At 42.1% G+C, this 288,358-nt stretch overlaps 3 protein-coding genes and 1 long non-coding RNA gene across 14 annotated transcripts in view; 1 reads left to right on the top strand and 3 right to left on the bottom strand.

The window, feature by feature from the left end:
* MXD4 (MAX dimerization protein 4) overlaps window positions 1–19,584 on the bottom strand; it is a 40,404-nt gene extending 20,820 nt beyond the window's left edge. The window contains exons 1-3 of one of the 3 annotated variants that reach the window (XM_083833934.1): window positions 19,439–19,584; window positions 18,996–19,095; window positions 10,407–10,436 (exon numbers count right to left, since the gene is read on the bottom strand). In XM_083833934.1, coding sequence (XP_083690060.1) covers window positions 10,407–10,436; window positions 18,996–19,095; window positions 19,439–19,502 — 194 coding nt within the window. In that variant the 5' untranslated portion in view covers window positions 19,503–19,584. The remainder of the gene's footprint in view (window positions 1–10,406; window positions 10,437–18,995; window positions 19,096–19,438) is intronic. The other 2 variants (XM_083833935.1, XM_083833936.1) reach the window with 2 other exon arrangements.
* A 7,339-nt stretch (window positions 19,585–26,923) lies between these two features.
* LOC310899145 lies at window positions 26,924–51,702 on the bottom strand. 2 transcript variants are annotated; one of them, XR_014584032.1, is made up of 4 exons: window positions 48,835–51,702; window positions 46,214–46,351; window positions 28,109–34,356; window positions 26,924–27,920 (listed from the first exon to the last, which is right to left on the bottom strand). It is a non-coding gene; the product is annotated as an uncharacterized lncRNA (long non-coding RNA). The 2 variants fall into 2 exon arrangements; XR_014584031.1 differs by having other exon boundaries at window positions 26,924–34,356.
* A 29,324-nt stretch (window positions 51,703–81,026) lies between these two features.
* ZFYVE28 (zinc finger FYVE-type containing 28) lies at window positions 81,027–228,894 on the bottom strand. 5 transcript variants are annotated; one of them, XM_083835213.1, is made up of 14 exons: window positions 228,323–228,894; window positions 156,035–156,175; window positions 139,260–139,397; window positions 136,189–136,391; window positions 134,380–134,469; window positions 131,616–131,705; window positions 128,297–128,398; window positions 119,474–120,835; window positions 110,222–110,326; window positions 96,558–96,709; window positions 95,865–95,981; window positions 94,736–94,840; window positions 84,089–84,192; window positions 81,027–83,347 (listed from the first exon to the last, which is right to left on the bottom strand). In XM_083835213.1, the coding sequence occupies exons 1-14, from the start codon at window positions 228,359–228,361 to the stop codon at window positions 83,216–83,218; spliced, it is 2,880 nt and encodes a 959-aa protein (XP_083691339.1). In that variant the 5' UTR covers window positions 228,362–228,894; the 3' UTR covers window positions 81,027–83,215. The 5 variants fall into 5 exon arrangements, with proteins under 5 accessions (XP_083691339.1, XP_083691338.1, XP_083691342.1 ...); XM_083835212.1 differs by having other exon boundaries at window positions 96,558–96,712; window positions 228,323–228,890; XM_083835216.1 differs by lacking the exon at window positions 228,323–228,894 and adding an exon at window positions 169,756–169,886 and having other exon boundaries at window positions 96,558–96,712.
* A 153-nt stretch (window positions 228,895–229,047) lies between these two features.
* Window positions 229,048–285,839, top strand: CFAP99 (cilia and flagella associated protein 99). Of its 4 annotated transcripts, none has more exons than XM_083835217.1 (16): window positions 229,048–229,180; window positions 232,010–232,137; window positions 242,372–242,516; window positions 245,400–245,494; window positions 251,985–252,097; window positions 254,222–254,396; window positions 259,141–259,221; window positions 261,401–261,466; window positions 262,429–262,488; window positions 264,813–264,901; window positions 266,936–267,140; window positions 268,858–268,999; window positions 270,186–270,337; window positions 275,265–275,470; window positions 283,016–283,178; window positions 285,438–285,839. In XM_083835217.1, exons 2-16 carry the CDS (start codon window positions 232,018–232,020, stop codon window positions 285,603–285,605), a joined length of 1,980 nt encoding a protein of 659 aa, XP_083691343.1. In that variant the 5' UTR covers window positions 229,048–229,180; window positions 232,010–232,017; the 3' UTR covers window positions 285,606–285,839. The 4 variants fall into 4 exon arrangements, with proteins under 4 accessions (XP_083691343.1, XP_083691344.1, XP_083691346.1 ...); XM_083835218.1 differs by lacking the exon at window positions 229,048–229,180 and adding an exon at window positions 229,201–229,495; XM_083835220.1 differs by lacking the exons at window positions 229,048–229,180; window positions 232,010–232,137; window positions 242,372–242,516 and adding an exon at window positions 243,717–243,736.
* Window positions 285,840–288,358: the final 2,519 nt, after the last annotated feature.

Raw genomic sequence — 288,358 nt, 5'->3', positions numbered from 1 at the left:
TTCCTTTGCTACCTTCCCCAGAGCTCTTGTCAGGAATTTCTTGAGGACTGCAGAGCACAGGTTGAAGAGAACTGAGCTTACTGAAATAAGGAAAAACTCTGTTATCACCAGGGGTTTGCACAAGCGGAGGGGAACGGGATAACTGCCATTTTCCACAAATCAACAGCTCGCCAAAAGGTGGTTTAAGAGGACAGATACCCCCACCAGCAGCTCTGGGAGCACTTACATCCCTCACCCACCAGGACGAAGGCGCAAGGTGCAGCGTGGCACCGCACAAGCTACGCGGTCACCAGCCGACAACACCCCAGCGCAAGTCACTGCTTACAAATCAGCCCATGGCTTCAAACCGGCTTTAATTATCAGACTGTTTCCCCACATCAAAATGCTAAGCAAGAACATCGTGTCTCAGGACAGTTGCCAACAGGAAGGATCTTCAAAAAAAAAAGCGGGGGTGGGGGGACGACAGTGCTTAGAGAAGCCTAGAAAAGTTGAGCTTTAGCACAGCGCTAAGCAAGAGGAGCACAGTACAAGGCCTAGAAGGCTCCGTCTGCCTCATTTTAAACCTCCCTAAAGACCTAGTTATTTTATACATATGTCAAATGTGTTCAGGAATTTATATTTTTTTTTTTACACCACTGTATGATGCCAAATTAAAGGAGAGGCAAGTCAGGCTGAATTATTTTAGCTAAATCAAAAACATGCATTGCCTTCGCACGCTGAGCGCGAGGTCTTTGGATGGCAGACAGCTGCGACTGGATGGCCTCTGCCTGCCTGAAGTCAAACGGAGAGTGTGATGCCACAACATCAGGAACACTGGGTACCTGTGGTTGCCATTTTACTGCCTGTTATACCCATATATCCATATGAAAAGGAAAAACCCAGTGACCGGTGTGACCCTAAGGGCCATCTCTAGCCTGACAAACGCCACAGGAGCCCCGCCTGGCATCAAAGGCATGAGACACCACAAGAAACTACAACAATTCAGAGGGCGCTTTTAAAACCTATTTAGAGTTAAGGCAACCGTATCTCCATTTAGGCACCCAGACAATCACTTTCTCCTTCTCAGAGGTAGGAAGCGTTAAGTCTGACTCGGAAATTAAGTGAATTAAGCGTCAGAAATGGGTGTTCAGTGTGTTTCTTACTTCTGTTTTTGCTTGTGCTGATACTTCCTCAGCACCTGCCTCTACCAAAGCTTCACAGCCATCTTAGAGTAGCAAATGGCGGATGCTTGCGCATGAAGGAGCAAAGTTAATTTGCTTTTAGGGGAAGGAGCCGGTGGGTACTGCTGTCTTTACTGCTGTAGATCTCCGAGATGTCCTCCAGCAAGGAACCTGGGGTGCCTTCTTGTCCCTGCCGGAGACAGCAGGGTGCCTGTTCCGACCAGCCCAAGACAGGCTCAGGCCCCAAGTGGAAACACCAAAGGAAAAGAAGAAAAGAAGTCACCCTGAAGTAAATAATAACAAACATCCCCAAACATCTCGCTGTACGCCTCAAACTCTGTCACTGACACCTTGTAATTAGAGGTGGATAGAAAAGACAGAACGTAGATGCATATATAAACAAATTTAGGGGAAGAATTAAATACACCGGCTGTAATTAAACATGGTCTGTTCCAAGACTACAACAAACTAGAAGCTCAGCAACACTTACATGGTGTTTTTCCCCAAAACAGGGGCCCAGAATGGTGTCATGGGACAGTGGAGGGTTGCAGCTATCTGACAGCCCTGCCTCAGAGTTTAGCTTTAGCTTGCCACAGCACAGATAGTGCCTTGTTTATAATATAATTTCCGTTCTATTTCCTTTTCCATTGAGCAGCACAGAGCTGATTGTCTCTGTGCCAGACAGGGGACAGTTGAGCAGAATATGAAAGCAATCCATTTTGAGACGGTAAGGTATGGCACAGCTTTCCACAACTCTTCCCCTTTCCTCCTCCTTCCTTCCCCACAAAATTCAGCCTGGATTTCTTCAACGCAGCGTTCTGAAATTATCTGGCAATAAAAGGAAAAACCTGAAGTTTGGACCCACTTGCCATGGGAGTATGTAAATCCAGGCAATGGGAACCGAGACACCTGACAGTCTATTTCGAATACCTGTGAGCGCCCAAACCCAATAACTGCTTCTAGCCAAACATACACAACCAGCTCCCAAATTTCCCTATGAGAAATTATTTGCTCCACCCACGCTGTGTTTATTTCAGCAGGCAACGCGACAGCACTCACCTATCGGGATTAAGTCAGCTTTCTTAGGGGAATGACAGGGTTTGCTACCTTCATGTTTTGTAAACGCTAGCTAACCTGGTACATATGACAGTGCCTGTGCCACCGATATTTGCAAACGCTGACAGTCCTCCCGACTTTAATAGCAACTGCTGAGTTCTGACAGCGACTACATGCCAGGCAGGCCCTTATTTAGCAGCTTGTATCTTCATTTAGTTACCTAAATGGAAACAGCCACGAAACAAAGGCGGATAGATTTGTTAGGCATTAATCCCAGGATGCCTATTGGGAGGACAGGACTCACAAATACTTCTCCAGGCTTTTAGAGACATTTTAGTACATTCAGAGGCAGCCTCTGTCTCCTGAATCTTTTGCATTCTTACCATTAAGTTAAAACCTAATCCAGGTTTTCTTAATGTAGGGCACGTAGCCCATGACAAGAGTTATTAAAGTTAGGAACATTGCAACAGATGACCTCATGTACGTCCAAACCCACACCTCTCCTGTATCAGCTGTGTCAATCTCCTCACACTACGTAATTAGTTATGCTAATTTGTGTAGAAAAAGAAATTGTGTAACATAAACGAGGAATAAAAAGACACGTACTAGCCACTCGCAACCTTTGGCAAGCCCTGCCACTCCGCTCTACCCTCACGGGACGCGCACACAGCTCGGCATACACGGCTCCTATCTCGGAACACAGCACTCCACGAAATCCCAAAACAACCTCTCCTTCCAAAAATAGGAAGGGCCTTAAGAGACGAAAAAAGGAAAATCTTACCCGCTCTTGTGAACTGCACTTTTTAGGACAAGGAAAAGTCTGGATCACGTGCGTGGGGCTTTTGGTGGTTTTGGTTGTTTGTTTTTCAAAAACAGGTCCAAATTCAACTGCTGTGAAGGAAGAGCATTATGCTTTTTTATGCTTAACGATCCACCAGCTAAATGTTCACGCTTAGAGCTTCCACAACCATAACTGCACGCTCTGTAGCCATCCAAAAGTGCTATGGGGTCTGGCCAGGCTCGGATGCAGGCACACACAGCTCCTGCTGAACCCCCTGAGCTGAGCGCAGAATTGGGCCAACAGCCTGCCTTACGCCACCCCACCACGTGCAATGAGGAAAAAATAGAGCGGGAATTAATAGACCTGTGAAGGAATTCCAGGCAGTAAATCCAAGCCACGGACTGTTACGCTGGCAGAGAGCGAGAAGGGAAGGCGGCACAAGGTGTAAGAGGAAAGCACGTACTGTTCCATTCAGAAAGCACCCTCTGAATTTGGGACCAGGCCACGTTATATCCAGTGCTCGAACAGCGTAATCATCCCATGGGAAGGATTTAAAATAGAGCTACAGATGCTGATACATCATGGAGGAGATGGAACAAGAAACAGAATACCATCACCTCCCGCAGTCTAGGTTGCTCCCTCAGTATCTGTCCTGACCAGAGACGCTGGGTCACCAGAAATTTTGTGCTCAGAACGTGCCTGGGAGAAAATAACCCTCTCTCCTGGAAGTCTGGTGAGTCCTGAGCACAGAGCTCATCTCGCCTTAAACAGCCGAGCCACGCTGCTGGCTTGCAGGTGCATTGTGACCTCTGCACACCGTGGTAGGCACCGCTTCTGTGCTCCCAGCGTTCGCCTGTGGGCTCCCACAGACACAGCTGGTTGGGATTCAGTCGAGGATTCCCATCGTGTTACGCAGGACTAGCTCCAGAGGCCAGCTTCTTAAAGCCCATTAGCTGCCTAAATACCTTAAGCAAATAAATAAATAAATCAAGTTGCAGTTTCCTTGCTCAGCTGTAGCTAAGCAAGCTTAAAAGGAAAAACCTTTTTTTCCGTATCTAATTCAGCAAATCTCCTCCAGGTAACAGAGCAGTCACCAGCAGCTTCTCTCCCCCTCTTTGCAGGGTGCAAGCACCTAGCTGTTGTCTGTGCAGTCCTGAAGCACCTGGAAGCCTGGCCCATCGCTCTCCGATTTGTACGAGAGCCGCCTCTATACCATGGTGGATAAGAACTGGTCCTGTCAATTAGCAGATGCTGAGAACGTAAACCACCCCTCACACAGCCCATGAGAGGCAGACACACAAGGGGCTCATGTTTGGAGAGAGAGGGATGAACAAACGCAAGTGGAAAAAACGCGCGCACTTGGTTTCTCACCCATCTGCCTTCTGCTCGCTGCTCGTCTGGCCAGGAAGCACGTGGCATTTTGGAGCCCGAGCCCATACACTGGCCCTGTAGCGCAGAGCCTACTTCAGCAGGAAAAAGGACAGGACAATTTGGTCAAGAGAGTACTTTAGTCCGTTTTTCATTGCTGAATAAAAGCTTTGCCCAAAGCACGAGGACGTGTGTATGTCTCACACCTGGAATACAACTTCCTTAGCAGCCTGATTTCCAGGCTTCATCAGCTCAGTGCACTCCTCCCTTCCAGAAGAGCAGTCTACGTGGGAAAGCTCTTTTGTCGGGAGTGCGTAACCAATGTCACGTTGCTGCGGGCCCCAAAAAGACAATACTTCAGTGCACAGGCATTTACAATAGCTATTGCAGCACGTCGCGCAGGGCGAGTCACAGGTCCTGACATCTGCTGAATACCGAGGGACGGGGGAGAAGGTGAGGGAAGAGCAGCACCTCAGTGCGAAGCTCTAAACCTTCTGATTCCTTTAATTCCATGGATTCATCAGACCCAAACATGGGACAACTCAACAAAACCACAGGATTCAGTTTTTCAGTTCTGTGGGTCCGGTTCTTTGAAGACTTCGCTAAACAAGCTCCAGCAAAAAAAACACCTGCTTACAGCAGCTTAAGACACAAACCCCACCACATGCTTTGCTCCTCAGTTGGAAGCCTGAGGTTAAAGTTCGGGCAAAAAGGGTTTGAGCCGGCTGTGGCAACACCATTCATTCACCTGACTGCTGCAGGTGGGATCCTCCAAGGAGGCAGAAGCAGCCTGGAGGGGAGCAGGTACCTGAACCATGGCTCCTGCCTGCTCCCAAAGGCAATTCAGCCTCTTAAGACACTACCTGCAAAGGTAGCTTTATTGCAATTCATCTGAAAACCTCTTTACACCAACCAGATGGCACAGAAAGTCTTTTGCTTGGTGGGAAGTTAACAGCATGGAGGTTAAGTTCTGCTACTAAGACCAGGTGGTTGCCCAAACTAACGTGGCAGCCACGTATCGGGATGGTTTGTGTATAATCTGCACGTAGCGATGGCAGCAGAGGTTACAGACCCATTACAACAATGATTTCTGTACCAGGTCAGCAAGACCCATCCAGTTCAGCAATCTCTGGGCAGCAGCAGCCAAAACTGGATGTTAAGGAGAAGCATTAAACTGACAAAGGAGTGAAGTGTGCTGTTCCGTACTGCAAATTAATCCCGTCGCTCACAGAAGCGATCCCACCCTCCCTGAGCTGGCATCAGGGCGTGCCTGCGACAGGCAGCCGGATCAGGACAGGGAACCGGCTGAAAAAGCAAACTTCTCCCTTCCCTGCCACGTCAGGAGGCAGCAGGCCCACCAGCAGCCGGGCTGGATTAAGCTCACGATGGCAGCCCAGCAGCAGGACACGTAGCGGGTGATCCTTCTGGGGAAGCAGCCTCGCGTCCCCAGCCTCCAGCGGGCACTCAGGGGATTTCCTGAGCCAGCAGCCGCACCGTAACCCTACAACAGGATGGATCGATGCAGTTGTATCTTTACGCTGCACAACGGTACCAGCTGCAATGGCAATCTGCAATTTGGAAAAGGCAGCTTGTAATAAAAATAAACACTAAGTATTGTTTCGCTATGCTGTTATTTCTGTGACCTTTCAGTTCTGTATCAAAACCTCCAAGTTTATCAGCAACCGGCGATTGCACCCTTTTTATTAACCCTGCCATTTAGTAACATGAAGAACCACAGACAGAATTTCGAGTCCACTCTCTATGCACTCTCCAAACTCAAAATAATCCTAATGAGGGAAATTAATGTAACGTAATCGTGAATGTGATCGTGCTCCCGGCAAGCTCATCCGCGCTTCTTTCATGAGAACCGATGATCTATTAGAATTTAACTTCAGAGGCACCTACTCTTATTTATCAGCTAATGCTGCACATCATAATTCTTCCATCAAAATACAGATATTTAAGCAAACCCTCTATTTATATACAGGTACCTGCTTCATACACATGACGGTGCAATATAACAACATTTGCCTGGCAAGATTTTGGGTCTAAGGACTGCCCGAAGCACTACACAGAACTCAGGAGCACGTTACCTTCTGCACGCATGGGAACACACTTTCACTCTCCCCCGATCAGCACCATAAAACGGTATATATTGGGCTGTATATAGAAAACTCTATATATTGGGCTATATTACCCATTTCAGAAAGGATTGTTTTCTTCTACTAGAAGGTGCTTGCCACGAAGATGCTGCAGTGCTGGGCACCGCTGTGTCCATTTGCCCAGCGACATGAACCAGCACCCTCTTCGTTACATTCCCAGTATCTCCCAGGGATTTACTGTCTTCAGGAATGCACACAGGATGATTTCTACCACTGCTGATCCACCCCTTTCCCCCCTTCTTGATTAAAAACTAAATAAAACTCAGAGTTTATAATAAAATCGGCTTGGCAGAGGCAGGAGATAACTGTCCATCCAGATCAAGCCTCTCCGCATTCACCCAGCCAAACAAGTTGCCAGCTTGGGGACAGCAACACGTGGCCTGCCCATTTCGAGGAACACTACAGCAGACGCTTTTTATTAATTTCCTCACTAACTCTGAAAAGCTGTGCTTTAAAACCATCCGGTTTCGTGAGCTGTTTTCAAAGGCTTTGCCATCAGAAGGACAAGATCTTGACCACGCAGAGCTCCTCACAGCCAGGCAAAAGGAGTGGAATCGCTCTGCCGGAGATGCCCGAAGTGTCAGCCCCAGTGCTCCTGTTCAGGGCTCCCCCTGCTTCGGACAAGCAAGGACGCAGGGAAGCGCCACTTCCTCCTGCAGTCCTGCACGAGCTGCAGGGACAAGTCCAACACGAAGAGCAGAGGGCGAATGACTCACTGCCTTCATGCCGCGGTGATCTCAGTGCAATCTTGAGAGGGCCATACCTTGCTTTTTCACTGCTTAGTTTCAATTAATGCAAAGAAACGGGATTACGCCGTGTCTTTTTAAGATGCTCCGGCCCCCCAGGGGTTCTTGTTTTTACACTGGGAAAGCTGAATTCCTCGGTATAGCTGTCAGGTTAGATTGACTGAGAAATATCCGTGCAGAAAGTCATGATTACCGATGCACTTGCTATTTACATTGCTCACTGAAAGCTTACTGATACAGTGCTCTGGCTAGAAACAATAAAAATACATGTGTATTATCTGTTGTATCATCAGAAACTGGTTAAATCTGAGTGCTGTTCTGATTGACATCCCTTCAATTATTTAAAAATCTTCTAGAACATCACCTTTCTTTAGGACAGATTTCTTTCCTCCCTACTTTTTACTCGGGGTGGGTTTCTGTTTCACAGCTCTGAGATGCAAACCTTAATCACAACAAACCACAACAGGACTGCCATCACATGGACAAGTCCTTAGAGAGTGTCACTCTAACAGACCACATCCAAGTTCTGTATCCTGTTGAGAGTAAAATCAGAGGGAAAGGAATTTTACATGCAAACTGCTAACAAACACTTGACTGTAGTTTTAGTCTGAAGTCTACCACTTAACGAGAGTTTTTGCTGGAATTTTGTCTGTTTCCATTTGTCTTCCTCTGAGCATCCCCGCAAGAGCGTACAGACGACTAGCCCAGCAGTAGAAGATGCAAATCGAAGTAGTGGTGCCAAACAGCACCACCTGCACTCACAGAGAAAGCAACTGCTGACGTCAAAGTCAGAGACAAAACCTCCCATGAGCAACACAAACGCAGAACGTGGAGCGGCACCGTGTACCCACAGATGCCTACGAGGCTCTCCGGTTAGCGCCAGCTCTGGCTACCCTCATCCAGGAAACAAGGGCCCCGTGAAATAAAAACCATTTCCCTGCCCTCCGGCTCGCAGCCCACGTGAGGGCCGGGGCCAGGAGGAGGACGTGAGCAGCCATCTCCTCGCCTCCTCCCCGTCGAGCTCCTGGGAGATAACCAGGCACACCTCGGCCAGAAGCGTCGCGGCTGCGCTGACTCAAAGGCGCTGGGGCTGGGAAGGATCCACCTCCAAAATCAACAGGCAGTGCTGCACAGCTGGCAGGGCAGGGCTGCGTCGGGGGACGGGGCCGCCGCTGCAAGGACCAGCTGCTGCAGGGACCGGCGACGGCTGTGAATCATTAAACTTTACAAGATGCTTGATGGGGTTTAAGGCAGTTTTGGTAAAGCGGAGCGAAGAACAGTATGATCGGCATTATCAGCTCGTAAAGCCACGGGGCTGGAGGAGGGGGCTGGTAGAGGAAAAAATTTACAGGAGTCCTTCAGACCAATACATTGGGTAACCAGAACCGTGCACACTTCATCTGCTTTGGTGAACGTCTTTTTTTTTGTTTGGTACATCCAAGGCACCTGCACTATTTTGCAAGTTCACACCAATCACCAGGAATAATAAAATCTGGCTTCAAGGGACAGTGTGACTTCAGGAGGTACTGCAAGCAGCAGCAGTTACAAGTTCTAGGTGTACAGTCCCGAGACACACCTTGCTGTTTACCTATTTTGACCTTGAGATGACAGAAAAGAATCTAGCACGGCAAATACTACACAGCACGCTACTACGCAGGTACAACACAGAACTGAAAGCGAGAACAGAAATTGGACAATGAATAGATCCCACTTCTGCCCCTGACGTGCTGCGCTGCTTAAACGTGCCAAGGCAGAGCAGAGGAAAGGAGAGGCAGCTCCATGTTCAGGCTATAAAAATGACTGGGAGCAAAAAGAAGGAATACGCAGGTTGGACGATGAGAGGAATGACAGAGCAGAGGGAAAGGAAGAAACAGAATATCTGGAAAGAGGGTGGAAAAAAATAAAGACAGCGATAAAGAAACACAGCTGGGGCAAAAGATTTAAAGAAATTAAAAGAAACTGTTAGGGAATGGCAGAATTTTGCACGGAGTTGTTTTCTGGAGGGATCTGTCAGCTGATTTCCCTGCCGTAGCCACGGCACTGCCTTCTGCAGCCCAGGCCTGCATCTGCGAGCAGTTCCTCTCATCTCCAGCTGACCACGTGGCTATTAGGCAGGGCTACAGTTTACTCATATTACAATTAAACTACAGGAAAGCATGTTGGCATGCAAGGGAAGTGCTGGCCGAGCTGCTACGTAACTGTGGCCACAAAACAGACTTTAAAAAAAAAAAGCCCTGGTGAGTTCAGTCTTGTTGTGCCACCAAAAACAACCAACAACCACTGTCTGCACACTCAGAAGCAGGCGGATAGCTTGAAGTCATCCCTGTTCACACACAGCCCTGCCTTCTTTGGATCCGTGAAACCCCAAAAGCCACGAGCTAGTGAAAAAGGACAAAAACTACCCAAAAGACAGCTTGCCCTGCTGCCTCGATGGAGTGCCAGCACAAGGGTGGGCGCCTTCAGCACGCTGCATCCTCAGGGCAGTGCACCCCGGGAGGCTTCCTACAGCTAAACCCCACCTGCAAACAAACCCTGGCAAGACACAGCAGACATTTAAGCAGTCTCTAAAAGTGTGCAAACACGGATCCTCTAAAATTCACATCTCAGGGACTAAAACATCCGCACAGCGCCGAGCACCCCGCGCCAGGGCTGCGGCTTTCCAGCCCACATGCAGCTCCCTCCCTGCACCAGCAAGGAAGCAGACCAAGGGGAAAAGTGTCTGTAGGTATCAACACGCAATACAAATCGCAAGGCTAAAACTAACTGTTTTCAAAGTATGCCTAAAGTACAATAAACAATCCCTTGTGGCACGCTGTTCCCTGAAAATCATCTGCCTCCATCACAACACACCTCTAGGAAACAGGTGCTGCAATCGGATTCCTTGTTAGGAGCAGTACAGTTAACCACTTACAGCATTAATCAGTCAAAAACTAATTATCGGGGGCATTTAAAAAATAACATAGTTAACAAAAAAAAACAAAGCAACGTTATACCTATTAGATTTAAGTTGACAAAAAAACAGCACTTAAATGATTTGGTGCAGAATGAATAATTGTCAAATACTCTTAATTAAGCACAGTCACTCTCATGTCAGCCATAACATCTTCTAATTTGCTTTATTCTCAAGACTTACCTATGTTTTTCTAGTTCGTTGTGTGATGACCTATTAAAAAAAAGAAAAGAGATATTAGAGAACAGGATAAATACCAAGATTTCAGAATATTAAAAAGCCAACGCCTGCGTATGTTGCAGGAGAGCTAAAATCTATACTTATAGGTATTATGAAACAGCTTTGCTGTGAAATTGGCTCACTTTTACATCCCTTAGATACTTCAAGGTACCAACTTCATTTCCATGAGTAAACCGTGGGTTTGTGGGGAATTATAATGAATTTGCATATATAAAGTTTTCAATAGATTCAGAGACTGAGTTGGACGTGAAAAAATGATCAGGTTAGTAATAAAAACAGCCCACAAGATCTTTATCTGCAAAGAAAAATTATGAGGGGGCAGAAAGCGTTAGAAGATCTAAATGGCAACGGGTAAGAGGAAAAAGCCCCCAGAAAGCTGGCTTCCAAGCCCAAGGAGAAGCAGAGGGAAAAAGCAGCAGCGAACCACCACCATTGCTGTTGACGTTTATGACAAGACAGAGGAATCCTCTGAATTCTTCCGAGCCTACAAACAGAAGAAAAATCACAGTCCCTGAACTGACCACATCAGTACACAATTCTCCTCCAGGCTACTAGGATTCAAGATTTGTTCTTCCTCCCAGCTGATGCCCCTGGTTCTTTTGCCATTCGAAGGCAGCCCTAACTTCTTGGAGGACTTTTGATTCCCCCGATCGATTCAGCTGGAAATACCAATTTCATTTATTTACACAGCGCGGACTGAAAACACTCCCAAAAATCAAGTCATTGTCACCACTTCAAAACCAGCAACTCCCCAGCCCGTTACTTCTGTCCAGTTAACTCCGCTTCCAGTACATAAGGATCAAAAGACACATCAGGGCAGCAGCAACCACGGCAAGGCAGCTCTCCTACGTCGTGCCACAACCCTGTGCCTGCCCTGGGCGTTACGTGCTGCCCGAGGTGGCTGTGCCGAGGCCCGGGGTGCAGGCACTGGGTCCGTTCTCACCCGCAGGGCGAGCGGGGACACCTCGGGGTGTGAGATCCCCCCCGTGGAAACGCACGAGCTGCTCAGCCGCAGGATGCTCTGCCTCCCCCTGCACGCACGCGGGTGCCGCAGCAAACCTCGATGCACTACGAACGAGAGGAACAAGGAAAGGAGAGCTCACGCAAAGGAGCAACTATTGACCAAACCCACCGGCGATTCAGTGCACGCCGGCACAACGCCTCATCTCACCGTGCATTAAGCGGACGGCCCCTCTGCAGGTGAAACAGAACTCAAACACGCCCAAGGTTCAGCACTGATGCTAATCTGCTTTTGCTGGAAAGCATCCCGGCGTTGTTGCTAAGACATCAACTAGGTCAACCATTACCTGGTATCGTTTTCTGGGTAGCCTAGGAATTATTTTTTTAACCTGCTGCATCAGGTGAGCCACAGCCAGGTAATACATCTGTTCCTCCAATGCCAGGCAAGCGGTCCTGAGCAACTCAGCCAGACCGAAAGCGGTTTAAAGATGCTCTGTGCTACGTCGACAGGTGAGGGTGAACTGAGTTTATTGCAGCTTACTGTCTTTGCCATGCGACCACATAAGGGGGTGCTGTTTTTATTTTCCACTCCTCCATCCACCGAAATAGATCAAACTTTTGCTCCACAACAAGTAAACAGCGCTACGCCAAACCAGCAAAAACAACAAACACAGAAAACACAGGATCAGTCTGGAACCGCTGTCCCCAAACACAATGTCACACAGATGATGTTCACAGGGGACTCCGAGAGAGAGATAAAACATAGGTAGGCCTAAAATGATCTTCACGGAGGGACCTCCCTCACTTTTTGAGGATTATACACGAGCTCGCCGTAGCCAAGCCTGATCCCCCTGGTTCACACCTGACTTTGGTGACACCAGCAGGAGAAGCACGGACCAAAACTGAAGCCAGATGCACCCCGGCCAGCTGTGGGGCCACAGCTGCACTCCCTCCTTGTGCCAGGCACAAACGAGGGGCTACGAAGCGGTGTGCAAGCGCAGGCACCAGCTGCACGCTGCATGTAGCACCGGGAGGCTGAGCACCAGCTGATTAACACGCCGGCTGATTAACAAACCGCCTGATTAACGTGCTGGCTCTTGGGCCCAGCCCGGGAACCAAAACCGAGCGCGCTGACATTTACCTGACAGCTGCTCCAGCTACAGAGCAGGCTAAATGCCCTACAACCTGACAGGTCGGCTCTGACAATCCATTAGAAAGCACAACAGCGTGTTTGGTTGCTTTGGGAGGGGGCCTGGGGAAAAGATGAACATCTAAATACTATTTACTTTCTCCTTCTTCTGCATATCACAAGAATATCCATCTCCTTTTAGTGCTATCTGAAGTGAGGGAAAAGAAAGTGAGAACTGGTCTGCACGCGCTACCTCAATTTCCAAGTGGAGCCTTATTATTTCAGCAATAGGGAGTGGGCCAAGACTAAGGCGACATATAAACAGACATCCACACAGAAGAAACAGGTCTGTGACTGCAGTTTTCGGAGGAATGGTCTGCAGAGCTCTTCAAAAGTGGCTGCAAGAGCAGGAAGACTTTTGGTGTTCAGGTTAAGTCCTTTACATCGGGTTCTCCACGCAAGATCCTGGGGAGCTGGGGTAGCACCAGTACATGAGAGGTGTCAGTGAAAGGGTTCAGCTAAAAAAGGGAACAAAATTTAAAAAAAATTATCAACAAAAAGGATTCAGCAAGAAATTGGGAGTGCCACTGCTCTGCACCGCGCTGCTGACTTGCAGCGATGGCACTGCTGACCCGAGGCACCCCAGCACCCGTTCGAGCAGTTAACCACCTACGAAGCAGCAGTTGTGTTCTCTTGGCGAATGAACTGTCAAACGAAGGCTTGGAAGAAGGCGGGGGGAAACTAAGTGAATTCCTGTTTTGCTTTTGCAAGATGCCGCAACGTTTCCAGGAGCACTTCCCCAGCCTGGGATCAGAGCCCCGTTCCCCTCTGCAGCCTTCCTCCCAAACCTGCGCCTGGACGGAGCTCAGCCCTTTGTGCAGGTGCCGTCACAAGGATGAGACGAACACAGAGAAGAGCCCTCCAAAAGCCAAGCGACCTCCTACCGCTGAGCTGCTGAGAGACCCTGCTCCTCCTCAGAGAAACCCAGGCCGGCTCCAGCCAGGGAGCCAGCTCCAGGCTGCGGGTCACCGACACGCTCGCAACTCCCAACGCCTTCTGCAGCACGACGGTGAGCAGAGCCGGCTAGACATCGGCGTGCTGAAAACACAGGCGAACATCCTGCACGCACCAGGGCTTTCAGGTAGAGGCAGGGCTGGGCAGGCGCTGCACAGGCCACGTGCAGAGGGCAACACAAAGTCACGCAACCCGGCGGCGTTGGAGGACACAACCCCACCTCAGGTCGCGCAGCGCTCGCAGGGCTGCCAGAGCAACGGGCGGTGTAAGAACTGAACGGCCTCCATTTCACACCTTGTCCAGGCCAAGGGAGCGAGGACAGAGCAAGAAGTCGTACGGGATGCTGCACGTTAAGCTTCTGTATCCGATTCCAACTCCTGATGTGCTGCGGTGTGAGCGCACAGCTCGTAAACCTCGCCTTCTTGCCGCTGCCCTGGATGTCACCTCCACGTGGCTTTTCCCTGTAAGGATCCTGACCCACTTCCAGGGAATTCCTTGTCCTCACCCATCATCTGCCACGGGGCACACACGGAAATACCAGGCCCTGCAGCACGTGGGGCCAGGACGAGCGTAAGACCAAAGCGCGGGCACGCAGGCGTCCCGCCTCTGCGAGCTGCTCCCGGGGTGTTTTTCCACTTGGTTTCATCTGGGCACACCACTCACAGCCTGCCGGTACGGAATGAATCCGCCAGAAATGGCTTCTGCATTCTCCTCATAGCACACGCGGCACGCTCCCTCGTGCACAGCTCTGGCTCCTGATGCAAGCTGGCGCTGCCACATGCTCGCAGCAGCGAGCTCAGAGGCACTTCCCAAACATCGACGATTTTTCTCCCCCCCCCCCCCCCTCGATTACTTGAAGGCTGCAACTCCTCGGCGTTCCAGGCTCCTTGGTGGTGACAGAGCAGTCGGTGAGATTTAGCGTATCAGGACTAAAATGCATCGTTTTAAAAAAAAACAAACACGGTGCTATCGATTGCTGCCCCTCTGCTGGGGGTTTGAGGGAAGCAGACCCAGGGGGATCCATCCAATTCAGAAAGCCAGGCAAAAAAAAGCAGAGGAGTCATCTCCACAGCCTGCTTCACGGTGTTTTAGTCTGACCCTTCCATAAAATAGTAATAAAAAAAAAGATAATGAAAAGAAAAATCAGGCTCTGGTCCCTCAGCTGCTTGCCGTGGGCATGGAACAACATCTGCACAGAGCAAGGGGCTTGCTCTGCGGGGCACGGGCTGCCTCTCACCGCGAGCCAACACTAACAGAGGAATTCGGACACGAAGCTCTGTTTTCATTTGAAACACCAAACGCAGCTTTCATCCTTTTCTGCCCATAACCCTGCACCAGAGCACGGCACCAAGTACGAGTCTATTTACGTAACACTCCAACAAAAACACCGATTTTGATAGATACAGGAGATATATTTATAAACGGGCGCTTATTTTGCTTTCATTCCCCCCCACCTTCCCTAAAGCAGCTCCTAAATTAACACGCCAAGCGCCGCACCGCTGACGTCCAATTCCTTTCTCTGCAAGTCAATTTATCCGTGACCTCAGTAGACTGGCATCTAACGCCACGATTTCAGTTTTCGTTTTACCTTATTTCTGACCCTTTCACGGCAGGGACGTTCGGGGGCTGACACCGCTCCTCCTCGCACCCACGCGCAGCCCAGGCCATCGGGGCTCGGTGGCGTAAACCTTCCTGGCCCGGGGCTGCGAAGGGTACGAGCAGCAGGGCATCAAGCCCTCTGGATCCTCTCTGTGTGCTCTGGCACTGCCACGAAGGGCGCTGCCCACGGGGCGAGCATTTCAAATCCTCTCTTCTTCCCCCTATTTCTTGTTTTCTGTGAGCACCGAAACATTTGGGCTTGAGGATGTCACTACAGACGGGGAGCACGGAAGCCCGGCTACCTGCGGGCTGAGGCGGTTTCCTACCCAAGTGCCCTGCCTCGCTGGCACACGTCACCGAATTTCGGATCTGTGTCACGCTCCTCCTCGGCACGCCGCACGCGTTACCTGCCCGCGGCACTGCACCAAACAGCAACCGGCTGAAGGCTTGCTGTTACCACTTCCAAGGCACAACCCCCCTAAATCCAGCTGTTTGTTTTACGCCTTTTCTTTGTATCCAGCCAGACGTTAACAAGAATTATTAGACTGCATTGCACTGCTTTAGGAACTCCAGCTACTGCTCCGCGAAGAGGAGACATTTATTATCCTGCGGTCAAGTACATGATAAGTATTTGTGTAACAAGATGTGACCTCGGTTTACCTCTCCTCCCCCCAAAAGTCAATTACAGGCTTCTGCTTTTCTCAAATCTCCTGTTCTCCTTGCAAAACAAGCAGGCGGTTTCATTTGCCAGAGGATTTTGGTCAAAACTATTGGAGGAGAACGAGTCTGAACCTCAGCAGAGGACACTGCAAAACGACAAACTGGAGAGAGAAAACAAAGCAGTTTGGTTTGTGTGACATGGGGAAGGGCATGTTGTAGGAAAGCTGGTAAGAAAAAAACACAAAATCAAGTAATTTAATGTAGAAGTGAAAAAGATGGCTAAATATAATGTCTGATAGCCACGAACCACGCTGGGAACGCTCTGCTTAGCGATAAACACTTCCAAATTTGATCCGAAGCTATCAGTGGGCAAAGCAAAGCTGTTAAATTCCTGCAGTGGACAGAAGGCTTATAGATTTTGGTTGATTAAACGCGGTTATGCTGCTATTTTTCCCCACCGTGACCCCAAACCTGCCAAATCTCCTCCTCATTCGACCACAATCGAGGAGCTGACCCCAATGCGATTGCCCTGCCCCAAGGGCTGCCCCCCTCCCTCCGACGCCTTTTCCCTCCTTCCCTTCTCCCATTTTGCAAGGATGAGGAGGAAGATGTTTTTCACGCTTTAACAGACACACACATACATGTGTTTAGCTCATGAGGCATGAAAAACATATCATTTAAATATATATCATATACATAGCCTGATCAGATGATGTAAACACGGGGAGCCGAGGATGCTGCAAGCAGCAGGATGTAAAAGCCGATGACGAAAACAACAACGAAACCCCTGCAGTTTTGAAACGCGCAGCTATCTGCTCCTTCCCTTCCCCTCCAACCTTAAGCACATACTTTTATGTAAGAAAAAAGAAGAATGCAGCAATTAGGCACGAGCTTCAGACGTGCAGGCAATCGTGCCTGCCTCCATCTGATGCTCCGAACCCAGCGCATCTGGAAAATGGTCGGAGTGGCACAGCATGGACAAACACTTTGCCTGGTGCTTCGCATCACCTACGGCCACTCCACGTCCTCTGAACTTTGGCCACTCGTCTGCCTCTGGTAATCTTTGAGTTGCTGAGGAAGACGTAGCTGTATTACCAAAAATTCAGGCTCTAGTCCATGGCTCAGACCCTACAGCTCCAAATAACAACAAACAGCGATGCTGGTGTACTTCACACGTTTTAGACCGGGTGTTCACACGTAAGAATAATTTTTCCCCCCTCAAATTTAAGCTCACAGCCAAACCTGCGGTCGCTAGGAGCGGGTACAGCGCCGGTAAGTACAATGCAGAGGTGCCCACACAGCTCAGCCCCTGAAGGAGCAGGATGCTGCATTAAAACGCTGCGGCTCCACTCCACACGCTGCCAGGCGAGCCCAGCAGCCGAGCTGAACGAGACCGACCCCTGCCGCGGTGGTGGCCGCCTTTGGAGCCGCTTCTCGAGGAGCATCGGCTCGTCCCAAAGCACAAACAAGTCGCTGCTGATCGCTGCGGCCGGAAGAACTGAAAGTGCAAGTAAATGCGTGCGCTGCATGCCGCTGGATGGCATTTCTGAAGGTTACCGCTGCTACATGGCGAGAGACAGGGCAAAAGTCAGAGCAGGTAAATGCAAACCTCCAGTCAGAAAGAAATGCAGGATGCTAACTGCAAGCAGGCATGCACGTCTCAGCTTCGATAACGCCAGCAAGTCCGCAAGCAGCAACCTTTTAATTCTGCTGTATTTGATAGATTACAAATCCTCTCCTAAAAACTCCTGAAAGCAGCTTACAGTTCAGACAAATAACTATTTTGCAGTGGGTGACAAGAGACCTAGGAAAGGAAATGATGGAATAATAGCTCTGTAAGTAACACAGATTTCCTGAATACCAGAGACAGAAGAAATCTGCAACTGTGAATTTCTTTTAAAGGCAGCAAGCATCCTTCATGGCAAAATAATTAAAAGCCTTCAGGAGCAGTGTCTCAGCGAAGTCCTGCTTTCTTTCTAAGAAGACTTTCTTTTCAAAATGAACTGATGACTTCTCTATAACCCAAGAGGGGACAAAGAATTCAACTAAAACCCTGAGCTGTCGGACTGCAGCAATGCAAACCCCAGAAGGGTTCGCCTGACTTGCAGCAGGGGAACAATTCGCTTCCCCCATGGCCACAGCAAGACACGGTGCTCAGCCACGGCAGGCAGAGCAGAAAGGCTCGTGAGCTTGTGGTTTTATCGAGGAGGGAGCCCCTCAGCTTGTGATTTCAGCTTGCATCTTCGGCACCCCACAACCCTTCGGGGCCCTGCGGGATCCCCAGTGGGGGAACGAGACCGGCGGCCAATTTGGAAAACAAGTCACGTGCGAGCCGAGTTCATGTTAGGCTATCCTAGAGGAACCAGCGTCCGCCGTGCCGCGGGGCCACGCAGGCCCAGCCGGGCACCGTCTTGAGACCGAAGCAGCCCTGGAAGAGCGAAGCAGAGCAGGCAGAGCACAGGGCTGGAGGAGTTCCCAGGCGGGGGCCGGCGCTGTCCCTGTAAGACAGCCTCCTGCACGTACACAGCCACTGCCGGAGCAGCAAACAAAGCTGCAGAGAGCCTGCGCACAGCAGCCCTCCCCTAATGCCATCGCAGCACAGGTAGTGGCTGCGGGGAGGAAAACAACGGGCAAAACAAAAAAATTAAATAAACCGTGCGGTAACCACGATAAACCACGGCCGGGTCGTGCGGTTCGACGGCGGGGCACGGGACTGGCCGGCCGGCTGGCTGAGCTGCCCAGCGGCGCTGCAGGAGCCCTGGAGGGGTCAAGTTCACTCCGACACCTCCTGCTCTGGCACCTGGAGGAGAAGTCTGGAGGAGAAGTCGGAGCACGGCGTTGGGTTTTGGGCCCCGCCACCCCAACCGGGGCCGCATCTGGGGATGGGCAAGGCAGCCTGGCAGGGCTTTGGAAATAAACAGCGTGGGGAGGGGGGTGTTAGGGAAGAAAAAAAAGGGGGGCGTAAGGCAGGAGTGCCACGCAGGGAGAGGCCTGGGCGGCGGCGCTGAGGGCCGCAGGAGAAGCCGGCGGCAGCGGGAGCGCGGCGAGGAGCTGGTGTACGCGTGGCAGTGTTTATACGGCGGATCAAAACAGAGCCAAGCCCAGCCAAGGGAAAAACATGGCGACTGCCGGGACAGGGGGGGAGAGCCAGGCCAGGGGCTCGGCGTTACCTGCTGCTGGGGGCTCTCCTGGCCAGGGGGGCCGCCTTTGTTTTCTTGCGGGAGTAGTCACTGGCGAAGGGCAGCACGGAGGCATAGCCGTGTTCTGCTTCTGGGGACAAAGTCAGCGTTAGTGGCAGCGTACATAGATTTTTATTTTTTCTTCCTCCATGCATCTTTTTAATTCCCTTTGCCAGAACCTTAAAAGAACAGTTTTTTTTATTTTTTTGGATTTGTTTGGGTGTTATTCTGGCGCCTCGCGAAGAAGCGAGGCGAAAGATAAAGGCACCGAGGTGAAACAAACGAAACCCGAGTGCCCAAAGCAGGGGGATTACCCTAAGAAAAATAAAAAATAAAAATAAACCCCCAGGCGGAGCATGCATCCAAAGGGGGGGGAAGGGGATGGGGGGGGGGTGAAAGCTGCGGTCCGATCGCTTCTCAACGCCCCCCAGTACCTCGGTCCCTCCGCTCCAAGTACTCGGCCGCCTCCAGGAGAATGAGCAGCGAGTTCAGCTCCATGGCTGGGTGCGCCGAGCCGAGCCCCTCACAGCCGCCGCCCCCCCCCCCGCCCGCTCCGCGCCGAGCCCCACACGCGGGGGACTCCCCGGTTATAAGGCACCCCGCGCAACCTACATTTGACACACCGCCGACGGGCAGCCCCCTCCGCCAATCCGCGCGCGCGCTGCGCACAAAGGGCGGGACCTGCCCCCTCCGCCGGGCCAATCGGAAGGCAGAGCTCTCCACTCCCCCCCACCCCCCTTTTTCCTCTGGCTGGGGCAGGGAATGTTGACAGATCGCCGCGCGCGCCGCGATTGGCTGGCCGCTATAGTAACAATTTAGAAGCCGAAGCTTAGCAACAGCACGTGGTGGCCCGGCCCCCGCGCCCGCTGAGTGGCTGGCTCCGTGCATGTTAAGCAGCCAGCGGGCGCCGATTGGTCCGCGGGGCGGCATGCAAATAAGGGAGGGTGAGGGGACCAATGGGGCGTGGCGTGCGGCGGGGGGGCGGGGAGGAAGGGCGTGGGCAGCCAATGGGCGGTGCGGGGGGAGGCGGGGCGTTGCTGTGAGGAAGAGGCAAGGCAGGGAGGGGGCGGAGCCGGCGGCAGCGCCTCACGCGGGGCGAGAGCGCCTGACGGGGGAAAACAAACCGGCGGGCAGAACGAGGAGAAATGGGAAATAAAGTGAAATAAAATGAAATGAAACGAAATAAAACGAAATAAAATGATGTGAAATGAAGTAAAATGAAGTAAAATGAAGTGAAATTAAATAAAATGACGTAAAATTAGGTGAAATTAAGCGGAAAAGCTGAGGCGGGGGAGCCCGGCTGCTGCTGACGGGAGGCGCCGCCGCCGCCATCGCCCCGCCGGGCCCGGCCGCCCCCCGAGGTTCCACGGGTGCGAGGCGATCGCTGCCCGCCGGGCGGAAGGGGCCGGGCCGCCGCCGCCGCTCCCCGCCCAGCCCCGCTGAGGAGCCGCCAGGCCCGCTCCGGGGCCGCGCTGCGCGTGCGCGGGGCCGTGTGGTGCTGGGGGCTGCCGTGGAGGGGTGTCACAGAATCGGCAATTTTGGGAAAAAACGCCGAGATCATGTGGTCCAACCATCCCTACCACCGCTTTCACCACTAAACCGTGTCCCTAAGCACCACGTCCAGCCTTTCCTTGAACACCCCCGGGGACGGTGACTCCACCACCTCCCTGGGCAACCTGTCCCAATGCCCAGCCACTCTTTCTGAGGAGAAATTTCTCCTAATTTTCAACCTAATTCTGTCTGATGTTCCAGACAGATCGCAGTCCTGCTGCTCATTATGAGAGGGTATAATACCAAATAATGTCAGTGTATGAATAGAATTAAGGAAAAGCCTCAAGAGTGGTGAGTACAGAAATAACCGAATAGGAATGAAAAAGGTGGTACAAATTGGATGGCAGAGATCTGTGCAAAAAAAGAGCCCGGCACGTATATCCATGACCCCTTACGGCACGCAGGCAAGAGGAAAACAGCAGCACTGCAAAAATACGCAGAGTTAAAAGAATTACTAAACCGTACACAATAGAAAACCTAACCTGCAGAAAAAAAAAAAAAAAAAAACAGTGAAAAGCTCCCAGAAATGCAGTCAGAACTACTGCCAGCTTTCCAACCCCTGCCAGCATGTTCAGCTGCCTTTTGTCATCTGCGAACGCAGAAGCCATCTACCAGAATAGTCTGGCTCCTAGCGTAGGCTACGCTGAACAGGAAGGAGCTCAGCACCTTTCCTGTCCACGCCAGCCTATTTGCGCTCTTAACTTCGCATTCTTATCTCAGATAGCTGCTGCGCAGCTGTTGCCTGAAAATGTTGGTTTTAACATGAGCAAGAAGTTTTAAAATAGATAAATTTTAAGCTGTGCCGTTGAATGCGCATTGGTACGTCTTCGGGCCAAAAGCGCTGGAAGCCTGTAATAGGTCCTCCTGCCGAAGAGCACTTAGGCACACAAGTGGTCCCATGGATTTTAATTGAACTGTTTGAATGAGAGCTGTTCAGCATATAGCAGGGGTGCAGAATATTTTCTTCTGTGTTTATTCCTTGGCAAAAGACATCAATTCCTACGTGTTCGGCTACAGTTTCCTTTTAAGAGGAGACTAGTGATTCAGATTTAAAATAAGGGTTATGCTTTACCTTTATTTTTTTTTCTTTACTAGTCTGTATCTTGTTGCCTCAGATATGCAAATGTAAGTAGCTGGTAAATGTTGCTGATCACATTTTACTGCCATTTGGTCCAGGCCTCCGGGATGAGACAAAATACAAGGCTGTAAGGAAAGCATTGTGGTGTAGTTTCAAAGAATTTTACACCTGCTTGGAAAAAGCGAGACTCCATGACAAAAGGGAATTTGGTGTATAGATTGCAGCATTAAAAAAAAAAATTGCTCCAAGATTTTCTACTTACTGCCTGAACTGCTGAAATTGTGCTGCATGTCGATGAGACAGAAAGGTCTTCACTGCACCCATCAAAATTCATGGTAGTTTTGCTGTTGATTCATCTGGAAGTAGATTTAGAAACTATTTCACGTTGCTTTCTGCTGTGAAATAACATGAAACCGTATGTGTACAGGTCTGTGTCGTCCACGCAAGAAAGAAAGTTCCCTTTGCCTGACCACATGCATAGGGCATGTAGTAAAGAAAATGCAAAGATGCACAGATATCCTCTCTCTCTGCTCGCTGCAGCTGCTGGGACACACTCCCCTGCCTCCCTAAGGGTCAGAAACCCAGCACATCCAACCTCTCCTGGGTTGAAAACCATCAGACTCAACAGAATTGCACTTTCTGCTTTTAAATGTGAAGTATTTGGTTTTGAAAAACAGTTGTTTTAAGGTGATCCCGAACAATTTGACATTGATATGTCCATTTTCCAGGTCCCTTCCCTGCACAGCCTGAGCGCTTCAGGAAGAGAGAGGCCACTGAAGCCAGCTGGACTATGTGCACGAGCAAGTGTCACGCAACGTTAAGGGCTACAAAATAACCTCCAGCCAGTCACGAAAACAGCAGATTTCTGTTCGTGGTGTCTCTCAGTCTGAGTTATAAACTACTTGAACAGTGAGGGTGTGTGTAACCACACACAGACATACACAGACACACACACAGCCCCTGCAGATGGAACCCGGAGTAAATCCACGTGCACTTAGGTAAGGCAGCGTATGGATTGGCTCATAGCAAACAAATGCTGTACGCTGCGTGCAGACTGTACAAATGCACACTTCTGCCTGTAGTTGCGTCAGAGGAGCTTTCAGTACAGCGTGCAACAATGTGTTAGAGAACATAAAGCAAGTGTCCCCAGATTATTTCCTAGAGTGAGTTCAACTGAGCTCTGCTCAGGAGCCACCATTCAAACTTCCAAAACAGCTAGAGTGAATCTGTCTGGGTCTGGTTTTATTTGTGCCCATGAACCAGGACTACAGGACTGGCTTCAGTGAGGTCAGCATGGAGGCACAAGTGTAAGGTGGATATGAAAGATCAACTGAATTCCTTTAAGAACCAAAGTACAAGCTCTAAAATATACATAAGGTTTTGCAGATTTGCATCTCTAAATAGCTTTTTTTTTTTTTTTTTCCCATTTCTACAAGAAAGCAGCAGGAACAGCTGAGTGCTAAAGTAACAGCTGGACTGCAGTGATAAAGGGTAGCTGTCGCTTCATGGTGAAGTTTTAAAAACTTCATATTTAGAAACAGAAGGGAGAGCCATCAGTAGCCACACCCCACAACCTGCACTGTTTGTGGTTTGTGCACAGCCTGCACTTCGTGATTGGAGTGAGAGTATTTACATTTCTAGATGATACAAGGCCTTTCTTTTCCAAAATCTGTCGGTTGCCCTATGCTGTGACACGACACGTGAGCAGAGCTCTGGAGCTGAGAATCCATACTTTGAGAAAATTCCTTCGATCACCATTCACTGTGTACTCCCATGAAGAAATAATTTGTCCCTGCACGCTTTTCAGATTTGGCTCATTGCAGCTACTGCATATTTCTTTCTTTCATCTTGTTCAGTACCCTACTGTACCTTATCCCTACGTCCAAAACCCTGGCCTCCTTGGCCGTGCCTTGCAGTCCATCCCCCTGCTTCCTTGGGTGTTGCAGGGCTCAGTTAAGTAGCAAAGAACTCCAGTTGTCTTCCCACACAGGAGGGGACCTGCACTCGGAGCTGGCACTGACAAGTCTCACCTTCCTGTCTCAGCATCTCGCGTCCCATTTAATTTCTCTCCCACCTGCGATTCAGATCATGAACTCTGTTTTCTAGATGCAGAAACCAAAGCACCTGTAAGGTGAATAGCAACAAGTTCCAGAAGTGGTACTTCTGGCAGTGCCTGAGCCCAGTTTGAGATGCTTTGTCTAAAGCAGGGCCGAAGGTCACTCTCCAGCCCTGATCCCAAACAGCAGGTAGTCATTGCGGCCTCTTGGCCCTGCCTGTCTTCTGGGCTGCTGCTGGTGCATGTGCGGCTTTTAGTCACAGGCTTTATTTATGTGTGGTTTGCTTTCAGTTCAGGGGGTTGGTGTTTTTGTTTTTGTTTTAAAGTTCAAAATGCTTGAAGATGTACTGCAGCGAATCGGAGAGAGTCTAAAACTTTTCAGAGCCTAAAACCTTTCAGAGCCTAAAACTGAGGTTATGTGACATGATGCTATGTGGGATGCTGAGGGTAATGAGCTTCTGCTACAGATTTGAAGGGCTGTAGTGTGGAGGGACTCAAGTCTGTGCAGTCTCATCTGTTGTGCCTGCCCAGATTGGTGCCTGGCCTGCGATACCCCTCGAGCTGCACCCAGGTACGGGCTTGGAGAGAGCCTGGTCTGAGGACCGTGACGAGAAGCGGGCAGTATGGATAACGTGGGGCCCTACGGACCTGGGTCGCCCCCAGGTATTCAGGCAGGTGGGCTCTGTACGTGATGCCCACCAGCCCAGCCTCCTGCCTGCTATTGTTCAGTTGCTTCCTGCACTGTTCGAGGCACCGGCTTTTCAGAAGTGGTTAGATTTGTCACCTTTCTGTTTGGGATTTAGCTAGGGTTGATGGAATGCTATGGAACAGACATGCCTGAAAGTCCAATCTGAAAAAAGTAGTACTTCAAACTGAATACCGGTCCCTTTTAACATTCATTCCTTGTCAATTGCAGCATTATGAAAGACAACATTTGTGTCTCGGCGTCCTTGAGAGTTTGGCTGAAGGGACCCTGAATGCTCCCTCTGCCAGCACTCCTCGAGCAGCGAGCTGCTTGGAGCAGCGAGACGCGCGGTACCCTGCCTCCAGCCCCCAGGGCCACTTCTGTGTTGAGGCACGAAATTATTCCTAACTGATTGAAGCGAGGCATAGATTGAAAAGCTTGAGAGGCACTGATTTACGCCATCATCTGGCTCCACATCAACTCTATTTTACCTGAGCTGTGCCTGATAATTTGGGATAGCATCTTCCTAAAAAATCTTCCCTGATGCTGCCGCTCTCAAAGCGCTTTACGGAAGGCAGCGGTATCGCTGCTTTCATTTTAAAAGACAAAAAAGAAACGGAGACATAGGCAAACCAACTCAGTGCCACTGAGCCAGGGGAGGAGCTGGGGGTAGGACCGGGTATCCCAGTTCCCAGTGCAGCGTGTTGGGCTTTATGTTACACTTGGAGGGAAGGATTTATTATATGATTTTGGTTCTGAATCCCAGACATGTCCTGGCTTTATTACATTCCCTGGTGTAGGAAGGGGACCTTGAGCACATTTGTATCACATTAAGCTTCCACAAAATATATAGCCTAATGCAGTGCAAAGAGGCTTTGAAGAAACCGTGACTCAGACCCACTTTGCATTAGAGTGTTTGGGGGGGAGGTGGGCATGGGCAGCTGCCTAAAGTCGCTGCTGGAAGGAGCTGATGGATTAAACATTTCTTCTTTAACAGAAAATTTGCAGTCGGGCCTTCCCGTTAGGTTACTTTGGTACAAGCACCTCGTATAGCAGTAAAAGCATATTCTAGCTCAGTGCCATGGTCTTCTAAGCTGTCTCGGTGCCTACTACCACTGTTGCAGTCCAGGACAGAGAAACAGAGCAGGGTCATGTACACACTAGCAAATGGAGATAAAACCAGTCTGGCTTTGGCAAATGGTCCATTTTACGAGGAGAGGGAGGCAACTGCGGGCTTTATAAATAAAATCAGTTACTGGTAGCGCAGCCTCAATGGCATCTGTCCTGTGAACATAAAAAAAAAAACATTTTCTTACCTAAGGTACATGCTTCCTGGGATCTGTGAAGTGAATCATGTCTACTGAATTTCCAGGAAGAATCTCTAACAAACTTGTATCACTGTTCAGTCTGGAAGTACGGAAGAATGAGCTCATTTGTCCTGTGGAGACCGACAGAGCTGTTAGCTATCATTATTTTCTAAGATATCTATTACAAATGAGGAACCAAGAGAGGGAAAAGACGGAAAGCTAGATTTACAGATTTGAGCATGGAAATCTCTTACCTGGATGCCTGGGCATCCAAGATCAACCACATCATAAGCTGGGGAAATCAGATTTTTAAATGAAAAGGAAATTAGAGGCGGACTCCTAATGTCTTTTCATACAGCCATTCTTCAGGAGCCAAGCTGTGTGCATACATATATGGGAGAACAGCCTTTTGCTCATCGAAGGACAGATATCTATAACATATTTAAAGGCCTACAGCAAGTATTTAAGGAAATGTTTAAGTTTTATTCCCAGCAGGGAAAAACCAACACCTACTACAGCTGAAGGAAATCTAGAATCGACTTACTGGTATTAGCCACGAGAGGATCCAGGTGAGTCTGGAAGAGCGTGGGTATATCACCTACTGTGCCACAGTGACAACGCTGCGCGTTTCTGCAGCGTGTCCAGCACTTCAGACTGCTTAGTGAAGCTTTGCCAGTTCAGGCCCTTAATAGATATTAGTAATTAGGTAAGTAAAATGCTGTTCAGCTGAATAAGAGAGGAATCACAATCGATCCCAAACCTTGTACTGCTAGTACAGTTGGGCCGGTATTACCGCGGTAGAGATAAGAGAGCTAGTGCATCAATACATGCGTTCAAGAGAAGATCAAAACAGCCCAGGTGGTAAATAACCTGGACAATTGCCTGCAGCACCTAAAATTAGCAGCATAAAAACTTGGCAGGTGAACAGTCAGCAGACGCTGTCTTATCTCTCTATTTGCTTTGGAAGTTTGAGTCCGACCCAAAACATGTTGAAATCAATTTGTATCCTCTCCTCTATTTCGATGGGCTGTGCACCAGGCTCTAATCCGTTGTGGGCCTAATTAAATGATTTTCTTCATTGGAAGCTAATTACCCCTACGGAGGAATGAAACTGAATGCTAAATGAGCACTCTATAGGAACTGTATCTGTAATGTATGGTTTAGAATAAAAAATTACAGGCTGGATTTTGCACTGTCTTACGTAGTCTCTTACTCCACATAAAGCAAGTACAATTTCCACTCTCTTTTATTGGGATAAGTACGGAAACTGAGTGAAGAGTCAGATAAAATGACTATAACAAGCTCCCTTTCTCATGTGAAAAAAAACAACTAATGCAAGCAGGAAACCATCAGCTTTCAGCATCCGAGAGAGGAAGAAGCTCTGCACAGAGATTGCAGCAAGGAGGTTGGGTACCAGCAAAGCGCTGTGACCGTGGGGCAGCAAGGCACCGGGCTGGGTCACCTGGGGAGCCTTTGGGATCTTCAGCACGTGAGGGAATTTTGGCAGAGTTTGCTGGGACAGGCACGTTCGCAGCAGCCCTGGGCAGGAGATGGAGCTCCCGGTCTCCAGAGACCTCCTGGGCCACTCTTGCCTGTGGCAGGATGGAGTTTTGCACCAGTCCGGGGTAAAAATGCAAGGGATAGGACAAGGGAAAATTCAGTCCTGTCACCTTGTGTTGACAGCGTGTCTGCTCTTCTCGAGCAAATGGCAACACAGGTAAAGTGGAAATGGGAAATCTGCAGCAATTAATTAGATATTGGGAAATCAATCACACTAATGGGTTTGTAAGTGTTGGCAGACTCTTAACCATCGCTGTCTGGATGGAAGTGATTTAGTGAACGCTTTTTTCAGGGATTGTGGGTGGGAGGCCGTGTAGCTCTGGCCAACCATGATGGTATGTGGTGCTGGCCTGTACTACTTCGCAGCTCAACTTCCAAGCTGAGAGCTGGTTTCGGCGCTTTGCTCGAGACACTGAATTCCAGCAAAGCGAAGACCTTTGCTCCACAGCCTCAAAACACTTCCATGACAGGGGTGAAAGGGAGAAGGCACAGCCTCTAAAAGACACCAACATGCTGATAACAACATTGCATGCAAAAAAATAAAATAAAATAAAATAAAATAAAATTTCTTCAGACGCTGTATCTGCTTGGAGACCAGAATGTAACACGCTGCACGACAGAGTGGTTAGAACCCAGCCGTGTGGTACCTACACAGCACTGCAATTGCTAAAGGTGATGTCTGAAAAAGGCAAAAAAATACAAAGAGAAATCATCATCCTCAGGCAGATGTTTGCCATGCAAGTGTCATGTGGGGCACTACATCTGTTGTGTCCATGCACTGATTTTAAATTGGAAGAAAATTTCAATAACAAGGTACAAGTGAGGTTGAAGAAGGGAGGGGGAGGGATAATGGAGGACTTAGCTTACTTGATTTATTTGTTTTCCTTCCAGCTTTCTGCAGGTCTGTTTTCTTGCCCGTGTTTGGCTCTGTGTCTCCGATCCCGTCTGTCCTGGTTTTGTTCTCCTTCCTTTGTTGCCGGTGGCTTCCCGCTGCTCCCATCCCTCTCTTCTCACATGGCACAGATCCTCTGCCTCAGCCAGGCCCAAGGTGTTGGGCTCCCTGCGGCCGTGCTGCAGAGGCTCAGGGCTGAGGACGCAGCCTCCTGCTTCGCTGGCAGTGCCAGCATTGTGTAAGTGAGCGCACGTTTTACATGCAGACACAGTTCCAGGGCATTGCTTCATGGATTCTCCTTTTTCTGACCAGTCAGGACACCGGCAGCTCTTCATCCCTTCTTCTTTGTTGGTCTCTTGGTATCTACAGGTCCCTAAGGAGACCAAGGCAGGTCGTCTATTCTAGGTGATATACGCATAGTGAGAGAGCTGGTTTTGGTCTGCAGATCATACAGTCAGCACAGAAAGCAGACAAAGGTATGAGAAAGATCTTATAATTCAACCTCCCCTGTGCAGAGGCAAGTGGAAACAGAGAAATCCCCAGGTCTGCAGCTGAACTTGGGTACTTCAAGTCTAGTTCAAGGCTTTAGCCGCAAAATTCCCTTCTTTTCTTCACTGGGACCGCTGTAACGTGGGATGGATTTTCACTTTTGCCTCCTGTTCGGATGTGGAAGCTGGGCCTGTATCGGGTGACTGCCAGCACAGCACCAGCACAGGGCATTTCATCACCCGCTCCCTTACCTGGGGAAGTTCAAGTCGTGCCGAGTAACTCTGTCACCTCTCTAGTTTTGAATGAAACGATGAGGATCGCTTTAAAATGTTCTGTGTATTGGCAGTTATCCCAGAGGGTGAAAAAATTAGTGGAAGTATATACCTGGATATAAAAAGATAGCTGTAAGAGGTGCCCTGATGAGACTTAAAGCTTTAACGTACTATGAACATCTATCTGGCATTTGAAGGCACCCCTGATCTACAGCTAGGAGGGATTGTAATTAAACTCCTAGCTCCTGTGAGCTCAGAAAGTCCCTGAAGGCAGTTAAACTCTGATTGCTGAGCAATAGCACTGCTCGCTTCTGAAATACTGTCATAGACTAAGGATGAATGAATGCAGGCTCCTGAGACCCGTACAAAAGGCAGCTTTTGTCAAGACCGAGGTGGCTGGGATCTTGCAGAAGGAGGCTGGGACCAGGAGGTGGTCACGGCCCTGTGCGAAGCAGCCCAGCTCTCGCACCCAAGGGGAAGGAGCCGGAGCTGGGACACTTGGGTCCTGCTGCGTGGGCCAGCGGCGGGGGAATGGGTTGTGCCCGGCGGGGACAAAACCCCCAGGAGATGGCAGGTTCGTGGTCCACACCATGTCTTACTGCACAGAGGACCGTGCTGTTGTACGTCTGTCCTGACATCAGGTAGAAAAACCCTATCAGATGACTCACTCCTCTGTTTACAAGCTTGCCTCTGCTTCCCAAATAACGCCGCATGCTTTACACGAGACGGGGAGTATGATGGCTTCATGAGGAGGAGGTAGGAAGCAATACATTGCTAATAATGACCTCTGCTCTCACTGTTTGTTTGTGCCTTTGACATCTAATCAAATACATTAAACTACCCAAAATGTGCACATCTGGGCTCTCTGCGGAGTTTGTTTGTTTTATTTTTTTTAGCTCTTTGCTTACCTGTGGAGCCTCCTATTTATCGTGTGATGGTTTTTACCACTTAGGCACTACGCTTAATCAGATTTGTAAATTAATTCTCTCCTGGGGTTTCTCTTTGTGTGCTCAGAAAGCATAAAAAGTGTTCATGACACGCTTCAGAACACACACTGGTTACATTAGTCATCCTCTCAGCATAATAGCTTTATGGAGAACACTTCATGTTAAAAAATAAAAATAAAAATCCTTTAACCCAGTTTCTTTCCCCCACTTTTGATCCCTGCAGTTATGTTACGTGTTAGTAAACAGCCACACAAAGGCTGTAATTGTGATTTTTTTCACTGCAGGAAATACCTACTGTTTGTGTCTGCAAATATCTATTATTTTTTTTATGATTTATTCAGCTGAAAGCATTTTCATCCAGGAACCTGACCTTCTCCTGGCAGCTGGAAAGCAGGTTTTAAAACCCAGCACTGCTGAAATGTAGCGTGCCTTGTGCTGAGGGCGGCAGGGATGGATGCAGAGGGGCAGCATGGATGTGGGGCACCAAACTCTCCAGCAGCGCTGCCCACGTCTTCATGGACAGAGCATCGCTCACACCCGCTGTGTCCCTTCCTTCAAACAGCTGTTCAAAATGCCTCCGAATCAACACAACAAACTGCAGCGTAGGAAAGGTGATGTTGGTGAGGAAGAGGAGGGCCCCAGCAAGCTCTGCGGTGCCCATTGGCAAGAGAGAAGGACTGCCATGGACAGTGCACCATAAAACGTCTCCTTGTGGGGGGGACTTTCCAGAAATCACCGAAAAATGTGGCTGTGGTCTTCTCTTCAAGCCAGTGGGACCCAGGGAAAATCTCTCCTCATCATAAGGAGGACTCCCCTTGCACTCCAGACGGCCTTATCCACACCCTTGCTCACCAAGCTCTCAGGTCCTTTGTGTTTGACAGGAGACCTGTAGATTAATCACAGCTTTCAACTTCCTAATTATGGCAGGGACAAAGGTAGAAACCCCTCTAGAGGGTCAGAAATGCTGAAGTGGTTGGAAAAAAAAAAAAAAAAAAGGGCAAAGAGAAGACGTGAAACTGAATGGGGATTTTGTGCTGCGGGCATCGCCAAGACGCGTGGTGCTCTCAGAGCTGGTGGCCCAACACTTACTCCTGGGTGTATTTGCTAGAAGAGGACAGCAGCACGTGGTGGACAGAGCCGTATCTCTGAGGAAGGATGCAGTAGCAGAAAACTCTTTTGTCTGACAGAGCAACCCGTGATCCTGAAAAGAGAAAACGTTGCCTTGACTCGCTGCCGAGAGCAATTTGCTCAGCACAGTGGGGAGGAACCTGGCTCTGACACTCCTCTCCAACGGGACCTCGGGGCTTTCTAGACATGTTTTTCCCAAACCACTTCTCTCTCGGCCTCTCTCTTTCCCTGGATTTGTGCCTGCCTCAGAGCTGTGGGATAACCAGGGGCCCCAGCACGTCACCAAGTCTGCACCAGTAAGGGCACACGCGGTGGCAATAAATGCACCTGATGGAGCCCCAGCAAGGAGCTGGAGGGCAGCCGTGACCTCCTGTGTTTTCACGGTCTTCGGACACCGGCGGAGGCTGAGCTCACCCTGCTGCTCTTCCCCTGCTCCCTGGTCTCACGTTTGCTCTCCCATTTTTTCCTTCTTGCCAGTTGGTTCAGTGATTTAACCCCTTCCAAACGTTCCTGCCCTTGGAAACAGTTTAGGGGAAATGAGAAGGTCAGCCACTGAAATGCACCTCCAGGGCTGGGCTGGTGGGAGCGGAGGCGCCCGCTCACCGCTGCTACCAGCAGTTCTGTGGTTCGTGGTACCAGCACCTCCAGGCCGTTCTTCTTTCCGCTTCCCACATCACCGCAGCATGTAAGTGCGTAACGCGAGCTCCTCTCCCGCTGTCTCCCTGCTAAGCCTTCTGTGCCTCCCCTTTCCCCCGGGGGACAGCCCAGTGACATGCAGGAAGCAGGATTCACCCCGCTCTGCCGCGTTCTGGGAACGAGTGCCACCGTTTTCGGCCAGGTGCCAAGAAACCCACGTCATTCACAGGCACAACTCGCATTTGCTTCCTTAGCAGTTCCTCTGCTCACCAGCTCATCATCAGGGTCAGCAGGAGAAGGGAGGTCCGTCAGGCACTGCTGGCCAGGCTTGCAGACAGCCAGGAATTTTAGGATGCAACCAGGAACCGTGGAGGACCGACGCTGGTGGCAGAGCAGGGGCAGGACTTGCTCTGCAGCCTGTGGAGCTTTCGCATCCAGCTGCTCAGCTCCTGTAGGCTCCCAGAGAGAGAAACCTCTGCTCAGACCCGTCTTCACTTTGGCCAGAATAAAGCCAGCCCCAGCTCCCCAGGCTGCCTCTGTTCCCACGCCTGGAGCAGGGTGTGAAGGTGGTGCCTCTGTGGCTTTCCAGTCCCTGCTTTATCAGGGAGGATGTTTGTTTCCTGTAAAGGAAAGTACAGGCGTGTGTCACGCTAGAGGAAAATAAAACAGATCTACAGAGGACCAAACTGGTGTCTTTTATGGCTCTACATAGAGCTTACACGAGAGATATCTCAGCTCATAAAAGCAAACTCTAATTTAGTCCATCACTAGTGAACAAGCTCAGGGGGCTAAAGCAGGGGCTGGGAGATGCAACTTCTCAGTTTTGTTCACGATGTGTTATGTCATACGGGCTTTTGTTTCCCTGTACAGAAAGCACAGCTCTGATACTGGCCCTGCGGAGCTCTGGGGATGGAAAGAATATGGTGTTAGTGCTGCGGGTGCTGCACACTGGTGGTGATCACTGAACTGCGTGGTGCTCCTCTGGCACGTGTCACTCCGAAGAAATTTCGTTCCTCCGAAATGCCATATGCACTGGAGTCACACAGGTTGTCCTGTGGGAGTCAGAAATTGATGGTAGCAGGAGCTGGATCAGGAAGAAGGACTTTTGAGGTGGTGAGGGACCTTACCATCCCCTCCGAAGGGTGGCCCTGGGGAATGGTTTGGAGAACCACGCACCAAAGCATCTTGACTCCACTGGGCTCCTTCCAGATCCTCCTGCTCCCACTTGCAATTCCTTTATCTGTACCTATTGCAGAATCGCACAGAGTGCACGTTCCAGCCTGAGACCGTCCTGTTTCCTTTTGTTTTCTCCTTACGGTATTACACATAGCAAACATTTTTGGCCACGTGCACTTTTTTAATTCACGCATTTCTCATTACAAAAAGATTTCTAGGTCTGGTTCCTTCTTTCCTTTATGGGGAATATCCACTCAGCAGTTACCTTTGCCAAAGATGATGTAGTGCAAGCAGGTGTTGCAGCCTTACTTTCAGCCGTATGGAAAATACATTTCATTTCTGACAGCAGTCCTGCTGTTCCAGGGGAAGGCTACCCCATGCAGAGGCAGGCTGGTTAGATCAAACTGTACTAATTGCAGAGCCGTTTGGAAATCTGTTCCACTTGCAAACAGAATGAATCTAACACTTTGTAACATTGAATTAACAAAGGTCACATTTCATAAATATTGCAAAGCCATTTTCATAGATACTGCAGCAGGCTGGTTAATGATTAGAGCAGTAAACTCCTGACGTAAAGCCATGATGAATAAGGGACATATTTTTACAGCTTCCATTATTGCCTTAGGAATCTTAACCAAAGCTAGCAGAAATGATGAGGGTCCAACATCTCTTTAATATCTAGCCCATCGATTTCTGGTATTTCCAATGGCTTCTAGATTAATCACAGCAACTAGAAAATTTAAGAGATTTTAGAGTGTCAGTCAGATTCTTGATGGGAAAATAGCGTCTTGGTTTCAATCCAGTTTTATTGGATTCTGCAATTAAAAAAAAAAAAAAAAACAAGGCCTCAATAACTGGTGGGAATTGGCAGCACGCAGGCTATGCCGAGATGCAATTCCCCCTCCTGCTGCAGCTGCTGGGGCTGCCAGGTCAGAGCAGAAAATGTGAGTAAAGCTCCGGTTGTGCTCCGAGCACGGACCCCAGAGCCTGGCTCCAGCACCGTTTCTTGGAGGGAGAGGTGCTCAGGCTACCTGAGCTGAAATCCTGCTGCACTCCATGGGATTAGCTCTGTAGCAAGGCAGACTTTTACTTATTACATACAAGAGAAGGCGATGGGACGAACCATGGGTGAGCTCAGATTACTCAGAGGCGTAAAACCAGGAATCTCGAGCCCATGTCTAAACAGCGAGTGTAGAACTGGAGCATGTAATTTTCCAGCGTTTAATTAGGCATGATTTATATCCAAAAGCTGCACATAAACAGGCAATCCATATTTCTCAGTAGGGTTTTATCTACTGTGAGCCATTCGCGTCTCAATGTGATGGGCGAGGAAATCCTGGTGCGAAGCTGTGGGACAACTGTCGTGCAGCAGTGCTGGGGGCCTGGGGAGCAGCACCGTTCCTGCGGGCGTTTCATGTTCCCTTCAGCCAGAAGAAATCCCCAGGGGCTGGAAAGTGGCTAGTGTCGCTCTGAAGTATATGAACGAGGAAAAAAATGAAATGCAAAGCCTGTTTGGGAACCCGCAGCCGTATCCAGACACTGAGGCGGAACCGACGGAGTCAACGTTTGAGAAAGCTGTTGAAGAGATAAAATGTGAATAGTTTGTGCAGTGACACTTGCCATTTGGACATTTCAGTTAGGTTTTGATTTTTAGATGCTTGTGCCTCGAGGCCATTCAGAAACTAAGCCTAATTTGTAATTCCTTGAAAATCTGGTGCAATTCGAGGGGGAAAAATTAAAATAACACACACAAAACCAAACCCGACCAACCTCTGTGCAAGTAGCAGCTCAGCTACATATAAAACAACCCCAGCTACAGAACCCAGCCCAAGCCAACATCAGCGCCAGGGTCACACGAAACCTAGAAGGCTTTTCCCACAGCTGGACGCTGGGGAAGCCCGGCAGGAAGAGGTCTGCAGGGTCGCTGCTCCCCAGAGGGCTCACCCTGCCTGCAGTCAGCACTTTCTCCAGCCCTGCCTCCATCCCAGCTGGAACGGGCTGCAAAATAACTGGAAGTTTCTTGTCACAGCACACGCATGGCACAACCAGTTCTTCCTCTGACAAATGAGCGAAAGAAAAAAAATATATATAAATATATCACACTGTCACTTAAAAATAGCTCCAGTGGAAATAGAGCGGGGAGGGCTCTGGGGCCGATTAGGGAGCGTTATCAGCATACCTGGTGCTGGATAAAACCTGATCCTGCTGCAGGTGTTCTTGCTCAAAAGGACGGATTGTGGTGCTGCGACAAATGCCTAAGAAACTGTAGAAGTTTTCTGATAGCGCAGGAGAGTGAGACAAGGGTTTTCTGCCCCTTGCCTGCAATGCAGCTTTAGATAAGCTACGTGTGGTCTGATCCTACAAAGTGATGTTCTTGGAGTTTGTCGAGACAGGAGGCAGCAGAAGAGGGTGCAGACACTATTCCTCTCCCATACCAGCTGCCTGTTTGTGCTAAATGCGAGCTGACTTGTTCTGCTGCCAAAGCGGGGTGAGCGACCTCATGCAAGAGTGATCCCATCGTGGAAACCTGAGGTGGAAGCATTCATAAAGGCGAGATCCCCTTGTAAAGTTCAGCCTAGGTACAGGGACTTCCATACGTGATGTCTGTGCCTTGTATCCGCACTCTGAAGTGGTACATTTTCATCACAGGCTTTACCATGTGATTTTGGGAAGTCGGTCCATTGAGCTTTCTTTGCAGGGTCATCGCTGTCTTTAAAAACAGCATGGATCTGCCACAGTTTTCCAACAGCAGAGCTCCAACTGCTTGACTCAAGTTTAGGGTCACTGCAATTTTTCACATTCTTTCTGGTCTTCAGCCTCCCAGTTCTGCTTATACAATGAATTCAGGTGTTAAAATGGATTTATTTTATTAAGCAGTATGTAGAGCGTCATTTAATTTGCAACTTTTGTTTCGATCCACTTGCGTCGTTCCAATTATTTCACCCCAAAAGGGGAAAGAATATTCACTACCTGAAGAAAACGAGCAATGAACCAAGAACACCGATTCATTTAAGAGACTCTTGGATGTATTTCAAGACAAAAGAAGGAATGGATAGAAAGAAAGCAAGATCAACACCTGAACTCTTCTGTGATGGTATCACCTGTTAGTTTACTGTAGTCCTCTCAAGACCTACCTGGACCCACCACCCATCTAAAGCTTCATAGCTGGAGACGCTGCTGAAATCCAGAGGCTTGAAGCACTGTCAGTACTAAAGGAAAACAAGTACAAGTTTTTTTTGCATTAAAAGTAAAGCAACAGCAAATGTAGCTTTGCTAGGTCAAGTGTCATTCTCATGACCCTAAGATTAAAGATCTTTCCTGTTTTTATGTAGTATATCCTGACTGCTTTTTACATGTGGCTGCATTAGCAAAGCACATCCCGATGAAAATACACACCAGAAAAGTACCTGAAGAGACAAATCAAGTAATGTGGTGAAATGCTCCAAAGCAGGGCAAGTCCCAAGCTACCCTTGCAGCCACAACCCTGTGTGTCCTGTGCACAGCGTGTGCCGTGTGTGTGCTTGGGAGGGCAGAGTCTCCTTTGCAGAGCCCGCATCTGCACGGGGCCACCTTGCACCTCTCCTTTCCCTCCCCTTCATCCCCCCCAGGATCTGACCTGTGCAGATTTCCCACTGCTCCTGATTTCCTAGGCTTTCTTCACAACGTTCCTCAGGCAATTCCCAGATATCCTGGGGGAGCTGCACTTCAGAGATCTCCCTGCCTCAGCAATATTCACTGCCTGGTTGGATCCACACGAGTCATTGCTGAGGGCAGTGACAGACCCAGCACAGCCCTGGATTTCCTGCTGTCCTACTCCTCAGGCCAATTTAACACCAAGGGGTTATTTAGGACTTTCTTTCCTCATGCAATAGGTTCTTCAGACCGAGGGGACAGACAGCAGGTGACACCTAAGGCCTTTCACTCCCAGCTCTGTCGCTGCGGCTCCAGGCACTGCCTGGACAGGAAACCAGCTGCCCAGCTCACCTGCTAAACCGTGAACAGCAAAGGCTGGAGACCAAAGCTATCAGGAAGAAAAAGAAGTAACAATGCAGGAGAGGTAACACTGAGATGGTAAGAAGGCAGCAATGCTTGAGAAAAAAAAAAAAAGGAAATGCATCCCACCAGAGAGTTGTGCTGGGGCAGGACCACAAGGGTTCCTTTCCTGCTGCCTGGCTGCTTTCTTTAGCATCTTTTTCAGAGTCAACTTCTTGGCTTTTCTGCATGAGGAAGTGGAGGACTCTGCCCTGACGTGCACCTTCTGCAATTCCAGGGTCTTCAGCGATCCCTTAAAAAAGCCTGCCAAACTTTGAGCAGCTTTCTGTTCAAGCTCAGCCCTTCCCCAAGGAACCTGTGGAGCGAGGCCAGCGGCACATCCTCCTGGAAGCAGGCAACGTCCGTGCTGCTGAATACTCCCAATTCCTCCTGGAATTTCTAGTCAGGGCTCACAGAAGCACTGGAGACCTGACACGGAGGTTCCTCGGTGTGACGTTTGGCCTGGGGGTCTCTTCAGACCAGCAATGGGTGAGGTGAAAACCTCAGTCCGTGCCTCACCTCCAGGCCCAGGCCGCATCCCGGCCAGCCTCAGCAGCCTGTGTGTGAGGAGCTGGGGCTCTGCCTGCTTTAGAGGCTTGGTTTTTTGTTTGGTGTTTTCTTAAAACATCGGTAGGTGTTGATTTCTTTTTACCCTCCATTTCGCGTGAAGTCAGCATGCCCGTTCTTTGCAGTGTTGGTAGGCAAGTGGGTTAGCAGTGAAAAGCAGCATGACTTGGACTTTTCCCTACTTTGTAGCTTCTAGGCACTGTGCTATGATAGCTAAACAACCCTGCCCACATCCTGTGGCTCTAATAAGTATTTCTCATGTATCAGGTTCAGATATTAAGGGCAGATTTTGAAGAGCTCAGCACCAGCATGTCCTACTGAGAACAAAAGGCCTTGCTGAAAAATGAAGCCGAAAGCCATTTGCCCGTGAAGAAGAGGTTCAGTGCTAGCTGGGATCAGAGCCGCTGCGCCAGTCCTGCTCTTCCTCCATTTGGGGTCAGAGATGGAGATCAGCCTTATTTTGGAAGGAACGGGTCCTGTTCTTAGCTGGACCTGAGAACAACCAGGACAACAACTTCAGGAATTTATTTTCTTCTCCTTGCCTCCCTCCCCTTTGGTTTGTTCCCAGGCTTTTTGGTGCTGTTCTCACTTCCCCCTCAGACTGACGTGCTGCTGCTGTGCAGAGAGGAGCTCATCCACAGCGAGGTCAGGCCAAAAGAAAGAAACCAGCATCTGAGAAACGTATTTTAAGAATTATTGAAGTAGATTCCAGTATCACTTATTTTTTGGAAAAAGAAGTCATTCGCTTATGGCAAAAACAAAAGAAAACCCTAAAGTGCTGAATTTCCCCTTTCTATCACCACAGTCATTAAGAAGAAGGTGACATTCACCACTGGCTTCTGGGGACACTGACACCCAGGCAGTTTCTCCTCTTGCCCCAGAGTTTGCCCTGGGATGCTGCTGGTCTTTGCTCATTACCGCTGCTGTTATCACTCCCCAGGGTTATGGGAAGACAGAACAACTTGAGAGTTTTCAAGTCTAGGTTTCAGGAAGAAATAAGAGACACATGCATCTCTGCAGCCTGGTGGGGGAAAGAATGAAAATTAAATTGCTCTGGTGACATGCAGTTGCTGGCTATTAATTCCTTTGAGGATTTTGTATGGCTTCCAAAGCAAATACAAGATTAGCTGTTGGAGTGGTGGAGTAGTGTGGGATACACATCTTGGGGTTCTTGCAACACAGATGTTATTTATTTAGGCAATGCTGAGCAAATCTACTTGCAGATGTAATTTTGTGATCGCAGGCTAACTGTAAAGTCCAGCTGCCCACGTATCCCCCGTGATAACGTGAGGAAGCCGTGACCCCGGTGAGGTGCTGAGCAGTGGGACAAGCCCCTGCTCCCAGCCAGGGATGGATGTGCCAGCCCTGCCCAAGGAGGTGCTGGCTGGTCTCTCCGAGCAGGGTGATCCTGGGATGCCAGTCACTCAGCCATTTTTTTATCACTGTGCAGAGGTGAGTGGAGCGAAAAGCAACCCAGGTGCAAGTGGAAAGCAGCTCGCTCTCAGTTGCCTGACATGTTTGTGGTGATGCCCCCAGCTGGAGGGGCTGCCCATCCCAGCTGCATCAGCTGCTGGTGGTGATGGTGCTCGGAGGAAATGCCGCCCGTCTGAGAATGCCGCTATTTTGTAAAAGCATTTTCAGGACCTTCCAGTGCCAGATATCCAGACGTGCTAATGCAAAATGCATTAGCCCAAGCAGCAGGAGCTCCGGGGCTGCTGGCGCCATTGAGTTCCACTCGTTTCATCTTTATTATAAATACTGCATTGTCATCTCCTTTTTTTCTCTCATCCTCTCTTCAGAAAAGAATTATAAGGCTCTAGTTGACTGGTCCCTTTGACTTAGTACAGTTGTTAAACCACAGGCAGTAAATACCTTGTTCAATTGTTTAAGGCGGGTGTATTTATTTCATTGGAGCAACTGAATGAAATCTGTAAGAGCTAAAACTCCCCCTTTCTCAGCAGCTCCACTTCTCCACCTCTGAGCTGAATGCAAAAAGTCCTCCTAAACCTGCCCCATGAAATCAGCCCACCATCAGGCTCGCTCCTGCTCAGAGCTCAGCTTTTGGGGGTTCAAGACGTATTCCAGCATACCAGACTCCCTTGTAAGTAGCGGCTGAGCGGTGCACAATTGCCCACCCCATCGCGCTGGCCTGGCTGCGGGGGAAATTTGCATCTCAAGCCCTGTATGAGAAGCACATGGAGTCCACCAGTGGGCATTGCCAAATTCTGATCTGTCTCAGCCACATCACTGTTCTTCCGAGGTTAAAAAAATCACATTTCTGGCCATCAGAGAACATGGAATAAAAACATGTCCTCCCAGGAGATTGCTTAGGAGAGTTTAAAGGGGGCGCTGAGCTTCCTGATGGACATGTGGACAGCTGTCTGCTGTTGTATGTGGCTGTGCCGAATCGCTGAGCGCTGTATGTAACCTTCATGCTACCCTGTAATCCTTGTAACTGGTTTGATTTTCATGTATTGCTGCAGCAGGGAACTTCAGATTTTTTTTTTATATTTTTGTTAAAGATAATGCTTTAGTCCACCTGTACGTGCATAGTCATCATCTGTACAGGACTGAGAATGGAGTCATAGAGTGGCTCGGGCTGGAAGGGACTTAAAGATCATCTAGTTCCAGCCTCCTGCTGTGGGACTTCATGGGTTTGACCTAGTGCAGTTTGAGATGAAAATACATAGAAAAGGAGGAACGAGGAAGGACTCAAAGGAGAAATGATTTGAAGATTCAGGCAAGGAAGAGAGGCTTTCGTTGGTTCTAAGGCCTAGTATTGTTTACTTTCTTTGAATTTAATAGCATCATTTCATTGATCTGAGTGGCAGCAGGACTACAGTCTTTTTCAAAGGAAAAAAAAAAAGGCATTTGACCCAACAAACCTGTTCCAGCTTCACATCTCCTTCCCTGCTTTCATATCAATTCCCAGTACCTGGCTCAGCACAGCCGCCACATGCTATCTCCATGCTCCCCGCTCCCCTTCAGCAGCCCTGTCTGGCAACATGCTTTACACAACATGGCACAACTCCTTCCCCAAAGGGCCAGAAACGCATGGACCCAGAGATCAGGGAAGGCCACTGATTCCTCTCAGCAAGGGCACTTGGCTGGGCTCGCAGTGTCCGTGTCTGTTTTCATCCAAGAGTGAGCTGATAAGGCCATTTCCTTCCAAGTGGAAAAGCATAAATTATATTTATATGCAGATAATTGCTGGATTTAGCACAACAGGATGAATTTCTGTCCCGTTTCTCCAGCAGTCTCTGACCACATGAAACATATTCACAGTTGTCAGGGTGAGAGATGTTTTGCCAGAAGCCGGAGACGTGCAGCTGGCTGGGGAAGGCAGAGGTGGAAGGACACGACCAGGCCCATTTACTCTGCTTGTTCTGGGAGGTGGCAATATGGACCACAGCACCAAGATGTTCATTACAGCTGCTTATGCCTTTGCTCATCATTTTTTTTCTGGGCAGACTACATATGTTTCAATCAAAAATTACAATTAAAAAAATCTTTACAGTGTAGCTAATGCCCTCTGAGCCACCTTCAGGACCTCGTGGGATTGCACGGTACAGGGAAGCAGGACAGCGCTCAGCTAAGGAGCCCAGGAACTTGAACTGCATGTGTTACAGAGAAAGGATTTACTGAAAAAGCCCGTAGAATATTCTCAAACTCTTCATACCCAGGAGGGAGGGGATACTGAACTTCCTTCCTACAGCACTTCATGTTCATCTGGGAAACCTTCCCCATTCTTCTCTGCAGGGGTTTCCAGGAGATGAGACCCCAGCTCACAGCATACTGTTAATTATTAGTCTTCTCTGTATCATTTACAGTTGCAAAGCACCTTGAGATCCCTCCCTCTAGGAATTCTTCATGTTTATTATATTGTATTGGGGTTTTATCTTGCACTCACTTCAGTGACAGCCATGGGAGTATGCTCTTCAGGCTTAAAGATTAAGCTTTTATTTAAATATGTACTGTCCTAATGTTATACATCTTGCTTTGTTCAAAAGTGATGCTTCTTGATTTAGAAATATATTGTTCACTGGGTCCTTTTTTACTCCATCTAACTCTGGCGCTGTGGATGCCACCAGCATCTCCATCTGAGTCAACGGGCTTTCAAATATCTGGATTTAGGCAACCATCTAGTTCTGAACCTGCTGGGCCAATGCTGCAGCCCCCTGACTGATGTCCCCCTTGGGGGCAGCGAAGCTCCTACCCATCTGCCCTGAGCTCAGTATCCCTTCCATAACTCCACCCTAAATTTCCATTCTTCAGGTTTGCCCCTCCTGGCATCTTGTGTGTGTTAGTCTAATGTACATGAAAGATTTGCAGAGGAAAAAGTCATCTTTGCTTTACACTGTATGCTTTAGAAGCCCAGCAAATAATAAAAGCACCTCTGAAAAACAATAAACACCCGAATGCCTTTCTATTTCTGGGAGTACTTACTGCTTCTTGAACCCTTTGAGGTTTGACTGGTGTCTTTCAAGAAATGGCATATAGCTTTGGCTCACTCATCCCTCTTTCTCTCCTCAGTCTTCTGCTTCTAGATTAAGTCTTTTATTTATTTATTTATTTATTTATTTATTATTTTTTATTTCCCTAGGCTGTCTGTCCCTTCTGCAGTGGGATCTGGTCTCTTTATGTCTCTCAAGATTGGAGATTTTGTTCTTTTTCTTCAAGTAGCACCTTTGAAGAGATCCCTGAAAAGCCAAGGGCTCCCATGACAATGCTGATGGTCCTTGACTTGGAGGTAAGATCATTCTTCTGCCATAAAACAGACACTTTAATTCGCACTGAGAGTTAAAGTTTATAGAAACTTTAGAATTTAGAATCCAAATGGAATTTATACAGATACAGGCAAGTCCCCCAGGCCATGCATGTGTATATCTGTGCATAAACACACACATATGTGTGTATGTATGTCTACATTTATACACACACAGACTCAAATAATAATAAAAAAGAAAAGCTATATTCTGGCAAAAAAAGCTAAGAGTCAATACAGTAGTAGCACAGAAAGTCAATAGTCAACATGTTCAATGCCATAGAAAAAATCCGGTTACTATCATGGAAGATACCATTTTCCTAGACCTGCCCCCAAGGAACCGTGTTGCCCTAAACATCTGTACAATTCTCACATTACTCAAAAACTTAGATGGTGAAAAAGAGCAACATTTTGTTTAGCTTCAGGTTTCAGGGAACCTTTCTGCTTTGGAGTTTCTCGGCTTGAGAAAGCACTAAGCTGTGCACAGTGGATTCCTGTATCTAGTGCAGCCATGCAAATTACAGTGTAATTTTCCCTTGCCCAGCTTGAAATACAGCTTCCATCTCTCTCCTACTTAACCGTATCCTGGTGTGAGACAATACAATATTGAGAAACACTTCGAACTACAATAGCAGCCAAACAATTCTTTTGTTTTATCAAGTGGAATGAATCCCCGAGGACTTGAGAGAACTTCACAAAAGGCTATATAAGCAAAAAGAGAGGTTACTTATGGTAAGCAAGGTTCTTAGTGGTGAATAGTCAACACGCACGTCCACACAGTGAGCGTATGAACACCCAGTATGACGGTGTTTTTGGTGAGGGACACTTCCCTCCTGCCTGTACCTTGGCACCACAGAATAATCTCCATCACCATTTATGAGATTTCAGGCACTCAGACCAAGCACAGGAGCAGAAACAGGTCCAGCCGCAGCCTGTGACCCCTTCCTTTTTGAGGACAGAAGGTTTGGTTCTTCTGCGTTGGCATCTGCAGTTAATACGCTTCTTTCCAAATGTCTCCTGCCTCAGACACCAGTCTACAAGATGACAGTGCTCATCTTCCATCAGAGGTAGATCAGTCAGGCTGTCAATTAAAAGCGTTCACTGAAGGTGAGCTGCGGATAAATTAATCTAATAAGAAAGCTCCATAGGTCAACAGCTTCCTGCCAGGGACAAGGGAACGTCGCAGCGCACTGCTTGTTGGTGCTGCACATGACGGTAATACCGTCTGTCACCACCTGGAAGCAATGTCCCTGGATATGTTAATGACACTGTTGCCTGCAGCCTTCATGGTGCTGTGGTTCATCATGTTTGCTCCGAGGGTTTGTTTCGGTAAGGACCAAAGCTCTTGTGCTACTGCTCTGTCCACGTGAGCACACGCTGCCGGCACCCTGGATGGCTGTCCCTACGCTTGGGAAACATCTCCTCACACACCAGGAGAGCAATTGTCACGTACCCAAGCGGAGGGAAGGATGGGTCTGTCTGCAGACAGAATTATGTGGAGCCAAGACTGTAAGTGGAAAAGGCGCAGTTGACACGGGGCATTACCAAGATACAAACCACTGGAGACCCTCAAGGCAGTCAACAGGATTTGGCAGTGGATGTTGGCCAAGGCTTAAGGGATGAAGGGGTCCTGTGCTCAGCAGTTTGCTCCAGGTCCAAAAGGTCCGTGGAGTCTGTGGTCACTCCAAGCACCGCACAGACCAAAGACCTCCCAACTATTCCCAGAGAAGTCCTGCCTTCTATAGCAGAGGTGGCCCAAGATGACTGAAGATCATTTTATTTGCCAGCTACCTGAACGAGGAGAGAGAAAGATTTCCTGTCTTCTCTGATAAGCTGCAAAGGTAGAAAAACCTCTGGTCGGAAGGTTTAGGCACACCTGCATGCCGGGTGGCTTTTCAAAGTAGAGCAGAGAGTTCACAATCCAATCTGCTCACCGTGACCAAGATGAGAAGACCCACATCAAACATACCTGAATTTGAGGAAAAACTCAGCCCATGCCCACTGAGTTCTCAGGACGTAACTTGAAATTAGAAGCAACACAAAAAGACACGACTGTGCGCAAGATGTGGAAGAAGGAAATCTTCATGTGACGTACCTCAGAATTTGAGGAAAAGAACGGAAAAATCCTAGTGCTCAGCAGTACGCTCTGATGGTCATTTCCCTCAGATGATTTGTTGCCTAAAATAATGTTTAAGACATTACATTATTGGCTGATGTTCCTCAGCCAATCAGTTCACATCTGTTTTTTTACAACTTCTTTATATTTGTCCTCCCAGAATCTTCTAAGCGGAAGTAGATGTTTTCAGCGATGCAAAAGGAATTCTGGATTAGTTTGGGTTGTTTTTTTTTCGGAGATGAAGAGGAGTTTGAGGGCAAAAACAGTTTACTTTTACTCATCAACCCCTGTATTTTGTAATGTAGATACCAGACATAAGTACAGAAAAATAATGTAAATGTCATGAACAGAAAGGTAGCTTCGATCCATCAAACATCTCAAATATTTTACCGTCCAAGTAATGAAAAAAATCCTTTACTGGGAGACAATTGGTTTGTCACAATTCAGACAAATATTTGTTATGCAAAAGCAATTCTTACTTTACAAAGGCAGCGCGGTACCTTTGGGAATGCTCCCACATGCCTTATTCGCATCTCTGCAGAAAAACAAAATGACACAACTCAACTGTTTGCGTTGCAGCAGCGGGTCAACTGCTCCGAAGGCATGATCTCGGGGTAGAGGAGCTGCTTCTGCCAGACATCGTAGACGTTTTACGTCATGCACATTCTGGTTCTCAGTTTCCCGTTACTGTTTTCTTTCAGTTTAGGGATAATCTGAGATGTATGTTTCTTGCCATTTAAAACCGAGAGAAAAACCACAACAGTATTTTCCGTGTAAGCCAAAATCTTTCACATGTGCCAACTGTCAGAGCAGACAAAAGAGCTTTGATCATAGTCAGACACCATAACTAGCTACTTGTTTTAATTACAGAAAGTTTTAGCTATTATTACACGACAGGCTGGCACATTCAGCACATGACATAATTTTATGACAGCTTTTAATTTCTCTCAGCGCAGCTCCAGCCCTCGGCTATTCCACTCACAGCAGAAGCATGGGCTTGAACGAACCCGGGGAGATGCCGAGACCTACAGCAACCCGCTCGCGCACCGACCCCGCTCCCAGCCTCGATGGGATTCCGTCCCCCTCACCCGGCTGGTGCAGAGCCGCGAACTGCCCACAGGTCATGTGCTTGCTTTTGTTCTTTAACATTTCCCAGACGAAACAATTCTAAATCCATGGTTTGGGGGACATACTTCAGTTATTTGTAAATTTCTTCTACTTGGTGTTTTCCTTCTATTCTTAGTACACTTGCTGTTTTGAGGGACTGATGAGCTCAACCCCAAACTATTGTTTTTTTCCTGCCTGGATTGCTGTCAGACCACCAGAAAAAAAATAGCTGCGGCACAGGTCAGCCCAAACATTTTCACAAGTATTCCGGAGCTGTTACATGTTTTCACCTCTATTAGCAGTACTTTCATTTTGGCAAACATTTCTGTGAACAAACTCACAAAAGCACTGACGAAGAGCAAATCAAAGGGATTATGACAGTTGTCAAAAAGGCTCTGTGATTTCTGTTTGAACAAATGCTTATGAGTACTCATTTTCTCATAGCTGGGAGCTCTAATCCTCATCTATTCAGCACATTACAGAAAAATACGAAAACACATCCCCTATCACTGCATCTAATTTCAAATGAAGTCAAATAAGTGTAGTAAAGAGAATAAACACAAATAATTAGTGACACTGATAACATAGAAACTGGGCTGAAAGAATGTCTTTCCCGTGGAAAACACTGGGAAGCAGTGTCAGAGTTGTTGATTAATTTAACAGCTATTAAAACATCTTATTAACTCAAGTGCTAATTGAGTGCTTGGCAGGAATAACAGAGCAGTGCCAACCATACACACACATAAAACTTGCTAAAATTTGAAGAAATCATGTGGCTTAATATTTTGTTACTTTTATAACTTGCTTTTATAGCATGTTTGGCTGGCTTAGGTGGCCTTACCTACCTGTTTTGTGTCAGTTTTGAAGATGCCATGCCTTGACGGCACACAGTCTTGGGTGTTCTTTAAAAAGGTAAGTCCATTTACAGTCCTTACGGATGAGATCTTCCAAATCTGGCTGGAACAGGTGCCTCACAGCAATGCCTGCGTTTGCACAAAGATAGAAAGGTGTAAACTGCTGAGCTTTGGGACGTCTCAGTGCCATAACTGCTGATGTGGTGAGCATGGAGGGTACAAGCGGTCCACGGACCCATGACCATGCTGAGCGTCACCTTCCCAGGACCAGTGTTTGGTTTTCAGATCACCAGATAATTTTTATTTTATGTACCTGGGCAGTTTGCAGGGAGAAGTTAGACTAGCTTTCCTCCATCCTCTACATTTGAACCCCAAGGGTGATAGTTTGTGGTTGACACACATTGTTTCCTTTCTTTCCTTGCACCCATAGCCTACAGAGACATCCCACCACGGCTCCTAGGTGTGAAGAGGACAGCCACATGTTGCTGTACTTTGCTTTTGTAGATGCACAGAGGTCACCTCCACCCCTTCCCCACCATCACTCCCAGTAGGAGGGAAGCAACTCGTTTTTCCTGTTCAAGCAAAGCCAAGACATCACATAGTCTGAATTTTGCCCAGGGCCTAAAGGGAAGTGTATCCCACTGCTGAAAGTGTTGCAAAACCCTTCAGCTCCAGACCTCTCCCCTTGGCGACTACAAATGGAGATGGTGGTAGGGAGCTCACTCCTACAGGGCCAAACTTCCAGTCATATAGGATGCACTTGAGCATAGGCAGGAGATATTTTGAGCTCAGATACTTCAAGTCCTAGTGATAGCCAACAAAATGGAAGAAAACGTATGAAGTTTGCCATGCATAAGGCCACCTTAAGTCTGTCATCTAGCCCTCAGCACAGCCCCATCAATTTCTCTTTAGATACACAGACGGCAAAGGATGAAGCCAGGAATTACAGCCAGGCTATAGCTGCCCTCTCTGACCCAAGCTCCTGACCTGCAGACTGCTTCAACACACGCCCCCATACACTGGGGTCTTTGCTGCTGTTGCAGTATCTGCAGTTCAGCAGTAGCAGCATTAGTAGTTTTACACAGATCTGCCTTGAGCCCAAAGAAGCCTCTGAAAGATTATTTAGCTGCAGCTTAAAAACTGCTAAACTGCCCCGGATGGTCTGTTTGCAGCTCCACTGGAGCGCGGGCCAGCAAGCATGGGCAGGCAAGGCAGGGCTGGAAGCTGCACCTGGGTCCGTGTTTAGGCACGGGTACCCAGCAGAGGACATAAAGTGCTTTGAGGGGTCAAATCCGCTGCGTCAGAAGATGGAGGGGTGGTTGTGCCGCATACATCGCCTTCCCCACTTAGAAATGGCCGGCCACCTAGTGCTGGTGCTTATTAATAACCTTGCTTAAGGAAATTGGCTGGAGTCTCACTTTTCATTGTGCGGAATGAATGGGACTAAATATAATCCAGGGCTCGTTTGGGTGAATAACAATGCAAGAGAAACTTCCTGTTCTACCCCAGTTTAAAAGTAGGAGTTTCTCTGGGCTTGGTGAAATTCTTCAAATCTCAAGAAACATTAAGGTCACTCTCTAAATTCCTCTTTTCTTCCAAATAAAGATATTATTTTAATGCTCTGTGTGAAGGGTAACGTAGCTGAAAGCACAAGATGTTTTAATCAATGAGCACTCAGAAACAAAGGTGCTTCTTGGCTGAAGACCCAAATCCAATAATTATTTTTCAGCTCAACTAGAATAAAGACATTATTTAAACATTTATCTGTCATCTCCCACTGCCTGCGGCTTGCTGCTGGATATCTATTTCTCAGGCGCACCGTGGCAGCTCCTTATGCAAAGGGGAAAAAAATATAACCACTTCCTCGCACCTGGGATTATGCCTCATTATGGTGGGGCGCTGTGTCAGGAGGTGGTTTCAGGTGCTGTTGGGCGCGTGAGCGTGCACCCATCTTTGCAAACACGCCTGCTTGTGTTGCAGATTTGCAAAACCAAGGCTCGCAGTGTCTGATTTGGCACTTGGTGCCAAACAAAGCACAGGCCCAGGGGCTGCAAAAGAGGGGGGCGCGGGAGAACCGGGAGCTCAGCAGCGGCACCGCTGCCAAGACTGAGATTTAGAGATGTAAAAACACTTTAGCCCTGCCCATCTCCTCTCCCTCATCTTGCTGTTTGTTACCAACCCATTAGCCTTTCTGATGAGTTCTCCAAGATCTTCGATCCCCCTGTGCTGCCTGTGTGAGCAATGTCCTTGCAAAGATCTTTGCTCTGGGAGAAAAGCAAGAAATTCATCTGCGAGTCTTCTTTCTCTGCAAGTGCAAAGTCTGGTCTTTTTGCCTTCTAAGGGTGCCACACGTAGTGGACCTGAATCCAGTGCTGCCAATAAACGCAGACCCTTCACCAGCTCAGAAGGGCAGAGCCAGCTTGGTCCTGCTGGGCTCTGAGCCGGCCACATGCATCGAGGACCAAGGCTCTGGGGAAGGGTTGCATGCAAGGAGGAGAGCGAGATTGGTGGGATATATGTAAAGGAACATGCTGGAGATGAAGAGGAGAAAAGGCAGGAGGACCTTGGGGTAGAAGCAAGAGAAGGTGGAAGGGAAGAGACACGCAGGGTACCTGATGGCTATCTGCGGGTGATCACAGGGCTGAAATTCTCCACAGGAGACCCTCCACATCGTGTTGCCTCAGGGAGTTCCTGGCACCGGCACAGCCATGAACATGGAAAAGTTGGCTGAAGAAGGAGTGGGTACACTCTGCCCACGAGTCACCGAGACGGGCAGCTGTGCAGGACAGACCGATCGCATCCAGACAGGCCCTGCAGAAACCACCGAGCTGTGAGGAGCGGCTGGAGGACACAGCAGGAGATTTCATGCTCTCGCCCTGTGCTTTGATGCTCTCGGCTAACGAGTTAATCAGCTGTTTGTTGTTGGGCCTGATGGGAAAATATCAACAAACACAACTAGACGATGAACTGGAGAGAGCAAAACACTTTCTGGCATGTGCTCCTTTGACTGCAACATCAAAGATCACATTAAGATTTTTGTAGAAGTTTAATTCCAAAATAGTCAGGGGTGTCAAACCCCATTTGCAAGCAGACCTGGGGAGAAGGACTCTGCTGAAAGGGCAGGGGTGTTTAATATTTCACGAAGGGCATGCACAGACCAATGCACAGTTCTCAAAACATCCTCATTAAAATGTTTTAATTAACGTTTGTTTAAGTACTAGCAGACATAGAGCTTCATGCGTCCCGGATATGTCAGGTCCCACGGGAGCATCCTTTCCCTTTCCCAGGGGAAGGACACATCTTGAACCCCTCACAACCTCCTTTTGACATCAAGAGTTTCCTCATCTCAAGGGCCAGGAGACTTTTTTTTTTTATCCGTCCAGAAACCAGCCATGCAAAGCAAACAAAGCCAAGAGTGTGAAGGGAGCAGCAGACACGATCTTGCTTCCTCTCCAGGGCAGTAGTTTCAGTTCCCCAATCCATTAATGTCATCAACCCAGCATCCAGGTCTGCCCAGCATCTAGACCAGGCACACTCCTGCTCCTGTGCCAGGATTGGAAGTGTTCCTCCATCCTCGGCCACCTTGTCTTGTTCTTGGAGGAGGGACTAGAAGAGGGCTTCAGACAAAGCCAGACAACAAAATTCAGGGGAGCATCCACATTTTCACAAGGCAATTTTTTAAACGGAGAAGAGATGCTGCTTTGGTCACTCAGAAGAGACAGTGGGTCTGATATTTTCTGAAGATATGGGCTGAAAAAGTGATGTAAGGAAAAGCAGGTGGAAAAACATTCTGTATTTTAATTTTATGGAAAGTCTCCTGGGCCGGGAAGGGTTTCGGGGATCTCTAGGGGAAAATCTTGCTGCCATGACTTAGTTGCCACCATCACAGGAAAGTCAAGGACTAAACGTGCTGCAAAGACCCTGTGAATTTGCTCATGAAGAAGCACCCTTAGCCACCGGCTGCTTTATCTCCGTGGAGATAAGAGGAAGGATTTGCTGCTGCCCTTCACAAACAGCCCATCCCGCAGCAAAGCCACAGAGGAGCAGGACAGCAGCTTGTCTTGCACAGCCTTCTCCAGTGATTATTAACGGGGCTGAATGCACGCTCCCAGCAGCATGGACGGGCAAATGAGCTACCACAAGTTGGGGCTGCAGAAGCATGCACACGGAGCGAGCAGCCAAATGACAGAGGAGCCTGCACCTCAATCTGCAACGCATACGGAGAAAATCCATTTTAATTATGCAAACCACATGCACATTTTTTTTTTTTACCTATAAGGAAAGAAAAATAGGACTGTGCCTTATCTTTTTGTGAAATCGTCATTCGGTTTGAAATCCGTGGATAATTAACAACATTATCATGCAAATGTAACTGAATTGAGCTATGTAAATTAAAGCAACTTCACCTACCTACCCAGAGAAATGGCAACAGTGCGCTGCCGTCAGGAAGCGCTGAGCACTATTTTTAGTGCTGTTCTGTGAGAGGGCCTGTGGGAGGGCATCTTCCAGAGGAATGCAGACCATATCTTTCAGGAGGAATTAATCCTTAGGAAACCATTACCCGCTCTCACGAATGACCGAAGGATATTTTTCTCACTGGGCTGGAGTTTATACACAGACAGCCGCGTGCATTGAAAGAAAATCATGACTCATTGAATTTAAGGAACTATTTACTGAAGCCAAATTTTCGAGTGCTCCTCCCTCTCCCTTGGCTCGCTGTCCCCCAGGCACACCGGCCCTTTATCAATGGTCACAACAGAGTCACAAATTTCTTTTTATTTCCTCTGAATTGGAGAAGTCAGGCTTTTTCAGGATTGCGCTTCGGCAAAGCTCTCGTGCGTCCTTGGAGCTGTGTGGAAAGATGCCCACACGCTCGGCACAGCTCATTTCGACTCCCTGCGATTTCACAGCGTAACATCTCCCACCGGCAACACCTTCGCTCGCCAAAGGAGACCACGCAAAGGCCCCTTGAGAAATAACCAACCAAAACACACCCTGAACTGATCTTCTGAGGGTTTAAATTTATTTAGTGTTTGCCCAGACGACCTCCAGCCTGTCACCCATACAGCGGGGCCTAGGCCGGGGCCTAGGCCGAGCCCCCGCGGCTCCCTCTAGTGGGGCTCGGCGGAGCTGGTGGGGGCACCACAGCCCCAGTTTGGGGCACCGCAACATGTCCCATCTCCCCTGGTGGCAAACACTGCTTGAATGAATGTTAGAGAGTCACGAACTGCTGCTATTTTTTTTCTCCAAATACCTATAAACGTATAAGCTGACGCCTATCCAGGCTGAAATGTTTTGCTAGTACGTCTGAAGTGTCAAAACCCACGTAAACTCGCATTTTACCTGTGTATAAAGTGCTCCTAGCAGCATCACCTGTGAAAAAAAGCCATAATTACCTCATAAACAAACACTTTTAGGTAAAGTTTGTGGGTTTTACATGTGTGTGTGTCTGTCTATTTTTATTTATTATTATAATTATTTTAAACACATCTCCCTCATTCTCACATATAGGGACTCAAAAATGTTTGACCCCACATACAGGACTTAAAACTCTGTAGGTGAAGGAGGAAAGATTTAAAACTCTGTAGGTGAAGGATGTGCTGTCTCTTAAAGCAGCAGAGGTGTTCAGGAGTTCCCATCTCCCTGAACGTCATCAGGACTTCACTTTCCAAAGTGACTCGAGAAAACAGGTTGTCAAAGGCTTTCAAAATTTTAAGGTTGAGAAAAATGAATAAATGAACAAAAGGTGCAACTAACATTGGCCTAAAATTTTAAATCATTTAATGACTTTTAATGGAAAGCATTTCCATTTATCAACCAGTGCTTCAGGTGGCGTGCAGCGGGGTCGGTTTGCCTGCTTATCCCCAGAATGAACCCATCCTTCTAATTTTGCCTCCCGCTTGTTGAATCTTGCCTGCTATTGCAAACTCTTTAGGGAAAGACTTACATTTTCCTACGTGTCTGCAAAATGCCTGCCACAGTGCCCAAGCCTTGTAGATGTTACTATAATAATAATAATAATTATGAGCACAATTCCCATTGTGAGCGGCGTGCAGTGCGGCGGCCAAGAGCCCTGCCACGAGCAGCTTTATAGTCTGCCATCTAATTACAGGCAAAGAGGAGGTGCAAGAGGATCAGCTATAGCGGGGAAGAGGGAAAGGCTCTTGGGAGAAAACATGAGCATTTTACAAGGTAGACTTGCTCTCCTCACTTGTGCTTAACGAATATGCTGTGACTTAATACCTTAAAGGTATTGCCTCAGACACCCCTTTTTCTTCTGCCGGGGAATTTTGGGTGGACTTTGAGTTCCTTCTATATTTCCGTAGGATGTCTGCAGGCTGGAGGAGGCCTTAGAATGCACCGCAGCATCGGAAGAAATCCCAGTGCAGCCAATGCACAGGAAACACCGAGCCTGGGGCGAGGCCGCACAGCTGGGGATGGGCTGTGCAGGTGCTAAGGGCACGCGCAGAAAATTGGATGTGTCCTGAAACCCTCCGATTTATGGCCCCGCTGCAAACCATCTGCCTAGCACATGGCCCGTCAACACACACAGCTGAGAAATCCCATGTGGAAACATAGCAGTCTTAGACATGGGGCGAAAGGGACCATCCTGGTCATAAATACAGCACTGGGGTTTTGCAGGGAACTAAATATTTTCTGCAGAACTGAGCCAGGAGGAAGATATTTTTTTGTTTTATGACCAAACCTGAAATTTTGGAATTTGTTTTCTACTGTGAAATGGGTAATAAATTTGTCATGCATTGCAATTCCAAAATTGCTTAACTTCAGGTAGATCAAAGTGTTTGATTTCCATGAAACCTGACTTCAGCCTTGAAAATTATACACCATAGGTATTACATTTTTGTATGGGACTGTAAGAAATTGAACCAAAACATTTTGGAAAGGAAATTAAAATTGTTCTTTCCCTCTATTTTCTATTTTCTTGTTTTTCTTTCAATTTTTCAGAGAAATTAAATTTTGTAAATCTCAAAGCAAATCTCCAAGAGAATTAGTTTCTCAGCATGCTGGCTTCTTCTTACACTGGTGAAGGACACCAGTGACCACACTGCTGCCAGGAACAAGCCATCAGGTGGGGGTCAACATTCACATCGGGAGCTGGGGATGAAAGCCCAGCCTGCAGCAGCAGCTGCCGAAGGGATGTTAAAAGGTAGCCTAAGAACAAACCGCTGATCAGGGCGGGGAGGGACAGCTGCTTTATCGCTGCCTTGATCAATGACGAGCACGGTGCTGGCTGGGAGGACTTCTCTTTCATTAGGAGCTATGCTCTGACTCATGGGTTGCTGCATCTGTGCAAATATATTCTGTTGACTTAATGCTGGTGTGGGTGCTGGGCTGCATCTTCCCCCACTTGTTATCATGCAGGACAGCAGGACACCTCATTTTATAGGAAAGGCACATAAAAACCAACAGCTGTAAGAAGCTCATGGGTTCTCTCATGGGCTCTGGCATAGAGCTCCCCCCAACCCTGTGGGATCAGACTGCGGGCAGGCAGAGGAAAATGCAAGGAAAACTTCCCCTGCAAGGAAAAAGAAACAGCTTCACATCTTCTGAGCATCACGACTGGCCGGCCTAAAAAAAAATAAAAATATTTAAGGAGGATTTCACCGAGCACAAGGATAGGTTTTCAATGCAGACAGCGCAGAGTGCACCTGGATCTGCACCCACCCAACCACACCTCTGGGTGCCTCGTGGTGTTCAGCAAAAGCAACCGGGCTCCTGCAGCTCTTTTTACTGAAATCAAACCAAAGAAGGGATCTCCGGCTGTGCAGCACCCGGGGGAAGGCGTCACTGTGGTGGCCGCGGTGGGGACGTGGCCATGCAAGGCACCGTCACCACCGCGCCGGCAGCCCTCGCCGTGGGAAAGTCTTTGATGTTACCAGAGCTCTGGGGCCGCACTTCCACCCCGGTACCTGATCCTGTAAACATCAGTGACGGCGCGGCTGCCGCGCACGCAGAAACCACATCCTGTCACCCGCTCGGCAATCAGTGGGGCCATCTCGGTGGCCAGGACGTGGAGGAGTTGCGGCACTTGTCTGCATGCTGCAAGGCAAGAGCGGTTCCCGTCAGGGTGAGGGGCCACCTTTTTGCACCCTATGAACCCTTGGGCTTGTGAAAGTCCACCCCTGTGCAGCCAGGGCTTATTTTTCGAGTGGCCGAGGCAGGCTACACGCATCAGTTGATGGTTTCTGCCAGCAGTTTTCCTCTCCACAGGAACATGGATCTGACTTTATAATTCATGCATGCCTGGGAAGTTCAATCCAGTCCCACTGGAGTAGCGAGCTCAGTGGGAGTTTATTTATTTAAAGCAGTGCATGCAGTAGCATGGAAAAAATCAAATCTATCAGAAACCATAAGTCTTAATCCTGAAACAGCCTCGCTTTTCGTAAAATACGGTCTAGAGAAACTGCTTTTAAAATGTGGCTTCCACAGAGCCTTGGCTTAGCATTGCAATCCCCACAGAACAATATTATAGCATAATAATTAAAACATTTACAAAATGAAGATAATCTATGGCTGATCCAAGTTTCTATGGAAATCTGGAGGCTATGGAGTATGCAGCTGTTCCCATCTAATGCAAAGGTTGGCTGCAGCTCTGCTTCTGAGCACATTCGTAACTTAGGGGATAATTTATCTGCTCTGTTTACACAGTTCTCAGCTTGCACAGCCCTCGAGCACAACTTTTCTACGTTTCCCAAGCAAAAGGCTGCCTTACCCTCCCCTCTCAACCTGAGCAAGTGGTGTTCTCTGTGCTAACGAAACTCCTCTGTTGCGAGGTGTGGGTGCTTGCGCCGGTGCCACAGACGCTGCCTGAGATGCATCAGAGCACCCTGGGCTGCGGTGCCCACAAAGACGGTCCCACAAAAATGCTGCATTTCCCCTCGGCGAGGTGTTAGGCTCCCATTTCCTCCCCACACAGGCTGCATCCCGTGCTGCCGCCCTTCCCAGGGCAGCAGAGGAAGGGGCACAGCTGGCTGGCACGGCCACCAGATGTGCTGCCAGATGTTCGGCCGTGGGTATGGGACCTTCTGCTCCTGGGCCGAAGGTTCCTGCTAACAGGCTTTGCTGAGCTCGTGGTGAATACGTACCAGAGGAAGCTGAAAACAGGGAAATTTTCCCAAATTTTGAGACCGGTGGCTTCAGGGCATTTAAATATTTTTGTTTAAAGCCATGTGCATCCCTGTCCGCTGTACACAAATTACGGTGTTAAGACTTTGCAGACACACAGGCGAGGGGAGGATGCTGTATGACAAAGCAGGAGGGGAGAGACACTTCAGGAAGTATCTTAAATGTCACAGCGAAGGACTTCTGAGCTGATCCCACTTCACAGCACTTCATAAACCAGACCAGCATGAGGCTGGACAACCCAAGCTGCTTGCAGTGGAGCCCAGAGTCAACATTTGCCAGCTGCTCACATTCACGACAGGACAGGGTCTTACATTCACAAGCTTATCATCTCCAGTGAGCCTGTGGCTGATGTAAGCAGTTTTCATTTTGCAATGCAAAATTGCTAATGAAGAAAGCATTAGTGACCGCTACGCAAAGGAAGTTGGCCAGTGGAGCACAGCTCCAGCAGCCACACGATGGCCCAGGGGCTGCAAACCTTCAAACCTTATAGAAGCAACAGCAAGGAAACCTGCTCTTCGCAAAGGGAGAGTAAAGCTATGTCACTCAGGAGTGCACAGAAGAAAATATTTGAGCTGAAACAGTGCTGGTGTTTCCCATCCTGAACAAGTACTTAGTAACATTCACCAAAAAAATCGCTTAGCATTAGTTCAAACTCAAAGAGACAGCCTCGAAGTGTCAGGATTTGGCAGTAAGAAGGGGAAAAAAAAAAAAAAAAAAAAAGAAACACCCCAAGCCCCAGTATTTTAATTCCTGGTCACATCAAACCACTGCAGCACAGCTGAGTTGCAGTTGGGATAGAGGCAGTGATGGCTCAGAAGTGCCATTGATTTTGGAGAGCAGCTGAACCCAGAGGCCCTCGGACACTTCTCAGTGAAAATAATTTGCAAATGAGGATACGCATCTCAAGGCGTTGGAAAGCCGGTCAGAACACAAGGGAGCTCAGAAGCTGAGATCAGGATCACTTCATATGGCAAGCCTTCTCTTAAGAAGCAATTGCTCTGTTCTGTGCAGCCCATCTCATCTCCAGCCTGCTCATGGAAACACTTGGAGGAAAAAGTGTTTCCTGCCATCCCGAGAACATTACTTTGGCTCGCATGTAGTATTGCAGGGGGTTGTGCCAATGAAGAGAAACTCTGCTAATAATTTTGTCTGCAGGGCTTGCATGTCCCGTATCACACTATTACTGCAAGGGAACGTCTGTGGCATGTAATTACTGGGCATGTGTTTATTTTACTCCGTTCTTCAATGTTTACAAAAGACATCCAGAGCAGAGAAGGGGGGGGGGGGTTCTATTGTTTTCCTTTTTGTAGACTTCTGAGTACATAACATTCCCATACAGCTAGCTGGTAGTGCAGAGGGATGCGAGCCAAGCTGCCGCTGACCCGAACCCTCCCGCTTGCAGGAGGTGCGGGACGCAGACGCAGGCATCAGGATGCTCAGACACAGGGAAATGCCCCATTCACTGCCCGGCATCGCCCGGCTTGCTGAGGAAGATGTCAGGAGGAGGGACAGGCACTCGAAGTGACACAGGAGCGATTTCCTAGAAGCAGACCCAGCCGTGCCCGGGCTTGGCCGTGCCGAAGGCTCGTTTCAGGCGTGCGGTTCCCTCTGTGCCTGTGCCAGTGTTTGCAGCAATAAATCGCTGCCTCGGCCGTTCGCATTCCTTATTCCCCACGGGAGCCCTGTTGCTAAGTCACACGGTTATGTCACTGGGGAGCGCCTATGGCTTTTCCTAGCTGTTCTTTTATTTTTATTCATTTTTCCCCTTCTGGGTATCTTAGATTCCTTAAGCCAAATTCCTAAATTTCCAGCTAGGTGTCATCTCACTTTTGGTCATCATCTCACCTGCAGCTTGGACAGGCCATGAGGATCCTACATCAGTCCCTGACCATCATAGTAATGTAAGGAAATAAAATATGAATTAAACCAGCTTAGATTAACCAGCAAGCATCCTTCACCACCTTCAGAAATCTATTAGAGAGCAATTTGCACAGTGCTTGCTTTTTGGCTTGCAGAACACTCTCTCTCTCCCCCGTATGGCCAATTTGGTTGTTGATGGGATTACAATTTTTTAAACCAAGAGCCTAAAAAGCTCCACACACAGTCAAATCTATCTCTACACAGATGAAGGCTTCCTTTTTTTTTCCCTTTCTTTTTTTTTAATTACTAAAATTCCGGTAGAGGACATTCTTTGTAACTACTTACTGCTACGAGCATGAAAACAGATTTGAAGTTAACCAGCGAGTAGAACAAATGTGAAGATCCTCGGCCTCTCAGGTCTGCTAAACCAGAAAACTATTTTCAAGGCAATCCAAGAGTCACAGCCCCCCGGGCAGGGCCAGCAGCCTCCCTCGTTACAGCCCGGGGTCTGTGCACTTAACGAGCAGCTGCGTGTGACCGCTGGGCTCGGAAGAGCCGGAGCCCCAGCGAACGGAGCAGCTGCGATGCGGACACGTTCTGGGAGCAAACGGGGCTCTGATTTGCCTTCCCAAAAAGAGGGGGGAGTGCAGCGTGTGGGATTGCACTGCGAACACATCCACTGTAGAGACAGGCGCAAGGGAAATCCGCTTGCAAAGAGGGAACTGGATCCAGACCTGAAACTGCAACAGCACGGGCACCATCCCAATTTCTGGAGCACGTGCACGTCTCCGGCAGCATCACCAGTCCTCACCGCGCTCTGCTCGGGCCAAGATTTCTACCAAAAGGGAAGATCATTTCTCTGTCATATGCGGAAAACAGACTGCAGAAAGCTTCCTCGCAGCCCAGAATGCGTTCCCTGTTAGAGACAGCGAGAAATGTCCAATTCGCTTACAGCTAAAAATGAGTTTAAAGAGAACTTTAAGATTTTATTTTTGGTTTGTCCATTGGATATTCAGTAACAGAAAAACACAGCTTAAGCATCTGAAAATCTGAAGTAAGAGACTTTGCTCTCGCATGTCCTGTGGCTGCCGGCCGGCTCCCCGGGAGACAGAGCTCATGCCCACGGCGCGAGCCAGGCTCCCATTATATGGGGGGACGGGGCGGTGAACCACTGCCAACAGGGATTTACCCTCTCGACAGGGCAGGGTCAGGTCAAATAGCCAAGCCCAGGGCAGCGTGAGTGTTGCTGAGAAGTGTTTTGGGTCAGGAGACACCTGGTTACCTACCTGCTGGTCCCCAGTAACAGAAGCTGCTCCTCCAAGGGTTCTCCAGGAAGGGAGGGAGCAGATATCATAGAATCACAGAATCATAAAATCACAGAATATCCCGAGTTGGAAGGGACGCACAAGGATCATCAAGTCCAACTCCTGTTGGAAATATCCGATGGAAAGGTGCTGGTCGAGGCAAAAGGAGTCTTACACAGCGCTGGCTCACAAAATCATAGAAAAGGTGGTTGGAAGTGGCCTCTGGGGACCTCCAGTCCAGCTCGTGGCCTCAAAGCAGGGCCGGCACCAGCAGCAGATCAGGGCAGCTCTGGCGTTGCTGCAGGAATGGGACATGGCAAGGACTGTCCTCAAGAGGCTTAGAGCTGCTGATGAAATATGTAGCTCTATGTAATATGTAAATCACCTTTTCTGCATGGGATGGTACTGGTGAGCTCTGAGCCCAGCCCAGTGGCAGCAGTTCCCATCTACCTCCCTTCTCACCCTCTTCACAAATTTCAGTGTGCAAAAGCAAAGCACCAGGGATTGCCCCCACAGTCTGCATCCATCTTCTCTCCTTTTTTAATAAAAAAAAAAAAAATCACATGCTGATTATGCAGTGATTTTGCCATTTTTCTTTGAAACAAAGCTGTCACAGAGAAAGCAGAGCTCATCAGTCGTGCCAACAGCTAAGACATAAAGGATGAAGATTGAAGAATGGCAAAATAATAAAAAGCAAAGGCACCAAAAACATCCTTAAAACAAAAGGGAGAAGTAGACAGAGAGAAAACAGAGTTGGGCAAGAGGAAAGAGATAAGTGCCTTTTGCTATACACCCCTCAAGTACCTTTTGCTTTTTGGAGAAAAAAAAAAAAAAAAAGAGATCTGGATCTCAGCACTTACACGAGGGCATCAGAAGATCATTACATTTGCAGACACTCTGTCTCCCCCAGTACATTAACATCCCATCCCCACACCCCATACAATATTTCCCTGGAGATGTCACCTTCTTTCATCGCATCTGATATCTAATGAAGACATAAGAGAATTTAATAACAGCCTGCACAGGGGAGATTTCTGTTCAGACAACCAAGGGAGCTGCTGATGTGTTGTTGCTGGAGATGCTGAAGAAGGATAAGAATGACCAAGAAACCATGGGGTGTCTAGTTTTGGAGGTCGTGCTGGTGGATCCACTGATATCACCCCAGCCAGCCCGGGCTTTGTACTAACAGAGGCACAAAATCTTCCCCAGCCATCCCAGGTTTGTCTGATTGAGCTCAGGTCCCACCACTTGGCTCTACGCGTTTACACGACTCCTTGGAGGGGGACACCCGCCCCGAGGCAACACCTGGATAAGCAAAGTGATCCGAGCGAACTTGCACCCATTTCAAGCACACTTGCTGGATATAACGAGACGTGCCTGGATTGCCCAGAAAAATCTTGCCCTGCTTGGGAAATCGGCCCCTGGAGGTACCTGGTTGGGCCCCATGGGAACACACACTTACACAAGAAGTGGAGTGTTTTATTGCCCATCCCTGGTCGTTTCCACACCCCGAATTTTCAAGACTGACCATTAGTTTTGGGTGCTCAGACTGAAACATTTGGGGGAGCTGATTCTTTTTTTCTTTATTTATTTATTTTTTTATCAGGAGGTGAGCAAGTGTTTTCAGAGCAGCGGTCTCGTATAAAATAGTCTCAGATGAGAAACCCCTGAAATTAAGGTTACAAAAATAACACGTCACTTTTAAAAACTGTGGCAAGTTAAAATAAAGCCGGCTGACCTGATGGCTATGCCTTGAGGTTCTTGTATGCGTTGTTCGTATGGTGTCTGCCAGGTCCCTCTTCAGCCAGTTCTAGCTCTGCTTTTACAAACCCATGTTCACGTACTCATTTTGCAGAGACATACTGGAACATTTTTATGAGGGCTTTTATTGCTGGTGAGGGAAGGCAGGCTTCGCTGCAAATTGTTTATGACTCTTCTCAGGTGTGTGTTTAAACAGAGAATGAAATAAGCCAAGCATAGACAAATGCTTGCTTGCAAACACGATTTAGATACTGCAAAGAAAATATGGATGAGACATGGAAAGCGCCTGTTTTCTGAGAGCTGAGTGGGGTAGCTCAGAGCAAAGCACCCTGTGTCCTGTCCACAACACAGTCCAGCTCCCAGTTTTGGCACTGGTGTGCCAAGGAGTCACGTCTCCTGTGTTACACAGTCACCGTGTGCCAAGTCTAAACAACAGCAACCTCCTGCTCTCTGCAGTCCCTGCCTTAACTTTCAGGGGCTGATTCCCTTGGGACAAGATCTTTTATGTTGTTTGAGTAGTTTTAAATGCAAGCAGCAGGAAGGGGTTAAAATCCTGCTTTCGGGATCTCAGGGCTACTGCCTAGAGAAGTTGGCATTGCAGGAGAAGTGGCATCCTTGGGCGTAAAGAGAAGAAATACACCAGTCAAGGTGTTATGCTGGATCTTAAGGGAATTAGTCGAAGCTGCTTGACCTGGGGTGAATCTCTGAGCCCTGATGCCGGCACACATACAGAGCCCTGTAGCTCACAGCGGTGCTGTGGGTACCTGAACACCACCAGATGCTCCAGCAGCACCCCTGTGACGAGCAGCATGAAAGCTTTGAAGCCAGCTTTTAGCAATGCAGCACAGAACCTCACGCACGCAGGACGTGGTGGACCCTGGCTCTCCTGGAAGTGTACAACACCGACACAAAGTGCTCTGGCACGGGTTTTGCCTCCACGTGGTCCTTACTGCTTTTCCCGCCATCTTACAAAGAGTTTGAAAATGGCACTGTTACTTTTTAAACTCTTTCATATTGAAGATTTTGGTATGAATCTGCTTGGTTGGGACCCGTTCCAGATGTTGCTGGCAGCTGCATCAAGGTTATCTGTAAGTGAAGGCCTCCGGAGCCTTTCACTCCCCCTTCTCTCTAAATCTGTGAATTTGGTTTTTACTCCACTAGAAATTTCTCAGCTTTTGCTTTTCAACTATCTAAAGTAAATTACCAGATTTCTTATGTGCTTCAAGAGATTCCTCCCAAAATGAAGCAGGGATGGGATTCACTCCTGAGCTGTTTTTGCCCAGCAACATAGTTGTATTTCCCTTGTTCCTTGACTCTCTGGGCTCCCTCTTTCTGGGCTCCCTGTGCTCAGCATCTTCCTTCTGCCTCTGGAGACCCGTCCTTGCACCTCAGGACCTGGGTCACCCACTTTTTTGTCACCCATTTCTGTGTCACCTACCTCTGCCACTCAGGAGGGTCCCCATCACCTTGCTGCCAGAGCACTGAGCCACAGGGAAGCAGAGGTTTGCAAAGCCCAGAAACAGTCCTAGGGAGAAGAGAACAGTGAGTGTTGGCCACCTGGCAAAGCCTGTGTACGTGTTGTCGCGGCGGAAAATGCCTCGGAGGTCACATTAACACATAGGTTCATTGCTACGGACTGGCTCGCGTCCACCCCACCAAGCACTCTCTGAAGGGCACTGACCATGGTCACACTTGGCCTGGGTCCTTCCTGAGCTCCCTGCAGAGCCCCACAGAACGTGAGTCAATAATGATCACATCCTGGACTTTCTTCTTTTTTTGTGTTAGTTTGAAATTCTCCAGATAATGAAAGGCACTGCCAGAACTGCACGTCTACAGAAGGACGTGACGGTGTGTTGTGTTCTGCATCGTGGCGTGAAGGTCAATGGGCACGAGGTCTCCTGAGATGTTTGGAGGACTGTCCAAGGTAGAGCCCGGTCCAGCTCATGACAGGTTTTTCCGTCTGGGCAACCCTGGAAAAAGCAGCCTGTCAGTCGTGCCGAGGTTTCTTCTTGGGAGAAACTAGTTGGTTTGCTCCAGAGCAGAGACAGGAGGGAGCTCATATGCATGCCGTGGAGACAGCCGGTGAGCAGAGCCCTGGGGGGAACACAGGCAGCCAAATTGGCTGTGCAGACAGAAGGTGCTTTCATATCCCCGTCTTGGACGAGCGATGCCATTTCTCTTCACCCAAAACCTGCAGGATTGGCACTGTTGGTCCCTGCTGCCTCCTGGCATTGTCACAAGCATCCGCGTCGAGGTGTCTCTGGCACGTGGCCATCAGCCGCCTGGAGCTCCTCCAGCTCTGGAGCATCCCCCAGGTGAGGATGATCTCTGTGCCTTGGATCTACAATATTTTAGCTGCTTTTAAAAGCTAATACAAAGGTACTCTTCTTTATACATCGCAGTTGCCCTAGCCTTTGCTTTTGGGCCTGAATAGGGTTTTAGGCTTAATTTTAACCTTAGCATGAATGATACATAAAGCAGCCTCTTAAAAACAAGCTGAATAGCACTTAACTGGCTGATTTCAATAGCTTCCCATCCTATTTACAGCCCGTGTTTTCAATATTGCAGTTCTGGCTGAAAAGCAGCATGAGACAGCATTATTCTCTATAATACACACTCTATTTACAGTAATACATGAAAACGTTTACTTTAAATTACAAATGTAATTATAAAGGTATAATTACAGATAAGACTGTGCCTCTTTGAGCCACCTCAAATTACAGCTTCATGTTATAACAATAAAACAGGATCAAATTAATGACCTTGATTAATTTCATTACGGAGAGGAACGAGCACCACTCGGCGCAGGATGAGCTTACTCTGCCTGACCTCGTTTTATCCGCACTTTTCCCCTGCCATAGAGGCGAGCCCGATAGCGCATCAGGTGAGCCTTTCCTCCCCCTGATGTTGCTAAGCGATCGGCTGCAGGGTTATAAATGTTGAGTGCTTAATACACGGTACATGGGGAGCACAGATTAACTTTTTTTTTTTTCCTCTTTCCAGGTATTAAGGGACCTGGGATGGCTCAGCTGAATGGCATGGAAATAGAGTTTGGAACCAGAAATGAACCCAGATTTAAAGCAGCCGGCAGTGCTTGTGTACAGACTGAACTGATTTATCGTGCATGTTATGTGCTGAGTTGCAAAACCTTGCTATATTAGTGATTTAACTGGAGGAACAATTTGATTTGTCATTACCAATAGGGATGGAACTAAATTAGTCTCCCACATACTCTACGCTGATGAGGTCATGCTTAGATTTCCCTTTGTAGATTTACACTCGCAATACTTTTAATCACTGGTAAGAAACATAACATGAGTAAAACTATTATGAAGTGCTGGAGTACTTTCGGACGGGTTCAGAAACCCGAGAAAATCATGGAAGTCAAAATCAAAGATAAGCTTTAATATTCAGCCCTGTGTTGTACATCTGATTAAATATTAATTCACAGCAGTATGTTAGGTACTTACAGTCAAGTTCTCTTGACCCATTTGAAATGCACGGTCACGTAAATGAACCTGGTATTTGAAAAAGGACAGCCCCGCAGACTCTACTTAAATCTTTTCTACAGTTCTTGCTTAATTAGTGGCCTGACCCTGCCCTTATAAGTTGTTGACTTGATCAGCGGCGTGGAGTTATGAAAACACTGCTGCAAGATAGATAAGCAAGCTTTGAAAAATACAGAGGCTCTCCGCAAAATATTTTGTTTGCCTTTTTTTTTTAAATCAAAGGACAAAAGGATGGCAACGAAATTCTAGTTTATTCAAAGAATTTGCTTTTTACTGCCAGTAGCAGAGCTGCAGTACATATGGGAACATGGGAAACTGGTCTGCTTTCTAGCTAAAAAGAGGAAAAAAGAAAAAGCCACTGGGTGGAGCAGCTCCCTGAACTACTTAGTGGGAGATGATGTGGGAAAAGAAGCAGGTAGCTCACAGTACAAACTCAATGATGAGTTACCAAAACCATAGCAACACTCTTTGGTGTTTTCCTGTTGTTAGGGAACTTGGTGAGAAGACAGTGCAGGCTGGAAGAGTTCTACTTCATCTTCTGCCCTTCCCCTTCTCAGGGGGTACATGATGTCCTTGACCATGGCCAACACATCCACAAACATCAGTGAATACTCTCAGCTCGTTTCGACCATCAAATAAAGTCAGCACTGGGGTGAAGCCACCTAATCCCCATCCACAGCCATTCCTTCATTCCAAAGTCTGGTACTGACATTTTTTGAATATTTTTTTTCCTTGTGAGAAACTGTTAATAGCATTTCATTTGGTATCACTGCTTTGATCTCCCCACTTAAATACCACATTAATTCAGAGCTCCCCTGGGTGGATGAGTTCACAGTATTAGTTAACCTCTTCTGCTGGAAGTCTCAAATATGATTTAGAAATAATTCTGTGCATTGTGAAGGAAACAGAAAAAAAATCATCGTTAATTACAAGTATAAATAAGAGGGATTTCTATCATTAGATGAACCAGAATTCAGATGCCAGCTCTTTGAATTTCTTTTGCACTGCATTAAAGCAAATTTTCAAATTCTGCATGGTCTGCCTAACAAATCCCCTTTCTGGTAAGAAACTAAAGGCATTTTCCAGAATGCCTGTGAGCAATAAGCTAGCCGGATCCAGGAAATATTTAGATTTTGATCCTTCTTTTGGGAATAGAAACTGAGCTGCAAAATTTGGGAACACCCAAATTTCATTACTCCTGTCAACTTGTGAGTGGTTTATTACTATTTTAAACTCCTTTAAGCAGTCCTTCAAGGTGTTTTTGATCATATTCACAAAAGGACCAAGGTCAAGCTTTGTGAAGACCCTCTCAGCTGCCACGTGCAGATTTCTGACTTCTCACAAAGACCATGCTTGTAGGTGCTCGACCATCTACACCTTGACAGTGCTGAGGAGCCTCCCTTCCCAACAACTGCTAGGCGTTCCTCAAACACAAAAGGAGGAACATGGTGACTTCACCACCTGGTGCCAGAAAGTGGCTTTTTGCTGGTGGTAGTGGTCATTTCTGCGTAATATTAAAGACTACACTTTTATATTTTTTATCTAATCACATTTTATGTTGTAATTCCAAGCTCCTGTCTGTAACCAGCCAGCTGCATGCCACAGTCACCAAGGCCCAGACTTGGTTCCATGCTCTTCCTTCTGCCTCCGTGACTCGCCAGCCTGGTCCTGCGCAGGACTGAAGGTGCTGTGGAGGCCATGGGGTCACTCCTGCGATCCTCTGACCCTGTCCATGGGCTCGCAGGGCCCGCAGCCCACATCTTTGGTTTGGGGCTGAGTTCTGCAAGTGTTGGCCTGTTGTGTAAGCAGAGAGCACCACGACAAGACACAGGGCGCCATTTTACTGCCATGCTGCTCCGGTGGGCTGAATCCCAGGTTAATTCCAGGGCTGATTGTCATCTCAAAGGAACAACAAACACCTCTTTCGAGTGGACAGGGCTGCCACCTGGAGGCACCCCAGTTTTCCTGCAAGGTCAATGGAGGGAGGGAAGCACCTATGTAAGACCGACTGCAGGCTCAAGAGATATCTGATGTATATTGTGTAGGACATTTACAGAGACACGATGTGTACGGCTGGTCACCTCCCTCTGCTGGGGTCAGGAGATGGCAATTTTGGCACCTAAGTTAAGTACAGGCTGTGTGCTAGAGGCCTCTCTGAGGCTCCGGATTTCACTGGGGAGCAGGGTTGTTATTTCTTGCAAAGCTGAGCCGAAGTCTTCAGGGGGTTTCTTTCCAAGGCCCAGGTTCAAGTAGGACCCTACCACCTACCTTCCCATTGACCTAACGCTCTGTTAGATGAATAAGGACTTTCAGCACTTCCATCTTCCCCTGTGAGCACAGGCACCTCACAAACTTTCTTAAAAGCACACCTTAAAACAAGTTTTCTCTGGCCAGTACCAGCGATTTCTCCTTCAGCGCCTGCTGAAAATGGAGTCTCAGAGAAGCCTCAGCATTGCCCAACAGCACTGGGCTACCACAAGGGCCGGCACTGAACACAGCTGGGTTGCGACAGGGCTTGTGGCACTACAGTGGGACGTCAGAGCCCACGCTGACCCGCTTCCGACAGCGTGACCAAGAGGAAGCAGCCTCAAAAGCATTACATGGCTGCAGATTTCTCGAGAAGTTAGTGGCTAGCTGGAAACAAGAGGTGCAACCAAGTACCCAGCAGTTCCCACAGCAGCGTACCTTCAGCCCAGACACCCGCTCCTGCCCTGGCTGTGGGTTGCTGGGTTTTGCCTTGCAAAGAGCAGATTTTTTTGGGGATATGGTCTGGGCAGCAAATTAACCAAGCAAGGAAGTGGTGGGGAGTCATGGCGGTGGTTGCTGCTCCTGCCACCTGACCCAGTGTGGTGGCTGGCCTGCTTTCTCCGGCACTGTGACCACAGTTTTGTCCTGGTCATCTTGCCGTGTGTAGGGAGGATGGATCCGGATACTGTCCTTCCTCTTGGGCTGTGCCTTGCTTCACAGGTGGCACTTGGGGCACTGTTTGTGAGGAGATGTCCTGGGCACATAGAGGTGAAGTAGTCCATCAGCTGGTGAGCAAACAAGTGGCCACCTTTCCATTTGCCCAAAGAACAGATCTGTACTGTCACCCCCAGAATACTGGATGGACAAAAGGTTTCCCCCAAACCTCATAGTTAGCATGACTCAACACAGACTTATTTCCAGAGAAGAGGCTGTTTTAACTCATTTCCTCCTAGCCTGGCAGCAGGAAGTCTTTCTGTAGGAAGCTTGGGTTAGATCACCACAATGTCAGCAAAAGTAGCAAAAAAGAAAGAGAGAGAGAGAGAGAAAGAAAGAAAGAAAGAAAGAAAGAAAGAAAGAAAGAAGGAAAGAAGGAAAGAAGGAAAGAAAGAAAGAAAAATATTATTTTCCAAATCTGCCTTAATTTCATTATTTAATAAAAATTATTATGAAGGATGTGAATTTTCAGGTGGCAGCAGCCTAGTAAATTTGTTAAATCGGCTACAGGACTCAATTCTGACTATTCAAACAAATCTTACCTTTTGCCTCACCTGCCCATTGCCTTGCTCCTAGCTTTGTGTTGGCTCCAGTTTCAGTGGTATCTGTTCACAACCATTTACAAAAGGGGAAATTGTCCATCTCCCCTTAGGTGTGTTTCCTCAATTTGTCAAGACTTGGGCTTCTGGTTCTCTGTGCTTTTGTGACCAAAGGCTTCATGCAGACAAACGGAGCTGAACTCAAACCAACCAGCTCACTGGGGTAATTTTGGAGTCCAAACCCAAGTCTTCATTTGAATATTCATGGCTGCATCTCTTCCTGCAGAAACAAAGACCTTGCTGGGCAAAACTGCTCCTTGTGTCCCCACTTTGCACGTTGGCTATGGAGTCACAGCAGGGCTCAGCCTGGCCCCCCCCATGTTAAGTGAGAGAACTTGAGCTGAAGCAGAGGGCACTAAATCGCAAGCTCAAAGCAGATATGCCGACGCATTGCCCCTCGTACCGGCAGCTCTCTGTCTACATGCTGCTGCACAGCAAACCACTGCCGGCAGGATTTTGCCACCTTATGTTCACAAACTGCTAATGTGCAAAAAAACACAAATTTCTCTGGTTTGTTTGAAAACATTCAATGCTTTTTTTTTTTTTTTTCATATAAATTTTGTGTGATTTGTGGCTCACTGCTAACAACTCAGCTCCAGTGCCTTATCAGGGCTGGCCCCACTCCCTCCATTGGCGAGTAGTGTCTTTGCAGCCAGGGTTTTGGTGCTCATGCTAGAGGATAGCCGATTTTAAATCCCTTTTCCATCTGTCCTGAAGATGGGAGATTAGGACTTCTTCCTCTGACAGCTGCTGGTAAAACTTGGTCATAGATTTGGAGGCACCAAAACATAAGTGGGATGTAATACAGCCAGCATGCAGTGATTTCAAGAGCAAATATTGAAAAAAGCCTTGTTCTGAAATCTATTTACTGAGTGCTTCTTTTAAAAGGAGTGAAGATTTCCCTTCCCATAAAGCAGGGGAGTTTTCACTCAGCACAGACTGGCAGCAGTCCTCTGAGTGGAAGTCAGAACATAAACAGGAAAATAATTTGTGTTTTTCCACAGAAAATGTTCTAAAGATAAGAAAGTTCCCTCTTACTCTCTTATTGCATCAATGCTGTAAAGATGGGCACCCCTGTATGTTCAAGGGAGGGGCATTTTTGCTATTTAACGTGGGGATATGGAGGTTTGGTCATTTCTCAGAAATTGCAAGGGAAGGGAAGGGAAGGGAAGGGAAGGGAAGGGAAGGGAAGGGAAGGGAAGGGAAGGGAAGGGAAGGGAAGGGAAGGGAAGGGAAGGGAAGGGAAGGGAAGGGAAGGGAAGGGAAGGGAAGGGAAGGGAAGGGAAGGGAAGGGAAGGGAAGGGAAGGGAAGGGAAGGGAAGGGAAGGGAAGGGAAGGGAAGGGAAGGGAAGGGAAGGGAAGGGAAGGGAAGGGAAGGGAAGGGAAGGGAAGGGAAGGGAAGGGAAGGGAAGGGAAGGGAAGGGAAGGGAAGGGAAGGGAAGGGAAGGGAAGGGAAGGGAAGGGAAGGGAAGGGAAGGGAAGGGAAGGGAAGGGAAGGGAAGGGAAGGGAAGGGAAGGGAAGGGAAGGGAAGGGAAGGGAAGGGAAGGGAAGGGAAGGGAAGGGAAGGGAAGGGAAGGGAAGGGAAGGGAAGGGAAGGGAAGGAAAGGAAAGGAAAGGAAAGGAAAGGAAAGGAAAGGAAAGGAAAGGAAAGGAAAGGAAAGGAAAGGAAAGGAAAGGAAAGGAAAGGAAAGGAAAGGAAAGGAAAGGAAAGGAGAAAAGAAAAGAGAAAAGAAAAGAGAAAAGAGAAAAGAGAAAAGAGAAAAGAGAAGAGAAGAGAAGAGAAGAGAAGAGAAGAGAAGAGAAGAGAAGAGAAGAGAAGAGAAGAGAAGAGAAGAGAAGAGAAGAGAAGAGAAGAGAAGAGAAAAGAAGAGAAAAAGAAAAGAAGAGAAAAGAAGAGAAAAGAAGAGAAAACAAGAGAAGAGAAAAGAAAAGAAAAGAAAAGAAAAGAAAAGAAAAGAAAAGAAAAGAAAAGAAAAGAAAAGAAAAGAAAAGAAAAGAAAAGAAAAGAAAAGAAAAGAAAAGAAAAGAAAAGAAAAGAAAAGAAAAGAAAAGAAAAGAAAAGAAAAGAAAAGAAAAGAAAAGAAAAGAAAAGAAAAGAAAAGAAAAGAAAAGAAAAGAAAAGAAAAGAAAAGAAAAGAAAAGAAAAGAAAAGAAAAGAAAAGAAAAGAAAAGAAAAGAAAAGAAAAGAAAAGAAAAGAAAAGAAAAGAAAAGAAAAGAAAAGAAAAGAAAAATGTCATTTTATTCCTGTCTCAGTTTGAGGGATGGAAAAGGCAATAGCACATTCCCCACAAGAGCTGTCAAAATGTTACAGAGCAATTCTCAGCGTCCATATGGTTTTCATCAAGAGACAGTTTCTACATCCTCTCGGTGCACCATGAAAACCCAACCACTCTGCAAATGCACTGCCCAGACAAACCATAGCCGGTAGCACTGCAACGATAGCCTTGGGGAGTAAAACGGCACATTGGGGCTTCCCTTGGCACAGTGCAGATTCCCTCAACAATTCACCTACGGATGGTGAAACCCAGCACTGGGTTGCAGCAAGAGTAATTTGTGCTTTACTTTGTTTGCAGGCTTTTCCTCTCTGAAGACTCTTTGGGCCAGGAAACTGCCTAACCCCTGCCCCCCCCCCCACCCCCCCCAAGCTGCTTTCCCCCGTGGATGCTCTTCTACAGCTGCCCAAAGCCCAGCAGCTTCCACCTTGACTAAAACCTCCTCTTTCTGCCCCAGCTCTTTAGAGAGGAGCGAAGAGCCTCACTTTTTTGGAAAGAAGTGGGACTGGGACACTTTTGGGGTGTTACCTGACGGGTTTCCATCACTTGCAGCCCAGCTGTACCCACAGGTGTCAGAGAAAGAAGCGCCAGGCTACCCACCCGCGCCACATCGGCTGCCCTTGCTGTGATGTCCCTCATGACATTTCCTTACACAGCGTGGGCTCACTACTCCAGGCTTCAGTGGCAGGCAAGAGGAGGGGCTGTCCTCCCAGAAGTGAACTGGAGATCTGCCTGCAGAAGGGCAGCTGCACAAACCTTAATTTTTTTTTCTTTTCCAGTGACAAATCAAGGTTTATTTTGTGTTGTTTTTTTTTTTTTTTCCAACACTGTCCCTATTTTAAAAAGAAGCCCCAGTGTAATTTCCATGCTAATCAGATGAAAGCTTGCAAAATACATTTCCTTCAAGATCTGGGGGCATGTACGAAGTTAAGTCCGGGTGACCTGTGCCTTTGTCGGTGACACACACCATTTACATCCACGCAAATGGAAACCTTGCCCATGCTGCAGGCGCATTCTTTGCTTTTCCCATGCTGCTCGCAGGGAGCTGGAAATGTTTGATGAGTGAAGTCTCAGCGATGCATTTCAGCAATAATTCATACGCTATACATAATTTAGGCACCCGCCGCAGTCCCCCCGTAACACAAGCTGTACGGCGTGTACACACAAGGCCAGGCGCTAGCTTTAAGGAGGCTCCAGGCACAATCTGCAGCAAGAATAAGTTTGATCCGTCTCCAATTTGCACCTGCCAGGTCATGAAGGGAGCTAATTGGATTAAAATATTGTAATTATCATTTCATTTACGTGCGGTAAAACCTTAGGGAAACATTTTAAATAGCAGAAAATTTCAGGATGTAGTCTCTGAAGTCTGCTTCTTAAAAACGTAATGCTCTCGCTTTGTCGTTGCCTGAGACTTTTTTTTTTTTCCCTAGGAAAAGGCGAGCTTGGTGAGGGATGTGTGTGTAACTGGTGTAGCACACACAACGCTGGTGGTTGGGTTTATCAGGGCTGCTTGGGCGTCTCTTATATCAGCAGTGACTGTACCCAGCTCTTAAAGAACTGGAACCAGGAGTGCAGAGGACAGCAAGGTGCAGGTCACTGGGGCCGAGAAGCACCACGTCTTCCAGGAGGACATCCACCAGGTCCACAGCAGCCCAGCGTGGCCTCTGGAACAGAGGGCAACAGGGGTGACATGGGACGTCTGTGCTGGTGGCTGTCACTAAAGGGCAGGGAAACGACACACACATGGCGCTGGGCACTCACGGGGATGATTTCAGAAACTGGTGTAGCAGAACGCAGGACAGGCCAAAAATAACCCAAAGTCTCCTCACACCTAGCGGGTGCTCTGTAGGGGAGGTAACTCACTTTGTGCAGAGCTGAGGACGTATTTGTCGGTCTTACAAGCCAAGCCTTGGCCTTCCCAAGTCCTATATTGGTTGAAGACCTCAGCCTGGATCAGGTGTGGAGCCTGGATCAGGTGTGGAGCAACTCCTATTAGCTGAGTGCTCAACAACAAGGCCCATGCCAGAAATTGTCTAATTAACTTCTGTATTCCTTCTGTGACACAGAGTTAAGAATAAAGTCTCATCCACGATGAAAGATAACATACAACATCGCCGTGCTCTAGTTTTCACAAAAGCCTTCAGGTCTGCTCAGGTCTCCCGTGGAGCTGGCACGGAGCTGCTGACCCAGAACGACTTCAAGCCTCAGTGCATGGCCAGGCCTAAGCGCGGGGACACGTTGTGTGCTCACCGAGAGCAGGAAGGTGGCAACAGGAGAGCAAATATCATCCTCACAGGAAACAAAACTCCATTTAGGGGACGGCATTAACCCCTCAGACGAGGACGCAAGGCTTTGAAAAGCCTGGTTTGCAATTCAGGCCCTGCTCCTGTCACTGGTGAAGCACAGGAGCACATGAGGGCAGCTCTGGCAGCTGCCGGGCAGCTCTGGCAGCTGCCTCAGCACTTTGCATGAGTTTTGGCAGCCTGGAGCCTGCCGTTGACACACTTACCTGATCCCAAGGTTACGGTTTCTTTTTTTGGAGCAGCCAACTCAATGCACAATACATGGATCTGATGTTCAAAGGGCGGGCACCCCACCCAGTCTGGAAGCCGGAGACTTTAAGACATGTCCCATTAGACAGGCAGAAATCAATGCCTGCTCGGCCATTAGTCATCTGGGAAACCTCTGCCTCGTGAGTCAGCCCAGGAGCCTGGCATACCTGGCAAGCTGCAAGGGAAGCTCAGTTTGTTTGCTTCCACCCCCCCAAGTGTCTGACTCGAGTGGCACAGGCAGCAGGCAGCCTCCTTGGGAAACGGCTTGGCAGGAAACACGACGCGAAATCAATTTCTGGTCTCTCCGAGTCACATCTAAGTTGTCTAAAGAATATTTGGCTGTCAATTTCCATCTCCCCGGAAACAGAGCAAACGAAGAAGCAAGTCTCACAGAAGCAAGCTACTCGATGATCTTCTGTTAAGTGCACAAAACCGAGGAAAAGGGAAAAAAATAGAATCTAAAAAGTAGGATTTGCCATCTACACAGTTTTGGCTAGTTCCCTGAGCTTCAAGTCAGCCACATATGCTACGTGTAGAGGTGTTTCAGGGTTGTGTCTGTTTAGCATTGACTTTGCTTGCCTTAGCCAAACAGCGTGCAAGAAACTCAGCCTTCCCAGGCTTAAGTCGCTAACACACCTGTGCATGCAGTCAGAGCATCCTCCGTGGGGCTGGAGCATCCACACGAGAGCAATCATTTTATATCCCTGCCAATTCTACGTCCTGCTTGGGCTACAGACACACATTGGAGATTTCAAGCCTCCACACTGGAATGGTGTTGATACAAAATTGACTTTGCTACAAAAGACGAAGCAGGTCAATGGAAGTAAAGCTTTCAGCACTCACTTGCTGAAGTCATGCTAAACATGGTTTGTAACCATCGCGTTTCTGTGAAACAAGGGATTTAACCTTTGCCTTTTAGAGAGGAGAGCAGCCCATCAGCACAACTTCTGCTTCAGTTTCCCTGAGACACAACAGCAAGCTTCCATCTCTATAGTGTGGTTGTCCAGCAGAGCTGCTTAGGTGAGCACCGAAGCTAAAACCAGCACACGAAGCCCTGAAAAGGCTGGGAAGCCCAACACCTCTCCCAGCTCAGCTCAGCATCGCCGTGTTGGGCCACCCTGCAGCACAGCTGGCTGGGAACCACCATACAACTGTCTCCCCCTGATGGTGGACGGCTGCAAAGCCAAAACCTGGCTGTTACTGCTGAGGTAATGACAAACACGGAGTGGTGAGGTTGGCAGGCAGCTCTACAGGGCACCTGGTCCAACGTCCCTGCTCAGATAGGGCCACCCAGAGCAGGGTGCCCAGGAGCTCGCCCAGGTAACTTCTGAAGCTCTGCAAGGGGTTCTTCTCTGGTGGTGTTCGTGGTCTCCTGGGCATCGCGTTCAGAAGGACCCAATTTTAAGCTCTTAGCTGAGTTTTAAGCCACTGTTTCCACCACTGGGCTGTGGGGGTCTCTGTGGCCCTACCGGGATCAGGAACCATTTATTCGGCAGACGTGCAGGTGGTGGTCACAGCTCTGTGCATGTTGCTTTGCTTCATCAATGACACAGACTTAGTGCTGTGCTGGCTGCCGAGGGACACTTGAAAAACTCTCAAAGCACCATTAAGTGCTCGGTGCCATCCAGCAGTGCCATCCATAGCATTTACCTGGCACTAAGTCCTGCCCACCTCCTGCCCTTGGAGGGTACCGGGGACATCCCCAGCAGGCGGCATCCCCGGGGAGGGACACCGGTGAGATGTGCCTTGCTCGGTGATGGGAATGAGGAAGGAGCGGAAATGTGACTGGGATTTAAAAAGCTAATCCTTAACACAGGGAGGAAAACATGACCACTGGAGCAAGGCTCATCTCAGCCTCCGCCTGGGTATGCCCCAACTCTGAGCTGCGTCGGGTGCTTGGTATTTCACAGGGACAGACCATCAAGAAGGAAAAGTCTGAAGTCTGATTAAAGGGCTGTAGCTGACCAACCCTGGGCCCCTGTGCTTCGGAAAGGGCACAGACCTGGTGAGACAGCCGCTGGCTGCCGCCCCACGGAGGACTCTCAGTGGTGCGCGCTGTCTGCCGAGCGCTGCGGAACGGCTCGCTCGAGGTTAAATCGGATTAAACTGTTACAGCTCCACTTTCCCACGTGTGGTTTACATTTAAACGCTATAAATTTCATGGTGAGTTATTAAAGCCTTCTTGGCAAGGAGAACTCGGCTCCGAAGGAAGGAAAAAAAACAAACAAATGTTCTCCGAGTTCGCAAACCCATGGGGAGGCCTCGAGTCAAGGGGCCGGGGAGGTTTCCAAGGGGAGGGCAGGGAAGAGCCGAGGTGTTTCACAGCGTGAGCCCCACGGAGCTGCCAGCCGCTCGCCGGGTTTCGTGGTCATTGCTATGGTCCCACGCGTCCCGCCCGGTGCTCCCGGAGCAGCAGCCGTGCCCTGTGCCCTGCGGCGCATCCGACGGGACGTCCTTGGCCGGACGCACGGAAATTTGGGGGGATGCTCGTGAGCAGCAGTTAACAAACAAGCAGCACGGGAGGCCTCGGGAAGCCGCAATTCCGAGGAGGCCCGGCCTTTCGGTCTCAACATCCTTCGCGGCCGCCACACGGTGTCACACCAGCCCCGCCGCTGCCGCGCTCCGCCGCCAGCTGCTATTTTTAGGGACAAACCAGCCATTTCCAGCCCCAGAACGGGGTGAGGCGGTGGGGGTCCGGGGCACCGGGGTGGTGGCAGCAGGGAATGGGGAGAGGGGACGAGCGTGGGCTGTGTTTTGGCCTGGAGAGGTTAGAAACGGCAATGTTTGCCGCTGTTATCCCACCGGGCGAATTGCATCCTCCCCAGAGGGCCTCGCGCCGCAGCTCGGAGGCACTGCTGGGTTACGGGGCACTGGAGATTTTATTGACTTCTCACACGAGCAGCGATGCAGGAGCAGCACGGGGGTACCGAGGGCTCGGGGGCACTGGTGCAGGCACCAAACCCCGCAGCCACATTCAGGCCGGGCTAGCAAGGGGACAGCGGGGCCCCCAGTCCGCTGTGCAGCGGGGAAGCTCTGGGAGTGCCAGCAGCAGCAGGCGAAGCAGCTCCCACCTGAAAGCACTGCCTCCTCCCCCGAGCTACCGAGCCGCCCGAGGGGGAGAAATCATGATTCGGCTAAAGGACTTGGAAAGGATAGCTGTGCTGCCTTCTACGTATGAAACACTTGCTTGGTTGGAAGATGACTTTGGGATGCGGTACCAGGGCTTGAAGGTACCAAAAGGCATGGGAGAACCTACAAAAAGCAGACCCAAACCCTGGAAGCTGCTGGGTGTGAGGTGAGGGCCGCAGGTCACAGCCCAGCATCGGGTCCATCGCTGACGGGGGTTAGGGGCTGAGGTGGGACAGGGGGAGTGTTAATGCCAAGACCTCCAGGCTGCAGCTCCCACACTGCAGCCATTACCTACGTCCTCCAACCCTGCATCCCCCTGCTGCCCAGCCCAGTCACTGGGAATGGATTTTAGGTTCCCCCAGTGTTTCAGGCATGCCGATACCACACCAGAGAGCCTCTGCTCAGGCCCCCATGTGCTGTGCGTCGCCGTGATCGCAGCGAGTAGCTGCTGAGACAGAGCTGCTCCTATGGACCTGGATGGAAGTGATGGAGATGGGAGCAGAACTGATCCTTCAGCGGCTGACCTTCACCATGCACCTGTGCCTGAAGCATGCAGCAGGCCCGGAAAGCTTCCACAAGCCAAATGAAGGGCAGAGACTGCCTGGAGGATGGCAGCAGCCTGCCAAAGGGAATGGTGCCTACCACACAGCTATGGCTTTTAGAGGGTGGCAAGCAGAAGCTGGGACTTTTGAGCTGGAGACCAAAGCCTCCAGAAGCCTTCATTTGTGTAGCAGAGAGCACTTCTTTTACAGTGGCTTAGACATTTCCCACAAGCTCTCCTCCCCACCAGGCATTTCTTTAGGTAAGGGTCCAGGTGACAGGCGCAGAGCGAAAGGTGCCCTCCCATGCAAGAGGAACAGGAAGGTCTGGCTGAGGGTTAAGGGTGAGCTTCAGTGGGCAGCTTAAACATCAGAGTCTGGAGACTGCACCAGCTCAAAGATCCCCAGTCCACTAAGAAGACTGAGATCCGAGGACAGTAAAGAAACCCGTACTTACTTCCATGATGGGGTACGACTGATATATGAAAGGGATTACATCGTTTGTTGAGACAGCAGGACAGGACAACCTGATCTTGTGTTCCCAGGCCTTTTAACAAACTCCTTCTTTACTGCCTCTTCTGCAGGATGGCGATCACGTACCTGCAGCAGCGGCACAAGCAGGGCTTGTCCACCTGAGCCCACCACGGCACCTCCTGTCTCCATCCTCAGATGCACAGCCGCACCGCCACGCTTTCTGGAAGCCCTCTAATAGTGAATTTAAAAAAAAAATCCAGTGATCAGAGGCAGAGAGTTCGCCAGCTAATTACCCACATAGCTCACGTGGATTTGTCCAAGTCCCTTCACCTTCTGGCCATCGGCTGCCAGCAGCCGCCTGTTGGCCTGAGGGAAGGGCCCTTGCCAGCAGCTTCGGGCACCCGGGGTGGGTGTTTATGGGGCAGCCGAGGTGTTCCGTGGGCAGCAGCAGTGAGGGGAGGGTTCGGCAAGAAGCGATTTCCCCCAGCAGCAGCAACGTGACAAGGTCCGGGCCTTCAGAGGGCACTGGAAAGCCTCCAGAAACGGCACCACGCTGCCAGTCTCGGGTGGCTTGGTGGGCTGCTTGTGCCGAGAAGTGTTCCCATAACTGCTTGATTTGGGGTTAATGATTTCTCCCCTTAAAACCAAACCAACATTACTTAATGACTGGCATTTCCTTGCACTCCGCAATTATACCGCATTAGGAGAATTATTTGTTGCAGGGATAGGAATTTAAGATTTTTAAAGAGTGATTTTTTGTTGTTGTTGATGACGTATTTCTTATAGCAGCAAGCAAGCAGAGAAAAATCAAAAATACAGTCCACAAGCAAAAGGACAGCAGTCTCTGTCTGCCCTCCTCCACCTGCCAAGGACTGGTGTTCCTCTTAATATTGGGTGGGAATATTTGGGAAAGGCTGCTCACAACAGTCTGCCTTTAAGGCGGAAAACCAGCAATAAGTCATTTCAAACACTGGTTAGGGGAAAGAAAGTACTTTCCCCAGTACTCAGTGTTGAGTCTAATTCCAGTATTATTCCTTTAAAGAGGAAAAAAAAAAAAAAAAAGTAGCTGTCACAATCCGATGAGTAACGATGACAGAGAAAGGCTCCTTGCAGCAGCACAGCTGTGTAACATTTTCCTACATTGTTCCCCCAGCAGGACCAGCGTCCTGAAACAAACTCCCCAGAACACAGCGATCGGGGGCTGTGAAGCCGGTGAATGAGCTGATGTTCACGTGTGGCAGCTCCACATTCTGCTCCAACACCCCCGCACCAAATTAACTGAATTTTGTTATTCGAACAGAGCTTCTTTTACCCCTTTTTAAATGTATTTATGAACTTGCAGACAGGATTGCTGTTCTGCTCTTGTCTTCAGCTGCTAACTTCCAGCTTTCCACAGATACGCCAAAGACAGGGAAATGAATTAAAACAAGCCAACGAACCACTGGTCCCAGAATGCTCTACTGCTGCCTGATAAACAGAAGAGTTGCTGATGAATTGCAAATGGATTTGGAAAAAAAAAAAAAAAGAAAAGTTTATTGTCTCACAATTTGGTCACAGAGGCTCCCTCCACAAACGCAGGTGATGACTGCATGGTACAAGTCCTCCACTACTGAAGCCAGGGCGCTCTCCCTGCCCTTACTGCCGACTTCCCACAGCAGGATCGTGCTCTGGATCAGGCCGATACGGAGCCACCGTCCCAGCCCACCGGGTATAAAGGACAACTCCCCGAGCTGTCCAGAGATGCTAAGACATTTGGGTCATTGTCGTGGTTTTGGCTGTTACACACGACGGGCAGCAGCCAACCAACTCCTCGGTTTGCTTGGCTGGTGCGTGGCTTCTGCTGTCCCTGGTAGGCTGCCTTCACCTCAGGCACCTCACATCTCGCACTTGGACCTTCCCGATTCTCTCCCCCATCCCACCTGGGGACAGGGAGCCAGCGGCTGGTGGTGCTCAGCTGCCTGCTGGGGCTAACCCCCGTCTTGCAGGACACCATCACCTCAGCACCTTGCAGGACACCACCACGTGGCAGGGCTCGGCCCTCACTCTCTTCAGGGCTATTTCTTCAAGGCCTCTTCCCCCAGGCTGACGATCTCGGCACTACCACAGCCTAATTCCAGCTAAAACCTGAAAGCTGGGCACTGCTGAAATGTATCCTAGGAAGCAGTCACCTCAAGCATCCACCCGCCCTACTGCAGGGAGAGGGCTGGAGGCCGCCGCCGGCTGCATCACCTCAGGCTCCAAGGACTTTTCTCTGCTGGGGACGAGCTCGGTCAGAGCCCTAGGAGCAAGGCCTTGGTTGCTGCTTGCAGAGCTATGCTGGGCAGAGGGCAACGAAACAACTTCATTCCACCGAGTGAACCGGGAGGGAAGATCCGGGCCTGTGCTTTAGGCTTCAGAGCTGTCAGGGTCAGCGAACACAAGGACTGAAAGGAGTCCATGGCCCGTGCTATGCATGAGCATGGCCCCAGCACTCCTAGCACATGCACTTACAGCTTGTTTTCAGGGACCAATTAGTTCATTAAAATATTACCTTCACGCTTCTGGATTTGCTGTAACAAGTCTATTTTCCATCCTCTCACCTTAATACATTACCATTTTTTGGTTTAAGACCAAGGAAGAGACAGCCAAATGCCTTCGTGACATCTACCATTTACCAATAGCTGCTAAAACCCAAGATTTAAGGCCTCTCTTTCCTCCCCTGCCAAGTAAAGGAGCACTGCAGGGCTCGGAGTGCTGCAGGACAACGCTGGTGCAAAACCCAGGCAGGGCTCCTGCAGCCCGATGCCGTTCCCGGTGCAAGGACACCGACCGAGGGCTTGAGGTGAGCCTGTGCCTGGGAACTCGAGGGGGGAGATCAGCAAGCGATGGAGCTGGAAGCTCCTCGAATCGTGTAATATGGCCTCTGATATTTCGCTGGCTGCGAGACCACATCAGGAGGGGTCTGGTTTCCACAGAGTAAAATCTGAGAAGTTGGGGGAGGGGGAGGGGGAAGGAGAGAAAGGGAAAATAGCTGAAGGACCCTAAAAAATACTCTAAGGGATGTCCACAGAGGAGATCTCTTCCGGACAAGCCTAATAAACACAGCATAACTCAGTAAATTGTTACTGCCTAAAAGGGAGCTCCTAGCAAGCAGCTGGCCCTGCAGCAGCAATGCTCCCGGCTCCAAATGAAGATGTTCGGGTGCTCAGGATCGCTCTGACGAAGCAGAAAGCAGAAGGCTCTGTGCCTGCGCGCGGGCAGGGAGTGCTGCAGTCTTGGCTCTCGCGGAAGAGATGCTATCGGGGTTGCCGAGGAAACCAGAGGATGCAGACCCAGCAGCTTTGACTTTGCATAAACTGACAGGGAGTTCAGCTGGGGACGAGGCGCTGAGAAGGCTGGTGTTTTCCTCCGGCTCCCAGGAGCGATTTTGATGTGGTCGTGTTTCCATTTTCCTGCAGTCAGATCTCCTGCTTCCACCTCTTCCAAATCCAACCCTCTGTGTCCCCCCCCTCTGTGTCCCGGCACACGCACCCCCAGCTTTCCCCCTGCTTCCTCCCAGTTTAGACAACATAGAAATCGTTTTCCTTGCCCATCCCTTCCACCCAGCTTCCTCCTCACTCGGCCGCCCTGTAATCTCAAATATTTTTGAGTCTCCCGCACATGCATGATCTCAGACAGCAGAGAGATTTTGCTGAAGCTCCCTTCGTCGCCGAGGGAGCACCAACATCCCACCTCCCCCCACAAGCCTTGGCAGCAGGAAGCGCTGTGCCACTCATACAGAGGCAGAACGGATCATTTCACCATTTCTTGTAAACCTGCTCTGAGAACAGCCTGGAGGCAGAGGGAAGCTGGCAGGCAGCACCAGGTGAATTACTGCCACCACCAGCAACGTCGCTCTTACCTTGTTAGCCCCTGTCCCTCACTGAAAGGAAGGGGAAGCTGCAGCGCATTGCTGTGGTTTTTCCTCCCACTGCTGACAAACACTGAAGCGATGTGAATTTCATTGAAAAGGCCCTTTGGGATAAAGCTCTGCTGTTCATTTATTTATAAACAACCTCAGGCAGCATTATTTGCCCATAAATACTACGTACATTAATTCAACTGCAATTCAACTCGGGTGCAGACTTCCCATAAAATTTTCCTGTCGTTGCAGCACTGAAGCTAAAATCCTAACGTCACAGAGCTGTAAAAGGGTTTTTCCTTCAGTGAAATGGCATCCCAAAGACAAGCATTAAATCCTCCAGGAAAAACAAGAAGGTAAAAAACCTCGACCCCTACACCAGCTACATCTCATGTAGGGGGCAGAACGGATCGGCGCTGGGCATTTACGCTTCCCAAGAACAACTGGTGCGGTGGAGCCAAGGAGCAGTATTTTCATTGCGGATTTGCATCACCCGCAGAACAGCTCGCTCAGATTTGACACGGGCAGATCAAATGTGCCTAACGTGTGAAGTGGCCGCTGACTCCAGATATTTCAGGCAGGGAGATTCTCAGCCTGCAGCAAGGGAGAGCAGCGAGCACGCTACGTGGCAGGCTGGCGCTGGTTTGCCACCCCCTCTCCATAAGGGCCACTTCCACTTCCAAACTCTAACTCATTTCTTTCAGGTTATCTGGGAAGTGGGCAAAGTGAGAAAGAATTAGGGGCAGTTTATTTGACAGGCTGGCAGCTGTCACTACATGTAAACAGACCCAGAAATGAAAGAGCAATCCGGCACATGGAAGTAGAAAGTCCTGACATTTTAATTATCTGAAGAGATTACAAGATGAAAGTCTTCCTTGAGGCAAATGTATATTAGTATTGATATAGTCATTGTGCTTTTCAGTAAGAGAAATAGGAGTCTGTATTTACATAAGAAACTATAGTGTCTGAGATCTTTAAATATCATATTTATGGAAATGATTCTGAATTACAGCATTTACAAAATAAAAACAAGCTTGAATAAATATTCAGTCCATTAAATAAGACTTTTTTTTCACAGAAGCAACTTTTTGTGCATATTTATTTCACAACTGAAGTTTGTTGTATTTTTTTATCCTATAAAAGAAGCATTAAATTTGTTTTTATTTATTTCTTTTTTCTAAAAATAAAACTGCAATAATCATTGCAATGTGAAGCCTGAGATTTAAGCCTGAATAAGTATCATTGCTTGCACCACGTTATACTCACCTCCCACCAAACACCCACCCCATGCCTTGCCAAACTCCGGTGAATGCCGACACTCCAACTCAAGGATTCCATGGAAGGAATTTCAGGGAAATAATAACAAAAATATAAATAAGGTGAGGACAACACATTATAGCTGACATTGTCCACGAACAGCATCATAAGGCTTGTGCATTACACATAAACTAGGTGAAGCTGTTTCATGTGATCCCAAATGACAGTAGTGCCAGACTGCTATACCCTCATATGGCTCGTAACACTTACTAGAAAACCACTGAACAAAGGGAATGTCCACCAAAAAAAAAAATAAAATTAAATCACACTGGCCAGTTTCGCTTTATCATTTCGAATGACGACCTTTCTTGAGCACGATACCGCAAACAACTTCCTCATCTCTCTTTTTGTATTTATCAGTTTGAAACACACTGTGTAACTCTGCACGTCAGGAAAGAGGATACAGCAAAGAGCTCTTGATCTCATTTCCTCTGCAACCACAGCACACAGTGTCTTGCTTTTAATGTGGCTAGCTCAAAGCATGTCCAGACGTCTTTGAAACCTCAGTGCTCAGGGAGCTCTTACTGCAAAGAGTTTGTGCAAGATCATAGCAAGAATCCACGTGAATCTTATTTCTTTCCTCTCCAAGTGGAAATAAAAATTAATCCCTGGTGTTTCAAATAAATACAAACATCTTCTGAGTTGTTAGCATGAGTGAAGTAACAGTATGCAATATTTTACACGGTTACTCTGCCAAATGTGGACACCAAGAACCCTTCTCTGGTTGACCATTCTGTAACGCTCTGACCTTTCCAATATATCATTATGTATTTGCCTTTTAGAAATCATTTTAAAAACTCAGCATGGGATAAATCATTTGTCACAATACTGAATTCTGCTGCTAAACCCTTCCAAAAACATGTACTTTAATATTAATTCATTCATTTGTAATCATTTCCTCTGAAGTTTGTTAAGTTTTAAATGTTGATATAGAAACCAAAACTCTGTCTTATACTTTTATTAACAGGATTTAGCATAAATGATGCAGATTATAAATAATTCCAAAATCTCAAAATATGGAACTAGAAGTTATAAACCTCAATTTTTAAAAGACAACTTGGAGTTATTGCTCTGCTCAGTAAATGAAAGGCAACAGAAATATACTGCTTCAGGACCTTCAGTGCTTCCTACGTGATTCAAAGAAAGTTTTGCCTTTATAAATATCAAAGATGGATTTGAAATATTTTTGCTTCAATTAATCCTAGCATAGGTAGCAAAAACCTAGCAATGGGCAAGTTAAAGAGCAACGGGAGGGAGAGAGCTGACATCCACAGCCATGCTGGAATTGTAGTAAGCACAGAAGTGTCCAGGCTTTGGGACTGATTTGCTGAGATGAACTAGGTAACCGCCTACTCTGTTCTTAGCGTGTCAGATAAGCAGCAATGCTTGTTCAATTCTCTGAGCCCTATTTCTTTCCACACAGTGCATTTGTTCTGCATATGGCATCGTAACATTAATGTTTTAAATTTATGGAAGACTGTACTGCAGCCTTAGAGCTACAGACGCTTCATACTTCCCTTTAGCAGCTTAGGAAAATGCAATAAAAACTGTCTGTACAAAATTTATAATAATGGATGTCAAAGCTTACACACCCTCGCAGGGTCCCTCTTTCAAGTTAAGTCTTGGCTTAGGTCAAATATGTCAGTCCATGTAAGACTCCAGCAGACACACCAGTAGTTTAACACGTCAGATACCAGCTTTGTCACTATAGAAAGGAGTGACATGGAACATGTAACAGTGAGTGCAAACACGGACAGGCTTCATCTGACCATAACGAGGTAATGGAGCAGAGTGGGAGGAACAGCGGGAACAGAAGATCTGAAAAAGAAGAGGGAGATTTCACATTAGTTCCTTGAAGAACTGCTGAGACAAAACTGATTTCAGGAAGGGGGAGAGAAGATTGTATGTGCTGTGCTCCTGTGTACTGGGAATACCCGGAACGACAGACTAGGGGAGTATTTGTGAATATCCCCAGAGTTCCTACTCCTGCCTGTCCACTATAAAGTTACCTAAAACAACTTCTCTACCCTCTTGTGCAACAGCAAGCAAGAAAGCAAGTGAAACGAGACTGTGGATTTCTGGCTTTCCAAGACTCGTGACTGCTTTATGCTCCCTCACTCCCTCTCCCTTCCCCCCAGACTTGCAGCAGCCCCGTACGCCAGAGTCATCCTGCCAAGACTTAGGAAGAAAACAAAGGGACTGCACTGTCCCCGCAGCTGAGCTCTGCAGCACCCTCCCTGTGCAGGCTGCTGTGGTTCATGAAAGCTTGGAGAGCAGCAATCCGGAGTGACTCCAGATTTGGGGTGCTGGTTCCAGGGCCTCAATGGGGAGTTCTGCTTTTAAGAGGACGAATGCTTGTTGCTGTATAAAAGTCAAAGTTTCCTGTTCCCCTCAGTTTCTAAACAAGCTGACCAGTCAACAGAAGACATACGAAAGTACTTGTCGCTTGAAAATCTTGGGCAAGAGCACATGTTTTGCTGTGCAGCTGAGTTCCTGTGGTACGTGTGAATTTGCTGCTCTCTGGCTGAGAGTTTCTCACAGTTTTGACTGAGTCATTACCTTGCCACAGCTCCTGCAGTGGTGCTTCCTGCGAATGACCGTGAAAGGAGCCTTGCAGGCCGTGCAGTAGCTGCAGGCTTCATCTGGAACCCAGTCAGGAGGATCTGTCAGAAACACAACAACAAAAGGGGAGATAAATCAGAAGGGAATAAAACCAAGCATGTGATTACCAGGTCCTCCAGGGAGCAGGGAGGATAAAATATAACAGCTGCTTTCATCTCGGTGTCTCGAGGTGCTCTGTGAACAGGCAGGTGGGTAAGCTGAGGAACGACCAGGGGGGGCTCGCCTCCGTTCCCCACAAGGCGGCCACCTCTGGGGCAGAGCACAGCTGGCGCCCTAACACCGCACGGCAGCTTTGGGCTTGAAATGAAACGCAGCCCGGGCAAGTGAAAGTGGCAGGGAGGAGTGGATAAGCGACATAAAGTACGAAGGCAGGAGACTGTTAAGCAGAACACAGGCGGTTTTGACAATGCAACCAGCCATCAGAGCAAGCTGCGAGCCATTCCCAGCCTCTGCAGCACACCCTACAGGAAAGCTGGCTGCTTTTTGTACAGAAAGGCGAACAACTCCACAGATAATCAGCTCAGAGCCTGGTTGCTCTCTGCTACGCTATCAGTACTCTTCCTGGAAGTCTGCCTTACCAGCAACGAAAGCAAATACACAAAATCACGTGTACAAGACTTAGCAGAAAAAGAACTCGACCACCGTCCCTAACAGCAGGTTTCGGTTGTTTATTTCTCCTGCGAGCTCCGTAACCCCTCACAAAAGCCAAGCAGCGAAATGAGTTGTTTTTTGCAAAGCAGAACGTATTAGGCTCACTTCTGTCGAGCTGCTCCTGCTAGTGACAGGCTGACGTGACCTCCAAGAGTCTAAAATTATGACTGTACAAATGACGTAGCTGATTGCTTAATTAAGTTAATAAAAGTCTAATCAAGAGCAAGCCAAGTTCCATTCAGAAGGAATCCATGGACACAGTGGAAACATGAACTGCTGGACGTATTCACCCACGTTCCCCATATGCAGCCTCTCTCCAAGTGTTATTTACAGCATGCAACCCATGCGACCGCTGATTTATAAACCTGACAAGCAAGATCCCTGCCTCAAGGAGCACGTTATCCAACAACAAAATATACGGCGCGCTTAATACAGAGGTCAAGTGGACAACAGCTACAGACAGAGAGGAGATAATTAAATGAAAAATCCAGCTCATTCCATTATATTCGTCAGTCAAATGTAGCCGTGACCTGTTTTCCTCTCTTTGTCATATTGCAACACTTGTCAAATTAAAAAAAAAAAAAAAAAGATATACAGTTCAAGGCAGAAAATGTTCAAACAGTAGACAGAAAAAAAACCTGAACAGAACTTGAAATTCAGACTCAGCTTTTATATGATCTAACTTATTTTGCAAATTAAGCTAGTTAAGGAAGTAATCTTTCATTTAACAAATTAACTGGTCTGGTAAAGGCTATAATTGTAGGGAGAGCAACCAAACCCAAAGTCTATGTTCAGAGAAATGACCTCTGTGGTAGTAAAACAAAATTAAAAAAAAAGAGGACTGCACATAGCAGCCTTCACCTCGCCCCTGGGAACAGCAGAGCAGTTCACCAGGAAGTGCTCTGTGGGGACGAAAGGGCACAAAATCCGATTTAAAAGCCAGACTTTCCTACGGCAGCAGGCAGAGGCAGCACTGCCAGCTTAAGTCAGAGCATTAATGTCAGTGACACCAGAGGATTTTCCTCTCCACTCTTCTCCTTCTCGCTGCTACCTCCCCAGCTACTACACGTAACGTGCCCAGTGGAACTTGCTCCTAAAAGCGATCTGTGATGCTGACACTGAAAACTTGGTATCATTTCCCCAGAATTACCTAGTCTGAAGTCATGGCAGGCCTGCTGACCTTGGGCCATCTCCACGTTCTCCATCCAGGAGGTCCTTTGGGTTATCCCATATACAATATAACTAGCCAACAAAGATATGTCTATTCCTAACTTGCCATTAGACTACACAGCCTTGGTTATATTTTTGGGGATTTAACCATCCCCTTGAATCTCGCTAATTTTAAAGACAGCAATATTTAGAAGTTATTCAAGCTTTGTGCCACCAAGTCTTCCTCCCACGTGAACAGCACACCGGTGAAGTAGTTTGGTAAGTTGCCTACTTTGCTACCTATGCAGCTGGTTACTAATTTTAGTATTCACCAAGAAGCCAGGAAACAGAGGCCCTTTTTGGATAGCCTGCAACAGGGCAGTAAGAATCGAGGCTTCTGGAGCAGCTCGTACCATAACCGCTCCTCTCCTCAGACCGTGACCAACGCAACTCCACCGCAAAGGCTCCAGAGCCCGTCAGCAAAAAGCAGGCTTCTTATCGGCAGGTGTTTACCGTTTGGGTTTGGTTTGTTTGCTTTTCTGTTATTGCCCTTGATATGCATCGCTGGGAAGTTATTTTTAATTGACCTGATAGGGATTTAATTATCTCCAATGCTAAATAAAAAGGAAAAAATCACCAAAAGCACTTGCAGGAAGGACGAGGCTGTGAACAGCTCAGCCCCTCGGAGCCCGTGCAACCCCAGTGCGACAGGACCAGCACCTCTAGGTCCCCGTCTCCAGCCTCATCTCACTCAACCTTGGGAGCTGCCTTCCTGCCTGACTTACATTAGCGACTGAGTCATCATCGGGCTTTTTATAGAACAGGTTTTTGAAATACTCTCTGAAGAGCAGCCTCGTGAGGGTAGAAAGCTTCCACAGGAGGAGCACAGCGAGTTATAGAGAGGAAACCCACAGCATCATCCCGAAGGCTCGCTGGAAGCAGGGCAGCAGCACTGCGCCCACAGGCTTTTTGTTATGGTCCTTCTCCAGGCTACACAGCCCCACCAGCCCCGCACGCAGCGGCGGATGGAAAGATCCAGTCGCTAAAGCAGCATCTGCCTGGGCTTCGGGGATTTGCACAAGGCATGGAGGGAAAGGCTCGTTCGTGGGCTAATTGGCCCGCTGCTTCATCAGGCTGCGAGAGCTAAGAGAAGTCTGTTGGGAAACAGATGAAGACCACAGCACAAACATCAAAGAGGAGGAGGAAGGGAGGGAAGGGATTAGCGAGAGAGAGTACAGAAATAAATTTGAGAAGAAGACATAAAAAGCGTGTACAGGAAAAACGCAGAGAAAAGCAGCGAAACAAGTATTTTAATGGATAGGAAGCACAAGTTCAGAGAAAGCAAAAAAATAAAATCAAAGGCTCAAGATAAAGTGAAATAGTGTGGAGACTGAAAAAGACATTTAAAAAAGAGAAACAGTTTTCCCGGCTCCTAGCTATTCAAAAATCTTGCGTTATGATAGCCAGTAAATCATGACATTTTATGTTCTTTTGTTTCACTTTTATATTGTAGCTTTTACAATTCACCTTTACATGTCCCTGCAACCTCATTAGTTAAACAAAGCTCATTCTGCACTATGAAAGTTACAAATCCAATATAAATCCAAGACACTGGAGCTTTAAGAACAGCATAATCACGATAAAAATCAGGTGCTGGAAGCAAGTCAAAAAGCACATGTGAACTTATTTTGCTTAAATGTGTGCAACACAACTGCTGCAGTCTGTCTAATCTGACATAAACAAGGAGAACATCTCCGTGCCACAAAGCACTCGGAGAAGAGAGCCTGCACCTGGACCCATCAACAGTGGTGATTCAAACAGCACCAGGACCCGCTGCCAGGCTATTCCTCAGCTAGAGCTCAGTCCTGCTGGGATGGACGTTTGGCAACAGCAACGCTGAAGACTGAAAGACCAGAATTAAAAACCAAACCCTGCCTCCTATGAGTAAACGGTCCAAATCCAAGTTTTGACAACGCAGAGCCACACAGTTCTGAAACAACTGTGAAACCTCACAGACAGCATGAGTTCATTTGGTGGTGCTGAGACACAGGAGACTGGGCGAGATGGGAAGAAAAGTTCTCCAAATTGTTAGAGCTTGCAAGTTCCCTTATCTAGCAAATCTATACTCTGAAAGAAAACAAATCCAAAAGCATGCACTCCCAACTCCCTGCTGAGGAGCAACTGCTAACCCCTAAGCTCGTGGCAGTGCCTGCTTTAGGGCCAGACAACAAAGGGTGGACCCCTTCTGCATCTTCTGTTTTTTATCAAATAACCGTAATGCAGAACTCAAACTGGAAGTTCCTCCTGGATCGATGTGTATTAGATTTTGGAGCACTCCACGCACAATCCTGATTATACTTTTACCAAACCAGCCCCAGCGAGGGCTGTTCCTGTGGCACCCTGTGGAAGTTCCAGGGCTGCAGCCATCGACACGCGTTATCCTCACAGCTGCAAAAAAGGTCAGATCGCCTTGCTGTAGCTCCTCTGATGAACGCAGGAGTTGTGCCACACGGTAAATTCTAGCAGTTTTAAGTATGGAAAGTAGAGAGCTAAGGTGATGTGACTTTACCCCTCGCTTCAACCTCCACGGTAAGACAAACCCTTTTTTCCCATATGACATTTAATTTTCCGCATGTCATTCCAGGCAGTCTCCAACTTTTATGTAAGATTCCTTGGAGGCAACTGCACCAAAGTAATTTTTTCCCTTGCTCAGTAGATTTAGCCTTGATTACAGCTGGCTTGAAATTTTTCAATTAAAATAATTTTCTGCTTCAACAATGTTATTTGATGAAAATTGGGGCAGGGGGGGAGGTGAGGGCAAAAACAGAGGTACAGACTTATTAGCTTCAAGGACAGCTTTGTCAAATGGCTTTCTTAAGATGGAATCTCTGCACAGACCTAGGAAGCTCTGAACAAAGCATGGAGCTTCGCAGACTTTGGCCCCAGCCTCTGCTGTGCCTGACTCAACACCATCTCGAACTATGACATCCTGAATCTGTTCTGTACAGGTGCGTGACCAGCAACTCACTCTTCGGGCCAAATAATTATTTACATAAAATGAAGCAACTCTGATTTTTCTCTGGGATATGCTTTTTTGTTTTGTTTTTTAAAATTTGTATAAGATGAACCTAAAATCTTTATCTTCCATATAACCATTACTAGCAGTTCTTCGTAACAGCTACCAGCGATTAGAGAACAGTTATCTTCTGGGTTTCTCTCTGAGTGTTCTCCCTGTCCTGCTTCCCTTTTTTTAAATCTAGTTTTCTCTTCAGAATATGGAATAGAACATATTCTGAAGCCTAAATTTTGAGATTTAAAAATTATGTAGTATATTAACACACATTTAGATTCTAAATATTTTTCTAGTGACATTCTTGACTTAGGTTCTGAAAACTAGAATCAAGTTGATACTGTAGCACTACATGATGTCAGAACACTCAAAAATGTGTACTTTTAGGACAAAGAAAATTCAAACCTAAGCAAAATCTCAATTATGTCACAGTGGAGGCAAATAAGCCTGCGCTTTACAGTACCAATTGGTTGCTTTCTCCTCCTGCAATGAAATCTCAAGTTCTGCACTGTGCTGACAGAGTGGGATAGTCTTTGAAAAGGTAAGAAACTGTGAGCAAGTTTTTAAAACACAAGTCACACCAAGTTACAGCAATACTACCTAAATCTGAACATTTGGAAATCCCATAATCTCCAAAAATTAAGTACACTCAGTTGATTACAAAACAGTGCCTCATTTTTGAAAACTTTCTGTTAAATTATTCCGTTGCACTTGCACAAGCAGAGCTGCTGAATAAGAAAAAAAAAAAGTAAGAAGTTATACAGACAGAATATGTTTGGCCACTGAACTGTGCAGGAATTTAACTTCCTTCACTTAGAAAGCATTGCTGGTCATCATTATAAATAATAGAGTAGCCAGAGGTGTGTAAAGGACAAAAGGAAAGCTGAAGCTTTCAGCCAGGGTTGACAGCTAATTCTAGATTCAGTGATTAGACTCTGCACGCACAGCAGCAGGGGCGGTATTTCTTGACCTTGTGCCTTCATATGGCAACAAGAACGTGAACTCGAGCCTCAGGACCATAAATTACTGAGTTGTGCTAGTGCTGCTGGCTGGAGAGCAGCAAGGGGCAGTGACTAGACAAAAGTGGGTGGGCCGGGACTTTATGAGATGGAAAGGGATCAAGGAGAAATGGCTTGCTGTTGTGCAGCAAACAGATGCTAACACCATTTGGCACAAACAGTTATTTGTACTGGCAGCCACAGCAAACGCATTATGGCCAGAGTTATGGCTAGGTGGCAGCGAGCAAGGAGGTTCTGTATAAATGGGAGAGAGAGGGAGGGAAAACAGATGTATGGCTGCAGAGAGAGGTGGGATGCTACAGCAAATATTTTCGTGGAGCACAAACAGCTTCCTAATGCTTACTGTCTTTCCCTGAGAAAATCTTTCAATTTTTAAACATCTCACACTTATTCCTAGACCAGAAATGTAACTCACTTCTTTAGCTGGCCCGTAGCTTCGTGATATCGACACGTTAAAAATATTCACCTTTCCCCAATCCCAAATGTGGTAAGCAGGGAATTATGCTTGATCACATTTACAGATGGATGAAGAAATGAATACATACAAATCCTTAACAAAACAAACAAAGAAAAGAAGTTACTGTATACATAGGGGAAACAGCATGCACATACAAAGCAAGTTTTGTGTTAGGACTGGAAACAGGATCCCAGATGCACAAACTGCAAAAAGACATCAAATTTCTACATTCTCAATGTTTTGTTTTGTTTTATAAAAAAGCTATACTAGATACCGAAGCCTCTAGGAGCGAGACAGCCCTGCCCCAGCCAGGATGCATTTTAACTAGGTTAACTGAAAAGCAGTCTACTCGTATTTTCCAGTGTGAAGGTTTGCTTTAATTCGCATGTGACCCGTTCTGCCCACTCCCAGTCCCATGCAAATTCCTTGGTCAGCTTATTATCTGACTGGCTTGGGAAGCCAGAGCTTGGGAACTTCCCAGTAGCCTTCTCCCTGTGCTGGCTGGTCGGTCCCCACTGACACCGGGAGAAGAGCAGCACCCAACCTGCTTTTTTCTGAGCAGCTGTCACACGTATGTCTGTTACATACAGAACTTCATACCCACTGGCCACCTTCTGCATCATTTGATCAGGGCGTATCGGGGAAATTATATTACATTTAAAACTCAATTATGAAATTTTGTATACATTCATTTTATATTCTAGGAAACTATAAATGCATTTGCTTTGCATTCGCTCTCTGAAAAAAAAAGACTGCTTTTTACATCTATAAATTATAAATACATATGCTTCCTAAAAAAAAAATCCTAGAGCATTAGGAAATCAAAGATGAATATATACACCACAGGCTCATCTGGACTTTGAAAATGAAAATGCTTCTGTTTTGGAATGTCAATTAATCTGTAGTATATTGTATTTCAACCTTCAGAAGGTCACAGGATTCAACTCTTATACCCTTGCCAATGTCAGTTGGCTCATAATAAGCATTCGTATTTGTTTTATGACCCAGACCAGCTGGTGAGTTTGATATAGAGTAAGAATGAGAAATTTGACAAAAACAAGTGATTCATCTTCATAATCTGAGTAGAGGCTGGAACCTTCACGAAAATCTTACCACTATTCATTTATTTGTTTGGGTTGCTAGGCTTGCCTTTTTTTTTTTTTAACATTGGTTGGATGCAATCTTTGTACTTTTTGTAAGGGAGTTTTATTTGATAATTGGAAAAAGCTTTCCTGGCAGGTAGCTTGCTGGACTTTCTCAATTTGATCCATGCTTGTGTTCTGCCATGATGGCAGAAGGGAGGAGCTGCCGATGCGCTCTCATTCGCTTTAAATTGTTTTCACTTTCTGTTGAAATCATTAGGAGTGACCTGAAGTGTGGAAATGATGTAGAAAAATGGATATAATTAATTTTGGTGCAATGATGTCAACAGATTGGTGCAACAATCAACAGACTTTGTATTGAACCCATTTACAATGACAACTGCAGTGAGTTCCTGTTGGTGGCCTGTGGCCCAGCTTTAGGCTGAAGGATGAACCCATCAGACTTGCTGCAACTAATGGGGAACACCATTCATGCAGCAAAGGTTATCCTAACCAGCAAATATCTTCATCTGCATCCAAACATCACCCAGCACGATGCCAGAAGCTGTTGCTTTCACAGCAACCTGCAAAAACAAGATAGGTGGGGAGGTGTTATAAGGTGTGGGGGGGAAGGCATGTGGCTGCTGAGGTTAAAATGATGTTGTGAGTTTATGCATCATTCTGGATGCTTTAGAGACAGCAAAGGATGTATCCCATTAGCTATCACTGCATACCTCAGTGATAGGTAGTAGGAAAACATCTGTAGAGCACTACCAGCAATGACACTTTGTGACCTGTGCCTGAAGCGACGTGAGTCTGGAATGTATTGAAGAGGGGACAGGATGGGTGTTCCTACAGTTTCCACAAATTTAATGATTTGATCCACTTCAGATGCCCCTTTATGTAGGCCCTTCTTGGTTTGTTCTGGTTTGGAAGGCAGAGCTCATCTCCACACTCCCCAGCCCCCTCTGTGTTCTTGTGATGCCCCCTATAACAAGAGGCCTGAACTGTAAAGAGTCCAAGGAAGGGCCACCAAGGTGCTGAAGGGTGTGGAGCACCTCTGCTGTGAGGAGAAGCTGAGAGAGCTGGGGCTGTTCAGCCTGCAGAAGTAGAGGCATGGGGGGAGAGAAGTGATCTATGTGTATAAATACCTGCAAGGAGGGTGCGAAGAGGACTCACTCAGTCCCTTTCCAGTGGTCCCAGTGCCAGGCCTTCAGGTACTGAAGGGCTTTGGAGCTCCCAGTACGTAACACCACAGATTTCTCCTTACCCCACTGCAACACAGCCAGCTGTAACATCACTTCAGCACCCAGACTGTTGCCCTCTATTTCAATAAACAGCATCCCAAGCCAGAAGCTGTGCGTCTCCAAACACAAAACCTTCCCCTCACCGATAGATGCCATGAAAAGCTGAAGAACCTTAAAAGCTGAATAACATGCCACAGAAATGAACTGACTTTGCTTTGACAAAATGTACGTTCTCTGTGAGAAGGTTATTCAGCATCCTGCAGCTCAGCAGAACTTGCTTTCAAGTTCTGGAAGTCACATTTACTGACACCATCAGGCATCGATTCAAAACAAAAGAATATGAACTGAAATGGTAGGGAGTGAATCATCTCTTGCATTTGTTTCCACTACAGCCTGTATACGGTAGATATTTTGCTTAAAGATTTGTTCTTCACTGTGCCTTCTGTCACATTCTGAATTATGGCACAATAGAAAAATCAATTAAAATTATTCTGAATAGTTCTTTATCTGCCCCCAAATCATCTTCCTCCAGAAGAGATAATTTTTCTACAGTACATTACACGTAAATTAGGCCTGCTGTTCTAAATGAATAGATTAAATTCAAAATCTTTTAGCCTGCAGCTTTAGAAGAAGGGTTAGCAACCAATCCTTGAGTTTTCTATAAGCACAAAACAACTTATTTCTCTAAAATCTTATCTTTAAGAGGGTTGTGTGTTTTTTTTTCCCCCTGTGATCTCTGATCTTTATTACAAGAGACATGAACTAACATTTCTTGTGTGTTGCTCATCCCCTTCTGCATACAAGCTGAGATGTACGTTGCTCATCACTCACTTAACATCCTGGATTCAAAATGAGACTGGCAGAACTCTGGTGTACATAGACAAATAGACAACAACAGAAGAAAGTTTTAGAGCACAGCAAAATTACTGCCCACCTGAAATTCAGGGAAGATAAGGTACAATTTCTCAGTCTAGTATTTCTCACCTGACCAGGGACCCTGACCAGAGACAACGCCTCTCCAATAACTGAGCTCCTGGTGTGAAGAAATCACCATCCAGCCCTCAAGATCAAAGCCGACAGCTTTCCTGTTTGCTGCATCTCATACAGCTATTTCTCTACTCTTATTCTTTGACTGCAAGTGCAAAGATTTCTTTTAATCCATTTTTTATACATTGTTTAATATACTAGGGCTACAGTCCATAACCGACTCCTAAGCATTCCTGTAGCTCAGATTTAAAACCAAAGCAAAAAATTTATGAGCTCTCAGGATGACTGAATCTTGACCCACACTTTGAGACTTACACGTGCACTTCTCTTCACTCTTTCCGTACATTCAGTGAGATTTAAGTACCCTCAGTACACTCACTAGAAATATCTTTTCCATACTTTGAGGTAATATGGTGAAGCATACGAAAATAATAACCGTAGTATTTTGATCATTTCCCTCAGAGACAGATGTGTAGAAAATATGAAAGCTACTTCTACTGGGGAAAAAAGTAGCACCTCCACATATAGCTAAGGATATAAAAGATCTCTAGATTTGGTTTTAGATGACCTTACTTACGGCATCACATCATACGCAGCCATCTGAGACTTGTCACATATAATGTCATGTGCTATATTAAAGCCTTTTCTATACAGAACCTTTCTCCACTAATACAAATGCATTCATACTGGGTATGACAATTTGCAGATCACAGAGTTTCATGAGGATGTTAGAAGAAGTTCTGAAAGAAATATATGCTCAGTTTATCACCTTTGTTTCTAAGACATATGACAATATTTTATATTCATTTTCCAGAGCCAAACTTTAAAAGAGTAGGTTTTTATTCCATTTTAATGTGTTTTTGTTTTTTGTTTTTAAAAACAACAGTATTGTCTCATTTTATTCTCAGAAAAAAGAAAGTACCTTCAAAGTCCCCATCTCTGGCTTTTGCTGCAAGTTCTGAGGATGATATACTTTCTTGACATAAAGCACAGTCTTCCAATGCTGCGTTCCTTAAACCCTGATTAACTGTAAAACAAACCAAAAAGTACTTGAATTCATATTTTTCCAATTTGTACTCAAAATATTCACGTTAGGACTTCCAGGATTATATTACAGGAGCATCTATATGTACCTTCTTATACTTCTTCTTTTTTATTCAACCTGACACAGCAATTTAAAAATCTCCTGGGTTCTTCTTTGAAATGACAACAGAAATGAAAGATGCTGTAATAACAGGATATACAGTTCTTGTACTTCCACCAGTTTAGCTGCATCCTATATTTTATTTCAGTTTTTAACCTGGATCTTTTACAAAGAAATAGATGATGAAAACAACCAGAGATTCCCTAGGTGTATTGCACACATCAAATCACATAAAGAGAAGCATCACCCCAAGTGTCCCTGACTTTCAATCACTTACTTAGTTTATGCTTACGTTTCTCAACATGTTTTCTTTTTTTAGGTTATAGCTCATCCAGTGGAAATTATTCCAACTAAGTATTGTTGTGTACAAAACATTTTGTAGTGATAATTCTTTACAGCTTCAATTTCTTCATTATTCTTCTTTGAATGTTGAATCTCATAGCCTACTCTTTTTACATAGCTATTTAAATTCCAGGAGGAAAAAAAAAAAAGACATCTGTCTTGCTAAACTAAAATGTGACCATTGTAATACAGTACCAGGAAAAATTAAAATTAAAAATAAATACACAAATAAAAAACCTGAAGTCTAAACACTTCATATAGGCTATGCACACTGTTCTGTTGCACCCAGGAATATGGGCAAGAGCAGATGCACTCTGAAGGCTTTACGTCTTGCAACGTTTGCCTTGAGACATACTCCTATATACGTGTAATTTCAGTGACTTCATCCTGTTTACAGTCCATTTCCATGACTTTTTTTTTTTTAAACATAGCTCAAATCACTGTACAGTGTGTCCTGTCAAAAGCTAGCAAAGTTTTAAGAAAATTCTTGTCAAATAGTTCATAGATCCACATGGGGTTACCAGCAGAAATTCAGTATAGAAAAAAAATATTTTAATCTCTTCACCTTTCTTTTGCTTTTCCTTGTCTTCTGTTTCGGGTTTGGTTGCCATAACTTCAAACAAGGTCTTTAAGATACTTCTTAGATCACTAGCATAATTTGTCTGCAGCTGGTCAGCAACACCTATGAGTTTGAGACAACAGATAAATCATTACTAGAGTATTATACCTCCCTTATTTAAATTTGTATGTTGCTCCCAGTAATGGCTTGGTGTACATTTTTGAAGGTTCACTAGCTCATGTCAGTAATAAAAACAGATACATTAATTAAAATAATTTTCCATGATGACCAAGCCATGTCCTGGCCTTTATGTTGACTTCAATTTGATAAACTCCCTTGTCCTTTTGGTAGAAAACACTGGGAGATTCCTTTTGCATCAAAATACAACAGCTACATCAAATGTCTTCCCTAGAAGGCACAGGGCATCACCAAGAAAAAGGAAGCACTATGAAAGCAAACCCTTTGCGTGCCCAAACTCTTCATCATTTGAGGTCTCAGATGTCTGTGTCTCTGACTGTTAACACTGGTCACCATTAGGTAACAGGTCTATCTAGACCAATCTGCAACTTACGCTCCAAGATACAGTCTTCTCGCTATTTCATCACTAGTCCGTTCTACCATATATTTATACACATTTAAAAAAAAAAAAAAAGACCATTTTTCACATTCAAAACAAAGGAACAAAGGAAACTCACATACCTGAGATACAGACAAAAAGGCGGTGAATAAGATCATTACTGCCATGAAATCTGGATCTGATCTTTTCTCGGGTGGCAATTTTAGCAGCCTGCAAAGCAAGCTGAATTTCTTCCTGATCAATGTCATCGGATGAACAAGAACTCGTCATTAAACTGCTGTTGGAGAAAAAAACATAATGAAGAAAAGTAATGTAAGTCTGCATTCATTTGTTCAGGATGTTCAGAAAATCCTAAAGGATTTATTATTCAGGCAATACTCTACAGCAAACCAAAACTAATTGCTGTAAATTCTTGTTGAAGGTAATCAACATGCAATCAATCACCATCATGTTTGATTTTCACTCTGTGGCATAGTTACAAAAAACTTTTAAGCAGAAAATCATTTGTCTGTATTTTATTGTATTTCCCTTAGCTATTTCAAAATGCTGTGCCATTTTTCACATTAACTCCCACTCAAAGGTGTGTCCTAAGACCATAACTCCACAAGAAATGCAAGAGCGGAATATCAGCCTAAAATACGAAGGTCAGTTCTGAAGTCACCTTAGAAATTTATTAATGTGGAAGTAAATTTGAAAAAAGAATTTCTGAATTATGCTGCCTTAAAAGAGTGAGAATAGAATCCAAATATAACCTTACATAAAAAATGTAAAGGATGATAAAACATAATTTAGGCAGTAAAGAGGAAGATTAGTCCCCTTATATACCTAACTGTAAAAATTACTGAAATGTCAAACTATTGCAAAAGAGTGGCTCATCAACTCCAAAGAGATTAAAATGTGTCTCTAAATGTCTACTAGAGCCTTAACCCTTTTTTTTTCTTAAAAAGGGATGCATGGTTGCTAGCCATTTCAACCACTACCACCTTTATGGAAAGGAAGCTGGAACAACCTGCAGGAAGCTCTGGCAGGACTCCAGCTTCTTTAAATATCCAGAATTATCTAAATCACTTGTAAAGTAAAATGCATTTAAATAAGGAAATACTTAAAGGAAAATGCTACATTGCATTTTGCCAATGAAAAAACCCTAAATGGCAGTATAGGACAGGATGCAACTATGTAAGGATTCACTGTGTTGATTGGAAGCTACTATGTAAAAAAAAATATATGTATAATCTATGTATATTATTGACTGCATAAATAGCAAACACAAGGAAGGATGTAATTTTTAATGCATTTTGAGTTCAACCTGTTTTTATTAGATGCTGAAGTATTCACCAAGCTGCAGATCCAACCCTTATGACAGCATGCACACTTATTGCAGGATAAGACACATAGGTAACATTTACAGAAATTATATGAAAATAATCGTAAACAAAAATTTACAGGATATTGTTTTGAAATTCTATCTGTGAGCTGTACAGGTAATCCTTAAAACATAGAAAAGGATTTATTATGCCATACAGTTTTAAAAGCCCTAGTAAAAACAGAACTGAAAATACATAAATACTAGAGATTAGTTATTGACTGAAATATCAATGGAAAATGTGTGGTGCAAGTACCTTAGCTGGCTTCTCATTTTTTCAAATACAGAGTAAAGAGTATACTTACAAGAAACCCACTTCTGTTCATGTCTCTATTGCTATTAACAAAAGCAAAGTTCTGTTAAAAGATGTTAGTTTTATGCTTACAGTTCCCTCAGCAGCATGAGCGACTTTGTCCAAATAAAAGGGTTTCTATCTGCCTCTTAACATGGCCAAATAAGGTCTACCTTTTCTCTCATTTTAAGAAGAATCAATCTTACGAATACATATTTGCAATATAAATTGCTCTCCAAGGCAAGCACAGAGCTCATGACAGAAAGAAATGCAGTCCATGTATAATATAAAATCTCAACAGAATGATGTCCTGGCAAGTCCCAAACGAAGCAAAAACCTAAGTGCAGGGCACAGACGGGGTGATAAGGATGGCTCCCTTCCCTCAAGTCACAGCTGAAGAAATATTTCCAAGGTGTTAAGTGGACAGAGAACTGCAAAGAGTGCCTTCTAAGAAAAAAATAAAAATTTAGTCCTTTCCCATTTTGCAGACAGGAAGAAAGGCTCATTCCACAACTCTGACCAAGTTCTGACCAATTGCAATAATAATGTTTGCCTTTCTAAGTCACCTCCTACTATATATACAAGGATTGTGGTTTCATCGACTTCTGTTCCAGACTATTCAGTGGAAGATTTTGTGGTGTGTCATTAAGCCTGGTCATGTCCCACCACAAGACTTGGTGGTTTTGTCCTAAAAAGCCCTACAGTACAGAGCAGATAGGAATTGCTGCAGCACTGTGGGATGAAGGTCAGCACATACACATACTCGCATTTACAACATACTTTCATATGTACAGAGAGCCAGACACGAAGTACAATATCCATACAAAAGAGATCCAGAAAAATGGGTATTTTCACTGCCTGTGCCACTGCAAAGAGAAAAGTGAGCATTCCAGAATAATTTAAAACTGGACCTAAGCATCACTGCAGAGCTGGAAAGAAACAATTACTCTTTTACCAACAGGACCCAGTCAGATCTGGACATAAATTACTCTTAGAGAGGGCTTAATAACCATCTGTTCTTTATTTGAAAATACGTCTTACTCTTAAAGGATGTAGTCAGCAAATATCGTAGAGGTAGTCAGAAACACTGGAAGAACAGAAACATAACAATTAATTCAGATAAACAGCTTTTCTTGTAACTGGGTATCCTAAACCGCAGTGATTGTATCTATGCAAATGTTAAAGATCCTCTTGATTTTTAAATTGATAATTTAGAAAACAAACCCGAATTTTGATCTACAGAATTTGACTTACCTTTTGTCCAAATTATTCTTTAAGAGAAGTTATTTTTATAGTTCTAAGAGGAATACCATTCCTACTGGGCTTATCTAACATGCATAATTTGGATAAAGACTCTCAGCTGATACCAGGTGTGTAGGAAGCATCTCATTAACGTCACACCATACTCAGATTTGGAATGTTACACTGCCGATACCTCCAGAATTGAGTTTCACTGCAGAATATGAAGAACCATACTTAAGCTCTGAGTAGCTAGAGACATAATGTCTTTTTTCACCTTCTTGGTTGAAGGGAACCCCGTGTTAACCAAGGAATTAGGCTATGAAGAGATAAAGTAGGCATGGAATTCCCCCTTGTGAAATCTTTATCATACAAACAATGCTTATCATGTACTTATTTTTCATAGTGAGAACATTGCAAAGTTAACACATCTGAAGGTGAATATGAAGAAAGAAGATGTTATGTCAAAGGACTGATTCCAAACAGTAGACTTGCTTATATGTTTAAAGGAACAGGCAGAACAAATTAGCTTTTTACCTGACTCGACTAGCATTTCCGTAACAATTTTAAAATGACTCTCCATTTATCATGTAGGAAGAGCAGCGAGACTCTTTCAGCACATTGCAATCGTATCTCAGAACAGCTGCCTGATCTCAAAGCTTGACTGTGAAATTTAGTCTAATACGTACACGCAAACAAAACCCAACAATGGTGCACAATGTCATCTTTCACCTGTGGAACCAATCTGCTTTACAGCTCTCAATTCCAAAATTTACCTATGAGCCAGGTTAAGCAGTAGAGTCCACTCAAAGGAAAATGGGGCTGTGGAACAAACAGAAAAGGTTATGACTGACCAAAAGGTTATATAACTAAAGGTTATACCAGAAGGGGCTGATTGCTTTAGGTAACCATCTGTGATACCGCAGGCCTTGTGCTGAATTTGCTGGGCATTGACACTCATCCAAAAACACTAAAAGCAGCAGAGTCTAAAACTGAGCAACCAAAACCAACAAGACTCAAAGCTAGTCCAAATTTATTATTTTATATTTGTGCTCAAAAAATAGTCAGTGGCAATATAAATCTGTAACTATTCATAGATGTTTCCTTTCAAATTTAGTAGTATTTGGTTCACTAAACCTAAAATCTGCTCTGTATTGAATGCAGAATGTACACGAGTCTCTCAAAAAATTCCCCATTACTCACAAACATAAACCTTCAGAGTATCTTAAGTACCCATTACATATACAGTAGAGGCAGATAAAAAGAATTTGAAAGCTCACTGCATAAGACATTATGAATATAAAGAAATCAACTGTATTATCCTGTTCTCAAAATAATAAACCTTTAAAATAACTTTGTTGAAGAAGCCTCAGATCAAAAGCACCAGGTGGTCACTCCTTGCAAAGGAGAAAATATTCAATGTATTTTTCTACTCCAAACAGCGCAATTATGTCAGCCATTTTAAAAGGAAAGTAAAATCATCCTCTGTTTCTGATCTCACGCAAGGCTTTTAGTTACAACTAATTTTCAGGTGCAGATTTCAAAAGACTGTCAGCGATGCCTTCAAATCAAGAGGGATCAAATTCCAGCAAGACAAACTCATCGCAACTGAAAGTGTAAAACACTAATTCTAAGAGCAACACTACAAATGTTTACTTGAAAAGCGTTAAACACGCATTTCAGTGACTCTCCTTACTGCATTCGTTACACAAATACCCATGCCATCAGCTACTCCTAGTCACTTGCCCTGGAAACCTCCATCAAACTACACAAGCAGAGGCAGAAGTAGCATGCAATATACTTGCAGAGAAACTTGAAGAGAATACTTTCCTCTTATACTGTAAATTCAAAGCTTGTGAATCCACTTTATAGTGAATTCAAAATACCTGCATTAAATAGTCCTGTTGTGATGCAGAGGTTTAGGCACTTTGCAAAATCAGAGTAATGCATTTTGAGGCAAAATCCCTCAGGTAGGATTCCTCCTACAGTCAGGAACACTTTGCAGAAGGTTTTCATATATACCCCACACACAAACAATTTCACACGTCCCTATTTACATAAAAGGACATCACAACTATAATCATGCTGAAAGCTTCTACAAAGGGACAATGGTCAATTCCAGAGTATCGATTACAGTTCATTAAACAAATTGATGAGAGACTGCCCCCAAAGAATAAAACAGCGCGGTTCCTTTGACTCAAATGACACCAATCCACTTGCACTACTTGGCCTAAACAAATCTGTCATCTCCACTGCTCAAAATGCCACACTTTATCAATATTTTCTGAATGCAGAGCTATACTGTGTGCTTGAATTTCCCTATATGTATGTTTTAAATACACCGTTCTTAAACACTTGTATGCTATTTCCTCAAAAATATGACATTTTGATTCATACATAATTTAGCACAACGCCCTTCTTGTGCTCTGTGAGCAATATCAGCAACACACACTTCTTACCCAATCTACGATATTTAAGCTTTTTTCTCTCACGTGAATTTTTTGATACTTTAAGTAAAAAACTTTTTTTTTTTTTTTTTCAGGCAAGTCTGTAATTGTCTGAAGAGGGTTTCCAAAACTACTTTGGTAACCGGTGCATTTATCCCACTGATACTTGCGTGGGCTGTAACTGGAAACCCCACCACCGAGCTGTCAGTCAGGTCTCTCCTAAGTTATTACAAGTGCCTCAAGGCTGCAGTCAGCTCCGGGCTCCATTCTGCAGAAAGAACTGCTCCAAAGGCCATCTAAAGGATCAGACAATGGTTGCAGAAAGGCAAAGGTTGTATACATGAGGAATGACAAGAGGGAAATGATAGGGGTTTGAATGAGAGAAGCATGACTCCATGTAAGTAAGAAAAAAATTACTAGTTCCTATCCTGCCTTTTGCAGTGCTTCTGGCATTTCTTTTCTGGTTATCTCACAAAAAGATACAATAAACAGCAGGTTAAAACCTTTTTGTTTCTAATAAGTACTAGTTTTAATATGGTTTGGAGGAAAACTACAATGAGATTAATGGCTTCTTACAATTATTTTAAGTGAAGGGGGTGGGCTACACATCCAATTTTAGAGTCATTTAAACCAAATCCAGAACTTGTCTTATTATTTGGGTAATAGCATACGGTTATTTAGCAAAGGACTATATTTTAATAAATGATCCCAGAAGCTACATTTAAAGCAGACTAAAAAAGCTTTAATTCAAAACTTTATTTCTTGACTTCCTAACCTTACTCTTTTATTAAGTCAAGAGGCTTTTTGTGTGCAATCTCTTATGTATTTTCTCTCTATTTTAAGAAAAAAAGGCTGAAGAGGATAAAAGAAAGCCCTTAAAATGTTCCAAAGGCTTCAAAACTTTATTGTCTCGAGAAACAAATAATAGAACTGCATGCAAACCCCTCTAGCAGCAACAACTTAGCCAGACACCACCAGAAGAAGCGGACTGCACTACAGCCTTACCGCATGTACCATCCATGCCCAGCCCCATATATCTAGGACACGTGCTAGAAGCCCCATCTGCTGTCAGCCTTTTGAACTCCACTGTAGGGGAATTATCTTTTCATCACTGTAAGATGTGTAGAAGCCCCTTCCAAGCGTTGTTTTCTTCAGCTGAAGTGGGCAGACTAAAATAAATAAATTGCCAAGTGGGACGAACCATGGGTCTTAAGTGTTATCTTCAGCCACGAAAAATCCCTCAGCATTCCCTCCTCAGCATGCTGAGTTTGAAGTCAACAAGGACAACCTCTGCTCCATACGCTGGCAGCTTCTGCAGCTGCCCACTCCATTGGAGAAATATCCTGAATCCTTCCTCAGTTCCTGAAACTGCAGGGCATTCCTGTTGTACCTACCATGCTGGACACCTGAAAAAACACAACTGCTGAAGCACCATGTTGCTAAGTAGATCCACCATAAGAAACTCTAGCTAGACAACTGCCTTATTCAAACTCAATACCATCCTAGCCTGGGTTTTCAGAAGAATGCAATGATACTGTATTCCAAGTGGGGACTAAAAGGAACAACATTGCCAGCCCAGAAGGTATTGTCTTTGACAATGCTCTCTCCCAAAGAACATTGTTCTTTATGGATAAAATTGTTCATTATGGATAAAATGTATATAAAAGTGAATATGAACAAATAGAGCATTAGTAATCAACAGGGCTGCCTTCTTACTATCAAATTTAGTATCAGGTACTTGCAAGGTACCATTTTTTACTGGTTTTCTTAAAAACTTAAACCAAGAAGGGATAAGACCTGCAAGACAAGACATTGTAAAATTCAACAAAAACTAGAACTGAAAAAGTAAGAAGTTAGAATTGCTTAGGTTCTACTAGGATTTTCCCAATTCCACCATGATGTTTTTCCTAACACTTCCCTATAATCAAACATGCATTTAAAGCTCTAAAGCGTTCACTCACATTGCAAAAGAACAAACAGTATGAGATTAGAGCACAGAAATACTTAAACTTTAAAAATAATCCTGAAATGGAAAAACTGAAAGTGAAAAGCAGAAATGGTTAAGCACTTATGTAGAAATGATATGTAATACCAGCTCCGGTATCTAACATGATAATAGAAATGCATCAGTCCCAGAACTTGACACAGGATATATTGAACCTGGATACCTGATGCTGGATACACATACTTCCAAGGGCAAAGAAAGGCATTTCATACAGCTCTTCTGCAGTGTCCCCTGTGATATGCAAGCAACTATACTGTATGGCTTAATAAAAAGTGAATTAATTTAGCATCCAGCTCCAGTAGATGCTCTCTTGAGTTGCAACTGCTGTGTGTGGCAGACACAGAGATGAAGAAGAGGCACCGTGAAACATCTTCCAGCACGAGGAACTCTGAGGGATAGGGAAGCTTATTAGCACCGGGTTTTCATATCACCTCCATCGGTTCCCTCAAAAAATAATATAAAGCTACCAGCTGAAGCATTAAAGCATCCTAGGGTCTAGGAGAATCCCACAGGAATTCTGTATCCAGACGTGGGAGTCAAAGCTGAGGAAAGCTAATTCAAGTTTGAGCCTTAAAGTCTTAATTAGAAAAGAAAGCTCTCTCTTAATTTTTCAACTTCAATACTGCTGTATGAGGAAATCCCGTTTTTTCTTGCAATATAAATTGTGGTTTTACAACATACCTTGATTTTAGGCATTGCCAAAGAACCTGCAAACCTGCAGTTACTATAGTGATTTTAGTTAATTACACATAATCTCAAAACTCCCAAACATGTTATTTAAGTTCGGGGGTTTTAAAAAGAAAAAAGATCTGTCAAATAAAACGTAATTTCTGAGAGCCAATAATTCTTGTTCTGTTAGCAGCACAGGGAACACCAAGTGATATTCAACAACAGATTTTACACATCATTAAAATGAACATAAGTTAAATGTGGCCAAATTACTAAAAATGAAAATTACAAGCAAGCTATGTAGAAACACAAATACTAACCCATTAGGATTGCTTTGTGTCAGTCTCCAGCCAAATATGCCACCTGGATTACAGCCACACAATGGCAAATTCTGGGGTGTCTAGCAATTCTGCTAGAAGAGACTCTTTGCCTCTGCCACTGAAGCAAGTTAGCTTAAAATATTGCCCTATTTCACTTCATTTACACAGAAAGTAACAGATTTTATATTTAATTGACTTTGACCATATTGGGCATTTTAACATCTCTAAAACATTAGCTTTCCATTTTAATAGGAAAGACCAAAAAAACAAAACAACTCAACTGCATTTTCACCCTCCCGCTGTAAAAAGCACTTGTTAACAAGTAGTTGACACAAGATGCCTGGGTTATTCCTCGAGAAAATAAAATCTGCGTCAGCTACTTGTTACTCACTACAAAGATACGCATATAATCTACCTAGAAATACCTTGAGGAATTTCCTATAAAAGGGAACATTTCAAGCTTCAAAAGCTTCAAAAATGCTGCACTATTTGGAGATTTAATTTTTGTCTTGCAGAGCGAAGAACAAGATGGCACGGAACACATCAAGAAGGATCCTGGCGGTGAGAAACCGGAGACATCTGCTGCAGTCACATATGTCTCGCTGACTAAAATCCTAAGCAAAAGCTGACAGACCTCATCAGTAATGACTGTTTTGTTTTGCTGCTACTGCTCAGCTGGTTGGTGGGGCAAGGGATTTAGCTGCAAAGCAAGAAGAGTCCACACGGCAGCCTGTTTATGATTGTATTAATATGCATATTAATTGCCCTCACACTGCTTGAGTGGCAGAGCTGTACAAAACAGCACAGACTCGCAATGCCTAAAACATACAGAGACAATTTGGGGTTTAAAACCATTAGGAAGGAATGGCACCTGTTTCAGGAGTCATCCGAATTTTCTCAAGGTATAAAAACCCCTATAGAAATCCTCCAGCTCTTCCCAATGAGCTCTTCATTTCCGTGACTCCAGTACCGTACGTGTACAGTGATTATCACCAGCCTTTTTCTAGTTACAAGCCGTTTCTCCATGAAGAGGAGTTTTATGGAAAAAGCGGGAAGGAAAAATCTACAGCAATGTGCTGGTCAAACCAAAAAATTACAGCACCGAACATTAATGCTGAATCAATCTGTTATTTTGCATAGATTGAACAAATGTGATGATGAAACTGCAAGAGGGGTGATTTGGAGAGAGAGATGGTCGGTTGACTGTGACACATCAACTGAAATAGATCGCTAGCACATCTCTTGTGCCCCACACTACCAGCTACTGGATCCCCAGGAGCAGTTGTGATGTCTGTTAAAACTTGTGGGCAAGCAATCCGCACTGTAGCTTTATAGGACAGAGCAATGGATAACTCTGAACCATGAGATGAAGGAACTGAATTCTCCTAGTTTAATTAAAAGTCCTGCCGAACAACTAAGTTACCTTGCCTTCTCACATCCGCTCCGAGGTCTGACTTCTGCTGACGAAAAGCCCAGTGAAGCACCTGGGTTTGTAAGGCACCATCCATCCACAGGAGCTGACAGGCAAGGCAGCTTCAAACAGGCTCTGGCAAAACCCCCTCTAGTTTTGAAGCAGTAATCAAAACTTCATCCTTCTCGTTTATATACTGCGATAACCTTCCCCACTTTGTTTCACACGTGTGTGTGTTTGTTCTAACAGGGCCATACTCAGCATATGCCATACAGTAAGAGATATCCTTCAAGGACATGCAGAGAGCTTGGGCTCAGCCCACACACGCGGATAGCGATATTCTAACCAAGAGCCCAGTAAACATCCCGCTCTAATTTCTGGCTGCTTTGGCGTCAGTCACATTGCACTTCAGATTCAAATTCCAACAAGGCTCGAAATCAACTAATTGTCCCTACCTTGTTTTGCTTCCGTCTCACTTTTTTTTTCCCTCACCATTCCCAAAACAACGTTTTTGTGGCCATTTTCTACCTCCAGTCTTTCAAAGAACTTGAGTTCATTCTTGGCTTTAAGCTTATCAAGTCATCTCATTCAGTTAGCATATGAATAGCCTTCTCTTCGGTTTCCACTCAAATTAATGGCTCCCTCAGGATCTTGCCCGTTAATTTTAATGCACGTTGAAAGCTTACAAACAAATTTCTGCAAACAGTTTATTTTTAAAAGCCACTGACTTTACTGCTTCTGACAACGAAATGGACAAGCTTCCAGCATTGTACTTTATTAGCTGCCTATTTACAATTCAGTAAGCTATAGTTACATTAAAAATTGCTCTAAAAATTACATTTATGAAACAGATACCAGTGAAAAAAGGAAAAGCTGGATGCATTGTTTCCTGGAGCTAATATAAACAATAGACCAATTGCCACTTCCCTGCTGTAGCTACAAACATCTCATTTTCAATTAAGTCAGCAGTATTAGTCCACATTCACATTGATGTAATACAGAAATTATGCAAACACATGCAGGTCTGCATAAAACCCACAGTTTCTCTGAAACCTTTGGAAAGACGAGGAATATATTTACTCTTCACTGAGAAAGTTGACTACTGATATGGGCACCTCAAGTCCGGATACTGCTTAATGAACATTTTGCAAAAAATCTGCTTCTGTACTGGATGAAAGTTTAACTTCTTCACCATCAGATCTCTGAGGCTAGAAGAAGGAACCTTCTACAAAGATCTGCCATCAATGAAATTGAACTTTCATTAGCAAAACCATTTCAGGGAACCTCTGTACCCCTTTCATCCCATATATGTATGTGTATATATAAATATACACACACTATATATAGATTTTGTACTTCAATTTGTGCTCTAGAAACCTTCAAGCAAATATTTTTTCAAATTACTGCATCAGCACAATCATAATCAAAGCATACAATCACAGTTCCGATATAAGCCTGAAAATCTCTGGCCCAGATGCATTTCAAGAAAATACACACTTAACTGAGGATTCTGCTTTTTCTCCATTGACTAAACATGGAACCTTCAGCAACAAAACTTTTAAATAAGGTGTATCAGTTTGGTGCCTCAAGTTAAATGGGATGAATGTCGCTCAGAAAAATTATACACCACTGGTTGAGGATGGGGAAGTCTGTCACATGGGAAAGTAAATCACATGCTGATTTGTATGAGCCTTCTTTACAGGATCCTGATTGGATCCCAAGGTCTTCACCAGCTTTTTCTTCCCAGTTGAAAATAAAAAGGCACGCAATGACCCCTGGGTCTAACTGTGCTCTGTGATGCAAGGAGTAAGAATTTTCTCCCTTAGTTCTTCATTTGGAAAACAGTAAATGTATAGATACATGTAATTCCATATATATTATACTTCATTGTTTCAAATCCATTACAGCTACGCTGTTTAATATTCTAGTAGTTCATTCAACACTATATGCTAAGCTGTTTTTGTTACTGGAGCTGAACTGTTTGAAGGTGGTCAGCTATTTCCAAAAGACACCGCAATCTGACAACAAGGCTTTCAGTCTCAACATTGCTTACCTACTTTAACCTATAGTGATTATAATAGCACAGAGGAATTGTTTATGATATGTGGGAAGTGGAAAGGCCAAATAAATACATTTTATGAATTCTGTGTTTAGCTAATTAATTTTCAGACAAAATTGAAAGTGTTACATTTCAGTTTCTAATTGTTAAGATTACAAGTGAAAACAGCAAGGAATTAAAGACATAGTAAAATGGCACATTTCAGAGGAAAAAGAAAAAAATATTTTAGGTATTGTTTTGGATATGCACATGACATCGGGAAGAACTTAGTTACTTCAGAAAATAACATTTTGTAGAGATGGTCTTTGCAAAGAACATTCTTGTTGCAGTAGACAAATGATGTAACTTAATATAATACAAGTAGATGTGCCGAATATTTCTTTTCTATGCACGCAGATCTAGGAACATGCTTCTCTGAAGTAGACAGACTTCTGAGCTTTTTTTCTGTTTTCAAACTAAGCTGTGTAAGTATTTCAAAAGGGGAAATTTATACCAGTATAGTCAAGCAGGCAGTTACTATTTTATTGGACCATCAACTACAATAGCTACATGGATAAGATACAGAAAAATAGGTAACTTGAATTCCTGGATGACACCCAAGGATGATACAATGCTGTAATTCAGTGGACAAAAGCCTAAATACACATGCACAAAATTGCCTTATAAACCGAGCCTCAGAAAAATAAAATTGAAAAAAAGGGAATAGACAGATTTAACTACCTAGGCATCAAGATATTTAAATACAGTGACAAGCAAAATACTGATATATGAAGGCAGTACATTAAGGTCTTGAAAAAAGGTGGCACATCTAATGAAAACTTGTTTATTCTGCTTCAGTTATGTCTAAAGAATAACAGAGGTTACTTCTGCTGTCCATTCAGACAGCTCTGTGTGGGACAGTCTCTTCCACGTTACAGTATTTAGCAGAGGGCAACTGAATGCTGGTAAATTGAATTTTGTTTGAAGCATAGTTAAAAGTGTATTTCAAAATTTAAAACATGAAAACCAGTTCTAGTTGCATCTTCCTTTCCTTATTTGCCTTTTTAAAATATGGAAATCATAAAAAAAATGAGATTGATTGTGGGCACATCCTAAAAAATACTTTTTATGTAATATTTCCTTTATCACTATAGGAAAAGGCCTTTTACCCTCTTTCTTTCCCCCAACCTAGACAAAATTTGGTATTCCTGGAGTTAAAATTAAAAGTGCTGGATAGAGATATATGGATGAAAAAGGCAGGGAAAGAAGCAATGGAAAATCTACCTTGACTGATACTATGGTATCTTTCTACCTGTACCAGAGTAATAACATTATTGCATAGAACATATGCAACACGTGACATACATGTATGTTGGGCAAGCCTTGAAAAAAGCTAAAGAACTCAGGTTTCTGTTTTAGTAAGATTTTTTTTCCCCATACCTTTATTCCTCTGTTACTCACACTAGGTGCTCTGCACAAAACAAACCGACTAAGTTAAAACCTTCACATGCAGGCTCAGATGATGAGAATATAAACCAGTATTCTTAACAACTTTGGCAAAAAAAAAAAAACCTTTGGAAATTAAATTATTGTTAAGTGGCATGCTGCCCTCATTTTAACTACACAAAATGAATTGGAAAAAAAACATGCTTTCTAGAAAGGCAAAACCTAGCTAAGACAAATATTCAGTAATTTTCAAGCTGAATTCTGAAATCACTCTTAAGAAATGCTATATGGATAAATAAAAGGGAGATCACTGGCATACCATATAATTAAGCACTACATGCATTGAAACTTTTCTGTAAACAGTTGCCTCTCAATCGCAGCACTGAAGACAACTGCTGGGAAAAAAAAAAAAGCAAGAAAAAAAGTAGCACCTGTTGTTCGCAAGGAAGAATATTCAGAAGTGTTGCTGTCACTTGATTGTTAATTCAATGAAAATTTTTAACCAACCATAACCCAATACAATTAGTCAAATCTGACTGTGAAGCGATGTTATTACCTCAGAGCGTATATGCTGGAGAGACTACATGTAGTGACAGAAACACTCTCATAGTCACTGCTGGAGATGGAGCTGAGGGGGGAATCACGTAAGCCATCCTGAGAACTGAAAAAACATGGAAACAAAATGAACTGCTGAAGAGAACAAAGGTAAAAAAACAAAGCATGGGTTGTCACTGATTATACGGAAATCGGAGTAAACTGACAATCGTATTTGAAACAATAATGATAAGAAAGGAAGTGATATACATCTATTTTGTTTGCTTCCCAAAGGGTCAGGCGATTTAGCAAAGTTGGTGGGCACACTTCTTATACAAATCCTCAGTTTAACTTATGGCATGCAGTTAAATCACTCAGGAAAGAACCAAGGACCTTCCATTTTCTTAGGGCACAGACAGAAGAGTGTTTGTTTTAATGTTATAACGAAGACATACCATCATTAGAAGTTGATAAAGTCACAGTGGGTTTCAAGCAAGACATCAATAAGCTTCAAGAACTTCTGAAATACCACAACTAATTTGATCTAAGTTTCCACAGAATGAGAATGGGAAGGAAAAAGTCTATGAGAAAAAGCAGAAAGCTGGCTCTTCGGTAAGGAGATGAGGATAATATAACCACCCCTAATTCGCTGAGTCCCTACAACTGCTATACATGTACCCTCAAGCTTTAAACCAACTGGATGAGCACAAGGTAGCGGTCCCATGGCAAACCATGGACATTTCATTAGAGGAAATCCACTAGTTACTAAATAAAAGATCATGAAAAATTTAAGTTAACAATACACAACTTGTCCCTGTCATCCCTGGACTAAGGAAAAGCTTTGAAACAGTACATAACTTCGGACCTTATGTCATATTATCAACATAAGCTAGGATTAGAAGGTTAAAAGTTTCGTAAGCATGACAGAACTCTTGTGGAAAGACCAATTTTTGTTTCAGTAACAATTTACTGCTCAGCCACTGGAAACTGCACAAGCTGAAGAAAATTAAATTATACTAGATAAAATCTGTAATCAAATGTATCAAAGCTGTATTAGCTCTAGGCAGTGCAGAAGAATCACTCAAGCCTGCTGAACTGAAATGTTCAGTCAATAGAAATCTCTGGCCAATGCAGAGAGAAACTTAAGAAATATCTTTAGTTAAAAGAAATATAACTGTATAGATCAGGATTCTTTTACCTTACGCATCCACAACAACCAACAGATTTCTTAGGCTTAACTGAATTGTGGGAGTATGTGGGGTACATGTTCAGACCAGCTATGTTCTAAATTCTTTTCTTCTACCAAATTTACTATTCTAGCTGCTGTTGCAGCTAAAAGTCTGGAAGAACGCTTAAGGGGAATTCTTCAAAGCAGTGTATGGAAGGCATGCACTCTAATCCCACTAAGAAATAATAGGATTTGTTTGCATACCTCCCACTAATCGCTTGGAATATGTATACCTTCATGTTCTTCATTTCTGATTGTCAATTTGAAAATAAATCCCTAGCGTACTATGCTTTAGTAGAAAGGAAAGCCATCGCAACTGGAAAATAATTTATCAGACTTGAACAAAAATCTATTTAACTTTCATTCATTTTATATACTTTCCTTCGCTAATTCTGCTCACTACGAAGAGAGAGGTGCGTTTAAACAAAGGATTACTCTTTTATACCTCATAACCTTTACCCATCCAATCATACAACACTGCCACACTACTAGAATGTATTTTTGCTATCTGTTTTATGGCAGCTAAATGATGTTAAAAAAAAAAAACACATTAATATGCGATTTCACAGCATGATTGAGCAAGATAAGCTGTCTTGCAAAGACGAAATGTATTGTTCAGAATAAAGTAATCTTTGAACAGCAAGATCCAGTAAACAAGAACAACTAGCATACTCAGCTTCTTCTTTTATTCTCTCTCACCTCCCCATCATTTCCATTTTTTTTCCAGTCTAACAATCCTGCCAGCTGATTTGGGTAGTAACACTTCCAAGAGATGTAAGGTTTGCTGTCCTTTAGTGCTTTCTGGCAAACTCTGCCTGATATATTTAAAATCCAGACAAAATATCTGTTACCAACAGTACACAACAAAATTGTGAGACTAAAAACCTAAATTCAGTTTCATTTCATAGGTTCTGAGTTGCGGCTTGTTTTTTGTTTGTTGTTTTTTCTGGGAATTTGAATTTTTCACAGCTCTATTCAAACCCGAAAGGGCTAACACTCTTCCTACGTATAAAGAATTCAATGCATTTTTATGAGCTAAAACAAATAAAACAAACCATCACCACCCTAAGTATCATCTCTCTGTTAAGAGCTGATAATATTTAGCAACATTGTCCCAAGCACAAAATCACCTTCATTCCTGAGCTAACATTTTGGATTGGATGTCCAAGCCAGAAGGCAAAATGAAGAAGACAGCTGGAACACAAAGGGCTGGAACTAGACAGTAAGTAAATGTGATGAGTAACCTCAGAGCTGAATGGCATAACAACACTTTAAAGGTAATATTGAGATTTTTGATAAAATGTTTTCATCTTCATGGATATTCTCAGACCAGCATACAAGCCTCTACGCCTCTCACACCCCTTCTCCACACCTTTTTCCTCTCATTTAAATCCCCTCACCTCTACCTAGTCACTAGAAATAACAGCCAGCATTTTTTTCTTTCCAGCTCCACTATCTTATCTACTTTTAAGCCTTATCTTAAAGCTGATTGCCATTGTAAACTGCTTCATAGAGCCTTCGTTTTCTATTCCTTCATCTTTTACTCAGTGTACAAGCCTGGCCATGCCGAGCCACCCAGTGGTTTCAGCACTAAAAACCCAGCTGGTCAGAAATCATTTGGCAATGTAAACTGTTTGCAGATACTTTACACAAACCCTGCTTAATAGAGGTTGGTTTGTTGTACAAAAGGATGCATCATTTGGACAATTAAAATCTGTAAATATTTTTCTCACTTGTTTGTACCAATACAGATTGAATTTTTCTACCAGAAATATTTATTATTTATAGTATGTATTTCTGGTTTATATTCAGACTAGAATGCTACAGAGCAAGAAATTCTGTGTTTATTCAGTACCGCGAAATGAAATCCAATAATGAGAAGTCTGTTCTACACCTTCTCAGTGTTACAGTTAAGTATTAAAAAAAAAAAGAAAAGACGTACAAAAAGATTCCTGACATACTCACTCACTACGTCTTCTCTCAGTATGCGATACCTCTTTATACAGTTTTCTTCTCATTAGTGTCTGCCTGATGCTGGTGGATCCTGAGGTGAATTGACCTGCTTTTCCCAGCTCACGGTGGCTGTCACCAGCCAATACTAGCCAGGCACATGTGTTCGGTAGCACAATGACAAGAAGGGAACGTATGTGCACACAGACACGTCCTGCAGCAGGCAGCAGCTCCAAGAGGGCAGCCAAGCCTTTCTTCCACACCAGCCCACGTGCAACATGAACTTCATGGCATCTTGTACTCACTTGAAATTCATGCCATGTTGGAAAGGGCCTCCATGCTCACAGGATTCGCTGGACTCTGTTTAAATTGTGTAAGTGGTAAAAGTTTCATTTGTTTCATTTGTGAGGTCTTAAAATGCCTGCTGTGCTAATTTTAAAATGACATTCCAGCATGGAATCAAACCACCATCTAGGCTCACCAAAATGAAACACTTCAGCACTTCTGATAAAAATAAAGACTTGAGGCAACAGAACAAGGTGACATGGGGTGACGTGACCGCCTCTTTTCATGGAATACTGGCCGACTGAACAAGAGAACCACTTATTTAAAGATAAGTTAAATAAATCAGTAAATAAATATTTAAAGCCACTTTTATCCTGCTTTGTGTGCTCTTTGCTGCTGGAATGTGTCTCCAGACTCTTAAAAGTTCAGTTAAACCTCTCATTGTTTTACGGAACGGTTTCTTCATGCATTTTATTACTTGAGTTCCAATTACATTCCACATTACATCAGTTAATTAGCACAGATCTTCTCTTCTTAGTTTTTCTTATGCTACACGAGAGCTAACTGTGAAGCCTGATGTGTCAGTGATACCAAGTCCACTCAAATAAGTCCCTTTTTAAATCTTGTTATACCTACTATACATATAAATTCATTTTGGGAATATGCATGTTGAGAATTAATACAGTTCCCTGTTGCTGCATTTGATGTATGTCCTAGGAAGATGGAACCTGCTCTAAAACAGACACCTTTTATTTGCAAGTTAAGGCTTCAAAACACCAACCACATTATCAGATACCTCACGGAATCGGTGTTCAATAGACAAGGTCAAAACCACTGTCATTTTTAATTTGAGACTGGTATTTGTACTAAATCTGAGTTTGTTCAATTGCATATATAAAAGGTTACATAGTAAAGAAACAGAACACCAGAAGGGGAAGAGAGGAATTTCAATCAGAAGCCAGATGAAAGATTGCTTAAGCAAAGTTTTGCAACTGAAAAGCTCCTATTTTTTCCCAATCAACTACTCTTTCCTTCTTGCTGATGAGAAATTTTCTTACTCCTGAATAGCTAGTTAAAAGACTAATCAATACGAGATGGCTAAGCAGATGTAGTTTTGGTTTTGTGAACACGCACAGCTGTACGTTCATTTTTATGGAAAAGGCATTTTTGTCATGTGAAGACGGGCACAATCTTCTTAAGTCTTCCTGTGATGGGAATATTATTGGGAAAACATAGGAATATTGTAGGGAAAACATGAATTTAATACATTTAATCAACTTAATATGTATTGCAATATCAATTAATCTAGTTTTGATAGAGGAGCACTTATAGAATCAAATGTTATAAACTAAAAGACAAGCTAGAAAGGATTTTATTATTATTACTAAGTGAATGCTAGCCAACCCCAAAATCCAAATACTTGTTTTCCATGCATTTATAATGGTGGAACGACTACAGTATCTTAATGTTGTTCTAATGAAAATGTGAGTATGTCACATATTCCTAAGGAGAGATAAAACACAGGCAGAAAAATCAAAATTAGAAACCAACTGTGTAAAAACAGGTGTTCGTCTTTTTTTTTTTTTTTCAGAGTCATTCTAACATGCATGCTGAGGAAATAAAGTTTTAAATATATTATGGTGTAACAGCCTTTAGAGTACAGAGGTGCAAAACTCAGAAATGGGACACCTTGAATACCAAGCAGGAGAAGATTAAATTATTCATCTTATTGTAGAATTGCAATACAGAGCAGTAAACAGGAAAACATGCTCTTCTGAGGATGCCTCATTCCTCCTCCTTACACTGCAAAAGCATATGGCAAGATATTCTATTTTTTAAGCCTCCACAAATAAATGTGAATGGTGCCAGTATCTAACAGCCAACAGACACACTTAGAGCTTGCAGAAAACATGAAGATAGGAAGTTCTCATCATCACCAACCTCAGCTCCAAGTCTCAGGTGCACAGTAAAAGGCTTCATTAAGAGTATATTCACCAAATAAATTAAGATAAGGAAAATGGGGGAAAAAAAGCATAGTTTAAGTTAGATATAATAGACCTGCAGGGGAAAGAAGAGAAGCTGCATTTCAAAATCTTCTTTTTACATCGGAACTGTTACAGGTCAGCACGTAGATAAATGAACATGCAACAGAACTGAGTATTTAAGCCTAAAACACGAAAACACTAGGATGGCATGACAATAGGAAACAAGCTGCTAAACTTCCTAAAATATGTACAAGAATTTGAAATTTTATAAGACAAATCAATTCTGGAAAAAAACAGAAAGCCAAGTACTTCCAAAACACTAAAATAAACACAATAGTCAATCTTTGTATATTCTTCCCTTGGAAAAACAAGGGAGAATGCTATGGTAGAACGAGCATTTCAAAAAAAATGTAAAGCTTGCTTCCAGTTGAAAAAAAAAAAAGGAAAAGAATGAAAGAACAGATACAGATCTAAAGCTTGTCTTTCATGTTAAAGTACGCCCTTTTACCCCAAAACACTAAGTGCCACTTTGTCGTGTGGTTTTCTTCTTACATTACTTCCTCTTTGTAACAGTTTGTTTTGCTGCCACAGCCTTTCCTTCTAACATTGTCCCCGCATCAGATCAGATGCTGACCACATTTTTGCCAGCGATTTTCTCATATTTGTGTATCATTAATCCCGCTGTCCAAGACTCTCAGTGCCCTTTGTGCTTTTTTTGAGATACTTGCAAGTAAATAACAGAAAAAGAGGAAATAACGTCAACTGTGACATAACACCAGACTAGTAAAGATGTTGACACACGGATCTTACGCAGAAGAGAATTTAATCTTTACTTTAAACTCCACTGAACATTGAGGCTCGATCGAGAAACCTGAAATAAAGGTAGTTGAGACTTAAAGGATTAATTACGGTAAACCCGACAGGATCATTGAAACGATACTAATAATGTCATATTGCAGAGTATAAGGACGGATTTACTAGAAGAAGCAGTTGATGTCATAACACACATTTGACAGCTGCTTGATTCAGACAAGGGAAAGAAAATTTTCTTTTCCAAGTTTCTGAGTTCCAGTAACTAGAAAGTAAATACATTTATCAATTTGATGAATGAGTACACCCTGCAGCTATTCCATGTATATTAGATTGCTTATTGTTCTAGCTAATGGGTCCATCATTCCGAGAATAATCTATGTCTCAAACGTTTCCCCTATGGTTAAGTTGGCATTCGCAAGCATGTAATAGGGAGCAGTCACAGAAGCCTAATATGATCTTCCAATTTAAGAATACCATTGAAAAGCAGCGATTAGTCACCACCCAGGCAGCGTGAGTAAGAAAAGGTCCACAAAGTTGTGTTTTGTAACTGAATCCGCTCTTTTACCGATAATGTGATGAGTGATTCAGAGGCAAGAACCAGGCCTATATATAGACATACTGTATATGAAAACTAAAGAGCAACACACACAAAATTGTTTAATCTGAAGTCCTCAGTAGATCCCCAGGATCTCCATCTCCTGCAGCATATACTGAAGGAGTATATATAGTATGAGAACATTTCCAAATAAAGGAGGAACAATCTCTCAAAATACCTCACCAAAGGTTTTTAGAAGTATTACGGATAACGCATCATGGGGAAGCCTAATTCTCCAAAACGGGTGAAAATTCTCAACCATAAGCAGGGAGGAGCTGTTAAATGACCAGTTCCCAGAACAGCAGGAGGTCATTTAGGACCCATGGGTTTTTGTTTTCAGGTATGGTCTGCAGAAATGGGGAGAACAATGAGGTCTGAAAAGCTGCCTGCTGTGCCGAATTATTCAGGATAGTGAGAACAAGGGCAGATGAACTGCACAGGATCCTAAAGACTGGATAACAGGTAATAAAATGGCAGGCAGGATTCCATGGATAAACACATGGAGAACAATTTTAGCTTCACACAGAACAACTCTGAGCTCACAAGCAGAATTTTGGGTCTTCGGCAGACGTCAAAAAACAATCAGTTCACCACTCTGCAACAGGCCAAGAAGTCCAAAGCGAAATATTAGGAATCACTGGAAAAACATCAGAAAACAACTATGGCACTGTGAAAATCCGTGGTATGCCCATACCTTGTCTAAGTGCAGTTCTCATCCCCTTGAGATCTCTCTCAACCCTTAAAAGGAAGGTTTAGAGGAAGACAGTAGGAATGATTAACGTTATAGGACAAGGTCAGTACAAAGAATGATCAGCTAGGCCATGACTTTTCCAGCCTCAAAGAAAGACCAGGATGGGAAGGCGTGACTGAGGTCTGCAAAGTCACAAATGGCACGGACCAGACGAAGACTTGGACAAGAGGTTATTGTTACACACACAAACCGTGGAAGGCTAAAAAAAAAAGCTGATATATAATTTTATTATATTTTGCAGAATTGCTCTCACAAATACCCTACCCAAGGAAAAAATTACTAGACAAATTGAGTTTTGCAATAAATGTATAATTTATCTGGCCATTGTAATTAAATTTACAATAATTACTTTTAAGCAATATTCCATCTGAAGTGTTGTAAAAGCATGAAATGTCAAAGGGATTTGTGAATTACTTCTTCAACTGAAGATGATTCTGTATTTCTGTTATGAGGCCTTGAATATGATGATACTTGCCAGCCTAAGATCGCAAATATTCAAAATAACGAGGAAGATAAAGGTATTTTCTCAAAAGTTGAGTTTTAAGCATGACAAGTTATATTGTACCTCTAAGAGGAATTAACTGTGGCCCAAATAACTCTCGATTCTATTTCCACCGGTAGTGAAATATTTCATAATTCAATTACGATTATTTCTGCACCCTCTACGTGCGGTAATGCTTCACGGTTCCAGCTACCCCCACTGCGCTACCCTGAACTCCATACACACATAACAAGAGAGACCCTGCGCCACACACAACCTCTGCACCACTGACACCGTAAGGCACAAAGGAAGAAAATCATCACAGAAATAGAGAAGACAACAGTAACTTAATTCACTTCTTCCCTCTGCTTTGTGGTATTAATCCTTCACGGAAACCAAGGATACTACTCACCATTAAAAAAAAAAAAGTTATCATCTAAATAGTGAAACAAAATAAATATAAAAATACAAAGCAGTTAAAAAAAAGTCTGGTGTTCTACAGTAGGACGCCAGTGTCTAATCAAAGTTGATTTGAAGTGTAGCGTTTTCTTTAACAGATGTTATATAGTTCCTGATTTTAACAAAATAATTTTGTTAAGTATTAATAAAGTTAAATGATTTTAACATTAATCTGTGACCTCTATTCTTCTATCAGCTTTGGTTGAAACGGTCTAATAAAGTTTAAAAGCTGCTTCTGCACTTTATTAGGTTCCTTCAACATACCTATTCACAAATCCATTCATGCCCACAGGCAACACGATCAGATAAGCCCTATTTTCTTAAATGAAGCTAAGATATGAGTTGGAATGTGTTTAATCACAATTTAATCCCATGTACTGATGCAGAAGTTAACTTTTTAGTATCTGCCAGACACTTTTTTTCTGCAAAACAGCAGAACACAACAAGTATGGCCACTCAGGTGATGTTTACTGGCAATGCACCCTTTGTTACATTAAACTGGTAAGATTGGGGTACTTAATTTCAATGATACGGTTTTCAGAAAAAGAAAAAAAAGCTGGTGAAGACCAACAAAAACTACTTGCATTAAAACTGTATATTCAAAAACTAAAATCCTTCAACATCATCTTCTTTAAAATCAACACTAATTGTACACAGACCACTAAAGAACTAGGAAAGAATTTATTTGTATGCAAATCTTACTATCAAAAAGTCAAGCTGCTCTTACCTTGAACTAGATCTTGATTTTATGTCTTCCTTGGCTGCCCTTTCACTACTAGCATCTTCATTGCTCTCCACTTTTTTCTCACATAGCTGTTTTCTCTTCTCCCACCTCTTCTGCTGATCTGAGATGCTTTCTGCTTCTCCTTGCAAGTCATCTTCTGCTCCTACCTGTGAACCTGAGGAATGTGCCAGGCACTTAGAGGAGATCGGCAGATTTTGCTCTTCTCTGCCAAAGTCTCTTTCTGCTAACAAAGCAGAAGTTTCAGGTTTTAATGTTTCCTGTGCAGGGACTGAATTGTCCAAGTTATCTACGTGGTCCATTTCCTTAGACTTCACTAACGTGTATGAAGCATTTACAACACCTCCTGCAGAATGTTTAGTCTTTAAACCTTCCACATTCTCCTCCCTGCTGTCTTCACAGCTGCCACAACACACACAGGAATTAATTAGACAGTTTGTGGCAGCTATACTGAGTTTATGGGATTCATCCTCCTCCTCATTTGCTAACGGATTAGCAGATCCAGGAACACAATTAATAGCTGCTTCGGGTGTTACTGGGGATTCTGAGCTAGAGGGAGATTTAGGATTGAATATTACAGTAGCAGATATTTTCATTCCTCCTGTCCTGTGAGCTATCATTTCTGCCATTTCTGCATCATCAGCATATGCATCCCAACCATTGAGGTATAACTGTGAATCCGGACCTTCCAAACAGCTGCACGAATTCTGAACTGAGATGCCAGACATCTGTTTGCTGTCTTCAATATTGTTATTATTGCTTACATCACTTTCTGCATCTTTTAAAAGCAAGGTTTCCTCTGTCTGATGACCGTTCTCATACAGTAGAGCATCTCTGTATTGCAGGTTCTGTTTTGAACTGTGGCAAGGGTTATTCACCCAAGCAAAGGTATCACTTACTGAATCCAGCCCAGCAAGAGCCTCTCCTGCTCCATCTAGGTCATCCATAAAAAACACTCTGTCCTCTTCATCAGTTAAATTGTCAAGATGGTGTCTCGTTGGTGAAGCTTCTGTGCTAGAACTATTTCTTAGGCTAGATCTGTGAGCTGGGGACTGACAGATGCTCGGAGGGGAAAGCAGAGAAGACATTTCATCTCCGACTCTGTGTACCATCCTATTCAGCTGTTCCAGCTCCTGTTCATCATACTGCATCGAACAAGCCAGCTCAGCTTCTGTGTTCTCAGCTTTTGCCGAGAGCTCCTTTGCTGGCAATGTTGCAGTTATGCCTGGTGTAATGACAGAGGGTACTTCAGGATCTGTTCTGACAGGAAAATCCACGTCTTGAGAGATGCAGAGGTTACGCTCCAGTGTGTGCAGTTCATCCTCAGTTAACGTCTGAAGTAGATCCCTAAAAGTAAAGAAAAACATGTGACATTGCATTCACAATCACAAGAGGCACTGACGTTACACATTTTAAGAAAGCTTTTACTGTCAGTACAGAAATCCAGAGAGTGAATGTGGGAACACAGAGTACTTTCAGCTGCATATCTCAGGGTGCATTTTGCATTCACATTCAGAACACTTGGGACTGCTGGTGCCTGAATTTAAGAACACTCATGCAAATACAGGCTACCAAATTATTTATATATTTGCAGTAAAGCCCCAAAATAAATCAAAACACACGCATAAAGTAAAATGGATCTTCCCCATTTACTCTGAGGGAAAGTGTTACTCACAGTGAACATACTTTGTCATTTTTTTAATTCACAAATTTGATTTCGAGTTGAAAATACATTTGCCATCCGTGGTACAAGATCCTGAAAATTATTCTACAAAAGAGTACACTAGAAGTTTCACACCCTTACATTGTCAGATAAGAAGAACTCATTAGAAGTATTAATATCACTTATGCAATGCTGATGTCTTGGAAGCCTATTCAGCGAAACTGGAACTTGGCTCTCCCCCGCCTCCAACACAACTTGGGGATTAGGGAGCTAGGCTTTTGCATGATGTTAAGAATCAGGCAGGCCTAAAAGCAAACATTGAGGCATTTACTGAACAGTTTCCCAGAGACATAAAGCATCTCCAATATTATCAAGTGTCCTCAGTATTGCAGTTTTGGACTATAAGCACCCATTTAAAAAGTGTTATTTGAGACTTATGTTTAAATGCTTTATAACTTTACAACATGATACATAGACACAGCACTGAATTTTAGGTCTGAATTTGATTTATACCATGCTTCTGAAGTAGGAGCTGCATATAAAAATATCCTCTGTCAAGAACTGTTGTCGACAGCAGTTGTTTCAAAGACCACCAAGTATATTTTAGCATAAATAAATGGATGGAAAAAGGGAGACCTTTCGGTTAAACAGGCTAGGAGTCCATTATTTTTCATGGGTTTAGAAGTCATTGGCTAGCAGGTGACATGCAGCTGGCAAAATATTAAGATGGTGATAATAACAATAATAATACACACCTATTAAAAGAGTTCCCTTAAAGGAGTAACTTCAGTCTAAACAAGAGAACCACATCCACCCTACAAAAAAGCTCCGTTCAATACATCTCATGTTTTGATTTCTATCAACCAACAAACATTACGTCAAAGGCCAAATACTTTTCCTATCACTAAATATTAAATTACCTAAAAAAAATCACTGGTATCTGACTTGTGTATCAATTAACATACAATCGAAAAAATACACACACATATATATATATATGTATGTATCAGTTTAGATAACCATTTCAAAGGCAGAATGAGTGTAGAATATATGTTTTCTTTTGTTGTGGTGGTGGTGATGTACACTCCATTTCATTAACATCTTTATACACTATATAAATTATGCTTTTATTCTTGGGCTGAAAATAAGAGGCATCATATGAACCTGAAAAAATACTAGACTTATTCAAGTACCACCTTACAAGAACAATCACACCACCATATCCTCCCCCTTTCACCTACTTCCATATTCTCAACTAGAGAAGTCAGTATTTATTTCAGTTGTTCCATATGCACCTCCAAGTCCAAAATGTGACCATTTTTCCAGTCATATATTAGTAATAAAGGGAAATGGACAATCTCTGTAGACCCAGTTAGCTCACAAAGCTATAGACCAATATTGCTATCTGGCAGACTAAAACACTTAAGACGACCTACACATTTCTTTTGTCTAAACAGTATGTCATGATATAACCTTTCTTTTTTGCCAAAACTTTTAATTAAACAGAAACCAGCATCTGTAAGAGATCGAGCGTTCTAACATCACCATAAAAACCAAATTGACAGAGAAAAGTTTAAGGCCAACACAAATAGCCATATCATTTGGTTTTTGAAAGAATTATACCAGTGTAAATCAAGAAAACAAAACAAAACAAAACAAAACCACATGATTTTTGCTATGAGGCTTTGTGCTACAAATAGTCAGTTTGTAAAGTTTTAGAAAAATGCTGGGATGTAGAATATCAGAAGCAGAAAGAAAGAAAAGCGAGATTTTTTGAAACTGAATTTTTGTTATTATTTTAAACACAGCAAGCACACAAACACAAAAATGAATGGTTTAGGCTTGTCTCTCACATATGCAAAGACAAGATATTAAAAAAAAAAAAAAGATATTTTGAGGTCAGTCCAAGGCCCATCAAGCACAGAAACTGGTCTCTAATATTAGATTGTAAGGAAAGGACTAAGAGTGGGCCAAGCATCCAGGGAACTTGCTAAGTGTTTCCTACTGGCTTCCAACAACCTATAGCTCAGGAAGTTCTGAGGTGGCATTTTCATGGTCAATAATTCTTGGTGAGCTTCTCCTGCATAAATGAATGTGTGTGTGTCAGGAACTAAATGACAGCCAACTACTCAAAACTCAGCTCTACTCAACACACCACAATCATACCCCCCTTCACGAAACACAAGAATTAGCAACTTCCACAAATACAGATTACACTAGCAACTTTCAGAGCAATTAGCTTTCCATCCAAGCTCATGAGCATAACTTGGACCTAAATGGGCCCAAGAAAAGTCTAGATTGAGCCCTCTGTTTTTCAGCATCTAATCTGGGGTGTTTTCTTCACTCTCCAGAACTCTCACCCTCCTTGCAGTGGTTGGGATTCCTGGATATCCAGCTGCCCAGAGTTGCTCTGCTTCTCTTCTGAAGGCACAGAAAACCTGACTGCTCACAACTACTTGTTATATGTTTCACCTATTTATAGCAAACACAAAGGTTTCTGCAAGTGCCGGAAATACATATTTACTGCATTCTGGTCAAAAGGCTACCTTCATTGAGTTGAGTAACAAACTCTTCATTTTTGCCAATACCAAACACCTTAAAATTTGAGAACAATTGTTTGCAGTTTTAAGGTTAAGTAAATAAAGCTTGATTCAAAAACCAATGAAATCAGCAACAGCCCTGTTGGCTTTTAGGGCTTCGAGTCAGATCCATGCTGCCTGGCAAGAGATACTAAATGCAATCAGTCAGACTACATGTGGTAGTCCACCAGCTCTGTTATTTTATGAAGGAAATCATTCCTGCTTTAAATTCATAGGAAATCTGCTCGACATCCTAATTGAAACATCAGAAATTTTACTATTAAAAAATGCAGTTTGTCCTAAGAAAAACAGGATCTGGCAATTACCTTCCCTGCTCTGCATAAAAACTAGACTCACTGGACTAATTTAGATAAAAGCTTCCTTGCAAGATGAACAACTTTTGATTGACAGTTATCTTTTTGATACAAGATATGTTAGTTAAAAAAGATTCACCGCCAACATTAGAACATGGCCTGTTTTAAAATGCCTGTGTAGATATTGGGAATAAAATTAATATCACCTAGTATACAGAAAGAAATGGTAAATTTCACTACTGGAAGTTTAAAACTAAATGTCAGACATCATTATTAAACCTTAAGGTTTAATTAAAGCGTAGCTACTTCCATGGTTCATTTCCTTTCTGCTGAAGCATCTGTAGCTCGTCAGTGGATCCAGCAAGTGCTGTGCTCACATGGAAAAAAAATTCTCACTCAGCTTTCATTATTCACAAGGCACAGGTAACGAGGGCTTCTACAGTCTGTCCTGACAGCTGCACTGCACTTGCTTTTCTCTGAGGCTTTAGAAAACAGCAAATTAAAACAAGGGCACGTTGGGGTTTCACCTGCTTTTACTCTTATTAGCTTGGTATCACAGAAAAGCAGTCTAGCCTTGAAAATACAAGGAACATTTTTCTTGCAGTGGTTTTAGCCACTGGCAGGAAAACAAGTCAAGGTCTTAAAACGTACTCTGCCTGTTACAAGCCAGTAGTAAAAATCTGCTCTACCTATTGCAAAAACAATAAATATTTTTTACCCAGGGAGCAGAAATTACTTCTTGAAAAATCAAGGCCAGATGCCCATTTAAAGACAAGCGGCTGAACAGAGGCCAGGGTCACACAACCCAGGTGCACAGATCCTGCACATTCGCTGGGCCTTCCTGAAATTCGCTCCTATTCTGACTGGCACCTTAAACTGTTTTCAGAAAACAGCATCATTGATGGTATTGCCAGCCCGTGATTCAGTTCTTGCTCCGAACGGAACACCAACAGCTCTCTGTTTACGGGGTTGCCGCTGTAGGACACAACGCAGGTATGGAAATGCAATTTGCATCTTCCTGCTTCCATCCACAGATCTGCTCCGATGCATCTCCAATGAGAAACCCACTCTCATAAAAAACAAACAGCACTGGCACTCTTTTACTGTAAAATTCTTCAAATCGAATCAAAGTTTTAAACATGGCCAACTTGGAAAAACTAATGTATTTTCCCCAAGTCACTGTGCATGCTTTAAAGGCATGCGTTTCACAACTTGCCCCTCATATTCTTTAACACAGCGACAGCAGGTATACCACATTTGATTTCTAGTCAATGTGAAAGGAGTTCAGTGTACTTAAAGTGGTAGGGTCCTCTGATTCTGCATCGCTTATCTGCAATCTGCTCGATTCTGCACCACTGAAATCCACAGAGACCCTGCTACCAGCTGTAATGGGTCCAGAAACCAGCACCAAGCAGGCAGAGGGCCCTGAAAAGAGGGCAGAACTAAGGAGTACTGCGAAATCGCAGATGTGCTTACCTCTGAAAACCCCCACATTGCAGCCACAAATGCACATATGGTATAGGCAATATTTTACTGCAAGAATGTTTAGGCATAGACATCCAAATTAAATATTTATGCATATACCAGATTATATGCTTTGCATGGTTAATAGGCAGAAATGGTTCAAATATCTCAGCTTAAAACAAACAGATAACCCTACTATATATATTTATGCATTGGTAGATGCATAAAATACAGTGCTGATATTTTATACCTTAAAATTGAAATCAACACAAGCATCTTGCACGGGTATTAAAATATTCAAACTCACCATTTGCTGCTCAACCTCACCAAACCTAAACAAAAACCCTTAATGCTTTTGCTCTGAAAGTCTTCCAAAATATTGCTTTCTAAGTTGCTGGCCACCAACAGGACCGCCAAAAATTGCCTAGCTAGATGTTTTTCTCAGCTAGCTGCAATTTAGTTACACAGATCCACATAAATATAGTACTTTCTTCATTTAAGAGCAGGCATGTTTTAGGATAATATAGTTTAAAAATTATCAACTGTATACTTGGATTTATTGGAGTGAAAATATTTAGTTGGCTAAAATTTAGAGCATACTGAACTATATGCAGAAATTTCCTGGGATGTGATCACTTACTCAGTAAGATCTTCTGTACTATTACAACAGATACACAATTGCAGTATAAAATGAAAATGAAAATATTTAACATAGGACTACTTGAATTATTTTTTGTGCCTTAACTACTGGTGATGGAGACCAGAGAAAGGCCCTTCACTTCATTTTACTGTCACAGCACTTCGTTTTTACTGGAGACACGTTCAAATATCTCATTCTGTCTTCCCTTATAGGCTTCTGTGAACATTGTTAGCGAGCAGGAAATGCAACCTGATGAGTTTAAAAAAATCTGTCATAACAAACAAAAAAAAGATCTAGACAGCTTAGGTACTTTTAAAGTAAATTTCATTACTCTAAATGAACTGCACACTTATTTGTATTACACTGTCTTTATTTCTATCCAACGTGTTTTTCATTCAAGAGTATTACTGAGGATCTTTTAAAGCCCAATTCTTTCAAATAATCAAGTTCTTTGGATGAGTTCCTTGATGTTCCTTCAATCCAGAGACTGACACTGTGAAAAAATTTCAAGTTACTTCTTAGCTTGCTTAAATTTTTCCCAATGCCCTGATAAATACTACCTCACTAACAACACCTTGCAAACTGTCTGCTAGACAACTGAAATCTTGTTTCTTAATGGTCATTTGAAAGAATAAATTATATAGATCGTGTAGTATCTGCATTCCTTTTTCCAAAAATGAATCTGAAAGCCTTTTCATTTTTGAAAGTGTGCATTGAAAATTACAGTTATTGAACAAATAAGCACATTACTAATGTCTTTTCAACCCAAGCATTAAGTTCAGAGAAACTGAAAATTAAATGGACTAAGCAATAAACTGACTTCATTGATTTCCATTTTCCTTGTTGTGAAATGTACGGAGTAAGCACAAAATACAGATTATGAGAAATATTTTAGTTTTGAAATATTTTCTTGGCTTTAGTCAGCCCGTGGAATACTAGTGAAAATTTCTGTGATAGGCATATATTGGGATATTTTTCTAAAGCAAACTGCAAGGACTTCTTAAGCTTTAGTAATGTTTAAGGTTCACCCACCCCAAATTAAGTTTTGCTACTCAGTTAATGTTCCTCTTCTTTACTCTGTTTTATAAAACCATAGTAATTCAAAATATATGAAAATACATGTCAATTTGTCCATTTTAATTCTGAGATTTCAACATGAATATCATTAGTGTACCTGAAAATAAAACTTAACCTAGAGAATATTCAAGAAGCCCAAAAGGACGTGGTCTAGATATTCATAAAAGCTAACTTCAGAGATAGGCTCCTCACAAGGAAATTAATCTGGATAAACCTAGTCTCCATGAAAATTCTTCTTATGTCAAACCATCATCATGACAGACAGGGAAGGAGACAGGTAAAAATTGGACACAGGAAAGAAAATTTGCCAAGTTAACTCTAGAGATTTCCAAAACAATATTTGCAGTGGGTGTACAAATTACAATTATCAGAAAATAATACGGTGCATGGATTGAAAGAACATTATTTATTGAGTTCAACTTCTGGATAAAATACTCTAAGTCTGAATATAAAAAAGAAAACAGCATAAGATACAGCTTGATTTCTACAAAGTAACGCATCAATGATTTAAAAGAACTCATCAAAAAAAATTTATTTTAATGTCCCTTATACTTGAATTGAGCCAAAAACAAACACCTCTCCAATGATTCCCGAGACTGAAGCACTGTGAAAAGAGGTATATATAAAATGATCCACCCTCTAGAAACAGATGCACAATATGAAAAACTGATGGTCATCTCTATTAGATTAAGAATGATCTGAGTATTGCATCATAACATATTGAGAAAATATGATAAGCCTAGTTAAACAAAAACATTGATGCTAATTAGAAGCAGGATCTCCCAAAATAAAATGCAACTTTAATATTTCAGGCATCATACCACCATAAGGCAAAACTAAAATGTAATAAAGTTATGTTCAGAAAAAAATAAAATATCAAAGAGAAAAAGTTTAGAAAATTCAGGGAAAATGAAAAACAAGTTAGATATTTCATGGGTATATAAGTCAGATGAGAGGAAAATGTATCTTCACATAACAAACAAACACTTTCGTAAGCATCTCTATGCACTGTTTTACTCTCTGATTTTCACTACAAAAAAGAAGCAGTTACAACCATCATTTATTACTTGCCTTATTTTTCTTAACAGAGTGTGAAAAGGTCTGAAGAGTTCAGACATATCTTCTGGCTTGTGGTCCAAGTTCAGTGGTCCCTCGGAGTAGACTACAAGGCCACTGTAGTTCAGACAAGCATGAACACAAAAATAAAAATTACTTCACACACAGCAACTACTCACTGAGGAATCAGAAAAGCAACTGTACATAAATATTAGAACTACACTCAAGTTACTTCATTTTCACATTGTTATCTTATTTGTCTTATCCACCTCCAGTTAGAATAAATGATATTTAAAGCTACAGGAAAAAGATCCCCTCCCCTCCAACCCCTGCTTCTGAAGCATGGGAGAAAGAGCAATGGAAGCCCAAGAGGAAGAACATACTCTCATATCACTGCTGCAGCTGACCCAGAAAAAACAAAAACAAAACACAAATTGATTATTGGTTAAGTTGGGGAAAGCTCACTAGCTTGAGAGAGATTGCAAATGGCTTGTTCTTTCCAGTCTACATCATTTCTAGGTAAGATACTTGACTTACACTCCCATTTTTCTATCTATAACCTGGTAGCAACATGAGATAGAAAAGAAGATAATCACACTAAGTTACGTAAAACATATTTTGATAATATCACGCTTCTAAATGAACTAAGTATTTGTAAAATTTCCCTGGAAAGGGCTTAGTTCATGATACTGAAAACCCCTGAGCACCTCGCTGAAAATACCTAAACACCTACTGACAGAACCTCTATTGCCAAAACCCACGTGTGTCAGGGATTACACAAAATTCACCTTCTTCACCATACCTGCTGCATATTACTGCACTGTGCCTGAGAGAGCGGATTCCACCCATAACAGGCACCACTCTGCTTAAAACCATTTAATCCTCTGCCCACTGCCAAAACAACTTCTGTTTCTCAAAGGCAAATGGATTGCGTGTTCTTACCCTCTGGATTACATATGCTTTATTTTACCCTGGACATTTTTCCCCTTCTGAGAGCTGACTATTTCAAGGATACGTTGTTTTTCCTGCAGTCAAATTACATGTTGCTTCAGAGAGCTTTCTAGGTACAATAAAACTTGTGGTGTCTTCTACTCACCTTCTGCTCATCAGCAGCACTGTGCATAGCTACCTAAAGCTCTCAGACACCGCAGCAATGCTGGTGTCACAAGTAATATGTGACTCCCACTGAAGTATTAAAAAAAAAAAAAAAGACCACTTACACTCTGTTTACCATCTGGGATATACTGCTCTTTTTCTTCTGTTTATAAACCCAGAGTCTGGCTCATGCCCTGGTACCAGGATAGTACTGTAGTCTCCCATCAGGCTGGAAGATGGCCATCAGAAAGTTCAGAATTGTCAAGACAACAGAGGGTCCCAGAAATGCGACTACTGAACTTGATCAACATTGCTCTGGGGATTGGGGTTTGACGGCAGGAGCAGGGAAGGGGAGAACGGGAGCGTGAGGGAAGTTGCTTCTTTTGCAAGTCAACTTTTTTTTTGTGGTTTAAGACAAATTATCCTGTAACCAAGGTTACGTACTGTTTTTCAAGCTTTCTGAGCTTCAACAAGGAGGCTACCATGAAGCGACAGAGTTATCACTGACTCATGCAGTCACGTTCTGCCTCAACAAATGTCACGTCTTTGCTGAGTGGAAGCTAGAGGCTGCTACCACTGAACTTCTAACGGACACAAAACACCACTCCTTTGGCAGTTTCCAGGCTCCCTTTCTACAGAGCTTAACTCTCAGAAGAAATTTTAAAAGATAAAAATAGAAGAGGGCTCAAGCACTACAAAAAACGATTGTGAAATGGCCTCCATAGGACTGTTGAAAGAGTTCTGAATCAACGCTTGAATTTGGTTGTACCACGGAAGGAAGTACAAAATGAAAAAAAAAGTGCATCTTAAATGTTTCCTACTAAAGTCAAAGTTCCCTGACACCTGTTAAATACTGTGCAACATACACTGCCCAACCTGCACAGTAAGCTGATATCTGAAAAGAAACATTAAAGAACAATGACTCTCAAAAGTATTCCTTAAAGGAAAGCTTTGTTATTAGAGAATCAAGGGAAGCCAGCACTTCTCCTGGCCCCAGACCCATCCTACTCAGGCTACCCAACACAGCAACAACATGGCAACTTTAAATGCAAGACAGATGCAACTCAAAGGCTTCTCCTTTCACAGTCCCAATAAAAGGCCTGAATTTCTTCAAGGCTGTACCATAACTGGATGGGGTTATTTTCCCGTGTGACTTCATATGGCAGTGATTTATTTTCAAATCACAGGATACTTGGGAGCAGTTAAACCAATTTCTCTTCTCTCTCTCTCTGTCCTTCTTTGTAATTTGGGATTGATATTGCTCATTTGCCAGAGAGCCCTTGGTTTTCCTGTGAGCAACCATGTGTTCTTCTTTGTGTCTTCCAAGAGCATCAGAGTGTATTCTCACATTTCTGTTGTCTTTTGATAATCAGATTATTATTGTTTTTATTTTTAGAATGATGGTTACATAGAATATCCTATTTAAAAGGAAAAATGCGCCACAAAGATTTCCTAAACAGAAGCACATTTTACTCAGGATTTTAGGTTTCTTATCTCCTTCAATTATACTACTGACATTAGCTAACTTTAAAACATTCACAATGGTAAAATATTAAAAATATGCTGGCTTTACTTCAGAGAAACTGCTGTCTATTAAATCATGAAGACTCATTAGGAAAAATGCATCTGATCTGTTCAATGTTGAAAAAGCTGAATGAAGCAAAAAAAAACTGTTTTAACTTAGTTACCTGAGCGGTCAATACAGGGCACGAATTTACACGTAACAAGTTATACATGTTAATACTTCCCCTTGAAAGAGATTTAAACCGAACTCACTGGTCACAATGCACTCAGCTTGTTATGACAATTCTTTCTGGATCCAGAGTCATTAAGAAAAATACACAACTGAAATTGAAAACGTGTGTTTTCCAGGACATGTATCCTTAGGCCATATTATTTTTGAGTAACAGAATATCTGCTTTCAAAAAATCTTTTTGACAACACTACATTCTATGTACTGATGTTCTTCGTTCACTTTTTCATTTTTTTCTGGAGGAAGACTAATCAACAGTTTCAGGGTCCTGCTTTCTATATTCTCTTTTCTCTTCCCTTTCCTTTTTTGCTCTTCAACTTCAATGATAAACCGGCAATGACTTGCTTTTTTTAAATTCTCTTTTTTTGTAAATAACGCAAGCAAACTCAGGTGAAAGAAAATACATCAAAATTCTGAAGTTCTTTAAATCTTCAATATATTTCTGAGGGGGAGGCAGAACACAGAATAGTTATCAGAATTACTTACCATACAATGGCTAATCTTGGGATAGTAAACATTAAAGCTGGTTCATAGTCATCAATCATATCTTGAGTGAGGTATCCAAGCCTTAAGGCTCTAAGTAGAAGAATAAAATGATTTAGCAAGAGGTTAGACTCTCAAAGTTCCTATTTCAAAGTTTCCTATTTCAATAGGAAAAAATATGAAAAAAAAATGTGATAAAAGCCCAAACTAATAGTATTTAATTCATAAACATCCTAATATACTATGTATAAAACTGACTGATGTAGCATTCACTGTAAAATATATGTATATATATATTAAAAATCAACACATATAGCCATCTAAACAAAACCAAAATATTTATTTATGCCACTTTCCCTTCTTATATACTATTTCATGTCAGGTTTCAGCTTGTTACTGGAAACCACTGGTGCTTATAGGCTTGCAAGTTTAATAAAAAAAGAAAAAAATACATTTTTAAAATAATAGTGTAAAGTATTTGGTCTCATTTTCAAATAAAACTTGCTAAAATCTTTTAGGTCAAAACACGCTAAGCTCACAAGCCTAACTAAAAAAAAAAGTATATAGAGCAACTACTACTGAAGTCTCTGAATTTAATATTTGGGATCCTTCATCAACCCCTAATAACTTTTTCAAATACATCAATCCCTTTTTTGGGCTGAAACCCTTTTTTTTTTTTTTTTTGGCTTTTCACTTGGTGATATTTTCTAACTTTTTCTTCGTAGTTTCTTAATTTCCTTGCAACTTTCTTCTCCAATTTGTCCATATAATTGCGTAAAACGACACCCACACAGCACACTAGTACAGCTGCTAGTACTGGTCATGAGTAGAATAGAATTAACATTTTCTTATTCCTTTTCAATACTCGTTTTGCCAACACTGCTGTTGGCAGACAGCGAAACAGCCATGGCTCACTTGGTGCTAGCACTAGATGGACTCATTCAGTACATGGCCAACTACAACTCCCACATTTTTTCCTACACTTCATTGCCAGATTAACCAAATCTGTAAAAGACAAACAATGATTTTCCTCTTAATTGTCAAATATGTGGCATTTCTATCTAGTAAGTATCTGACAGATTGCAAATAATTCCTCCAACTTGTTGCAATCATTTTCAGTTATAATCCTTTATTTTAAAAGGCCCGAAACACCTCTGATTTTGGTATCATCTACAGATCGTGAAAGCGTGCTATGTATTCCTTACTGATGGTCTCAACCACATATGCATGGAAGCTAAGCTCCAGTCTTCCCAGGATTTTACAGAGCCTTTACAGGTTCTTTATAGAATCACAGAATGGTTTGGGTTGGAAGGGACCTTATAGATCATCTAATTCCAACCCCCCTTCAGTGTGACACCTCCCACTAGACCAGGTTGCCTAAAGCCCCATCCAGCCTGGCCTTGAACACCTCCAGGGATGGGGCATCCACAGCTCCTCTGGGTAGCCTGTGCCTCACCATCCCCAGAGTAAAGACTCCAATCAAAATCTATCATTTTTAAGTTTAAAACCATTCCCCTTGTCCTATCACTACATTCCCTGACAAAGAGTCACTCGCCAGCTTTCCTGTAGGCCCCCTTTAGGTATTGGAAAGTCACCATACAAGGTCTCCCCGGAGCCTTCCCTTCTCCAGGCTGAACCCCAACCCCCTCAGCGTGTCTTCACAGGAGAGGTGCTCCAGCCCCTTGATCATCTTTCGTGGCCCTGCTCTGGACTCGTTCTAATACGTTGATGTCCTTCTTGTGCTGGGGGCCCCAAAGCTTAATGCAGGGCTCCACATGGACTCTCACGAGAGCAGAGCAAAGGGGGAGAATCCCCCCCCTCACCCTGCTGGCCACACTGCTTTTGATGCAGCCCAGGACACGGCTGTCCTTCTGGGCTGTAAGTGCACACTGCCAGCTCATGTCGAGCTTCTCGTCAACCAACACCCCCAGGGTCCTTCTCCTCAGGGCTGTTCTCAATCCATTCTCTGCCCAGTCTGTATTGGTGCTTGGGATTGCTCTTGCAAAGATGCAGGGCCTTGCATTTGGCCTTGTTGAATTTCATGAGGTTCGCATGGGCTCACCTCTCAGGCCTCTCAAGGTCCCTCTGGATGGCATCTCTACACTCTGTCATTTCGACCTCACTACACAGCTTGGTGTCATCAGCAAACTTGCTGAGGGTGCACTCAATCCCACTGTCCATGTCACTGACAAAGATGCTAAACAGTGCTGGTCCCCTGAGGAACACCGCTCATCACTGATCTCCACTTGGACACTGAGCCGTTGACCGCAGCTCTTTGAGTGCAACCATCCAGCCACTTCCTTACCCACCGAGTTGTCCATCCGTCAAATCCTTGTCTCTCCAATTTACATACAAGGATATCACGGGGGACAGTGTCAAATGCCCTGCACGAGTCAAGGTAGATTATGTCAGTTGCTCTTCCCCTATTTATGATAATCACTGGAGTTTGGCAGATGATGTGAACCATCTCCCCAGGTATTCTTTACTGAAATAACGTTACATGTTGATGCCTTAAAGAGATTCAGCCCTTTTAAAAGCTTAGTCTTCATTTACACATCTATACCAACAATATTACAGTATTATTACCCTTTCTTTAACAACAAAAAGAAAAGGCTTGTGCTAAAGCTTTTTAAGTTTGTATTTAGATACTTAAATGCCACGTATTTTTATGATGTTTCTTAATGACTACAGGTAAGATATTTCTATACATGTTCAGACTAAAAGTAAACATTAAAATGAAAACCTAATAGTTAATTGCATTGCTTACCTCTCCACAGTTTCACAGAATAGTACAATTACCTCTTGCTGTACATAATATTCTTTTGGGGACTTCACAGGTACCATGGCCGACACATAACTACGAAGATTATAAAATAATTAATGTACTCCTGTTTTACATGATTTAACAAATCAGATCATAAGTAAAAACAAACCTAGTCCAAAACACCTTAGAAGCACAACATTTCCTGAACCATTTTATATTTATTTTGGCAGCACCAACTAGAAAAATCGTAAATGTTAAGAATGTATATGAAATTAAGATGATTTACTTTTTGCGCATTGAGGTATTGGAACTCAGTAGTAATTTATAGGTATAATTATACACATTTAGCAATCAGAACTTCATACTATATGGCACAGGGAGGCAGGTCCTAGAAGGATCTTTATTGATGCATTTTGACAATAGAAAAGTTTACGCTGCATTTCTTGGAGAAAAAATACTGACTAAGATACACGTTTTATCTTGAAAGGTTTCAGTTGAAATTGTATTATTGACATTCAGTTAGTCAGCAGAGAGATAATTTGGGAGACTTAAACAGTGGCCTCATTTCTACATGGAATTACATGCAAAAGCGCTGATGGACAAGGCAAGAAACACGAGTAGAAGTATGGTGTTTTCTGTCATTGTAATGTCCAGTCAGTCCCTTGTGGACTGTGGGTAACACAAGAAGAAAAAAAAGTTGTTTTGGAAAACAGTGGCAGAGGAAACTGCTGTATGTACAGCTGGTACGGACAGGTCAGAAACTGTGCAGGCATTGTCCAGAACCACCTACTGACTGCCACTGGTGTCTGCACAAAGAGTCACATTTTTAATCAGCGTTTCCAGTTAAGATATTTTTCAATATAACAGCATAATTATGATTTTCCCAATCAGAAAAAAAAAAAAAGACTTATCTGAGTAATATAATACAAGAAAATATGAATAAAGAGGAAGGACAAACAAGACGACAGGACGTTCTAGGGATTATTCCTAAGAAAAATTTAAAACACTACCCAATTACCAAAAATCCTGTTCTGCTGAAGGCATTAAATGCTGTATCATGTTAGATCCATAGATAATCTCATCCAGTATCCTGTTTTTAATTATGCCCAGCACTACATACATCCAACAGACTTGAAGGAAACTAGCTTAAATTATGCAGCACAATACAAGACTTGGTCAATAGGATCTTTGACCCAACAAGCAGTTATTTTTTCTCACCCCAAAAGCAGTTGTTTTATTTTTGCCATAAACCTCCAAGCCATTTTTCCATCAGAATTTTTTTAATCAATATGTTCTTGAGTTTAATTATGGCTCATGTGTAAAAGCACTTCCTTCATCAGATTTCAATTTGCCTTCTTAAATTCACTGAGTGCATCTTGCTTTTATCTCTAAGCATGAGACAGAACAAAACCTCATAATCTCTAGACTATTTGTTATCATAAATATTTTTTAATGTCTCTTATTTGTCACCTCTCCTCTGACAAAGAAAACATTAAGGGAAGAGACTTATGGCTTTCTTTTGTGTCTTGGAAAACCTCCCTCAAATGCCATATGCCAGCATGCAAATGGAAGATTACAGTTGACTTGAGGAGAGCAAATGCTGATTGCTAAAAAGCTATTTAATTTTCTTTTTATTATTGCTACACTGGCAGGGAAAAAATTAACAATAGAACACATTACTGCAGAATTTAAATGTCATGACAAAAAAATAATGCTTTTTCTATTAAAGGAAAACAGAACAAAACATCCAACTTCCAAAAACCAAAGAGGCAAGCAACAGTTATAGTAGCTCATTAACTTAGAATCTGTTACCTTAATTCAAATTCTGCAAAAAGGACATCAAAATGTTTGAGTGAATCTTTCATTTTTTCTGTGTAGAGGTTCAAATCCCTTAAGGCCTGGTCACGTATGATGTTTCTAACTTCCTCTAGGCTGCGGGTAAGATCCTTGGCCAACGGTCTCATAGCCATACTCTCAATTTCACGATTCATAATAATCGAACCAGCAGCCAAACACTACGAAAACACATTGAGAAAGAAATTATTATTTTGTATAAGGTTACTTTTATGTTAAAAAAAAAAAGCACAAGATGAGATATTGGATACTTTGACCAGGGCAATGCTTAGCCTGATTTGTTGCTAATTATTAAACAACTAGAAGATTTAAGACTGATAGGTTCAGAGTCCTAAGTCTACATGTTAAAGGTCAGGGAGTAGCTCAGTCAGGGAGATATGAGAATGGGAGGAAGGTTGGCAGACAAACCTACGGAAAGCTCTACTCCTACTAGTGAGACAATCATCTTCAGTAGGATATATCCTCTGTGTGCGCAAGGATTGCTTGCAGAAAAGGGATGTGAATACAGGTAAAATATGATCAATGGACTGTTTCAATTCAAGCTGGACTGCTTGATTTTGTCAAATAAATTTATCCTTACAAAAAGGAAAGACATTCTGTGACTGTGATGCCTTTTGCAACAAGAACAGTCACGCTGGCCATAGAACAAGGGATCCAGTATCCTGTCTCCCACTGAAGCTGTGAATATATTTTACAGGAAAGAATATTAAAAAGCAATCAAGCAAGCAAGCAAACAAACACCACAGGTCACAGGGATTCTTCCCTTCCAGTTTCTGGAAAACAGCAGGTTAAGAGACTCCTTGGCCCTGGAGTTATATACTGACTTCCTCTAACCAGCTCAAAGACATTAAATGTATATTTTTACATATTAACATACTAATATAACACTTTTCAAAATCTTGCTATTAAAATATGTTATTAAATATATTTGCTGCTGGCTTCGTTCCTTTATAGGTACATTTGGAAGACAACAAGCACTGACATAAGTCATACTTGCTGTATTTTATTAAAGGAAATATTTTTTTTTAACCAGAAATGTAGAGGGTTATTTACATTTTATTTGTTTCTCATTCCCCTTTGCAGCTCTGCATCCCTCCCCTCTTCCCTGCAGGGAGGGAAGGAGTCTCTGCAGCCCCAGATGGAGGACCTGCGGTCCCAGCCCCTGCTCAGCAGCCTGATTTGTTTTTAAGTGCACTCAGAGAAGATCATGTTCTTACCTCTTACCAGCCAAACCAGTATTGGTGGAAAAATATGGATAAGGCAAGCCTTACCTGTTGATAGGCACTGTTTGACTGGTGATTCAAAGTGCCAGCACTGACAAGGACACCTAGGCATATATTTGTAACTGTCCATACAGTCTTCCTTACTACATGCATTTACAGGACAGTGTCTGCGGGAGCATGAATCAGCATGACTTCAGCACTGCACACCTTAAGTCTCTGAAACCAACAGGTCTGCTCAGACCAGGGACAGTGGAAGTTCGATTTGGAAAGATTAAATGCATTAGCTTATATAACCCAAACACTGAATAAGGGGAGGAAGGTTTTTTTTGTTTTAAAAGCTATTGGCCATGTCAGTGGTTCCCTCAAGCACTTTTCGCCATGGACTCAAAGAGAAGTTACTGCCTTGGCTGGGGTTTTTCCTGTTTGTTTGTTGCTGCGATCCCAGTTTCCTAGTCCCTTAGAGGAGGAAAGGATAATAGGATTCACGGGGATTCAATACGAATGGCTGCATGAAGAATTACCCCCATCTTGCCCTCCCTAGCTACCAAGGAGGTGCTATTAAGGCAACGTGGCAGATGCCCTCAGCATTTTAAAACGGAGCTGGGTACCATCTGGATGAAGGTAGGCAAGGTCACACCATAACAAGAAGAAAAACTGCTGCTGTTATTGCTGAGCACGGAATTATAAAACATTGACATCGCAAATTCATTTAATAAATGCTACCCAAGATTTCTCCAGCTCTGAGGAGCTTACAATTAACTACTGTCAAAGACATTTTCAGAAGCAAAACACATTGGGGTATATTGGACTGAACAAGATAGGCACTGCTAATGGAGATCATGCACTTTAAAAAGAAAGGAGGCATCAGAGGAGAAAAGACTGGTTAATAACCAGCTGAAGGGAGCTGAAGGATTGTTTCAAATAGCAAAGATGCAAAGCTGAAAATAACAACGTAAGGTGCTGCTGTGTGCTGGGATGTCTAGATAACTTCCCCCTCACCCCAACAAATGCATGATGCTTAAAGTCACCTTCAGGCCAGCAGACCTGAAGATACTAAATTTATCTTTGAAGATGCCACAATGATTTTTTTTAAGCCAACAAATATCAGCACTAATGAATAAGCATCTTACATATCACATCCTTTTTTTCTGATTCTTCAGGCTTCCCTTGATTACATTAATTAAGGCCTATTCACTATAAAATCCCCTGTTCCTACAGGCTGCTGTGGAGGCAGGTCTTCGAGAGAAACCAGGCAAGAGAAGGAAAGTGCGCTTCAGTGTTTTGCAAAGAACCCATTATATCTTCAGCATACATGAGAATTAAGTGCAACAAATGTCAGCTGAACAAACTTTGCATGTTTAATACGAGTTATAGCATAACATAGACATCAAAATAAAATGACAGCTTGCACTTAGATTTGCAGGAGAACTTTTCTCCTGAGAAAATTTCCTTCTCTCTCTTTGTTTCTAAGGCTTTCAAAGCATGAGATGTGAGATGGCCTATCAGGATAAAAATCATCAAGAATACAAATCAGATGCTAATTAAAAAAGAACAGTTTTTTAAAAGATGGTCATATTGACAGTAGAGAATTATGAAATTAAATCTGTATCCAATAACCAAAAACATAGTGAAAGAATCCCCTTCCACTACACATCCACAGCAAGTTCTCCATCCGTTTCCCCTGTTCTGTAATTATACGGACCATTTTCAGAGAAGGCTCGGGGTGCATTTTAAATTCCAGCTGCAAGCTTTATGCCATAAAAAACTGCCCATTAGCCCCAAGTAACAGAAACATGAGAGACTTACTTCTGCTCCAAACCAAAGCTGTCCTGCAAGGTTGTCATGGCGTATTTCCTCTGGAAACTTAACACAAAAGTCTCGGTTGGCCCGTTCATGAGGAATGCATTCATCCATGATTTGATTTATGATGTTCAAAACATTATCCTGAAGCAAAATATAGGAAAACATATATGCTGTTCCCAAAGTAATCACACTTTTAAATAAGAAAAGTTTTAACAGATTTTATTAGTGAGACTCCAACTAAATAAGTGACTTGGCAAATGCAGAATGCAAGTGAAGAACATCACACAAACACACACAGAGCATCCCGCTGGTGAAAAAAAGGAGAATATTGCTGGAAGGAAGCATGACAAACTTCACTTTTTGTAGAGGCACTGTTGTGTTTTGTTTTTTTTCCTAGAGGCTGTTTCTCAGACTCACTTCACTCAACTTTGAATACTTCATTGGGACTTCTGGTGAGGAGGCATGATTTGAAGAGCTTCTGACCTGCAGCTACCTATCTGCAAGACACCAGTAAATAAGCGAGAAATACAAGTAAATTAGATTCCTCTCATTTCCTCTCACCAGTTCCCAGCGATAGGCATTTCATTCTTCCTAAAAAGAATGCCCTACAGGGTACCCCGGAGGCCTCAGAAATTGATTTATGCTGTGATCGTCAGGGTTGAGTGGACGTGAGCTCGTCCTGGAAATACAGATGAGGAGGTTTCTGTAGGGCTGGCGGGCGCTGTGCCACCTCACCTCCTGGACCACCCGGGGGGATACGGGGACGCAGCCCGAGTGTGAGAGTGTTTAATAGCAGCTCTGATCTGTGTCTGCAGCAGGACAGAGATCAAAGCCCTCTAAGCAGCTTCTTGATATGAGGTAAATAACCTGCACTCGTTTACTTGAAAAGATAATTTTCACATACCCCTGCTGGGTACTGGAAGGAATTTGATTACCATAATAAAGGTAGATTCAGAGCACGGGAAAGGCTGAGTGCTTTCATTAAAGATGCTTTGTTTGTCTCACGCTTTTTCCATTATTTACAGAATTCACATTCTACTTAAAATATTTTTCAAACAAATAAAAACAAATCTGTCATGTATAGAACTGTTTAACAGGCAGAATGGCTTCAAGTCTGCGCTGCACTGTTTTATTTTGCTCTGCACTTAAAAGAAAATAACAGAAGATGGGAATTTTAAAGAAACCTGCCTCTTTTGTGTGTTCCCACTGAGAAAAAAACAAAACCTACTGTAGGTTCAAAAAAAAATATATGCATATTTTCTGTAATTTCAGTGCAGATTGCTGGAATTGCTGTTGCCACAAAATAATGCTAGTATCAGTCCTGTAACTACAATGGTCTTCATTAAAAAAAATAAAAATCAATCAATCAACTATGATCGGCAAAATTTATTACACATTGGCATAAGGTGTTTTATCTACTGCTGCTGCAATTATTAAAGCATGCTTACCTAAAAGTATTTTTTAAGTGTATCATGCAGTAATATATCATTTTAATTAAGTTGTTTAAAGAAACAAACACCCCCTGAACATTTAGAACACAGACAGGGATTCAGTCCCGCACCCTGCAGAGATGGGCACGAAGTGAAGGCGCAGGGGCCGAAGCAGTACTGGAAGAGTCGTCCCTCGTGCTGAGGCTGTTCTTTGTGTAATGCTTAATTTTAGAGCCGTACCCCTCCCCCTGCTGGGTAGGAGAACACTGCCAGGATCCACAGAGCGCTTGGGTCCCAATTCAAAGAGTTGCCCATTGCGGAAACTGAGAAAAGCGCAGCCTCGCAATGCTCCCCAGTGAAGGGAACTCAAGTTCCAGTCCCAGGCAACAAAGCAGAAGATGCTGCACCCTGGTTCGGCGCTGGCATCCAGGACCACGGAGCAGCAAAGCTGCCACCACCTTCCCAGGGTAAAACAGACAAGCAAGGAACTACGTGCCAATTCCTATGGAGCAACAGGGTGACAAAAGCAAGGTACTGCTTTCCTTCCTCCCCTCTCTTCCTCCTGCTTGGTTCTATGAAATACAGGTGTAGATCAAATGATTAGTAGGAACGCCATTTCTTAACTGCTCACATCGTTATATAGTCTAGATATAGCTGGGAAACCAAAATATTTTGAAAGTAGGTCCCATAAGGAAATCGGCTCCTAAACCATTTAGTTTGCTACCCAAAGTCACAGAGCAAAGTATGAAACTGAGGATTATAACTTGGAAATTGTGGAAAGTCACGAGTCGCTCGTCATCTGTTTTAAACGAGCTATTCCTCATCTATTCCAAGAGCAGGTGCTTTGTCCGTAGCTCCCATATTAGCACCCCAGCAATACAGGTTGGCACACCAGAAAAAAAAAAAAAATGAAATTTCTGTTTTCAGGGAATTAATACAAGTTTGCAAAGATCTTTTAACGCTGGAGTGATACAGAGATAAAAAGTAACCCTACCAGCCGAATTTTTACAAAACCTGCAGGAAATGCAAAGAAATATAAAAGCAGTGAACTCATAAAAGAATTATATTTGAATCAAATTATACCAGAGTTTAAATAATCCAGTCCCATTTTAGTTTAGGACATGATATTCCAATTCATTTTACTTGCCACCAAATTTGAATATGGTAAAATGCAATTTTCAATCTCTTGCTTCTTTAAAAAGCTGCACAGAATAGGACAGTGAGACCTGTATTGAAAAGCATTCCCAATTTATTATTATATTTTTTAACTTTAATGCATTACTTTCCAAATGCAATCTTATCTTACAGCAAATACAAGACAGATTGACTTCCCATTTCATAATCATCTACATACTTACTCAAAATTCCTGATATATCAAAGAAAGTTTCATGCAAATGGGGTAAAGCAACGGGACTCACAGAACAGTTGCTTGCCCAGGTATATTTTGTTCTGTTTTGTACTCTGAACTAGTAGCAGTTTTTCCAAGAGTTACCTGGCTTCACATGGGCAGCTGGTCATTCTGACAAAAAGCTATGTGAAAAACACAAGTAAAGAGATGAGCACTTCTTCCTGTCAAATCTATTAGTGATACTGGAAGATCTAAAAGAGGACAGTTGACAAAACTTTAATATTCAGTGTGAAAGTGCTTAGAAAACTATGAAGTAAACTGCTTTTGCTGTTTCGAGATGTGTCATTTCCCAAATTCTCTGACTCTACCCAGGGTTTATCTTATCCTACTACACGGAAAAAAAGAAAAAAAGCAAACAAAAACAATTCTCCACCACACTCCTTCCCTCTTCCATTCCTCCTTCTTACGACACCTAGAGCAGAGAAACCTAAGCAGGAAATTCACACCACTTGCTCCTGTAATGATTTCAAATCTCTGCTGCTTTGCAACTGGAAGAATGCCAGCCAATTTAGACAGACCATCCAATGCGTTGTAAGCAAATTAGTCTTTTCTTTAAAAGAGCTTCAAGAAACATTCAATTTAGTTAATTACAGTATTCTGCTTTGTAAGCGAAGAATGAATGGGTTCAGATACATGGCAGCACCGAGGTTTTGCTCTAAGTTAAGCAACAGAAATCAATTAGTTGGAATTGAAGTAGTAAATCTTTCACTTGATCTATCTTGCTACATAAAAGCCTCCGGATGCTAATGTATCCTTTGGTGGCTTTATCTGTTATCTGCCGGTTCATTTGCATACGGGGATGAGCACTTTTGTTTCGGCTGCTCTCCTTGGGCTTTCCTGCAGTGCCACGGCCAGCCACTGCAGAGCTGTGCTCTGGGATGGGTTCCAAGTCCCACATTTCCTGGAAAACAAAACTCGGTGCTTCATGTAATGGAGAGCACTTGTTTATATCTTACTTTGATAGGAGATACAGTGAGTGGTAGTCAGACAGTGAATGCAGTTAGCCGCAGTGGAGGACAAAAAATTGGTTTATTTTTGGCCCAGCAGTAATTGGCCAGATACTCAATAATCAGAGCAAAAAGCCAACAGCAACTGCATTAGCCTTTGGATAGGTACAAAAAGAAGAGCCAATAACTCCATTGTACTTAAGGTCTAATCAACAGAAGGCGGACTTATCTACCCTTCTGTACTTATCCTTGATAAAATCTATGCTGCCCTTCCGTGCTATTAAATTTAATATGACTTTTCTGAGGTCCTCTTCAAGAGGAAGGTAACTTCCCGTGTTGCTAAGTACCTCTTTGTTCCCGACTGCAGAACCTAGCCATGGAAACACAGCCTCTGATAACGCTACCAGGAGCTCAACAGATAGCATTTTAGCATCCTCATTGAAATACGTCCTTCAAGTTTTCTGTTTCTTTTTCTGGCTCGATGTTAAGTTGCAGACTCCCTTCAACAGCACACTTCTGACAAACAAGGAACCGATAAACAAAAATGACATAAAGCGACGTAGAGGAAGATTCTGTTCCAATTCAAGCAATTAGCCGGCACTCAGGTGTTTGTGGGTTACTTTCATCAACAGGAGAAAGCAGGAACAAATGAGGTACGCTTTGATGTGACTACAGATTTCAAAGGATACCCAAAAAGGACACCCAAATCCCTGGCTTCAGAACCCCGCAGTGTCCCTGCTGGGCTGTTTCTGATCTGAGAGCCAAAGTCTCCAGACAACAACAGGTTCCACCACGCTCCCTCCACCCCATTTTGTACAGGTGCCAAAGGCCCCCCTTTCAATCTTTTTTTTTTTTTCTGCCTGATGAGCTTCGTAATTATTTCCCACTGCCAACTCCTGGCTGCTCCACTTTCTAAAAGTAACTTCTGAATTGTGTGCAGTAAATCCTAGTTTAACCTAGCACACTATAAAGCACTTCCAAAATTTATCATGAATGAAAGGCCACTTGGATCTGTAGCAATTTAAATGCTATATCAGCAACAAAAATTGTTCTGGTTTGTGCTGAACTGCAGCAAAGCTTCTCTTCCCGAACTGCCTTGCTAAAATACCCTTATGAGGGCACGACACACTCCAAATATCATAGGTTTATTAACTTTAATGTTGATCTCACCTCCTGCATATGCTCAAAATCTATTACAGATACGCTGAATAATTATACCTCCACATGGAGTGAGTGGTACATACAAACTGCTGAAGACTGGCACACCAATTTTCAAGCCCGAGGAATCACAGATACTTGAGTGTAGCTTCCAACACAACTGGTTGTTTAACCAAGATTTATTTCTTTCTCGACTGAAACAACATTTTCAGCAAGCCAGTGCGCACTCTTCTGATGGCTTACATTTAAATTTAACTTAAATCTGTTCTTAGTGTGTGTCTGCTTCTAACACGAAGATCTAATCGTGGAATTAAATTTCCTTCTTTTCCTGCTACCCACCCAAATATAGCTCTCGGTAAATAAAAGAGGAATCACCATTTACAGAAGGGCTGTTCATAACTACCACCATCTTGAGACTACGTTAAGTACCGTATCATTGCAGGGCATCCTCCTCTCTCTGCAGAGAAAAGCATTTTCAGATCTCAAAAATCTCAGTGTTCCTGATGCAGTCATAAGAAAGAGAAAATCTGTTTTACTCCTCCACACCAAAAAGCCATTAACTAATAATAGACATGACAGCCTTTCCTGAAATGAAGAATACCCCGGCTTGTACTGAAGTTCTCAGCAGAGCTTTCCAAGTGGAAAACTCGGCAGCAGAGGCTGAGAGCAGAAGAAGAGCAATGAAGAGCAATGCTGCCACGACTTACTGCTACCTCCTCTTTGCCTTTTCAATGCCATGGGGTAGAGAAACAAAAAAGCTTGCTAACATGGAAACTTACAACTTCGGACTATAGTAGTAAACACTATTACAATCCTTTTTTTCCTCAAGAAAAATATCTTAAAACATTAATCACTCCCTACACAAGATCAAATACGAATCCAAAATGCAGACGGGGAAGAAAATCCTTGGCTTGTTGATAGAGTTGTACTGGTGAGTACCAAAGGTGTACCAGCTTATGGCCAAGCGTTTTCTATTTCCTAGCCTCCCTGTCAATCACTCTACAGTCAAAAATAATACAAGTGACCAAAAGTTTCCCAACAAAGATGAAAAGTAGACAAGTTTAAAAAGGACACAATTAATGATTTTATTTACTAATTAAAAAGGCTTATTGCTGCACATTTGTTTTCTACCTAGTTATACCACTCCGTTGATCACTTAAAACTTCTGGGGGTAAAAAAAAAAGTTAAATGTAAAATCTGTAGTCATAGAGCCTACTTTGGTTATTGAAGAGAACAGAAAAAAAAAATCAACTTTTCTGATGCTTACTAAGAGTAACGAAATGAGAAATATTGCAATCAATTACAAAATAACTGAAGTGCAGTTCAAACTCTATAGCAAAAAAAAAAAAAGTAAAGGCTCTCGTATCAGAGATAAACAGTGCAGCCAAAGCGTTCATTGTCTGGAATTTAGGGACAATCTTGACATCACCAATTAAATTAATCAAAAAATGTTTTTCTTCTCAGTTGCACTTGCCTTCTTTTTTAATCTGACACTGTTGCCACTTCAATTAAATTGGGAGAGAATGTATAAAAAGAGAAAAAGCTTGTCTGGCGCACCTATCAGTCAACTGCCCGGTCCTTCTGGCATGACTATCTGGGTTTCCTAAACCTGTATCAAGTCTCTTAAATATAGCCCTTACGGGAATTTCTCTAGAGCCCATCAGCTCTGTTATGTTTTATAAAAACTCACGAACAGGTACAAATCAGGACACCAGCATGGGTTCCTCCTCATCACAGATCCATGAGTAACACCCAAGTGTTCCAATGCTACTGAATGGCGAGACTCTGCTGTGGATTCCTACTTTCTCCCCTCTACTGATAAAAAAATATATTTGTCTAGTATATTTTCTAAACTTTGTGAACACTAAGACAAAGAATATTTATTTCTTTAAGTTAATTTCTTCCCTGTAAGTCAATAATTACCCTGCTGTCTCCTCCACTGACCTCCCCTAATGTCACTACTATAATATCTGGATGGCTCAAACAAATTAGGCAGACCAGAAAGATTTGGCCATTACTTTCTCTGAAAGTACTCCTGGCTCAATCCCCACTGTTCAACCTTTACATTATTTAGCAAAATGACATAAGGAATAGATTCTTGCCAACTTCTAACCAATCATTAGGTCTCACAATCCAGCTGGGAGTTTCTTACAGCTGTAGTCTAACTTGACTTGTTTAATGAGATCTATTTCTGCCTAATTCCAGAAGAAAATGTTCTTCGATGGACAGATGCAATCAAACATGAAAATGTCGCACCCCTGAACTGCCTCGCTGTTCACAGTGATTATGGTACATACTCCCAGTTTGCTCTTATCAAGAATGTTAATGAATACAATTAGTATTTCTTAGATAATTCACTGCCAATCCGCTATGACACCATCATTGTCCTATGAGTTATTTAACAGCTCTTCACAGATACCTTCTTCACCAAGGGATGCTCATTAAGGCTGACTTTCTTTTTAAAATTTTCTCTTTGGCGCAGATATAATTTAGATAAACTAAAGAATAAAAGGGCACGTTTTTCCCTCGTACCACTTAAAGTTGTCAGATAATAGGAGACACCTTCAGATAAGTCGCTTTGCAAGATGGGCAGCAAACAGCGTAAGGCAGCTGTGCAACATAAGCCATTAGGCAGCAACACCAGCTTGTGAAGCCTAGCCCCAATCTAACCTACTTTGCACCTTTCCTTTCTATCTCCAGACCGTGCCAGGATGTCTTATTGGCACTGGCAGCTTCTCGTACAAAGGGTATAAGTGAGCTGGCTCAGTGCACTCACCTGCAGTAACCCAGGGCATTTCACTGCTGAAGTTCACGGGATGACTCTGCAAATATTTCCATCAGTACAGCTGAAGACGCGGTTTCATAATGGTCTGCAGCTGGCCACAGCTTATTTAAAGTGGCTCTGGATAAGGATCTATACACCCACTGCTCCTTCGCCACGCCTGTCTACGGATATTATCCAGCCGCAATCAGCCCTTTGATGCCATCAGGCATCCACACACAAAGCAAATCACTTGGGCTGAGAACACAGCCCTACCAAAGACTTGCTTTCAACCAGGCTTCCAGGAGGCTCCAAGCTGCCCCGTGGCTGCTAAATCGCTGCTGGAACATGAGCCTGGCTCCTGGAACAGATGGACTGCTGTAGGAAGGACGGACAGACAATGCTGCCATATTTGTGGGCAACACCGTCTCAAACCAGTTTTAAGTAACACCAAGCTGTGCCCTGGGGGGAGCATGCAGAAGTGTAGGGATAGGAATAAGAATAGGGTAAGTAGGAAATGGGAAGCCTTTATATTGACACTGTCAGTGGCCCATGGAATTACAGCCCAAGGAGCCATGTGTTGTAACACAAAAATTCACATTTCAGGAGATTCTTCTTTTTTAACTGAAGTTTATCTATCTCGTTTGCTTATACTCCACCATATATCCAGGCAATAATGCAAAGAAATTTACCCAAGCTAAAACGTATGTAGCATTTATACTGACTGCCCAAGGGCTTGCTTGAGCCAATGACTGGGGAATCCACATGCACAGCTGTTGAAATTATCATAGGACTCTGACCAAAACCTCCCAAATGTACATAAAATACTGTTTTCTGAAATCACGCTACACATTTTCACCACTACAGTTATAAAACCTAGCAGCGTTAATCCACAGCACTGGTAGATTTAAAAGCCTTTACCTACTAGGAGAGAAAGAACATAGTTTGCATTAAAAAAATAAATAAATAAAGGAAAATCTGATTTCATTGAACAGAGTTAATTGAGACAGGTATGTTGAAGTTCTGGAGCTGCGAACAAATGACAAAAGGCCGATCAGGTATCATGCTACCAATCAACTGCAGTTATATCCAACAAGAATTCAACTCAAAACTGCAGAGCCCAAAATTTTGGAGATATCTGTTCTAAAATAGATGAGTTTGGTGGCTCAGGATCACTTCTGCTATCAGTGTAGTTAAAATGACCAAGTTAAGGATTTTCTCCTAAAAAAAATTTACATAAAGATAATGTTGCCTTCCTTACTGAGGAATGCACTCAAAATTTGATTTTCTCAATTATACAACATGATGTGCTTTTAGACTCTTATTTGCATTGCAGAATAAGCCAGACAACCACAATTATGTTAATTAGATCTACTAAGAGAACTCTTCACATTCCAGTTACAGGGTTAAATTTGCAAAATCCCCATGGAAGCACACAGAATAAACAGGACAGACTTTAAGGCCCGCAGCTTGCAGGAACGTGCGAAAATGGTACAATACTTCTTCAACCCAGCTATCATCGAAGTCTTGAGTAAACATTACAACATAAGCCTGCTATAATTCTTCCTTTTTTGTAGGACATCAGACCTAACCAAAAAAAAAACAAAACAAAACAAAAAAAAAAAAAAAAAAAAAAAAAAACCACCTTCCAACATTATCAGAAAAAATCTAAGGCAAAAATGAAAGTTTATACCAGTGAGACAGTTTTATCTCAATGCCTCTCTTACTGGCACAAGTCAATTCAACAAACTTAGCGGTCTCAGGGTGATCACTTACACTTCCACATGAACTACTGGGCTGCTTTACCATGGGCACTGTGTAAGTGGCATGACAATGACTTCAACAGTAGGTACGGGTACGCTGGGGCACCTGAGGAATCAGAATACAAGCATCTACCGCTTAGCATTTCCTTAAGGAAACTGCATCCACAGAAACCTTGGAACTAAAAACGTATTAAAAATGTAAAATATAACCCAAAGTTATATTGTGTACATCATCCAGCAGTATCAGGAGCATTACTTCTGTTCCCCCTTCAGCATCTTCTCTGAACAGGGAGCAGCATCCACATACGGGAAGGACAACGAACTTAGGGCAATACTGCTGCTCTTCATCTCAACACTATTTTTAAAGGAAACAAGACTATTTTGTGTAAGAAGTGAAAAATCCAGCAGGAGTAGATGGCGTAAGTAAGAAGGTGAGCACTCCTAACCAACACCACATACTTCCTGCATAACTCGTTTCATACAAACACTTGTTTTCCAAAGTATTTAAAATGGAAGGTTTTCATGTGTGCAGGAAGTGCAAATGCTTGCACCAAGCCTACCATCTGCTGCCTGCTCTCCGATACATAAACTTTGGCTCATCTGAGCTGTTTTCATATCAACCACTTCAAACTTCTCTGAAGCATTCCTAACTTAATAAAAAAGTTAGAAAAAAAATTAGAAAAACTAACTTATTTTTTCAATGACTGTCCTGAAGTCGGCACTTTCCCACCAGTTGTTTTAGAGCACTGTGCTGCAATGAGCTGAGAGGAATTCTTTCCCAAGTCTGAGGCAGAAGACAGTCGCTGCATCCTTACACCACAAAAGGAACGAGGAGTTATGACCAAACTTTTTATTTAGTCATCTCTCTTACTAATGATAAAGTTGCAATGACTGACCAAGCCAACCTAATGGGTAACACTTTATCTATTTTCTTCCCCTCACCTTTAACTCAAGCCATTTAACTAGCGGTTTATTGTTAAATTATACACTAACACCAACAACAGTGAAGTCTGCAATTCATCTGTTCTCTCAGCAAACTCTAAATCTATTTTGTAATCCCTCCTGCTAATATGCACAAGCCCTTGGGGTGCCCAATGCATAATATATGTAGATCTGTATGTAGATATACATCTAAAGGCTTCCTTTTGTTTACTGAAAGCTTACAACCTACACATGAGAAAACAAAGTTGCACAATATTTCACAGAATATGCATAATAACCCATTATTCATAATATCTGAAATATATACACAGCATTATACATACACAGTATATTGTTATATTCCTCCAAAATATGAACTAGTTAATGATTTATGAATTATTCCATACAGAAAAATTTAGCCTTTAACTTTCAAATACATTAAGATCACAACGTAAATTTAAGTCCACTGTTAAGAATTTTCTTTAAGAAATTAATTTGCCTTCTTGTCTTTCTTATCATACTTCACTGGTATGAAAGAAAAATTAAATTAGAAGAATGCTTTTTTCTAATATGATTAAGTGAAAAAGCTTCTAGCAGAAGAAAACAGAGTTAAACCCCAAGTACATAAATATCAAGTAAATAGTTTTCCCATATTGTTAATCTTGCTAGCGTGTTGGTAACACGAACGTATGGAGGAAAGAAGACATTTTGCAGCACATTTAAGCCATGTGACTGCATAACCAATTCAGTGGCCAACATGGGAATTCGTCCTTCTTTTCAACAGTAAAACAAAAGAAAAGGAAAGGAAAAAAAGGATAAAAAAGGAGCTGACTACAACTCTCTGATGACATTGCTGAAGAACCCGGAAAAACTACAAAACTATAAAGCCCCTGACAGCTAGACACGTCATATTAAATTAGAGCTTTCAGAAGTGATCCGCTGTAGTCTCATACTTCACAAATGCTGAGAAAAAAAAGTCACTTTTAAAATGACCTCGATCCCCTATCCTCACATAGCCTTCAAACGCACGGTAATTACCAGCATGTCTCAGGTACAGTATGTCAATGTTCAGGCAACATACCAACAAGTCCATTCTTCTTAATACAAACAGTATGATCCAGGGCAGATAACCACACATTAAGAACAAAACACCATATTTTTATTATGCACAAAAATTGTCATGTCTTGACAGCAAAGGAAAAAAAAAGCTCTTTGGCTTTCTAACTGAAGTACGTATAAAATATTAACCTTGCTTTCCTGTTAAATGGAGGACTACCTCATCTTCCATCAAAGACAAATTATTTTTCCTTCTGAGTTTCCAAGCAAAGAACACGCTCCTCATGAGCAGATGGCGCAGGGTAACGTGGCATCACAAGCCCTTTCAGTAACAACCTACCGCTTCCCCAGCACGCGCTGTTTAATACAATCACGTTCCTCTTCTCACTGATAAAAAATTAATTGTATTATATATAGAAAGACAAGTTTCCTCTTTCATTATTTACCAACTTGTGATTCTAGCTTCAGTTTCACCCTTCTGAAATACAAATACACACAAAATAAAGAAGTCGCACTGAAGATACTTTCCATTCCTCACTGCAGAGAAATCCCCACGAGCTCCATGCAGAGTTCGCTGCAAAGCAGGGATGGCTCTCGGCAGCTCGGGAAGCAGCACTAGGCATTTTGGCAATTCTGCGACCACTTCTGCATTTTCTGGTTGGATGGTTTTTATTAAAAGAAAAAAGGAACCTAGAAACGTACAAATGGTGCAAGCAGAGGTGAAAAGCAACTGCACTGGCGTCCCTTTATCAGGCCATCGGTAATTCCTTCCTAAAGTACCCCGTTATCAAACATCACTGCTGGTTCACCCGCACACCAAAAAGGATCACATGAAGAAATTCCTCACTTTTAGACTTATCTTATCCATACATCTCCAGCTTCAGAAAGCAAATAACGTACTTATGCTTATTTCAATGATGAAGGCTGCAATTCTTTCAGTTTGTTGTAGATTTTAGCATGCCATCCTGTGACAAGGGAGGGTACCCTGAGGAGCTCCTGCAGCATTTTACCCTCCTATTACTCACGGTTTTCCTCAGCCCATTTTTACCTCCTTTCCATATCATACAGGGTGCTCTTGCAGCCTGTAGCTGAGAACCAGCCTGCAGCACGTGCGCTCCTTCACGATAAGGGCAAAGCTGTTTTCCTTGGCACTTGAATCGCAGCTTATCTCATTCTGATGCTTTAAATTGTTAAACTGAGCCACAAGACATATGGAGATAAGTACAACTGGTTGAAACAGAGCATTTTTGATAACATTCTCTGCGTGTATTTTATATTGTTACAGAAATTGACGTAGACAAATGATAACAAAACACTGAAATACGCTTCAACTTTCTCTAAGGGCTTTGATTCCTCAACAACATTCACTTATACTGTGATAGATAATGAGGTTCAGACTCAGGTGTCCACTTCACCACCGATGTATGGACTAACACATGTATGAAGCAGTTCACTAAAGTCTACATATATTTTAAAGCCTAATGTTACAGCAAACTGAAACCACTGAAAGACGACTTGAAAATCATGGCCAGCCAGTTGCAGGCATTCAAGAAGTGTTTCCCTAGTGGTTCCATCAAGCAAATAGCCGAAAAAGTGAAGAGCCAGTATAATATGTTACCAGTCAATCATTCCTATAAATGAGCTAAGAAAAGTAAGCTTTCACAAATACTAGGAGGTTCCCACTTTACTGTTCTGTGGCACAGCACGAGGGGTAGCACGTCTGGGCGAGTCGATGGTTTGCTTCAGGTCAGTGCCCTGGCAGGGGCAAATTCCTTCCCGGTGGACTTTAATGTTCCAAATTACACGTTGCTGAGACACAGCCTGCTGTTCAAGGAGTAATTTTGATAAAACCACGCTGGGAACTGACTCATAACACTACTCTGAGAGCTCGCTGCTTTACACAGAAGTAATTCTCAGTGTACTAAGCCAGCAAGCAAGTACCATGACCCTGGGAGCACTTTAATAACGGGAAGCGCTTAGACGCAGGTTCAGTTTTGACCTGTCAACTTCCAGCAAAATCTCCATGTTAGAAACAAAGGTGTTTTTACTCTTCACACTCCAAATTAAGCAAAGAAGATCTACAATATGTAACAGTAAAGCTAATTCCATTAGAATGATCAGTTTACTGGCTCAAGTAACAAGATATTAATCAATACGAAAATAGCAATAGTCAAAGTAAATTCATCTGGAAAACAATCACGAATGCATGAATGATTAATTTTAAAATGTACACAAAATGACATTATTTCTTAGGAAATTCAGTACCAAAAAAACCCTGTGATGCTGGGAGGGGTAGGAGCAGCACAGAAAAGGACGCCTTATCCTAACCCCAGTATAAAAATATATCAATTAATTGTTTGTGTTGCAAGGAAAAAAATAAAAGCCACTCAGATGATCCAGCACTGCGTATCCCTCAAGATTCAGAGATGGAAATAAGTTTTACTGAAGGAAAAAAAATTGTGCCTTCCCACTATCGCCATCAATCAAGATAAAAAAAAATGAAGTATAACATCCTTCTTTTTTTTTCTCATTTAAGAAAAATTTAGATAGCTTTTCATCATGCATCTCTCCACATGTAAGTTGCCATTAATTTTAGCAGAAAGCAACATAGGAAGAAGTGCTTTACTCCATTAAACAGGTATTAGCCACGCAAAAAAAATGCAAGATACTTTATTAACAGATATGTTATGTTCGTAGGATATTCTGCTATTGACACGCAAACACCCAAGCAAAACAACGGATGTCATTTTTATAACAAGCTACCATAACTGGATCAAACTTACATTGCATTAATGTGAAAACAAAAAGCAAAGCTTTGAAAACCCATACCTTGATTCTTACTCATAAATACATGCTACTCAGCATCATGCTAAACAGTCAACTCACAGCATTTTAAATCCAAGATGCAAGATCTTCAGAAGTTTTAAAAAGTTAATTTACTGTAAAAAGTGTGATTTTTATCATCAATCAAAAAGTGCTAAAGCAAAACAGTAAAAGACCACATTTAGAGCTGCAATTGTTTTACTAAGGAAGTTTCAACAGTCCTAAAAACAAAAGTTCTCTGTATATCCATTGGAAAAATAAAAAAATTAAAAAAAAAAAAAAAAACAGCTAAAGCACCATACCTTCAATTTGCCTTGACTAATACTGCCCTTTTTGTTAAGAGAGAAACCACCAAATATAACCATTATAAAGCACTGCATTCTCTAGGTAAAGCCCTTTTGTTTTGTCTGAACCTGTTTATGCACTACAGTAAACCTGGAACTCTCAAACAATAGTTACAAAAACTGAAAATATAGACACAGATATAAAGCTGAGCTCTTTGAATATGGTTAAGATCCATCTCTAAAAAGAACTGCAGTTTGTAAGACTTGTTGACTATTGACTGTGATCTGACCTTTTCTGCAGATCTTTGAAAATTAGAAATTGCAAAAATAGCTGCACAAAAAAATACAACTATCTCCATCTTTTCTTTCTGCTCTAGTAACAGATTGTTTAAGTAACAGCAATCTGTTAGACAAATGAAAAGAAGAAACTACCAGGCATCAGACGGTATTAAGAGTCACAAGATAGTGAGTCACTACATAACAAGCCAAGCAAACTGACCAAGGAACTATCAGTCTGCATTTCTTGCATTCCTACATCTGAAAGATTCAGAGAAACTATTTTTTGAACAGAATTCTCCGTCTATACTACAGTAAGCAAATAGGAAAGTCAGTGCATCTGCACAGAAACAGAGAAGAAATTGTTATCTCCAGGGATAAAACAAGGAGATTAACTTGCACCATGATATTATTCATCCATCCTTGTTATCATAACGCCTTTTCTAATAACAGTTTGGAAAGAATTTGCCTAGAAAGTTTGTGGAATGTCCATTACTAGAGGTTTATAAATAAATCAAATACAATTTGTGAAAGGTGATTTAGGTATAGCTGATCCATCACACAGAAGATTGAAGTCAATGATCTTTCAAGATAACTTCACCCCTATTTTATCCTCCAAGGCACTGAATTTTTACTGTTACTAAACTTAGTTTCCAGTTTTGTAAGCCCTTTAACTCCACTTTTTTTTTCTCTAGTGACAGTACAGTAGGAAACTGAAGATACTCAAACCAGACAGAAGTATTTAAATTGTTTCTGACATAATACATTGGCTGCCAACTCTTTCTCTGTAAAATGCTCTTCAAAAAAGAAAGACTGCACTTTTTCATTCAGTTTTCTTGCAAACCAACACATAGTACCTCACTTTTCTTCATTCCCTTTTCATTAAGGGACTCAGCTAACTTAATGTGAACATTTGTTACATTGATCAGGACACTGCTCTTCTAATTTATCTTAACTTGGTCAGCAATGAATTTTTTTCTGCATAATGAAGTTTGGTACATTTTAACTACCAGTAATATAAGAAATTCTAGCCACGGTGAATGAAAATGAATCCTTTACACCCAATTTACGTTTCCACCAAATAAAAAAAAAGGCAATGAATCTGTATTACCATGGTCTTTACACTTAAAATTCACCTGACTTGACAACAAGTGTTTACTTTTCATACAGAAATCCTCCTGAGCATGGTATATTGTGGACTTCAGCTCACTGTGGTATAAAGTCTTTTCTTTGGTGCAACTGGGAGGGGAAGTATCAGAGCATTTGTGCAAGAATGAAGAGCAGAACTACAGTGAACTAGTCTTTGCAGTCTCTAATACTCCTTTCAAGTCTTGCTTAAATTATAACCATTGTTTCAGAAAATACTATGAGGAATCTTAGGTAAGCTATATTATACAACAAGAATTTAGAAACTGATTTGCTCTTTGGAAATAATTTACTAATAAATATCCTTTTCTGTTTAGTTCCTCAGTAGTTCCTCTCACTTTCAAGGCTTCTTAAATGAAGCAGATAATATTCTTTCCAAAAATTAGCAAAGTTATCAGCTGCGTTCATGTAGCTCATTTACTAATGAAAAGCTGTCAGATTCATGAAGCATGGAAGCTGAGCATCTACAAAAGATATGGCTGCTTTACACCGTCTGAAATTTTGCAGTATTCCTCACATTCTAGTAAGCTCTGTATGCTTATTTCATATAAAGGAAACAAAATCTTTAATATGTGCTCTCATTTAAAGGAAACCATCAACAAACACTTAAATGAGATGGAGTAGATTTATTTTACAAAGTGTTCTCAAAGAATATAGCCTTTAAGCTAATAAAAGTCATACAACTACCAAAGTCATTTTAAATAGATTTCACAATAAAAACTAATTAATACAATAAATAATAACGTAATACATTTAATGTACACAAAAATGCCAATGAAACCAGGAATATGCCATTTTGATTACCTGACAAGAGCGAAACTGGTTGACTAGCAGCGTACATCTCTGTGGGTCTTTTCTTCCATCCAAACTGTCCAGTTCAGCTGCTACTTGATTTAGTTCCTCATCAGCATAGTAGAATTGAGCAAGGAGCTGAGGGTCTGTTCTCTGCATTGAAGAGAGACATGTACAGAATATTACATTATTTTTTGCCAATAAAAAAATGCTAATTATATTTTCTGTAATTAAACAAACAAACAAACAAAAATATTTAAGTCAGATCTGTAGCACGGCAGCACAAAGAGAATGATCTTAACACATTTATACATATTTATAAAATTTTTCTACCTTGAAGAAAAAAATCTCTCCTGTAACAAAGCTGGGGCATTATTAAGCTACTGTTATCTGCAAAACCATCCTGGCATTCTCACCCATTGTGGCATAATTACGTGGTGTACAAACAACTGAATCACTAGTTTTGTTTATTAAACAAAAGTGCATTTCAGTTTTGGCAAAACAAGACAAAGTTGCTTGCCAAGTCAACACCAACCAAAAACCACCCACTGCCAACAACGAGACAATGTGGTGGGCCTTCAGCAGAAGCTGCAGCATCAACTTATGACCACTGCAGTGACCCTTGAAACCTGTTGCCCGTCTGGACACAACCCTCATTTTGAGGATCAGAAGAATCAAGTCATAGGAGATAGAGGTACTGAATCTACTAGATATGATATAAGGGTCAAGTAGATACAAAGACTTGACAAAGCAAATGATATGATTTAATGAGGTCTTACAGAGAGAAAACTATGTCACAGGTCTTCCAAGTGGCAAAGAACAGAATTACTATGACGGATTTTGTCCACATTTAAAAGACTGCAATAATAATAGAAAGAACAGAAGAATGAGGGAATTTATCAAGAAACATTAAGAATAATAATTATTATGGGGGAATAATTTCCCTCACATAAGGAAAAAAAAAAATGATATTAACGACGGGAAATTCAGACCCCTATGAAAGCTTCCAAGCATTTCACAGAATCACAGAATGGCTGAGGTTGGCAGGGACTTCTGGAGGCCATCTGATCCAACCTCTTTGCTCAAGCATGGCCACCCAGAGTATGGTGCCTGGCACCACATCCACGTGGCTTCTGAAGCTCTCCAAGGAGGAGACCCCACAGCCTCTGGGAAGCCTGAGCCAGGGCTCCAGCACCCACACAGCACAAAAGTGCCGACTGATGTTTAGACGGAACCTCCCGTGTTCCAGTTTGCGCCCAGTGCCTCTTGGCCTGGCACTGGGTACCACTGAAAAGCCTGTATGAGTCCTCTTAGCACCCTCCCCTTAGGTATTTATACGCACTGATGAGATGCCCCCTGAGCATCCTCTCTCTTAGGCTAAAAAGTGTCAGCTCTCTCACAGCCACTCCTCAGCAACAGAAGTGGTCAGAGTACAATGAATATCGTCATGGAAAAAGCAGTTCTTTTTGCTGCCTACTTCCAAAAACAACAACAACCTCCCACCCTCCCCACCCCCCGGAAAAAAAAAAAAAAGAGAGAGAGAGAAGTACCACATCACACTGTTCAGTTCCCAACTCAAGTCTTCGCAAAATAGAGCTCCTGCAGAAAAAAAACCTTTAGGCCTTTGCATTACAAGAGTATTAAACCTACACACCTGTACAGTCCCTGGAAAAGAACACAGTATTAACAACTTTTAAAGAGGACAGTACACATCCTCCACACTTGACAGGATCACAGAGTTAACTACTTCAAGTATTTTATTACAATAAGTCTTAAAAAATATCTAGTCTTACAAATGATGCTACAGACTACCTCACTGGTGCATGCTGCATGGTTTCTCAGCCAGCAATTTAATGAGACAACAACAACCTTTGCTGAAAGCAGACACACTGACTCCTGTTCCTACATGCCCTATTTGTGCATGAATATAATGATTTTAAGGCTATCCTACCTTTAATATTATTATGAGCTGTAACACTACCAAACAGCTTTCTACATCACTAGTTCACAACATTCAAGTTGCAATGCAAGTCAGAAATAATCCTTTCAGGCAGCTGAAACAGTAATGAATGTGTTTTTTCTTTCTTTAAGCAGGGAGACAGCCACTTACTACAAAATAAATAATAGAAAGCCTTTGCAATCTTAAGATTTTTCCTTTTTTATCCTTTCTCGGACGTCTTTTATTAAGCAGCTACAGTACACTGTGAGTAAACTGTGAGAAGTTTAGTCTTAAATCATAGAATGGTTTGGATTGGAAGGGACCTTAAAGATCATCTAATTCCAACCCCTGCCATGGGCAGGGACACCTCCCACCAGCCCAGGCTGCCCAAAGCCCCATCCAGCTTGGCCTTGGGCACCCCCAGGGATGGGGCATCCACAGCTTCTCTGGGCAGCCTGTGCCAGTGCCTCACCACTCCACTCCCTTAGTAAAGAATTTCTTCCTCATACCCAATCTAAATATGCAATTTTTTAGTTTAAAGCCATTCCCCCTTGTCCTACCACTGCACCCCCTGACAAAGAGTCCCTCACAGCTTTCCTGTAGCCCCCATTAGATACTGGAAGGCCGCTGTAAGGTCTCCCCAGATCCTTCTCTTCTCCAGGCTGAACAACCCCAACCCCCTCAGCATGTCTTCACAGGAGAGGTGCTCCAGCCCCTTGATCATCTTCGCGGCCCTCCTCTGGACTCATTCTAATTACGTCTAACTGTCTTTCTTGTGCTGGGGGCCCCAGAGCTGAATGCAGGCTCCAGGTGGGGTCTGACGAGAGCAGAGCAGAAGGGGACAATCCCCTCCCTCACCCTGCTGCCCACGCTGCTTTTGGTGCAGCCCAGGACACGGTTGGCTTTCTGGGCTGCAAGCACACATTGCTGGCTCATCCCTTCCAACCTCAAACAATCTCTTATACTCATCAACTGACACCTCCAGGTCCTTCTCCTCAGGGCTGCTCTCAGCCCATCCTCCCTCCAGCTTAGGATTGCCCCATCCCAGATGCAGGGCCTTGCACTTGGCCTTGTTGAACCTCGTAAGGATCGCACAGGCCCACCTCTCAGGCCTCTCCAGGTCCCACTGGCTGGCATCTCTACCCTCCAGCGTGTCAAAAATAGTTTATTCACTATAGACTTGACAGAAAAATGCGCAGGAAGGAGGACAAAGCTTGCAGTATACGATATGGGGAATGAAGGACAGTAAGAGGGAAAATTTATAACAATTACTAAATTTAGTTCAGGTTTGCTCTGAAGTCCTGCATTTCTCCCACCCAATTCTTTTTATTATTCCTGATTTTTATATTTTCTTTCTGTATTTATCTACATCGTTAAAACTTTCTAGACAAAGATGTTAACTGAAGACGCAGGAATTCATTTGTGGACTTGTGGCAAAGGATGACTTCTTGTTTATACACATCTAAATGGCACTACAGAAGTAAGGCAATTTCTTAAGAGTGGTCTTGAGCTAAATAGCTCAGCTTAACTTTTTATTTTTAACTCCCACGTGGCTGATCTTTTAAAGTGGAGGAACAAAAGTGGTAGTTGAGTTCTTTCTACTGTGTTCTGTTTGTTGCGGATTAGTATCGTGATCTTTGATTAACTGTGTCAGTCATGTGGTCCCTGGCAAGACACAGCTACATGAAACTCGAAATCTCCCAGCAGGGGGGACATGTAAAATGAATAACCACAACTTTCTAAATTCAATTTGTTCCAACTGGTAGGAGAAAATAAAAGATAGCACCATGCTCAATGCCCATTTTTGCTTTCAGTTTATGCAAAACATGGTTCAAATAATTCTCTCTTTGGCAGAGTAACAATTAGTACTCTTTCATCTTCAACTGTTTAAATTAATAGAAAGACTTCATTTGAATGCACCTAACAGAAAACCTACCACTTCATGTCTTTGTAGTTTGTATCAAGAACTTTACACACTACAACCAAATTCATTCATCTAATCTCTTGGTTTGATTTGCTGGACTTCATCTTCTACGTACTGGCCTTGTCTTGTTCCACTAGAGCATCATATATTAAAGCTACTTCTTGTCAGCTATTTTTGTATCCGTGGACTGCAGTTGCCCTTTTTATCACAACACCCTTGTAGATCGCACGTAGTTTTTTATTCCTGTTTTAATTTTTGGTTTTGTTAAACCTATTATCATCCTAATACCCTCCTGAGCCTGAGCTCTCAAGGCAACAGGCTCTTTCACTCTACAAGAACACCCTCCAAAGTCTTTCTGCGTTTCACAGCTCATGTTCAGAAAGATACAGCCCACCAAATGACCCAGATTATTCTGTGTAGCTGTACAGCCAGTGCATAACTTACCGTAACACCAGACCACACTCACCACGGATTCAAAACCATCATTTTATACATTGGTCATTACTTATTATTCTGAGTTATATGATATGCATTGACTATCACTCCAGACAGGACAAAGACAGGAATCAGCGTATCATCAGTTACTGTAATACTGCATCATTCGTCTTTTTATGAAAGATCACCCACTGAATACTTCCTTTACTGTTGTTTTGTTGTTGTTTTCATCCACTTTTTATTAGGCATTACTCTTCATTTGCAGCTTTCATTAACTCAGAGATTTAACGCAGAAGACTCCCTGCCATTGCCAAGCTCAGTACTCTGTCTACATGTGAAGTTGCATAAACTATTGAACAGGCTGCATGCAGGTTTTCCCAACGAAGGCCTAACAACGACTACAATTAGGTTAGCTCAGTTTGTTTCATAACAAATTCAGATTTGATTTTTCTTCAGGATTTACATGGAATATAAGAGAATGTTGAAAGGAAGCAAATTAAGAGAGCTATGAGCTACATGTTTTTAGATAAGTAACAGGTCTGTAAGATTACTTATTACATGTTATCAGATGAAAAGATGCCATTCTCACATCTTGTAAGCAAGCTGGTCTTTATCAAAAACAGAAGCTGTCACTTAAAAAAAGTGTAAACTGACTGGGAAAGGAAGGAATTCTAGCGCAGACATCTCAACACAGGACAGAAGCAAGCAGCTAGACAGAAAACCCATACTACATTGAAAAGCCAGGGTGCCAAGAGAGAAATCTCAAACCATTCAGTCAGAAATTCCAGAATTTAATAATCGTTTTGAAAAGCAAGTTTCCAGAAATAAGGATTCATTTTGTGGATCTTTCAAAACAAGATCGCGAGCATCTTTTGTGTGATTTCGATGATGGCTTTTGAGTACGAATACTGCTTCGTTCTCAACTAGCTAACACAAAAAATGCATGGTCTTATAAACATCAGCGACAGCAGCCCATACTTTGAACACCGAAGAACATTTTCACCAGGTTTCTGCAACCCTTCATAGGAAAGTAAAGATCCTGTTCAAGTTTTTCTTCTGCTTACATCACAACATGAATGAAGCCCCCACCATCGCCACTAAAAATAGAGACAAAAGACATCATCATCACAAACGAGCCAAAGAACAGACTGAAACAAGGGAACCATAGAGATGAGCGAGATCCTAGCTAGCGATATAATTATCTTCTGATGCCTGCCAGTTACCCTCCAAAAAATAATATTCATTGTGTTTGAATTGCTGATCTAAAGACTTCAGAACAACAGCCAAACCCCAGCCCCGCTTAAAATAAAACGCACAGACCAGAGAGGAAAGGCTCCAGACTTTGGTTGTCCATTTGCACTTTTCCAGTGTCCTAAGCATTAACGTCTCTCCCATGCACTCAAACCCTGACCCGATCCCTACGGAAAGAAACTATGAGGAAAAACATTAACTACATGCATTTTGCTGATAGTAAATCCCGGTTGCTTTTTGACTAGAAAAAAAAACATAAGCCTACATCCACTGGGAATGCTTTTCAAATAGTATTTGGTAATGGTAAAAAATGCATTTCACCCAAGTAAATTCATTTTACTACACATTACAGCAACTGCATCCACCAAACACCTGCAGGACAATATTGGGTGACACCAGACAATCCCCATGTGATCGTTTTAATTGCTGTAGGTGCCACATCATGCTGCCCTTCCTCAGCCAGGATCAGTTAACAAACTTCAACTCAGCAGTTCCTACTCTGCCCCAGCTGATGGGAGTCTATCAGCGAAGTGAGATGTTTTAGGGAAAGCCTGTGGCATTCACATCAGCAGAACAGTCTTTGATCTGCATGGCTTCCTTTAATCCCCCTTTGCTATGGGGAAGGGTGGTGTAAATGTCTCTACTACAGACGGACCAGGTGTAGTCAGTCTAAATCTGTTGCCTGCTGTGTTTTGGGGGGAAGGAAGGGCACAACCAGAGAAAAAAGATGAACCTCAAACTTTCCTTTCTCTGAAATAAATACTGTAGTTATCAGACCATGCCAGAGAGGAATGATTACTGCACGGCACAGAAATCAGAAACGGGTCTTCACAAGCGCATTTGCTTTGTGATGGGACTTGGGAAAGGCTGTAGGTTAAGAAGTCAATCCTGCTCTTCAGCACACAGAAAACGCTGCCTAACATTTTGGAAAACAACTCGCTGTACATGATGACAATCATGTCTTTTGTGTACCATGAAGCAGAATTAGGACCTAAGATTTTAAATATGATCAGTTATGGATCTCAGACCTAATGTTGTATTTTTAAAGCTTAAAACTGATATTGCATGTTACTAGTTTTCAACTAATTAAACTCATTTAAGACTTACGTAATATTATCAGAAGGAAAAAGTTTTTAGTTATTTTGTTTGTTGTTTTTTTCCAAAAATAATAGGATTTAGGCTTGAAACCCCAAATGTATTCATTGCCAATGTGAAGAATAATGGACTTGCAGTGATCGAAACTTATCCAGTCAAAACATGACTACACAAGTCACAGACGCACTAGCAGGCTTGACTGGCAGATGACTTATTTCAAAGATTTTATGTATTTTTTTCAGAAAAGGATTAACAGTAAATTGTTACATGGGTTCATTTTCACCTTCTATGCAAGCAAGCATACCAACATCCTCTCTTCAGACAGGTCCTTTGATTTTTTATTCAATGCTTTCCAAAAGGTAATAAAACACCAATAAGAAATGATCACTCTCTAACGGGTGGAGGAGTCAATATCTGATACTTAACTTCAAACGTTATAATTTTTAATAGCACAGATACTGCTTCACATGAAGGGAAAAAGCAACTCTGCTACTCAAAGCATGCAGGATTTATTTATTTATTTTTACATCTACCAATTCTAGTTCAAGTGCTATCCATTAAGAAAAAAGGGTGAAATATTCCCTCAAGGTTAATTTTGTAGTGAAGTCTTAAAAATACTGAAAATGCAATTTTTTTAATGCTTAGCTTTCTGGTGTTGCACAGGTATAAAAAGAAAAAAGGACTCCAAAATGAGCACAACAATTGGTAATTGGTCATGAGGATCGGTTAAAAAAAAAAAAAAAGCACTGTGGGAAAAGCTACAGACTGGTTAAAGCTTTACCAGCTGCTCTGTGTTTATCTACAGAATATCATTACACAAGCTAGAAAGACAGGTGAACAGGTTGTTAGCACACACACAAAAAAAATGCTACCAGTGCCTTAAGCAAAAAATTAGCGAGATAATGATTTATTTACTATTGGACAACACAAATTAGGTGAGAGAGTTTTTTTCCACTACTAGTGCTCTCCAAAAAGCACATTTAAATGCTATGTTTCCATTACAGAATGATATTGAAATAATACCTGTAAAAAAAAAAAATCTGATAGTGATTACACTGAACTAGAATAGCAAATATTTGAGACTGCCACACAGTCAGTTTTCACTCATGATGGATTAAGTCACTGCACAGAGTTTCTATTTTTGCACGTTCATAATACTAATCTAGAAAAGCATGTGCTCAAATCCATATTTTCTGGGGGAAGTACATAAGCATATGCTTAACACGTGTTACTTAAGCTTTTGGACACGTACTCTGCTGAGCAGGAGTGGACCGCAGCTGAACCATTGCCTCTATTTCTAGGGAATAAGGCATACTCCAGGAGGAGGAAGCAGCTTTGCTGGGGGGAAATCAGGGCTCTCGGCAGTGATGGAGCAGGCACTTCTTCCACGTGAAGCGTGGTAACCTGCAGTGCTGCCTCCCCACCAAGTCCACTGCAGGCTACCAGGGATTTCCACCTCCAGAGCTGCCTGGTTGCGTCCTGCCAAAACCAGCCGCAGCTACGAAGAAGCCATGGTGAGGAAGAAGAGATTTTCCTGTCTTCATCTCAGGCCATGAGCTTTTTCATCCTATTTTCTCCCCTTGTGCTACTGGGGAGCAAGAGAACAACTGGGTGGGCACCTGGCCACCATGGTCCAACCACCCACTGACCTCCTTGCACTTCCTGACCGCCTCCTCCCATAGCCAGTCTCCCCAGGTTTGACTTCAGGATAATCACCTTTCTTTCTCAACTGCTGCAAGAACATCAAGCTTAAAGGACAACTAGTTACTAAGAAGGAGCGAACTGAGCTTGTTGGGATAAGTATCGAAGTGGACAGGTCATTCTTTAAATGCTTTTATGCAGTTTCATTCAGATTTGTCTAAATTTTTGTCAACATTACACTAAGCATCTTTTCAAGAAGATAGATTCCACCATGTTTTTAGGGATGTGTTACCTATCAAGAGGAAAAATGTCAATTCAGTTCCCCACGCTTCCAGACCTACAGGCCCTCCCCTTATGCAGGGCAACGCAGTAGCATTGGGAAGCAGCATCCAACTGTTTTTCCTCCAGTAATGCAAAACCCTCAGCCCTGCTAAGCTCCATTTTTTCACAACTTCATGCATTAGAGGACTTCATAATCCACTATAGTTATGTTATAACATGTTTTATTAATGTTTTTAAGTATTTATAAAAATTCCTAAATGCTGAGACAAACCATAACCTCTTCTCTCACATCCTCAATGCTTACGTCTTCATTATTTTTTTCCTATAAGCTTTTTTCTTTCAAAATCAGACTTCTATTCTTAGGGGGGAAAAAAGACAGCTTTGTGCTGTTTACAGATTGCTTTGCAGCCTCTTTAAAATCTCCATCTTCTTCTAGGTTGCTATATCCTAATAGGATTTTTTTTTTTCCCTCCCAGGTCTGTAGTTCCAGTGTTTTGCTCGTGCTTAGCAGCCCTGGTAGCGTGCCAGCTTTGCCTCACCATTCAGCTCCAACCTGTTCTGAACAATCTGCCATATACACTATTTTACGTCTGGATCAAGAAATGTCTTCATTTATCAGGGCATAGACAAAACCCTAACAAGAAGGAAACCTAACCCAGCAATGAGTTCAAGCCTGCAGATTATAAGAGAGTTACTACACAGTCCCTCTCGGGTATTAACAGGCACAGCACATTCCTTAGGTTTCTTCATATTGAAGGTGCATCCTTATTTTTCTTCGCCTCAACAAATTTGCTTATGATGAATCTGAGGTGCTCCGTGTCATATTTTAATAAAAGAACGATCACCTGCGTGAAGCTGCACGTGCATTATCTCATTTTCCTGGTAGGAGGCTTTCAATAAGCTCAAGTTGAACGCCTTGCCAGATGTGCAGGATTTAACTACCTTGGCATCGTATCGCTACCGCAATCAATCACTGCAACAAAAAGATTTCATCAGAACTTTATTCCCAAACACGCAGCTGTTCAAGCCCAGCGATGAAAGCAACGCATCGTCCCAGGCCCTCAGCACAGCGACTTCTCCTGGCTTCCACCTTCAGACAGCAACTTCAAATGAACGTCTGCCTAAGTAAAACTTCTGATCTGATTCCCATTATTTCAGCTAAATAATAAAAAAAGTAGCTTTGAGTGCCATCATCTGTCAAAAGGGTTTTATTATTCAGTTTCTAGGATAACAGCAGCTTCGGATGATGTTTGTCCCGTGCTTACCACAGCTCCTACCTGTGGGGGTTCATCCATGCCTGGTACAACCCCACTCACGACACAGCCCTTCGGTCAGGGCATTGAACTTCTGGCTTAGCAGAAAGTCCCTCCCTCCACAGGGTCCCTTTTAGGGTCTTCACTGCTTTAAAGTGCTTGTTACTGAGATTAGCATCTTATTTCCAAGCTTGCTTCAGCATGAATGCTGGCTTTGAAAATCAGCAAAAAATGGGCAAGAAGAGAGAGGACAGAAGCAACAGACAGGCACCAGTGTGATCACGCAGGACTTTGTAAACTATGCCAAAATCTTTTGAAACAGCCCATCAGTATTATGTATATTTATACACCTACGTACACGAGCACAAAAAAGCCTGTATTTGCTGGTAAGACAATAACCTAATTAGACAACACTGCATGGCAGCATGGTCACCAGCATCCCTGTCCCATTCCCCCGCAGAACGGAGTCTTTTTGCTCCGTTAGGCTTTCTCTGGTCTTTTCATACAACATCCTCAAGGTCTGCCCTTGGTCTCCTGGGCACGCAGAAACCTCTCCTGGGAAAGAAATGGGTTTGTAGAGCTATTCCTGTTTTCTGTGCTAGCTCAGCACACGGTTTTAGTTGGACCATTTCTCCTCATCAGCAAGCAGATGTGGGATAACTTGCATCAGGCTTCAGCTGGTCTCCCCTGCCCATCCCTGATGTAAACAGGTTCCTTTTAAATCGTGACACAGGCTGCACAAAACTAATCAGAAGCATAACATGAATGCTTTTCTGATATAAATTTTTCTAGGCTGGGTGATTCATTTATTGAAGGAGAAAATACAAAGAAAAAAACCTCTGGTCACTATATCTTAGCGATTCATACTAGGATTTCCAAATCATACCTTGCCTCTTCTGCTAAGACCAAGTTTGAGACCTGTCTGTTGCCTGTTTAGGTAAATACAAAAACCCAGCACAATTATGACACTACCTATTTAACCAAGAGAATTGGTTTTCCTCATTCCGGAAAATAACTTTGAGAAAAGCTGTAATACATAGAAGCCTATTGCCTATCGCTCTCTATTGATCAGTAATATCACTTTCACGTCACAATTATATACTTTCATGTTCCCCAGCTGCATTCTCCAAAACTCTGCCTGCCAATTATTTTCTTTAGTATGCTAAATGACGTAAGAGCCAGAGGCATTAATTGCAGAACAGCTTTTAAAAGGCAAGCAAATGCATTACCAGTAATGCTTATTGTAATATTTACAACACTTTGGCAAGAACGTGATTCAGCCTAGTTTTCCTTTGCTATACTTGATAATAGCACCAAAAAAACACAAACCAACAACACTACGTTGTTGGAGACACCAACAAAAGAGAAATCTGATCTTTGAAAAGCGAAGCATGCTTAGGTAATGCTAAACCATTAACTCCTACATGCACAACTCACTCAGTTCCTACACAGACACCTGCTGCTGGTCTTTACCAGCAAACAGCAGTAGACTTGCTCTTCCAACGCTGAGCTCCCTTCTCTGCTACCACTGCTCTACACCCCAGTCAGACTCCTAAAACGAACCCTAACTAGGCACCGTACCAAAACTGGAGGCAGACCCATGATTTTTCTCCCACGTAAAAGGGCAAAGAACACCTGCTGGTATATCTACAGCCTACATTTCAACAGCTCCACAGGTCAAAACGTTCAATTGTTTTTACTACAAAAACTGCATTCGACACAAGGCTCAACATACACGCAGCCTCGGATCAAAGTTGCTCATAGCTGTGCAATTGTGAAACAGTGAATATTTTTCTCTGAATAAAATAATCAGCATAATATCAACAAAGTGTCAAAAAAGCGTTCTGACATTTCTGAAATTGAAGTTCTTAATTATTCCCAGTAATTTCAAGACTACTCTGAAAATAGATGGTAATAGCTGCATTGATTTGGTAGGCACATGTCCTGCCCACAGTCACACAGTCACATTATTTGCCTAAAACATGGGAAATTGCTCCAAAGCTGGTGAAAATAACAGTTGTCATCTCCCACTCCTCAGTGTTTTCCTGCTCAAGACTTTGTACTGGGGAACAAATGTAAAAGCAGAGGATGCAACTTGGATGTACTTGCCCACTGTGGTCTTCGCTTGAACCAGACACCTTTTTCCCCCAGCCAGTCGATACCTGGCCATCCTAGCCAGGGGTTCACACATGAGAACTGCAGAAAGACCCGTCCAGATTCACCAAGAGCATGGTGGCATGATCTCTTTCTGACGGCCGGACACATCGGTTGGAACCTCCTGAACTCCGTATCTCTCACCTGCCTTTCCTTGCTATCTCAGAGCTACCCTGCATCAGGGTTTATTTCCAGTACCCTTCAGCCCTTCCATCACCTCTCCCTCCCGCTGCGGTTACCTGAAGCACAGCCCTGCTTTGATATCCTCAAGCCAGCAGGTTAAAAGAGGGCCAGCCTGCACAACGCAAACGCCTTCAGAACTTCAGGGACTACCAGAGATCTTAAAAAAAAAAAAAAAAAAAAAAAAAAAAAACTCAAGGCATTATTAAAGTCAAGAAAAATGTTTTTAATATATATGACCACGCATTAGTGGAGAAGTACTTGAAGGAGAAGCATATTGTGCACTTCTGTGGAGATTTGCAAACACTCTCAGAGCAATTAATTGAAAAGTCTTACAGTAAAAATGCTTTACGTTGTTCTTCCAAGCAGTTAGCTTATCTAATCAGACAACAGTTTCCTGAAGTACTGAATATTTCACAACTTCCAAAGCCACATTGCTTTTCCTTATCAAATGTAAGCGAAATACATCATTCTCTGTCAAAGAAAGTGTTGTGGAGGCTGACAGGGGTTTTTAAACTACACGTCAGTATAGCAGAAGTCAGGGGGTTTTGGCACTTGTCATTTGTTTTCCTTGATGTCATTTTTTACATTCTTTTAAATTATCAATCACGTGCGTAGAAAATCAGTACAAATTAAGTTAAAATAGAATATCTGCAATTAATGTCTCTGTTCAGAAAGGCACCAACTTCAGAGGATGATGTTACCATCACCCAGAACTGCACTGTGAACACAAGCACCATTCAAAATCATGACTAACACCCATAATTACAGTATGTGTGGAGAAACAATTTTTATTCATTTACTTTTTTGTTTATTTATTTGAGAGGAAAAGGAAGTCCAGAATTTATCAACCGGAGATGGCAGGCAGAAGAATATAGCCTGGAATTGATCAAGTTTGGGGATGTGCATGCAGTTTGGAGGGATATCAAAGATGATTTGTAGTCAGCAAAACACAATTATGTTTTTGAAATGGACTGAAAACACTGCAGTGTAAATCAAGCAGGCATTCTGCTGCATCTCTCCAGGCAGCTACTGCTCCACTTACGGTGGTAGCACCTACAAGGGTGCTAGGCAGCTCCCAGCACAACCTAAGACAAAGGAAGCGAAATTAACTACTAGAAGGTAAGATTGTTAAAATACGGACAGATTACATCATGATGACACATTTCTGGGATATGTGTCTCTATAGTTATTCCATATACAGGAAACTAATCTTATATAAAGCAAAATAGTCTGGAAAAAAAAAAAGGCATGGCAAAAGAAGTAATTTCCAGGAGGTATATAGGTATATGAATGCAGACTGTTTCAGAAAGACCAGGCTGAGACAGACATTCTCAGGATTTAAATTAAAAAATAAAATCCTCACACAAAACAGAGCAGTCACACTGTTGAACACAGCACTGGATGCTCAGGTACTGTGACAAGGCAGGCAATAAGAAACTGAAGCACAGCATGCAAAAAAAGCACAGACACACCCAGGTTTAGACAGAAGCTAACATTATTCCTGGTGTCGAGAACAGTGCAAATACAGGAGATAAAGACGTAACCAAAAAAATGGATTTATAAGCCCAGCACAGACCTTGCCTCCTCTTCAAAAAGGATGTTCAAGACACGTAGAAAACCCACCCCTCCTGCTCACTGCTAACTTCTGAGGATCGGCCCCAACCCATCAAGCAGTTATCAGAGCAAACCTCTACAGCTGCGATGAATGCAGCCCTTCTATCAAGATGAATCCTAGGGTAAATGAGGCAACTTGCAGTATCAAAGTTACATTAACAGCTCTTCTATGTAGATATGATTGTCTTTGCAAGAGACAATTTCAAGAAAGCCATGCAACTTATTTGATTCCATAAAGGAAGAACTACATTACCTGTGAAGTGAAACTTGCCAAATTACCAGAAAAGCCATTACAAACAACTCCATTTCCCAGGAAATAATTTTGTTACAGAAAACACACACACACTCCAAAAACACAGGGACTGCTATGGCTCCTAATGATCACACACATTCCTTACCACAGAGCTGTTGCACCTGTGAAGCATAAATGTGCACGTAAGGCAGAGCAGCCTTCCTTATTTCTAGAAAAGAGCCAAAGGAGACCCCGCAGCTGCCCGCATGCCCCCCACCACTCTCGTGTAACCCCAGCAGCGCTGCTGGCTCTGCTGCTTGTCCCCTTAGCCGTGCTCAGCCCCGCGCACCACACCACCTAGCATGTTCCCAGCTATTCCCAACAAAAAAAGAAATGAGAGAACTTTCTCACTTACACACTTAATTTCTCTCTGGACATATTATTACATAAAAATTTGCTTTATAGCGCTTAGAGCGAGATACAGTGCACACAGAATTTGGAAAAGCAGAATTTCAATAGAAAAGCTTTTTTTCCTCCGTTCTGCTCAGCCAGCTGAGCCAGCCCCCTCCCCAGGCGCCCCGCGGGGCAGCAGATGGGAACGCCCTCCCGCTGAGCACCACTAGGCACTTCAGCACCCAACTGCAGCAGAAGACAACACGGCTCCCATACATTTCACATCGCAAGGAACTTATTCTGACTTGCAATGAATGACGCCAAAATAAAGCCCTGCCCCAGTGCCTCTCATTGCAAGCATCGCTGTAGTCAGGTGCAGTGGTAAAATGATTAAGATTTGAGGGGTCTGGCTGAGAGGTTTACCCCAACTAGAAGGACAACGCTTTTGACCAAGCTGGCATTGTTTCCAGCCCCCACCTCTCAGGTAAGGTGCTACTGGACGTGCCACTCTACAGGCTCCACCAAGAGCCACCTCTCCCTATCGCCACACGCTCACCGTCTGCTTCCTTCCTGTAGCTGTGGCAGTTAGCAAGCTATGTAAGCAGTCCATCCCTGGCAGGGACGGATACCTGGGCTTGTTAACATGCAAATGATTGTCTGGAGCCCTTTTTTAACAATGGAATGAGTTTTTTCCCTCACTATCTTCACAGTTAATAAACCTGCAGTTTGACCTGTCTTAAACTGTATTTGCGTTACTGCGCACTTGGAGTCCCGATATTCTCCAGAACAGCAAAATGAAGTTTGGAAGACATAGCCCTTGAAAACCTACTCAGTCATGTCTCCTTCCAGAAAAGTGTTGGAGCCAGAAAACAGTTATCCTAAAAGGTTACTGCTTACCTGTGACAACATAGCAAGGCAACCCCATACAGCACGCTTTTCCACTCGTTCTGTGGGACGCCTCAAAGCGCCAGGCTTCTAGAGAGCAGCTGCAGCTACCTGGTCTACCTGCAGCTGCAGCAGGTACCAGGCTGTTCTGGCAGACTGGTCTTCCTTGCTCACTGAGTCATCTCTGCACACGTGAAGCGCTTCAGCCTGCATCCTACCTCCGAGTCCCGCTGCACCCAGAGTAAACGGGCACACGTAGTTCAAATCCTGCATCAGGATCCTATTCAATAAAGGCACAGCAGGGATGAACCTGGCATCACAGGAAGAGGTTGTCTAAGACCCTGGCAGCATTTTAGCAGGCTGAAATAAACACAACTATTTGCAACTAAAAGAATAGTCAGTATAGTTCTTCATGTATCAGTAGACATGGATTCATTCAGCTTTGTGTTATTCTCTCCACATTTCTCAGAACTGCCAGGAAGGCTTGGAACAAGCAAGCGAACAAACGAGATACGCATTGATTCTCAAGGGATTCACAACCCTAACTGGAAATAGCAGCCTACACAATCCCGTAAAATTAAAGCAATTATATTCCGAGAGTTACATCTTCAAAAATGTGGCCTTCTACTAAATACACGGGAACACAGTCTTGTGCAGGAACTGGTATATAGATATTGTCTGGGAGAGATACGTCCTAAGCAGCAGGGCATTGCTGACATGCAGAGGGGAGTGGGAGGCACTCTCCCTGCACATCACAAAAATAAAATGTCCGTGTCTGTACTTGGGTTCCACGTTTAAGAAACACGGGATGCTGCATTCCCTGCAGGCAAAAGGAAGCGTAGGTTCAGTGCTCTACAAAGCTCTTAGACCAGCTCTTTACCATCCCCAATCGCTAATACTCTTTCATATACTTAGGGAAGTGTTGGATATACACGGTTGGTAGTGAGGAGAAGACTTGTGTCTTTGTCTCCTGACAAATCTGGTCACGTATTGCTTCCTATTCCCACCCCATCAGTGATTCCATGTGGAGGTGTGCAGACCCTGGCCAGCCTAGTGAAAAACTCTTCCCAGACCAGGATAAGATGCTCTGAGGGTTTCCTCCCCATTCATAAAATCAGCGCCGTTCCTAGCTGGGAAGAGAATCGAAGTCATCATTTTTCCTCAGACTATTTCTTAGGTTTGTCTGGCAGCTTGTGCCAAGGAAAATCTTGTTGAAGCACACACAGCCAGAGCACCCCAGGAAGAAAGAGGAAAAACATCGAGTCGAGCAGTCCAAAGGGAAAAACAAAGGTTGGTACAGTGAAATTACTCCACGTTGCACTGAGAACTGAACATTAAGGATCTGCTCCGGCTTTAACGTTTCACAGCCAGACCTCACAGCTCTGCACGAGCGAGGCTGCCCCAGCCCCATGTAAGACCACAACAGCACAAGGAGCAGTTCTCCGATGGCAAAGTGCAGCCAGCAACCAACAAAAGCAAACGCTGCCCTCAAAACTTTCCAGTTCTGTGCAAGGGATGGCTTAGCTATGCCAAAATACTTCTGAAATAAAAAGATGTGCTCATTCGTAGAAGCTTTCTCCTCGATTCCCCCATATGTCTCCCAGGATTGCTCTGCAGAGGCAGCCCTCCGTTGGCATCCTTTCTCCTCAAAAAATTACCAAATAAAGTGGAAAACTTGACAGCGTACTTGACAGCTCCCAACTAGGCATGGCTGAGCAGCCTTGGCTTATCCCCCAAAACGCTTACGCAGGAAAGCAGGTAAGATGTAGAGCACCAAGGTTAATTACAAAGAAAAGGAGCAGTCACTCCCTGGAGAGATAGAGGTGCTCCTTCGGTTGGCCAGTGTCACGAGCTCGCCCAAAAAAACCTGCACCAGACACAGATAGGATGCATATGAACCGAGATCACAGCCATCAGGATTAAATCACTGGAAATACAAGGACAGAGAGAAAATGGCAGGGGTAGGGACAGGACAGGGAAGAAGGAATCTCCTGGAAACTGCATCTACTACTGGCATAAGGTAAGAATTATTTTTCCATTAATTTTTTTTTTCATATGACTAATGGAAAAAAAGCTTGGATTAAAACTCCATTCTGCCTGTAATACAGCTCAATTGGATACACTAAATTTATATTCCAAAAATACTAATCCTTATTTGTATGTTTTTGAATAAGGGAAAAAAAAAAAAAAAAAAAAAGATTTTTACTGTGGATTCATCAAGAAACCAGCAAATACAACATATGTTGCTCTGGTTATCAGGAAGTCAAAAGAGAAAAGTGAAAAGGACACTCTTTATCCAGGAGAGAAAAAGATAAGAGTGTAATTTCATGAGTTTAATTTGTTGTACAAAGTGCAAGTAATTTTAGAGGTAATGCAGGATGCATCCATCTTGAGTGTATACATTGATGGATTTATTTGTTTTTCCTATTGCCTTGAAGCCACCAACTCTCCTGGAAACACTAGCAAAAGTTAGGGTGCAGCAATTTAGGAAGCCTGAAAAGGGAGGAGAAGTGATTAGCTCTGCTTAACAGGAATTATTATTTTTACATACGCTCAGAATTTATTCTTTCAGTGGTCCACATTTTTTTTCCTTAAAATCAAGATTCTAACAGAGTCTCATCAGAAAATATATGGCCATGAAGAGCAGAAAAAAAAATCTACATATAACTTTCTAGTATAACTGAAAAATATTTTTAGAAATAATAGGGATAGAAATAATAGGGACCAGAAAGCCCTCTAAATCTACACAGTTCATGTGCTAGGCAGAAGTTCAAGGACTATGTTAGGGCACCCAGACACTTCTAAGAATCCTGCATTTCCAATTTCTGTACTGACAAAGAGTTACAGTTATTCTGAGTCAGTTTAAAGACAAGCTACTGAATCACTGCAGCACTGTTGGAAGAAAAAAAAAATGTTTTAAAGTTGGTTTATGTGTAAGAACATATTGTAAGTTAGAATTAATTACAGATAAGGTTCCCCTGTGACTGTTTGCTTCGAAAGAAAGAGAAGACAACAAAAGAAAGGTTGAACTGATTAAAGAAATGGTTTTGTAAGGTGCTAGAAAACGAACAACATCCTTTTTATTATTTTTAGTCATTCAGACATCGTATTACGCTGCTAAGATAAATATGAACTTGTTTGCATACACTCAGGTGAAATTTTGCACTGCGTAAAAGCAAACTACAAAGAAATACCCCCAAAAAGCTAATTAGCTTCCAGAGCCAGCGCTCCAGAGCACGACAAAATACTGCTGTCTGTACGAACTAGCAGCATCCCCAATCTTCCAGCACGCTGCAGCATATGGATGAACAGCCAGGCTGAAGGCAGACTTTGACAGATTTAGAGATGTATATACAAGGTGGGGAAAAAAATCTTTGCTGGTTGCCATTGGAAAGGTTCACATAAAGCACCCAACTGACAGATTGAACTGGTTGCTGCTAATGAACTGATATAACACCATGCAACTTCTCACAAACCTGAGATAAAACTTTTTCTTAACTCTTTGCTTATCCTATTTATCTCACACAAACCAATTATGTTGCAACAACCACTTTTTTTTCTGTAGCATCCTAAGAAAGGAACTGCTGTGTTGCTTTCTACAGCCTAATAACCAACCCTAGCAGTTACATTGCCATCGCTCTAGGATGGCTCCACCACGCTTGCAGTGGTCCCAAATCACACTGAGAAACCACTTCTAGCCTCAAGACCTCAACTTCACAGCAAGCTTGAAGGCAAAGTGAAAAGGAATAGCCCCACAGGCAACAGACCAGCTTGGTCAGCCCGTACGGGGTGTTAGCTCCTTGCTGCTTTTCCTTCCTCACCTTTCTGCGATACACTGGCTGAAGCCCTTGTCTGCTTGCTCAGCTGTTCAGGTTGGCTTTAATTCACCTTCTCAGAAATACTTTTTTCTCTGTACAAATGCACGTAAGGTGCCAGAGCACATTTTGACACCCAGGTTTTGTTTTCAGAAGCTGGCTTCTGCTTCTGTGTAATCTTCACAACAATTTGGTGCAGAGCAACACGTAATTATTTGGATTTGACTTGGATGTCAAAAGGTTACAGACATGTTAATTTTTTTTCAACACTCAACAGCGAAGCAGAACAAGCGAAAAAAGGCAACCTAAACAAAATCACCTCTATTTTTACTTTAAAACTTAAAAAAATAAAAAATAAAAAACACCAAACTAAATCAAAAACTGCAACACTGTATTCCTGCTGCATTTAGCATCTGCTTGATATCAGGTTCATAGATTCAATGACTATAAACAAGTTACAAACTATATCTGCATATGGAGAACATCATAAGTTGCTCCCATTTCCTCTTAATCAATGTTCAGTGTTTGGTGCTATCAGTCCTTCCCCAGACGTGTTACAACTGGGAACCTGAAGGTTATCTAAACATTCATTTCTTCAGATTAACTGTGCCAGCAAGCCTGCCACAGCTTTCCATGGGCATTCAAGGTACAGTGTATTAAGCACACCCATTAACCGAGTAACAGCTTAGGCAGCAAGGAGAAAACCTCACTTCCAAACGGCTCCCTCTGTACTGTCACACCTACCTACGATGTGTGGCATCAGTTGGACCCAGCGGCTGAGACTCATTACAGTGATAACTCTACAAACTAACTCAGCACCTCCTTAAGACTCACTCAGTAAGTTAACAGAAGTTTTATAACATCACCAATGAGAGCCCAGGTGTATTTCCATTCCAAATACAACAGAACGGCCTTACCCTCCGATATACAAGAGCAGCAGTGATGCCAGGACAGAAGAAGTGCCTGCCTAGCCCAGAGTCCCGCTAGCAGCTGTGGTTGCAGCAGGTACCAGAAGCTGTGCGTGCAGCTGGAACCTGGCAAGCATTATCTGTAGCCACGCAACTTTCTGAACCGGTGTGGTGTGCAGGACTTCACTTACACTATCTGTCCAGCTGCTTCCTGACAATACTGTAAACACCGTGCCTCTGAAGCATCCTAGGAGAAGGTGTTGCACAGGTTAATCGCATGCTGACGAAAAACAGAGAACCTTTTCTTTGCCCTGAACCTGCTCCATGCAGCGCCCCTTAACTTTTTCTGCTGTTAGACTCTCTTCCCTGCTCACCATTTCACAGTGCTTTCCCACGAACATCTATCATGTCACTTCTTTCTGTGTTTTGTCTCAAATCTTGGAGCTAGTAATGAGCTAAACAGATTATCCTCATCTAAGCGTTCACGTTACGTTTGCCTGCCAGCACCGAGGACCTACAGGAAGGGACACTTCAAACCAACAGTGACAACGAGCACCAGAGGGGACGGGAGGGAGGTATAAAAAGCAATGCTTGCTGAGGAAGAAGCAGCTTCCAGTGACTAATGATAGCCAAGAAGGCTCTCTGGCATGCTCAGGATACCAAAGAACATGCATGAGCCTCAGGGTTTCCTCCAGAAGTTTGTCACAAATATTCTGCGAGCGTGCACATACTGAACTGCTGGGTTTCTTGGCTCTCTCCAGCAAATGCTGAAGAAAACTAAGGAAATGAAAATGTCTGTTCTAGCAACCAGTCTTTACTGAAAGGACGCTGTTGCCCATTGCTTTAAAGGCAGATGCAAGAAGACGTTTCATTAAATATGGACTGATGCTTAGCAGGTTTTACTTACAGACTAAAAATAGAAGGAAAAAAAATCAAGGTAACAGATTAGGGACTACAATGTATAAAACCCATTATGATTTTTTTTTTCTCTACACGTAAAACGAACTTCATGGTTCAAAGGAACATCACGTACATGAACTTTGACTTAAGTCAGACACACAATGCACAAACCTTCTTTAAGCAGGGACAAGTCTGACAAGTGCCTTGGCAGGGAAGTTGTGCCCACCCAGCCTACCATTCCTACAGCCTTCAGAGCAAGAAGAGCTGAACTGTTTGCCCACAGAAATACCTGGGCAAGTCCTACATGGACAAACAAAGCACCACAGTGAACTGAACACTTTAAAAAAAAATAGAAAACACACATCAGGAGCAGAGTAGCACTTACACAACTTATTAGCAATCATACCGAGTTTTGCTGCAGCATTTGTTACACGCTTCAAAGCACAAAATACAAAACATGACTCAGGAAGATGAGGTAAGAAGTGGACTTGCACAGTTACCGTGTACTGATTTAACCTACAATACTTCTGCCTCATGATCACATATCTGATTTGGAATGAACCTTCACAACAAGTAATATTCTAAGAAATTTGCATCTTTAGCCCAGAAGCCACTGGAACTGAGGATTGCTATCAAACCGCAGAATTGGTAAATCCAATTTTCTCCAGTGTACGTGAAAACAGAATAAAACTTGGACCTGCTCTGAGGAAAGGCGACTATAAAGGAAGAATTAAGAAAAATAAAAGCCTTTGGGCAAAAAGAGTAAGAGAAGTCTCCATGCGCATTTGGAAGATGTTTAAAGGCAGAAGAGAAACCAAATCCCAGAGCTAGAAGAGTCAGTTATAATCCAAACTGTGTTTTGTTGGTTTGTTGTTTTCTTTTTTTTTTTCTATTAAGTTGCTTTTCATCATTTTTTGTCTTACTTTCAAATTCAGCTAGAGGTATCACTAGCTAGCCAAAGTGGAAGCAGGGTACCAATCACATCTGCAAATTCATCTGTACAACATGCTACAAATTTCCTTAGTTGTTTACTCATAGAAGTCAACACAGATTTGGTATACCAACTATATGGGTAATTTGGATAAATTCAAATTTCACAAGTAACCCTTTCTTCTCTACAAAGAGAAATGAATCCTGACTACCCTAGACCACATGGAGCTCCCCTCAGATCCTCAGAGAAGATTTGTGGTGCTGTGCAGCGCTGGCATTCCTTACTCCTTCCTTCAGTTCTTCACGAGTTGGCTTCACAGATCCCTGCAGATGTACAACTGCTGATGAAGCACCAAGAATGGAGAAAAGAACAGCAACACAATGAAAACGATACCCTTATGAGAAACCTTCCTATTCTTACTCACTTTCCCTGTTTGTATAAAAATGTTCAAGGGCATCGAAGCAAAAGCTTCAATCAAGAATATTCCATGGGAAGCTTTATTTATTTATTTTTTACCTTTTCTATAAAAGCTTACAAATGACTGTATTTCACAGTTTTCAGCTTTACTATACAGACCTCCTCTCAGCTGAAACCTCGTTTCCAATAAACGCACTCCAATGCTTTCTTACTTAGATAAAATTGTTTTTCTACCACTGCTTGCACAGTTTTCAGGGGGAAAAAATCATTAAAACAGAAAATGCTTCTGTGTCAACTGCTCTGCTTTTTACAAACGCATTGTTAAATGACCATGTTAGGGAGATATGAGCAAAAGCAAACAACTCCAGCTATATTTTTAGGCTACTGATGTGATACAGATTGTAACCTGAAGCATTGCTAGGCTGGTGACATTTTGCTAAAGAACCATGATATGAAGAAGCACTAAGCTGAAAACTATATTGATTAAATAAGACAAGGGAAAAAGAAGAAGAAAATAGAGAAAGAAATCAGGGGCCCTGAAAGGAAACAGCAGAACGTGCATCCTCTAAACTCTTGCAGCTGAGTTTTCTAGCCTTACCCAACCTCCGTGTTTTCTCTTACTGGATTTCTTTCCGTTTTCTAATTTCTGTTCAAGTGATTAAATCCTGCAGCACCGCATCACAGTTCAAGGGGACCCATGAGATCATCAAGCCCAACTCTTGGGACCTGAAAAGCTGTTTTAAAAACTTTTTGATTACTCAAACTGTGAACAGTAGTATTAAAAAACCAAATCAAGAAGAACAAAAAGCAGAGTAAGACCACAAATGAATTAAATAAGGAAACGGCCTCCCTGATCTTAATTCCACTTTAACTTGTATGTTTTGTGAATGATGAGAAAACTAGCAGCTTTGGTCCTTGACTGCTGTATGAATATCTATTACTAACATTACCACTAAATCCCTCTGTGACCATGGAACAGTTCTGGGCCTTTCCAGTACGATTGCAGCCTTTAATTCTAGCCTGTAACTGTATGATTAAGTTTTATTAAACTGCGGCCTACCCTGTGACTCACAAGAGGAGTAATCATGAACATTTTTTGCACTGGACCCGTAAGATGCCCATCTCACATGCGGAAAATTAAGGTTGCATTTCATTCTCCCAGCACTCCCTTATTGCAAAGCGTTGCAATACAGAAGAACGTTGTGAGAACGAAGCCGCCAGTGTTTATAAAACACTAGGAGATTCTTGGATAAAAGCTATTATAATTAAAAATTAAATTACTCCGAACCAGTGGGAGGCACTTTGCACCAGGAAGCGCCCATGCCCCGCACAGCAGCACTGCTACAAGTCATCTGCTCTCGCAGAGCCTGTGTGGGCACAAGGCGAGCTGATGCCCGAGCTCAGCTCAGCTCCAAGGCACACATCTGACACCTCTGCAGCTGAGAAACCTCTCCTTTCTTATTTAACTGAGGCTGAGCGACACTAAACCTGAAACTTTCAGCCTCAATTCGGGTAGGGATCAATGCTGTAACCCTTCAGTGAGTACTGCTACAATAACTTTTTATAATTTTAACCGATCAGTATTTGCAGAAAAAACTCATGACTAAGCAATAGGAAAGTTACTGACACATTCAAATCCCCACAAAATTTTCAACACCCGTTCACAAGATTTTATCACCGTCATCTGGCTTTTTTCATTACTCGTGAGCTAAGTTAAAAAGCCCAGCAAGCTCTGTTGAAATATTTTTTCATGCGTAGAGCAACCATTTCACACAGCAGAAGAGCTGTATTGCACATTTCAAAACCCACTGCATCCAAAACTCTAACACACGTTTTAATGATCTCCACGCTGAAAGAAAAATGGCTTATGAGATGACATTGACATCAAGAATTTGTTGTGTAACAATGGGTACATGTATCATCTTTTGTCCTAAAAAGGCACTAACTGTTTGCAATGAGGCTCCTGGTGTTACCCAACGTGGGGAGGCCAACGCCAACCACCAAGACAACACCAAAGCTTCAAAAATTACCCAAACTTGCCTTCGTCATCAAGAGAGGTGTCTGGAAAACGGCAGTGCTGGTGATCAGCTTGGTGAAGATGTTACAGGCAGCTAGGGGAGTGAATCGTCCACGCTTGTAAGAGAAGCTTTAAGGCAGAGCACCAGGCAAGCCTGAATTACAGTACAGCACCTAGTAAGCAGTGGATGCACATGCCACGCCATGCTGAGCTGTCTGGGAAGGAAAAACTTCAAGTAAAAACATGAGTGAAGATCTTACAAGTCACTTCTTCCTCTTTTCAAAAATAGGAAAGGCAAGGAGCAAAATATAGCATTTATTTTAAAATAGGTAAAAGCTCAAACGTTAACGTTTTCCTATTTAAAAGCATTCGTTTCTGTCCTAGTCCTGGCTGGGCAGCTCGTGCTTTTTCAGAGCATGCTCCTGCCAGCGGTTGCATAAGAGAATTACTGAGATTCACAGATTTTCAGAAATTCTGCCAAAAATAAACAAAACCAAAAAACAATTATATGTACCTTTTGCCACATACATTATTCACAAGCAATAACCAAGCAATAATCATGTTTAATTTTAATATGCTCCCCCTAAATCATAAATCTTTTTTTTTTTTTTTAATTATTGTGCATTTGTACAATTTCAGTTACATGTGCAAATGCTACAACTCACTTCCTACAACGTCTGGCCGATTAAAAGGTCAAGTAATAGATCAAGTAATATAAGAGGCCTGGTACATTTGGGAAGTTCTTACCATCTTGAGCATTAAAAAAAAAAATCATTGTGCTGCACGTCTAGCACAGGCCCTCTAGCAGAGATTATGTGATTATTTATGGATGCCGCAGTCATGTGGTTGCACAGCAAAGCTTTTGTGGGAAACATGACACAATTAGATTTCAGTCAAGCTGCTGGCAGCAACTTGCAGTTTTGCATTTTCCTCAAACCTGCTCTCAGTGGCAGTAAAGGAATAGCAGCAGCTTGGCAGTGCTACCGGCTCAGCCAGTCGGGGAGTTCATACACCTCGATGCAGCGAGTATCTTGGAGGCTCCTCTCCCCGTTTTGTTTCTTACCTTACCCTGCGTGACTCCAGCTGAGCGTTCCCTGGGTGTCACTGCGTTTCCCTGAGAACTTGGCGGTACTGCCTTCACCATGAGGCTCCTGTTATGAAACGCTATCCCTTCATTCAAACAGGCATCTGCCAAACCTGACCATGTAGTCTCTCACTGTGCTTTTCAGAAAAACACCAGATTTGCAAAAACTATTTTGTTGTATTACATCTCAAAGACCAACTAACTTGTTTTGGTTTATTTACCTACTTCTGCCTCTCAAACTGCTTTAAACTCTGCATATTTACACAGTCAAGTGCTACAAGTATTTAAAAACAAGGAAATAGTTTAAAAATATATAGAATACTAGCCACTAAGTTTCTATCTGACAACTTCTGACAAAAATGACTACAAAAATCAGGGAAATCATTGCATTTATAATAAAACAGGCTGCGAAAATATACTTATTTGGCTCCTATCACATTCATCACTTCTTGTTTTCTTTTACCTATAAATATCACAACCTCACTGCCTGACCTACGGGGTACTACAAAATATCTAATTACCTGATTTCAGGACAATTCATATTTGGCCATAAAAAATAAATCTTTAAATTCGATAACTTGCATGGAGTATTTTTGCAGCACTTAGTTTTCTTTCTGAAAGCTTGCAGAAGAAATGCTCAGCCAATAAAATGACTTTGCTTTCCCATCTAGCAAAGTGTTACTAAAACCAAAACCTCTTATTAAACATCACAGAAGCCTCCAACCACCGCTGGGCTATGCCAGCATACCTGGAGAGGGTAACGAAGGTCTTCTGTAACGAAGACACTCTCATTCCCAGATGCAAAATGACTCCTGTGACAACGTGAGGAGCAGGTGAGGAGCAGGCTTCCTCGTGCCTACGAACATACCTTACTGCTCTTGCTGGGGCCCTTAGCACCAAAGCACCACTCACTGTAGCCCTCCTAGAAGCAAGCTGCTCGATGCTGACTTAAGTGGCATCACAACGCCTGCAAACAAGGGTCACAGCAGGAAGAGGAGTCGTGGCCAGAAGTCCTTCCTGGGGCAGCAAGGTGGGATTTGGCCTCACCTTGGCCATGTCACCAGGACACTAAGGTGTGCTTGTACAGCTCAACTCAGCCCAGAGCCAGCACGCACAAGTTCTGTGCAGCCTACGTGGGGTGAGGCAGAGTTTAATGCACATTCAACTACAGTTGAGTGCATGAGTAGCAATTTGATTTTTTTCCTTGGGAAGACACTAAATGAGCCAAGCTGTAATGAGCTCTATTGTAAATGGTTAACGACTTTGATATTCTAAAAAAAATCTCTGAAAACGAAGAACAGCTGCACAATGAAAGCTTGAAAAATAATATTTTACACTCTCCATACCAACAAGTCTAGGTTTTAAGAAGCAGCACAACTATTCAATTCAGACAAGTAGCAGCACACCATAGCTCAGTATCCTGCTTGTCATCAACCAGCACAATTACTTGGTGCAACACGGGAACACTGAGAGCTCACAAGGCATCTGAAGCTTCAGGGAGCTGTGTTAAACAAGGATGGTTATGAGAAAACACAGCTCCAAGTCTCAGACTGGACAGCCAACATGAATGCCTACTTGCTGTCTTAATGTGTACAGTATATACAAAACCATTATATAGAACCAGAAATTCAAAACCATTATAGAAATAAAAATTCAGCAGTGTGGCACATTAAACTCTCAATACCTTTTAAAACTTTTCAAGTTTTAAATATACCACAAAAAGCATTTTGCAGATTTGGCAGATCTGTTTACTGTAAATCACACATCCATAAAACTAACATTGTATTTTGAACACTACCATTGACAGAGGATATTTCATCAGGGCTGGCTACCAGCATTCTACCAAGTCTCCTAAGGTGCTCTCACAATGCACACCTTTATAAAAAAAAAAAGGTACGTTATTATTAAACCTGCCAGAGATCAGATGCAAAGTGACTTTTTTCATCCATGTGTAAGTGACATGTTAAAAGCAAACAGCAATAACACGAGACAAAATTTCATATCATTTAGCTATTACGGACTTTATTAAATAACAGATTTGTTCACTGTAACTCTCAGACTTTCCCATGGCTAATCGTAGCCTTTGTAACCGGCTTGTTTGCTAATCAGGAACAGACTATATGCAACTACAGTAATAGAGAAGATGAACTGCAGACTTCCTCTTAGAGATTTCAGCAGTTTGTCTCAACTTTACTTCTGCCAGATGAGTTTAGCTATTTAATACCTGGACTTCACGACTACAGAGTTGCATTTAGATCTTGTAAATATGCAATTTTAAATTTCCTGAGTGTCCATCTCTAATTACACTGATAACGTAGCAATATGGTCCCATAACTCTCTCAAGTGAAAATGGATGCTGAGAGGGAACTTGAACTGAGCACTATTGTCTCTATTTGCTCTCAAAGGGTGTTAAGATACCGAATGATACAGGTGATCGGCATTCTGCATTTATCTCGTGGTCTGGTAATTTTATTTAATGTTTAACCTGCTCACCAACTTCAACACAGGCAAAATTAAAAGTTAAAGTAGAAGCCCTGATGTATCTCTGTTTAAAGCTTAATGCATTTGCTTATCCATGCAGAAAAACAGTTCCACAGTCAGATTATACCAATTTGCTTATGAGATATCTCTAATTAATAATATCCTCTATTGCCAAATATATACAGAATCCTTTCATTCTCCAATTCTCACTGCACAAATACAGTTTATACAGACAGCTTTCCAAAGGCACACGTTTCCAAATCCCCAGCATCATCTCCAATGGCTTGTCCATTCAGCCAAGCACAGGCACATTCGGGCAGGGGCAGACAGCTCCTTGCACAAACTCTTTTTGAAAGGAAACAGCAGGAGCCACTAATTGGAGCAGCCCATTTCATGGTTGTTAAAAAAATAAATAAATCAATAAAAAACACAACAGAGCCTCTTTTCCCCCAGCCCCAAGAGGTCCTGCGCCTTGAACTTTCGACACCCCCAGCCAGAGGAGGACTAGGCCATCACACAGCCCAGCCTGTTTCTGTCACTATTTCCCTGACCAGCTACGCCAACTCTGTTAGCACACTTCATCTTGGTAAATCCCTCCCTTCGAGCTGCAAACCAGGTCCTACTACTTCACAAAAACAGTTCTGGCCTCACTCAGCCCCATCTGCACTGGCCTTTTGATCCTACTCGGTGTGAGCTGCCCGGTGGTGGGCAGGCCCCAGCCAGCAGCCCAGCACCAACCCTGCCTTCCACTCGCTCCCCTCACCCAAAGGATGGGGAGAAAAACAGAGGGAAGGTGAGAAGACACAAGGGGAAAGTAACAGCATTTAATAAGAAGAGCAAAGACTGCATGCACAAGCAAAGCAAAAAAAAAAAAAAAAAGCAGAATTCACTCCCTGCTTCCCATCGACAGGCAGATGTCCACCTGCTTCCCAGAAGGAAGGCCTCAGCATGGTAGCACTTGCTTGGGAAGACAAAAACCATAACTCCTAACAGCCCCTTTCCACCTTCGCCTGAGCTTTCACTGCCGAGCACCGTGTCTCAGAGTATACAATATCCCTTTGGTCAGCCTTGTCTATGTCCCCTCCCAACCTCTTGCCCAGCCTTTGATTTTATCTTTGGCTCTTGACTATAAAATGACTTACCACTGCTAGCCTGAAAAAATAAGATAAGGACCTTACAAGGGTTTCCCCATCTTTAACCGGGCATTTTCAGAGGTTGGTTTGTTTGTTCATTAGGAAAACATGCTAATTGTACATAACCTACTTTCAGCTAACAGTCAGTGACTTCTCATCCTGCCTACAGCAGACCAGATGACGAAGAATGAAGGAGGTTGTCCAAGAGAGAACATGCAGGCTCACAGCACTGACATACGATTTTTCATGCGCGCATTTTGTCTGATTTTTCTTGTGTGTTTTTTTTTTGGGGGGGGGGGGGGTATGGGTTGGTTACGTTTTTGTTTGTTTTAATTATAAAGCAAAATCACAAAGTACGCATTACTAGGCAAAAAGCTCAAGAGGAATACAAACACTCCTTAGTGAAGCTTTTATTATTCATTCCTTCCAGTCCTACAGTTTTAGTGCAGGTCTGTTCAGACTACTTTGGGCCTATATATATATTTTATTATTTTTTTTAAATGTACATTTGGTCCTCAGGGGTCCCCTTGTATTGCAGCTGACAGTAACCTAAGCCATAGCAGAAAAGTATTTTTTAACTAAAAGACTCTTAAAATCTAGTCATTCAATCCACACTGAGCACTCTGTTCTTAAAATTGCAGTTACTTCAGCTCATAAACTCCAATAAAAACTGGGATGGACATACTCTGGCTGCTCTGAAAAGGAAGAAAAGTTGCTGTGGTTAACCCACTCTAGACTTAAATAAGTATTCTCTTTAACCCAGTGTTATAAATCCCAACTGTGCATGAATCTGCTCACCAATGTAGGGACTCATTGGTGCTACATTTATTATGCTGAAAAAAAAGTTTGTAGAGGCATTCTTGGGCTGGCAGATGTATGTATTTTAGATTCTGGTCTGTCTCGTTGAAGCACAGGTTGCTGTCCACGCATTTTGTTATTCAGATTCAGACAGCCCTGCATGCAGTTACTGTCTCAAAGGACTTGTTCTGTAAAAGATACTCCAGCCCTGTATTCGATAACTACCACCGTGTATTATTATGTGCCTGCTTCTTGATAGGAGCAGCACAGAGACACTCAACCACCCATAATACTTGCATTCAGTGGCCTGCATATATTTCAAGGAGTCACCTTACTTTGCCTATGTGAGTAAGTTGATGCAAAAGAACAGAGAGAACTTGGAAGACTTCGTGCACCGTCTGAGATTAGAATTAACAAGCATTTTACTAAGAATCCAGCAGAGTTTCACATATAATGTGAATAACACCATTTATTGCCAATTTACCAGTGAAGCCACAACAACAAATACATCGACTATAAGCAAAGCCATTGCAAAGTTAACTCCCAGGATTATTTTTTTTTATTACAGTGGATTTGGAAAAAAAGTCTCAAATTAGAACAGATAATTATATGCTACACACACACACACACGCGAACTAACCAACCTGATGCAAGTTTCATTTTAACATTACAATGGAGTTCAAAGATGAAGTACAAGTGGGGGCGCTTTTAACTTTTTTCCTTTTTTTTTTTAATGCATCTTTGTGCCTCTTGTTTCCTTCCACAGAATTGTGCAATTGTAAAGATGACAAACTACAAGACAATGGAACATCTTTTTAAATAAACTTCGTCAGGATGCTTTTTCATTGTTAAATTCTGCTTAGCTAATGACAACCTATTCTCCACAATTTCTTCCTTGAGCCATTACCATAATAAAGCTTGGTGACATTTTAGAGTGAAGGAAACCCATCTGCTAACACATGGATAGCTAGCATCTTTGACAGCACAATTTTCATCAAGGACAGCAAAAGAAATGATGTCTTGTGAGCGCCACATACATCACAAGTTAGATCAGCCTGTGCTTTTCATTATTCTCTATGCATTGCATTTGGAAAGGAAAATGTGCTGTCACATTAATGCATCGCATTGTTTGTCAACATCATTTGTAATTGCACAAGTTTAAAGTCAGAAAAAAGTATGCAAGGGAAAGGACTTCTTAGGAGTAAAAAAATAAATCAAAAATTGAGTGGAGAATGACTCAGACTGATGAATTCAGATTTGTAATTTGTATATGTAAGTGAAAACAGACAAATTTAATCTATGTGCTTAAAAATTTGGAAGAGATGAAGTTATACATTTTAGTCTCTAACAACAGATCCATGTCCTAGCACTGCCTGCTAAACAACTCCAAAAGTACAAAAAGGCAATAGGTGGTACAGAAATCTCCACATAATCAATAGCATAGCTCCAGCCCTGGGTTGGTATATTAACAGAAAAGCTTTATAAATTCCATTAAGTACTATAGCAAGAAAGAAGCGTTAAGAAATAAAACAAAGGTAGATTTTATTGAACATTTATTTGTACCACCCCCCCACCAGAAGGCTGAGCTCCTCCATCCCATCTCACCCAGGTCTGGGGTACGAGTGGTACCCAACTCCCCTTCACACACGCTGCATATCCAGCGACCCACAGAAGTTTTTTTACATGTATTTTAAGAGGGGAAAAAAAAAAAGAAAGGGGGGAGAGGGAGTTAAGAAGAAAAGAAAAATTCATGTCTCCCTCCTCGGCTCCATGCACATATCTACAAGGACATAGGCGTATCTACAAGGAGTATGTTAATTGAATATATTCAAAAAATCGTTATGAAACAGGATGCAGATTTTCTTCCACCTCACGCAAGAGATTTGTTACACAATTTCAATTACTGAAGTATTTGCATCTCGCTGCTAAAACGTCAAGTACTCACTTGAAAGAACACTCAGTCATAAAATAAGTAGCTACAGAAACCTTAAATAATGCTCAGAGCAACAATCTGCCTCCTGGAAGGAAAGCAGCTTCATTTTCAGATTCCACATCGAGTCTGTGTAACCAGCCCTGTTTGGGAGGCCGGCGTGGAGGTTACTGATAAAACTAAAAAAGACTTGAAGTCACAAGGGGTCCCTCAGCTGACTTCATTAAACACAAGAATGACATGCACATGTGCAACCTATTAAGCAGGTTCCTGAAAGACACAGTACAGTTGTTGGCACAAACATTTAGTGTGCTGTAAGTGGTAAGATGTGATGAGGATGGCTCAGAGGTCTCTTCTTATTGCTACATGATTACATCGTCATTGCTAGAACACTGTGTGGCCTTTAGCTGAAACTGCAATCTTTTTCTCTACTATTACATAAAACCACCAAAAATCAAGTTGTAGGCACAGGGGAAAAGGCAAGTCCAAAGATGGAGTAGAAAAATTTTGTACTAATTCAACCAAGGAGACTTGACATTTCTTCTACGTGCAGAGCTATCAGAGAAATAATTTGGTATAAACAAAGCAAAATGCCTTGTGTATAGTGCAACAATTTCTTACAACACGATAGGGATAAAAAAATATCAAGATCTTTCCATAACTTTAAAACAAGGGAATACAGAGGCCCTTTAGTAAGAGAAGTGAAATAAAAAACAAATCTGCAATACTTCTACGTTATTGAGAAGGCCGTGCAGAATTGCTGATGGTATTTTTCTTCCTTTCCAAGGTAATACTTGCTTTTTAAATGATAATGGTTAAAATAATTTAATTCTTAACCTTCTGAAATATTTGAAATAGTAATTCTACAACATGGTCTGTGTTTAAGTTGAAAAAACCTTCAAGGAGTCGAATAGTATTTGAGAATATCGACCTAAGTCTTAGGTTTAATGAAACAAATACAAATGAAACAAACCATGATCATACAGAAAAAGGCTAAGAACTCAGTGCCAATGTGTGATTAATGGCTTACTTTGTTTGCGTGCTACCGTGCATCATGGTCTCTGCATAAGCTGTTGCAGAGCTTCTGAACCACCTCTTGGTAAACGCACGAAGCTTAACCTTGCAATTCAGCGCAGCCTGCCAAAGCTTGCTAGAGGCAAGCTAAAATACTGAGCTAATTTATGAAGTGGCACAAGAGCAACAAGGGCAATAAGAGAGCACTAACAAAGCTGCTGTGGAGATAAATGCATTTAAAAAAAAAAAAAGTGAAATCCCCTTAAGGGACCACGCGCAATACAAACTCGTATTACCCAGCTAAGTCCAGTTTGAGGAGGACAGTTCCCGTCCGTTCACATGCAAAAAGCTAAATCAAGGATGGTTGGGATCACTTCTTTTCTTGTGGCCTTCAGAGGACCCTAAAGAGTACACAACACATTTACAGAGAGTCCCTGAACTTCCTGTCATAGAAAAAAACATAAAAGAAAGAAAGGGACAAGCGCAGAAACAAGATGTATTCAAGTATCATGCCAAGGGAGAAAACAAAAACACGGTGCCACCTCATTAGGAAGGATTTTCTGTTCTCTTTGAGCCTCTGCACTTACATTGACTTCAACCGCTTGGTCCCTCCAAGCTCCAGCTCGACACCGCACCAAGATCAGAAGCCTCACTTCACAGGCTCAACACGTGGCTACAAACCACTCGCGGAACAAAACAAACCCACCAATGGATGGCAAATGCCATAAAAGCTACTGGTTCTCAACAGAAGGATGAGAGAGAGATCAAACCAAACTATTCCTGAACAACTCAGTGCCAATTTTTTTCCGTTCTTTAAGCCACCAACTGTTTTGAATTCCCCCCTATCCATCTTATCCCGTCTCTCACACAGCGATATCTCTGGATGGACAGAATACAAAAGGTTAAGGAAATACTGAAGATCAAGCACCTGTGTTTAACTTAGAGTTTCTTCAGGAAGTTTGGGCCATAATATAACAAACCTCATGAGGTCCTAGTTGGAATTTCTTTAAGGCAAGCACTAACCAAGGTTCTCAAGTCTGTTTTGGAAAGTCTTTTGTATTACTTCGTATGCTGCAAAACAGCAGACTCAAGCAGTTCTTAAATGCACACTCCACTTGCGCTTCCAAAGTCCCCCTCACATTAACCACCGACACCTTTTATGACTGACACGGCAAGCAGACTTTATTTATATTCCGAATTTCTCTTAGGAGCCATGGACATGCAAATCATTTTTAAAAATTGTATACATGAATCTGAAACTACGCGAAACAAGCACAGGGAGCCTACAGCACTGACGATCACTTGCACATTCAAAATGTGAATATTCAAAGTTATAGCTCAGGCGCACTTCGAAAAGTAGAGCAATGTGCTCATCTCACCGAGCACTTACATGTTCTCCTCTTTTCTCTCTTACAGAATTACCAGAGTTTATTAGAAATCGTATTTATTTTTTCCCCAGGTGTATTTTTAAACTACCAAAAGCTGACACCGATTTGCGTGCGCACTCACTGAACGGTGTGTCAAATGTGCCATTTGAGGGTTTAAATTTTTAGCCTTACAGCCTAAATTATTAGCCTTCAGAAGCCTGCGTGTGGATTTATAAGTGCTGTCTGAAGAATTCACTCGAGCAGCTTTAAAGCACTCAGAAGGAGACAGCACAACATCTGTCCCCGACAAGCTGCTGAAAAGCAGGCAGCGAGCCAAGCGCTCGCAAGTTCCAGACTAGCAAAACCAGACCATTTTCAACAGCTGTAAACAGTAAAGCAAGAACTACTTTTTAACATTAAATCAAAGAAATATAAAAGCTTGCAAAGAGCATATTGCATCTGCTGCTTAAAGTTTACCAAAAAATGACAGGGGCACAACGTAGCTAGTCCTTACAGATGTAAGGCTGTTTATTCCCGTTCTACTGGGGAAGGTACATTTGTGTCTTTTAAAATTGTCCTAGATGTAAAATATGGGGAAGGCTTCACTGCTCTGCAAAACTAAATTGAAGCTCCTCTGAGGAGCTCCCTATGTAAATTCAAAGGAGCAAAAGTAGATAGAGCAAACCTTTAGAGGAAAAAAAAGCCTAACTTTTGTGTCCTACGCTGGTAAGGTTCACATCCTGATCCCTCCCAGAGACTTTTAACTGTCTTTATGTTTTGGGGTTTGTTTTCCTTTTAAGGAAACAAGAATCAACCTGATATTACAGCAATGACAAATAAAGAATAGAAATAGCATTAAAGGCTTATAAAGACAAAAGATAAATGTAGGTAAGCAGAGGGTAAGTGATGTTAAAAACTACAGGAAATTCTAACAGTTGTTTATAACTCCTGGTAAAAGCAGAAGGAAGGAAGTAAGCAAACAACAAAATCAGGCCTGATTTTATTACCTAAAAGAAAGCCAAAGTGTTTCAGAAAGCAAAGAGTGAGAGCATTACCTCTTTCGATATCAAGAATATACAACTCAATGCTTTTTCTAGTGATAACAAGTAGAAGTAAAATGCTTTTGACCGGTCTGCATTAAAAAAAATGTATATATACCCTCAAAACGAATTCATGAGCTGCCAAAGACACCTTGAGGGAAGTTTTACCTAAACGTGCTTAGCCCCATGTTTTCAGCTGCTCGCAGCAGTGTTCATGTATCAGACTTTTTCCTCCATATGGTAGCTTTGACCACGTTTCTTCTTCTGCCTTCTGACAGCACGCTGCCGAGCCGTACGGGGTGGAATTGAAGACCACGCACCATCTCCAGGGGCCCTCCCTTTGAACGTGTGACACCAAATGTTAGCTGTATGACAATCAGGGATGACAAACGAGATTCAGAGCACGCCCATGGGTTACCTGAGGGCTGCAGCAGCTGAAGGGGAGCGAGAAGCAATCCCCTGCACGCCCCGGGTGTTAGCGTGAGGCTCGAGAGAGAGCAGCTATGGCAGCACAGCCAAGTGGGAGCGCAACGCAGAAGCCATCTGTGTGAACCTCGTATTCACGGCGTGTGATGCAGGAAGCCTGCAAAATGCACAAGAGTGACTCTGGGAAAGCAGCTGGGTGCCATGAGAGGAGCTGATGGCACAGCCGAAGGACTGACACCTTTGCAAGGTTGGACTGCTGACAGGAGCAGCTGAAGCGGTCTGCAGTACAAAATACAAGTACCACATAAGCAAGTACTTACCAGATACACATCCCGACTTCCTATTTATTTCCTGGTGCACTCCAAGCCTTGACAAAGCCCCGTACCACCCCTAGGAGGCTGCCACAGAGCTGCAGCAGCAGGGTCAAGCGAGGTGCTCCAGCGGGAGGCTCCAAACCCAAATGCTGCCTGACAGGCAACATGCACAGGGGGAACCTGCGCCAGTCCTTTACTTTCCCTGTCAGTCAAAACCAACTCAAGCATCCTTCACAAACCGTACAAGCCCACCACGGCTTTTATTTGTTCTTTTGTACTGTTTTTGTTTTCTTAAGGTTAGGTGGCATTTAAGGGGCTGCCACGTTGCGCTGAATAGCCTTCCTTGTTTTCATTTTGGTCGTGACGGGGACAGGTGGCTGGTAAAAACTTCATGCTTCCTCTTGGCTCTGCATTTGAATAAATGCTACAAACAAAATTACTAGTTTTCATTTAAAATACAAGAGGAAAAGCTTGTCCAAGCTGATGGACAGCTGTGAGGACAACAAGTGCTACTTTACCAGAGACACCCAAGGGTACTGGGAGGGAATTAAAAAGGTGCACTAAAAATACGGATCACCTGATTGAACTTGTGGCTGCCACCCAGTGAACCTCTGAAGCCATTCTCCTTCAGGACAAATTACTTTAGTTTGAATGCCACGGGAAACACTATAGCCTTGAAGTGCCACAGTAAAAAAACAAAACAGCTCCTGTATCTTTCCCCCCATAATACAGCAGATATTGAGAATTCTTTTTCCATCGATCTTTACAGGTTTGCTCTGAATTTATTTTCTGTCTTTTACTGACCTAAGAACCAGGATGCACTGACAATGGGAAATATACTTTATCACACTGGGTAGCATTCAATCCTGCTCTAAGACAAAATACAAACTACTATCATCCCAAAAAAACCAATGAAAAGAACCCAGAATTCGTACCACAAGCTTCTTCAGCAAAATAAGATTCAAACGGCACATTTTTCCCCTAAAGGAAACTACCTGCACTGTGGTACTTCAATTGTATGTATAAGGTTCAAGTTATGGCTTTTAATGTTTTATACATAGCTTAAAATACATAAAATATATTTTTATAAGGTGCTTTAGAAGGTTAAAGTGAAATTATTCAAACACCTTTCCAAAGCAATGTGAACTAACTGAAATACTAAATTCCACAAAACCACCAATTGTAACAACTCATCCGAGAAGAGAAAGAGGACTCTGTTCCTGCAGACCCTTGTCCTGCCGATTTGGGATATGATGGATTAGCTTACAGGGACTGGTGTCACAAGTGGCTGAGGGAGCAAGCAGAAACCACCCAAACATTTCTGAATATGGGTTTCCCAATGAAAAACATACAGGTGTGCCCCACAGAACACCTAAGCACAAGGATACTCCGAATAAACACTCCCCAACATACACAGAGCGCTAACGCAGCCTTCTTTCTTTGCTACCTTTCTGTTTGTTCGACAGCACAAACCAAACACTGACAGGGACTTATGACTTTTGTATTTTTCCATTAACAGATCTAAACTCTTGTCATGAAAAAGATGAACAAATATCACTGTGTGTTCACTGTGCGCCAGCAACCACAGCATCCCCTTTGCCCTGGGCATCCCTCGGGTGACATTTTGTAATGCAGGTTGTGAAAACACAGAATAAATTCTTGCTCCTGGCTTAAAGAACTTGTTCTCATCCCCCCCTTCCCCAGGAAGCCTTTTTCTCTCCAACCTCCTGCCTGCCTTGGGGCTGTTGGACATCACACTGAACTCCCAGAGTATTTATGTGGGGAGAGAAAAAGCTTTAGTATTTTCACTCCTAAATAGAGGGGACAAGATATGCCCAGCGTGTTAATTAATCCCACGAGCAAGTTAGCTGCAGCCAAGTTTATGACTATATAGGAAAAAAAAAAGGAAGAAAAACACAGCAGCAGAGCCTGCCAGGGAACAGCAGGGAGCAAAGCAAGCAGAACAACCTGGATATTCGTGTCCGGCTGCGCAGAGCTGCTGACCTTTCTGTACCGAATGAAACCTCCTCCACGTGCTGGATTAGGTGGATTAGGTGGGCTATGTGGCTCGGGGAGGCAAACAGTCAGCGAAGGAAATAGCTTGTGTCTGCTATGATAGGGAGGAGGGAGGCAGCAGAACATAATGCAGAATAGACCTAAGTGCATATTTCTCTTGGAGTGATTATACGAATCCAAATGCAAGGGGGGGAAAACTGCATTTGGTACAGTCAGAGAAAGTACTGCATAGAGAGGAACGTAAGAGAACAGACCACTCCGTGTTGTATACGTGTGGATGCACAGGAAGGCCGTATCATGCCAATGCTATTTATTGCAGAAAGCAGGCATGGATTTGGTTGAAGTTTACTCAGTACTGAGATGGCACAGTCAAGAGAACAAAGGGAAAAAAACAGGATGGTGGACTGTAAAAAGTTAAATACGGTATACGGTAAGTGAAAGCTTGAGCAGAAGCACACTGTGAGGTGCTGTGTGCATATTGAACTTGAACAGATTCACTCCAGAAATGTTTTCAGTATCGTGGGTTTGTTCACTTACCCTCTTCCCAAGAGAGAAAAAGCTCCAGGCAACAGCCAGCCCCAGAAAGGACTCGCTCTGCCTTTCCAGGTCACCTCCAGCACCCGCATTCAGCATGGTTTCACCTTGTTACAGTCATACAACACACAAACATCTCTTCTGTGCTCCTAAATCCTACCTCCAGATCTTTCGGCCGGCGACACAGCCACCTGCATCACCTCTTCTTTTAGGGTGCTCACACCTGCAGGCAGCAGGGACAGATCCTGTGCCAACCCACTGGGCTGGCCAAAAGCCCCGAGCAGCCAAGCCCCTGCCAGCTCTCCTCCAGAACGGAGTGTCCCCAAGTTTTCCAATAAATATTAAAGTATAAAGGAAAAAAAGCAGTAAGACTTTTTTTTTTAATACAGTGAAATTTCCTCCTTGTAGTTGAGTGTAACGTGCCAAGTTTGTTTTTAAAATACCTTCAGGGCTAAACCTCTGAAAATAGAGCTTTGCAGATGAGAACGCCACTAGTTCCTTTCAAGGTGCACACAAGCAGCTGTAAGTATCGAGAGCCACAAATGAAAAATAATTTGATATTGGTGGAGAAATTGGACTTCAAGAAGAACAACACTACAGAGTACCTACTACACTACCTGCTAGTGTTGAGAGAATGTCAGGAGTATTTCCATTATAACAGTAATGTTTTCAATTTATCAGCAATCTCCAGAGCAATCTTTCAAATCAATGTTTTTCAGACAGTGCCTCTCCCTGTGAGCAATCCCCCCTGCCAAAAAAAAAAGTTTCAGAGAGTTCAGTTATGTTAACCTTTTCTGACTAGGAAAAACATCTCTTGAAATGTAAAACAATTACAGATAGTTCTAGCAGTAATAACTCTGAACTGAGAGATCAAGCCTGGCAGGTTAATATCCACCTCTAGGAAAGACAAGAGACAAGCAAATTGCTCCACAAACATCTCCAACTTATTGCTAGCTATGATGATTTTATGACAACTTACTGTAACTATATGTTTTTAAAATGCAAAGAAGAGAAGCTGCTGTGAAGCTGTGCTTTATTTTACAGTAAGATTTACAGTATTTTGCAACATAGAGAGTCATATGGCATCTGCAAAGGGAAAATGTGCCTGGCATTTGGACTTTACCAGAAGCACCACGTTTGGCAGCTCACTTTTAAGGTTTTGTCTCTGTTAAATATTCCAATTACCTTAAAGATATTTCTATGCAATTCAAATCCTTTAACAATAATTAGCACAGGTTATTTTGGTACAAGACAGAAATCAACATATATTAGAATGAGAATGAACTCGTGAATGCTTTAGAGAACTAAATTTAATTGTTCAAAGAAAAGACATAATTAACAAAGGTTTTCAGAAGAAGTCACTTGGGAAACCCCTGGGTTTGGACAGTCAACTTTTGACATCTTTAAAAGGGCTGTTTGAAATCAAGAGGAACACTTCCACTTTGAGAACAGCATCTTTTAAAGAGAAAGTCAGATACCTTTGTAATCTACTTGCCTATCCACTACAGCAAATGGTTCCTTCCTGCACCCTCTCACCATTAAACAAAAGCAAACATTCAAAAAATCTTCTCATTTCCTGATAAAAAATGACAACTGCCAGTTTTCAGAAAGGCAAAAACAAGGGAGGTTAGAAAGCATTGAAGCCCCTCAGTTTATTTTCTTAGAATGACCCTAAAGACTATTTCAGTAAATACTTGCAATGGAACCATGATCCAACCTTATTTTTAGGGCTTGGGATTTTTTTTGGTTGGTTTTGTTATTTTTTTTTTTTTTAATAAAGTCATAGTAACATCAGAGACTTCAGAAAGTGATTTGAGTCTGCCAGTTTGAGTCTCCTGTAAGTGGTTTTTTTTTTGTACTCAACTGTTCCATCAATATTCAAAACATTAAAAAGGTAACCATAAAAACAGTCTCACATGTAGTGACGAAGATCATATGGTACAGCATTACTGGAAAGAGATTGAATTAACTACTTTTAATGTGTATGTCCCACAAAAAGCTTAACACTGTTCACAGAATTCATCTTAAGATGCAAACCAGAGATTCCAAGGCAAACAGCTTTTCTCATCAAACACAGCAGGTAGACTTCAGACAAAGCTTCTTCCACCAGACATCCCACCGAGAAGGAAGTTGGGCTAGCTAGGCAAGCCAATTCAGGCGAGTAACTACTGAGCAAAACTGGGTTAAGAGATGCAGGTTACACTCTCAGCTCAGCTTTTAGCGAGCCTTTAGCCTCCGTTTCAATTTTTCACAAGATAAGAGGTTTATCTTCACCTGTAGATATGAAAGCATTTGAGAGGAGACAAACTGCCTAGGTTTTAATCAGAAAACTACAATTTAAAACTTAATTTCTCCAAAGTATATTAAGAAAGCATAAGATTTCAGTTCTTAAAATCTGATTGTATGCATTCATACTCCAAACTCAAATCTCAATACACAAAACAGAATTGTAAAAAAGGCAGCTGACTTCTCCCTTACCTACAAAACCCGACTAATCAGACCACTACGGAAAGAAAAGATAAGAGAATAACTATACTCCTCCTTGGAGGACAGACAGAAACAATGAATTAAACCAGAAAGCTAGCAGCAGTCCTGAAAAAGACCACGCTCTATCATTATTTTGTATACCTGCTTGCTTCTACAGCAGACTCAAAAATGACTTCCTGACTCGTTAATTTCTCTTGAAAAAGAGAACCTTTCCTTTAAATCAAATAAGATGAGTTTGTATCAATAATAGCAATTTTGTAATCCTCTCAAATCCTTAAGACAAAGGCAGCACAAGGCTTCAGAGGTGACAGGGAAGCCAAAAACAAGATGGTGTAACTGGAGCTGAAAGATACCCACCTTCACTTAGACCTAAAATGCAAGGAAAAGCTTGGGATGTTACCTTGCATGATTTTACCCCATGCATCAGAGTTCAAATGCTCCTAACAGTGATGGTGGATGGTCAGAAAAATACTTGTACAAGTCACAGGAAACTCACATGTCAAGTATGTGATTTCTGATCGATCAGATTAAAGTTTAAACATTTTTACTGCTCTAATGCAAGTAACTTTGGTTTTAGAAAACTTTCCAGGGATTCCTTATTAACAACTACATTAACTGCAAGCTAACGAAGGATGGGAAAAGGACAGGTATAAAACATTAAACTGCAGAGCGTGGATCCCCTTTGAGGCCATACAGCTCCTTTAGTACCCTCCTGTGTCTGTTTGGGATGGGACAAGTTTCTTCATGTTCCTTCCTGAACACACCCAACAGGCAGCTTAAGGGATTCTAAAAGTGATGTTTTTATTCAAATTACTGTATTGTACTTATTTAGCAGCATTCAAGTGTTAGACAGCTTCTTTCTTTTTTTTTTTTTTTTTTGGTTGTCTCAGCTGTGTTGTTTCTTAATATAAAAAAACAAAGTACATAAAGAGCTAAAGCGAGAATGAGGGAACACGCACTGCTGCTGATGCAGTGTATACTGATGATCCAAACTGGCATACTAGGGACTATGCCAGAGCGGAGGCAACTCCACAATTAAAACGTTTCTGCGTTTCTGTCTGTGTCTCAGTCTTACAGAGCACTCTCTTCCCAGAACAGCTGGAGCTGATGAAGCTTTTTGCTTGGCTTTCTGCATAGCACGACTTGCGTAAGGCGGTCACTGTAAAATCACAATAATTTTGATACAGTATCTGACATAACAGACGACATTACAGACCATCATTTTGTACTCGAACCATTCCAAAATTATAATAATCAAAGTACAAATTGATCGTAATAGCCAAAACTGGAATAAATATGAAATCCCCATTCCTCTTGCAAAGCTGCTTGTTAAAGTTACTTGTAATGTGCATCATTCAAACCTCCAACTTTGTGTTTCTCCAAACTTCACATTCACTGTTTCTAAAAGTAGTCTGCTTGTCTGAAATTTTAACCAAGATCTGAAATCCGTGTTATATAAAGCACTCTTTCCCGATACCGATGATGCAGAGTGAGTCACCGCTTCAAAGCCTCCAACACACCACACAATCCACATTCTTTTAAGTCGCGGCTAAACCTTAAAGTGATTTCTCCCTTCCTGCTTCTACTGAAGCATCCTCAGCTAGAAGAGAACCAAGTTAGAAGTAAAGCATCACCGGGACACCTCTGAAGGTCTGTCCAGAGGCAGGCAGTGGTGGCCAGTGCCAGGCAATTAGAGGTACGCAGCCACTCAATAAAAGGGGGTTAGGCTAAGTAAAAAACTCCACTGTCGCCACAGGCTAGGAATTATGAGACACCTGATGATGTGCAGTAACTTGTTGGCTTTGCTTGGCCCTGAAACATCTGCACTCTTATTTGAAAGGGGAAAAAATTGAAACACTTATTCTTGCTCACGAAACAACCGTTCCACTGCTGGTGACAGCTTTGTCAATCAGAAATTCCTTCTCATTGAGTTTCCAGCACTTACACACGCCCATGGTGGTGACTGCATGGCCCACGTGCTGGGGCTGAAGGAGGCTGATGCCGAGCCAGGTGCCCACATAGGCTCACACTATTTCTTGACACGTTCACAGCAACAACAATTCACTTTTTGAAGATGTTTTGAGGAAATCATTCTGCCCACCTTTCAAAAGTCTCCACTGAACAGCTAATACAGCACGGTCTTTCCTCTTCTGATCAGCTTCCCTGCTTACGCTTCCCCAGAAATATGGGCTCAAAAAACAAACAAACAAACAAAAAAAAAAAGCATGAAGAATGCAAGTTTCTACTTGGTCTATTTCCAAAATACGGCAATTACGCCTTACTACAGCGTTCACGTGGTTTCTGATAAGCCCATTTTGAATATATTCAGAACTGCTGTGCATGGTGGTAATGGCAGTACTCAAGTACTCAGCTTCAGTATGTTGACAGAACCAGACTTCGCGAAGAGATGCCCACAGCTCTAGTCATAAAGCCTTTTTTGTTCTTTAAAACTAAGACTTCAGCAAATCTTACCATCCTTATCGTAACCAGAACACATGTGGAAGGCTACCTGAAATCCTAAATACACCTCGTTGCACTTTGATGTGAATTTGCAATTTCCAAATGAGTAATGGATTCTTCTCTTGCTTGGTTCCTTCCTCAGCTCCCACTCCCCTTCACTTTCCTCTGCAACTTCAGTTACTGCATAGTTCAATGGCAGCTTCACTACAGAGACGTTGGGGAGATAAAAATACGATTAGCTTAAATAGAATAACTCAGTTGGAAGGGACCTACGAAGATCATTGAGTCCAACTGTCTGACCGCTTCACGTAATTGTGATTAACGTAAGACCACCTGATACTGCCTTAGGAACAGAAAGTCTGGATATGTCTGAAGATAAACTAATACCTGAAAAACAACAACAGGAAAAAACAAATCACCCAAAGACTTGGTAACTCTCTGAACACTTATCCACAAAGCAAAGACCTGAGCAGGTAAGACCCCTTTCCTGAAGGACCATATGAGCATTAGCCAATGTAACATCCCAAGCCTGAGCTTGCTGATACAAGAGTTCAGCTTCCTTCCACTAGGAAGCAGTGTTAAACCAATGAAAAAATGGTTGGGTTGAAGTTACCTAGCTCTGGATAACATTCAGTGAAATGAGCAGTACTCACGTAACAATCTTGCACAATGAATGTCACTTATCTGATATGACCAGTGCCATACAAAGCGTACAACCCAAGTTCCATGGCACATGTATGCAAAGAAGGCTCAAATGAGAAGAAATCTGAGAGTGCTAAAGTGCCTGCATTAATTCTAGCCACAGCAAGGACAACGTGTACTGTGCAAGTTCTAGAAGCAGGAGACCTCACTCTACAGTCCATCGGCATGTGGAGTTCAGACTTCAGAACAAACTGAGAAAGCCATACGTAGATTTAAACAGCCAGTGTGTTAGGATTCAGAATTCCCAATTCCAGAATTTACCATTGTCACACTTTTTAAAAGTTACCCTGTATCAGAAAGCCTACCCCAGAGCTACACCGTACTACTGATCTAACTCACTGCTATGTAAGAGAAAGACGACAAGGCAATCAGCCCCTGTGAACATTACACACGGTTTTAGCATCTTAGCTCCTGGATGGATTCCTCCCCAGGATAAGTGCCAATTTTAGCCTCCGCTAATTTTAGCATATTCAACCAAAATTATTACTGCTCCTAGAAATAGAATAAGCTAAGTGAAAACTTACCACTCAGAACAAGTCAATATAACCTTGGCAAAATAATTTTCAAAAATCAGTATGTTAAAATGAAAACGATGCAGCATTAACCTCATGGAATAGCTGCACCTGCGATTCATGTTTACATACCCTGTGCAGCTGGCCTTCAGGTTCTGTCTCTAATCCTCTCTGTCAGAAAAAGATAATTATTTCCCTACATGACTATTTTCCTTTGCTTTCTCTAAGTCCCATGACTAAGCTGTCACGGTTTTAGCTGGGACAGAGTTAGCTTTCTTCACAGAGGCTTGTATGATGCCACGTTTGGGGTTTTTGCTGCAAACAGCAGCGATAGCAGGGTGAAGATTCGGTCGCTGCAGAGCAGGGCTCACCCCAAGCCAAGGCCTTCCCTACCCCGGTGCTGCCCCACCAGCAAGGGGCTGGGGGGACACACCAGGGCAGGTGGCCCAGGCTGGCCCAAGGGTGTCCCGCACCGCAGGGCGCCGTGCTCAGCAATGGAGCCGGGGGACAGTAGGGGAAGGGGGGGACGCTCGGGGCGACGGCATTTGTCTTCTAAAGCTGCTGTTTCAAACTAGTATCAAGAGAGGAAGAGACCCCGAAGTCCAGCAGCTCTTCACTTCTCACACCACAGAAATCAACATGGTGCTGGTGTCACCTTGCTAAAAGCCCTCCAGCAGACAGCAAGGTACCAGCGTGAGGGGCTGGACGGGACGGGACAAACTATGGCCTGGCTTTTGGGGGCTTTGGGCAAGCTGGTGTGGTGGGAGGTGTCCCTGACCATGCAAAGGGGGTGAAATTAGATGGGCTTTAAGGTCCCTTCCAACCCAAACCATTCTATAATTCTATGATTTTTGTCCCCCACCTTTTTTTTTTTTGCCATAGGTCTGTAGTTGGCATGTATTTCTTCCACGGTGTTCCTTTTTTTTTTTTTTAGCATTTTAAGAAAACACAGTACAAAGAGCAAAGTGTTTCCTGCTTAAATAATTTATGGGCACAGATACTCTGCCATTTCTCACCCCACTTAACACAGGAGATGTGCTGAGCAGGACACAGGGCCTGAAGCCAAGGTAGCTGTATCTCCTCCTAGCGCTGCCGCTCGCTCAGCAAGCTTCAGCAATCAACCCCACGGCGCTGACTGAAATTCTTTCCTTCAAATTTTCATTTTTTTCTGGAAGCGATCGATATGTTGTTAACAGCTCAACTCAACAGATTTACAATATTTAGCTAAGCATGTCAGCAAATGCTTCCATAAAACACCCTGCCCAAGCTTTCTGGCTGCAGAATGGGCTTCCCGTACGGCAGGAGCGGCACTGAGTCAGAGCACAGCAGCAAGCAGAGGCCTCCTCTGGTAACAGAGCACACCGAAATGGCATCTCAAGCACCCCTGACAGCACGCACAGAGGTTTTTCTAGGCTAGGATTTCTCCTAGCACAGCCTTCATGCGAAGGAGCTCTGCAGAGGAACCCATAGCCCAGGTACGACCTTGGGAAGAGGCCCCCATCTTGGTCTCCTGGGGCTTTGCACGATGAGGCTAACACTTGGAACCACGCAGTCGTACCCACAAGGAGCTTCTTAGAGCAAATGAAAACTGTGCTGTAAATTCCTGGTTTGGGGAGTAGTTTTTCACTGCATCATTTCTTGTTGTGAAGACCAGCTTGTACATATGTGAGCAGAAAGATCAGAAATCATATTACAGCATAAGTGACCAACGTAAGCATCAGATCTTCAGCCACACTACTTCACATTGAACAAAGGTGGAACTGAGCAGAATAGCGCAGAAACCCCTAAGCATAAATGAAGAGAAGGTAGAAAATATTTATTTTTAAAACAGCATGAACTGAAATATCAGAAATATCTAATAACCAAGCAGTTATTTTCCAGAGTTTGGCCTTGAGAGGACATGCCTCAGGGCTCACCTAAACAGGGAGAGTCAAGAGAGAGAGAAGACAAGTTAGCCAAAGGCATTACATGGACACACAAATTAAAGCACATTCATCTGTTGTAAGGACATTCCCTACAGGAAGATCAACCTGTTAAAAAAAAAAAAAGGCCATCTTCTCCTCTGCAAATGTGCACAATGCACATCAACTTACATACATTCCTTTCTCGTCTTTAATTAATTGCATCATCTCTCCTAAATGAAACTGGAGAGGCAAACCCTTAGACATACTAAATTGCATGAAACAAAAGAGCAAGCACTAACATCTCAAAAAAACACTAATAACTGAAAAACTGCAGAAGATGTAAAAACACAAGAGTTAAGAGTAAAAGCTTCAGAACTTTATTTTGCTCCAGGAAGTACAGCATAAAAAAGCCCACACCTATTTAAGGGATAATGCAGCATCTTCCTCCAAAGCCCACAAGCAGCTCACTTCTGCTGGGAACTACACACAGGCTCTTTCTCCACTGACTTTTATTGCACACAGTTCAAGCCAGGTGACCTTCCTTCCCCCCGAAGCCCCCACCCCATGCCCTTTCCAGCAGTGCAAAATGCAGATAAACAACAACAGAGACAAGACAAGCCTCCAGTGCACGCTACAGTGCAGATTTCTAACAAAAACAGATTTAAAAACAAGCTTAACCACAGCCTCTTGGAGTATCCACAAAAAGCATTCAAAGGTTTAAAGTTTCCTAAAACTTACCTGGACTCATTTATTTCCCTTGCAGTAGCAGAATGATGATGATACTTTTCTTCAACCAGCACAGAAGGCTCACAGTGGCTTACAGGCTCCCAAATTACCAGGTTCAGCATTAACACATGAAAACTGCAGCCTGCCTAAGGAAAGCATGGTTTTCTTGGTGCACCCAGCCTTAATAACCCAACTCGCACCCAGTTCAGAATCAGTTTTATTTCCAACAGTTCTACACTGTCTTGAAGTAAAGACAACTCATCTCAATGAAATGTCCTACCCTTCCCTTCACAGATCAGAAACATACCTCACGTTGTTAAGAAGCAAAATGCTGACTGAAAGCCAGGCAAATGAAGGCTGCAGTCAGGTGACTGTTATCTTGGTACACAAAATACTGAGCTGAACTAGTTACCATGTCTAAAACCATAAAATGATAGATTTCGTTAAGTTGCAGGTAACGCTACTGTTATTTGCTCAAGCTACTTCTGAATTCACACAAATTTCTCATCATCTCTACTGGTGCATTATTCACGTGCTTTAATAAACACGAAAAAAGTTTACCTAAGTTAATATTTACTAAAGTGATGACATGTTTAAGGACAAAAACCAGAAATAAAAGTATTTTTTGTTACCTAGCCTATCAGTAAAGTAAAAATATATAGAGATACGCCAGTCTCTATTCCTTGCTCCATGACGTGATCTCTGCATTCAGAAGTCAGACTGGCAGGATTTTTTTATGCTACCTTGCAAACTCTTGTTAAATGTTACCTTCCAGCAAGCATATAATGGGTCTATTTCTGTTCTGCTGATTCCAAGGCTCCTCCTGCAGAGCAAGTCTGTCAAATTTGTCAAGCACTGAAAGCACAGAACATGCACTCGCAGAAAAATCTGGAAGGTTCAAAACCTTTGCAAGAAAACATTAACATAATGTCAAGATTTACTTCAGAACTAAAAAAATATTTAAAGCCTTTAAACTTCTCCTGCACAAAGCAGAAGATTTTCTTCACAACGTGCAGAAGGGTAGGCAATAGTTATAGCAAATGAGTGCTGATCTCCTCCCATGAGGCTTGGGCTTAATCATTCAATCATCGCATTGTGTGTTTGTTCGCAGCGCACGTCACTGATGACAGCAGAAAGTTAGGACTTGTGTTTTCCCCCAAAGAACGCAGGTTCTCTCTAGTTATTTTAAGTAGTCTTTGGCAAGCAGCATGCATTTCAAGAGCCACCCGTCGGCTCAGTTTTTGTGAAGCGATTCGCTCCACGAGCTGTGCAGCTTCAGCACGCCCTTCCATTCAAACTGCTGTTGACAAAACTAAATGAAGTTCGGTTTCCTAGGACTTGCTTTCCTAACGCAATCCTCTAGCATTAAATGAGAGACAGGCTTCACGCTGAAGCTTGCCTTGCAGCTCCGAACAGACTTTAAATAGTTACCAGCTACAGACTGCCACGGCCAGGGAGACAAAAGCTGTGATTCTTCACAGGATTCCCACCCAAGCCACATTTGTCTGTTTTTATAAATTACTGTTATATTATAAGTACCAGCAACTACACCTGAGCAATATTAAAATGGGCAAGATAATATTTTAATTATGTACACAAAAGGAGTTGGACTATGATCTTTGTGGGCCCATTCCAACTCATGATATTGCATGATTCCATGAAAAGAAACCATTAATTATAATGACAACTTTCCCATTTAGCCCATTTGAAAAGCTTAATCTAAAACTCAATTTACAAAAACACATTTTTGAGCCACAACCCAAGCACGACAAGAGTCAGGATGATATTTGAGCAATTTTTATTTATTTATTTTACTAAATACCAAAGTAAGAGAACTACTTCTCTAATAGTCACCTTAAATCTTTCTGATTTTTAAATACCCAGTTTTTGTTCCTCCATAAGGAGCTTAAAAGACATATTTAAGATTGAAATCCTTATATCACACTGGGATTTGGTCTTCTCCTGATCAGAAGACAGCATTTGTTCTTAACATATCACTTCCATACTGGAAGTATCACTGCAAAGCAATTGCAATACAACTAAGGTTTTCTGACGTTGCCATAGGATTGGCAAGAAAAGGTAAGTTACAATTTTCATACTGAATTTCTACCTGCAGTTCCAGACACTGTATTACACTGTGTTATTTCAAATAGCAGGAGTCAAACTTACATTTCTTTTCACTCAAGTGCCACTCCTCTAACAAATATGGCTAGATGAAATCCAACTATAAAGAGTAAATAAAGGAATGAGTCAAATATACCAGTCCATTGAAACCATCCTCTTGCAAGACATCCCAAATTCTGTAATAAAATCATTGTGGAGTCCATATTTATTGAAATACTTGAAAATTGTTCACAAAAGTGTCAGTTACACAATAAGCTATGGACTGTTTTGGACAGGACTCTGTAATTAGTAAACAAAAAGAATATGGAGAACTTGAGCATTAGAAAGATAAAAGCACACAAGGCTAAATACGCTGAAGAAAAGCAATTGAAAATGTTTACACTCTTGTCCCTTATAACTTTTCACCCTGTAGCCAATCATTTAACCACAGCAACTCTTCAAGCAATTTCTAAATAGAACAGTAAAAAAAATTTAAGCTACATTAAAGTGTCTGGAATTTACTTTTAATAATAGAAGTATTCAGTGCTACAAATAATATTAATATAATGGGAAAATAAACTTCAAAACAGATATATAACCATAGATTTCTTGGCAGCCAACTACCACAATAAATCTCTCGTGAAGCTCTATTTTGTTCATGCATTCCTCGCATTACCAGATCCAGAAAAAAATGTTTAGGATTTAAGATGAAAACTGTTTAGAAGACTGGAAAAAGAGTCAAATATCTCACAGCCATTTATTTCTGCTTCCCAGACAGCCATGGCATTTTAATTTTACTCGAGTGCTTTACTTCTCTCCTTCCCTCTCTCCTTTCCTGCCCACATTTTGGATGGCATAATCCCTCTTTTGAAAGCACAGATTAACTTAGAAAGTATAAATACATTTAAACTTTCCCATTTCTCATTCTTTCGCCAATATCATTCCTAAGTCTACCATCTTATTTCTTATTAACTCTCTTATGATAAAGTACATACCAGATTTCCAGAATAAAGTCAAAGTTAAGAAAAAGAATGCACATTTTAAATAAATCAACTTGGATATTTTCCAAATTAAGTTCTGTTAAGCCTTAGAAACATCTGAAACTATTCTAGAAGTTGGTCAATCACATGCGAAGCAGTTCTGCTAAGCACAGGCTCAGACATGAGCTCCATTAGGTGCTTTGAAATACAGAATTCCCACAAGTTGTTTCATGTGGCACAAGCAGCTCCATAAACTATGCCAAAAAATATAGCCCATTACTAAATTGCAACTAATTATCATCTTCTGAACACATTCTGAAAGATGATCTGACCTTAAATCCAGATGGGAAAAAAGGAATAATGAATGTGGATATTTTAATCATTTTCTTTGCTATTAAAAGCAAAGTAGACGTGGTTTTGAACACAGCTTGCAAGTGTTTTTGCTCTCCAAAGCAAATGCTTATGTTGAAATTCAACTAATCCAAAGAATAACATTGACTTTGATAATGATGTGAAAGTTTTCAATGGTTTTAGTTTGATAGTATCAAGGCTTTTTTCTGCAACACCAAACATCAACAGGTAGAAATTTAATTACTAATAAGCAAGAATAGAGAATACTGGAAGGAAGAAAATCAGAAAGCAATAACGAAAACAGAAGCACTCACATTTCAACAGTGCTATTTTTTTTTCTACTGAATTCCATAAAATCTCTTATCAGTTTTACTGAGGAGAACTCCCTCCTATTCATCAGTACACATCTTGGTAAGGCAGATCTCACTTCAGGGGTTGTGTTGCTCAATGGACACACTTTTAGAAGATCTCAGCAAGAAAAGTCTAAACAACTTGTCTTGTTTGGGTTTTTAGAAAACTTCCTTCCCCAAAGTGGTTGGCCATCATCCCAAAACACGAGTTGGTGATTTTATGCGACACACCTACCAGTAGTTGAATCTGTTATGAGAGCCAGCACCAGTGTTCAAGAATTTCTGGTTTCTAATCCCGTGTGCAAATTCAGGAGTGTTTTAAACCCTGCCACAGCACTAGCTTTAGCCCTTTGTTAGAGAATGCGAAAGAACATAAATTACTGATGTTGAAGAGCACACTGCCTTTAAAAGAAAGCTCCAAACCCTTTGAAACCCTGAAACTATTGCTTTAACTACACGATGACTCAAGAGTTATTTACATATTATAAAGACAAGCTGTCAATACCATATCCTCTTGTAGCATTTCTTGCTAGTTTTCTGATAGATTGCCCAGCTGTAGGAGCCAACGGCAACAAAACGCCACCCAAGCATCTATACAAAACAGTGCGTATTTCAATAGCAGGCATTAACCATCTAAACACAAGACGTATTCCCAGCAAAGAACTCGTTGGCATTCAGTGGACAAACCCAAACAGCTTCTACTTATTACCTGTACTTGACTTGATGCGCCTCACACTGATCAAGTCACTTCTGCTCCAAGAGTGTGGGTGGGGGGAGAAGCGCCACGCATCCGTCATCCGCCACCGCCTCCGCTACAGGTTACACGGGGTCTGTGTTTTTGAAAATGCCAGGAGTATCAAAGATCAGAGAGTAAAGTAATTTTAGTCATGGGTGACCCGGCATATCTATCTGTAGCAGCAGCAGTTTTTCGGGTTTGGTTGTTTTGTTTGGTTGGCTTCCTTAAATAAGCACCTATTGTTTAAGTTGGCCTCAAATCCCATGAAACATTATATGGTTGACTTGCAGAAGCTTTGACATTTCTCTGTCAATAAAACTACATTTGTTTTTCATTGTTGCACTAAAATACTCTGCTATTTCTAAATCCCAAAACTACTTGCAGTAAGGTATGGCTTTGATTAAATGATCAGCCACGATGTCATATTGCAAGAGCTGTCCCCAACCCTACACCAGATTCCCAAGTTACAGAAGAAAACAAACACACATTTGGCCTCACCATGTGCAAAGAAAGGTCACCTCTGAAAGCCAGCCTGGCCTGTACTCAGCCTTTGCAGAGTTTTGACTGTTTAAGAGTTGGGGGGAAAAGGGAGAACAGAACTGAGCGCCTTATTCTGGATTCGGTTATTACAAAGAGCCAGAATCACTTCTAACAGAGCAAAATTTTCCTATTACAGGTGTACTGGAGAAACATCTTTAGCGTTACAAAGGACACCAATTCCCCCAACATACCTAGTGCTCATGACACACAGTTCTGCTCTAAATGTGACCTTGGAAGACTTCATAGTCCATGGCCAGACCAACCCTTCCAATGGCACCAGTCCCCAAGGCTGGAAGAATCGAGAACTATCAGCAAACTTCACGTTCATTTCTCCAAAGCAAGTGGGGGAAGAAAGTGACTGCAACTGAAGGATTTAAGGGGGAGTGATGTTTTGGTTTTAGTTTGTCTATCAAAAATGTCACGCAGGATGAGCAAGTACAACACAACAAAGCGTTCTGCTTAGACCAGCCTGGTAAACAGCTGGCCATTAACACCGCACACGTGTCAAGCACCGGTTCTTTGACCCTAACCACCTATAAAAATACACGCTGCTTATTCAAACAAAGGAGAAAAGAACAAAACTAAGGGAAAAAAAAAGGATGTAATTTATCATTGTGAATACTCTTTGTCTCCATCTGCTGCTCAGCTAAATCTTTTTGAGAGAAAGATTTCCAGTAGAAATCAGTTTCACCCTAAGCTTAGACATTTATGAACCTTCATTTTTACCTAATTCTTTTGTGAACTGCTTATTCAATATAGTATGCAGATGACCACTTTAGGCTATGCTGCTTATTCAGTTAACCCCCCATGGCCATTTCCATACGTGGGGATCAACAGCATTAAAGCAAATAAGCAGAAATATGGCAAGCCTGGTAAGCCTCAAAGGCAGCAGCAGAAATCTGTACCCCTTCCCTGCAGCCTTTGCTACCTGTACTAATTCCACACAAAAGCAACTTCATGCAGAGAGATCTGCTTGTCAAGTTGCTGGAAAGATTTCAAATTAAAAAAAAAAAAAGACCACCCCTCCCCCCCCCCAAAAAAAAACACATTTGCCTGATTTTCATTGAGGTTGTTTTACAACAGCGTTGATTTATAGAGCCCAGCAACAAATTTCTGCTAAAATACTAATGCTAGATTCAAGTTTCTACCTGCTGTGTTAAAAGACATTCCTAAAGCTTACTAAAACCTGCACTTAGAACACCGAATCATATGATTGGAAGAAGTTAAAGGTGGCATTTTCAGCTAGGTTTCCAAAGGTTACCCAATTCACTTCTTATATACATTTGGATATATGTTGCTCCTTCCACTAATTCCTCTTCGTGATGAAAAATCCTGTTAAAATTGACATTTTGCAATAGAAAACATTTTTGTTATTGACACATAAAGAAACGGAACGTGCAGGTTAAGAAAACTCATGTTAGACATTCAAATATTCCAGTTTCACAAATTATGGAAGATTCTTTGTAGAGAAATTGGACTGTTCAGGCAGCCAGTGATGGGCAAGTCTTTTTCCAGCTAAAGAACATAAACTATAGTTCCTGGGGAAATAATCAGAATATCTGATTAAAAACAGTTACTTGCTGAACTATTTCAGAAGTATTTCACATCAGTTGTTAACACATACAGTCACCTCCACTTCAGATATGCATTCAGTCTGTGTACCGAGTGATTTTATAAAGTAATTACTATACTGGAGACTAATTATCCAGGGGGATTTGCGCAGTCAGTTGTTACGAAACACCTTAGAGAACAGGAGAATAGCTGAAGCTTTTCCAATCTCACTGCCACAGTTTGGAAGCCGTTTCTGCACATCACAGCAACTCTGGCCGATGCTGTGAAATTGCTAAATCATGCAATCCTTGCACTGGCTGCACCAAATCCCCTACGACCTGCATGGGGGACATCACAGAAGAGACAAAGGCTGCTGAAAACAGCTCCGTCCCAGGGCAGGTAGACCACGTTTTCTTTCTTAAAAACAAAGAAAATAAATAAATAAATAAAAACACTAACTAGACATCTCTTTATCTAAGTTTCCCCTATAGGGAAAGGGAAGTAACCAATATGGGCACACTTTCAGACATTACGTTCCATTACTGATCTTTTTCTAGTCACTTTAGAGAAAGTCTTGCCAGGAAAAAAAAAAAAATTCTAAGTCTTAGCCCTTCCAAAACCTAGGTATGAAGTTTTGCCCCCATTAAAGAGAATAGTTAAGTTTCCATTGAGTTGGAGCAGGTCCAGGATGTCACTCTGACTAAATATGTATTTTTCTTTATTTTTCAGCATATACACAAGGAGTTGTTTTTTTTTCCCCTGACTTATGCCCACTCTTCTCCCCCAGCCTCAGAATCTGACCTCACCTTCTGATATGGGAATACAGGACCTCGGGTGCAGTACCAGATGGTGAAGGTATTTTTCCCCGTGACATCTTTATGAGCTTTTGCTCATACGTATTGCTCCATTGTAATTACGAGCTTTGCTTTAACATCATAGAAAGGCAGAAATTTCAGCTACAGGCCACAACTCCATTGAGCGGGGGGCCCAGCACCACGTCCAGGTGGCTTCTGCAGATCTCCAAGGAAGAGGCCTGGTACTCAGAGGGAGCCTCCTGTGTTCGGGGTCTAACTCAAGCTTTGCATCCCGTTCTCACAAGACTGTTTGCAAGCATTCACCAACCCTTTAGACAAAGCTGCTAGACGTATCAGTTAAAACTCAAACACTGCCGATGTTCAGAAGAGGGAGACGATCAGGATACAATGGGGGTTAATCCAGCCACCACATAATTTGAGTTACTCCCCAGGGTGGCTACTTTACCTCAAGCTATGCAAGTTAAATGCATGAATTCAATTTATTTATTTATTTGTAAATAGTACTTCATAATCATGACAACTTCAGGTCACTTTGCTTTTAGGAAAAGGCCTGTCTCCATCTGTCCATGTCTGAAAGTGCCTGTTACTTGACATTCATCTACACAGACGATACCAAAAGGCCAAGTGTAATAGATCGGTAAACCTTTGTGAGCTTTAGCTGAACTGACACAAGCAATGAAAATGAAGATATTGAGGATTAGAAACCTCAAGAAAAGCCCAACAAAATCCCGGTAATGACTTTAACCCACATCGACCCAGCGTTCATGCTCTAATGCCATGCTGCAATGATCCCTGTCTTTTGCTGACAGCTCTGAGAGATGACAGCAGATCAGGCTGAATGCAGCCTGACAACCCCAACCACCTTTTCTCGAAGACGTTATTTGGCTAGTTCCTAGTATTAAGAAAGAAAAACTCACAAAGCTTTTTATTTCAGGTGAGAAACAACGCATAGAGAAAGCAAAGATAACAATCCTTTCTCCAAGTTCCTCTGCAAACATCACAAAACTACCAACAAAAATCATACCTACTAATACCTGCAAACTTGAATGCCAAAATAATATTGGAAGTATTGCATTTAAAATACAAACTCTAAGTTATTTTCTTCCAACCATTCAGCTAAACCAGTAAGTTACTTAGAATAGATGCAATATTTTCCAGTCCTCAGACAACAAAAATGCCATAACAAGTGTGATTTTCCTGAGACAGTGATTGGACTTCACCTTGAGGCAGTTGTTCCCACCAGCAGCATTCTGGCACCAGCAAAAATACCATCTACAAGAGCTGTATGAAAGCAAGCAAAAATAAACTAAGTTGTGGTAAACATTACTAAACGAAAAATCTTCTCTAGTAAATCCTTTATTTTTATTCTCGGAAGCCACAATAGGCTTTAAAACAAAGATGCAAGGTGGCTGATGCTGTTCAGGACATAAAAGAACCCAGTAAGAAGAGAGAAACAGACTAAAAGAATGTGATCAGTAGTACTGCAGACGTCCTCCAGTGTCTTTCAGGCTTATTTGAATTTTTTGTTACAGAAGAACATGACTTTAGGAAAAGTCGGAAACTGGAGAAAAACCTATATACAGCCTATAAAAATTCATTGATTGCTCTGATCCCATTCCCCAAAATCTCTAAAAATTTTAAGTAAAATTTATTTTATGTACAATAACCAGAAGAGCCTCTTATGAAGAGAATCATAAGACTTCAAGTGCTAACAGTCCATTCCCCAGCTCACTTCAGGAACTCCAGCAGGAGCACACACCAAAGCCAGATTTGCAGCAGCATGACCTGCCCAGCTCTGGAGTCGGCTAAGAAAATAGGGGAGAAAAGCTCTTCCGGGGGGTAAATGACACCAAAAGTGAGGTACAAAGTGTTTCCTGTGGAAGCACCTTCCACATCCTTGACGCAGGAAGCAGGCTGGCAGACCGGGCTAAGCAGCAGGCCTCTCAGCACCTCGCGACGTCTTCCCTTCCGTAGGAAAAAGAGGAATATTCACCCCTCTTCAAGTCTTGCCTTCTTCTCTTCAAGGCCTACCTAATTGCAAATGCCCTCAGACTGCTTGCAAAGGGAAAAGACAGAAGTTATTATAGTTTTGTTCTATGGCTGTCTGGTTTTACAAAATAAGGTTGTTCGAGGCGTGCTCTGGGGCAGCAGCAACCCTGCCCCAGGCTCTCCTCAGCCACAAACATCTCTGAGGAGCCACCTACAAAACTCCTGAGGTCGTGCATGACTTCTTCATTCATTTTTGAGGGTTATTTTTGGCAAATTTCTAAGCTACAGCAATGCCTAAGAATAAATAGCTATGCCCTGGACTTTGGCTACTTTCATTACAAAAGGAAAGCCATCACTTCTTCTGAAGAGAAGTTTCCTCTGAAGAGACTTCTTTAAAAATTGCCTAATACCTACTCAGCTTTTCACAAAGAAGAAATCTTTGAGGATGACGCAAACAGATATTTCAGAAGTCAAACCAGATCACACACTGAATCAGCAAGTGCAGCTACACTCAAAGTATCCAGAGATGAAAACTGGTGAAAATTGTGGGGAGAAGAAAAAAAAACACTAAAGTTTTCTCTGAGGAATTTTCCCACCAAAGCTGATGATTCCTCTTTATCATCATTAAAATAATCCACACCAGACACAAACCTGCTAAGACGACTTAGAATGCAACAGAATCATCGTTTTTGCAAGGTGTATAGTCCAATAATCAAATATTAGTCATTAAATATGAAAAAAACAGTTGCAAGTCCTGTCCCTTCTTGATAAAGGATCTAAAAATAGTAATGGCCCTTATCTTCTGACATCTTTTGAACATAAAAAGAAGATATTAATTTTACCACCTCATTCCGTAGCTTTGGTTCATGTGTATTTAGGGCATGTCTCAGATCTTCATTTGTCTTTCACTTTTGGCCTGAGGCAATCTCATTCAATACGGAAAAACGTCAAAGTCATAACTGTGTTTGTAAATTTCTTATAAAGCGCATACACTTGGAAACGTTCATTTCTCCAGTATTATAGCAGGAAGAGTACTAACAAGCTACCTCTAATGAGAAATTTAATGTACACAAAGTGTATATTTTTGGTGCTGGTAAAACACAGAATATCTATCAAATGGTTAACAAGTAAATTATTATACATCCCAGTACTACGCAATAAAATTTCCCTTACGATGTTCAAGGAAAAAGCCAAAGACCACTTCATGGAGGAGTACAGGACTGAGAACAGAAATTAAACAAATTTAATTTAATTTTTTTTAATTAATCCACACACACACACACCACCACCATTTTTTTTGAGGTGAGGAAGGGAAAAAATGATTCAAAGAATTATGGACGACTCAGTCTAAGCTGATGCTCAGAAAGATACAGGGGGAGGGAGGGAGGGAGGCTGGGGGAACCAACCACTAAAGCCTGAGTTTGTAAGCTTTGAAAGAACAATATATCATTAAACTACTAACACTATTTTCTTACATTAAGGACAAATCATGAAACCATTTCAATTCCCTTCAACTGCATGACTGATGTAGTGAACACAGACGAGGGACCTCTTTGCCTCACTGGAACTCTTCACGCAGTCCCCCGTGGCATTCTTGTTAACTAAAGAAACAATCAAGATAAAGTAGCCTTGAGATAAAAGATTGTTTAACTACTTGTGTAACTTAAAGCATATACTATGTGCTATTAAAATGTGAGTATGCGTCAAGTGCTGTCATGGGCCTGGCTCTGTACAATTTCAAAAAAATTAAGTGTGGTTACAGTCCACTTGAATTGCATTAAGGCATGAAAAATACTTCGGAAAGCAGGAATAGAATTTACATTAGCATAAACTGACTCTATTTTACTGATGAACTCTAACGACTTGCTGTTGCCAAAAGAGCAATCCCACTTCTCCAGAACCCTCCTCACCCAGTCCCGCACACCTGGCTGGCTGCTGTTTGGGTCTTGCACCCAAACAGATTTAATCAACAAATCTGGCAAATAAAATGATTTCTAAGGGCAAGAATGAGTGTGGAAAAGAAGTCAATTTGGTTGTCACAAAACCCTAAACTGTTTTCTTTTGGGCTGAGTCAGCTCAGCAAGGACACCACTACATGCCATAGCCAAAGCTGGGGAGCACTGGAAACAAGGCAGAGCTCAGCCCACCTGCAGTAACAAGCTCAGGCTTAACAGAAATGAACCAAAAGAAAAAAAAAAAACATAATACTACACAAAACTGCAAATTGGAGAGTACTCACGAAGAACAGGTTCTAACGAATGAGGAATGCAAAGCAGGATCAGCTAATTACTTCAGAGCACAGAGCAAATACAAGTCAATGTCACAGCCGCGATAAGAACCAGATGACACGTAAGCCACTCCATACGGTGCTGCTGCTTAGCTGAAACCCCACCTATCGAGCTCTATAAGAGATCTGTACCTCGAACGAGAGAAGGGACAGAACACAGCAGGAATAAGAGGTTCAAAAAGCACAGCTTACAAACATGCTACAAAAAAAAGTTCATTGAGGGCAAGGGAAAAAAACACGACAAAAAACACCATTCCAATATGGAAAAAGTTAAAGAAGTAAGACTTCTTTTCTGTACCCATTTGGTCTTAGGAAAGGAAGAAATTGTATTAAACAGCAGGAAAAGCGATTGGCATTCTGAGTTGGAAAGGAACCAGCTATGAGAGAAGAGGAGTAGATTGTCCTAAGAGATGGTGAAAACCGTTTCTGACAAGTGTGAAGAATAGGTTATGTGAACATCCCTACTGCTCAAAGCACAGATAAATTTGAAGTACTGGAAATTCTATTTAAATGTAAGAAAAAGATATTTTTTTTTTTACTGGAAGGGTGACCCTGCAGTGCAACGGGCTGCCCAGAGAGGTTGTGCAGTCTGCATTCTTGGAGACATTCAATACCCAACTCGACACGGCCCTGAGAAACCTGCTCTAGGGATCCTTGCTTTTAGTTTAAGGGAAACAATCCTTTAAAGGGACTGAACACAAAAAAAGACTTCACAGTGTCATTGATTTAATAATATAGGAAAAAAAATAAATTACTGTTGTACATTAAAAACAGCATTCACCTACAAAAACAAATCACATGGCGTTCATGTCTCAGCTGTGCAGTCTTCAGTGCCTTGCAAGATGTTACTCTCCACCCAGCTAGCGTGGCTCATAAATTGAATAGCATCAGGTCGTTCCACAGCAGACTAGAAGAAACCCAGATGTTTGCAAAAAAGCCCATAGCAGTGGCCACATGCTTGCCCACATGTTTCCCCAACCTGACCTGAACCAATGTCCCAGCATGACACCAGATGAGTCTGTTGCTGACTGTGCAGCTCAAATGATCCATTGGTTACCAAATCTTGGATTTTTTTTTTTTATCATAAGGCAGTAAATTGGAATTTAAAATAAGCAAATTCTTCTTAAGCTTTTCTCCCCAGTTTATTTAATGGCATTATAATTTGTCCATCACACAGACCTAATTTGCATGCAATTTCCACTGGACATGGTATTCTTTACTTTTCAGCCTAAACTGCAGTGAACCTACTAAAACTGCTGAGGGTTTTCATTTCAGGAGAGGTACAGTAGGACAATAGACACAACACATCCAAAACATTCTCATTAATTATTTTCCCTAAGGATCTGCCATTGTACTTTGATGGGCCAACAGGGTGGCATAAAGCACCTGGAAACTTAATTTTTCTTTTTTTCACATCCATGTCATTAAGCTACCACCAGAAACGTACAAAGCTCATTTAAATATTATGAGGCTGCAGAGGGTGCTCTGACACTGCTTACAGACAATTTCTATTCAATCCCCATATTCCTCAGCAAATCACTCATCAATTTTCCAGGAGTAATTACAATTTGGAAATAATGCCTGAAAATAATTTTGAAGGCAGGTTAAGATTAGGCTTCCCCTAATACCCAGCTTTACCTTCAGAGAAAGGTGATATGAATTACAATTATTATTTTATTATTATTTTTTTTTTATCCCTAACAGTAGGTATTCAGAGTGGAAATAACATCTGGGAAGACAGCACTTCTCCATGTCACCTTTTTCCTGCACCTAAATGAAATACCTAATTGCTCCGCATGGATCTAGCGGAGTGGGGAAAGCGGGCACTCACACATTGAGACACGTGCTGCAACATCATCGTCCACATTGCTCCCAAGTTGCTTAGGCAAACAAGCTCCCTACAAGAAGCTTCTGCTGCTTTAAGAGTATAAAAACAAAAACAGCAAAAGCAAAAAAAAAAAAAAAGGCAAAAAAAAACAGCAAAGCTTTTAGCTCTTTTTGGGACCACCCAACACCATGATAAAGCACACGCAATGCAGAATGAAGAAACGTGTACAGACAGTACTTTATACTTGGGAAAGAAGAACTTGCATACCCCAGTTATTATTTTTGTACTTAGCATTGCAAGAGTTTTACTTGCTAGCTTTCAAGCAAGCGAAGCACAGATTAATTTAATTCTAGCTGAAAGTTTAACAAGAATTTGTACTTCTCCCTTTCCTTACAGTTCTTTGAAATTTCTTATTCCATTAAGTACACAGTGAAAAATGTTACGTTATCTGACAATACTGCTATTTAAATATATTAATTCTGACCCAGCTGATGAAAGGTAAATAAAAGAAAGGTTTTTAAAAGACTTTGAAATTAATTAAAAATGTTCAGTGTAGCTGATCCTTCACGTCACTGGCTCCAAGCCCCAAATTAGCAAATTCTAGGTTTGACAATTCATGTAATGAACTTGAAACAGAGTATAGCTATGCCAAATAGACAATGGTGCATTAACTGGATACTTTAGCACCTTCACAATTCCTGTTGAAAAAGGAAATTTAAAGTGTCAGGTCGTTCAAGAATGTGGAAACCCTGCCCTTTCATAGCTCTCTGTTTTGCCTCACTGCTTCTGCAGCTTTGCTTTGTGCCTTTGTCACTGCAAGATTAGCTACATTAACATTTTATACATGGTCTGCACCCTAATGTCACCTAAAAAAAAATTAGGTGGGCCTGTGTTTTATGATAAAGAATCGAATCACCAGTCGAGCTCTGTTAGTTCCATGTGACTTCACCTGGGTTTCAGACTGCTCCCCGCATTACACAATGCAGCATCTTTCGTGCCAAAGGAGGAGCAATAGCATAGGTGCTGTTCGAGCCAGCAACGTAAGTGTTTCTCTCTTTGGATTAGGGTTTCATTTTCCCATTATTTGTATTGTGAATACAGTATCAGACACAAACACAAAAGACTCTGAAGATGCAATTTTGTGGTTGCTACAGGGTAGTTTAAAGACCATGTTGCCACCAAAAGAGGAGATCCTGCTGCTCCCCCCTGGATGAAGCTGACGGGTAACTCTGCAAATTGCTATGAACAAATTACATTAATTTCCAGCTGTGTCAGGAAGTTGATCCAATGCAGAGCAAGGCCACTCCGTTCCTCATGCAGGGCGTAGGGAGATAAGAGAGAAGCACACGGGCAGCAGCTGAAGGAACAGGGGGGCAGCAGCAACTCTGCCCCTCCAGCAGAAGCAGCGCTGTCTTCAGTCAACTTAAAATTCACAAGGGGGACGCACAAATATTCTTCATAGGTCACATATTAGGAACACTGGAGAAGATGAGAGAGTAATTCTCCTGTTGCTCTGAAAGATCACTACTGCCCAAATGCATTTCACCACATTTTGACAGTACTTTACCAAAAAAAAGTCATTATAATAGAAAAGTTGCCTAATAACCAGTACGAGGAGGGAGTCATAAACAGCATGCAGTCACAGAGTTAAGCAACCTGACTTGTGATACGGAGTAGCCACGAGATGACTCAAATTCTGGCAAAATAGTGCAGCTAACAGGTTCAAAGCTAGGTTTAGTCATTACTGAGAATGCTTTCATCCAGTCCTGCAAAACCTACATATCCCATAGATGCCAGCATTTAAAAACATTTCTAATTCATACTGTTTTACATACAACATTGATCACATCATCCTTTTTTTTCCCCGCAAACCAAACAAACTATAATGTAAGCAAGATATCCCACCACAATGAGATGGATTTTTGGTACATCGCACTTAGGACTCCTGGGCAGCATTTGGGTTGGAAGACACTCTCCGCACACCCCAAATTACAAAAACGCTTCAGCAGAAGGAAACCCTTTTCCCCCAGCAGCTTTGCATGCCAACACATACCAGTAATTTTACCACAAGGGGGAGATGAGAAAGATGACAGACAGGAGTGACTGAAGGCCTGGGTAGAGAAGCACTGGTTTGAACATGACTAATTAGCAGTTGAGAATCACCATTACCTATCTCCCATATGTTCTCATTTGTAAGCTAGAGTTGGACAGTGAATCCAAACATATGGAAACAGTAAGCTGCACTCCAGTCTTTGGATAGCAAAGTACACACAATCTGGTCTTCTGTTTCAGCTGTAAAACATGACTGCACGGTAACCCTAAAAGGAAAAATAATTTCATATGAAGTAGTGGACATGGAGAAAAATTAAAAAAAAAAAAAAGATAAGAAACACCCAGATTAAGCTTTTCTGGCTAGTTTGGCTATTAGCTTATATGTGGGGGCACTGAAAAACCTTTGCGCCTCTGTCCCCTATTTAAAAGCTAGGAAAAATAATCATTTTTGGCATTTGAAAGAACGCACAGATTATACACAATTTCTGGATCACACACAGCACACAGGCACAGAGAGAACCACAGCGAGAGCCAGAAGCAGCCTCACAGCATCTCACTGCTTGGCCTGACCAACTGCAAACAACTCCAAGCTTAAGCAAAAAGTGTGCTTAGCTTTCTTACCTTGAAACCAATGCTCCCAGGAAAAAGGTTTATCTATTAAGTCTTCAGGAATACTCATGAAGTATTTGCAGTAATTTGGCAGGGTTCATCTTTTTCAAACAGCTTGAATTAGTATTTATCAGCTAAACGTTCTTTCTAAACTAATTAAAAGCTTTTTAACCAGATCAAGTCAGGTCAATCGAAGCAACAGCCTACCTCTGATGTAGGAAACAAAAGCAACTAGACTTCAGTTCACTTGCCTTTACTGTTAACATCAGAATAGCAGGTTAAATACATACACACAGCTATAGGTAGATCTAGATATACACACACTATATCAATAAATTAATAGAACGTTTCTAAAGTAAAAAATTATCCTAATTGTTTATGCAGAAATGTATACTTCGGGACTTTTTGAAGCAGCATTCATTTTGCAAGTTGCAGCCCGAGTCCACATCTGAAAATACTTGAAACTCTTGCTCTCAGCGACACACAGTACTGTCTACCATGAAAGTGCCAGACAGCAGCTCTCCAAGCTACATAGGAGAAGAAGTCTACTGAAAAATAGATAGACTCTAAGGCTGAGACTTCCTTCAAGAAACCAATTGTCAGAAGAGATACTGTAGCTGGTTGAGATAATACACCCTTTAAAATAACAAGACAAAAAATGGCAGTAGAATGTATGCTATGAAATAAAGATGAATGCCTAACAATAAACCTTGCTTCCTTGCCTTTTCTAGCAAGGAAAACGGAGTACTTCAGTACCTTCCTTCCTACCATCATGACCGCTATCGGGTATATTATGCGCCGCATCTCTAGACTGAAATCATGAGGCAAAAAAAATTTATAGCAAGTCTTCAACTATGGAAAAAAAGAATCCAGGGAGAAGCAGCAGCTTTGTTAGGGAAATAAAACACACAAAAATCCAACATCTGAAAGCAGTCTCCAAATTGAACACATCAGTTCTGAATAAAACACTTGATAGTGATTTAATTATCAAGAAAATATCAACCAAATGACCAATGACACCAGTGAACTCCTATAGGTAAACAATATGCACACAAAATAACCGACCTGCCCTCTTCCAATTATTTGTTACTCATCATGACACTGCGGTCTTATTACAGGCTTTATACAAAAACTGTAAGAGAGCTACAAAGTACACAGGAAGCTCCTACCTTGGAACAATCCCCTAGTACCCTTTAGTCTTCAAAAAGCCCTCCAGCTCTGGCCAAGCTCACCATCAGAAGCATTATATACCAAAGAGAAACAAAGTTTGACAGGGAAAAAATAATGCAAAGTGTTCTAACACCTCTTCACCACCACCTAATGGGCCAACAGAGCCTAGGCAAACACAAGAATCTAAGAGACCTCACCAGGGCACCCTGAGTCCCTACAGGACCTACACACACATAAACAAAAGCAGTCACTCTGCTCCAGGATGAGCACGCACCAGTCATCGCCAACGGACTGCAGCAAACCTAATTACCATTTCCATTTAATCTCTTATGCTTCAGTGATGACCTGCAAAACACCTTAAAATACAAAGCCAAATAAATCACAGGTTCAAGATGAGATTTGCTTTATGGCCCTTAACATTTTCTCCTGCTCCTTATGTCCTATTAACTCTGCCGTACCCTACAAGGGTTTCCATCCATCTTGCACCACAGAATGATGTCTTCTCTATTGCGTCAAGCCATTTTCGTAAGGCTGTCAACTAGATCAGAGACGCTCATCCAGCTCCATAAAAACACTTTACAAAAGCATTAAATAATGCATTCAGAAGTGCAGGTACTCTATGTTTCTCAATCTTGAAAGTTACGTAAAAGCAGGCAGTTCTTTCAAAGGATTTGTAGGGCTTGAGAGGAAACAGTCTGATACGTCCTTATCTGTATGGTAAGAGCACTCAAAGTCCAGCAACTGCACTGATACAGGAAGGTGAAATTTCTGCCAATGGACTGATGCTTCTCTGAATCTCCTTCTACACAGAGGCACTGATATGAGCACCCCTTATCACTTCTAAAAAGATACCTAAGATGACAACCATCCAAAAGCCAACTTTAGATAAACACGGAAGGCTCCTTTCACGCTCAGCTCTGTAACGTCAGTACAGAGCAGAAATGGTAACTTGGATAATCTGATTGTTTTCAACATCTGATGAACTTCAGAATTGCAGGAAATGTCTCCTATGTTAAAAGGTTGACAAAGGAAGGAGAAAATCAGAAGAATGCAAAGTAGAAATGCAGAACACCCTGAGCATCCGGTTAGTTTAGCTTCAACCACCTGTAATTCTCCGAGATCAAAGTGCCAGATGATGGCAGGAATTAAGACATTCCAGCATAAACATCACCCCAATTCAAATTAACCTATGGCCCAACTGAAAATATTAAGCGTGCATTTCGAAAGAGGAGAGTCATCTCCTCCCCTTTTTCCACCCTCAGACTGGTTTTCTTATGTTTTTATTCTGAGCACTTTCTTCTACACTGTTCACCTCTCTCCCCTTCAGTGTCTTTCCCCCGGTAGCTCTCCGTCCCTGCATTCACCCAGCGCACAGTGCATGGAACTGACACGATGCTCGCTGTTACGTTATTCATTCTGAACAGCCATCAAGCATGGCTAAAGATCCTGCGAGAGAAAAGAAAAATGATCTTGTGCCCTATAAAGACGGGGTAAAGTAGGGGCAGTCCTTATATGACATTCTCAGCTTCCCTTGCAGTGCAATGTTATAGATAATCACAGCCTTGCTGCAGAATCCTATTTCCTTTGATAACCCAGTTCCTGTTGATCAGCTCTTCAGGGAATCTTGATCCTAAACAACATCAAAAGCATCAATACTCTAGGGAGGAGAAGATGGTGAATAGAGAGGAATAGGAGAAAGCAGAACCACCAACAGGATGAGGACAGTCAAGAAGAATACCCAGGTTAGAGGCCTGAGGAAGTACTGCAAAAGGGTCACTGCCCACTGGGAAACAAGAAGGAAAATCCTACAAGCTGCAGGGGAGAACAGAAATACACGGACAGAATGCAGCATGTCTGACTCACACCATCAAAATAAGTAAAAAAGAGCAAGACTCTCTGGTTTTAACAGCAAGGAGCACTCAGACAGGAAGGCTGCATCTTTGTTGTCCAAACACACAACCCCCCTAAAGCTCGCCCTTTCCTACATCCTAAATCTACAGCTCTGCAAAGTGTATTACAACTTGTGTCACTCGCCTGTTTCCAAACAGCAGGCTTGGATGCTGCCATAAAAAAGAAAACCAAATCCTACCGCACAGCACTGCCTGTCACGGGGGGCTGAGAGCTTGGCGTTAGCTGGCTGGGGACAGCTTCAGTTCATGGGGCTCGGCAGCTTCACCTTGTCTGCAGAGCAGCAGTTCTTGTCCAAAAGACAAGCAGAGAGCATGTGGCCATTAAACCAGCTTGTAATTTTAGATACACTGGAATATTTTGTACTTGCAAGATGAAAAAAAAGACTCATCTGAGAACAGGTAAGGCAGACTCCAACGAAGCAGCATCCTCCAGTAAAACAACTGAGCCTCAGAAACTTGCTTTTTCGGATGCGTAGTGAAGGCTGGTCAGTCTTCAGACATGAGTCAAACGTACCTACGCGGCTTCCAATTCATTTATTTTTAACATCGGTATATAAAAATAGCTTTACTGAATGCATTTTTAAATGAACATTGCTAACAGAACTGCCAAGACAGTAGATCATAACTATTAAAACAGCTAAATGAAGCATGTCAAAGGTATTTGCACTGCTAATTTTTTAGTTAGCTCAGTAAGAAAATATTCTTTGGGCACCCTCAACTACCAGAGCTTAAATACTGTGGTCAACGCAGACATTCTTTTTGTATTGTGATTCTTCTAAACAACATAGAAGAGCACAATGTGTTCTTTAAGAAGTTTTTTCTAAGTTCTGGTAACGATCGTGGGGGGGACATGAGAGGGAGTCGAAAGATCCAAATCAAGTTTCCAAGGGAAAGAGCAAAGGGAGTCTGCAGGACAAGGGACACACTGGCTCACACTGATGGATGCTGGAAAACGCTCACCTCACTAGAGGGAAACTGGGCTTTAAGCACTGAGTAGCCAGGAGTCATAATGGAGGCCAGAAGTATAAATGGATTGAAAAACAATTAGACAGTTTAAGGAAAAATGTTCCCAAGCTATTGAATTATACGGGCACAATCTGCAGCTCAGCACACTCCTGAAAACGCAGACTGCCGTAAGTTCAAAAGAAAGCCCGGGGGAAATATCACTTCCTATTCCTCTCATCTTTTTTCCCTAGGCGTCTGTTACGGGATGCAGCGAACGAGAACCACCAGACATGACACCAGGCTAGATGGACTTCCACTCTGACATACCGTGACTCTGCTCACGGTAATCTACGTCCAAAAAGTCACTTTGCAAGGTGCACGCATTGCTCCCACATCAGGGTAATTAAGAACAGCCAAGCAATTCCCTTAATAGACAACTGCAACAGCTGCCCAGTTGACTTTTGCAGGTAAACCAAGGCCAAGAAACAACAGGACTTGGAATTACCTTAAGCCAGCTGCAGAGCCACAGTGAGCAGCAAAGAATCACTGGTTTCCACACGTGTGTTCAAACCACTAGATGGTGCTTCTAAAATAAAGCACGCCAGCACACAGAACTCTGAAGCTATGTCTGTGGATGTGTAAGTTGCCTTCCTCTGGATTTTTATCAATATTGCTGATGAATGCGGTTCGATAGCTGCAGCCTCTGATCAGACAGCAGCAACAAGAATAATTAAGCGGGTAATTGAGGTCTCCCCAAATAAGAAAGATTCCTAAATTTTGTCTTTGAAAGTAGTAAGATGTTAATAAAAATATAGTACTAAATACCAGGTTTTGTTCACAAACAGCAGTGCCCAAAAGACTTTGATTACTGTACGGCACCAGTAAAAAGAAATTTTAGGCTACAAATGCAATTTACCTCTTCCTTCACTCTTCATTCAAGTAGTTTTCTTAAGACACTTTTCCCACGACTGAACTCGCTCTAGTTCTCTCCTGTGAAGACTAAACACTTCACTTTTAAGATGTGGAAATTATAGCTAAAATAAGATAGTGCTTTCTTCCTATCACTCTGTAAATTGATCCTTCCTTTTCCTTTCTCTCACCCCAAACTAGCCTCAATAGTTGCTTGGCTATTCCAGTAGCTTCATCCTTTTTCATTTCTCACCATTTCAGTCCATCAAAGCGCTACTTAAAATAATCCTTCCTCTTCCTACATCTCATTCTACTGACTCAATTTTAAAAGTGTTCTTCACAGTGTGTTAAGCACGTATTCGAGAGTAATTTTTACTATCTTCTGTTCCTCTAAAGTTCATACTTTGATTCATCATCTTCTGTATACAGCTTTTTCCTAAAAAAAAAAAAAATCCTACGAGCATTTTCCTCTTCTTTTCCAAAAAAATAAAAAACAAAAAAATCAGTCTTGGCTATTTTCTATTTATTTCCCATCCTTCAATGCTTTGAGTCAGCTCTGCCACAAAGCAACACTGACAACACAACCAAGCAAGATTACATTGTTATGTGCAGGTTTGAGTGTTCAGTTTTTACCTGCTTTTTAAAGATACATACATATATATAAACAACAACAAACAAACAAAAACACTTATCCTTACGCAAGGTAGTGCAGAAGCTCCTAGAGGTCACTAGATTAATATTTTGCCATTGGCTCTCACTTTTCTACATTAGGGGATTACTCTTTATCCCCTAGGAACGTTCTCTCTTTCTCTTACTTGCATGGAATCTTCTTCCAAGATGCTCATTTACTAGCTCCTGTTTTAAAGCCTTGTTTTAAATTAGCATATCTATGTTTTATTCTAAGTCCTTCAATAAATATTATGAAAAGCATTATTGCTACCTAGGGCTTACTTTCTCAAAACATAGCTTAGTAAGAAGACCCTTAAAAAGTTAGAGAAAGGTACTATGCACAGACACGAAAACGAGCTTTCTCCCAGTACCAGCCATTCCACGCGTCCCTAGATGTTATTTCACAGAAACATGTTAACAGAAAGCGACAATCTCGTGTCCTGAAAATGCATCTGCTAATCCAGCTACAGAAAGCAACGATCAGCTTGAAGAAAACCCAAAGAAATTCAGATTCGTAGATGTAAATCACCAACTAATATTTTAAATAAAGAAAAATAAACACCCATTGAAGATGTTCCAGTCTTTTATGCTAAGCAGATTAAAAACATCTTTAAGTTGTGGTTAGAGAGATTATTTTTTCCCATGTCAAATACTGAACAGTTCTTTCAAAATATCAATAAAATGGATCTCAATTCAAAACATCGACCCCGGTGAGCTCTTATCTGCTCCTTTTCCAAGCTATTCTTGGAACTTCAGCAGCGGCGTTCATAGAAGTTATTTGGAATATTTTGGGCATCAAAAGCATTTCTGAACTGTACAAAACCAGTCAGTTCCCATACTTCTGTGGGATGCTCAGGTCTGCCCGGGAGCAGGCTCTGACCTAGCACCTGTGGAATGTTCCGACAGCAAAAGGTACAAGATAAGAAGCTCCCTGGAGTGACAGGAAATATTTCTGGTCTATCCCTGCATACGCACAAATATTTTGATTTAGAAGGAATCATCCTTTTTCTGCGCATGGTAGCAGAGCCAAAGAGGCAGTGGGATGCCTGCAGCGCCCTGAGGAGGTCAAACCGTACAGCCGTCGTTCCACCAACACGAAAGCACACAAAAATCTCAGCCACCATCGATGCAGCACAGGAGGCTGGAAACCGAGCCCCATCTCTCTGCTCTGCTTCTAATGCATCAGCTAAAACTCTGCCTCTTGCCAGCCGTGCAGACCCCATCGCTGCCGTTTATTTCTCTCTGTGGGTACCTCCACCGCCCTGCTTACTGACGTCCGGGTATGCCAGCACACCTGAAGAGCCGGGGCAGGGCCAGAAGGCAGAGCGCTGGCTGCGTAAGGACGTAGGAAAGCCGTGCTGCTCTCATGACACGCTCCCAACATTAGTCAGGACTTTCCACTTCCCTACACCCACATTTTCTCTCACATCCTTGCCATGTTCAAACAGATGCAGCAGTTCTGAAGTAAATGTCTCTCCCTAGATGCAGGTCCCTGCCTCTTACAGTAACTTGGCAATTATCCTGACGGCTTTGTAATTCAATCGTGTTGAGTAATACCTCTCTGTTCCATTTCTCAGTCTCAGCCATGTACAAATATGAGCATCTATTCAGGTGCCTGGCCGGACTGCGCTGTGAACCCGCTGCTCTCCTGTTCCCTCCCAGTCCCATTCCCCTGCTGCCTTCACAATCAGCTCTGGATGCGATCAAAGCAGCAGCCAAACACCCCACACGTGCAAAAAAAAGCTGCCACGCAGTCCTGTTACACCGTACTGGTATCTGGAAAGCCTCAAAAGAAGCAGTCTCCATCATCAGTTCAATATTGCTACTGCCCATAAAACACACCTGGCGCCTGCAGGACCTAACAGAAGATTATAACTAAGTAACATAAGCAGTGATAAGCCCCCACCAGAATAAAAATCCAAGAAGGAATCAACTTCAAACCAGACTATGTTCCAAACCGTTTCAGAACAGACTGTGGAACCCACCAGCGTTACTGGAAGGAATCCTAAGAACCCTCTGGTCAAATTGGACAGCAAGGAGAACAACCAGGAAAGCGATGCTCCCTACATGTGAACGCCTCCGTCTTACTTTCCACCAAAAACAAACAAACAACCGTGCAAACTTCTGTATATTCATCTCAACATTATCCATAACAAGTCAATGGACAAATCAGAGCAAATGCTTGCTCCTGAAGGAACAGGTCGTCACGTTACTACGCTCTCCAGCGCCCCATTTTGAAGACGAGCACAGAAAGCGATGCAGCGAGCTTCCGAAACCAACCCGAGCTGTTTGCCAAGTCCCCCAGCTGTTCCTGCGTGGTTCCTTCGGCGCAGCCCGGACACGACGCTGCTGTCACAGCGCTGCCGGGAGGCTTTGGGAGGGCTGGTGCCACGCGACGGGTGTGCAAAGGTCCCGGCCCCGCTGATCAGCCCCACGGACAGATAAGCCCCACGGAGAGATAAGCACGCACCGTTTGATGCGCCCCTTGAAATTGCATATTAATAAAGTGGGGTTTATCAGGAAAAAAAAAAAAAAGAGATCGGATCTCTATTAGGAAGACAATTAGAGGGAAGGCTAATTGGTTTTGATAAAGAAAAGGTGACAAAAGCTGCATTTGCGATTTCTTCTGCTTCTTTTATTCATTGCAAGTTCCGTGCTTCTTTTTACTCGTTAGAAGTTCATCGGTATGAAAGAAAGGACAAAGTTTACCGGGAACACAACTGAAGTTTGTCGGGCGCTCCCTGCAACCCCTCGCTGCCCGCTCAGCTCCCCAGAGCTCCTCACGGCGCTCCCAGCTCCTCCGCCCCTGAATTACCTCCCTTTCGGGTCGTAGCAGCCACGCCAGACGAGCAGCCTTCTCCCACACACGCCGGCCGGGGTTCCGACCGCAGAAAAAAGGAAAACCTCAACTTTTCCCCTAAAGCCACGCTTCAACTTTCTGTCCGTGCGCGCCAGGCGCCCCCCCCCCCCACGCGGGCTGTGCCCTCCGGGGGCCGCGGGAGCCGGGCTCGGCTCCGCCGCCCGAAGCCCGGCCGGCAGCAGGAGGGTGCCGGGGACGAGAGGGGAGGGGGGGGGAGACAGAGGGGGGCCAGGTGCTCGCGACAGCGCTGTCGCGATAGCGGCGCGACAGCAGGAGGCTGTGCGCTGCCTCAGGCGCGCGGCTCGGAGGAAGAGGAGGATGGAGAGGAGGAAGGAGAGGAGGGAGAGGAGGATGAGGAGGAAGGGCAGAAGAGGAGGAAGGGCAGACAGCCCGAGGCGCCGCCGTGCTTTGTCATCCCGCCGCCCCCCGCAGCCCCCCGAGCCGCTCACCTTGGGTTTGTAGAGCCACTTTCGGAACCTGTTCATCATCACCGCCACCGCCCGGGGCTGCTCGGGGGGAGCTGGCCGGGAAGCTCCGGGACGCTCCGGGAGGCAGGGCTGTGCTGCTGCTGGCGGCTGTGGTGGCGCCGGTGGCCGCGGGCTGCCCTCAGCGCAGGGACCGCCCGGCGCCGCCGCCGGCTCCGCGCCTCACTGACAGCCCCCGCGGCCGCCCGCCCGGCAGCGGCGCCCCGGCCCCGCTCTGCGCATGCGCGGGGGGCCGGCCCCCGCTCTCGCTCGCTCTCTCTCCCTCAGAGCCCCGCCGCCAATCGCAAGGCGGCGGGAGGAGGGCTCGCCCCGCCCACTCCGCCGCTCATTTGCGTAACGGGAGATGAGGGGGAACTACATGTCCCGGCATGCCGCGCAGGGCTGCTGGGGGTGCGGTGGGATGCGCCGCTGCGCGGTGTGTGCTGGGGCTTGTAGTCTCCTCGCCCCCAGATGGTGAACCTCGCCGGTTCTGGACAACAAACCTCTGCATCCGACAGGCAGCCCTACCTAAGTCCGTGCTGATTAATTTCTAGCCGCTCCTGACCGCAAAAATGGAGAAGTGGCGTATCGAGCTGCTCGGCAACGGCGGCAAACAATCGCCGCCATCTTTTCTCCCATCCCAGTAGTTCTTTGCCCCCGCCGCGCCCGTTGTGCAATACGAAAGCGACCGCGCGGGAGAACTACAACTCCCAGCAGCCCCCGCGGCCCTTAGCAACCGCGGCGGGTCGGGCCGGGCCGGGCCGGGCCGGGCCGTGGCGGCCTCAGCGGGCTCGGAACGGGCGGAGGGAGCGCGGGGCCGGCCCGGGAGCGGCGCCGAGCCAGGTACGGGAGCGGGCAGCGCCGGGCCGAGGGGCCGTCCGCGCCCCGCCGGCACCTCAGGGCGCCCCGCGGCCTCCCCGGCGGCCGGGGAACTCCAAATCCAGCCACGAAACAGAAGACCGAGAGGGGAACTGATCGGCCCGTGTCATATCGTGACAAGGCTGTCGGGATTGGCTCCCGGTTTTCTTCCGCTGCTGGGGTTTGGGTCGAGTATCGTCAAGCCTCGGTGTCCTTTGGCTCAGCTGGCTGGGGAGGGAGCGTAAAGCTTCCTTGCTGAAGGGTTTGGGCAGCGATTCCCTGGTCATAAAGTTCCGCAAGGTATTGAGTGCCAAAAATACGGTGTGAAATAAAACGCTTGTAGTGGACAAAATGGTGAAATGTGTGAAAATTAAGAAAGAGTAGGAGCTCTTTAGCCGGTCAGCACGGATGTGCTCCATCCGAGGCTTTGCTGCCTTGAAGGGAAGAGGAAAGAGGACAGAGGAGCAGTGCCCAGGCTGTGCCTCGCTCAGAGGGCAGGCGGTGGTGTGGCAGGGTTGGACGCGGTGCTTAGGGACATGGTTTGGTGGGTGACAGTGGTGGTAGGGCGATGGTTGGACCAGATCGTCTTGGAGGTCTTTTCCAACCTTAATGATTCTGTGATTCTAAATTCCAGAATAAATGAGACCAGCAGGGTGTGACCCCGGAGGCAACTGCACCCTGTGTTCGGTGGCTCTCTTGCTAGCACACGTGAGGAGAACGCCTATGCCATTCTGAGCCGCTTGAGCTGAGTGAATTTTGCAGGGAGACTGAGTTCAGCCCCCCCTAAAGCACTGCTTTCATCAGGGGAAATGTGATCTCAGGCTTTCTAGGCTAGGAATGCAGGAACGAACGTGAAACTTGAAGGCCTCTCTCATGCCATTGAAACAAGTCCTTACAATTGTGGTTGGTCTTACCATATGTAATTGCTTTCAAAATATCTCCAAGCTCTGCCATAAAATAGGGCTAAGTCAGGTTCTTAATTCCTTTAACTGAACTTCTACATCTGGTAATGGAAGAAGCTGTGTACCATTTCATGTGCAATGATTCTGTATCATTTTTATACACAGGAGTTAGTATTTTCTCCTAAATAACTGTATGGCAATAAGGGTGCACTCCATAACACAATGGATTTTATTTTTGGTGCATATGTTTTAAAATAATGTTGGTGATTTTAAAATAATCAACAAAAATAAAATAAAAAAGCAGCAGTTTGTTTAAACACAGTCACAGGCGAAGAACCCCTGTATGTCCCGAGTTTTCAAGGTGTGTATATCCTAGTTTTCATATTCCATTTTTTTTCTTTAATGACTGGTTTTTTTTGGTGGGGAGGGAAAAGAGGGAATGTTGGCATGTACAGAGCACAGGAACTCAAACTGATTTCTACTGTGCCAGAAGAAAAAATATTTGTCACAGGGAGGGCTGTTGGAGCCTGAATTATGATTCAGTCTGAATGAGTACAGAGGTATTTTTCTCGCCCTTATCCAAAATTCCTTGTGAGTGTAAGAACCTTGGCAGGTACAGAGAAACAGATCATGTTCCGCAGAGGAGGGGAGAAATGGTGATTCCCCCGATGACAGAGGCACTGTAGCACCTCTTCTTTGCTTGTCCTCACTTGTCATGGTCCAGCCCTGTCTTGCTGGTCTTTTTTTTCTTTTATTTGGACATTTTGTCTTCATCATACTAGGTAACTAAATGTCTATATTGCACAAAACACCTTTTTTAAGCATCTTGTCGTTAGTAATTAAAAGAGTTGTTTAGGCAATTATAATTACATTTGATAGTGCTGAAAGGCAGGGTATAAAAACACTGTATCGGAAAATGTTACAACATCCTTTTACAACAAGAAATGAATTATCTTTACCATAGTAGGAATGAATCATCTTGATCAAGCTTTCTTCTGCAACAGCAGAATATAATGATATATAAAATGGAAGAACAATTTTCAGAAATATTTTTTTCACCATGTAAAATGACTTCTGTGCTCATTTTTTTCCCCATTGCTAAACTGGATGCCTGACTTTCAGCCCTGCTCATTACTGTCATTGGTCTTTAATACACAGCAACATGCCCGTGTGTGTAAACAAATGAATTACAGTTCCTGTCATGTGAACATTAAAGCATAGGTAGCCGGAACTGTGGACTCACACGTATGATTAAGACATCATTAGAGGTGGATATAATCCCTTCATTTCACAAAGCATCAAGCGTTAAATGTGCCCAGCTGCTGTGCCCTGGAAAACTTTGGCAGTGGCCTAGGCTACCGACGTGCTGTGATCGCTGCCTGCTGACCAACACTGTCTCATTGCTTCCTTATATTCCTCATATCTCTGCTCCTGTTCTTTTTTTTTTTTTTTACCCTTTCTTTCGTTCTTTCTTGAAAAATAGACTGCTAGTAATAACACATAATAAGGTTTAAGACTAAAATTCTGTATTCACTTGCATCTCACTGAGAGGATCAATGTATTAAGTAGGACCTGTATAGCACACATACAAAAATTAATGCTTTTCTCTAGTATTATCTTTAATTAAATTTTGTCAAATAACCTGATGCAGAAATCATTTAAAGTATTCCCCTAATGATCTTATAAGATATTTGCAGAATAAGAAGTATGTAATTATGTCTTGTATTTTACTGATGTTTCTTTTGTTTCTAGTGTTCTCATTTCTGCTGCTCTGAATAACCATGGTTTTGAAAGCTTGACCTAAATGTTCTCTTGTACATTACTGCAGTGTAGCTTCTCTATGAGCCTATCAACATACATTACGCTACAACTGAAGCAGGCATGAAAAATTAATGATTTACTATATTTATAGGATTCTCCATGGTGAAGATGGTCAGCCATGGAAAACATATTGCAATAATAGTCCAACAGCTTAACAAATTTAACCCAGAAAATCAGAGCGTGGAGGATTTCTTGAATGAATCAGCTAAGACGTTGCAGGTATATTCAGTTTCAGTTCATCTTACGTTGCTTACAATGTTTTAGTAGATGATTTTAAATATGAGGATATCTATTTTCTAACATGCTGTTGTAACTTTCATAGATTTATCTTACAGTGCCAACATTTTTGATTCAGGAGTAAGTCCAAGTTTCTTTTGGTTATCACCAGAAAACAAGGAAGCAAAGATCAGAGGGGCTGCGTAACTGCTTGAGTAGCAACAAAAGATGGGGGAAGCAGCAACCTACTAAAATGGATCTGACGGTGACAGGGAAAGTTTCTCCCCCCCTTCTAAGCTGTTTTGTAGTTTTCTTTCTTTCATCTTTTCTCCTTCTAAATGAAAGTTCTTGCCAGCACCACCCGTTTGTATACACAAATGCAGTTCAGAAGCTGACTCACAGGATCAGGTATTCCTGCTTTGAGCACATGACTGCCAGAACAGTGGGATGGAAGGCAAGTGGCAGTAAATTAACCACCTGCTTTTAATCTAATACTGCAGGTAACCAGAACAAGATTCAACGGTGTGTAACTATACCAGCTGAAGCAGTTCCCATCCTTTCCTCACCATGTTCATTCATCTTCTCCCATCTCTTTGTCCTTAGTGCACCCCTGACTTCTGCTGATGCAGCTGGTGGATTGGCTCAGCTGTAGGAAATCACTAAGAAAAGACAGTGATATTGTTTAGGCTGCTGTTGTTTGTGCATGCTGTGTATTATCAAACTACATTGTCAGAGCCCTAATTCCACATTGCCACGTTGTAGCTCAAGTACTCATTGCCACTTCTGACAATAAGGTCTAAAATACTGCTACTCCGATTAGTTAGTCTTTTATGTTTATTTTGCATAAACATAACTGCTCACAAGAATATAAAACTTCAGAGGTCTGATATGGACATCACAGGCTGAGGCAGTGATGCACATTCCTTGGGTATTTACTTTCTTAAACAATTTCTACTCAGGCCTCTAGTTTCTGCCACTGCCTTCCTGCTTTGTAGTGCTGGCATAACTCTTTATGCATTCATATGCTGAATTACATCAGGGAACTGATCCAGTTTCAAAATAATCATTTTTGACTGGGCAAAGACTGGGTGCATTCAGCTACCACTGCTGCCAAAATAAATTCCTATTAATATTCAGATCACTGCTCTTCTCAGCCCAGGAAAGGTGATACAAAGACAAAAGAAATAGTAGCTCCATTAGAGAAACATGGATCTTAAGATTCTTAACAAACTCTTTCAAAGGGGAAAGAACACCAAGATGCTTTTGCTGATGCCAAAGATAAGGCAAAAATCTTTCTCTGGGACATTTTAAATCATTCTGTTTCAGTTCACTTACTCCATAATAATTTTGCTGCATATTTATCTGAGAAAATTAAAAGTGAGATCTATTTTTATACAAAATTAAGCTTTCATGCAATGTTTTAGTACCAAACGGGTGATTATAATTCCTCATGGAAAATTCATTTCACTTATTTCTTTTCAATTTCAGAATAGACCTGTGGTCCCAGAAATACTGCAGCATTTTTGTACACATGATCTCCTGGCTTGGCCACTTACCAATTAGCCAGTATTAACCGACTCGGTATTAACTGATTCCTGCAGAAACTTTCTCCAGTTAGAATCCTGATTAAGGCCATCACTTTAAACCCCACTCAGTCCAAGCTTGTATCTCTTGTGCTAGCAGCATGACAAATAGCAAACCTAATATTGTGGACTGCTGACTAGACAAAAATGAGGAGAATCAGATTCCAAGAGCACAAATCCATATGATTGCAAGACACAGCTCTCTTTATATTTAGTTAGTTAGATATGCAGTAAATCAGACTTGACTTTTCTACAACTTACTATCTTCTATTTTGTTAGACTTTTCTACTTGGTAAGAAGTACTTCTGAAGTTACGGAAAAGAAGTTGTGGAAAGAAGTTGCAAGAGAGTGCTGAAGTTTTGTTTTAACATCTTTGAAATTAAACTGACAACAACAATGAGGAAATGATACAGAAAGAGGCTGGATTTTAGACTTAATTTAGAATTCTTATTTACGTACACAGTGAATGTGGATATGTTATAAAAGGAAATTGGATTTAATCCTAAGGGAGTAAGTCCTGAAGGCATAATCTGTCTTGACTAAAATATCCCTGTCAACAATCCACCAGGAGTATAAAACTATTCTTGTGGGAATCCTTAGAAATTAAAGCATTAAAAATGTGTGGCAAACTGAGGTACAGGAAAATAAATGAAAGTGGCAAAGTGGGCAAGCAAATATATGTTAAAATGAAGGATTTGAAAAGGACATGAAAAAAAGGAAGAGGCATAAAATCCAAAGGGTCAAAACTGTAGGTTAAAAATGTACCAACCACTGAGAATAACTTGCTTTAAGTGAAAATTAACTGGCAGAATTCCATATTAGACCTTTTATTTTATTAGTAAGGAAGGAATAGGTCCATGCTGAACATTCTGCTCAAAATCCAGCACAACGTATCTGTTGGTTTCACTGTGCTGCTGCAAAAGTGACACAACCCAGAGGTTTGCATAATAACTTCTCAGCAAGATTTTCTTTGTAATCTTTAGTTGCTCTAATTTTACTTTCACGTAAGGTTAGATAAGTAATAAAATAAAAACCCAAAAAGCACGATTGTGTTAAATAATATAGTATATTATGCTCTTCCATTAAAATGGTGTAGACAGCTTTCCATGAATTATCAGTTCCTTGCATCAGACCAGGCGAGCTCTTGTCTTGTTCCTCTTGAATGCCACAGGAGGGCATTGAGTGACGTCAACAGGAACAGAAGCAACCTCTTGAATATTATTGTTTCTTAATTCATCTTTATAACTTTTTTAAGTATCATTACATTATTCCCATCTGAATACATTCACTCGTTGTAGGAAATCTTGTCTCAAGCTTTGAGAGAGAAAGCTATTTGAAAAACATTTGGGTGTACTATCTGCTTCCAGGTATATTCCAGAGTGACTGCCCAAAGTCTGTGTTAGTCTGTACGTATGTTGGTGTAAATGAGATAAGTAGATGACCATTTTTATTTGCAGAGGAATTAGATAAAGCTATCTAGAGTTAAGTTTTAAGTTTTTTGCCTTTATATCATCCATTTACCATCATGGTGGCCACACATCGAATCCCAGTGTACTGCTTTGAAAAAGCACCCATCTTTCCCTATATTTTTGTGATTGAAACAGATGAAGCAGATAGCATATCCAATAACTGTTGGGATGCATTTTTCTTTTTCTCTTATTGCACTTTGCAACCACTTGCTATTTCAAGATACAAATAGGGAATCAGAAAATTAGTACCAAAGGAATAGAAATTGAATTTTAAAGAACAGAGGTGAGCATTACTTTGACAGTAGTTCAGATCTGTCCGAGCCACTGTATATATAAAGATAGAATCTTCTTGTGGTGTGATGGAAATGTATAGATAGACTGCCCAAGTGTCAAGTAGTTAGTAATGTTTAGTGTAGCTATAACTAGCTCAAGGCTGGGTCTTTCAAGTGACACACACTCAGAATTACCATGTTAATGGCATCGTGGCCTGCATCAGAAACAGCATGGCCAGCAGGACTAGGGAAGGGATTTTCCCCTTGTATGCAGCACCGGTGAGACTGCATCTCAAATATTGTTAAATGTTAAAATGAAGGGCTTTACAAAAATATTGTTTTCAGTTTGGGACCCCTCACTACAAGAAGGATATTGAGTTGCTCAAGCACGTGCAGAGAAGAGCAACGAAGCTGGTGAAGGGTCTAGAAAACAAGACTTCTGAAAAGTGAGGAAATTGGGGTTGTTTGGTCTGGAGAAGAAGAGTCTGAGGGGACACCTCATTGCTCTCTACAGCTACCTGGAAGGGAACCTCTCGTTTCAGAAGACAGATGAAGGTCTTTTACAATATCTACTGCTCAGCTGAATATTTGGTTTCAGCTCCAACAGAAAGCTAGATTCAGCACATTGAGGCCCTCCATTCTTTCTTCATTCATTGTTTAGGCATTTCGGTCACGACTCAGCAAAACACTCAAACACACACTTAAGTACTTTTTTTATTTATTATTGCAATTTATGGTGCTTTTAATTCATATCTGAACATGTTTGAGATAATCCTCATTTTATAGATCAGAAAAGCAAATTGTCAAGAGAGAAGATAATCTCTTCATGGCTACTCAGGAAGCAAGAGAGAAAACCACATTCCAGTGTCATTTCCTATTTTCCAACTCCTAGCTCATGCTTCTGTATACAAATGGCACTGGTGAATCTCACTGATTATTAGCCTTCTGTTGTTAGAGAAATACAAATGAAATATGGTAAGCGTTTTTATTTCTTGAATAGTGGGAGATAAATCAACACGGTTTCCTCTAATTAGAATGTTATGATCAAAATTAGTCTAGAAGCAATTCTGTGTTAATCTCCATATATTTTATTTCTGCAACATGTTAATTTTACATCATGAAAAGAATTTCTGTTCATTGTTCCCAATGAATGATCAGACTTGATTTTCTTCCAGGAAAGAAACTACGCTTTGACTTGTAATTTGGCTATTTACAGTCCTCATGCTTATTGTGTTGTACGTTATAACATTTACAACATAATATTGAACTTGTTTTCACTGGGAATATTTTCAATAGGAACATGGGTTCATTAGTAATATGCTGTGTGATTCCTAGTTGCAACAAGCAAGCCGTCACCTTCAATCTTGAAGAGTCATGTTATGCCCTTCAAAGCTCATAAAAACAAATAGTAAATGCAAATAAATGCTCTTGTTTCAATGTTGAGACCTTGTTGGTATTTAACGGAGTTCAGTATGAATTATCCCAAATAGCACAGTAACTTAAAATAATTCTTTAAATCTTAGTTCTTTAAATTATGGGTATTCATATTGAAAACATCAAACATCTCTATTTCTATTGTTCTTCATTTGAATGCCAACACTACTTCTCCTTGTTTATCTTCCTAAATGCTTTTTAATATTTTTCTCATCAGATTGATGTCCTCCAGATAATGTCTTTGTTCTTGTTTACTAAAGCCCCTTTTTTTTAGTGTCTTCAATTAAATCTATTAAAATGATTGACATCATAGTGATTCTTCATCTGGTGTATTGTACGTAAGTAATAACGTACATCATTTCATCAGACCATTTATAAAAATGGACTGCATCTCTTCATGTTGAAGAAAAACAATACATTTTATACAAAACTGAAGCATCCCAGACAGTTTTTCTTTGGAGTGACTATTAGAATCAAGCTTTTGCTGATAACAATAGATAGATTTTAATACAGAAGTTATCATGCAATGTTTGTGTCTTTATGTAAGTAACTCACTTTATTTTCAGTGGAATTATTTGCTTCAGTTAGAGTTTCAGGGTCAGACCAATCACGTTGAGCTTTATAAACTCCATCTACTGAAAAGCTTAATTCTGTAAAATCAGAATTGCCACCCCAAATTCACTGTTTTATTCATTTTTCTCTCTCATTGATAGCAAGAGGAACCTGCTTTTGAGCTTTCTGTTTTGCAAGAACATGGTGTAATTTGGCATAACTCTTCATAGTTCTCATTTGTGTTGGTTCAGCTGTATGTCTCACACATGCCCACTCGATTGTGAGTAAAATCCCCAAATATCAAATGTCATAGATTTAGTTTTAAATATGAAAATCATTTAATGCAAGATTATTTTGATGTATGTGGTTAAAAAAAATCCTACTAAATTATACGAGTCTAATTTGTACTATTGGTTACTGATATAAATGTAAATTATCATCTTTCTAAGAAAAGGATGGAATCTGATTTTTCCACAACATCCTGCTCATATGATTTAATAATAAGTACAAAGGAAAATAACCTTAACTGTACCTCTTCAAGATGGTCAGCATTATCACATGAAGATGAAAATACGAGCCGGTGAATGCAACATAGACTGTAAATAGTAGAAGCAGTGCATTCTTGTGTTTATATCCTAAGATCCCAGGGCTTTTTTCCCTGTTGAAATTACTGGAAGCAAAGAGGACTGAGTTCTGGTGACTGATCCAAAACCCAGTGAAGTCAGTAGGGATACTCTCTTTCATTTCCATGGCATTTTGATTAGACCCCTGGAGAGGACTAGCACTGATAGCTGAAGTGCTGTGAATTAATCAGATGCATCTGCAAAATCTGCATAGAAGTCGACAAGTTCAGTACACGCTATTACTCACAGTTCTCTTGGGGGGTGAAAGGTATTTATCTTTTCATCAAATATTAGCTTCTTACCTTAAATGTTTGTTTGTTCACCTTAAACTAAATCCTTATCCTGAGGAGTCTCAAGCAGGGCATGGCTGATGTTCATTTCCTTCCTTCCCTCTAGAAACAAGAACTTTTCTGTCTCTCCTTGCCCATCCTTCTCTGACCTCCCTTAAACAGGTCCCATTGTCACCATGCTTATCATGCACCCCCGGTGGCAAGGCTTGCTTTTTCCAGATGCTTTTCCATTTAATTCATGCTATTGCTTGTACTCACACATGTTGAAAGTTGTGTGTTTACAAATCCTGTGCTTAAGTTTTCTTACACAGTCTCCTGTGTTCTTGAAGGAACTTGACTGGTTTCCAGCCACAGTGAGGGAGCAGGAAGCAGGGAAAATACGCCCAGAGAAACAGAGTGAGGGCACCAGGGATCTCTCAGAAAGCAGAGATAATGCTAATCAGCACATATTCAGACTAGGGTAGGTCAATCTCATGCATCTTTTTTGCAGACAGGATCCTTCTTTTACAATTTAATCACTTGGGAATCAGGAAAAGCTGAAATTCAATGTCATAAAGAGAATATGGTCAGATATTTTTATGGTGTGACATCACAAACACCTATAACAATATTTTGCTTACATACAGTGCAGCCGTTGCTCAACACTAATATATAGGCTTCCGAACATTAAAAATACAGAACCATCCAGTATTCATCTACTATGAACTTACTATGCTTTAAACAACAAAACAAAAAATAAAAAGCTGTAACGTTAGAGGTAGAGAGGTTGTTTCTGGAGGCGTATTTTTCAAGATTTATTGTCCTTGATAAATTTCAATAGATGGTGCAACAAAAGCTGGTAGCTGCATGTAACTTTCACCTGTAAATTATTTGGCTCTTCTCATGCTGAAAGACTCATGCAAGGTGCTTGCAAACATAACCACCTGTTAGTTGTTTCAGAGAAATGAGGTGAAGTGAAATTCAGAAGGTAGGGATATGGCCTGATGGACAGCACAAAGACGCACAAATTAGCATTTATAAATTCTTTTCTCATTGCCACCAATGACTTAGGGTGTTATCTGGGGAAAAATTCTTCCCAGCTCTGTCCTGTAGTTCCCACTTTTACAAAATAGTATTACCCGAAAGGAATTTCTTTAAGCACAATTAATATTTGTGACATGTTTTGAGAATCTCATCCAAAAGCTGCTGTAATTTTACGATCTGTCATCATATTGTAGTAACTGTTTCTGGGTCATTTGACCCACTTCTGAAATCCATCCCACTGACATAAAATGCAACATAAGAAGGCACAGAGAAAGAATGCACTTATGAATTAGTGGGCTCAGTGGACAGCCTAAGAATACTACCAGAATAAATGACCACAAATATTGGATAATTATTTCTCTCGTCTTGGACATAGCACTTTCCATAGCAGAGACTATGAACTTTTTAAAGCATTAGGTCAGTTTTTGATTTAATAGATTATCAGGCCTGCTTAACCAGAAACTGGCTTACCTTTGAGATTTCGTATCCAAGTCTTGATCCTGCCCAGTCTTGTTTAGTTTATTATGAATGTGGATGAGATCACTTCCTCAGATGACACAGAAACAGAACACTTAGTACCTTCTGTAGTTAAAAAAAGATTCAGTTTATGATATTGTGTGATAAGAGGAAAGGACTCTTTTGGGCATGTGGTCGGCAGAATAACCAGTCAGTATTAATGTTCTGGGGCGCAGCTGTCCCCAGGCTGCACCTCCTGCTTACTTCAAGGCCATGCAGTGGTTATGTACTTTCTTGCCCCTGGCTGTGACAAGGGTAAGCACATATTTCTGTGTTTGTCCTACCAGCTAGCTTCTGACCGACTTGTTAAATCAGAACAGCAAAAGTAGAGTAAATGTAAATAAGCAATTGCTCTTTTCTGTGTAGTCTGAACTGTGCGGGAGGTATGCCTTGGGTACTGGTGTCTTCCCATTGCCATCTGGTTGGCTACTTCTGTTCCTCTCTCAAAAGTACACTTGAAAAGCACCGGTTTGTTGGAGGACTTTGTACACATAGGATACTCAGGAGGTGAATGCAAGGATTCTGATCAAATGAATATTTTAAGAACTATTTATTTTCTAGCCTTCTAGAGGAGATAGTTGTAAGAGGTTTTGGGGACATATTTCCAGCAAGTTTGTCCAATTTTAACATGAACTTCTCTTTACCATCAGAGCTACTGTTACTTGCAGATTGATCTGCTTGTGAACAAAATCATCTGTTCAAGGGGACCTATCTTTTTAGATTCAGAATGCCACAGTCTTACTTTTGTTTGAACTATTTCTCTCTTTTTGCATTTCAGGTGTTTGTGTTTGCTTTTGCCTTTTGCGGTGAATTCTCAGACACCTCATATCAAATTTGGGATATATATTTAAATATTTAGTGGGTGGTTAGATTTCTGGATTTTCTCTGTCCACTTTCATTCATGAAAGATCTTCCTTAAATCCAGAAAAGGTATATTTGGAATGGAGGGTATCCTTCACAAGAATTCTCATTGCTTAGCAAGATGGAGTTCATGCTTGCCATCAATTTTATATATATATATATTTATTTTTTTTTCAGATATGTTCGGTCTCTTTGCTCTTCCATTTGTGTCCTTCCTCCATCAAAGCCCTCCTGTATCTCCCATTTTCTTCTACCTTCCTTTTCACTCCTTTTTCTCTACTCCCTTTTTGCCATCTCCCTCTTGTTGGCACCATTTTCCCAATTGCATTCCCCTTTATCTTTCTGCTATCTCAACCAAAGCCTATTAGTTCTTCTTTCTCTGGAGCCCTAACGAAGAATGAAGGTGATATCCTGCTTACTTGCATTCAGTCTCTAGCTGCCCAACAGACTTTGTAAAACTTCAGTGTCTCTATGTAACGTATAGTTTGGCTATACTGTTTCTTCTTACCCAACATATACGGGTCACAGAATATATCCAAAGTCATACCTGATTACTTCAGTTATAGAAGTAAAGTTTTGTATATCATTTTAACTATTACTAGCTTTAAAGACCTAAAATCCACAAAAACTGAGTTTGATTCTGTTTCTGGATGTGTACTATTAGCAATGTTGTCTGTTACAGTTCTGTTAGAGAGAGTCAGATATATTAGTGTAATTTCAGTGGCAGTAAAGAAATTACAAAGGATGTGTGTTTGTGTAATTTTGCCTGCATATACGTGTGCCTGTGAGTATATATACATTAGTATTTGTAGACAATTATACAGAGGCAACAGTGATGTGTTTCTAGTGATAATGTGCATGTAAAAAGGAATGAAACCTGGCTTTGGAGCAGGACTAGTAAAAAAAGAACTGTACTTTCTCTGAAAGACAAGCTAAGTAAATACACTTGGAACTCTTCTATGTCATTTTCTACATTTAAAAACTGGAACTGTAATTTTAAAGTTTTGCCATGTACTTGCCCTGTCTCAAAGCCCTACATAGTGTCATGCATCAGAAGACTCATACTTTCTTCTAGCAGCCCCTAATAATACTTTTAAACTAGAAGTGTATTACATTAGACAAAGTGATTATGATGCTAGTGGCGATAGCCTACTAGGCATGGTGAACCTCTGATCTTCGGTCATTGCAGGTCAGTTGTTCCCACATCTCAGATCAGTGGGAGAGATCATATATTGAATGTGAACTATCTTTTCAGAAGATGACTTAGCTTTTTTCTTGGCTAACTTCTTTAAGTCAGAGAATCATTATTGTCTGCCATTTTGTCTGTTGTCATTAACTGCTGACTTTCACATTAGGGCCTTTTAACTAAATTCACATGTCCGCAGATCAGCTGAAAGTTTAGTACTGGGGGAGGTTACATTTTACTAAATAAGGACCATTAATTTGTTACAACTTCCCATGTTTTGGTAGTGTTAGAAATGTCAGCCCTACAAAGGCACTGCTGTGTAGTGTTTGTGGTTTTTGATTGCCTCAAAATGATTGTACTTCTTTGTGTACACAACTAACATTTTCTTTCCAAAATGCATTAATCATTATTAATTTGTATCTCTATAGACTCTTAATGTGACTGAAGAAAAATTTGTATTGGAAACTCTAGCTGGATGCATAGAATATAAATCCTTATTGGATGTAGTAGTGAATGCCTTTTTTGTTCGGGATGGGAAATACTGTCTGATTTCTGAGCGTAATCTCTATGTAGGTAAGTTTTCTTTAAAACAGCAAATGTGTTTAACACAAAACTTTAAAAAATATTATGTTATTAGTGCAGGTGTTATTATCATTGTGCTTAGTGCAGCATGAAATACAGGACCTTTTCCCATGGCCTTATGATCTAAAGCCTAAATCCTGAGGTTGTTATTTAGTCTGGATTCTCACAGGTGTTAGCTGAATATTTACCTAAGAATGTTCTGCAGAATATGCCAGAAGATTAAGTTAATTGTAACATGCAGGTGGAAAATGACATCACTGACTACAAGAAATATCTTGAAAGCTCAACTATCACTTTAAAAAATATTATTCAGTGTTTTCCCTTTATTGCCTTCTAATCTAATACCTCTGCCGTTCAGATGTGAAACTGTATAACAAAGCTTTGTTTGTTGAAGAACACAGCATGTCTCACAGAAGGAGATACACTGCTTCTATCCATACATGGACTTCTTCGTTAGTGGCCATCACAATAACGTTAAATAGATTTCTATCTTGTCTCTGTGAGATAAGTCAATTATCTTCCTTTTGTTAGTGACTTGGTTAAAATCAGTTACAATACTACTACATCTGATAGTATGAGCTAGTTAATCAGACTAGTTACTATCACTGATGTTATAGGCATTAAGAAATGATGTCAGGCATTAAGAAATACATTACAAAGTCATCTTTAAATCTTTTTGTGCTATGAACTTAATATAACTGAGGTTGAGTTATAAAGTCCATAAAGAAATTGGAATCACGAATTGCACTGGCATTGTTTCTCTGAGTCTTACATATTCTGAAGTTTTGTAGGTACTTTGTAAAGTCCAGTCAGTTTAATTCAAAGTAGTTGAAAATACTAAAAATGTAATTAATATACATACATCCACATTTTGTGTTCTAAAAGCTATTACATTTTAACTGTAATTCTGGTTGCTAATGCCACAGTCCCAGGAAAAGCATAGAAATCTAAATCAAATAACAAATTAAATGGAACCTAAACTGTCAGATGAAATTAATGGTATATTGAGTTGATTCTAAATGATAATGCTTCATTGTCTCCATTTCTGCAAAGCCATGTTTTTCAGTGTCTGGGACACATATATTACAACTTTAAGCTGAGTGTTGCTGTAATTGGATTGTCAGGACTGGTCCACACAAAAGCCTCCATTAATCATGGGCAAAGGGGAGACCCCGGAAGATTTTCCTTTATCAACAAGTTGAGAGTCTAAGGTCATTGGCTTAGATTTTTTTAAGCTGCTTGTGATTCCCTTTACCAAGCTGCATTGACACTTAAATGGTCAAAGCTGCTTATAAAGGCTGTTGCTATGTGTTAGCAGATTTGAATTTAATAAAGCTTGTAGGAGATAAATGTGTACTGTACTAAGACTGCTTAAATATGTTGCTATGCTAAAGCACACGACTGAAGTCTAACGATACACTGAGTTGGCTGCAGCATATTGGTCAGGAATTACTGATTTCATCATTACTATTTGGTGGCAGCTAAAGTACTGCAGTGCAAGTGAAGTCTGATTGATCCAAGTGAATAAGGTCAAATAAAAGCTGATACAGGAACTCGTGAACTTTACAGGTCCATTAAAATCTGAAAGCACTGACTCTTCCCGTATCAAATTGTATACATGCCAGAAGGGGATGCGAAAATCAGATTGGGACTTCCCAGAGAACTCCACAGTTTTAAAGTCTGGTTTTATAATAATTCAGAATAAAAACAAAAATTACAACATTTACTGCAAAAAGGTCACTTGAAAAAAAAAAAAGTAAATGAAATACTAGAGATATGATATTTTATGTTTGAAATTTTTGTTTTATATAATTAACTCTGATTTTGTAACAGAATAATAAGAGCTATCCTCTCTAACAATATTAAAAACGGAATATGTCAAAAAATCCAATATCAAAACTGTTTTTTAGTCATCTCTTTACATTAAATTTTGTCAGAATAAGTTTGCTTACACTGAAAATTTTCGTTACATCAAAAAAGAGCTATTTTCAACAACGTAATTCTTTCAGAAACTTTTCAGTTGTGTCTGTCAGGAGCCTTTTGACTCCTGTTTTTCCTGCCTTACTGCCAGATTAACACTGAATTTCGCTGATGGAGCATGCAGATACTTGGTGTATAAGATGGTACTACTACCAAAAGAAATGGGCTGCCTGTGTCTTCATCGCTGGCCACTCATTCTCACCTGCATGAGTTAGAACAAGTGTTCAGCAGCCATCCAGTGAACTGATCAAGAAATTGCTTCAGTAAAATTCACAGCCTGAGTTAACTTGGCTTTGTGGGTGACTGTACTTGCCCAAGAGAAGAAACACCAGGAAGTAAAAGGGGGAATGGGAACAAGCATTCAGGGGTTGACAGAGCTGCTTGTTTTAGTGGTGATGTTGGCAGAATGAAATGACTGCAAAATCACGGCAGGATTTTAGAGGATTCCAAACTCTGCTCTGGTAGATCTCCCAGTTTTGCAAAAAGATATTTGCAGGCATCCAGAGGACCTCTGTGCATGACTTTGGATAACTACGCTTGTTTTACATTTTTTGTGTAAGTGGACAGATCCTCAGCTGTTACAATTTCTGCATAAAATTCTAAATGCATTCTACATAAAATGGTAGATTTTCACTTGCTTAGATCTAACTCAAGAAACACATAACATATTTATATGAACCGCAGCATAGTCAGAATGCTAATGAACAGAGGGTTAATATTATAACTTCCTATTACAATTTCTCATTGTCAAGCACTATATTGCCCAGGTAGAAAAGCAATACTGAAGACTATTTAAAAATAAAGTAACAATCTAAATCCTAGAGCATGTTGACTATAAGGTATATATTTACTAGAATTTTCTGCTGCATTTTAAATATATTTATCTTTCGATAGTTATTTGCTATTTGGCAACTTTTCAACTGGAAGAGCTCGGTCTTCAGCACTTCAGCAGAATTGTGAAATCTCTGGACACCGCAAAAATGCATAAGGTAATGATAGTACAATTTTTTTTCAACAGTTAGTGTTTTCTTCATTGTGTTTGATTAATCAGATGAATTCTCAACTTTTAAGATCATTTAAATTGAGAAATTAGTGTTACTTTCAGTTTAAATTCAGAAATAAAATGGGAAATTATTATTTTCTTATCACAAAAATCTTGATTTTCTGTACTTATGCAGTGATTATCTCATATTCAGTCAAATATCAAGTTAAAATGTATTTTTTATCATCTGAGAAAGTAGAATAAATATGGGATCTACAGTTCATGTGGTTTACAGTTGTCCCTCTAGCTTACGTACTCACTCTTGGCTCTGCTTGCTTTTGTTCTTTGACTTCAGGCAGTAGAAGTTTTTGCTGTACACAATGAATCGGTTGAAACTTGTAGTTCTTGCCAATTTGTGTTCTTTCTTTCCCTAAACAACCCACTGCCGCTTTGCTTATCAAGCTTTTTGCCCTTCCATTGCTTTTTTTCCTTTCCAAAAAAGCACAGTTGCTGGTTTGGAGCTATGTACCAGTTACAGGTACCAGTTACCTCATTACAACATATATGCAATTCCATTGCTGCCAAATAGAAATCATGACAACAAAGTTCTGCCTGCCTTTTCCTCTCTGGAGTCATCGGTTTGGATTTCTCTCCTCTACTTGTTTGCTAATTTTCATGAAACTTGTGGAAATGTAAATATACTTTGCTTCTCTTTCAAAATGGTTGAAAGTGCTGATTATCTTAAAAGCTACATTTTAAAGTCAGGGAGAGGGATAAACTGACTGACAGTGCTTTCCCATAAGCCCTGTTTTCTTGGGAAAATAGGCTAAAAATTAAATTACTGGTGACATACATATGTAAGCTTTGATCATCTGGATGTTTCAAAGCATGTCCAAACACGATGTTTGAATAGCAAGTGTATAGGCTTCTATATAAATGTGAGATTCAAGGGATAGACAAATTCTAGTAATTAATATTCAAAAGGCTATGGTTTATAGCTGATTACACTGAATGTTCATGTGGATTCCTGTGTCTTTTTCATAAGTACAGTTGCTTTGTAATGCATAGAGAGAAAGAAGGTTAGGTTGTCTGCATAATGCTTTTAGGGACACTCAACCCTCTGGTCACTTTGTTTTGATGGGCTTACCATGGAATGTTTTTTATTAATTCCATTGAGAGGAAATATATGTATATATTTCATTAACTGCTAGAAAAAACAGAGAAGTGCCTAGAAGAATTACCATAATCTGATAGACAGACAAATCACTCTCTGTCTAAATGCTCTCCAGCCCCTTCTTTGGTAAACATCTTAGAAACAAGCCACTGGATTGGATGCGTCTTGAGCTCATTCAGCCAGCAACACAGTCTTCCCACTTCATGACAGTTATCTCTTGTTGATTCTATTCACCTAGCTTTATATGGCTTACGTGTCAGTACCCTGACGTTTTACTTCAGACAATTTCTATCTCCTTGTCTGGAATAATTTTTCTCTGATAGGGAAGTGCTGCATGTGTGATGATCCGCACCTGCTACTTTTTTTTTTCCTGTAGATATAATTTTGCTTACTTCAGTATCTTACCAGATCCTCATCACCACAGCATCTAGGTTTTCTTCTCTTGCATTACAAGAGATCCTTTGTCTGCAAAGTAATGCTAGAGTGTATTAATGCACCTGCAACAGAGGATTTAGAAGCAGCATTTGGTCCCCCAGCAACAGTGACAAAAACAGCAGAAGGCAGATTTGCAGCCTTAGCAACAGCTTGAAGTTGTCAGAAATTTGGGGTTCTTCTTCAGGATGCTGACCTGTAGATATTGCCTGATGACTTTTGTATCTGAGTTCGGTTGAGGTGCAAAATAACTATTCACTTATATTTACTTAGAAAAGATTTGCTTGGATTAAATGAGAAATGTTTCTGCACATTACAGGCTGACTGGAATTTTCTTAATTGTGCAGATAAATCTTACGCAAATTAGTAGTCTTCATGAAATTAAAGGCACTGTTCTTATGAATGAGATCTACTTGTGTGAGTAGACCTTCTTCTTACGGGTCTGCATGACGGAATCCATTTGAATCAAAGTCAGTGTTTCCCTATGATTCGTGTATGTTCAAATATTTTCATTTAGGCGTAATATCAAGGCAGAATAATAATGGTACCTCATTCATACATGTTCATCTGCTTGAACAGAAAATTATAAGCTTATTCTGTAACGTTAAGAATACATGCAAGAATTCTTTGTGATTTTATACTGACAGAATCATTGGATAAAACCCAATTTTGTAACCTTAGCAGGATTGTTCTTCTAAGAACTTAGCTGTGCACGCTTGCTCAAGCCTATTTTCATGTTCTATTATTCATACATTTTATTCTTTTATTTCTGTGATAAAATTTAAGGGTTTGTATGTTAGAGAAAAGATGCTTGAAATAAAAAGTTGAAGTAAACGGGTTTATAATTTCATACTTGCCTTGTAAAAAAATGCAAATAAGTAGCATATTCCCTCTAGCACTCAAGAACATGTTTCATTCTATTTCGCATTCTGATTTATACCAACAGCAGTGAAGTCCTTTATAAAGAATTTCTGAGATCTGCAAATGAAATTACTATATAAGAACCGAGTATTGTTATTGCTGTTATGATGAGGTAGGAATAGTAGGACAAGATCAGCCTCCTGGAGGATAAAAGGGCAAAATAAATCCAAGCTGGGTCAAACAGTGGCAGAAGTATCTGGGACCAGACTAGGACACTTTGCTCCAGAGCTTCAAATCAGGATCCTCAAAATGGAATTTCAGATTACTATTTCTTGGTAGGAAAGCCTTCTAAAGAGTTTCTTGCCTTCCTTTTCATTTCCGTGTTGCAGTTAAATTACAGGTAATTCAAGTGAAGAACAATAGTGAAAGAATCAACAGGTGAAGAGAAGAGTGAACAGGAACCTCTTTGATTGCCTTTGCTACTACAGCAAATATCTGTGGTTGCATACAGCCAAAATTATCTCATTCTCAGGTAGTGGCTGATCTGTATGGAGAACCTGAATCTACGGTTTCTTGCAGTTGATTCTTTAACTCAAGAATCAAAAGCTTATGTTGTGAATATAAAGATGACTTCACGGATGTAGAGATAATCCCAGAAGAAGAAACTTCCCATTGTTTCATTTCATTTTTAGAAATAATCTCACTGTATAAAAACATATTAAGAGACTATTAGCAGGGCATGTTCAAATTCTTATAAGCAAGGCATTAATTTAGCCCACCTGTACAAATGCATTACAAAACAGTCAAGTTTTACACCCTTGTTCAATCTTACCACAGCCAGAGAAAGGTAAAATAGTAAAAATGGTTACAATTTCTGCTGTAATTCCACCACTTTCAGAGGAGAAATTAATCTGGCTCATCATGCTTTGTGAGTAGTGAAACTCTCGGGCTTGGAACATTAAAGACAGAGGACCAGTAAACAGAACAATGCTGTTACCAAAGTGACTGTCCAATGGCTTCTCTAAGGAGAAAGATACTGGTAATATCTGAACAGAAATCTGAGAACTTCAAGCTGTATTTTGCTGCTGTAAAAGCACAGACTGATAATATTGGGGTTGACACCTTGGTCACGTGTGGCCAAAGAGAAAACAGAAATATAAGGTATTTTTTTCAAGTAATTCAGTTCACAAAACACAGAAGTTTCTACTGTTAAGAAATGAAATGTGCTATGGTTTCCTGGGCCTGATTCTGCCCAGATTCGCCATCTGTGATGTGAATTATCAAAGCCAAGATTGTGGATTTGGGTCCAGACAGCCCAGGGTCAGAACCAATGTCTGGTAATCCCTGCATTACCACTGGCAATCCCTGCATTGCCTGGATAACCATTCCAGGGCAGCATTCCAAGTGTTCTTCCACATGAGGCATTTTGAGCATATCCATATTGTAGCATTTCTCAGGGGACTGTGACTAAAACACGGAACACTGTAATATACATCCCAGTAACTATCTGATTACACAGTTAACCACTCTGTAACTCATAGGAATACGTCATAGCATCCATCCATCACAGAATTATCCATTTGTCCTAATACAGTGTGAAATGTTAATAAGGAGAACATAACTGGAGTTGCAGTGAGGGGCCTCAAGGGATCATAGCCAGCTGTTTAATACAGCAGCCAGAAATCACTGACTGTATGCTTTTATTAGTTTCATCTGCCTTGAAGAGGTAGTTGCAAGTACTTTGTAAAGGATTATTAAAGCAAATATTTAGAAGACCTAGACAGAAAAGATCAGTCAGGGAGAGCTCAAATAACAGTAATTCAGAGGCTTAGTTTCATGTGACAATGTAATAGACGATTGATTGAAGGCTCTGAGGATCGAGTAGGCTGTGTAAGAGGAATACTGAGGACACAGTGAGGGCGGAGGAGTTCAACTTGACAAAAACCAATGAAAGAAAACTGGAGGATCTACAGAACACCACCTGCAGTGTTTCCACATCAGCTTCTTCTATGAATTCTCTGAATACCCAGAAATTTGAAACTACTTCTACCCTCAGGGTCTGCCTCTTTTTAAGTATGCTCATGTTCAATCCACCCTTGTATATACACTTGCTTACACACATGGGGTTTAAAAACACATTTTTGATAAACTTTGGGTATAGTTGAGGCCTTCTATAAGGTAAGAAGAGTACTTTGGCAATGGACATGATTCTCTGGGTCTATAATCATATCTACACCTGGGATACCTGGATGTAATATTTGTTGTGATAACTGCTAGAAGTAGTGTATATGCAGTGCATCGATTCTCCTAGAGACTATGAACTTTTCACATTTTATTTATACATTGCATAAGCACAAATGATTATGTTACGTGGAAAATGAAAGCCAAGATGCATGTATTGTAGAGAAAGGTCCTCCATAAGAAGAAATAATAAGTTTCTAGTACAATGGGATGAAATGCATTCGTTTATCATATACCTAGCAAACTCCACTGAACTTGGAAACAGCAAAAAAAAAAAAACCATTGCAATTTGACAGTTAATTTATAGTCCTGCTTTTAGGGATGAAATTTCTTCTGGACAGTGTGTTGATACAACAGCAGCTGCAGTTTTAGGGAAGAACAGTAATTTCTAAACATGAATGAGAATCCAAGGTGGTAGTATTCACTTTGACATTTGGTTGTTGATCAGTCATTTAACTCTACCAAAAGTGCAACAGGTGAAAATAAGAGTAAATTTGCAGGCTAATTCCTTTGAAATGGTCACAACAAGACTATAGATTTCAAGTAGCAGGATTTCTATGCCTGTTGAACATCTGCAGCAAACACCTGGAGTCAAATCTGTATTGTTTGTAGCTGACTTATTCATGGGGCCGTGAGCCATCTTGAGCCTGGCACCACGTGTGAATTAAGAAGCTGCCTGCTAGTCCTCCAGAACAAAAAGCTCTATATGAAGACCTATATGGCTCTGTAGAAAACAACCCAAATAAGACAGGATTGATGCCAAGTCTGAAATAATAAGTCCTGCAGTCTCCATTGGAAACTGTTCAAGTGACTGCACAGTTTTCCAGTATGTCCCATAATGTCTATATTATTTAGGGATCTTTTCTATTATTGTGGATATTTTAGTGTGATACTTGGATCCCTTTCACCTTGGGATATTCTATGATTCTGTGGTTGCCTGTACTTCCATTTCCAATAATTTTAGTGAAAAAGTTCAGGTTCAAGTTTGGAATTTATATTGCTGTCAGTGATACATGCTGAATCTGAGTGCCATTTTTCAAGAGTGTTTCAAAAGGCTATTTGAACGGTTCAAGTCTTAAAGAAAGGCTCTTGACCTTCTGGTGAACTCCAGTGGAAAACAAAAGTTCAAATGTTAATTACCACTTCTCCAGCATGTAGAGCCCTATAGTATATGTGTGCCAAATTTCAGCTTTCTAGTTTAATGGGAATATGCCAATTAATTATATTTCAATAAAAAAAAAAAGAAACCATATTGTATAGCAGTTTATAGTTCTCACCACTTCCCTCTACAAAGTTCCCAGGGAGTTGAAAGGATCTTAAGCAATTCAGGTGCAGTGCCAGGCCTGAGATATTTGTGGGCACCGTGGATCATCCAGCTACAGATAATCAGGAGTTGGCTACGGGAATATTAGACTTCAAAACTCTACTGTATAATTAGACTAAAATCAGTGCATTGCAGTAGCAATTATTTTTTAATAAAAACTTTTGTTTCACGATGTTTGAAGCAACTTAAAGATGCATCAAAACATCCCCATGTTGTAGCTACTAGATTTTTTAGATCATTAAAATATTTTAGTATCTATTAATGTTTCACAAAATAGGGCTGAAAGACCTGAGGCCATCCTAGCAGAACTAAGAAAAACATGCAAATATCAAGCACATGGTTATAAATACAGGGTAAAATAAAAGCAAGTTCTTCAAAAGTATTTGTAATAAACCCATGCTTTTTGTAGTTTTATGTACATCGTACCTTTAGTATCCATATTTAAAACATATCCCTTATTACTAGTTTCTTAGATTCTTCTTCAATGCCTTGTATTTGAACACATGGATAAAAGATGAATGGAGTCGGTTCTACGATTCGCTGTATGTAAAGGAGAACTGGATTGATCCACTGCTAAGGTAAGCAGTCAGTACTTAAGTAGCCTGTGGTCACCTCAAAGTTTAAATGCAACACACTGGGGAAAGCTTCTGCTGAAAATTTGATTTGCTGTTAAAGTATTTCTCCCATTGAAGTCACTGAGAACCTTTCTTGTCTTCATGAGACTATAATCCCTTTTACTTGCCCAGAGGCAAGGTTCTCTCATGGAGAAGTCCTTTCACAGCTGTTGTACATTTGTTTTTCAGTGCCCCTGCATAGATCAAACATCATACTAGCAGGTTTAAATTCTCTTAGAGAGTTCGATTCCAGCCTCATAAGTCACTTCACCATCTGCGTGACAGTAAGCACATGGAAAAAAAAAAAAAAAGATGTTTGATTTTCATGAGCTTGGCTTTATGCTCAGATTTGTTTATGCAAATGGTCATAAAATCCCTTCTGAGCAAATCAGATAAGCATGTAAACAAGTCTTTTAAAATTATTATTGATTTACACAATTGCAGCATCACTTAATGGTTTGAATGCTCTAAGATGCCAGGTGTGTTAGGTGGTGATACAGTAGCCTGAGTACCCTTGCCAAACTGGAACATTTTCACATGGAGAAACAGTAGCTGAATCTCAAGTTACTCAGCAGCTTGTTTTCTTTTTTTTGCCCAAGACTGAGAAATTAAAGCTAGCATGGGCACACCTAGGTGGCTGCAATCACACCTCCTCCTCACTGCAGTATAGATTACCACAGATGATGGCAAACACTGTTAGACAGAACTGTTACAAACAATGTCAGCTGAAAAAGAATTTGCATCTACTTCTGTCATGTCAGTCGACACAATTAGCCCTTTAGATTCTCTTTAGATTATATGAAATTAGCAAATGTAGTACTATAGATTTGGCTTGAAATACAATTCCACTGAGTCCTACAGGAATTACGGGGATGTATTTGAAGTCAGAATTTGTCTCAATAAATTCCAGAGTAGTAATTCTAATTATAAAGTATGCTTGCAGCTTGAATATAAAGATACAGAGAGAGATACAGAATAGCAATATAATCTATGGCTTATGTTTCATTAATAGTAGGCTTGTGAGAACCGTCCTTCACACTCAATTGCATTCAGTGTCACAAGCACAAGTTTTTTGCCTAGAAGTACATGTAAGCTGTGCAGGAATGCTGAAGACCAGATTTGATCACTGGGTTTGAAACTTCCTCCAAGGGGCTGAGGATGCACTGATCAGTTTAATCAGTTGAGTAGTTTAATTTTTTTAAAATATGTCATTGTATTCCTCTTTGTAACATCAGTGAGGTTAATATAAAAAGTTCCTTTTATTTTAATGGAGCTGCATTATTTTGGAAGTTACTTGTAAGCCTCATCCAACAGTGACAGTGCTAGCTAAGCTAACAGTCATGTAAAGAAGTCAGTGCAAATTTGCATCATCAGCTGATTTTTAAATTCTGGGAAAACTCTATTGCATGTGTAGTACTTGTGGGTAGAATAAATATGGAGGAGCAATAACAGACATGAAGCTGTCACCAAAATCAGCCCTGATAACTTGTCTGTGTGTTACCTTGCATTCTGTACCTTCCTGTCACTCCTGGGAAGAATTTTGAACCTTTATACAAGCAAAAATCCAAACACAGAGAACTCAAAAACATCTGCCCCACAGTCACCAACTTGTTTTGAGGGTTCATTTGCTGATTCCACCAAACTCCACACATCTTTCTATATATTTATTTTTTTATTAGAACTGCCTGGGCTGTGAGGTTGATCTATGTGTCTGTCAGATGATGACAATGGCAGTACTTAGACCACTGTCTGTTCATAGTCTTTTCATCTGTATGTACTCTGCTTCTGACAGCTGATTTTCTGATTCATAGTCTGGTTCTGCTGCAAAACAGACTGGTGACATAACTGCTTATTCAGTAAAAACTGTGGCTATTTCACCACTGGACTAGCATCTATGAAGAGGTGAAATAACACAATCCAACTAAATCATACGTACAAATTCAGGGGTTAATTTTATTGAAAAGAAAATAACAGAATAGCTGAAAGTGTTGCAGAATTCGCAGCTGTGCCAAGCTCATATACTACATTGTAAGTGTGTACAAAAGAATAAAAATGAAATAAAATAGAATAATCTATTTTTATTTGAAGATGGCAGCCAAAAGTACAGCAACTGATTGAACAGCTCACGGATAAATTAAATAATCATACTACCACTGTCAAGACTTCAACGGTCACTCAGCCAAAGGAATTTAATTTGACCATACCCAAACCACGTGCCATTCCTATACCTCTGCCAATACCAGTACTGGAAAAAGGTCCACCTGTGAGTTTTTTTTAATGCTTTTTGAGATACTCTGCTTTATGTAATCTTGTGCACAAAATCATGGTAAGAGAGTTAATAGTCTCTTTCAAAATAATTGTAGAAAACCTACAACCTTTGAGAAATCAACGAGGATTTATTTGTTACTGAAGGTCAGATTTCTAAAATATAGCTAATTCATTTCATTTCAGTGAAACTTGTGTAAGCAAATTGTAGGCCAAACAAAGGAAAGGGAAAAGGTTGTTTCCTGTAGTTGGTTTACATCTCTTGGAGGTAGAACACTACAGTGGATACAAACTGATGAAAGCATGATACAAAGGTTTCTGATAGTCCGTGGATTTTGTAAAATGTTTGCTTTGGATAATGCATTGAAGCAGGTAAGAAAAGAATATTCAACTGAACAATTTTATAAACTAGATGGATTATTTTTTTGTAGAATGAACTCTCCTTAAATAAGTAACAAAGCAATTTCATTGGACATGAGAGGGACTCTAGATTTTTATTCCTTGCTATTTGTATTCATGTTGAATCTCTTAAATTAATATTTTTCCATTTTAATTTATTGCTTACATACAAATGAGAGTTGACTATCTTCAAAATGCTAAGCTTTCATTTTACTAACTGTCCAAGATACTGACTCAGTTACACTGGTACAAATCAGAGACACACAGTTTAAAGTCAGCTCGCTTGGGAAAGGCAAACAGGATTTGGGATCAAGTTGCTATGACTAACTTAATAAAGACTCCAAAACCATCTATATTTAAATGCAGTGGGAAGTGAGCTTGGAAGCCATAGTTTTGAGCAGTATATGCCACCTTGTATTAGCACTTCAGGTTTTAAATAATACATGTGTTGAATGCTCTTAGATACCATTTACATCTTAGAATGGCAGAGCAATTTAATGGTAGTGTGTTATACAGTTAATGGGATTTTACATTGAAACAGCTTAATACCAGGCTCTGAAAAACTGCATTTAATAACTACTTAATCAGTATAGGAATGAGTCATATTGCTGTCATTTTAGTACCTTTATAATGCACAGCCCCTCTCAGAATAAATTTGCTTTAACACAGATGCATTTACTGAAGTTCATTTGTGTTGTTAGGGTTATACTAAATTTGGTTTACATTTTGGCCAAGTCTGCAAATTTAAAAGCTCGTGTGAATCTAAAACCATTAGCGTAGCAGTGACATATGCTGTGCTCATTTCTGCATGTATCTCAGCAAATTAAGCTTTGCTTTAATTTGCCATATTGTTGCCAGCATCTCTGTTTTAGATCCTGTACTTTCAGCAGAGAAAAGTCAGCCCAGATGTCAATAAAGATGTAGGAAAGTGAGAGCAAGCCTTAGTTTTGGCTACTGTGTGGCAGAGAGTTGTATCTATTTGAGAGGAATGAACAGAAATAAAACTCTTCCAGATTATATCCCATAATCTGCTGTTCCTGTCCATTTTCTCACAAAGGTGTTAGTTTTCTGAGATATCCATTTTTTCTCATAGTTCTCATTCATCTGTCAAAGAGCTTGCCATGTGGCATATTAGCTGGGAATATCGCAGTCACACTAACTACAGGCAGAGTTACTGCTCCACTTGAAACAACTGCATGAATTCATATGGAGGCGTCTGGATTTAAGCAATAACTACTGAGAAGTCATTGCGTCCCTATGGTGAAATTATTTAATTTTGATTAATAAGATTATTATTTTAGGTATTTCTTCCCGATACATTGCATTATATAGCATAGTTAAAATAAAATGCAAAGTAGGATAGGATGTATCATTTACATGAATTCAGGAATAGTACTGTTGTCTTGTACGCTGAAAACACATTTCAGGCACTGGGAAGGGCTCCCCGGGGCAGTGGTCACGGCACAGAGCTGCTGGAATTCAAGAAGCATTTGGGCAATGCTCTCAGACATACAGTCTGATTTATAGGTAGTCCTGTGTGGAGCCAGGAGCTGGACTCCATGATCCTTGTGGGTCCCTTCCAACTTGGAATATTCTATGATTCTGTGATTCTAGGTGGGTTACTGCAGAAGACAGGGTAGTTGTCTTACTCAGTGATCAGTATTGAGATGGGACTCTCCACTGACATTGGGATGTTTCATTGGGGTGACACAGGCCTGGAAGGTTAGGATTCATCCTCATAACTCATCCTCGTTCATCGTCATAAACATTCATCAAAGATCAGGGAGATTAATTTCCTTATTGTTTCAGCTGAGCTTCATGAGTGGACTTGCTTGATTATTTAAAATAATTAAAAGGCCAATACAGATTACTCTGTTTACAAATCTATAGATCAAACAATATATTTACCTTTATGATCTTGTTTTGTATATAAACAAGCTCTTAAAACAACAAGCACTGCACTAGCCTGTCCTTGTCTATCTTATAAGAGTAGCTTAAAAAAATACAATTCTGATCACTACCAAAGTTCAAAGTACTTATTCATCATTTTGCATATTTCCCTCTCATACCTTTTCCTGAAATGTATTTTCTCTTGTCATTGTTAAATTGCCTCATCTCAACCAATATAAGGTATTTCTACTTGGGTATGTATTTTGGGGGTGGTTAAACAAAACTGAGCTGATTTCTTAGAAATCATTTGTCATTCTCCTTGCATGTGTCTCTCTGCACATTTAAGGCAATAACTAGCCTGTGTTGGGGCTGGAGTTTATCCAGGGCTGCAGGAGGATGCATTCAGGAGCAATTTGTTTCAGGGCCAATTAAAAAAGCCTCTAGTTCTGCTCCTTTCTGCATCCATGCATGGTGTCAGCTCAGTGAGTGCATCATGCCGGTTTGTTCTTCCTTAAATTTCTTGTGATACCTACTCCTTAAATAAAACCTCCAGTAAAAGAAAGAAAATATGGAAAGTGTAGGTGAAGCTGGCCACACGCTGGAGGCGAAAGGCAAGCTTGGTGTGCCTTACTCCTAGCCCCTCCTTTTCACTTTAGGATTAAGTAGGTACAGTTTGGCCTTTCTGATCTCCCTATTGCTGGAATTTGCAATTTGCTTAGAGTGATTTATTCATCCTCGTCTGGCAACTGCACATTGTTTATTGTTATAAAGGGTAATTGCTGTGTTGTCTTTCTGTCTGTCTGGTGGGTACTCATCACCATGGTATCTGAAGGCTAAATTACAAGGCTAGGATCATTTTTGAAACATCTTATTGAAAAGTCACCTCCTTAAATTACTTGGAATAAGCACAGAAGTTCTGCAGAGAGATCTTCAGCTGACACTGGCAGATGAGTACAGTTTTGTAGGTAAAGTACATGACTAGGAAGAACATTGAAAGAAACTGATACTCACTGCTGTGCAACCCTCTGCAAATTCTCTGGGCTTTAATTTCTCCATCCATAAAAGTATAATAAAAAAAAATTTAGATACTGCTGGGAAATACTTTCAGTTCTACTTCACTTTAAAAGCTCACAAAAATACTTAAGCAGTCTCACCCATATATTTAATTGCTAGCCTTTTCTATTTGTGCATTTCTTTTTCCTGTAGATAATGATGTCAAATAGCAAAGGCAGTAGAAAACATGAGTTCTTCAAAGCATAGCTCTTTCTACAGTCCAGTAAAGCTAGTTAGGATCCCCTATGTTCCCTGAACTGACTTCCAGAACAATACAGATTATAGATTTTTCCCAGTAACTCTTGAATTAATTCTGTAACTTCTAATGGAGATAGAACATTTATAGCAAGATAAGTATTTAAGCAGATGCCCCATAAGCTGGTGGCCTATCTCATCCACACAGGAAGGAGACATCCAGTCTTTTTCCAGGTTCTGCTTCTGCACAAAATGTATTGCTTACGCAAATACTGAAATGCCCCAGAAGCCTAATCCTAGATCAAAATGATGCAGTCCCATTTCCCCCTTCTGCCTAGTTTATTGTAGAGCCATAGGACAGCCAGACTATAAATCTTTCCTGGTCATTTTATCTGTAGCACTTTCTGACATATGAATGCTTTCCCAAATTTTTGACTAATGCTGGGAGGGTCCTCACAGTCCTCACCTCCAAACATTTAATCTCCATCTCCAATGATGTCCCTTTACAAGCACGTTGGGGCAGCCACAGTGTACCAGAGAGAAGGTCCATTCTGCCTGGTGTTTTTTCTCCAGTAGTGGCCAAACCCAGATGTCTAGGAGGAGCACAGGGATAACACAAGCATAGTTGCTGCTTTCCCCAACAACTTTCTCAGCTTCCAAACATTTCAGCTCAAAGACGTCCTCAGTTACAATGCAGTGCCTGGGTGTTTAATAACCCTCAAAGTATTTTTCTTCCCCAAACTTCTCTGGACCCTCTGTAAACTTGTCAACACACACTGTGCCAAAGAGCTCCACCTTTTAACTTCATACAGCTACCCTATCTGGCTGTCAGTGCTGTGAAGCTGAAATTTATGAGATGCCAGACAGAACTTTTCCCCTCCTGGCAACTTCTTTTTCCCCTTCATTGGGCCTATGGTGTTTATTATTCCTTTAGCCTTTCTTGTACTAGTTTCAGATTATTCTTTCTTTCTGGCCCTTTGTCCAGGGCTTATATTACACTGCACAGGTCTGAAAAGCCTGGGTGGTCCCAGCTAATGGAAATCTGTCCATGGCTTCTATGCTGGCACTGATAGAAAAGAATCAATATTGAAAAAATAACTGCAGCTGTTTTACAGTAAAGGTGAATGTGGTGTTTTCCCTGCAAGAATATATCACTTTGAATGTTTTATATCCCATACTTTGGATATTATTGCCTTTTTATTTAGGTTCCTCCAAGTACCTACAAGCCTCCAAAGGAAAAAAAGCAACTAGAGGAAATCAAAACAAAAAATCGACAAAAAGCAGAAGTAAGTGTATTAAGTTCCTGTTCCAGTGTTTTCTATCTTCTAAACTCTCTGTTCTGCAATTTGTACCAGTTTTCACAAATCTAAGAACTCTATCTGAAACATATTTGCTTTTGTAGCTAAAAGGTCACGGCACTTTCTCTAAAGTCATGAGGTCTGTATTCTCTATTCTGTTCTATCACCCTTTGCCCATCTTCTTTATTTCATTATCAATTTATTAAGATCCACCTTTTATTATTAAGGTCACCTTATAGTCACAAGAATTACATGAGGGATTATGCAAATAACTGTGTAAGGTAGCAGAAACGCAATTACTTTCTTCTCTTCACCAGCTTGAAATTGTCTCTTTTACTCCCACAAGACATGTGGATATTTAAGGCATTCACTTAATAATCAAGGCTTCAAAATATGAAATATGTTCAATATTTTTGTTTGCTTTCTATAGTAACTGGTAAATAACCACGTCATTATTGTTTTAAAATATCAGTAGATTCTGAATTCTTTTTCATGTGGAATCCATACTCATTCCTTCAGTGGACTGAGAGAATGGGAAGTCATCAGGATCTGTAAAGAAGCAGAGTACATGGTCTGTATGTTAAGACAGCGAGAGAAAGGAGGGCCTGGTAAGTGCCCTCACAGAAAGACACAGATTTAGTTATTTGAATTGATCCAAACTTTGATATGAAACCTGTTCAATAAGTTAGCTCCTATCATGGTTAAAGCAGATTGTTGCCTTCTTCTCCTTGGAAGGGAATTAATTAAATGTCAGTTCCCACTTTCTTTCTTCCTTCCCACTCTGTAATCACCATATCCAACCCAATCACAGCGTGTGATAAAAGGTGTGCTATTTGACTTGTTTTTATCTGCGCTCTCCCACCTCCATTCTGAAAACGCCTTACTTTAGCTTTCACCAGCTAGTACAAGACCATTTATCACTGTTCTGGGCTCTTCATGTGTCCTTGTGCATGTCCTTGTGAAAGGGGCATTGGATTCTGTTCCTAAACCATGGTAAAATAGTAAAAACTTTAATGTGTGATAGATTCTAGGGGGATAAACTTTACATTCCTTTTGCTGGCCCATCACATTGCTTGGTATTTCATTATCAAACAGTACTGCATTATTTTTTATCCTTGTATTATTTCCACATTGTGGAGAAAGCACATTGGATGCTCATTTGTACGTACAAACTTTCTAGAAAAACTGGGGAGGAAAAGCAGGATATCACAGTGCCTATATTGTCAAAAATCTATGACAACTGTAAAATCACTTAACTACCAGCCACATTCTTCAGTGGGGAAAATGCGTGAATATAAGGAACAGAAGAAAACCACCACAGAAATCAGAGCTGCAATAACAGCAGTTTTTGTTGCCTTTGGAATGTTATAAAAGGCATCCAAAGCATTCCCAAAGGTCAGTTCCCTACACTGTTTGCTAAACAAGCTGAAATGTTGGGTCCTAAAAGAAATATGCATTAAGAAATGCCATTTGTCCTAGCATTTTCGCAATAGCTATAGATGGCATTATAAGTACTGTGTCTGAGCAGCTTTAAAAGGGAGGAAGCTATACTTAGTATCGTTATGGAAGTGTTGATGTTATGGACAGCTGACCACCTGAAGGATATTGGAAAATCTAGTCTGTGTTTCACAGATTGGATTAAAGATTACTGTTTACAATCAAAAGAAATATCCAGAAACGGGAGATGTGGATGCCTTCACTTCCCCCTTTGAAATGAGAGACAAAATTGGTATTATGGATGTGCCCATTGGAGCAATCCTTGGTGCTCAGATCTGATCATAGTCATCTTATTTAACAGAAAAGCAAAGCCATCGTTTATTAGCTATGTGCAAACAGTTACTAGCTATGGTACTGATGTGCCATAGATGATTATGAGGCTTTTAAGTAGAAGTTGAATGAGCAACATCTTTCATGTGGGCAGACCTAGCAAAGGGCCTGATGCCCTGTGCAAAGGATACAACCAGGTAGAACTGTGTAGGCAGTCAAGACTTGCCTACAACAAGTCTTTCATCAGGAATGAAAATTCTTATAAATGCTAAGTCCCGGCTTCATTCATTGGAAACAAATTAGTATATTGATCTGTACTGCAGGGTTTTTTTCAGATAGAAAATTCTTATTAGAGAATTTAAATGTACCATACTCCTTAAGTTAATTGCTTTAATTCTAGGATCTGCTTCTGAAAGCAAATACTAACCAGTTCAAGTGTGCAACCACTAATCCAGAAAAGGGAGAGGTATGCTACAAAATACTTTGTTACCTAAGATTTACACAGTATGAAGATGAAAAATGGCTGAGGTGCATAAAGATACTGCAAAGTATTTGAAAATTTTTGTTTATTTGTCACACAACTTGCAGTTGTGTGGACAGTTCACATACATATTATTTTCAGATTATGCAACATACTAACATTTGCTTCTTTGCATCCATAATGCACAACCCCCTTTTCTTCTGGTCCTACTTTATTATTCTGCTAATTCTGAGACCATGAGCTTTCCTATGATAGTACAACAAGTCTCCAAACCAGCAACATTCCTCTAAACCCACATATTATTTTTCCATTGACTTTTAAGGTCATGAAGCAGTCAAGCTGAGGCAGTAACACTCCAATTCATGCAGAATTCTTGCTTTGGTTGATTCCCCATTTGCAACTCTGTCACCAAACTATATATTCATCACGTCTGCATATTCTTTTCCCTGTGTTCATCCCCATAATATCCAGACACATTCACATCAGTAATACCATAAAATGAAATTAATAACCATTGCTAGAATTCTACCACTTTAATGTATTTTTTAAATATCCTCTGGCACTGTATTTTGTCTTCCGAGTATCTGTTTCAGTTAAGAGCTGAATACATTCATGATCTATACATAGAAATCAATAGTCAAATGAAACATCACTGTTTTTGGTATTATTTTAGTCAAGAAAGGTTATGGAAATCAAAGAATCTTTGCAATAACTTTTTATTTGCACCCATGTTTGCATGGTTATTTGATAAGAAATATTTCCACTGCATTGGATATATATAGCAAGTTTTCGAGGATATAACAATCACAAAATATATTCCATGATCATAGTTGTTACTGTAGATGATTATTCAAGAGTGATTTTCAGTAAAGATCTGATATTCTTCTGCTGAGTATTTGAAATTCTCGCTCTGAAATGAAAAAATGTATTTTTGGTTTGAACTGCAGAGCACACACAACGGTATGAAGAGTAGGCCGGCATTCCGGGCTCAAAAGATCCAAAGCAAGGTGAGTAACATTTCAGATCCCATTGCTAGATGTACTTGAAAACTTTGGAGTAAAAGAACACAAATTTTGTGGGAATGTGAGCTCTACTGGAATCCAAGGTTTTACACGAGGCTCTGTGTGCAGGAGAACGGGATGGATTGGGGCTAAGGCTATAAAGGTCTATGGACCTTTTACAATCCACAAGGAAACGGTCAGGGAGCAACAAGAGTGTGGCTACTCCAGGAAGGAGGACAAACTGTGAGCCAGGGGTAATAAAACCACAGGCAGTACCCTCAGCAACCAGGACACAGGCTACAGTATCTGAACAGGTCAAGGCTGGTGATAGTGACAGGCTCTGCTGACAGCCAGCCATCCTTAGACAAAGCAAGGTCCAGGATCCACCCAAGAATTCCAGTCAGGAGACACGGCTACAGCATCAACCCAGGTCCGTGCTGGAAGTCCAGTAAGGACAGCAGGAGACAGAGCTGGAGAGACAAGGAGCAGAATTACCTCCAGCATAACAGGAAAGCAGAGACACCCAGACCTGAGCGTAAGTGGGACTCCTGGACCAGTGGACAAAGGGTCCTAGGTGAGGCCAGTCAGGGCAATCATCGCCTGGTGGTTTCCCTCAGAACGCTGACAGGTAAGTTGTCAACAAAATACTGCTTCAACAACGTTTTTGATTCCAAATGGAGAAGTTTTTATGTAAAATGGTGAGGATTAAGAACAGCCCACAGGGAAACAAGAATTGTGAACCTATGGTCTAAGAACTCAGCACAGGGACAGAAGAATCTTCTATCCATAAATCACTGTTTCAAACTGAGATTCTAAAGAATGAAGAGCAATGATTCCAGTTAATAAGTGTTTGATATGCAATATACAATCCGTCTGGATGTTTGTCTTGTGTCCTTTAGACACATAGTCAGGTCACAAAATCCACTATACTGATTGTTTCTCCACTAGGATTTCCAAGGGTCAGAGAACTGCAAATATGGAAATATGGAAAATGGTCTGTTCCCCGTTCAAGTTCATATCCAGAATAGTTTAATGCGGAAACTGTGTTTGTATTGTGACTTCAAATACCTTGTGAGAAGGTCTACCTACTCTTTAAAACCATCTTTAAATACATTGTTTGGGGTTCTTGTCCTAAATTCTTTGAGTTATCATCATTTTGCCAAGAAATAGGCAGGTAATTAATTCCGTTAAAATGGACAACTCCATTCCAACTCTAAATGTGGAAAACTCAGTAATTCTGCTTACTGAATTGCTAGGTGATACCATGCATTTATTATCCTCAACATGCCTAATTAATATGAAATATAAAATATTCCTTTGCTTTTCCAGTTAGCTTGTAAGTTTCAGGAGACTGCAGAACATATTTGTACATACAGTATTTGCTTTAGTGATTCTGTGCATCTGTTTCTCAGCTACTCATTAAGTTGTTAATTTGGAGTTTAAATAGACATTTGGATTCTAAACAACTTGTGTGGACTTAGGTCAAATGTGTTATGACTAAACTTTGTTTTCTGCAAGAATGATCCCAGTTCTTATCCCACCTGCACTGCTTTGCCTTGGTTCTGATCAGTTCTAATTATATACATCTACAAAGGTGTTATGTTTTGTCATCTGAACAGCCTAGGTGTTCAAGGAGCATTTTAACTGGAAGAGAGATCGTTCCCTTCCTCATGCAGTATTTATAGGTTGTCTAGAAGTTAGTCCTAAGGCAGTACTTGAAGAACTACAGAGCAGCCACAGGATCTAGTCCAACTTGTACCATGAAGACTGAGAGTCACTGAGAACTATGCTGCCTCTGTCTAGCAAATGGATATGGCAATCGGTAGTACCAGCTGTCTTAGAAATGTTAGGAAGTTAAAACAGTGATTATTTGCAAAAGAACTTTTGAGACCTTTGTGTGAGAGGTACTGCTCATGTTTTACTTTAATGTTTTTGGCTAACTTGTTTTCCCTCAGAGATAGGCACACAAAATATTTAACTTTGGAAGCAGTTTATTTTCTTTGTTCAACCCAGATGGAATCCATGCACACTATGTATATGAGCACTGAAGAAATGAAAGGAAGTGAACACATTCCAAGGGATTTGACATGGTCCAAGAGTGATTACAAATTTATAATCCACTTGGGGGACTTTGCTGATTTCTTAAGCAGCTTGAGTGGTTTATGAACAGCGTGCAATTTCATTGTGAATGTCAGATTAATGCTAGATGAATGCTTTAAGCAAAATTTATGCTGTCTTAGGTCGATTTATTTAACCCATTGAAATGTTTTTATACTCTGTTTTATGGTTTACATTACTAACGATAGTATATACATTCCCTTTCTTGACAGATTGACAATATACCTATTAAATTAAATGCAGCAGCTATTTTAAGGGAGGGTGCCCTCTATCAGCGGAAAATGGAACAGGAGCTCAAGAGGTACAATCAAGCATCTTTCTCAGATTATTTTTCACATCCCTTGTTACAGAATAATTAACCACATGAAAATAACTAGGTAAACTCCAGGTAAAGTAATATAAGGGATCTCTTGTAAGACATTAGGAAGCTATTCTATAAATATTGCTGACAAAGAGAAAAGTAGTCTAAAATGAATGTCTACATTAAAGTCATTTTGCTGTAGATGCTGTGCAAGTGTGACTGTGTTCTGATTTCACACTCTGGGTAGTGTCCACTTGTAAAGTCCAATAGGGATCACTTGTTATATTTATTCCAATTCTCCAGAATAAATAATGTCCCAAATGCACATTTACCTCTGTCCATTATAAAAGAAGCATATATTTTAAGCCAAATCATTTCATATACCTTCATTTTCTTTGACAGTTTCTGGGGAACTAAATGCCAGATTTGATAGTTGAACTTATTTATCCGTATATAAAAATACCTGTCCATTTCTATCACAGTGAGCTGTCATGGAGAGCTAAGAGTGTGCTGCTCCACCAGGCAAATGAGCCAGGAGCTGAGTGACAGCAAGGCATGTAAGGACAACATCCTTACAGCAAGTACAAGGGTGGGCACACACATACCTGCAACATAGCTTAGGCAAGTACAGTGGCCGTTAGCATGAACTGAAATACAGCTCCCGGGAAGAAAGTCCACACACACATAAGAATTTTCACAGCTCTTCCTCACACAGCTCTTTTCACTGCATTCTGATCCAGTGCTGTACAGCTGCAACACAACAGAGCTGTCTTTGAACACATAAAACTAAATCCTAGGAGTGGGGAACAAAAGGCTGCAGGTCCTTTTGGTGCTCTTAGGGCTCTGACATAAGGAAGCCTGACTAAGTGGCAGAGATTTTCAGCTGATCTTAATTAGGGAGAGATTGACTTCTGAGTGTACACTGCAGATTGTATTCTATAACTAGAAATACAGAACATTTTCAATAATAATTTTAACAAAGATAAAACCTATACCATTGTTATCTTTATTTAGTATTATTACTAATCCACCTAACTTAGCAGGCTAAGGACTAAATATTAGCATTTTAAATCCTGGAATGACTGCCTAAAGTTGGATTTAGTTTTTGGATCTAGCAAATTTTGATATATGGATCAGGATTTTAGCAGTAAGATATTACACATCACTCAGGTTGTGTTACCTCCTATCATTAACAGCTGTGTGTGCATATTGAGTTTTTTTTATACAATTATACATGATACTGTTCATTCTGTCTGGCAGAATTTTATTCCACTCAGTAAAGGAAGAGATTTTCCCCTCAACTTAACACTATTTTATATTCATGAGATGTAATCTTCAGCTGCATTTAACAAACAACACATACATATATATGCATTGGGGAGCAACAGTAAGGCACAACTCACTGCATTTTTGTGTCTCTGCCCAAATTCTTGGCTCATTCAATCCTCTGCTGCTGGACTTTGAGGGGCCTGCTGCAGGGCTTTGCTATGCTTCTCTGTCAACCAAGCACAAAAAATAAGAATGTGGTTTTTCTTAATAACTGAATACTTCTTTGCCTCGTTACATGTTAAAGGATTATTTAATTGACAAAATACAAAACAAATAGAATTAAGCAGAAAAAGATTTTTGTTCTCTGTGTTGAAGTGGCCAAGAAGACTGCCAAAGAGAAAAGTTTCTTGTTCTTTCTCTAAGCAAAGTAATCCTCTGAGAAAATGTACATACCTTTGGCCTGATTCTTCTTGCTCCTTGTGAGAATACATATATAAATAAAATTAGCTCTCTTCTGGGGCTTTACTGTTCTGAAAACTTTCACACCCTCATGCACTTTTTTCCTGCCCAGCTTTCCCAGGCTTTCCTAGTAGGAATTCCTCTTAGACTGGAATTAAAATGTATCTATGAAGTGACTTAGCAACAACCACTTTTTTTCTCTGCAGAGATCAAACACTTTATGTCAGAACAAACTGATTTTACACACCAAGGCAGGGCTGGAGAGCCAGATCCCTACTATGACATACTCTTCTTTCACTCTTGCAGAATTGAAAACTTGCTACGAGGGGCTGGAGACCCATCAGAATTCTTGGAATGGCAAAAACAGATGCGTGGTAAAGATCTGGAGGAGCAACTGGCTGAAATAGAATGTAGGAGGCTTCAAGGGAAACTGAGTCATGAAGAGGCAGTTTTAGCCCATCAGAATGTAACTCAAGAAAATAAGAAGAAAGCTGATCTGATGAGAGAAGAGGTAATACATATAGTGTTGCTCAAATTTTGCTTGCATTAAATCAGTGCAAAACTTACCATAGACAATACCTCTTACAAGTAGATATAAAAATTCTGTACAGTGTTTTCACTCACTGGAGTCTGCAAGCAATGGAAGAATACTGCTATAGCTACCAGACACAGCAATGCTTATACATCTAAGTATTTTTTAAAGTTTTTGATTTGACCGGTAGCACTTCTGAGTTCAGGTGAACAGTTTAAAGCATTTTGCCCTACATTCATGTCATTGTGAATATTCTTTCTGTACAGATACTGAGATATTAAGCACTGTTTGCAAAGAAATCACCAATACATAACTAATTTCATTATCTTGTTAAAATGAGAGCCACAAATATAAAAGAATTTGTTTTCTTCAACTGATATAATTCAATTTACTTCATATTATCTGACATGCCTGGATCTCTCTTAGAGGAAAATTCAGACAAGGAACCCTCATTAGATCTACATACATGGAAAACCGAATACTTACGCCAAGAAGTACCTCTCCACACATTTTGCAATCTGGCAAATCACGTTCTTCCCAAAACATCGCTAGATCTTTTCATTTTTTTCCCAAACTCACATTACATTTCTCGTGCTTTTCCTATAAACTAAGCAAATGCTCAAGAAATCATCAATACTATAGACTTAATATTTTGAATAGTCACTATCACAGGCAGTGTCCACTGCTTTTCTTTTCTCATCCTGGTTTGTTGCTACGCCCATAGGCTGGCCAGTACTTTTCTCTTGGCCACATCTCACAGATGTCTCAGTAGTGTCTCAGCAGCTTAGGACTGGGCCACAAAGATTTTCATAAAGGCCTTACTACAGAAGGGAAGTAGGCTTAATGTGGTCCTTTTCTGTCCTTTTAAAACAATAACAATCTTTCAACCTTTTGGGGCATTATGTCTATCTAGACACTGTAGCAAAAACTTAAAGTGAACCCTAACATATACAACTGTGCAGCTATGGTTGGTCACACCCATTCCAAAATGATTGTAACTACTATATTCACCTTGATTTCAGGGCATGTATGTTTTATTTTTAACAGAAATACCCCAAACTATATTGATCTGGGAATGTGCAAATCAGACTCACTCTAACCTGACCAATTCCAGGCAGCTCCCTTCACTTTCCAACAGATGAGAGCAGGACACTCTTATCCATGACCAACAGCTGTCATGGTGACCTCCCTCCTTCTTTTAAAACTCTCGTCTTCCATCTAAAACAGAAAATACAGAAGAAAATGTTGGAAAATGTTTTCTGCTTCCTGTTTGTTTTGTCTGGCAAAGAAAGGAATGTGATCACTAAAAGTGGACTTTCTGTATGTTACAGATATACAGCTCAGGCCAAAGAAGATCCTGCAGGCATACAACTGTCTGTGTATTAGACTAGCACTCTTCTTGGTATCTCAAAACCAGATCCAGAGATGACTTTTTTTGTCTACTTTTAGAAACATATGGGAGAAAATCATGGGAAATAGCAGTACAAATGTTATGGATTGCTGTGGTGCGAAACTAAAAGGTAGAGAGGGAAGCATTAAAACTGGGTCTCTATGTTGTCCCCAGCTAAAGTCCTTTGCTACTTTTGTGAATGATGTAGTCCTATGAATCCATTTGTCTTTGCACTGTTTCAATGATTTGAGGCTCTCAGATCACCAGTTATCAGTAATTTTATTAACCTGTTTGTCTGGGATTTAGAAAGCAGAGCTGATGCACCAGTATGCAGAGAAACGTCTCCAGGAACAGAAAGAAATGAGAGAGCTGGTGGAGCAGGTCGTGGAAGGACACAAGAACGCAAAGCAAGCAAAAGTAAAGCTTCAGAAATACAAACAGCAGATAGGTATTTATATATTGCCAGAAAAAAAAAAAAAATTAAAAATGATGCCAAATGTCCCCAAATTACTTTATTTTAGTGGGGTAATTACAATTTTTACTGAAAGGAAAGGGGAGCTGAGGCAAATACCCAGGATATACATTCGCAGAAATGTACGAATGTGAATGCCAGTAGCAAGTTTGTAATGGGTAGATCAGAAATTCTAAGCTACTGGTCATGGGAATTACTCTTTGTTTAAAAGGGAAAAATACAGCACTAATGTTCTGCAACTGGTTTCCCTTCCGTCTAAAAGCAGCATATGTGAAATGACTGTACATTTTGTCAAATCAAGTTTTGAAGCTCAGCTTCTTGTGATTCATACCATTAAGAGAGGATTTGCCTAGCAACCACTCTGAAAGAATCATAGCTTAAGATTATTGTCTTCTCCAGAGAAGACAGTCTGGAAAAGAAGATTGTAGCTGAGGAAAGAAAAGACGTCTCCCAGAAGGGCAGTATCACAAGGGAGAAGGATGTAGCACCTCCGAGACAGACCACTCATTAGGATGAAGAGAAATGATGTTACTCATCCTCCATAATTCTTAAAGAAAATTCTTCAGTTAATGCATCAGCGAATGAAGTCCAGGCAGAAGGCCGTTCTGACTGGCATGTCTGTACATATTCGAATGCAATACCATCTTAACATCTGGTGTATAAATGGGCTACCTCTGTGCAAATTTTAGTGAGCAGAAGACTTTTCTCTGCTTATCTTACTCCGTACTTGTATTTGAGGGGGCAGAGAGTGTTAGCCAGTCTAAAATGGTCTAGCAAAGCCTACCAACCTTTGTACTTCAATGATTTCTGTGATATATAGAGCTTGAAAAACTATGAATGTTTGAAATTGTATCATATCCTTGTATTAAATAATGAAACAGTATACATTAATTAGAGCAGAAATTAGGATGCAATAATTCAAAGTGTCTATTTTACGTATGTATACAATAAGCTTCTATGTTGAATAGAATGATGGATACTGGAGGTGGCAAGTACTCATTTGTTTCTCTAATCATTCCTCCCACCAATGACAGATTGTTCCCTCAAGTACCTTTAGATCCGTATTATTATCGTTATTCACAAATGCGTATGAATTTTCCTCCAGATGGACTACTTGTTAAAATATGCAATCAGCTAACAGAGATTAGTTCTTTTCTTTCAGTTCAGGAAGTTTGTGAAGAAAATCGAGAACTTCTTCGGCAAGCTTTAGAAGAAGAGGAGGAGAAGCTTCGGAAAAGATGTGAATTAATTCAACAAATACGAGCCATTGAGTCTTTACCAAGCCTTAAACACAAGTTTGTTGATTTAACTGAGGTAAGCTCAAAAGGAAGAACTACAATTTTTACATAAATGTATACCATATGTGCTTCACATTTTCAGAGGAATTGTGTACTGCATGCAGATATATCTCAGCCTGAATGTGTAGTGTTAAATGCAAAGTGACCCCACGACACAAAGATTAGTTTCAAAATGAAACTTTCACAAAGTTTATAAAATAAAATTTTTACCATGAAGAATGTTGTGATGGTAAGTGAGATCTTACACAAAAGTTCTCATGGTAAGTGAAATCTTAGGCCCTTAGAACTTTCTTTGAATTTTGCCAATGGTATCTAGGTTTCCCAACATCCTTCAGAAAGAGACTACAAAGTGGTTACAACGTGTGCTATCCACCTTCAAAAAGTCACAGATTTGTCAGTCTTCAGTAAGGACTGACACAAAAACAAAGTGTGAACTGATGTACTGTTTTTTATATTGCTGTGTTGATTGCCATGGTAATTGGCAAAATTAATTTCCTGTGCTTTCAAAACTGTCGACATTCAGGTATACACAAGAGATTGTCTAGAGAACCCAAAACCTGCTGTTCTGTTACACATGTACTGTGCAAATGCCTTGTCTGTGTGTGGTTAAGTCCACAGTAAACGTATCCCAAACTTCTTGGACTTACTATTGATACACAACAACTAATATACCTGACACTGGGCTTGGCAGTGGGCACTTTCGCAGAATTTCCAGACTTAGTCAGCATCTAGAAATCTGTTATCCTACCACTAAACCAGAAGCAGAGTAGCTAAAAGATACTCTTCCATTTTTCACACCCAAATTAAAAAAAAATAACATAATATAAAACGACCCCACCAATTTTAAATATAATCATTTTGGTTTTTTTTCCTTCCTTTTTTTTATAAGTATTCAAATGAAGATAACAAATTCAAAACCATCCATGGCTAGTCTGCAGAAACCATACAGAAGGAACAGGTCTTCCATCCATGGGGCTGTTCAAACAGTTTATATGATGCTTTGGTTTTATCTCCTGCTCCTCTGAAGAGAACTGAGACATTCACTGATTCTAAAGCTACCTGATGTATTTGCAGACTCCAGATAAAGCACCCATCTCATTTATCAGAATTTAGAACACATTTAATCTTAAGTGTGAAATAGGTGAACAACAATAAAACTAACTCCCCAGATGTCAAATCCTCCTTTACTTTCTTTGCTTCTCCACCTTTCCAGCCAACGAATGCAATTCTCTTTTTTCAAACTCAGACTCACTCCAGCCATCCATGGAGAAATAATACTGAAACCTAATAAAAAAAAAAATGGAGAGAAATAAGTGAAGAGTACAAATAATTATTTTACACCACAGATAATGTAAGCTGTCTGCATAGAAATACCTGAAAGGTACTCCAATCTATAGGTCTTTTACTGCTCCAGATAGAGCTTCACATTTTGTCATCCCTAAACAGAGCCCTTAGCGCGTGGTCTCACTGCACAGTTATTACCCAGATGATTCAGTCACAAGATGTAGGCTGCAAAGTCATAAGATGTAGGCTGCAAAGACACAACAGTATAATGTAGTTGGATGTGGAAATGTCATTACTTCTTCAATCACAATGGTAAAATGGTGCAGGTTCTCATTCAGGCAAGTGAAGGTGATTGGAATGTCAGTACTTTTTTATTTGTGAACCTAGTTCATTTCATTGCCACTTACAGTGGCTGTCAACCCCTGACATAGATCTTCCGCTGGAATCGTGTTTGTTTCTAAGTACAGATATGGCTTTAAGTGCATTTTCCCATCCAGCTCATCTGAAAAGACAGCAGAAAAACATAACAGGTTTCAAGTCACACGTGAAAAACTCATTTGAAATCAAGCTTATGCTATTTGTGAGGTTACTGTAGTGTAAGGTTGCTGGAAATGGCGTGGCCATGTAGGTCATATTGCAAGTATAAGAGAGTCAACCTGAATGATATCTCAGCTTATTTCACAGTTCCCTCATACTCACTATTGCAATGGTTCTCAAGAGTCATTTAGCATTCTTTTGGTGATAGCTTGCCCTATTTTTCTCTTTCTACAACAGGCTTTTTCAGGCTCAATGAAATTAAGTATGTGTCCATAAAATTCACACTCATTCTCACAATTTTTAAAGTACCCAGTTCTTAACTTGATGGTGCTTCAGTTGCCTAAGTATCAGCATTATCTACTCCACAAGTATAGAACCTTTCTTACTTTAGGAACCACTTCTCTGAATATTTTTGAAATGCACACACTCAAAGTATTCACCTCTACCATTCTATGCTTCTAGGAAATTCTCTTTCCTGGGCCTTTTTGGTTTCTGCTTGCCATGCTCACACACAACCACTGGGACATAGGCTTTGTTGTAAAACATTTGCCTTTCACTTTCTGTGAATACATCTTGGTGGTCATTGAGTAGCTTAAATTAGAGGCAAGGTATGATAGCATTTGCCATTTGCAAATTCACCCTAAATTGAAATCTGAGAATGAGATAAATGATCATTGACTGTTTCACTAACCTATGGTGGTACATGTTTATGAAAAAGATGCAAAAAGAAGACTGTTTAACATTAAACTCTTCTGTTAGTCTTCTGATGCTACTGGTGACCAATGCTTACTTAGGTCATGTTCAGTAAACATGAGGAGTGTGGAAGCAGAAACCACCGAACCAAAACTGGAGTCAGGTTTTAGGTGAAAAAACAGTGAGGTGACGTTCTCTTCCTACTGACTCAACTTTTGAAGATTTAGAAAGAGAAGCTGCGGGGACCAAAATGGTAGGAGAAACCCTTGGAAATGTTTTTCTTCCCACTGCCATTACTGTTTTCTTCATCTCTCTCGTCTATCACCCTGATTCATAGACCTGCTGCTCTGAACAGCCACAAAATGCTCAGTGAAGAAAGGGTTCCTGACTAGGCTGCTTAGATGACATACCAGGCCAGAGAAGAGGGGCTGGGACCATGTCAGTTCTTGCAGCCAAACAGACAATCAGAGCATCTGTCTTTGACAGAGCATCCTCCTCTTTTCCTGTTTTTTTTTTTTTTTGGTTTTGTTTTTTTCCTTCACATTCTGTTTTGTGAAAAGCCCAAAAGCAGAAAGGTAAGTAGTGTTCTGTCAACAAGCAACTAAGTATTCAGTACAAGGGCTTTTTTTTCTGCTAAAAAGGATTGTTTGAAAACACAAAGGCTCTTTAACTGAATAATTTCCGTTAAAATGATTGCATTGATTTTTACGTACATAGATTTATCATTACCACTTAATTTCAGTCTTAGAAATAAATTTGGAGGAGTGGTTTTTCTTTTGTATTGCCCTCCCCTAGTTCAGCCTTTCCAAACTTTGTTATTAATTTTCTGGCCCTAGTTCTATGGAACTAAGTAGACCAAGGCCTTTGTGATTAAAATCTGAATGATTATATCACTCTTAATTTTATACAACTCTATCTGGTAAGCATCTTGACTTCCGCACCCGTCTTATGCATTCCATTATAACATGCTATAGTACCAGATATGTGCCAAAGATGTGTACCAAATCTAGGTTGATAGACAAAAGAATGTTATTTTGTGTGAAAGGGATGAAATTTTGCGAAGAAAGCTGCAGAGAGGTTCAATATTCATGTGGGTTTGTGCAAGTTTTCCCTTTTATGCAGGTGTATATATGCGTAGACCCAGGGAAAGGGAGAGTTTATGTAAGAACAAGGGCTGAAAACTTCAAATATATACACAACTGTTGAGAAATGATCTGTCTTCAGATGCAATCTAAGGCGCAGAAGTCTCTCATTATATCTCAGAATCAGACTCATTATCACTCTCTCCTGATTTTGGCTGGGATAGAGTTCATTTTCGTCCTAGCAGTTGGTATGAGGCTGTGTTTTGGATTTAGGATGAGAACAATGCTGACAGCACACTGATGTTTTAGGTGTTGCAGTGTGCTGCTTACACTAAGTCAAGGCCTTTTCAGCTTTTCACACTGCCCTGCCAGAGTGGGCTGGGGGTGCACCAGGAGCTGGGAGGGGACAGAACCACCACAGCTGACCCAAACTGGCCAAAGGGACATCCCGTACCATAGGACATCATGCTGAGCAATAAAACTGCAGGGGTTGGTCTGGCGGGGGTGTGGGGGTCACTGCTTGGGGACGGGACAGGCATCAGTCAGTGGGGTGGTGAGCAATCGCATTGCACATCACTTCCTTTGTATATTCGTCTATCATTATTATTACCACTGTTTTTCCTTCCTTTTCTGTCCTATTAAACTGCCTTAACTCAGCCCACGAGTTTTAACTTATTTCCAGTTCTCTCCCCCATCCCACTGCGGGTAAGTGAGTGAACAACTGTGTGGTGCTGAGCTGCCTGCTGGGTTAAACCACAACACATTCTCATTGCAAAGCAGATTTTAAAAAGCTTTCGTTAAACATTTGTGTTTGAATAATTTAAGTTTGGGCATTTTTTTGAATTTCCTGTGTACAAAGCACTTTTTATGTCTTGTCTTTTTAGATAAAAATAGTAGATGCCATCATAGATCAAATCTGTAACTTGGAAATAGATAAATACAAAAAAAAATGCATATTTTTCAGTGTAAGTCCAGTTCTAGTTTTACAAACTTAGAAAATATGCACTTTTACACATTTCAAAACTTGTAAAGTCTAACTAAAACTAAAAGATAGGTCAGCTACTTTTTTTCTGGACAGCAAATGTGTTTATGTTTGATCTATGCTATACTTCTGTGCTTTCTCATGAAATGTTTTGTGTGCCTACTGTTTTTACACATATAAAAGATGAGCTCTACACCTGAAAAACAGCTTGTAAATTACAGTTGGGTTAGAGCCATGCATGTCTTTTTTGAAGTCAAAACATGTTCAGCATGATTTGGAACACAATCAAAATATTCTGGTTTTAGTCATTTACTCTCCCCTTGCCATTTACTATTTTATTTTAACCTATATTTCGTATTTCCTAGACTGGTGGTCACGGTTTAATTTGTGAAATGTCAGTAGTGGAACTACGTGAACGCCTCGCTCTACTCAGAGAAGCACAGAAGGCAGCAGAGGAAGAGAAGAGAGACCAGATAATTCATGAAAAACAAGCTAAGGAACAACTTCTTCTAGATAAACTGGACCAGATTTCCGTGTTCAGAGCAGAACTTGGACGAGCGGCTGCATTAAAGTCAGTATAAAACAGCATATGACATTTAACACATTGCAACTTTGTTAATATCTTGCTAGCCCCTTCAGAATTCAAAAAAAAAAAAAGGGGGGGGGGGGCAAAATACTGCCCCTTTATGAAGCAGTGTGACTTCTGTCAAAGATTACACTGGGGCCAGGATTTCCAGTTTATTCTTGAAAATATTTTGCATCAACTGTAACAAATCTTTTTCATCAGTTTGAATTTGTGGTTGAAGATGCTCTATAGGCTAGTGTTGACAGCATTGCCTCAGGATTGGGAGCCAAAATCATATCTTGTGAAAGATGCTCTGCCTTTCTTCTGCTCCTTTTCAGTTAATCAGAACTAATTTGATTTTATTAAAATCATTCTAACTTGCTACTAAAAGTGGTTTCTCATTTTCATCTAAACCAATACACTAGGGCTATAGTCTTCTTCCTTGAATTTCATTTGTTATGTAAAAGGGCAGGCTTTATTTTGGAAATTAAAGATATTTTAGGAAGGAGATTTTCTGATAATAATAATAAATTATAAATTAAATAAATTATAGCAGTAGATCAAAGAGAAAAATCTTTGCTTACAGGCTCTCTGATCAAATTTTGTATTCATTATTCATATTTATTATTCATTATCATATTTATTATTCATTGTCATAAAGGATCCATAACCATCATAGATGGTTACATATGCAGAAGACAGGTCCCTTCCACAAAGAATTTAAAATCTAAGTTAAAACTATTTGCAAATAAATCTGAGCAAGAAGAAAGCCTGTGTAAAAGTATAAAATATGGCACACCTCTTGATCTTATGCCATTTTTAATGCATCTTGACTATTTGCCATTTTTTTGCAAGTTTTCTTTCACTTTTTTTCTTTTGTGAGTTAGATAGTTTAGTCCTTGTCTTGCGATATTTATCCTGCAAGCAGGTGTTCGGGCTGGCATTTTGAAGACATATTCTATCAGGCTAAAAGCATGCATCTTTAGACACGTCTTAAATTTGTGTTTATCACTTCGATACCGAAGGTGGCTTTGTAAGAGTTCAATTCATGTTATTGGTTTATCTTCCAGTTCTAAATCCCAATCACAGCAGGCAGTATCGATGTATTCATTCAAATAGTTTTCACCGGTCCCAGCTGTGATTTGGTTTGCTGCTGACAGTTAATCTCCAAAGAGTGAGGTTTTACTGTGTTAGTACTCGGGAGCATAGTTTAATGAGTTTAATGAATCAATAACTGCAGCTCCAGTGGATTGACTGCATAGATCAGTGAACTTCTCTTCTACAGCATCTATAAAGAGAAGACTAAGACTAAAGGACCTGAAATGGAGTTAGAGCTGGAAATAAATTCCCATCTCTAAGCATTCAGTGTTGTGCAAGCCCGTGGGAGCATTTCAAGTCATCCTTTTCCACCAGAGATTCAAACTAGGCGTTAAGAACTTGTATACCTTATAAAATGTGTTTCTTCTAGTGAGCACTCTAATAATCATTTGTGGTAGATAATGCAGTCCGTGCATATTGCATAGTGCTGGGTTTCTTTAATATAGACTCTTTGCCTTAATTCAAATCTAAAACTCTTCTGATCCTGAAATAAGCTATGCCTGAATGCGAAGTTAACTTTGATTCACTTTTTGTCCCGACATATTTGAAATGTTATTTAGAACAGACCACCATGCCAAAGATGGTAGAATCTAAATGAAATTAAACACTGAGTTTGCAAGCTTCTGTTCAGACTCATGGTAAGGAATACAGGAATATACTTTATTTTAATGGAGTCCTGTTTGCTCTCCAAATAAAGCAAATATAAAGTTTCATTATAGATGTTACAAGACATTTTCTTTCATGTCTCATAGCTTGGGAGCATCTGCTATGAAGAGGCATCATGAAAGCATACTAGAAATGTTCTTCAGGAATGTATTTAATGCATTATCATCCAGAATGCAAATCTATGGCGGTGTTAATATGCAGCATGCTGGCCTATTTATGAGTGCTAGACACTTTGCTGCAGCTTTTGTTTTTCTCTAAACAAGCTATAGGCTTCATGTATTAAACCTGATTTACAGATACAGTCTCCTGAAATTTCTATCAAGTCGATGTGAGTGATCAGTTTTTTGGCTTGTACTGATAAACTGCACAGAAGATGTAAAGAGCAAATTATTATGTTTACAGAATTAAATCATAATTACAGGGATAGAATAGCAAATCTTACCAATGGTGCTCATAAGATATCGCTGTGCATCAACAAGAAATTACATGTTATATCTTCAATTGTGTTATGTTGAAGGCTCCTGCTAATCAGCTAAAGTATGATGGCTAAGCTTTTCCAAACAAATGTGCTTTAGTTAGTGTCAGCTGGAGTTTAATTGGGTCCCTACCAAGCAGGTTCCTTTCAATATCATTTACAAACAGACATACATCAACACAAAAGAAGCACATTGAGCAAGCATATAATGAACTATATTAAACAAAATAGGAAATGGAACATGAAAAATTACAGAGACATCAGCCTTTAATAGACTGCAAGCCATGACATCCATCACAGCAGTAGCTTTGTGAGTGCCTGCAGAACACTTAAGAATCAATTCAGTATGTACGCAGGACGTCCCTTTAATTGCTAGAATTTCACACAGTTTGAAAATCAGCACTGGCATATGAAGTGGACAAACACTGGAGTTCTCAGCTTTCAAACATGAACACCAAAAGATTTATGACCATGTGAATACATCCTAATGTACTGTGGGTATGTGCCTGTATGCTTCAGATCTTTCACTCCAGTGAGGCTACGTCTATATTGCAGGTAATTAAACTCAGTAAGAAGCAACAGATAAAATCAGTTGGTGCTGAGGCTCCCTCCGTCCACATTATCTGTGGCTTGGTGGTTTTGCTTTGGGTTAGATTTAGCCTGGTCTTGGGGCTGCATGTTCTCCCCATTCATGTGGTTTAAAGCTGTCTAGAGGAAGGCTATCTCACAAAACTTCTCATACTCAATTCCTGGCTCCCCTGCAAGCCCCCCTAGGAAACACCACACTATTTTATTGTCTCTCACATTTAAGTGTCTCACATAGATGACAGTAGCATATCCATGCCCCCTCCAGCCACTGCCACATATGTAAGGTACACAGAAGCCAGAATAATTAGCAATATGAGGGACCTTGGTTTGGTATTTCATAATATTTTTGATTTCATTAATTTCACAAATTTCACAAGTACTTAGGGCGCTGTACGTGATTGCAGTAGGGAAGTAAGATTTGTTTTCTCAGTCTCTGCCGCTGGTAATCAGTTCTTCACTAGCATTGAAACGGAAGAAATTCATCAGCAACGGTGGATCATCAGCATAAATACCTGAAAGGAGGCTGTAAAAAGATGGAGTCAGGCTCTTAGCGGTACCCCGTGTCAGGACAAGAGGCAGCGGGCACACAATGAAACACAGGAGGTGCCATCTGAACCTGATCAGGAAGCTTTTCTGTGCTGTGTGGGGGACAGAGGTTGCCCAGAGAGGTTGTGGAGTCCCCTCCTTGGAGAGCTTCAGAAGCCACCTGGACGTGGTCCTGGGCAGCCCTGCCTGAGCAGGATTGGAGCAGGTGGCCCCCAGAGGTCCCTGCCTGCCTCCACCGCCCTGCAGTTCTGTGGGTGAACACTGATTGTACAGCTTGATAATCTTTATTTCAGATGAGGAAAACAGAGTAACAGTCGCTTCCCCACCTGAAATGAGGTGCTTAGCAAGTTAATTGTTTTGGAAGAGAGCCAGAATTTGAATGCTGAAATCCCTCACATTAGTACAAAACAGTAATCAATCTGGCAGTAGAGTATGCTTAAATATGAAAATAATGGCTCCCTTAACAGCGAGCTGTGAACAGATACATTCATTTTCCTCATTGCAATAACTAAGATTATATAGTGCAGGACAGATAAAAGACAAAGTACTGTGAAGTACAGACAGCCCTAGTCACTGAGACTGAAAGAAAGAGGAAATAGCAAAAAATGTATTGTTTATTGCAGTATGAGGCAACCATACTTCTTCAAGTTTCCTTCTGCTTTTAAAAATATGCTTGTGTTTGTTGCACAACACAAGACTATTTGTAAGGTGAGCATATAAAAACAGTCCTAGATGCTCAAGTGATATTTTGGTGCCTAGAATGGTCAAGCAGCCATTTTTACTCCATCTGCTGCTGGTATTGAATCAGTTAAGAACTGTCATGCATCTGTCTCACGGTTTCAATGCACGTCTGGAGTTTGAGAATGTAAATGAAGACACTGGTTGGATTTCAGGAGGAATCCTCTGGGCAAATCTACAGGCTCCCCACTTTTTGAACACAGCTGGGATGACCTAACCTGGCTTTTCCAAGGGCTTTCATCTCACAGAGGGAAAACCTTTAGTGCTGAGTTGCTTCTTCAGTTATAGGCCAGATGACCTGTTGGACCTAGAGTCCATTTGGCCAGACGCTAAAATTGCAGGGCAGATAAATAATTACAAGGGATTTGTAAATAAGAAGAACCTGAACTGCCAAATTCCATTGCAAATTGTAAAATGTGAAGTAAAAATATACTTTTTTTTTTTTTTAATTCTTTATGTTATTTAAGAAAATCACTGAGAGAATGAGTATGGGATGTGAACTTCAGTTTACAAGGCCTGGAATATTTTTCTTAAGTAGAAAAGACACATTTTACCCATCACTGATTGAATCGCTCTGCACTTCATCACTGTGAGCCAAAGTCTTCCTGCTATTGACTGTATGCACAGTATACACAGGAAGTGAGTAGAGAATGAAATCAGTGGTAGATAAAAAAACCTCAGTTTTTGTTTTATTTTGTTTTGGTTTTTAATCCATATTCTGGTGAATCTCTCATTAGTACCTTACCCTTCCTCCTTTAAGTAGTTTATACATACACCCCACACTACTGCAGACTTCCTTAGGCACATACAAGAATCTCATCTCATTCCTTACCACTAAAGGGTAATTTCTGACAAGGTCACTAAGCAAAAACTAGAGTTCATTAAACCATTTCAAATATATATGGACATTAAAAGGATTGCATTTTTTTTCAAAGTCTTTCATAGGGAATTTTATTTTATTTATTTATTTATGGCAGATTCACAAAGGGGCAGGAAACTCTTGTCTGAGACCAAAGGAAAAGACACAAATTCTCTTTTGGACCAAAGACTTGACAATACCTTTTAGGAACCAAGACCATTCTTAAAGACTGCTTTTTATTCAAGTTGTTTACTCAATACCAATAGCTGATAATAATAATAATAATAATAAAGGATCTCTGTATAGGTTTTCCAGAAATTATCGGATAATTTCATATTGAATCTGGAGAGGATTCTTCTAGCCGTGTACTATCCCATTCCGAGTGACTCTTACCTTGCTTCCCATGTGATATGGGGAAACAGAAATTGTGTGAGGTTTTGCTGTCTTGAGTCCTAAAAGGCATTAACTGGCCATCACAGAAAACCAGCACTTTCTTCCCCTCTTTGAGTTTCCATTAGGATGTGCTGTGGCATCTGAAAATGTATGGGACTGGCTGCTTTTTGGAATAGTGTAGATGGCTGGCACATGCCTTCGTGTTGAAGAGGACTGAATATCAGTCTGATGATAACCAACTATTCACAATGTTAATTCATAAGCAGCTGCTGCTGCTGCTCCATGATGTTAAACCTCTTGCTGTTTTTCCCGTAGTGGTATTCACAAGAATCTGGATTTGCATGTAATGAAACGTTTTGTTGCTTATTCCCACTGACAATATTTAATCATCAAGTGTTTACATAAAAACCTTATCGTTATATTCTCCTATATCCCTTGGAATGCTACGCCTCGTTACAGTGCAAGGAGAAATATCCCGTGTTCTCAATTAGATTAAATGATAGCACATCATTTTTAGACTTAGAGAACAGTGTTAAGAATTAATCTTGGTGTCGCAGAGTGTGTCACCGTATCAGGGAAGGTACGGAAGTGTTATCCCATCCAGACAGCATGACGCAAGCAGCACAGTTCAGGAAGTGTCTCAGTAAAGCAACTGGAAATGAGAAACCAAGCTAAACTGTGCCCCTTTTTTAGAGTTCACAGTCACATTTCAGAATGTACCATGAGTCAAATTTCCCCTTCACCCAATTCCTGAGGATTCAGGGAACCACAGAACAGAATGGCTGCTCTGAAGAATACCTGCTATTACGAGGATTTTCCTATTAGCAAGGATGAAGCTAACAAGGCAGACAAAAACATCTCTCCCGAGATGAAAGAAGTGTTTGCATCCCTGGAATCTTGATACAGACCGCTTTTAAAGTAAACTGGTGGTTCTAGCTTCAGAAGGAAAACCTCTTCCTTCATCCCCTTCATTCTTCCAGCTCCTTGAGAACCACAGCATGGTTAAGGTTGGAAGGGACCTCCGCAGGTCATGAGAAGAGTGTGCCTTATACTTCTAAGCTTATATACTTATATGCCCAAGCAATGAAGAAACAGTTCTGTTTTAAAACATTTCTAAGGGGCAACCTGTTAGTGAAATTAGTCCTGCCACTCACAGAGCAGCAGTTCCAGTATGGGCTGAACATGGCCCCAGCACACTCTGCTCTTCGTTGTTCAGAATCCTCTTCAGGTTTCCCATAATAGCAATGTAATGTTGTATTACTGCAGTATAAAAGGACCTTGGAGAAAACTACCCTTGCCAGCTGAGAGAAGACATCAAATCTAACCAGGTGATATATGATGTATATTCCTTGGTAGGTCTGACACTGACTTTAGCACTGGATTTGGCCAGAGATTGACAACTGCTCATGGCATAATGTAACGCTACAGCCTGATGATACTCAGCCAAATCCAAGGGCAATGTACAAAAGAGAAAGCTGGATGTAAGTCACTGTGCAAGGTGGTGCAACTTACATGAAAAATTGTGAGTAGGTTGTACCAGCTGGGTGAAAGTAAGCAAAAACAGATAAAATGTAACAAAGGACAGAAAAGGAGCTATAATAGAAGGGGGAAAAAAGCAAGGAAAAAAAAAAAACTATCCAATGACCTCTCTTTTATGCTTACGCCTTACACATGTGCTACACATGGTACTATCAATTTATGCCCACCTAGACCCTCTAACCTTCGTACATCACTGCCCCATATATTCTGAATCTGGGCATTGAGATTACACAGGAAAGAATATCTTTCATTTGCCAAGGAATACAGCAATTGAGATGAATACTAATGATCATATAAAGAAAACTCTGTAGCTCTCACAAGCAAAAAGCTGTAGCATTAACACAAGTTTTGCACATGTTTTTTTTCCAAAGAATGTCATGTCAGCTTGAAATACTTCAGCTATTGTCATCACGGCATCCTGTGGGAAGAAATTATTCTATCCTGTTTAGTAATGCTGTTCTGTAAACAACAAGAAGCAAGCTGTGAATTCCACATTCATTGAGCTATATGATTTAAAACTGTTTTCAGTCTAGCTGGTCCCCAGAAGCAAGAGCGAATTCATTATCATCCACGTAATATATACTCAGATGGATTTATTCTGTAGGTTGATATTATTTTACCTTCTCATTGCTTCTTTTTCATTTTGCAGACAAGAAGAAAAGAAAAGAAAGTCCCAGGCTGGTGAAAGTCATATGAAAGATGAACGCATTTTAAACCTACAGAAAAAGATTGTAGAGAAGGCAATGGAGCGTAAAAAGCAAGCAGGACTCTTAAAAATTACTCCCCAGAAAACCAGCATTACATCAAGGAAGGTCTGAGAGTTACTTAAGGGAAATGCTGTGTGACAGATCTGCTGTTTAGGGTTTGACTCTACTGCCAGCGCTGGCAGGGGTGGCAGAAGCAGGTTGTGTGACACCTGGGTGACAGTGACAACTCCCCACATAGGCACAGTGTCCCCAAACAATAGCCTTGACCTCAGCTCCTTGCCATACGTTCTGCTACCACAGGCCAGGGTCCATCCGTCCCATACCGAGCTTCCCACTTGCGTTACCACACATTCTCATCCCACTGAAACAGGTTCTCCCCTTCTCGCACCCAAGGCATGCTCCAATTTATCATTCCCACGATTTTTACCTGGCCCTTCCTCAACCTGGTCCCACAACATCGAATGGAAGCACCAGTAAGCCTGTGGGCTTTAGGCTGGTTTATACTGGTTGTGTTTCCATGGCAAGTGTCTAAAGACAGGGGGTGAGAGCTGCTGCTCCCACTGCTGCTGCTGCCTCTGCCATTGCCTCATGTGTGCCTAACATTTACAAGTGGTTCATGTAGCAGTAACAGTACGTCTCCCTCGGCGTATGAAACACCGCAGTGAACGGTCACAACGGGGTCACTTTTTCAAAGCTGTACTAGAGCATTATAAAATTAGAACTAAATCTCCTAATCCTAAAATAGTAATTCTTTACCTACAAAAATAGTAACTCTCTACCTGTTTTGTGAGAAGGATCAAGCTGAATTCAATCAAGAGGAAAAATGTATTTTTCAAGTGTGTATAGTCTAGAAACTGAAATAGTGCAATCTTTCAGAGTATCAGTGGTTGCTGCCCTCAGAAGTCCCATTTCAAGCCACAGCAAGCAAAACATGTAGGTGCTTACATAGACACTAGGTCTATTCCTTTTAGCAAAGAAAATATTGAAGGCCTATTTGAAGAAAACATTTCCTAAATTGGGATGGCTTCCTGAACTGAGGCTTTGAACATACGCTTAATCACTTTGCTGAATGAGGTCCAGTGTAAAGTAGAAGGAATAAATGCAGACTTCAAAGGAAAGCAGCTATATAATTACAAATGTGAGACATTTTTTAAATAAACAAATTATAAATTCAGAGCTACGACTTTTGACTACTGATGTGGGTCTGTGTGAGTGCTCTGGTGTTTTATAAATGTGAAAAAAGCCAAGGCTTGAAAGGTGTTTTGAAGTTAGACTTTGTCTTTTTTTTTTTTTTTTTTATTTTAGCTTTACACACTAAGTCTCCTAAGATGTCACAGTGTTTTTGTTTACGGTCTGCTCAAATGTTAATACATCTGTAAAAAAGAAAAAAAAAAAAAAGAGAGAAAAGAAAACCAGAGGAAAACCTTAAGGTTACTATAAATTATTTAGATGTTTTGGCGTTTGTTCCATCAGTGCTGTTCAGCTCTGCATGACCCTGTCCAAATGTTATTACAGCGAAGTGGTTCGATTCTGGTCAGATATGCCCAGCAGCATCTTTTTCTAGTCAAACTGCATATTGCTGTACACGGTGTTAGAGTGACTATAGGAAAATAATCCTCAGTTATGGTGTAAAAGCTATCTGGCATTCAGTTTGTACTGCTACCTTTTAGGCTTCTCAATATATAGACAAAAAGTGAAACTCACCCCACGTATTGAAGTCCCAAGTCAGATCGTAGCTTCAATTGCATTTGTGATAGCCTCTGAGGCCCAACACGTTTGTGCTGGTACAAGTGAAAGTAACATTTGTTAATAAATTACTATTAAGTTCTTAGTAAAACAGAATGTATATTGCAATTTGGAAAACTAAGATACAGAAAGCTACCATTTATTTAAGAAAATGTATTTTTTCTACCATTTTAAGTGAAATATCAGATGAAAAAGTAGCTGTTTTCTGTTTCTTATGAGCTTTATGGAGAATGATCCCTTGTGAACCTAGCTTGTAAATCAGCAAACCAGCAGAGTCTGATAGGATTTGTGCCACTGTTCATTTACAGCTTAAAGAATAACCTGATGGCAAAGAAAGAACATGAGATTCTGTGGCTTTGGAGCCACAGAAAACTATCCAGATAGTTTTAGCTTGACCTCACATTCTGTGGAGTGTTGCAGCTGGGTAATTTATCTTAAACTGGGCAACCCAATTGAGTTACCTTTCTATCGATCATGCCCAAATTGATGTTGACATTCCCCAATCATGTTAGCAAATAGCTGTGTTACCAGCCAGCCACATTATGAAATAAAAGTTTGGTGTATCTAAATAGCAGCATTATATTCTCGGCAGTCTGATCATGTGTGTCATCTCCGCAGGATTCTTTGCAATGGAACCACTGGAAAGAACTGGAAGAGAGTCGGGAAAGGAGGTTCAAGACCCTTCAGCACGGCTTCACGGCCAGAGAAACAGCTCAGAAAATGGCTGCGTATGAGGCAGCAAGAAGTGGAGCCACAGCTTGTATATTGCGCTCTGAGGTAAAATAAAGTACCCTTGGAACAAACTCAGGCCTGTTGGAAATCTCCCAGTGCGACTATTTACTACAAGGTTGAATTTTAATCTTTATCTGATCTCCACAGTGTGAATAGCAAAATTTGGGTCATACAGGCACAATAGAATAAAAATGTGTTAATTTTTTAGAATGGAATTTTATTTTAAAGCTATAATGGTATATACGTATATTCTTCTGTTAGAATAAAAAGCTGTAAGAAATCAAAATAGCAAATGTCTGGGTGAGAATGCTAAGGTCTGTATTTCTGCTATCATTGCATCCTGGGACATGGTTTGCTATGTTCACTTTCCCAGAGAATAAAAATGGGGGAAAAAACAAGCAGCATTTGTTTATATAAGCATCTTTTCAGAAGGCATGCTCAGCCCAGGCTCCTAACACATCTTCCATGACAGTAACTGTGTGTAACGGGATCACCAGTCTCAACACTGCTTTTAGAGGGTAAGGGAAAAACTGTTCAGAAGGTTTAGATGACACAATAGCCTGCAGCTGCCAGAGGCCAGACTCAGTGACCCGACAGACCATCCCTCTGTTTGCAGAGGTTAATGTCTTCAGTCTTTAAACAGTGGAAAGAGAACATAACATTGTTTGATCTCTTTAGCAAGCTGCTTCCAGAAAAGTTAAAATTCTGTTACTCACCTAGAAGATAATTTGCCCTCTATGACAATTTCTATACTGAGTAAAACAGCTTTTAAATCACAAGACTTACTCTAGGCACAAAGCCAAGGAGGATATAAATCTGAATTAAAATCTGCACAGCAGTACGACTATGTAATGTATTTCTATTTTAACTTGATGCCAGTTACTAAGTGTTTAATTATGGCTATTGCAAATATTTAAATTGAAGGAGACTGTCATTGACATTAGAGTCAGGCAGCTGCTTTTAATGCTCTCACAACATTACATTTCTCACTTTTTAGAGCGGGAAGTCTAATGGAATTCTTTTGTTGCCATCTAGCTGTGAAGATCACTTCCACAATCTGCAAGCTGATAAAATGTGCTGTATTTTTCATTTGTTGCAAATGCTATGGTAGTCCACAAAAGCAATGTAGGACTCATGCTCTGTAGGAAGAGTTAGGGAACCTACGAGAGTGAAAAGAAGGAATGATAGCAGCACAGCTACAGAGAAGAGAGAACTATGACTTTATGTGTGATAGAGGATTGTAAAAGCCTAAAAGGACAAACACTAGGTGGCAGGGAGTTCATCTTCCTTTGTGGTTGTTCAGCATTCTGTTGCAGAACGGCAAAGCCAGGTCTTGACTGTAACACCTCAGTTTTCCAGAAGCTAGCAATTAACAGGGCTGACAGTCATGTTTTGGAATATTGCATAGCTGAGTAGTACCTCTTATACTTTTTGATATATCTTGCATTTTGAGATTTATTTATTTTTTAAGTGTGCTTAGGTAGGTAATAAAGAAATTTAAAAAAACTATCATACTGCATGGTTCTTCCCCTGGGATGTTGGACCAGGCCTTCAAAATTCTTACTCAATTGCAATCAAGGTGACTCAGAACTATTTCCTTCTCCATGTTTTCCGTGCTTTCAAATGGAAGGGCTGAGGAATCTCAATAATCTAGCTGTGGATTCATCATCATAAGAAGTTACAAATAGCTCTGTTCTTGTTACCTGAGGATCTGATGCATGAGTTCTTCTTCAGAATTAATGTTTAGAGGAATATAAAAGAGTTTGAGACTTTAAAGAAAAATACCAATGTATTCTTATTTTCCATAAGCTATTGATTTTAAGGTGATGGCAGGTCTTGCAACAGAATATACAGGATAACATTAAAAATAACATGTTCCTCAAGACAAACGCGTGTAACTTGATGTTGGAGGCAGCAGACCCTATCCAAAACCACTCTGCCCATGGCCACCAGAGCACTTCCCCTAGTATTATTCCTCATTCCAGGAATATGGTACACTGAAACCTAAGGTGATCCCACAGAGAGCCAGCAAAGGTCTGGCAGGACTTTCTAGCCTTAAATTATAAAAGCAGCTGTAATACCATCAGAGCCAAGGGAGCTTTGAAGCAATACAGCTGCACTTCTCTGTGCAAGCCACAGCTTGTACTTGTGGCACAGATAATCCACAGCCTGGTTAATCCACACAGAGATAATTGGTAATCAACAGTGCCTTCACACTGGTAAACACAGGGGCATGAATAATTTGTGATTCATTCACTTACATGTTTGTTACAGTATTTGTTACAGCCAAGGAGACAAGTGTAAGTGGACAAGGCTGGCTCTTCAATAATCTCTGAAAACAGTCACAAAACCAGAGGTTTTACCTGTCTGGTTTTAGTGACAGACTCATTAAGAAACCCCTTTCAACACCATAAATTTCACATGCCAGAATCACTCAGATAAATGTGAGGTCTCCTATTTCAGTGTAGATGGCCAGATCAGAAAAACTTTGTTGTGGACCTACAGTATAACGAGTCCAAGAAAAACTGAGGAAAAACCAAAGGGTTTTGGACACAGGGTGCATGCTCTTGTGCCACGGTCACTGCCACGTGGCTCCCTACACCAAACCAGACTCACAGCCTGATAATGAGGCAAGTCCCTAGGGGTCTGGCCAGGCAACCAAATCAGCCCTACACAGTGCAGGTATTTCATTAGTCACATAAAACCAAAGACAGTGCTGCATTGGCTTGGCAGGCAAAAACTGGTACAAATCTCAGGAGAGATTTACCCAGGGAGGAAAGGCAAGAGAAGTCAGCAGGAAGAGCTAC

The sequence above is a fragment of the Anser anser genome (assembly GCF_964211835.1).
Source record: "Anser anser genome assembly, chromosome: 4".
NCBI classification, from domain to species: domain Eukaryota; kingdom Metazoa; phylum Chordata; class Aves; order Anseriformes; family Anatidae; genus Anser; species Anser anser.
Note: the sequence above shows the minus strand (reverse complement) of the source record. Positions and strands in the feature narration are given on the sequence as shown.

What these genes read in the sequence shown, in the direction of transcription:
- CFAP99 (XM_083835217.1), top strand. Translation starts at nt 232,018, where the DNA reads ATGGTGAAGATGGTCAGCCATGGAAAACATATTGCAATAATAGTCCAA. An exon ending in TGAGCGTAATCTCTATGTAG is followed by an intron (nt 242,517 to 245,399) that starts GTAAGTTTTCTT and finishes ATCTTTCGATAG; the next exon opens with TTATTTGCTATTTGGCAACT. An exon ending in TACTGGAAAAAGGTCCACCT is followed by an intron (nt 254,397 to 259,140) that starts GTGAGTTTTTTT and finishes CTTTTTATTTAG; the next exon opens with GTTCCTCCAAGTACCTACAA.
- ZFYVE28 (XM_083835212.1), bottom strand. Translation starts at nt 228,361, where the DNA reads ATGATGAACAGGTTCCGAAAGTGGCTCTACAAACCCAAG. An exon ending in AGCTTTGGTTTGGAGCAGAA is followed by an intron (nt 136,392 to 139,259) that starts GTAAGTCTCTCA and finishes GTGTTTTCGTAG; the next exon opens with TGTTTGGCTGCTGGTTCGAT. An exon ending in TCCAGCATATACGCTCTGAG is followed by an intron (nt 96,713 to 110,221) that starts GTAATAACATCG and finishes TTTCTCCAACAG; the next exon opens with CAGTTTAATGACGAGTTCTT.